Here is a 277253-nt window from a genome sequence, read left to right as displayed (position 1 = left end):
CTCGGTGAAGGCCCACAGCTCGCTCAGCACCTACAGGGGTCAAACATATGTTGGTCACTACCCCAAGAAGACTGATGGCACAGATGACCAAAGACCCAAAGGTTAACAGGACCTTCTAGACAACAGATTAAAGCTCCACTGAGAAAGTGAATGGTGTTGTGGTCGTTATTGTCTATTTGACCATGGAAAGCCAGGGAAATCAAGCACATCCAGCTCACAGCACTCTCTCCCCACCTCCCCAAGCTCCAGTGCCTGGAATTCTAATGCACCAAGAAATATTCTTAGTTCTTTCGGTAAGTCACTATATAGAAAATAAAATTAAGCAAAAAACCACGACGTTTCGATTGCAACACAAGTGGTCTTTATCAAGCCTGATGAATACGGCTTGTGTTGCTTTTATTTTAAATTGTAATTTATTTTTTACATTAAATTATTTTTTATCTACATGACTTTACCGAAAAAAGCAAGAATATGAATTCCTGCAGTCACCAAAGTAAAAAAGCACCAAGAAATGTTTTAACATGTGCTGCATCCTGCACTTAATTAACTCAATTTCAAAGTCCCCTTGAGGTCAGACTTGCACTCTCACCTTTGGATCCTCAACCTTGTAGCTGCTCTTGATGAAGTTGGAGAATTTTTCTTTGGTCTTGGGCAAATTCACCCCCTGAGGGTGACAAACAGCCAATTAGGACGGTATCAGCTGCCATCCAGCCCTGGGACACTTCTCCCCAAAACTGCTCGTTTGTGATTTAACGTCGAGATCAAATTATAACTTGACCTTATTAACCCCAGTGACGGTGCACACTCAGGAATGAAGGTGCAGAGCACACACAAATATTGGCTGCTTTTGCAAACGTTACCTTCTGGACCTTCTCCTGCAGTGTGGCCTTGATATCAGCAACTGGCAAGAGGCCCTTGGGGGTTTTGGGTTTGGCAGCAGAATCTGGAGTCTGGGAAAAAAACCCCAAACACACATTAGACACAGCACACAACACACACACCTACCACTACATGCGCCCAAGCATACATTACACAGCATTGAACACATACTTATACACTAGCAGCTATACACCCAAGATTAAATATGAAAGCACAGCTATTTACAACCCACTAGCACATACATTTACATCCACACGGCTACTTATAAAGAATGTAACACCTGCGCAGCCCCTAGACAACTATCTCCACACACACACCCAGCACCACATACACGCGGCTCCACACACGCAGCCTGCTGAGATACACACCTTGGTCTGGCTTGGGGTGGACGGAGTGCCCCCATTCTGTCCGGTCTTCGGCGCTGCCTTCTATAGAGAACCAGAAGCGCAACGCAGCTCAGCCTTGGCGGCCACACATGCACACAATCATACCCACACAAGGACACCCCCCCCCCCCAACCATGGCGACTATTGGGGCAAGTGTCGTTAGCCAGCACCCAATGAAGGCAAACGGTGCACAAGCGGCTGGTGTGGCTAGCCCCACACCCAGCCACCTTTGTCTCCCCAGCGGTTGACACCATACCAGGTACTTGCTTGAAGAGTCGACTTGGGGAGGCCCAGAACCACTTATATTATTCCTCACAGGTGTTTGCTTTGAGCAGGAATAAAACTCATCGCCAGGTTCGTAGTGCAATCATCACTGCACCACCACTCTGCACACTTATTCAAAGACCCCCAAATAAAGGATGAACAGACTGTTGACGCAGGTTCTGTTAGTGAGCACCTATAAAGACCATAACAGCACACCGGGGTGTGGGTCGTCAGCACCACGCCCAGCCACCTTTGTTTCCCCAGTGCAATGTTTTTACACATCACACAGGGTACTCATTTGCAACTGAGTCGACCTAGGGGAGACCCAGGACCAGTTCAGATAATCCTCACTGGTTTTTGCCACGAACAGAAATTGAACTCGGGTGGCCGGGGTTCACATCGCGGTGCGCAAACCTCTGCACTACCGCTCACCACACTAACACAGGTGCACAGATACACAGGTACACAGATACACAGGTACACAGTTACACAAGCGCACACAACACCAGCAATGCCTTCCCCTTGGCCTCACCTTGGTTGGCGTCACGGTCGCTAGTTTCTTGTCTTGCCTGGAAGAGAGGGAGAGAGAATCTAAGTGGCAACGCACGAGCAACTCTTTCTTCAGCAGCAACTCAAGGAGCAGTTGACCCTCGTTAGGGCACCCCCGCCGAGCCCCCCCATCACCCCTCCAAATTCCCAAAAACGTTGACCCAACAAGTGTAAGTTATGACACGTACCCTTCATTGTCAAGCACCTTCATCTTTTTCTGCAACGATAAAAATGCCCGGAGATATCAGCTGTGAGTTGTGCATAACAGTCGCCATAGAGTTATTTTCAGAGTAAACCATAACACAGGAATGATTTGAGGTGACAGGGGGGGTGCGGAAGAGTTGGGGGGGGGCTCATACCTGCGTGCCCCCCACGGGTGATGCCTCATTAACACGTTTCCTGGCCGGCACCACGGCCTGTTCCTCCTCCTCCTCCTCTTCGTCGCTCTCCATGTCAGAGAACATTTCCTCCGAGGCTGCACACACGAGGGAGGAGACGTTCGGTTCAAGGCCAGTACCATTCAGCACCACAAGGGAATAGTGGGGGACTGTGGACCCCCACAAACATGATGTTGAGGGGGTGCAACGAGTGACTTGTTTCACCCACAGCGTAATTTCTTAGAAAAACGATTCCTGGTGGCTAGTAAACTGGCATAGGTGACAACGACGGTCACTGCATCGCGTGTTCATGCACTTCGGCCGTCTGGATATTAGGAAGCCACTGGAGCCATGCACTTTTAAATCTAAATCGTAATTAATTTTTTTAGAACTGCTGGTTGTGGTTAGTTGTCCTTCCCCCACACCTCCAATTAGTACGGTTGGCTATATATGGTGCGAAAGACGTTCAACATACATACATACATGTGACTCGCTGCCAAAGCTATGGCGAGGGGTATACTGGATGCGGTGTGCCGCGTGAGGAAGTAGTTTCCGGGTCGCTGGCCTAGACAGTCCCAGCTGAAATTTCAAGAACAACTCCCCGTGGAGAGGCGGCTAGGAGCCAAATGGTCTCAATGTGAATACGGAGGAGCGGCGGTGGTGCTGTTGACAGGGTTGTATTAACGTGCAGGACATGTGAGCGTCTGCTCGTTAAGAGGCAGCCAATTCACATTACGCGTGGCCCAAGCTGGGGTCCATGTTGCTCACGAGTTAAACCAGGCTGCCTCGAGCCCCAAAGCCCTCAGCTCTAGCTCCACAAAGCCACTTACTTAACGCCTGCAGCTTCACCACCCTCACCCCACCATACGCAACCCTTTTAGGATGTGGACCCGAGAGAAAAGACACCCCCCTGTGGCAGGACTCGTGTGCGACGAGGACCCCTGTGGGCCCTTGCGCAGGGATACTCACTGAGCACGTGCTGGCCACAGATGTGCACGGGGCCCGTGCCTGCCGTCAGGCGGAGGACCACGGGGGGGGCCAGCTCGAGCCCCGCGAGGGACAGCTGCACCGCACCACACACACATCAGCAACTCGTCAACGTCGCAACACCATGTCATAATCATCATAATTACCAATATGACAAAGCACATTCTCACAACCCACAACACATCACACGCAGCACGACATCATCACCATCCTTACTTCACCAACACCACAATACCAACACCATCACCAGGGTCACAGCATCAAACATCACCAACATCATCATCATTACATACGTCACCACAAATAATCATGCACATCCCACACAATCACCATCTCACCACATCATCAAACACATCACAATGCATTGAACACCCCACTGAAACATCAGTGTTTGTCGGCGATCACAGGAATACATTGCCTCACCATAGCTATCACCACACTAGCACTACAATAATACATCACCTCACCATATCTATGACCACACCACAAGACATCACATCACCACCATGACTATGACCAAACCAGCACCACAGGAATACATAATCTCAACACCATCACTATGACCACACCAGCAACACAATATCACATCACCGCCGTGGAGAAGCCCGTACCGAGGCCTGCACGGAGGGCTTGAGCGTGGCCACGGGCACCGTCGTCATCTTCCCCGAGTGGTCCAGCGCCACCAGGCTTACCGAGTGGAACTCGTCAGGAGCCCCTGCCCCCAGGCATACCTGAGCAGCAGGGTGGGTGGGGAGGAGGCACGCATGCGATGAGACTGCGCCCCGCTGGGGTCGCTGAGCAGTGATTGTGCGCGTGGTTGCCGTCATCACCCCCCACAGCATAACGGTTGTGCGAAATAATTACCCAAAAATATCGGCTTTAGAAAAAAAATATTTTGTGATAAAAATGTACGAGCTCTATTAGTCAGTTTGTGAATTCGCGTTATTTAGCACGACAATATACATGTTTTCATGAATCGGTAGACCCCTCGAGTGTCTCGGAGCAATTCTAGATTTGAAGCTTTCGTGACTGCAAGGATTCACTCTTAGGTTTTTTTCGGTAAAGTCACGTAGGGGAAATTAAATAAAAAAGAAATAATTCGGATTCTATAAATAAAATCATAAATCACGACGTTTCGGAGGCAACACAAGTCTCCGTCATCAGGTAGGACCGTCACAGCTGAATTTACCGTATTAAGTGAGTATTATTTCTATTATTTATATTATTTACTATTACCTACATGACTTTACCGAAAAAACTAAGAGTATGTCTCGGCGCAACCTCAGCTTTAGCCAGATGTCGACTCGACATGTCGACTCGACATCTGGCTCAAGCAAAAAAAAAAAGCTTCAGAGCTCATGAGATTTCTCCAGGTTAAATTAAAGTTTCTGGCCAAGTTCGCTTCGGTCGAGCGGTGCCTCCGGCGGGCGGCGTGGGTGCGCGCCGCACCGTGTGCAGCAGCAGGTTATGCTCCACATTCGGGTCCTCCTCCTCCTCGAACGAGAACTCCTTTTTTGCCGCCGTCAGCTCGCAGCCTGTGGGAACACGGTGGTGGGGGGGCACATAGCGTGGCTCAGTCACGGCGCTCCGGACAGCACCGAAGGGCGCGGAGCTACGAGGGATCCGGGGTGAGGGGAGGAGAAAGCGGCAGGGCCCACGAGGTGGGGGGACCACGAGGTGGGGAGAGACCCTGGAGGAACTCAAGACTGGGATTCACGGAGGGACTCGGGAAAGAAGACGTGGAGGGACCCGAGGGTGGGGTGGGTGGGGGGCGGACACGAGCGGGACTTAAAGGGGGGCCAGGGTGGAGAACCGAGGTTGGGGGGCACTAGGGGGATCCGGGAGGTGGGGAACACGGCACAGGATGGGGGGGGACCCCCAAAGCGCATGCCGGGGGGCAGCCAAGTGGGAACTTAAAGAGAACCCCCAGGGCCAAGACCACGTGCGCAGCAGCCGCCTCAGATTTCGGGTTTGTTACCCCACCAAGTCCTGGTTAAAGCAAAACATAAATCCACGCCCGACCGCCTTTGTCTTCCGAGTGTCGATTTTTATACAGCGCACCCAAACACAGTACTACTCAATTGAGTCCGAGTGGACCGAGGTAGTCAAGTACGACACGATCGCAGCCCCAAAAAATAGTCGGATTAGGGGGGGTGGGTGCCCCCAAATTCGGGCGGCCCCTCCTGTCCGTGCTAACGCAGCCTCGGGCCCGGGGGAAGGTACTCACCGAAGAGAAAACTCAAGTGCTTGGCGTCTGCCATCGTGAATCCCGGGTTGCTGAGGAGAACACGTGCGGAGCAGCTGCAGGGGAAGCGGCGACCACGTGTAAGAGACTCCCGGCTTGCAGCGCGGCGCCTTCCGGACAGCCCCGGCGAGGGGCGGGACCTCCGCAAACCCTCCCCGGAAGTTAGGGGGCGGGCCCCGGATTGCTGACGTCACTCGCCACGCGCGCTGACGTCACCCGTATTTTGTAGGCGGCGCGCGCAACTTCGAGTCGTGGTTTACGCCTCGTGACCGCGCGCTGATTGGCCCCGGTGGCTTTTTCGAGAGCAGCCAATCAAAGGAGGTGCGCGCCTTCGGGGATCCCGGGCTGATCCGCCGCGCATGCGCAGGAGGGGAATGAGGAGTGTGGAGGAAGCGGCGGCGGAGGCGGCAACGGCGCGAAACTCGTGATGGTGAGGGGGGGGCACAGGGGAAAGGGGAGCACAGGGGAAAGGGGGGCACAGGGGAAAGGGGGGCACAGGGGAAAGGGGGGCACAGGGGAAAGGGGGGCACAGGGGAAAGGGGGGCACAGGGGAAAGGGGGGGCACATGGGAAAGGGGGGACACAGGGGAGGGGGGGACACAGGGGAGGGGGGGACACAGGGGAGGGGGGGACACAGGGGAGGGGGGGACACAGGGGAGGGGGGGACACGCGGGGGGAGGGACACATGGGAGGGGGGACACAAGGGAGGGGACAGGCACAGGGGAGGGGGGGCACAGGGGAGGGGGGCACAGGGGAGGGGGGGCACAGGGGAGGGGGGGCACAGGGGAGGGGGGGGTACAGGGGAGGGGGGGTACAGGGGAGGGGGGGGTACAGGGGAGGGGGGGGTACAGGGGAGGGGGGGGTACAGGGGAGGGGGGGGTACAGGGGAGGGGGGGGTACAGGGGAGGGGGGGTACAGGGGAGGGGGGGTACAGGGGAGGGGGGGCACAGGGGAGGGGGGGCACAGGGGAGGGGGGGCACAGGGGAGGGGGGGGCACAGGGGAGGGGGGTGCACAGGGGAGGGGGGGGTACAGGGGAGGGGGGTACAGGGGAGGGGGGGCACAGGGGAGGGGGGCGCACAGGGGAGAGGGGCGCACAGGGGAGGGGGGGGCGCACAGGGGAGGGGGTGGGGCACAGGGGAGGGGGGGCACAGGGGAGGGGGGGCACAGGGGAGGGGGGGGCACAGGGGAGGGGGGGCACAGTGGAGGGGGGCACAGGGGAGGGTGGGGGCACAGGGGAGGGGGGGCACAGGGGAGGGGGGGCACAGGGGAGGGGGAGCACAGGGGAGGGGGGGCACAGGGGAGGGGGGGCACAGGGGAGGGGGAGCACAGGGGAGGGGGGGTACAGGGGAGGGGGGGCACAGGGGAGGGGGGGCACAGGGGAGGGGGGGGCACAGGGGAGGGTGGGGGCACAGGGGAGGGGGAGTACAGGGGAGGGGGGCACAGGGAAGGGGGGGGCACAGGCGAGGGGGTGCTGATTGTTTGGTTAATGCCTCGCCCCGGGGAGGCTCGGGATGGAGTAGTTACGGGCACCCGTGGAGCGAGGTGGGTCGAAGAGAGAATGAGGTGGGGGGAGTGCAGGGAGCTAGGTAGAGAGTGGTGGCTACGGTTGCGCGGACGCCCTAATTGTGTTTACTTACGTAGCGCACGCTACAGGATGATGAACACTGACCCTAACGGGATGACCACCCACGATGACCCAAGAGTGGCCATCTTGGCCACCGGTCGCCGCCGCCCCACTGGGTGGAGGTGAGCGGTGTTCAATCAGCCGTGCGTGATGATCGGTAGGAGGGAGGCGTCATCTGTGATCAAGAGTCCGCGAAGTGGTCACGCGACACGCGGCTTTGCTCACGGGGCGACTGAGCGGGTTGTACATCAACATCACCCCTGGTGCACTTGGCTGGTGACTGGGGAGACAAAGGCGGCTGAGCGTGGGGTGTTGGCCATACACCCTACCGCCCCCCGTGCGCCGTTCCGCCCTTCATAGATGCTCGCGAACAACACTTGCCCAACAGCCTGAACATGCAATACTTGTGATATTTGCGTATATTTGTATACGTGTGTGGAAAGCTGTCAGTGTGGGATGTGTGTGTAAAGGAGAGCCGACACAAGGTCGCAGGGGGTTCGTCTTTTAATCCTTTTCTCCCATCAACACCTGTCCCCAGCCGTCCCAATCTCGTTTCCGCTAAAGGCCCCTTCTTCCCGCCCGTTCTCCCCTTATATCTCCTTGATTACCCCTCCCACTAACCCTCTTATTGGTGGGAATCCTTCCCCTGACACCCCTACATGTGTATAAATGTATGCGGTCTAGGTGTGTGTTGCCTGTAAGTGTACGGTGGCTAGTAAAAATGGCACAAGTGAAAACTATGAAAAAATTGCACAACAAATAACCACCGGCGGTTAGGGTCAGTGTTCATCACATCTTTCATTCAGATGTGTACATGTACGTACGGTATGTTTAACCTATTTCGCACAGTACGTATCCAACGGCGCTAACTGTTCGTACAATACTTATCTGTTAATACAGTCCTGTTTTATGTTGCCATATTTTACAGTTTTTTTTTATCTCAGTAAGTTCGCTGAATTGTCGACGAATTGTCCCCACAGTCTGTATAACGGTTGTTACGGTGTGTACCTTGTATGTATACATGGCATGGTAGGGAGCACGGCATCTCCCAGTCATTTCACAACACCCCTGGATCTGTCCCGTGACCTATCAGCAGCGAGCCTTTATCACGTCACATGATAGCCTTAAAGTAAAGTGCACCTAGCCTGGCACACGTGCGGTGGTCACGGAACCATCACTGAAAGGCGAATTCCGGCTATAGACATCTGTGTATTTGTATGCATTGCAGGATGTCCACGTGCTTTCTACGTAGTGGGGAAAGATAGTGTCGTGATTAGCACGCTACGCTGTAAATCCAGCGACCCGAGTTCGATTCCCGTTCACGGTCAACATCGGTGACGAATATCTGAACCGGTCCTGGGTGTCCCCTAGGTCAACTAAGCCTTAAAATGATGAATGGTACAATGTGTAAACATTGCCACAAAAGCATCTGGGCATGGTGTTGGCCACCCGCTGACCTCATGCCGGCCTTCATATGTGTTCGCGAACAGCACTTTCCCCAAGTCTGTTAAAGGCTATACAGGAATATTTGTATCTTTTTATGGTATAGATGTGCGTGACTGTAAATGTGTGTATGTGTGTGTGTGTGTCCAGGCAGAATCCCTGGTTGTCTGCGATGTGGACCCTGAGCTGGAGGGAAAAATCCAGAAATTCCGTTTTCGCAAGGAAACCACCAATGGCGCCATCATCAGTACGTGCCTCGCCCATCCAGCTCCTCCCTGTCCGAGCGGCACTCTGTCTGGCTGCTTTACTGTCAATCGAGTCTGTCTCACTGCATATCCTTTGTCTTTCTGTCTGCACATGTATCTTTCTGACTGCCTCTTAATTTGTCTGTTTGTCTCACTTTCTACAATTTTGTCATCTGCTCAAGTCTGCTATCATTCCAATGGAGAGGGTGTTAGTGTTAGGATTGTTGGGGAAACACCTGTGAAGGGGGTCTTCTTGTCCTGCTTCCCTGTGTTAGGCTGGGAGTGCTGCTGGCTGGAGGGAATGCCACTGGCTGGGTGGTGGTGGTAAATCGGCTGAACAATAACCTGTTCGCGCGCCAGTCCGCGTGGCGGTGATGCATGTTTGCGATAACGCGGTGGTCGGATGATGGAGCGTGGCGAGCAGTTGTGAAGGGATGGCCGCCGGGGGCTGTTAGACTCTAACGCCGTCACCACGACAGCAAATCCATTGACAAACGAGCGCAGTCAAGCGAGGTCATTAGTGGCTGGCCACCCCCTCCCACCATCTCCACCCCCTCCCCCACCACCCAAGGATCTCACGAGACCCCCGCCTGACCCCACATCCATCGGACCCCACACAGCCTCGCTCCGTATGTCGGTTACCGCTCACGGCGGCGGCAATGAGATATCGTCGCTGTCTTAACCCTCATTAGCGGTGTGAGTGGATATCTGTGTTGATTATTGAGTAGGTGATAACGAGATGTCTCGATTCTTTACTGAGTCGATGGATAATAACGAGGTGTGTTGATTCGTGAGTGGATGATGACGACGTGTGTTGCTTTGTTCCAGTGAAGATTGACAAGGAGCGGAGGCTGGTGGTGCTGGATGAGGAGCATGAGGTGAGCGACACGGCCCGCACTGTGTCCCCACACCCCTCTCCATCCCTGTAATTGCAATTTGATGCCTCGACGGGTTATCACTGGGAGGGGGGGTTTACAGCCTCTCCTCTGCTGCACTGTCTGCAGGACATCACACCCGAAGACCTGAGGGAGGAGTTGCCAGAGCGGCAACCTCGATATCCTTCCAGGGCAAAGCCTTACAGACTGCTGGGTCACGTGCTGTTAGTGAGCACCTAAGGAGGCCAGTATGACCTGCATGGGGGTGATGTGGCCAGCACCAGGCCAGTTCGCCTCTGCCTCCCTTGTGCAGATGTTTACACGTCGCACGAGAGTGTTTAAGCCTGCCCCAAGCTAAGGGAGGCATAAGCATGGTTCTGATATAATTTGCCACCTGTGTTAACTGTGGCCAGTTCCATGTTCTTAGCGCAGTGCGCGAACCACTGCATCACAACTCTCAGCAGGACACGTTCACACACCTGCTCTCCCACACCCACTAATGTTCATTCGCAATCACCAATATTCTCTCATAAACACACACACCCAGTCTCCCATTCTTGCACATTTCCACGCACTCACACACCCACCTACACTCTCACACATCCACTGACCTACACACACCCCCACTCTATGACCCACACTTGTTCACTCACCCATACTATCTCATACACCCACTCGCTCGTTCACTCAGTGGTGCAGGACTGCTGCTAATGGGAACCCCGGTTTCATTTCGCTGGTGACACTGACGGACGAGTCATCCTTGACTGCGTCGCGACACATACCTTCTCTACAGCTACAAGTATCAGCACGATGACGGGCGTGTGTCTTACCCACTCTGCTTCATCTTCATCAGCCCCCAAGGTGAGCATGGCAGGCCCCACGCAGCCACATACACAGAGAACACAGCTCAACACACCACCACACAGCGGAACAGACCATACAGTGGGACACGTGCCACACACCACCACATACTGCACAGCATACACGGAGTGGAACACCCCAAAACACACTTAACTAAGTAGAACATACTTCACTAACACCCTCACACAGCTGAACACATTCTGTAAACCACCACCACCACATACTAGCACATCGTCATACACCCCACTGCACACTACATGTCTGTGTTGCCATGGGTGTGTGCAGGGTGCAACCCAGAGCAGCAGATGATGTACGCTGGCAGCAAGAACAAGCTCGTGCAGACATCAAAGCTCTCCAAGGTATTAATTCTAGATTTGAAGCTTTCGTGACTGCAAGGATTCATACTCTTAGGTTTTTTCGGTAAAGTCACGTAGGTATCTTCCCAGAGGGGCCCTCGGTGGAGGGTTTGGGCCCCAGAAGAAAGTTGGACCATGTCTATTAGTGATATGAAAGATATAACATGCTTGTGTGTGTGTGCACAGGTCTTTGAGATCCGTAACACGGAGGAGCTGACAGAGGAGTGGCTCCGGGAGAAATTGTGCTTCTTCCGCTGACCAAGAGGGGAGATGGGTGGGAGAGCAGGGCCCAGTGGCCCCTCCCAGAGGTCTCGTGCTGGGCCCCATCATTCCCCCTTCCGCACCAGCCGCTGTCCATTGTCTAACTTGCTGCACGTTTTCTAACTTTTTACCCTTAAGGGACCAAAAGCTTTACGGGTAATCAAGCCATTAGCGAGCGCCATTCTCGCCGCTTGGCGAGGAATGGAGTCCGTGCTAGCGCTGCCTGGGTCATGTTCGGCCGGGGCTGAAGGTCGCCGGCATGGCCATTTGATTTCTCCTGGGCCGACTGATGCACGCGAAGGCAGCTTCTTAACGCTTTCCCCGAGCCCATTTTGTATTCATGATAGGGAGCAAAACCCACCACTGGCTTTTCTCACTGGAATAAATGTTGCAGGGAAACTAATTTGTGGGCTGCTTTGGTCTGAGATTAAATGAGAAATGTTCACGAGGTGCGAATGAGCTGTTGTGTACTATTCTCTTGTGTGCTTGTGCAGTGAATTGCCATTGGGCAGTATTTTCATCTCGCCACTAGGCGCAGATTAGTAATGGGCCCAGGGCCCATTTTGGATGCCACTCGCTACCAACGTTAGGCACGTTCCTGTAAATTTCACAAATCGCACCAGATCACATTTTTTATTCTTTCGCCAAGCTAAAATAACTCTTGACAAATCCCAAGAGTAGCGGGAGAAACATCCCAAGCTGTATTGCGTGGCTGCCTCATGCGTGTGCTTGTTCCTCCACTGGAGATGGAGGCTGGTGTTGAGCAGGTGCAGCTCTGGCCAACTTGCGGTGGACTGTGCATCATGGCATGAGAACAAGACTACGCAGCATATTAAACTGTGTTTTATTGGCATGCAATTGTACACATTTACTCAAAAACAAGAATTGAAATCGTTGGGGTCAAAGCACACGTAAGTCGTCGGGGAAACGCACACTCTTAACCAACAAACACAGTGCCTCCCCAGGTAAACCTCTGTAACCTCACAGAGCAAATTGCATCAGACAGGGGGGGGGCTGCCGCCATGCAGAGTTTGATCCCTGCGCTCAGTTCAGCACCTCGTGGCTGCCCTGACCACAGCCAGCAGATTTCACCACCCCCTGCCTGTGCTGTGGGGAGGTGGTTACATAACCGACACATTTGTGATTTTTTTTTTTTGCACAACTGATTGGCTGACGATTAAAACAATAACTCCAAACGGGGGTCTCAGTCCAAGCGCTCTTAGTAAACCAATTCACACAGCATACTGTCCCCCCAGCCCTCACACAGGTTCTGTGCAGCCACTCCGATTCAACGTTCATGAGCATTAGGTGCGGTACGGTTAGAGCTCCCCGTGGCTTCATTGGAGGAGTCCCGATGCCGCTACTGCTGAAGTATCACCTCTCCTTACCTGCCCTGCCCCGCCACACCCACCCCCTCCTCCCACCTTGAAGTTAACACCAGAGGCCGTGTCATCATCTGATTAGGGTCCATCACTGTGGTGGGGGCGGGGGTGACTGAGGAGGCCGATCATTGGTGTGAACTACATCGGGCTCTAGCCTCACTGGCAGCTTCTAATTAAACTTGACAAACAATCTGCTTTGTGTTTGTACATTAATGAGCATTCCTTCACGAACGGGTTTGCGTAAAAGGTAAAACGTAAATGGCCTCTGGACAACGGAGTGGGGATCGGCACAGTCTGCGGAATGTGACGCCAGGCTGCGGGAGTGGCGGGTGGTACAAGTGTGTGCATGTGAAGTGTTTTATCCACGTGAATGTGCTGTATCTGTGGAAGTGCGCACGCGGAATGCACGTGTCATTTGTGCACATGTGAGGATGTGTATGCACGCGAAGTGTGTGTACAGGTTAGGCACATGTAGGCAGTCTGCATGCTTTTGCTGTAGTGAGTGCACCCTGTGCTGGATCTCTTGAGGCCAGGCTGGGCGTGGAGCTGTGCTCCATGCTAGTAGCTCACCAGCACGTAGATCATGCTGCAAATGGAGCACACAAGGGTGGTAACTCGCACCAACCGCACAACACAAGGCACACCCCCCCACTCCATCAAAACACCATACCAACCACATAGCTCTTCAGCAACATGCCCAAATGAACCACACACCTCAGCAACCACAAACCCTCAGCAACCACAACCTACCACAGGAACTGCACACAAATTGCAACCTTCACGACACTAGGTGTGGAGCCCCTGCGGAGGGGCGGTGACTGCACCTGTATAGGTAGTAGAAGAAGGACAGCAGGTAGAAGGCGAGCTTGCACCAGCCTTCCTTCTGGCAGTAGGCCAAGACATCGGCGTTCATGATGGTGGTGGGGTCATAGAGGCCAGGCACGCTCATCACCGGCCGATGCAGGTACCTGTCATCGGCAGCCATCAAACAGGAACCATCAGCCAACCACAACACCCACAGTGTTCATTAACATAAACGTATCGCAAGTGTTTGTTGCCACACTGATAAAGGTTGGTATCGTCATGACTATTGTTAGTGGTGAGAGTGAGGAGCGTTCCTGAGTGTTAGCATTGCCCGTGCCGTCAGTAGTGTTAAAGACAACATGAAAACAATGGGTTTGTAGACACCATGTGTTTTGGGGCTCTGTGGGCCCAGACTGACAGAAATTTGAATTTTTTTTTCTAAATAAACGGCTTCTTAACGTGATTGATGTGATCAGAGGCATAAAAGGAGGGGGGGGGGGGTACAGCATGTCCGTCACATGCATCATCATCGCGTTCTTCAAGCACATTGTAATAGGTCAAAGCAAAGCGTGTCAATACAGTGCTCTGATGATGTGCCTGACCTTGATTTTCAGTTTCGCATGAAGAAAACGCATTGTGTTTAACAACCCAGGTGCACATGTAGTAGAATAAGGGTTTTGTTTGGGTTGCATCTTTCACGGTGCTGGGAATTTGGGTTGAGACATGGAGACCCCAAGGGAGGTGCTCACCTCCAGATGTGGTAGGAGAAGAGGGGCACATTGAGCACCAGCGTGAGCCACTCGGTGGCGCACAGAAACATGACGCAGAAGAGCGCGTGGATGAAATACTCGGGCAGCACCAGCTGGGGCAGGGGCAGGGGGCGGTTGAGCACAAGCACCTCATTACGACACGTCGAGGCCCTCATCACCAGGGCTTCACAGTCTTGCATTCAAATCCATCCATGGCATTGTTCACCCTCGATACCTCTGCAACATTCGCCCCCATGTCCCAGCCGCTCCCTCCGCTCCGTGGACTCTGGTCTCCTTCGCTGCTCCATCATTGGTGGCCACTCGATTAGCCACTACGTGCCCACTCTTTAAAACTCCCTCCCCAGGCGACTCCCCCTGGTCCCTTCTCTCTGCTTTCAATTCTGCTAAAAATAACCTTCAACCACATGCCCTTCGACCCTTCATTGATTATTTTCTCTCCTTCTCTCGAGTGGCTTCCTTTCCTGTGCCTCCTGTTCCCTCCAGTTCCCCCCTCCTTTGTACTTTTGTGCTGAGACGTTTGTTACGTTACGACCACGTCATAAATGTTAGTTGTCACCGCGATCCCGACCTGCCCAAGCCTGCCTGCCATGATGGCCTCCAATTCGGACATCTCATCGGGCAGTGGAGCATTGCGAAACTCCGAAATTTCAACGAAGGTATTGAAGCAAGTCAACCGCACCTAAACCAAAGTAATTTCCAGTTTAACTAACCTGAACACAAACTTATAATATTCTTGGTTCTTTCGGTAAAGTCACGTAGAAGGGAAATAATAAAAATAAAACAATAAAATTCTCACGACGTTTCGATTGCAACACAAGCAATCGTCATCAGGTGTGAAAACCACAGCAAGAAAATTTGAAAAAGGTGGCGGTTTTTTAAAAAGCACATCGGTGCAAAAGACCGCCACCTTTTTCTAATTTTCTTGCTGTGGTTTTCACACCTGATGATTGCTTGTGTTAGAAATCAAAACGTCGTGAGAATGTTATTGTTTAATTGTTTTTATTTGATTATTTCCCTTCTACGTGCCTTTACCGAAAAGAACCAAGCATATGAATCCCTGCAGTCACGAAAGCTTTAAATCGAAACAAACGTATAAGTTGCTATTCATGTAGGCATGTGCAAGAGACAGTGTGTCTTACCGGATTGAGCGTGTTGCATTGGTCTATCGGGTTCTTGTAGTCGGTCTTGAGTTCATCGAAGGCGATGATCTGAGAAGAGAGCGGGAACGCATGTGACTGCCTCAACGGCATTAGTGCAATAGCACTACCGATGTGTAACTAGACGTATGAGTAGTTTCAGCACAGTTCATACAACTTACAAGTGTTGCTACAGTCTTCTGGCAATGTCAGTGAATGGCCGCTTTACCAGGTCAGAGAGAGATGGGAGTTCCAGACTTAACCCATTCATTAAGAAAGCCAGACTGAATCCCTATGTTCCTGTTTCTGTGTCCCTTTGTTCCAATGTCTCCTTTTTCTGTGTTCCCGTCCGTATCTTGTCTCCTTGTCCCAGTGTCTGTTTCCCCGTGTCCCAATGTCTCCTCCCCGTGTCCCCATGTCTCCTTGTACCTGCGTCCGTGGCCCCATATCTCCCTGTCTGTGTCTCCTCGTCCCTGTGTCTGTGTCTCCATTTTTCCTTGTCTCTGCATCCGTGTCGCCATGTCTCCTTGTACCTGCGTCCGTGTCCCCAGGTCGCCTTGTCCTAGTGTCCATGTCCCCATGTCCTAGTGTCCATGTCCCCATGTACCCTTGTCTGTGTCCCGTGTCCCCATGTCGCCTTGTCTCTATGTCCGTGTCCCCATGTCTCTACGTCCATGTCCTCATGTCTCCTTGTCGCCTTGTTTCTACGTCTGTGTCCCCTAATCCCCTTGTTTGTGTCCCCATATCCCCTTATCCCTGCGTCTCTCTGTCCCCATGTCCCCTTGTCTCTCTGTCCCCATGTCCCCGTGTCTGGGGGGCACCGCCGCCGCCTCTACATTCCCCAGACTGGACACGCATCGCGGCCTCCTCGCGGCTCGCCATTGGCCACAGCTGGCAGCTCCACCCAATCGCGTGCCGCCTACCGGTCACGTGCGCACTCTCAGCCAAACGCGGCGCCTATCCGCGCTAGGAAATCCGAGGCCCGGGCCCCGCGCAACCACGAAATGCCCACCGCGCGGGCCGAGGCCCCGGGACAAGCGGGCACGGGGCGCTGGCTCGGGGAGGGAGGCCGCGGAGTTTGGCGCCACTCACATGCCAGATTGCGAAGAAGATGAGCGCGGCCGTAAGCAGGAGGGCCAGCATGTAGCAGAAGGCGGCGAGCGTGAACGCCATCTTGACGGACGGGGCGCCAGCCGCGCATGCGCAGTTCCACTCCGCTGAGCCGGCAGCGCCTGCTTCCTCGACGGTCAGACAGAAGTCATCCGACAGGAGTCGCTCGCTCAGACAGAAGTCATCCGACAGGAGTCGCTCGATCAGACAGAAGTCGCTGGCTCAGACAGAAGTCATCCGACAGGAGTCGCTCGCTCAGACAGAAGTCGCTCGCTCAAACATAAGTCGCTCGCTCAGCTAGAAGTCATCCGACAGGAGTCGCTCGCTCAGACAGAAGTCGCTCGCTCAGACAGAAGTCATCCGACAGAAGTCGCTCGCTCAGACAGAAGTCGCTCGCTCAGACAGAAGCCGCTCAAAGCAACTTGGGTGGCATTGACGCTCTGGTGGCCACTGTAAGGTCCCCGCGATAAAATATCGTACAGTATGTCAATGATAATCGTATTGTATAGTGTGTAACTTACAACAAGTGCGTTTCTATTGCACCTTTGCGTGCGATGGCAGCAATATGTGCAGGAGTTAAATGCCAATGTCGAGGTCTGCTGGCTACGACGAGAGAGCTTTAGGAGAGTTCGTGTCGTTTTGCTGTTCCTCCAATGAAGGAGCGCAGACTACTACAGTGGTTTTGCTGTATGGTCGATAGGTTGGTTTGCATGGCCGGTCACACTTGCTGTGACTTGCGTCTTCAATTTTCCATTCATGTCGGAGATGTGCTACATCAGCCTGTTGAAGTTCTGATGCGGTTGATATGACACCGGTGCCTTTGAGGAGGAAAGCCAAAGCCAGCAGGTGTGCGTGCGATGTTTGGGTCTCGAACGGGGCGTTTATTCTGGACGGACGCGTTGTTCCAATCTGTTCACCACAGAGTGATCTGGGTTCTATTCTAGGATGGTGACTTCAGTGCGGTCCCAGAAGGGGGGTCGGGACTATGAGCCGGCGGCAACGAGGAACGTTGTTGAGGTCTCGGTTGATGGGCTAAAGTGGTTGATGGCAAGAAACGTGTAAACTCCTCTTCTTGGTTCAAAATAATTCTCACGACGTTTCGGCCACAACGCAAGCAGCCGTCCTCAGGTGAAGACCAGGTCTGTCGGGGAGATAGCGTCTGAATGAAACACCACCACGCTTGGAGCGTATATTTAAGCTGGGTTGGAAAGTTCTAAAATTAAGATTGGGTTGGAAGCTTAAATATTGTTGTGGCCGAAACGTCGTGAGAATAATTTTGTTATGTTTTATTTTTATTATTTTATTATTTCCCTTCTACGTGACTTTACCGAACGAACCAAGAAGATGAATCCCTGCAGTCACGAAAGCTTTAAATTGAAGTGTAAAATCCTTTTCAGTTTGTATAACACGTACGTCCTATGCTGTGAAGGACAGCCACAGTAGTATCCCTCGTGCTCCTCCTGTGTGTATTACTTGGTACGTCCATCCCCTTGCTCTACATCTCCGTTCCTGCAGCTTGCTTCTTCTTGTGGCTTCAGATAACCTGGATTACTTTCGTCGTCTTCCGTTCCCTGTGTCGTTCGAGGACACCTTAAATAATTAATAAAGGACGGCTGGGAGGACAGCCAAGGGGGAGGAACCATGAGAATGGCTGACTTGGAGATATGTTGAGAAAGTGGAACGAGGGAGAGAGGACAGAGGGGGAGAAAGATACCAAGCGACAGTGTTGGTGGAAAGGGTGTGATGAGAACCTTGTGGATGGTCCCAAAAGGAACGAGGACGCATAAAAGGGGATGCAACGTGAGCACGGGGCTTGGCTGGAGAGAGCTTCCTACGAGTGAGTTGTGTTGCTGAAACAATAAAGTTCCCTTGCGAAGACGACTAGTGTGGAATTCCCTTTCACTGTGTTAAAGTCGCCACATCCATTTATAATTCACTTCACAGTTACTTAATACTGGTAGGAACCTCCTGGTTACACCAACCCACAGGGGATTATTGTGTCCGTCGTGCAGGGAGGGGAGGGGTGGGGCTGGGTGGGGAGGGGCTGGTCACCCCGTGGTGCCCTTATAAAACTCAACGTTTAACCTACTCACGCCGGCTTGTGCCCGCCCTCACAGTCGGGCATATTTGCGGAATACACCACGCCGCCGTTGATCCTGGCCATTGACCGAGCAACCCAACGTTCCTACCAGCTCCCTCCGCAGGAATGTGTTTTTAGTGACCACAATAGCGACAACGACCTCTACTGGCAGACGGATTTTCACGAACACCGTTGCTGAAACACCTTGTGCCGCAAAAGGACAATTGGCATTGCGGGTCCCCTAAAGATGAACAAATACTGAAATATTTCATTATGTAATGGGCCCAATATAAATACTGTTATTTCATCATAATTTGTATTCAGCATCAGCTTAAATATTTTTTCTGCCGCCTTACCCATCTATCTACCCCATGTATAATTCATAAATAAAAACTCAATCGTCAAAACTTCCTTTAAAATAGCAGGTATATAAGAGGTGACGTTTTGGTAATGGCCCTCATTCACAATGGAGGCCAGAGAAGAGTGGTAGGGACGCCCATCACCGCGCCCCGTGAGTCACACGGAGTTGTGATGGCCAATACCATGGGGACTATTTTAAGGCATTTATCGTAGCTTCCTTTTGCCGTTATCATGACTCAGCGTTAAAATTATTTCACTCCGCCATTGTAAACGCGCCATTACGGATGACGCGCCACAAATGGCCCTTCAGAGTTGAGCTCTTTCAATTGACAGCCCTGACTGACAAGTTATCCTTTCCCGAAACGTAGGCCTCCATGCTTCAATGGTAACAGTTGACACTGCACTGAGGTCCAGCCTTGAGGCCCCCTCTACCCCTCCACGTGCCTCACCCCTGTCCTTCCACGTCCCCCCTCTGTCCCTCCATGTGCCCACCCCTCTGTTCTTCCGCAAGCCCCGTCCTCCTTTCCATCCACGTCCCCCCCCCTTTCCCCTCCACATGCCCCACCTCTCTGTTCTTCCATGTGCCGCACCCCTTTGTCCCTCCACGTGCCCCATCACCTCTGCCCCTCCACGTGCCCCCCTCTGCCCCTACCCCTCCACGTGCCCCCCTCTGTCCCTACCCCTCTGCCCCTCCACGTGCCCCATTACCTCTGCCCCTCCACGTACCCCACCACCTCTAACCCTCCAGGTGTCCCATCACCTCTACCCCTCCAGGTGTCCCATCACCTCTACCCATCCACGTGCCCCTCTCTGCCCCTACCTCTCTACCCCTCCACGTGCCCCACCCCCTCCGCCCCTCCACGATGGCAACCCCACCACCTCCACCCCTCCACAATGCCCCACCACCACACAGCACCTCCACGCCGCAGGCCACGTGCTTCGTGTTTACTTCCTGCCCCGGCACCCGGAAGTCACGGGGGTGGCGGTGTGTCCCGGCGAGCCCCGCGCGCGGCGCGCGACTCGCCGTGTTGTGATGACGTCACTCGGCAAACACAAAAGCCGAGAGGGGAGCGAGAAGGCGGCCGCGAGTGACCGGAGCCGCAGAGACCCCCGGGGGCCGCGATCAGCACCAACAACGAGTCAACAACAGCCCCAGCCGTGACGAGTCAACAACAGCCCCAGCCGTGCAGAGTCGAACCAGAACCTCGTTCTCGTGCCGAACCCGAATCGTTGCGCGTTCGAGACCGACCGAGCCGAGCCGTGCCGATCGAGGCCGTCGCGGGCTCTCTGATCGCGGGTTGTCGAGCTCGGCGGCGCGGGCGGTGAGAGAAGCCGGAGGCGGAGGAGGGTACCGAGGGGACACAGGGCACCCAGGGGACCCGGGGGGTTGTGTAAAGGCAGCGAGGGGGACCCCAAGGGGGGCCCGGAGAGGCCGCGATGCAAGCGAACGGCGCGCCTGACGCGGCGCCGCTGCAGAACGGCGAGGCCGGCGGGGGAGGCCTCGTGGCGAATGGGCTTCCCAAGGAGGAGGCGACGGCCAAGAAGAAGCGGCCCTCGCTCTCGCAGACGGAGCAGGACGTGGTGAGGGTCATCGGCCAGTACCTCCACGGCCTGGGCCTCAGGTGAGCGGAGCGTGGCACGCACCCCCTGGGGGCTCGGGGCTTTACTGCTCAGGCTGACACGTCGGTACCTCACCACGAACCACTCACCATGAACTACTCACCCTGACACCCTCATCACCCTCGCCACTCACCCTGACACCTTCACCCCGCCACCCTCACCACTCACCCCGCCACCCTCACCCCGCCACCCTCACCCCGCCACCCTCACCACTCACCCTAACACCCTCACCACTCACCCCGTCACCCTCACCACTCACCCTAACACCCTCACCACTCACCCCGCCACCCCCACCACTCACCCCACCACCCTCATCACTCACCCTGACACCCTCACCACTCGCCCCGCCACCCTCACCCCGCCACCCTCACCACTCACCCCGCCACCCTCACCACCTTCACTACCCTCGCCACTCGCCCTGACACCCTTACCACTCACCCCTCACCACTCACCCCGCCACCCTCACCACCCTCACCACTCACCCCGCCACCCTCAACACTCACCCCGCCACCCTCACCACCCTCCCAACTCACCCTGACACCCTCACCACTCACCCCTCACCACTCACCCCGCCACCCTCACCACCCTCACCACTCACCCCGCCACCCTCACCACTCACCCCGCCACCCTCACTACTCACCCCGCCACCCTCACTACTCACCCCACCACCCTCACCACTCACCCCGCCACCCTCACCACTCACCCCGCCACACTCACCACTCACCCCGCCACCCTCACCACTCATCCCGTCACACTCACCACTCACCCCGTCACACTCACCACTCACCCCGCCACCCTCACCACTCACCCCACCACCCTCACCACTCACCCCGCCACCCTCACCACTCACCCTTGTTTATAATCGTGAGTGAAGTAGACGGGAGGGGGTGTAGGGTCTTACGAGGTACGGGCTCGGGGTCGAGGTGAGGGTCGCGAGAATTAAAGCCCAGCATAGGGCTTGTAGTGAGTGAGTAAGACGGGTGAGGGACGGAATGAGACTGAGAGGACTACGGTCATTGTGTTGGTGATGTTGGCGATGAAAGACGTGGTGAGAGTGATGCTAATTTGACGGTCACGGTGAGGCCCTCGGTGAGATTGTGTCGTAGTGAGGGCTGAAGTGAGGGGTTTAGGGTCGTGGTTAGGTGGAGGATGATGAGTGTGTCATGGTGAGGGCCGTGGTTGAGGGTGAAGGTCGTGGTGAGTGAGGGTCGTGGTGAGGGCATTAACGTCCTTTATTAAACCAGCAGATTAAACACATGCCTATTGAGACACTTGATACATGGCCTCTTTTGCAAGGGCAACGTGGGTTACACAAAGTCACTTAAAATGCAACAGAATATTTTAAAACATTTTAAATGTATCAAATCTAGACTATACAGTATTGAACAATAATTTAACACACATTCGAATATAAACAAGTAAATAAGACGGGTTGCACTTTACTGGGTGATTGTCCTGGTGTGGGCGAATGTAATGGTAATTTGGAGGTATTGAGGATGGCGTTGTAGTGAGTGAGGTGAGTATTCGGGTCATTGTGAAGATGTTGTGAGTGTGAGGGTCGTGGAGGTGAGGGTGAGTGACGTGGTAAGTCTGTTGTGTTGAGGTTTGTGGTAAGTGAAGATCCTGATGAGTGTCTCGGAGAGGGTGAGTGTGAGAGTCATTGTGATGTGATGAATGAGTGTCGTGATGAGGGTGAGTATCGTGGTGAGTGTGAGGGTCATTGTGTGCTTGAGGTTAGTGTGAGTGTCTTGGTGAGGGTGAGTGTCAGTGGTGAGGATCATTGTAAGGTGGTGAGTAAGTGTCGTGATGAGGGTGAGTATCGTGGTGAGTGTGAGTGTCATTGTGTGCTTGAGGTTAGTGTGAGTGTCTTGGTGAGGGTGAGTGTCGGTGGTGAGGATCACTGTGAGGTGGTGAGTGAGTGTCGTGATGAAGGTGAGTATCGTGGTGAGTGTCATTGTGTGCTTGAGGTTAGTGTGAGTGTCTTGGTGAGGGTGAGTGTCGGTGGTGAGGATCATTGTGAGGTGGTGAGTAAGTGTCGTGATGAGGGTGAGTATCGTGGTGAGTGTGAGTGTCATTGTGTGCTTGAGGTTAGTGTGACTGTCTTGGTGAGGGTGAGTGTCGGTGGTGAGGATCATTGTGAGGTGGTGAGTGTCGTGATGAGGGTGAGTATCGTGGTGAGTGTAAGGGTCATTGTTTGCTTGAGGTTAGTGTGAGTGTCTTGGTGAGGGTGAGTGTCGGTGGTGAGGATCATTGTGAGGTGGTGAGTGAGTGTCGTGATGAGAGTGAGTATCGTGGTGAGTGTGAGGGTCATTGTGAGTGTTGGTGGTGAGTTGGTTTTGTGTTCTCAGCTGTAAACAGCCCACCACGTCACGTGCGCGAGTCTAATTAAAGGCCGTGGGGACGTATCATCATCATCACCACCACCATCACCACCACGCACAGCAATCCGCGTCTCACTCGCCTTGTGCCAGACTCCAACCCTATCATCCACACCGTGGGACCTGGGTTACAGTCACGGCTCAGATGACGGTGGATGTTGAGGAAGATGTTGATTATTGTGCTAGTAATTTTTCTGTTTGCTTCTCTGATAACGCTGGTGATTATATAACAGTGACGTGTGCATTCAGTGCGTGACAACAACAGCAGCTGCATTATAAGAGTTATTCATCACCAAGTGGCAGTGATCTCACCAAAGCCTGGTACAAAGTAACTGGTACAAGGCACTGGTACCAGGCTAGGTGCGCTCTCAGCCTAAGGCCCCCGGGCGCCGTGACATGTGATGGGCCGTGTATACATTAGTCTGCTCCTTCGCGGGCAGTCAGTGATTAACGTTGTGCATACGTACATCCGAGTGTAAACACTTTGTGGGTGGAGTTTCAGGTTCGTGTAAACACTGTTTGTCTAAACGGGGTGTGGGGAGCGGTAGTGTATTGCTTAGCGCGCTGCGCTGTGTACCTGGCATCCCGAGTTCGATTCCCGCTCACGGCGAACACCAATGACGATTATCGAAACCGGTCCTGGGCCTCCCCTAGGTCGACTCAGTCTCGAATGAGTACCTGGTGTAGTGTTTAAACATCGCCACTTGGAAGACAAAGGCGGCCGAGTGTGGTGTTGGCCACCCACCCCTTCATGTACCCGTGGCGGCCTTCATAGGTGCTCACGAACAGCACTTGCCCTACAGTCTGTTTAGGCTATAGGAGGGATTTTTTTTAATCTTTGTTAACACTGGGTACAAGGACATGTTTATATACAGCCCCTCTTGCCATTACACTGGTGGATGGGTCGTGTTGATCATACTTCACTGTGTTGGTCAGCGTGGATTGGTGAAGGCGGAGAGCACAATTGGCTTGTGGCACTACCCACTGCAGTCCACAATGCAGACCTACAGCAGCCTATAACACCTGCTTTATGCACGGACGGTTGCCCATTCATCCATACACTATCCAGGCCGAACCCCAATAAGTTCCCGAGATCTAACGAGATCAGGGGAATTGGTCATATGCACGGACGTTGTTTATAAGGACATCTTTGTCTAAGCTCTGTGGAAAACGTGCAAATGAGTGTTGGCCCTGTGAGTGTCAGCAGAGCTGATCCTATCCTCAGCTCTGTACACTCACTGCCCAGGCTGGGATTAAAGCTCCCCTGATGTGGGTCCGTGGTGCCGGGTTCCTGCGTTCTCCACAAGCTCCCAAAGCATGTAGTAGTGCCGGCACCAGTTGTGGGAGAAGTTCAGTTTTTAAATCGCTGGTTGATGGAAAACAACCCGGTTCAGGCAACATGAGACACAATTCCTTTGGCAAGGGTGCCTAGCAAGCTGGTGTACACCGATGTGTACACCTATATGTGTGGCGCTCCATGTGGTTGATGAACACAGACCCAAGGGCCCAAAATGCCAAGTAGCCAGCAACAGCAGCCGCCACCATGATCTGGACAAATAAAACCCACCTTTGGTCTGGTTTCTACTCCTTGTGCGAGATATTTCGAGTGAAGTCATTGTGTATATGCATTTGTACTGCGCTTAGTTTCGCGTGTCTGTGTGTACTTGAGAGTACGATTGTGCGTGCGTGTGTGTTCCTGTGTGTACACTTTATTTTACCTTTGTGTGTGTCAGTGACGTGCGGTGAGGTAAATGGCTGGGGAGGCACTGGCGACTGTCAGAGCCAGATTCACACACTGAGGGGGGCGTGTCCTCACTGAGGGGGCGTGTCCTCACTGAGGGGGCGTGTTAGACACGTCCCCCTCAGGTGAGGCAGATGTGATAGCAGCCTCCCCTGGTGCTTTTTCATTGCAGTTTCATGACGAGACCAGCGAGGCAAAATATTTTTTATACACATACGTGAATCAAGTTACCTGGAGTATGGAAGACGAGGACATGAAATGAAGGGGTCTACAAACATTACATTGGTGACATACTGAGATAGTAACAGACACACGCTTATTGCCCGCGCTCCATCCAGTTACTGAGGGGTTGCGCAATCAGACGGGAGGCTGAGTTCGTCGCTGCCTCACCTCTCGTCTCTTCCTGTATTTTCAGCGGAGCTCCGCAAATTTGGTGAATTTGACTATAAAAATGATTGGAATCGTACATAAATGACATTTATAAAACAGATCAGTGGAAAAATCTTTATATTTATTTTATTTGAATATTCTTTTTTTTTTACCTTTCGTAACAGCTATTTTCATTGGAGTATGACAGGTGAGGCTCTGCCTCCCATACCTCCCCTGACCGCATGTCCCTGGTGTGTGTGTACCTCTGTGGACATCTGGGAGTAAATTTGTACACTTGTTTTTGCATGTATGTGTGTAGCTGTATTATCTATGTACACCTGTGTGTATGTATCTTTGTATTCCTGTGTGGTGCCGTGGTAAGCACATTGTGCTAAGAATCTAAGTACCAGGTCGCCTATGTTTAAATCCTAGCGACAGTTAACATCCGTGGTGATAGATGAACCCATCCTGTGTATCCCCTCGGTCGACTCATAATTAAATGAGTAACAAGTGTTGTGTGTAAACATCAGCATAAAGGTGGCCATTGCGTTGGCCACACCACCGCCACATGCACAGTACCGACCTTCATAGGTGCTCACTAGCAGCACTTGCCCCAACAGCCTGTGTCGACTATATTGGGGGTTTCATATTTGTACCACAACCTGTGTGTGTGGCTCTGTGCTGATTTAACACCTCTATTTATCTGTGTGTCTGTGTGTTGCAGCGTGACGCACATGGGTGGCAATTTCTCCATTATGAGCAGCTATGGGTCAATCTCCCTGCCCTCTGTAAATTATGTCTTTTGCCTTTGACTGTCCCCTTCCCCTCCCCCTTTGGTGTCAGTGGCTGCATCACCACCCACCTAGATTCCAGGTATTGCCCCCGGGGTCCGGGTAACCGAGCTGAACCCCAGGATGGAGGATGGAGGGTTGGGTCATTGAGGCTGTCGCGTCTATGACGTACAAGTCTCTGAGCCTCCACCATAATCGGGCCGATTGAGCCCCACCTCGAGTCTGGTTTCCACTCATTGTGTGATCCGGGCAGAGAGTGTGTGGGGGAGCCACAGACGGGGGTCATGGACGTGAGATTGACAAAACTAATTAATTTATTGACAATCGTGCACCACAGCTGAATGGAAGCTGGATACCCTGGGGCAAATGGGGATATAAAGCCGAACAGGTTCGAGTCGGGGTCAGGATGTGATGGGGCAAGATTGTCTCTGGGACGTGGGAGGTGCCAAGGACTTTGGTGAGTTTAATGTGGGGGAGTTGTGTGAGACTGCTGTTGCCGTGGGTGTAGTTCGAGTTCACGTCTCAAGTTTATTTCGTTTAACCAGGTGATAACTCAAGAGACCAGGATAAGTATCATTTGCATGAGTGACGTGAGTCACCAAATTCGTGGGTGCCACTGTGGGGAGTGCGAGTGCAGTGGTGAGGAGTGTGGCGAGTGAGGGTGATGAGTATGAGGTGTGGTAATTGTGAGTGTGGTGAGAGTGGTGTTGTAGTGAGTGAAGTTAAAGTGCAAGTATATATCGTATATACTTGCACTCTTCTGCAGGAATGTCCTGTATTTGGATGTTTTACTAACACCAATTACATGACATGTGTTTAGTTATGTGAAGAAACCAGAAAAACTGGAGAAAACCCATACAAAACTTACTCCACACACAAAAAAAAATCCCCCATATATTTAATAGACTCTTGGAGCAAGTGCTGTTAGCGAGCACCTATGAAGGCCAGCACAGCACACGGGAGGGTGGGTGGCCAACACCGCGCCCGGCTGCCTTTATCTCCCTGGTGGCGATGTTTACTACACACACACTGCACAACAGGGGGAAAAACACAAACTCCACACAGGAAGGTGCTAACGTCATGAATTGAACCCCGGTCTATCTTGCTGTGAGACCCAAGTGTTACAGCTGCACCACCCTCTCACCCAGTTTGCAGTGTGACGGGCGAGTTAGGTGAGCGGATGAGTTAGTCTCCAATCTGTTGTGTTTCCAGCCAAACCGTGGATCTGCTCATGCAGGAGGCCGGGTGCCGGCTGGAGCACCCGACCGCCGCACGCTTCCGCAGCCACGTGATGGACGGTGACTGGGAGAAGGTGACGCACACACGGAACGTACAGTACACACACGGCACGCAAATACCCATGTATACAAAGACAAAGATCCCCAGTGTAACCTGCACAGGCTGTTGCAGCTGTTAGTGAGCACCTAATAAAGGCCGGCACAACGCACGATGATGTGGTGTGGCCAGAACTACGCCTAGCGCCTTTGTCTCCCCAGTGCTGATGTTTACACCACAATACAAAGACAAAGATCCCCTGCATAGCCTTAACAGACTGTAGAGGCAAGTGCTGTTAGCGAGCACCTATGAAGGCCGGAACGGTACACGAGGGGGTGGGTGGCCAGCACCACGCCCGACCGCCTTTGTCTCCCCAGCGGCGATGTTTACACACCACACCAGGTACTCATTTCAGGCTGAGTCAACCTAGGGGAGGCTCAGGACCGGTTCAGATAATCGTCACTGGTGTTGGCCGTGAGCGGGAATCGAACCCGGGTCGCCAGGTTCATAGCGCAGCGCGCTAACCGCTACACCACCGCTCCCCCCTACATAGAGTACACACCAACACACACATGGGCACTCTCACACGTGCTCGTTTGTGGTAACCGTGGTAGCCTTTCGCCACCCTGTCCTTACTGAGCGCTCGAGTTGTGAACGAGCCGCTTGTTGGTTTTGATGGAGACTTCCTGTGCCGTGGCACGGCTCGAGGCGGGTGGAGCAGCAGCAAAAGGGATATATGCCGCGAGTGAGTGGAGCTCTGTGAAACGCAGGCACCGTGAAATGGCTGCGTGAGTTTCTAAAGGAATTTTCTGCGACCCTCAATGTGGCTCTCAAGCTCGGTTACTGGTCTGGCTCGGTTACCGATGCCCAGCTGCAGCAGCCCTTGCGGCTGTTTATTGTTTTTCATCGTTCTAGTAACGGAGGGAGAGTGTTTGTTTTATATTTTCGTGCTGTTGCTGTAGGCGAGTGGCTGAGACATCTGTGGGCTAAATTTAGCCTCAATAAACCAGTCGTGACCCCAGCCCAGCCTTGTGCTCACTACCCCTCTCCCGCCCAGCCGGCGTATAAATGTTCCCGGCAGTGCCAAGGCTGTTTTCATTTAATATATATTTTTTAATCGTAGCTGTGAGCTTGTCTCAAGATTCTGCGTTCATTTCCACTTCCGCTCGACTGTGAGACACAGGAGCGTCACTCGTGTGGAAAGGGTTTCTCAACTCTAGCCAGATCTACAATCAGAGACGCTTCCAGTTGGACAAGAGACACCTGCCAGGCATCAGTCGGAAGCTGCAGGTTCCTCCCGGAGTTTCCGTTGGGAATCTGGGTGCAGGACTCTGGAAATGTATCCATTTGGCTTCTTGCAAATGACACTCGGCTCTCGTCTCACACAGACCCCGGGGTGCCAGCATATATCCGCCACTCATTAGTATTATTCCCCTCGTTTACCCAAGAACGTCCCGCTGAGTCTCGAGACTATTGCATGACTTTGTGCGCGGCGTATTGCGTCATCTAATTGTGCGGCTTGGAAAGGTTACCGTATTGTCACGATTTGAATACGCCCAAGGACGACGCATTTTGGAGGGCACTTGAGAATCTGTGGATGATGTTTTCTCCTTGCTGCTTCTGCTGTTGTCTGTTTGTACTGCAGGCAGAAGCCGACCTCAATGAGCTGAAATCTCTCGTCCGGTCTGCGCGGGGGATGCTGGTGAGTAGCTGAACTGCACCACTCGCCTACATACTAACCTGTGAGCACACGTGTGTTCACTTGTGTGTGACGTGCAGTTCCGTGCATGATGCGGTGCGAGGTATGGTGCATTGTATGGTATGGTGTGGTGCAGTGCGGAGTGTGGTAAATGGTGTGGTGCCACCTAACGTGTGGTGCCGGTGCAGCGCATGCGCTTCCTGCTGCTGGAGCAGAAGTACCTGGAGCGGCTGGAGGACGGTGCCGTGCTCGAGGCCCTGCAGGTGCTCAGGCACGAGCTCACACCGCTCAAGTACAACACGGAGCGCATCCACGCGCTCAGCGGGTACGCACCACGCACTGCACCGCACACTGCACTACCTGTCACGTGCTGCACCGTACACTGCACTACTTGTCACGCGCTGCACCACACACTGCACTACCTTTCACGTGCTGCACCGTGCGTGCGCCGCACACTCGGTGGGTGCACACCGCACCACACGCGTTGCACTGTGAACCACCCCATGCGCCGTACAACACTGCAATGCATACTGCAATTAACTGCAATTAACTGCGTACCACACACACCACACCATGCAACACACACATCGCAGAAACTGCAGCACACACCACACCACCCCAAAAGCGGCTCCAGGTGCCGCAAGTCTCCACACAGCACCCCGCACACTCCCTGGCCACACCGTGCCAATGCACACACCGCTCCACTGTACACACCGCTCCACTGCACACCACACACTGCCCCTACCATCCCACACCCTGCCCGGTGATAGCTCTGCAGAGCGGCACGCACCTTGCCAGTTTCTCCCCACTCTAGTTAAGGCTCCTTCACAGATCGCTTGCCCAGCAGTCATTCGTTGATTGCATTCACTGGGCAACTCGTGTGTGAGATTAAATACGCAGAGCACTGCAGTCAGTTGCAGCCATATTGGGGAGTTGGGGGGAGAACGTTACAACGGTGTGGTGTCACTCACTTTGACGGCACCACACTATCTGGGATGACCCAGGAACGTGGACCCCTCGCCCTTCCTCCCTTGTGGCCGCCCCCCCGTGATTCCAGGATTTCAGGGTCGATGGTGAAGGTGATGGTGGCCCAATGGACTCTGCTGAGGCCTTGCGGCCTGGACCCTTTGGTTTCCCTGATTGTGTGCGACCTCCTTGCCCACCTGACCCCATTGCCCACCTGACCCCCGACCCCTGCCCTGCAGGGGTCGGGGGTCAGGGGGGGGGTGGGGGCAGCTCGGTCATTAACCCAGACCAATTACTTGGGCTGCGGTTTGACCTGCAGACCATCCTGCTCAACAGGAAAATGCAGTCTCGCCCCCCTCCCCGCACACCCGCCCAGCCATTCCCTCCCTCCCTCCACAACTACCTCCCCTACCCTGCCAGCCCCTCCCCACGTTCAGGTGGAGCCGTTTGTCTCTGTTTCCTTGGTTAATATTTATTCGCTCGTCCTTATTTATTCATTTCATTCCCTCGCCCCTTTCTCTGTCTCCGCATAACAAATAGCGACCTCCCCTCGCCGCCACTGGCGGCGCGTGCCAGGGAATTTAGATTCCTCCTGCTTTGCCTGTGCGGATTATTTTTTAGTTTTTATTCTCGCCTAAGTTTCATCGAAACTGAAACAGTCGTCTGTGCGTGCGTGGTCTAACCAGGGTTCAAAAGGGTGAGACGTTGAGCTGCTGCATGGTTAGCTGAGATCTCCACTCACAACCAGGAGTAAAACCTCAACAGTGGCTCCTGAACAAACCCAGTTCCACTCAATAAAATTATGACCGAAGTGGTGGCACTGTGGTTAGAGCACTGTGGTTAGAGCACTGCACTATAAACCCAGCGACTCAAGTTCAATTCCTGGCCATGCTTTGGATATCACTCGGTGGCGAGTGATGCTCGAACCGGTCTTGGTGAAGGATGGTCAAACTTTCACCACTGTTAACGTCGCCTTGATCCAACAATGGGGTGACATATTATGGATGGGAATATTATGCAGAACATTTAGTAATACTGTGTTGGCTGTCGTGCACAAGCAAAAAAACAAACTCTCAACACATTCGACGATTACATCGCCCTGAGGAGGGAATATTGAACAGTAAGTGATGAATTGGGCAATTGCTCTGCTTCAAAGCAGAATTGACAATAGTTGTTAGATGGTGATTGAGCACACGGCCCCGGTGCATGCTGGGACCTAGCTGAGAGGGCGACCCACAGGTGGCTCCCCTGCCCGGCTCTTTGTGCATAGTGAGCGTCAGCACAGCCCCAGAGGCTCATCCATCAAATCCGAACTAGATAAATGTTATTAATTCCTGAATCAAATCATGGGCATTCATCGAATCGCTACCAATGCAAATCGATAGGTTCGTAATAAATAGGTGTTTGAATCCTTCTGCCAAAGCGATCGCAAGAGGCGGTGCTGCCCTTATCAATGTGGCCCTTAGAATCTCAGGCAATGCTTGAAGCAGCGCCCTTCCACTCTGGCCACAGTCCTGGAATCACGGCGCTGCTGCTGCCGCACGCAAGCGCCGAGAGCCATTGGCCAGCACTACAGATGGCGAGGTCGGAATGACGACCGCTCACGGCGCCATCTGCCACGTGCAGCTGGCACTGTTCACTTTGCCATGGGCGCCGTCGGTGATCTCACAAAGCATCAACCCACGCTGACTGCATTTGTGCAACGCCGTGAGGGTGCATGGGCGTTTGTGGGTGTTTTTGACGCGACAGGTTGGTAAGCGTGACGATGCGCATTGCCCCTAGGTGGCATTTCCTTCCCGTGGTGCCGCTTCCGCTGCCAATTGGAGTTGTGACGCTACACGCTTGTGATTCCACGAGACTCCAGCTGATGGAGCTGGCGTGGGGGGGGCTGAAACAGCCGGCGTCGGCCCAATTAATTTCCTGGCTGAGTTTTATTTGCACCGTCTGATTGCGCTACTGATTAATGTCCTCGGCAGCGAAGCAACAGTGGAGCTTCAACCGTCACGCGCTTGGCTTGTCGAGCCGTGCTCCCCTGTGCTTGTGATTGTTGCTCTTTGCTTGGGGTGTGCGTGCGTGGCTGTGTGTGTTTTGTTAATCCTGTATATATTTGTCACTGTTTATATTCTCATTGCTTTCCTATTTGATCACGTGTAGGTGTGTGCAGGTGTGTGCGTGAGTCTGTGTGTATGACGCATGTGTATTTTGGTAAAGCTGTATGTGTGTATGTATGTATGTATGCGTGCATGAATCCCTATGTGTTGGCTGTGTTTTCACACGCGCGTGTTTTCTGCGTCAGTATTTGCCAATTGTGTCCCAGTGTTGTTACGTGTGTGTGTGTTCATGTAAATGTGGGCCCACGCATGTTTGCTTGTGTGTCCATGTGTGAAGCGGTAGTGTAGTGGCTAGCGCAATGTTCTACGACCAGAGTTCAATTCCCGCTCAAGACCAATAACAGTGTCTAATATTTGAACTGGTTATGGGCCTGCCCTAGGTGGACTAGGTCTTAAACGAATACCTGGTGCAGACCAAGGCGGCGGTCATGCTGTTAGCCACCCACCCCCTTGTGTGCCGTGTCGGCTTGAATAGGTGCTCGCTAATGGAACTTGCCCCAACAGTCTATTAAAGGCTACTGGGGGGATGTTTGTGTGCGTGCGGGCAGGTATATGATGTGCAGCGATGCAGCGGGGCTGCGCGAGAAGGCGGCGTGGGAAGGGAAGGGCTCCGCCTCTCGCTCCAAACTCCTGGAGAAGCTGCAGAGTGAGACCGCGACCCACAACCGTGCGTTTCACTCGCGAGTAGAACTGGACTCTCATCCCACTCTCCCTCTCAAATGCTAGGCTCTCATCCCATGGTCTGAGCGATTGACTCTTATATTGATTGTTGATTTGATTATTGATTTGATTATTTGCTCAATCGGATAACTTTAAAATAATTTTGAAAAAAAATTCACCCTTCTGTTCCTGGGTGTGACACTGGAAGGGAAGTGATGGGGCGGGGCTTGGTGACGTAATTGGCAACATCTCCCGCATTGCGTCACGTTGGCTGTGGCTCTTTGGGGAGAGTGGGGGTTTCCCACCTTCAGGAGGCAGGATGTGGGGGGTGGCCACCGTTTGTAAGGGGGCCCGAGTAATTGACTGCAAGAAAAACGTAGTCTGTTACAATGTCTAGTCGATTCAGAATCAAAATCTTTATTTAAACTGGAAGAATCCGACAAGCCACGAAGCTCTTTTTTCACATGTCCAGTCGGGGCGGGTCAAAAAGTTACAACAGCAAAAAATACAAAAACCGATTGGTGTACAAAGTATAGGAAAGCCAAGCAAGTCACTAAATATAAATAAATTAAGTATATAAGTATCAATTGCACAAGTACATTAATTCCTGCCAATTTTTTCCACCAAATGCAATCTTGGGCAAGGCAGCAATACAACAACAAAAACAGTCCCAGACCACACCAAGACAACACACAGTCCCTCAATAAAACTGCATTTTAACATTTAACTATCGGCCTCACCACTAATCGCGCCGCCTCGACGCAGCGTGTCTGAAGAATACAACCACGTACACTCAGAAACAGCAGGCATACGCAACTGTGCACACAAAGGTGTACACACAGGTACGCTTGCAGAAATGCTCACGTCCACATGCAACACACGGGCACGCACCCACAAACCCACGTCGCCTTTTCCCAAGTGACCTAACGATAAAGGGATCTGAAAATAAAAAATTGGAGATAGATGTGTTTAAAAACGCACAGAGACGAAACAAAGATAAAAGATCCCGTGTAGCCTACACATTGCTGTAAGAGCAGGTGCCGTCAGTGTGCTCTGGCTTGCCGGGCACCGCTGCGAATGAGACCGTGAGTCACATTGCTACAATCGGGTTATGTTCCATTTCTCGGTGAAATAAAAGTGAATTACTACCGGCCCGACACCCAAGGGAGGTGGAGGAAAATGCATAGCGAGTGCGACGGTGCTAACTGCGCCTCTCCCCGTGTGCGTGCTGCCCCCTGTTGGTGTCGCTAGCGTACCTGCCGCCGTCCGTGATGCTGCCCCCGCACCGGCTGCAGACGCTGCTGCGCCAGGCGGTAGAGCTGCAGCGTGACCGCTGCGTCTACCACAACACGCGGCACGAGCCCTCGCTTGACAGCGTCTCCCTCTACTCCGACCACTCCTGCAGCCGGTAGCGCCGCGTGGCACCACACCCCCCTTCTGCCTTCCCCACTATTAGCCCCCCACCCGTGCTGGTATACGAGAGTGCCTGAGCGAGTGCATGCTACAGTGGTGGTGGTACTCGTGGCGGTGAGTGAGTGGGCATCTACGCTCTTAAGGTGCGCGTGTTGTCGTGCCGTGTGCTCGTGCCGTGTGCTCGTACGTACTCCTGCCCAAATACTTCCATTGAGGGCTCATAGCCTGGCCCTTTCCATCCCGTGTGACCCCATGTGAGCATAGGAAGCAGTTCCCATGCTACACGCGGCAGATCCTCACCGAGCACTGCAACGAGGTCTGGTTCTGCAAGTTCTCAAACGACGGTAGCAAACTCGCGACGGGCTCTAAGGACTCCACCGTCATCCTGTGGGACGTGGACATGGTGAGAGCACCGCACCGCACACCACACTGCACTGCCTTGCACAGCACACATCCCTACACACCACCTTGCACCACACTTCATACCGCACTGCGCACCACCCTGTACCACTTTGAACTGCACTACACACGACCCTGCACCGCACTGCCTGCCACCCTGCACCACACTGCACCGTCACGCACACCACGCTGCACCATAGGAGGCGGCAGTGTAGACTTTAGCGTGTGATGGATGTGTTGCGTGCATCGCGCTGCACGTGCTCTGCGCTACATGTCATGTGATGCGCATGGTGTGATGCATGGCAGGAGAGCCAGCAGCTCAAGGTGGCGCGCACGCTGGAGGGACACACGTATGGAGTCTCCTACCTCGCCTGGAGCCCCGACGATGCGCACCTCATCGCCTGCGGGCCCGACGACTGTTCCGAGCTCTGGCTGTGGAACGTGCAGGTGTGCGTACGCAGCCATGCCCGTCTCTCGGCCTGTTGCTGAGCACAGACCCAAAGCGTCGGGCAGCCAGCAACAAATATGGACTATCAGAGAAGTATTAGATAATAGTGAATGCATTTCTCAAGTAATCACACAAGATTATTATAGGAGCTTGGGAGAAGATGATGATGATGACAGTGAATTCCACAGGGGAGCAATGAGAAGGAATAAGCCGAAGTATATGTGTTGTAATCTGCAGTGTAGAGAGTGAATGAGTGAGTGGGTGAGTGAGTTGTGAACTTCAGTCAGTGTGGGTGGGACGAAACAGTGTCTGGCAGACCGAGTCCTCAACATGGGAGGGAATGGAATCAATGACAAGTTCACAGGGACGATAACCATTGTAGTAGCAATAGAAGAGTGAAAAGGAGACGACTGACCACCAGTGAGCAGAGTTACTAGAGTGAATCGATGAGTTCTGGATCATTCATCAATAACCCCCTCTGCTTTATGTTGAATTCTAAAATTATTTGATGCGTGTTTACTAACGTGTTTGGACTGACGGAGCTGCTGCTGCTGTTGTATTCCCCTGCAGACCGGGGAACTCAAGGTGAAGATGTCACAGTCGCACGAGGACAGCCTGACCTGCGCCGCCTGGAACCCTGACGGCAAGCGCTTCGTCACAGGCGGCCAGCGCGGGCAGTTCTACCAGTGTGTGAGTACTACGGGCAGTTCTATCGATGTGTGTGATTACTCCGGGAGCCAGCAGCACCACACGGCGAGCAGCACAACCGAGCATGCAGCCCAGCATACGGTGCCCATCGCAGTACATCGCGTGTCAAACCGTGGTGGCATGCTGCGTGTGCGTGTGTGCAGGACCTAGAGGGGAACGTGCTAGACTCTTGGGAGGGCGTGCGTGTACAGTGCCTGTGCTGCGTTGGTGATGGCAAGACGGTGCTGGCGTCCGACACACACCAGCGTATTCGCGGATACAACTTCGAGGAGCTCACGGACCGCAACATGTAAGCATCTCGCGCGCTTGCTCACTTGCTCAAGTAATCACGTGCTTATTTGCTCACTGGCACGCTCGCTCGGTCACACTCGCTCACACCCTCGCTCCCACATTCACACGGGACCATGGGAAGTGCTCCGCGGAGTTACTACCGACACCAGGTGCAATGATGACTACAAGTAGTTTCAACTGCCCTTGAGCTTGCTGCTCCGTGATATTCACCTCGAGGGTTGGCAATGGTTGGAGGGGTCCAGAGAGGTTGCGAAGCACTGCTCTAGACGAAGTTCCTGTGGAAGGAAAGCCCTGTAGGGGATGGCTTCGTATGGAAAGGCCCTATAAGGCAAGGCCCTGTGGAAGGATGGCCACGCAGTAACCCTGCCCCTCCCTCTTCTAGTGTCCAGGAGGACCACCCCATAATGGCCTTCACCGTGTCCAGGAACGGGAGGCTCGCGTTGCTCAATGTGGCCACTCAGGTGAGTCTCCTACTCAGGTGAGCCGCTCACTCAGGTGAGTCACTCGCTCAGTCTCTCGCACAAAGCGGGGGGGGGGGGCTTGTTAGTTGGTTGTGGGCGGATGAGATCACCAGGTACCTGTATGCGTGTAGCGCTAGTGTCGTGGTAATCACTCTGTGCTATGAACCCGGCGACCCAAGTTTGATTCCCACTAATGGCTAACACCAGTGACGAATATCTGAACCGGTCCTGTGCCTCCCCTAGGTCCACTTAGTCTCATTGAGTACCTGGTGTGGTGTGTAAACATTGCCACTAGGGAGACAAAAGCGAATGGGTGTGGTGCTGGCCACCCATGCTGGCCTTCCTAGGTGCTCCCAAACAGCACTTTCTGTATCATTCTGCGTACTGTATCCTACCGCTCAAACACCACATAACGGGTATGTTCTGCATTGCGGAAGAACACGCGCTCCGTCTTGTCTCCGTCTTGTCTTCCAAGCGGCCCATCGCGGGTTCCAGGTCACGCAGTGTTCCCAGCCTCTAGTGAGGCTGTGTAGTTCGGCCGCACAAAATGTTCTTCCTGCAATGTACAGTGTTGTACACTACATTATTTTATTTATTCTATACATATTCCGTGACAGTTATATTTAAGACTCGAAAATATTTATAATTTTACATTCAAAATACTTCGTGATTAATGTTTGGGTTGATGTAGGGTAACATAAAACAAAAGGTGGTGTCGGGAACAAAACCCGAGTTTTCCCATTTGGCTTTGAGTTTGCGGTTCGCGAATTTGCGGATTGTGGCGGGCATGGTCTGTGTGTGGAGACAAAGGTAGCCGGGTATGGATTTGGCCACATCCCCACCCCTTTTGGTGTGTCGTACCGGATTTAATAGGTGCTCGCTAACAGCACTTGGTGTGTGGTTTGGGGCGATTAGGGCGTCCACCTCTGGGACCTGCAGGACCGCGTGTTGGTGCGGAAGTACCAGGGAGCCACCCAGGGTTTCTACACAATCCACTCGGCCTTCGGGGGCCTACACGAGGACTTCATTGCCAGTGGCAGCGAAGGTTCAGGCACACCCGCGCACACTCACACACAAACATTCGAGGCAATGACCTCGTAGAGGTGAATACATACGGACACATGCGTGCGCATATACAGCTACACACCTGCTCCAGCAGCATACACACCTAGATCCACGTGCTTGCGCACGCATACACTCGTGTACACGCTCGTGCAGACACATGCACTTCCATTCAATGCAGACACACGTACTCATTCGCACGCACACAAATGTACAGGCTCGTACATTCACAAGTGTGCATACGTGTGCACATGTCTACGTGTGTGCGTATATGGGTGTCTGTACACGTGTATGTACATGTATGTGTGTGGAGAGAGCAGTCGTGCAGTGGTTAACACACTGTACTGTGGACCCGAGTTCGATTCCGACTCATGACGAAAGGCGGTGGTGAATATATGACCGAACCCTGGGCCTCCCCTAGGTCGACTCGGCCATAAATAGGTATCTGGGGTGTGGTGTGTAAACATCAACACTTGGGAGACGAAGGTGGCCAGCGTGCTGTTGGCTGGCTACCCACCCACTTCGTGTGCCATGCCAGCCTGCATAGGTGGTCGCTAACAGCCCTCGCCCATGTCTCTTGTCCCCGCAGACCACAAGGTGTACGTGTGGCACAAGCGCGGGGAGCTGCCTATTGCAGTGCTGGCCGGGCACAGCCACACGGTGAACTGCGTGAGCTGGAACCCGCGCCTACCCGCCATGCTGGCCAGCGCCTCGGACGATGGCACCGTGCGCATCTGGGGCCCTGCACCGCCCACCCAGCCTGCCGGAGAGCGGCTGCCGGGCGAGCACGCGGCCCACGACGAGAGCGACTCCCACGGTGATGTTCACCGCCCCTCACATCACCACGCCCCTCACATCACCACGCTCCTCACATCACCACGCCCCTCACATCACCACGCTCCTCACATCACCACGCCCCTCACATAACCACGCCCTCACATCACCACGCCCCTCACATAACCACGCCCCTCACATCACCACGCCCCTCACATCACCATGCCCCTCACATCACCACACTCCTCACATCACCACGCTCCTCACATCACCACGCCCCTCACATCACCACGCTCCTCACATCACCACGCCCCTCACATAACCACGCCCTCACATCACCACGCCCCTCACATAACCACGCCCCTCACATCACCACGCCCCTCACATCACCATGCCCCTCACATCACCACACTCCTCACATCACCACGCTCCTCACATCACCACGCCCCTCACATCACCACGCTCCTCACATCACCACGCTCCTCACATCACCACGCCCCTCACATCACCACACTCCTCACATCACCACGCCCCTCACATCACCACGCTCCTCACATCACCACGCCCCTCACATAACCACGCCCCTCACATCACCACGCCCCTCACATCACCACGCCCCTCACATCACCACGCCCCTCACATCACCACGCTCCTCACATCACCACGCCCCTCACATCACCACGCTCCTCACATCACCACGCTCCTCACATCACCACACCCCTCACATCACCACGCTCCTCGCCTGTCGCCCCTCAACCGAGACAAGCCACGATGCCGCGTTTGTCATAACGTCATCCGATAGTGAAGCACGATAGATCGTCTGTGTTCCTTCCATGGAGGAGGAGCAAAACTACACAGGCTCTCTCTCCTGAAGCCGTCTCGTCCTTGCCAGCAGACCTCGACATTGGCATCGAGCTCCTGAACATATTACTGCCATCATGCGCAGGGATAAAATAGTTCCTCCTCAACCATCGCCCCTCATTGTCATCCTCACTGATTACCGGGAACAGCCTGGCTGGCCATACCACTGCATTGAGCGTGAAATCAATTGGAGTACAACGTCGAGGCACTTATAAATTATTTGTGAACAATTACTCACGCGTTGACCCCAGACACAGACGAGACAACACATTCTCATTTTGTGTTTTTTTATTTATTTGTATTGCTTCTCGCAGTAATTGGTGTTTTTGTTGTTGTGGTGATTCTGATTCTGTGCGCACTTGGTCGACATGTTTGAATAATTTTGTGTGCCTTCTGAGATGTAATGACAGGTGAAGATAGATTACAACCCTTTACCAGTCGCCATTCACCTGTGACCCCTCACTGCACCTCCGATTTTCACGGTTGGCTAAATACGATGTGAAATAAGTTAATCATAATACATACATCACCGCCCCTCCCCACCACGCCCCGACTTCTACCCCTGCTGTTTGAGCAGTCGCAGCATTTTCCTCAATCCTCAAACCGTTACTCGTTTGTGATTTTCAGATGAAGGCAGCAACATGGACAGTTAGCTAAAGGAGAGCACTGCCATGGGGTGGGGACAAGTGAGAGAAGGGAGGGATGGAGGAAGGGATGGAGAGAGGGAGGAGGGAGAGAAAGAGATGGAGAATGCGGGGAGGCGGGGGGAGGAGGGAGGAGGAGAAGAAGAAGTTTGCACACGGTGATGGCGTCCGAGCGGGGGGATACCTCTGCACCCCGGCCCCGCGCGCCCGGATGCGTCAACTCATGTCAAGCGGTGGCAGCAGCAGCGTTTGGGTTGGGCAGGGGAGGCGGGGGCAGACTGCGTGGGAGGGAGCGGCACCATCGGTCTCCCCCCAGCCCCGTCGCACTCTGCCGGTCACGTCGCACGTCGCCACCGCCTGGGTTGGTGATTCCTCGCGCAGCCCGGCGGGGTCCCTGGGTCTCCACCTCTCGCTCACCTAACCTTGCAGCAACCACGCGGAGGAGGAGCTGTCGCAGGCTACGCAGATCCGTCTGGAGCAATGTGGCGCCACATGGAGCCATGTGGAGTTGTATCGCCCGCGCACGGAGGCTATTGCCGCATGGGAGAAGTCGTTGGCGCTGTAACGCAATGGCGCCCGGGGCTGCTGAAGTCACGGAGTTGAGGGGGGGAAGGGGGGGGGCGTGCACGAGAGGCGTGTGTTACTGTAGTCGGTCTATTGTAGTCGCCTGCTGTTCCCTTCTAGCCAGTATTGTGGTGGTGTGGTTGTGTGTTGACGATGATTTACACGTGTAGCGGAGGGCGGCGATGTTTTCCTTCTTGTGAGGGGTCACGGTGGAGTGGGGCGTCACGTTGGGGGAGAGACGGATCGGGGGGGTCGTGGCAGCTGCTCCTCACCTCGGGACTGGTGAGAGCGGGTGAAGCCGACGTCTGTGCTGGGGCCTCGGTGCGCTGCCATGTGCCGCCGCCGAGCTAGCAGGAGCTGCCGTGTGGCGCCATATCCTGGACACGGCACTCGTTCGGTCAATGGGTCAGGTCGGTCCGCTACAACCGCACTTGTGCAGCCCCGTCAGATGGGACAAGCCACCCTGCTGCTGGACAGTGCTTGTCCAGCAGCTGCAGGTGTTCCTTGCGAGACAGGTACTGCGGTGCTGGTGAGGAAGGCACAGCTGTCGCCGTGAGACATGGGCATTCTTGGGTCGTGGAGACGAGTCCTTGGCATTGTGGCTGGCTTGGGTACACTTTCTCGGCTCTTTTCAAAATAACCCAGCCTGGACTCTGGCCTCGACCCAGAGGCTCCGGCTTCGACCAGCCTCGACACTGGCCTAGACACTTGCCTAGACACTGGCCTCAGCCTAAAATGTTTCCAGTCAATGCCTCGGCCTGTTCTTGGGGTATTCGGCCTTGTGTCCAGGACTGAAGAAAGGGCCATTGGACCTAGTGAGACAGCTCACCGGGAGGCAGGTACGGCTGTACGAGTGAGACGGTCCGGCTGTACTGGTGAGGTTCACTGTGTAGCGGGTCCGGCCATACTGGTGAGGTGGGGATGCCTGTTGCCTGGGGCCTGGGCCCATCTTTTGGGGTTGAGTGTTGGAACCGTCCGTTGGCCTCATTTTTGTAGATGGCGAGGCAGAAGAATGGGGGGGGGTCATGCACCCTGGGCCCCCCCCCCCCTACGTCCCCGCCCCGGCGCAGTCCTATGCATGGGGTCTGTGCCACGAAACCAACCGCAGCTTGCGCAGGCTGCCTCCGCAAGCTCGCGCAAGCTCTTAACGACATAAATCTCAATGAAATCACATTTTCTACTAATTTCCCTTATGCGGCGTGATTCAGGTATTATGTTTTTATAAGTGTCCGCTGTTTGTGACTATCAATGTTTTAAACTCGTTTGACTCATTCAGGTCGCTGGTTGTCATGGTTTTTTGGTGCTGCAATAGAGTTTTTTCTAAAAGTAAAAGCTTAATAATCTGTGCGTAGCAGAAGTTATCGATTTGCGTTGTGTTTATTATTATTATTATTATTTGTGTTTCCTCCTGGAATTTGTAGCTCTCTTAGAAGACGATCAAATAAAATGAGACGCAATCTGTGTGTGGCGCGCGGCTGCCTCGCATGTGGGCACGGCGGTCTCCATTGGCGCACGTGGGGGCCATGTGTGACCCACGTGGAGTTTGTGACACGTGCGTCTCCCCCCCCCCCCCCAGGCTCTGCTTGGACTTGTGTCTTGGCTTGTGACCGAGTTCCTGTTTCTCTGGTGGACCTGGGTTATTGTTGTTACAGCGTTTATGTTGTATGGGCTCGTGTCCCAGTGTTTGTTCTTGTGTACCTCTGTGTCACTGTGTTTGTGTCTTAAGTATATGTGTTTTATCTCGGTGTGTTTGTGTCTGTCGCTGGGTTCGTCTGTGTCTTTGTGTGCTAGCGCCTCCCCACGTATCCCTGGAGAGACCCCAGCTCCAGAGGGGATGTCTTCTTCCCCCGTTACTCGGCCCTAGGGACCCCACTCATGTGATAACACCAGTTTACAAAAACGAGATGACCACGCACACGGTATAACCACGCACGTAATTGCAGCGCGATAACCACACACGTCACTCCGCTGCTGGATGAGGGCCTGCCCACACCGTGCGTGTAATAGGTTTTTTTTTACCATACTTAGCCACGCTGGTGAGTAGGGGATGTTAAAGAGACGGTGAGCACGATCTTACAACTCGACAATGTTGCTGCACCGCGCTCTGCTTTCAACCCCCGCACTAGAGTCGCCAGGCGGCGCTGAGGCGTCCACCACCACGACCGGTGTCCACCATGGGCAGAAAGATTGGCACAAATACGTTCTCAAGTATTGACACTTGATATTTGTAACATTGTGTAGAGGGTTCAAATCACATTCCTTACTCGAAAATAATATTCTCTCCAACACACACTGGTAACCCTTTAACAATTATTAAATCACACGTCTTTGTGATTCGGTGGTAAAACGATGCAAGAAAAATTTTGTTCTTATTTTTCACCCTGGCGGGTCCCGATAAATACACGTTTGGGCGAATGGCTACATAAGGAATAATAGCAGAGCTCAGCTTTGTGTGCGTGCAGTGACTGTGTAATTGTATCGATCACAACAGTGGTTGTATTGTCCAGCTGTGGATTGGCAGAGGCGGCTGCATATGACTATTATAGGCATGTATTGTTTGTGTTGTGTGTGTATATTGTGTGCGATTCATAAAGATTTTTGGGTTTGGTCATGCAGTGATCTGGCCATATTTATGTCGTAAGAACCCCTCCATGGTACTGTTGATATCGGTTACAAACCCCCACGTGGTGTGAAATAAGAGTATGTGCGTTTAGTGCTGGGCTTAATGTCAGCCGCGGTTTATTTGGGTTGACCCGGAAAACATTTCGAACTGGGCACACCACATCCAGTATATCTATCTCTGTGCTACTACTCGCCAAGTTGACACCGACTCAAATCTGCTAACGAGCCGGGAAATAGTCCTGTAGGAAATGAAGCCCCCACCGATAGCAGTACCCAGCAGTGCGCACGTATAATCGTACACGGCACGGCACTCGCAACCAAACCGTATCGAAGGCAATATACTCTGTCGAGCTACTCACGGTGACCGGAGCCGTATGGAAACGCGTGGAGCTGCAGCGCCACCTGGCGGCTTCAGGGCGCAGTGGGTGTGCGAGGTGTGTAGTGTGGATAGGGTCTGGGTGGGTGCGTGTGTGGTGGTGGTGGGATTTATATGAAGAGCGGTGGCGCAGTGGTTGGCGAGCGCTGCGCTATGAACTGGGCCCTCAGAATTACATTCCTGAGCACGGCGAACATCTGTGCCGAGTAATATCTGAACTGGTCATCGTCACGGAACCCACCCTTCGCCAAATCCGCACGAACGGGCGTGGTATAATGTGGCCATTCAACACCCCATGACTGACGAGACGTGGGGAGGGCTTCATCCAGCGGTGGCTTGCACAGGGGCTGTGTTACACATGGCGATGTAACGCGCGTGCGCTGGTGTAGAGTTGTGTGCACTGTGTGTGTGCTGTGTATTGGCCACCACCACCACCGGAGGACGCTCACCGCAGGTCGCCGCCCCGTCTCACGCGCCTCGCAAGCCGCGTGTGCCCTGCAGCTCCATGAGAGTCGCAGCTCCACCGCCGAGGCCTCCGCCATGCGCCGCTCGGGGCTCTGTCCCAGGCATCTCTTTTCTCTCGACAGCTTCCACAGCGTCGTACATAGGCGGCGGAATCCGCAGTGAACAATTATCCAAGCTCTGCCGTCCTCTATATATGAAGCTGGTGTGATCGGCCAGTTTATGAGAGTTTCCATGTGGGAGGATACCGGATCACCCAGAGAATCCCCATTCGCACGAGGGGGGGGGCATTAATCACATCCAGACCGAACAGGTGGAGTCCACCGTTGCTGTGCCGCCCTCTCCTGGCGAGCCGGGGTATGGCTCATACTTATTCTTAGTTTTTTTCGGTAAAGTCACGTAGGTAAAGTAAAATTATTAAAAGTAGAGTTAAAATAATTTTAATTTTTTACCTACGTGACTTTACCGAAAAAACCTAAGAATATGAATCCTTGCAGTCACGAAAGCTTCAAATCTAGAATTAATGGCTCATACTCTTATTTTTTTCGGTAAAGTCACGTAGGTAAAAAAATGAAATTAAAATTAATAAAAAATAAAATAATAAAAATCAAGACGTTTCGGAGGCAACACAAGTCTCCGTCATCAGGTGGGACCGTCACAGCCAGATTTGCTGTATCAAGCGGGGTGTGGCTCCTCAGCGCCCACTGGGAAGGGAGTCTCACAACATCGGTGTGATCCACAAACTCCTGGCCGCCTGCACAGCGACTGGATTGCAGGCCACGTGCGCAGCCACCGCCGCACTTTGCAGCACCACCGCCCGGCGGGATGACGCCCATAATCCCACGAGGGTTCAGCGAGACGAGGGGGAGGGAGGTGGGGAGCCACACTCGGGAGGCGTTGTTCCCGGAACAGCCCGGGTCGGGTCTCATGCTGTTGGGGTTGATGGCCACGCGACCCCGCGGGCTTCCTTACAGGGATGGTGTCAGGGTGGTGGGGAGGGATAAAGTCGCTCTTTTGTCATAGGAATGTAGAGTTTCCAACAATGGCTCAGAGATGTGAACGGCTGGATGAGCATCGCTTCAACGCTCGTTTTGCCTTGCTCTGAACCCACGCATTCACGTGCCCGGGGTCGGTAATCTTGTGTTGCATGGGATGACATCATCACCACCACCACCACAATCACTCGCGGATCCTCACACATCTCGTCTTGCGGCATGATCCACATCAGTTGCCTCGCCGTTGCCAGCGCCACCAACAACACCACAACCACTACCAGCACCACCAACAGCACCACCAACAACACCACAACCACGACCAGTCCCACCACTAGCACCAATTAACGAACGCCAGCACCAATTAGCAATGAATTCGCGCCGCGCTCAAGGAGCCGAGTCGAGCGATCGCAGGTCTCGCCCGCCACTTGACGCCTTTACGATGTCCGACGTTTCAGTTCCCGGTAAATCTCCCGGCCCGTGGGGCGAAACGTCGGACATCATCGCGAGCAGCACACAGCCGCACAACCATATCACGTGAAACCAAGCGTCAACTACACGGGCAGGGCACGGGCGGGGAGGCTGGCGGGCGGTGGGGGGCGATGAGGCAAGGCCCCCCGCCCCTGCCCGGCACGGGGTCATCGTTTACCGTAACCGGGGTGTGGCGGGGGGGGTGACTCAATCTCCAAGCCCCCCCACCTCACAATCCGTGTCTTGTCGGGGGCTCCAGTGGAGGGGGTGGGGGTTGGGGGTGAGATCCTCGGACACATTGACTCACAACACAGTTCTAGTCCCGGCACGCGGTTCGCGAGGGGTGCATTGAGTGGTTCCCGAACTCGGAGCAGGGATAAGCCCCCCGGAGCTGTAAGCGAGGGGGACCCTGGGCCTCCGCACGCACACAGTGCCCCCCCCTGGCGGAGTGGATGATGCCACTCATTAATAATTAATGAGATGGCGTCATCACCCCCACAAGGAGCCCCCCCCCCCCAAATGTCCATACATCACCACGCACACCCCCATCCCCACCCTCTCCTCCCCCCATCACCCCCCCCCACCCCGACTCCACGAAGGCTGCTGTAGGCGGTGACGTCATGACAAGATCGAGACCCTGCCGGCGATGACGTCACGGTTTCGCTCACCTGTGGAGGAGGGGGGCAGGGCCCCCCCCCCTGTCCCTCTACCTGTGCGGTTGTGAGTTTGTGATTGTTCAAAGCGGGCGTGGTGGTGGTGGTGGTGGTCAGCGCGCTGCGCTACAAACCTGGCCAACCCGAGTTCGATGCGCGGCCAAGGCGAACATGCGCACCGGCTCTGGGACTCCCTTAGGTCAACTCGGCCTAAAACGAGTACTTCGTGCGGTTTGGAACCAACGTTTGTTTGGCGGACAAAGGCGACCGACCGGGCGTGGTGTTAGCCACGACTGCCCCTCGTGCGCTGTACCGGCGGACAGCACTTTCCTCAACAGTCTGTTAGAGGCTATACTGGGGGGAGGGGATCTTTGTCTTGGTATGGTAATGTGTTTACACGTGTCATTGCTGTACACGCGTGCTCCGCTGGTTGTGTGTGGATACGTGTGTGACTGTGTATGACTGTGTCTCGTGTGACTGTGTGTGTGACTGTCTCTGTGTGTGGGTCTGTGTGTGACTATGTGGGTCTGTGTATGAGTGTGTCTCGTCGTGTGACTGTGTGTGTGTGACTGTGTGGGTCTGTGTGTGACTGTGTGTGGGTCTGTGTGTGACTGTGTGTGAGTCTGTGTGTGATTGTGTGTGGGTCTGTGTGTGAGTGTGTCTCGTTGTGTGACTGTGGGTGTGTGACTGTGTGTGGGTCTGTATGTGAGTGTGTCTCGTTGTGTGAACTGTGTGTGTGACTGTATGTGGGTCTGTGCGTGAGTGTGTCTCGTTGTGTGAATTGTGTGTGTGACTGTATGTGGGTCTGTATGTGAGTGTGTCTCGTTGTGTGACTGTGTGTGTGACTGTGTGTGGGTCTGTGCGTGAGTGTGTCTCGTTGTGTGACTGGGGAGCGGCGGTGTAGCGGTTAGCGCGCTGCACTATGAGCCCAGCGACCCGAATTCAAGCTCACAGCCAACACCAGTTACGATTATATGAACCGGTCCTAGGCCTCCCCTAGGTAGACTTAGCCCCAAATGAGTACCTGGTGTGGTGCGTAAAACATCGCCGTCCATGTGCCGTGCCGGCCTTCATAGGTACTCCCAAAGAGCACTTGCCCCAACAGTCTGTTAAGGCTATACGGGGGATCTTTGTATTTGTCTTGACGTTGTGTGTGTCTCTTGGTGTGACTGTGTGTGGCTCTGCGGGTGACTGCGTGGCTGTGTAGTTGTGTGGTTGGTATGCGTCTCCTTGACTACAGATTTCCTGGCACGTGTTGCCCTTCCCAAGGGAAAAATATCCGCACACAGACACTCCACACTCACTCATACAGATATTCACACTCGCACATACTTCAGTTTAGGCTCAGTCAACTTTCGGGAGGCCCGGTTCAAATATTCGCCATTGTTCTTAGTTGTGAGTGGGAATCGAACTTAGGTGGCCTGGTTTGTAGCACAGTGCGATAACCACTACAATACCGTCTTACACACTCGAGAAATCATACAGACACTCTTATATACACTCACACACCGATTTATAGACACGTATACACACCCAGTGACAAACACACCTTCACACATTAATACCCACCAATAACTCGTACACTCTCTCACACTGATTCACACACACACACTCTACATACACTCACACACCGTATGTATGTTGAACTTCATTCGTACCGTACGTAGCCAACCAGACGATCACTGGCATACTCTCGAACACTTCTACAGTACCGACATACACACACACTCTCACTAAACACACTCACATGTACATACACTGACCGCACTCACACACTGACAAAACCACACGGACACACGCGCACACACGCACTGACACTCATTGCGCGGACTCTATTTTTAAAACCTCAAATCAGCGCAGCTAAATGTGGCCCCCCGTGAGGCGGAGGGGAAGCGAGAGTTAAATAAAGAGTTAAATAGAGAGTTTAAATCAAGAGTTAATTCAAGATTTCACATCAAGAGGGCAGGGGGCGAATGGATGGGTAGAGGGTGGCTGCCCCTGACTGCCCACGGTGAAGGCTCCAGAAGCGAATTTCAATCACCTACCCCTTCACCTACCAACTCACTCACCTACCCACTCATCTACCCACTCATCTACCCCTTCACCTACCAGCTCACTCACCTACCAACTCACTCCCCTACCCACTCATCTACCCACTCATCTACCCCTTCACCTACCAGCTCACTCACCTACCAACTCACTCCCCTACCCACTCATTTACCCACTCACCCGCACACCTACCCTCTCACCTATAAACTCAACCACCCACTCCCAATTATCGCCCACTCTTATGAGCCCAGCCCATCACGAATGCGCACTGATCTTACACAGCCTGAGCTCTTTGGATTAACAACAACAATGTTAAGTTTCTCGCAAACCTGGCTTAGACTTAATGATGGATACAAACGACTACCGGTCTCTGGGTCCAGGAGTTCGGCCGCAGATCCCGAAACTGCGCTCATCCACTCACCCACTCACTCACTCACCCACCTCCCCGCCCACTCACATACCCACTCACCTACTCACTCACCCACCCACTCACTCAACCACTCACTCACCTCCCCCGCCCACTCACATACCCCCACTCACCTACTCACTCACTCACCCACTCACTTACCTCCCCGCCCACTCACATACCCACTCACCTACTCACTCACCCACCCACTCACTCACCCACTCACTCACCTACTCACTCACTTACCCACTCACCTCCTGCCCACTCACCTACTCACTCACTCACTCACCCACTCACTCACCTCCCCGCCCACTCACATACCCACTCACCTACTCACTCACCCACCCACTCACTCACCAACTCACTCACCTACTCACTCACTTACCCACTCACCTCCTGCCCACTCACCTACTCACTCACCCACTCACTCACCTCCCCCGCCCACTCACATACCCCCACTCACCTACTCACTCACTCACCCACTCACTCACCTCCCCGCCCACGCACATACCCATTCACCCACTCACCCACTCACTCAACCACTCACTCACCTCCCCGCCCACTCACATACCCACTCACCTACTCACTCACTCACCCACTCACTCACCCACTCACCTACTCACTCACTTACCCACTCACCTCCCTGCCCACTCACCTACTCTCTCACCCACTCACTCACCTCCCCCGCCCACTCACATACCCCCACTCACCTACTCACTCACTCACCCACTCACTCACCTCCCCGCCCACTCACATACCCCCACTCACCTACTCACTCACCTACTCACTCACTTACCTACTCACTCACCTCCCCGCCTACTCACATACCCACTCACCTACTCGCTTACTCACTCACCCACTCACTCACCCACTCACTTACCCACTCACTCACCTCCCCGCCCACTCACATACCCCCACTCACCTACTCACTCACTCACCCACTCACTCACCTCCCCCGCCCACTCACATACCCACTCACCTACGCACTCACTCACTCACCTACTCACTCACCCACTCACCTCCCCGCCCACTCACCTACTCACTCACTCACCCACGACCATCACCCTCATCTATCTACCTGCTCGTCTAGCCACGTCCCCATTTACATATCCACCCACCTGACCCCAAAAAACTCAACACATTCGTCGATACCGATGTGGCCATAAAAAATAAATAGTATATAATGGGCGACGCTTCGGGCGACGTTTCGGGCAATGGTCCTTATTCACATTACATAGAGAGGCCAAACCGCTCATGTCCCACTCACCTACCCCTCCCCATCTCCGGCATTGCCTCACGACCACAAATAGCGGCGCGGGCAAGAGCCCATTCCGCGAGCAGCAGCAGCAGCCGCAGCAGCAGCCGCCGCTGTTGCCATGGTCGAGATGTTTACCCGGGAAGGTTCTACGCGGCCCGCGAGCGGCCCCACTCGGGCCCACCCACCCTCCCAGCCGGGCGGGCCCACGCCACCTTCCACCAGTCCGGCCTTCACGGGGCCCCCGCGATTATCCTGGCCTTCACGGGCCACCACGAGCCCTCGTCACCTCTCTCGTCCCACCTCCTACCGTCTCCCCTCCCACCTCGTCCCGTCTCGTGTCTCTCGCTCCGCCATCTCCCGCGATTAATTTACAGCGACGTCAACGAGCGGAGTGACACCGGCAACCTCCCTGCACCACCCTGCACCACTCGGCACGTCCAGCACCACCCGGCCCCACCCTGCACCAGCCAGCAGCCAGCACCAGCCAGCACGATCATGCCTCGCCCTGCAACACTCGGCACAACCAGCATCACCACCCAGTGTGATAGCCAGCACCCCCAGCCATCGGCCAGCAGCACCACTCGGCATCACAGCCACGCGCAGCATCAGCCAGCAGCACCACTCGGCATCACAGCCACGCGCAACGAACGCCCCCCCCCCCATGCCGCTGTCCACGGCGCGAGTGCTGCTGCCGTGCCGCTAGGGGGCGCGAGGCGTGGGGTGCCCGCTGCTGCTGCTCCTCTGCGGGGACCTGCTCGCTCGCTCTCTCTCTCTCCCTCTAGCGACAATTCCAGCGCTTGCGGTGAAAGCCTTCGTCCAGCAGTGGATCGATCCTGGATGGTCGTGGCTGTTGGGTCTGGTCTGGAAGGGCCACGCAGCTGAGAATCGACACCGACGCCGTAGATCCGGCGCTTTAGACTCGGGAAGCCGACGATCAACATTGCGGGAATTGAGGGCCAACAATGAAAATACAAATGAGGCCAGGCAGGCTCAGCTGTTAATTCAGATGACGCTCGTTTACTACCCAGCAAAGCCGCGCAGAGTCTCAAGACTCCTTTTAAAGAGGGTCCTGCCAAACGTTGACAGATGCTGTGTGCGCTCAGCATTGGAATGTTTGGCCAATACAGTTCCACAGTGTGTGTGGGTTTAGCTGTGGGGAAGGGGGAGGGGGAAGGGCTACAAAATCAAACTTATGTCTGTCACCACTGCGCTAATGCCTTAAATCATACATTGGCCCATGTCTCGCGCGAACATGTCGATTCACATCGTCGGTGAACCAAGTAATTGGCTATAGCGGTGACAAGTCGTCACAGTAACGCAGGGATCCCCAGAACTCGTGTTTACACGCTGCACCATCTTAATCATTTTACGGCTAAGTCGACCTTGAAGAGGTGCAGGACCGTTTCACATAATTGTCACTGATACCACTCCCAGCGCACAGTGAACCCCTCCAGCTACCCGACAGGACCCCCACTGCCCCTGGAAGCTCCTGCCCGTCCAGGGGACCCAGGGTTATGTGACCCCAGCTCCCCCTCGCTACTGGGGAATCCGCGAGCCCCCCCCCCAAACTCTCCCCACGCCCCGGTTGCGTCAGGCGCTAAAGGAGCCCGGCATGAAGGGGCGGGGGAGTGGGGGGGTAAGGGTGAGGGAGCGGGGGGAGAGCCGCTCACGCACGCGCCTGAAATAGAATGACGTCACCGCCAGCCGTGCCGGGTATAAGAGGCGCGCTCGCGGCGCGAGCGAGACATGGGGAGCGCGGCGGGCACGTGGCGGAACGGAACCGAACCGAGCCGGGGTGAGAAAAAAAAACACAAGCGGCACCGATCCGAGCCGAACCAGATCGAGACAAAAAAACAACAACACCAGACCGGGCCGAGTCGAATGAAACCTAGTGGAACCCAACCCAGCTAAGTCGGACCGAGCCGAACCGTACTTATCCAACCCGAACCTGCTAAAAATTAATAATAGAACCTGAACCCGAACCATGCCGAGACAAGTCAATCCAAGCCGAGCCAAGCCGAACGGGACCGAAACATAATCGAACAGAGTGGGACTCAACTAAGCGCAACTTCACGTTCACGTGCACCCGGAGCAGGTAAGGGACCGTTCATTACCTCCTACTTTCATTCTTGATATCATCATCAGAGTCCATCCACCTACACATTAACTGATGATATCGTGGCTCCACCTCCGCAGTGGTCATCCCACGTGGACGCGATCACTCCTTTAGCTGTCATTCTGTCACCAGTCTCGTCCACCGGCCATCATTCCGCCTCGCCGTGTCCATCCCATCGACTCACGTGTGGTGCCAGGCTGTGATTCGTGCTGTGCCCTGGTCCGCGTTCTCTTCTTCTCCACCCATTGTCATTGTGTGTGTGCTGTCATTGTTAACTATGAACTCGGTAACAATGCAATATTGTTCATCTTTTTGTTAATTCACAGCGAGATGATGTCTGTCGGTCCTCGGGGTTGTTTGACCATAGTTCACCACGCTGATCAGTGCGGGTTTGTAAAGAGGGGACCCCAGGGACAAGCTTCTATCCCTCTCGCCACTGATGTCATTATCTGTACATGGACATCATTGCATACAGTTATTATGTGATCAGACATGGTCTATCCACTGCTTGATGGAGTTCTCCCTCTCGGTATACGATGCGAGTCTGTGTGTGTTTACGGGGAGCGGTGGTGTTATTTCCATTCCCAGCCACGGCTAACGACAGTGCTGATTGATACCTGAACCGGTCCTGCGCCTCACCTAGGTAAACTCTTAAATGAGCACCTTGTGCGGTGTATAAACATCAGCGCTGGGAAGACAAAGGCGGCCGGGCGCGGTTTTGGCCACACCTCTTGTACAGTGCCGTGCTTCATAGGTGCTCACTAACAGCTCTTACACCTAAAGTATGTTCAGACTACACGTGTGTTCCGCCGTCACTTCACCTTTCCGCGTCTCCTCCTCCTCTCTCCTCCTTACCCGCTCACCTCCTACTCGCTCACGCGGGCGGCCCCGTCGTGTCGCGACCTGGGCGCGTGGGGTCGCGTCCTGACGTCGCGCCATGTAAACATGCGCACGGAGAGAGCGCGACACCTGTCGCGACATCGAACCTCGCGAAAGATCATCCATTCTTAACCCAACTCACAGAAAACGATTACAATCTGACGTGGTCACGTGTAGAGGTTAATGGATATACGAGATGTGTGCTTGAGCAGGTGAGATCCCACTGAAACCACCTCTCTCAAGGGAGACCTGGGATGAAATTAGCGCGGCGAAACATCAGATGCGACTTTGTGCAACAACCAGAAGCGCAGCTACGCAGAGATTAGCAGCCTCCTCGATCTCACAGTAAAATGAACGCCAGCATGGACGATGGTGGCTGGTCGAGACGATTGACAGAGTGAGGGAGGAAACGCGCCCGGGTTTTACATCCACCGCGGAGATGGAGCGATAAAGTAATATCGTATGCAGGCGCTTAGGTGGATTTTTACATCAACGCAGGGCCGTGATAGATGGCAGGAGCTGGAAGAGACGTTCGCTGAGCAGTGGATAAATCATGGTTGATGATGATGAATTGAGAAGTATTCCTCGACAAAGACACGAGTTTGCACTCCAACATCTCAGGGCAGGACCCTCCTGAGATGTGCCTTGAGACTCGGCGCAGCTCTGCAGGTTCCATTGGAGGGGGCTGCTAACCCACTGTGCAGCTTTCTTGTCAATTGAGCACCGTTTTCTTGTAGCGCTTTCGTCGATTTTCCATCGGGCAAGGGTAGCACATCATCACCACCTCCGACTAAAATCTCACTCGGTTTGAGTCACGTTCACGAGAGTTGTCGTGACCCCGAGACACGCACACACAGAATAATACCTTGAGACTTACGACCTTAAAATGAAAGTTAAACTAATTATTATTTGGTGATCACTGCGTTGGCACAAATAACAAACAAAAACAATAACACTGCGGCCTTCACCAGAAAAGTAGGTACGAGATAACGTTTCGGCCCTTCATTAAAGCACACGAAGAGGTATTGTTATGGACGAATATATTTAACAGGACAGCTATCCGAGTGTTGCTCATAATGATGTCCGACGTTTCACTCAACGTACTGGGAGTTTCTTTAGGAACTGAATTTCAATTTAGAGAGTATTCGCTGTCAGTTGGGTTAGGAATGGGTGATCCTTCGCGAGGCCCTGTGTCACGACAGGAGTCGCGCTCTCACCGTGCGCGTGGTTACATGGCGCGACGTTCGTATGCAACCTAACGCGCCCAGGTCGCGCGTTAGGTTGCGGGGCCGCCCGGGTGAGGAGGAGGGAGAGGTGAAGCACACGTGTACAGCACTGACACGTGTTCACACGCATACACATTCAAAGATAAAGATCTCCCTTTCAGCTTTTTAACAGACTGTTGGGGCAGATGCTATTAGCGAGCACCATCACACTACGTAAGCACACACATATATACACACAAAGACATCGATTATCACATACACCTTTCAACAGACTGTTGGGGCAAGTGCTGTTAGCGAGCACGGCACACGAGGGGGGTGGGTGGCCAGCACCACGCCCAGCCGCCTTTGTCTCCCCATTGGCGATGTTTTTACGCACCGCACCAGGTACTCATTTGAGGCTGAGTCGACCCAGGGGAGGCCCAGGACAGGTTCAGATAATCGTCACCGATGTTGGCCCTGAGCAGGAATCTAACTCGGGTGGCCGGGTTCGTAGTGCACCGCTCTCACATACAAATGAACACACACACGTACACAGAATAGGGTGTGCATGATGCATCATTGCGATCCGTTTATGATTAACTTAAATCATTTCCACGGTTTATAAACATGTTATAAATAAATGTGCACAACAAATTGCAGGGTTTATTTCACAGTTGCCGACGTTTCGGCAGGTTAACCTTCCCATTAATTAATTAATTCACCGCAATTATTGTAATGAACCTGTTGCTGTACACATTCATTAAAGTGTGCAACTTCATGGCACGCATACAGTATAGTGTACTGTCGTATGTTCAACTTATTTCGCACCGTACGTACCAAACAAACTAAACACAAAAGCAGTTGTAAAGTATATACTGTATCGTATATACTGTAATGTGTGCGATAAGAACTGTCGCGTAGAGGATTGGCGGCGCGTGTGGCGATGGGTTCAGTGACGAGTGTTGGACTGGATCATTGCTGATTGTTTTTCACGAGATATTATCAAGCGCGTAGTTACGTTGTTGCCCGTGTCATGTAAAGTTCCAGAAGCAACACGTTACGGACTTTTACTCAAATCACAGTGCACGGCGCCACAGAGGCACAATTCCGTTATGGAGATCGGGGCAAACATTGATCAACTTTTTAAAGTAAAACCACAGCGCAGTTTTGCTTTGAGCGAGTTAAGTGAATCTCCCCCCCCCCCCTCCAATGATTAAGTGGACTGTCGTCATATAGGACGCGTGGTTGTGGTTTGCATGGCATGCAAGACAAGACCCCCCGTATAGTCTTGACAGACTGTTGGGGCAAGTGCTGTTAGCGAGCACCTATAAAGTCCGACACGGCACACGAGGGGGTGGGTGGCCAGCACAACGCCCTGCCGCTTTGTCTTCCTAGTGGAAATGTTTACGAACCACACCGGGTACTCATTTGAGGCTGAGTCGACCTAGGGGAGGCCCAGAACCGGTTCAAATTAATCGTCACTGGTGTTGGCCGAGAGCGGGGAACGAACTCGGGTCTCTGGGTTCGTAGTGGAGCGCGCTAACCGCTACACTACCACATGCATCGCATGCGCGCACACACGCACACATACACACATGCACGCACACACATACACACGCACACATACACTCACGCACACATACACACGCACACATACACACACGCACACATACACACGCACACGCACGCACACATACACACGCACACATGCACGCACATACACGCACACACACGCACACACATACACACACATACACACACGCACACGCGCACACATACACACGCACACACACATACACACACGCACACGTGCACACGCGCACACATACACCCGCACACACACATACACACACGCACACATACACACATACACACGCACATATACACGCACACACACGCACACACACATACACACACGCACACATACACACACGCACACATACACACACGCACATACATACACACACGCACACATACATACACACACGCACACGCGCACACATACACACGCACACACACACATAAACGCGCGCACACACACACGCACACGTGCACACGCGCACACATACACACGCACACACACATACATACACACACGCACACATACACACGCACATATACACACACAAACGCACACACACATACACACACATACACACACGCACACATACACACACGCACATACATACACGCACACATACGCACACATACACATGCACACACGCACACATACACACACGCACACACACACATACACGCACACACACACACGCACACATACACGCACACACACGCACACACACACACGCACACACAAACACACACACGCACACACACACACGCACGCACATACACACGCACACACGCACACACATACACACACGCACGTGTTCCCTCGATCGTGCACTTGATTTGCTTGTGCACCACTCCGCCGCTTGCAGAGCGCCGCGTGACCACCCGGAGCTTTACGCGCAGAACGCCGCGCGCCGCGCGTGTTTCGCGCGGTGGAAACGGAGACTTGACATCGTTCGACGATGTCCCTGGTTACGCTCGTTCGCTTCGATGACATGGAATTCAGGTGTTTACCGGAACAACCTCACTTTAGTTCGAGTTGATGTTCTGATGCGGTTGATGGAACGCCGGTGTCTTCGAGGAGTGTCGCAACCAGTGTGACATCGACGGCAGGCCGATGAGCACAAGTCCTTAATGAATGGACTATTAAAGACAAGCCATAATAATGCGAGTGTAGGCATGCAACCCAAACCATGGACGATAGAGTTCAACGCTGCTGTAGTCTGCGCTCTTTCAAAGGAGAACGAAGAGCAAAACTACACGAACTCTGCTGAAGCCCTCTCGTTATGGCTCGCAGACCATCATACGCGAGAGTATAGAATAGTTACGATTTTTACATGTCGCGTTGTTTGAATTCGCGTTGTTTCGATGACAAATGCTTTCGTCATACCATACTTTAACCACCCTGGTCCAATGCGTGTTGGTGAAGCGAGGGAACATCAGGACTGGTTCCTATATCACTCGGGACTGCTGGCATCGTCAATAGCCGTAGCAGGGACTGCAAACTGGGGGTCGACGATTTCACATCGCAATGTGTGAACCACTGCGTCACCAATCCCCTTCGTATCTGGTGTCAATGTCGTTGTTGTTGTTGTTTGTGCAGAGCTCCAACCGATCTGACCGCCTCCGACCCAACACCTGCCGCCGATCCTTGCGCCGAGCCGCGGCCTCGCACCCAGGACCTCCGGACCCCGACACCGCCGTGATCCCGAGGCCCCCGCTCCCCCGTGCCCCGACTCCGCCGTCGTCATGATGCCGCAGGGGCAACCCGGTGGCCCCCAGTGGCCGGAGGCGGCCGCGCAGGCCGGGGGCCCCGTGTCTCCGTTCTCGCTCATGGAGGAGCTGGGCAGTCTGACCCCCCTGGTGAAGGAGGGCCTGCGTCTCGCCATCCAGAGCAAGCGCGCCGCGCAGGGCCTAGGGCCCGCGGACACCGGGGCTGGGCCATCGCTGGGGCCTGCCGTGGGCTCCATGGAGAGGCCTCGACCCTACCCGACCCGCGCGCCGGTAGGTCACGTGCACACATACATATGGCCCCCCTGTACTATACGGACACACGCCTGTATACTACACATACACCTCTTCTTGTAAATTTCGATTTAAAGCTTTCGTGACTGCAGAGATTCATCTTCTTGGTTCTTTCGGTAAAGTCACGTAGAAGGGAAATAATAAAATAATAAAAATGAAACATAATAAAATACAAATTGTATTTAAAATTGTATCATAATAAAACGTAATAAAATACAAATTGTATTTTATAATGTTTATTATTATTATTTGATTATTTCCCTTCTACGTGACTTTACCGAAAGAACCAAGAAGATGAATCCCTGCAGTCACGAAAGCTTTAAATCGAAATTTACACATACACCTGTAAACATCGCGCTCACACACTTGTACAGCACACAAAGCTGTACAGCATGCACACACAAACACACCTATACAGCGTCTGCATACACATACACACCTTAAAGTTATTTTGGGTTAGATCGCGTACAAATATAAATGTGTCGTTAAACCCGCCACCACCCGACAGCCAATTAGTAAGGTTTGTCACGTAAACAGAACATGCCAATTCGTCACTAGAACAGCACACCGGTTTGCTGGAGAGCAAAGCCACAACATTTACAATCTGAGTACGACGATTCAGCAGTAATTACAATGAGCTTCATCAGGCGACAGCCAGATTTGTGGATAAATCCTGTTTCGTTCCTTAAACAGAGGGGTAGATGTGATGGCATCACTTGTGAGCACTTCTTGAGTGATGTGGTGGGGGTTTTTGGGAGAGTTAACGACACATTTACATATTCACGAGATCTAACAAAAAAACTGTATTATGGATATTGGTCGCGAAAGCCGACGGATTAAATATACACTCACCTGTACAGCGTGCACACACACACCTGTACAGCATGCACACACATACACACTCCTATACAGCACACACACACACACCTGTACAGCACAGACACACACACCTTTACAGCACACACACACACACACTCCTATACAGCACACACCCACACACCTGTACAGCACAGACACACACCTGTACAGCACACACACACACACCTCTACAGCACACACACACCTGTACAGCACACACACACACCTGCACAGCGTACACACACACATACCTGCACAGTGTGCACACACACCTGTACAGCACACACACCTGTACAGCGTGCCCACATACACACACAGTAACCTGTACAGTGTGCAAACACACACCTGTACAGCGTGCACACAGACACACACCTGGGGTGTGTATACTCTATGTATACTGCCTGTGAGTGTGTATCCTGTATGTATATTGTCGGATTGTGTATACCGTATGTATACTTGTCAGTATGTATACAGTATATATTTCCTGTCGATAAGTATAATGCATGTATGTCGGTGTGTACTGTATATATACTGTATATACTGAATGTTTACTGTCCAGGTGTGTGTATACTGTATGCATACTGTCAGTGGGTATGTGTTGCGTATATTGCGTGTGTACTGCACATATACTGTCGGTGCCTACTGGACGTATACTGTCAGTGTGTGCGCGCTGTATGTATACTGTCAGTGAATTAATGCATATATACTGTATTCATATACTGTCAAGGTCTCGGCTGAGGAGGAAGAACGGAGGCAGCGGCGACGGGAGAGGAATAAGATGGCTGCGGCAAAGTGTCGCAACAAGAAGCGAGAACGGACGGAATGCCTCCAGCGGGTGAGGAGGGGGACAGCGCCACCAGACCCCAGACCTCTAACCCCATACACCACGACCCCATAACCCTGAGCACCACATTTCTGGGATGCTCGACCAGGACACGTGGTAACCCCCCCCCCCCCCTGCTACCCCTCCCCCACACTACAAGCCCCGCCTACTTTGCAATCGCCCCGCCCACTCAGCAACTAGTCCCGCCCACTCGGCAACTAACCCCCCGCCCACTCGGCAACTAGTCCCGACCCTCTCTCACCTGAAGACGATTGCTTGTGTTGTGATCGAAACGTCGTGATATTTTTATTGTTTTTCTTTCTACGTGGCTTTACCGAAAGACCCATAGAATAGTCTCGCCCAATCGGCAACTAACCCCGCCCACTCCAGAACTCGTCCCACCCACTCGGTAACAAGTCCCACCCGCTCGATAACTCGCCCCGCCCACTCGGCAGCTAGCCCCGCCTCCAGCTCTGATTCTGGCCCCATCCACTCAGGTAGCCCCGTCCTTTGCTCCCCCCCCCCCCCCGCATCATTAAAATATTGATTATGCTTTCAAGGGCCATTACCCGAAACGTTATATCCAGTAGAACCCTTCTTAACAACGGTAATTGGTTCCATGAAACCGGTCGTTAAGCGATTTGGTCGTTAAGCGAGAATAGGAAATACACGTTAAAGGCCTAATTCGTTTCGATAGCATAGAAAGTTACCCTTTTCACCCAAAATACCGTACTTTATGATATTTAAGCAGTGGCTATTAATGCATAAAGATACTAACAACATTATAAACACATAATATAAAAACACGGTAAAATAATGAATTATTTCATATTAATTGTAACTACAACATACTCTTTGGTTCTTTCGGTAAAGTCACGGAGGTAGAAAAATAAAACAAAATAAAAATCATATATCACATATATTAAAATTAAAATAATATAGGTCAATAATAGAAAGAAAAAAATTATTTTGTTTTATTTTTCTAGTTACGTGACTTTACCGAAAGAACCAAAGAGTATGGATTCCTGCAGTCACGAAAGCTTCAAATCAAGATATAACTACAACAGCCCGTCGTTAACAGGGGAATGGTCGGGAAGTGAACACATTGGGCTCTATGGAGGCCTGTGGCTAAGCGATTCGTCGTTAACAGGGGTGGTGTTAAGAGGGGTTCTACTGTATTTCCTTTGAAGACCACAGTGTTATTGGACGAACGTCTTGAGGTATTCATTACCGTGCGGATCAGTACATCGTGAACGGTGATGGCAGCTTGGGGAGAGAGGCCCTTATGTACCAATGGATAGGTTTATTGATTGATGTACCCCCCCCCCCCCTCTGCCCCAGGAGTCGGAGCAGCTGGAGGCACTGAACACAGAGTTGCGCTCACAGATGGAGGCGCTGCGGCGGGAGCGGCAGCAGCTCGTCTTCCTGCTGAACCTGCACCGGCCCACGTGCATCGTGCGCGCGCGTCACGGCGGGCACACGCCCGAGGAGGAACGCGCGCTCCTCCTGCATGCGCTCGCCGACAAGTGACATGTGCCGATGGCGGGTGGGCGTGACACGACGACACGTGGGGACATGTGTGGACACAAACTGGGACTCATGGAGACGTGTCGGGAGCCTGAGACACGTGAGGACACGTAGAGGACCTGGAACTCGTGAGGACACGAGAGGAGCTGGGACTCGTGGAGACACGTGGGGGCCCTGAGACACGTGGAGGACCTGGAACTCGTGAGGACACGTGGAGGACCTGGAACTCGTGAGGACACGTGGGGGACCTGGGACTCATGTAGACACGTGGGGGCCCTGAGACACGTGGAGGACCTCGAACTCGTGAGGACATTTGTGGAGCTGGGACTCGTGTAGACACGTGGGGGACCTGAGACACGTGGAAACACGTGTGGGACCTGGAACTCGTGAAGACACGAGAGGAACTCGGACTCGTGTAGACACGTGGGGGACCTGAGACATGTGAGGACACATGGAGGATCTGGGACTCGTGTAGACACGTGGGGGACCTGAGACACGTGGGGGACCTGACACCAGAGGACCTGAGACACTTGGAGACACGCCGAGGGGGACACATTGAAACCTGATGCAAGTGGAGAACGGTGTGGAGGCCTAGAACATAGGAATCGAGATGTAGATACCCATGAGGCAGGCGGGACACATGGGCACCTATTGAGAGGGCTGTGTGGAGTACGGATGTTATAGAGCATGCCTACATCATGCACAGAAACCCGCGGTGATGGCCGTCGCCACCCACCGAGCTAAATTACTAAACGGTGGATACTGGGGCCAGTTCAGGCCATGGCGAGGAGACGCCCATCCTAAAAGAGCGAGCAAAGGGCCTGCAGTCTGGCACATACTTTGACCATGACCCGTGGCGAGAGAGACAAATGACCGAGAAGTTGCAGGCAGGTTGTGGAAAACTCACGTTTATTCAAGGACATTTTTTTGCAAACCGTCCATGACCCGACTCTGAATGAAAGCCAGCGAGGGGTCCTAGCGCATAACTGGGCACCGCGGTGCTTACCACTCGCGTGGGGTCACCACGGCGAGGGGACCCATTCCGCGTCTATTTATTCCATTGTGTGTGTAGTGTTTTTCTATTCCATAGTCTGTATGCGCTTCAGTGTTTGTATGCCTCGTCTGCAAGTGCTGTCATCGTCTCCATGCATTTGAGCGTTTGAATTCCACAATGGATATTCGCTTAAAGTCTATTCCAAATAATGTGTGGAGTGTTTTTTTTCCACACTATCCTTATGCTGTTGTGTTTTTATTCCATAGTAGTGTTGTTCATTGCAAGGCCCACCGACCACTGGCGGCCACAGACGTGCGGAAATACACAAATGTAAAAACACCCCATCGTGCTGTCAAACCCAGTGGATTCAAGTGTGTGGCGGCCCTCACACTGACGTCTTATCGGCGAAAGTGACCCCCCTCTGTAGATTTGTGAATAACACTGCTATAGAATGTACGTCTGCATTGGCATAATACTGGTAGGAACCTCATGGTTACACCAGCCCACAGGGGATTATTGTGTCCGTCGTGCAGGGAGGGGCTGGGTGGGGAGGGAGGGGTTAGGTGGGGAGGGGAGGGGAGGGTGGGGAGGGGCTGGGTGGGGAGGGGCTGGGTGGAGAGGGTGGGGCTGGGTGGAGGGTGGGAGAAGTGGGGCTGGGTGGGGAGGGGCTGGTCACCCCGTGGTGCCCTTATAAAACTCAACGTTTAACCTACTCACGCCGGCTTGTGCCCGCCCTTACAGTCGGGCATATTTGCGCAATACACCACGCCGCCGTTGACCCTGGCCATTGACCGAGCAACCCAACGTTCCTACCAGCTCCCTCCGCAGGAATGTGTAACCTGATGACTGGACCCTCGGGTCCCGAATAAACGGAAGTCAAATCGCAATTAATAAATGTATACTCTTTGGTTCTTTCGGTAAAGTCACGTAGGTAGAACCAAAGAGTATGGATTCCTGCAGTCACGAAAGCTTCAAATCAAGATTAATTTACTTTTGGCGACTCCGTCCCACTGCGCACATAAACGTCGCGACCCATCTGGCGCGGATTATCCTGTTATCATGTCGTTGCCAAAATTGCCGTAGTCATAAACATCTTTGAAACCTTGATTATCGCATCGTGTAGAGCTCGTCGAGAGGAATAGATTGCCGTATCGTTCGTCTTCAACAGACATAAAATGACGTCGCAACGCAGTTTATGCGAGAGCCGGGGGCTTATGGGACCCCGGGGTCCCGCCATAAGGTTCATATGCACAAATCTAACCGGTCAGGTTGGCGCTATCAGCTGCTGAGTGAGTGACTCGCAATCAGAAAGGTTGCGAGTTGAAATCCTGGTTGGTGGGGGTTGATATAGCCCCATCTGGGGTCGATAAAATAGGCACCACTTTGTTGGGGGGAGCCAACAGATGCACTACGGATGGACTCGCCCTCCAGCATAGGAATGTGAAATTTCCCCCCACCGGTTGGAAACAGGAGTTAAGCACCGACTCACTGCACATTATTGAGAAGCATTAAATCGCTCCTCGAATCCCCGGGTCGACCACTCCGCACCGACCAGTGGCGTGAAGTTTGGCCACAAAACACAATGGGGCTGCCAACTTGCCGGGTGTGATCCGGGACAGTCAGGGATCTGGCGTCTTTGTCGGGTCGCAAGCATCGATTTGTACCGAGCTATGAGGCAGTACCACCGATGTTGGTGTCTACAGTACTTAATCACAGTAAACTGCACACGTTTGAATCATTGACCGAGGCTGAGATGAATCCGGGTTTTGCTGCACTCGGCAAAAGGCGGCGGCGGTGACGCTGATCAGCTGTCACGGCCCTAGCGGAGTCAGCGAAGCACGCATCCAGCAGTGGATCGACACCAGGGAGCTGCAACGTGTGGACGTTTAAAAATTCCCGTCGCTTGAAGCGCGTGAGGGCTTAATTCCGTGGCGCACTGGTGGCTTAATGCGAGCATGAATGGGTGTGCTTCCGTGATGGGATTATAGAATGTGCAGCGCTTCCGTGATGCGATTATAGAGGTGCAGGGCTTTTGTGATGGGATTATAGAGGGTGCAGTGCTTCCGTGATGGGATTATAGAGGGTGCAGGGCTTCTGTGATGAGATTATAGAATGTGCAGGGCTTCCGTGATGGGATTATAGAATGTGCAGTGCTTCCGTGATGGGATTATGGAGTGTGCAGTGCTTCTGTGATGGGATCATAGAATGTGCAGGGCTTCCGTGATGGGATTATAGAATGTGCAGTGCTTCCGTGATGGGATTATAGAATGTGCAGGGCTTCTGTGATGGGATTATAGAGTGTACAGGGCTTTTGTGATGGGATTATAGAGGGTGCAGGGCTTCCGTGATGCGATTATAGAATGTGCAGGGCTTCCGTGATGGGATTATAGAATGTGCAGGGCTTCCGTGATGGGATTATAGAGTGTGCAGGGCTTCCGTGATGGGATTATAGAGTGTACAGGGCTTCCGTGATGGGATTATAGAGTGTGCAGGGCTTCCGTGATGGGATTATGAAATGTGCAGTGCTTCCGTGATGGGATTATAGAATGTGCAGGGCTTCCGTGATGGGATCATAGAGTATACAGGGCTTCCGTGATGGGATTATAGAGTGTGCAGGGCTTCCGTGATGGGATTATGGAATGTGCAGGGCTTCCGTGATGGGATTATAGAGTGTGCAGGGCTTCCGTGATGGGATTATGGAATGTGCAGTGCTTCCGTGATGGGATTATAGAATGTGCAGTGCTTCCGTGATGGGATTATGGAATGTGCAGGGCTTCCGTGATGGGATTATAGAGTGTGCAGGGCTTCCGTGATGGGATTATGGAATGTGCAGAGCTTCCGTGATGGGATTATGGAATGTGTAGGGCTTCTGTGATGGGATCATAGAATGTGCAGGGCTTCCGTGATGGGATTATAGAATGTGCAGTGCTTCCGTGATGGGATTATAGAGGGTGCAGGGCTTCCGTGATGGGATTATGGAATGTGCAGGGCTTCCGTGATGGGATTATAGAATGTGCAGGGCTTCCGTGATGCGATTATAGAATGTGCAGGGCTTCCGTGATGGGATTATAGAATGTGCAGGGCTTCCGTGATGGGATTATAGAGTGTGCAGGGCTTCCGTGATGGGATTATAGAGTGTACAGGGCTTCCGTGATGGGATTATAGAGTGTGCAGGGCTTCCGTGATGGGATTATGAAATGTGCAGTGCTTCCGTGATGGGATTATAGAATGTGCAGGGCTTCCGTGATGGGATCATAGAGTGTACAGGGCTTCCGTGATGGGATTATAGAGTGTGCAGGGCTTCCGTGATGGGATTATGGAATGTGCAGGGCTTCCGTGATGGGATTATAGAGTGTGCAGGGCTTCCGTGATGGGATTATGGAATGTGCAGTGCTTCCGTGATGGGATTATAGAATGTGCAGTGCTTCCGTGATGGGATTATGGAATGTGCAGGGCTTCCGTGATGGGATTATAGAGTGTGCAGGGCTTCCGTGATGGGATTATGGAATGTGCAGAGCTTCCGTGATGGGATTATGGAATGTGTAGGGCTTCCGTGATGGGATTATAGAGGGTGCAGGGCTTCCGTGATGGGATTATAGAAAGTGCAGGGCTTCCGTGATGGGATTATAGAGGGTGCAGGGCTTCCGTGATGGGATTATGGAATGTGCAGGGCTTCCGTGATGGGATTATAGAATGTGCAGGGCTTCTGTGATGGGATTATAGAGGGTGCAGGGCTTCCGTGATGGGATTATAGAATGTGCAGGGCTTCCGTGATGGGATTACAGAGGGTGCAGGGTGTGCAACAGCGCAGGGGTCAAAGGTTCAAACGACAGCCGTTCGTCATTCATCGCGGCGGCAGCGACTTCACCACGGCGCTCGTGCCAGGCTAGGTGCACCTTGACATGGCAAGAATTGGTACTCATGGAGAAACGTGAGGGACTCGTGGGGGGCCTCCCCCTCTCGATAAGTGTCCATGGGGTCGACTGAGCCCACCACCACGCAGCCCCACTGGGGGGTCGGGTCGGGGCGGGGGGCTCACGTCGCGGCCATCACCCCCGTCGAGTCTCGCCGCGTCACGTGACCCGAGGCCGGCTCGCGAGTGAACCCTGAGAAACGTTCAACCGTCGCGCACCAGGCGGCGGCTTCCGATTGGCTCGCGGTTTTCCCGCGCGAAGCGTCGCCGCGTCATGTCACCCCGTCCCGCCACATTGCACGCGCGACCAGAACCCGCGGTGACGTCACCACCTTGATCCCAAACAAAGGCGTCACGATCAAGCCGCGCGCGTGTGCGCGTGTGCCCACGTTCGTCACTCCCTCGGCATTGGCTCCGCGTTTCCCCACACACGCCGTGTCGCTCCGTCCCCACACACACGAGCGAGCGCGCGACTCTCCCGCGCGATGACGTCACGCCACTCCTCCCGCGCGATGACGTCACGTCACTCCTCATGCGCGATGACGTCACGACCCAGCGCGCTCCTCCATCTCGTGACTCGGCGGAGGGGCCACGCGCCGCCATTTTGCTGGGCGCCTCGGGGGAGGAGGAGGTGGTGGTCGCGAAGGCTTCGTCCCCCACCTCGTTTTTGACTCGTTCTTCTCGGCCCTCCGTTGTTCCTCGAAGCCACCATGGTGAAGCTCTTCGTGGGCAACCTGCCGTCCGACACGGAGCCGAGCGCGCTGCGCGAGCTCTTCGAGAAGTACGGGCAGGTTAACGACTGCGACGTGATGCGCAATTACGCGTTCGTGCACATGGAGAAGGAGATGGACGCCAAGACGGCGATCCAGCTGCTGCACAAGTCCAGCTTCGGCGGCAATCGAATCAACGTGCTCTACTCCACCACCAACGTGCGCAACGCCGTCAAGGTGTTCGTGGGCAACGTGGACCCCTCCGTGACCACTACGCAGATCAAGGAGCTGTTCGGCGAGTACGGCCGCGTGCTCGAGTGCGACATCGTCAAGGACTTCGCCTTCGTGCACATGGAGCGCGGCTCGGCAGCAGAGGACGCCATCTCCGCCTTGCACGGCAACTTGCTGGGCGGCCGCACCATCAACGTGAAGCTCTCCGTCAGCCACATGCACCGAGGAGAGGAGGGAGGAGACGGCGGTGGTGGCGGTGGCTACCGCAACGGAGGCCCCATGCCGCCGATGCCGCCGCACCATCATCACCACCACCACCCGCACCACCCGCCGCCTCCACCGCCACCACCGCCGCCTTTCGTGGCCTACCCCCTGCCGCACCCTCACCACCACCTGGGCTACGGGCGGCCCTACCCGCCGCCTCCTCCACCGCCGCCTCCTCCACCCCCACCGCCCTCGCACCTCCCGGCTCACTTGGCGGCTGCCGGTGGGGGGGGCGGCTTCGGGCGGCCCTACCCGGGCATGGGGGGCCCTCGGCCCGGCGACCGCGGCGGCTTCTTCGACGATCGCTTCGGGGGCTCCCGAGGGCGGCCCGCGCCGCCGCTGCCGCCCGCGTACGCGCCCGACCCCTACTACGATCGCCGCCCGCTGCCGCCGCCTCCTCCGCCGCCCCGAGACCCCTACTACTACCGCTCGGTCGGGGCTAGGGAGCGCAGCCCGCTTAGCCGCGGCTTCGGGGGGGGCTCGCTGGGGCCCTCGGGGGGGGGGCCCGCGATGTTCGCGCGGCGCGCCATGAGCCCGGGGGGGGGGCCCTCTGCGCGCTACCGCATGGGCTCGAGTCTCGACCGCGACGACGCGTACGGCCGATTCAACGGGGATCGCAGGGGCTACTAGCGGGAGGAGGAGGCCTCTGGGGACCACGATGGGTCGCTCGGCGGGGGGGGGGGTCCACATTCGTCGTCGTCCCGCGCTCTCTCGCCCCTTCCACGTGGCGGCTGCGGCGTCTCTCGGGGCCCGCATTTGCGCGGCCGTCGTTCTCCCCCCCCCCCCACGACTTCATTCCCCGTCTAAGCTGAGAGCGGGGACCCCCCCTTTCTCTCTCGTCTACTACCCCCTTGTGTTTTAACGCGTGAGGCCGTCGTCACCACCCCCGACATCCCCAATCCCCCCGCGCTGTTTGTTTTGTTGAAGCCCGGGAAGAGACTCGCGGGTTCAGGCGGCACCGCTGGCGCGACGCGGGGTCTTAGGTTGGGGTTCGCTCTTGTTTCTCGTGAGAATTGCGTTTTAATCTCTCCGATCTTTCCGTAGTTGCAGTGATTTGTCGGCGGATGTTCTTTAATAATTTTAGAAGATACCTTTTGTTTAATATTAAAACTACATTCATAAAAACACTCGCGGGTCATGGCGGAGGTAAACGGATTAAACAAAACGCTCGGCTCGGCCCTGTACGCGCTGTTTGTAATAAACTCCATCTCCCGACTCTTGGACCCGGCCTGCTCCGTCTCGCTTCATCGTAAACCGGCAGCGGCCCCAGGGCCCACACCGTCCCCCCGTGGGCCTCCGATCTCGCGTGACCCCCGGGGCCCTAAACGCGGGCATCGAGTAGCAGCAGCAGCGGCGGGGACCCGAACCCCCTAAGGGCGCAGCGGCTGGGCGGACGTGGGGCCTCGGCCGGCGAGGGTGCGAGGGAAGATTGGAGTTAGGGGGTGAGGCGGGCCGAGAGGCACAGGTAAGGAGGAGGTGGCAGGTAGAGGCGTGTGGTGGTGCAAGGGGCCCGTGGAAAGCGCCTGCCCCCCCCGTACCCCTTCGCGCACAGGAGCTCGCTCGCTCCATGTGCACGGCGTGTGTGGCGTGGCTTCGTGCTACTGTGGTACGTGTGTGTGCTGTAGGGGGTGGCAAGTGCTGCAGGCCCTGGTAAGTATTGCATGTGTGTGATGCGTGCGTAAGGTGTTGGCGTGAGGGTTGTGAATGATGAGCGCGTGTGTTGGGTGGAATACGTGCAAGTGTTTTGACGCGTTTGGCTGTCAGGTGTGTGATGGCTTTGCCAGGCGTGGTGATTGACATGTATGGATGTGTCAAGTCAGGTAAGATGGATTTTTCAGGTGTCTTGGGTGCCATGGGTCCCTGACCAACTCACTTTGGTGCTCGTCGATAAAGCTGAAAAAAATATTTTGCACATTTGTGTATATGGCCAATAAAAGCGAATTTTGTGATGACCGTTTTTCAAATGAGTGGGTTACCGTATAATACGCCTTTTAGAATTGTCAAGACCAACAATTCTTGGCGTTTAAAAATTAAACCCCGTACTGTGGTTCTGGGTATAATGGGTTTCATTTACAGGACTGAAATTAAGGAAATGTTCCTTTTGCACACACATCACGTTTTTGCTTTAAACCGGTTTAACCACGACACCCGCATAAAATGTACCCAAACTCGGAGGCGCCCACATGCCAAGGTGCAGCAAAAAAAGGAAATTCGCAATTCACATGCAACAAACACCGAACCCTACAGATGTGATGCTTGCAGCGATCGTTGGAATATTGTCAGCCCTATGTACGAGTGTTCGCAAGGTCTGATCGATTCCCGCTCACGAAAGTAGCGAATATTTGAGCCTTTTGGGTCTCCCCTAGGTCGATTCAGCTGTAAATGAGTACCTGGTATGATGTGTGAACATTACCATTAGGGAGACAGCCGACCAGGCGTGGTGCTGGCCATCTACCCCCTCAGATGTGCCATGCTGGCCAACAAAAGCGTTTGCTAAAAGCATTTTCTCACCAGTCTGTTACGGTTAGACGGGGGTCTTTGTGCGTGTGCCTCGTGGTGCGTTCTGGGGGGTCTTTGTGTGTGTGCCTCGTGGTGCGTTCTGCCTGACAGCTGGTATAATGGGTATGGTGCCGCAGGGGACATGCAACACTTATGGTGTTGCGCTGGGGCTGGGGTTTTCACGAATTGGTGGTGTTGGGCCCATTACATTTAGGCGGGTGTAGGTAGTTATGTACTGTTATCGTGGCTATAGTAAACTTGACCAGAGGTCTTTAAACCTTTTACCACAACTTCTTAAACCACGCAATATTGTGCATATTCCCGTTTTATCGTGGCCTATGAATGAATGTAACTTACGTTGTACTAGCACTCTAATGAACACACTATCAACTACCATATAGTTTTAAGTAAAACATTTGTGTCAGCTTCCCACGGGTTATTGTATTATTTTGACTACCCTTGTGCCCAAATATTACGGCTGATCTGAGAGAGATTCCGCTCATCACCTAAATGCCACAGCTGCTGATGGAACATCCACTGGGTGGTCCGAGGGTTGGGGTTTATGCTCTGCCACATAGCCACCAATCACTTTCTTTGACCATGTGAAGAGATCGGTAACATGAAATGTATCCACCTCGTGGCCCGGTGCAGCATTTAGCGGAAGGTGTGTGGGCTCCCGTTGCAGGTGAGCTGCTGCTGCCTCCTGGCTGCCAGGGATGTTGCTTTTGGGTGTAGATCCCAATAATAAAATATACCTTTATCAAAGCACTGCTGGATGAAGGCCTTCCCATGCCATTCAGTCATCACGTGTATGAACATTTCACACTGCACCTCGTGAAATAGTGAAGAAAGAGGTTGCGGGGAGGGACAATGACCTGTTCAGATATCACCTGACACTAATGGGTTTGACTTGTGTGTCAGATGTGCTGTGTGTCGTATCACACCTCCGATTAGCGTGGTTGGCGACGTACGGTGAGAAAGAAGTTAAACATAAATATGTATGTGACGCTCGTTATCCGTGGCCAGTAAACGCAGATCGCCAGGTGTGTAGTGTGCTACACAAATTGTGGCACGACCACTCCACTCGTGATCCAGAGGCTGTACGTCCCGGCTGGCCCTCACAACTCGACACATCTGTTTTTTCCGATCTCCCAGTGGCAAGCACATAACCAGGTGTCTTGAGGCAGCACCCAGCAGGTCCCAGTCTCTTGCAACAGTCGGGGTGGCCCTTACTGAGCCAAACTCCTGTTCCTGACGGTGGCCACAGCCTCCCTATCATGTGGCCGCAGAGCCAACGTTATCGGTCACGTGTGGCCATGCCATGGAACGTGGGCCATGAGGGAAGTGGTGGTGGGATGGCGATGCTGGGGTAGCCACCATTCAATACATACCGTGAGCTCACGGCTCTCTGCGTGTCGGCCGCTGGTGAGATGGAGGGGTGGTGGGGGCCTTCTGCTGCTATTGTATTCATTATTTTTCTTTCCTGGCCAGGTGGTGACAATGCAGAAAAGCGCCACAGCAGAAATTCAATTGTATCCATTGATGTGGGCTTTCATTGTTACCCCCGTGCATGCATGGGTTTTCATCATGTGCTCTGGTTTTCCTCCCGGATGAAGCCAAACAAACACTTGTTTTTGGATTTAGCCAAATATCCCAGTGCAGGCCCCACTTGAAAAGGTCTTGAGACACAGTGTGACTTTGCTGGTTAACTGAGGACATGTTTAACTAAAACAGCTCTGTTGGGTTGGGATGTTGGGATCCCAGTGAGAGGATCTTAATGAGCAGATCTCGGTGAGAGTGGTGAACGAGGGTTGTGTGTGTGGGAGCGAGTCTGTCTTGTCTGTCCTGATTGCCCTGTTGCGCCTGTTATGGCTGCTCACTTCCTCTTCTCAGTTCCTGCCCGCGGCATCATGGCCTCACAAACGCGACCAGTGCCATTGTGAGAAAAGCTGCTGCTCTGGAAAACACCACTTCCGCCAATCACAGCTAATACCGTGGGGGAATTAACCTCAAATATGCACCGTCTCCTTCACAGTGCACGTTAGCAATCCCATGACAATTCTAGGAAGAGTGTAGGCCATTGTGTTGTATGTATGTTGAACTTCTTTCGCACCATACATAGTCAATCATGCTAATCGGAGGTGTGACAGGCCTCAGTCCAAATTTGAGAAATCAAAAGTATTTTGCAAAAAAGGCGAAATATTGCACCAGGGGAACTCGCCCTGAGTGACAAATAGCACCACCTTGCATGCAAAGGTAGTTGGCCCCCTCCAAAATGCATTGTTGTGCCCCCCTATACTCTGCTCTCGGCAACCACATGTGTTTCCGTGTCTCCTACCTCTTAACTGCTGCTGCCCCCATTCCTTGTGTCCCCTGTGATCTCTGCTTTCTGATCTCCTATTTTGGTCTCGGGTCCCCCCTCATCCCTGCCCTCTCAGATCTCACATGCGGGGTGAGGGCGGGGAGCGTGTTGGATGTGCTGAGGAGGTGCCACGGCGGCGCTGAGAGGACGAGCAGCAGCCGGCACACCTCAGCGGTGCGACTGCATCACGAGGAGATGCGTGCGGTGCCGTGTGTTTCAGGGGAGGCTGCCTATCGCAGCCTCCACAGGACACTGCTGCCGCTGGGTCTGGTCTGTTGGATTCAGCCACCCATTTGCTCTCACCCATTTACTAACACCCATACAAACCCATTCACAGCCTTAAACTTGGTTGGAGCAAGTGCTGTTAGCGAGCACCTATGAAGGCCGACAGCACACAATGGGGTGGGTGGCTAGCACCACCTTTGTCTCAGCAACGATGTTTACATATCGCACCAGATATTAATTTGATGCTGAGTCGACCTAGAGGAGGCCCAGGAATAGTTTAGATTGTCACTCGTGTTGGCCGTGAGTGGAAATCGAACTCGTGCACCGGATTTGAGGTGCAGCACGCCAACGGCTACGCTAAAGCTCCCCCCATCCACCCACTCACACCATTATACCCAGAGCCCTCAGAACTATTCCCACAATATGTCAGAGCCCACCCTTGGATTCTGTTCTCATCTGCGGGGTCAGAATCATGGCCGAGAGCTTGGTCCGCAAGCAGGGGAGTGCGGCTCCTTGCGAACTTCCCCTCGGACTTGCGGACTCGACTCTCGCCTGTGGACTCGTATCCGGCGTGTCCTCCGTGCCAGTTGACACTCTTTGCTTTGTTCCATAGGTCAGCGCGGTTAATCAACGCAAGATGCTCGCGTAGAGCGTGTGCAGGTTCAATTGCGCTCCATTTGCTGGAGGGCGCAGCGTGAGTATTGGATGATGTTTTCGTTCGGCTATTTCTTGAATAAAGGGGAAGAAAATGCTGCTCCCCGTGTCCGCATTGTGAGTGGTGACTCGGCCCGCTGTGCAGGGGCTGTGTGATGGGGGCGGTGCTATTGTCTGCTGCAGATGTGGCTGTACTGCGACTTGTGCGAGATGTGACTGATGTAGCGTACTCGGCAGTGTAGTTTGTATGCTGCCATAACTGTGCTGAAGCTCGGTCTGCAATCTGGCTTTGCACTGCTGTGAGCTGTGCTCTGGCTCGGCCGGCACTGCTTGTACCGAGCTGCATTACGCGTGAGTGACCGATAGACAGCGCTGTTGCCACGGGGGCCTGGTGTAAACATTGACACCGGTGCAGTCTACAACTGCGTAACCACGCAGTGTACGGTACAGTGGTACCTCGGTATACGTCGTTAATTCGCTCCAGAAGGTAGGACTTATACCGAAAATGACGAATACCATACACATTTTTGCCATAAGAAATAAAGGGAAAGGAAATCCGTTCCAGAGTATAAGAAATTATATTTTATATGGCATATTAAACTAATGGTGTTGTATAAAATAATTTAGACACTACTTATTACTAAAATGCATACAAATTGAAATAAAATGTAACATCACTTTACCTTGCTGAGAGGAGTTGATAGCCTACGAGGATGGTGGGGAGGAGGAGGAGATGCTATTTTTTGGAAGGAGAGTCCCCTTCCATTAAAACTTCAGGAAGCTGAAATTCTGTGGTTTTTTTTCTTGACTTGGATCTGGTTGAGGCTCACCAGGTTTGAGATTTACTAAAAAGCTGCCCATTGAAGTTTGTTTTTGCCTTCTAAGAATGTTCCTGAAGTGTCACATTGTCTGGTCATTCCACACAATACTGTTACGGCTTGTTAGAGCCATAACAGTTGTGTACGCGGGTACTGTACGCGGTGACTCAACCCGACCCATACAATTCTAGCAAGCACGTCGTATCCCAAGCAAGACGTCGTATCCCAAGACATTTTTCTCTCGTCAAAACACGACGTATACAAAATTTGACGTATTCCAAAGCAGTCGTATTCCGAGGTATGACTGGACATAATTACTTACACGGGGTTTATTCAAGCACGCACTCGCGATGCTGGCCGGCAAATGTTCACCCTGCTTGCCGTGAATTAAAATTGATAGAATAGTTCGAGGATGTGTTTACCCTTCCAAAGAACTTCCCCTGCTCCAAAGCTTCATATGTTTAAGGGTAGGTAAATTATGGAATTAGCATACATCTGATATAGCAATGAAATCGGCTTGTGTGTGGGAGCTGGGTGTATTATTAAACCGCGGGATCACGAGAAATTGCTTGGGGAGACTTTCATATGCAGCAGTGGATTGATCATAGCTTGCTATTTTGTCGACACAATTTATGATGAAGTGATTTTAGTTTACAACAGTGAAGATACCTCCACGTTACCAGGGATCTTCACAGCTACGTTACAGGGTATGTTCCCGACACGGGATCAGAGATGTGGAGTGCAATATGTAACATGGGGGACGCGTTCATAGCGCAATTGCTGTAGAGAAAGCACAACTACACGAACTCACATGAAGTCGTCGCCAGCAGAGACATTGTCATCGAGTTTATAAACACATTGGTGCTACCATTCACAAGAGCAGTGACGATATCAATAGTTGATCGCGTACCCGTAGCATTGAGCTGCAGGGCAGGATGAGAGCTCCGCGCAGATTGCACGCGTTCTGATGTGGTTTCGAGTTGAACCACGTTTACTGAAAAAGCTGCCAGCACATGGGAGTGAAACGTCGGACATGCCAAACAACACCGCGGTCGGTACAGTCCGACAGCGGCAATGGGCGTGTGTGAAGAAGGCTGCACATCTGGTCTCGAGATGAATTCGGTGCAAAAGGCAGGCAGAACCAGTTCCCTCGACTTCATCTTGGAGGAACTCAACCGGAGCAGAGAATCGAATTCATCCCCAAGGGCAGTTGCTGAAGGCGGACTGGGATCAATGAACCGGGAGGAGACGAGCCGATTGCAGGGTGCAAAGTGGCTCGACAAAAACGGCACTGAATTTGATCGCGAAAGGCGACGACGGCGACGCGCCGTAAGTTGGAACGGGTGCGACAAGAGGGGAGCAGCGGACGTCGGAGGCCACGGAACTCGAGAAATGGAACAAGCGTGGAAGGGGGTACTCCCGTTTAGGGAACAAACACAAATCGCGGACATCACCCTCGCCAGTGAGTCGGGGAAGTGAGCTCGGGACAGGAAGCCTCAAAGCGAGTTGTGAGAGTATCTTGCGTAACTGTAGCTCGAGTTAGTTGTAGCTTGCGTAACTGAGTGTAGCTCGAGTGAGTATCTCGAGTGAGTGTATCTCGAGTGAGTGAGTATCTCGCGTGAGTGAGTCTCGAGTGAGTGTATCTCGAGTGAGTGTATCTCGAGTGAGTATCTCGAGTGAGTGAGTGAGTATCTCGCGTGAGTGAGTCTCGAGTGAGTGTATCTCGAGTGAGTGTATCTTGAGTGAGTGTTTCTTGAGTGAGTATCTCGAGTGAGTGTATCTTGAGTGAGTATCTCGCGTGAGTGAGTCTCGAGTGAGTGTATCTCGAGTGAGTGTATCTCGAGTGAGTGTATCTCGAGTGAGTGTATCTTGAGTGAGTGTATCTTGAGTGAGTATCTCGCGTGAGTGAGTCTCGAGTGAGTGTATCTCGAGTGAGTGTCGAGTGAGTGTATCTCGAGTGAGTATCTCGAGTGAGTGTATCTCGCGTGAGTGAGTCTCGAGTGAGTGTCGAGTGAGTGTATCTCGAGTGAGTATCTCGAGTGAGTGAGTATCTCGCGTGAGTGAGTCGAGTGAGTGTATCTCGAGTGAGTGTATCTTTAGTGAGTATCTCGAGTGAGTGTATCTCCAGTGAGTGTATCTCGAGTGAGTGTATCTCGAGTGAGTATCTCGAGTGAGTGTATCTCGCGTGAGTGAGTCTCGAGTGAGTGTTGAGTGAGTGTATCTCGAGTGAGTATCTCGAGTGAGTGAGTATCTCGCGTGAGTGAGTCGAGTGAGTGAGTATCTCGCGTGAGTGAGTCGAGTGAGTGTATCTCGAGTGAGTGTATCTCGAGTGAGTGTATCTTGAGTGAGTGTATCTCGAGTGAGTGTATCTCGAGTGAGTATCTCGAGTGAGAATCTCGCGTGAGTGAGTCTCTGGCGTGAGTCTCGCGTGAGTGAGTCTCTGGCGTGAGTCTCGAGTGAGTGTATCTCGAGTGAGTATCTCGAGTGAGTCTCGAGTGAGTGTATCTCGCGTGAGTGAGTCTCTCGCGTGAGTGAGTGTCGAGTGAGTGCATCTCGAATGAGTATTTCGAGTGAGTATCTCGAGTGACTGCGGACGCTTCGCGCTCTGCGCTGCGAACCCGGCCACGTGAGTCGATTGAACTCTTTGAGTCATAGGTGAAAGATCAGGATGTGGCGAGCGGCTGCCAGGGGTTGGATGATTATGATGATGACTCGGCATGAGGGACACCGAGCAGAGGACGATGCCCGCCCCCCTGCGCACGTTCTCGTGGCACCCCCCACCCCCCGGAGTTCCTGAGAACCGCGCCTCCTCTTCCCGGCTCGCACCGGCTATTATTCCTCCACGTGTGTGAGTTTGATTACGAGAGAGGAAGGCGGGGGAGGAGAGATAACATGGGGAAACGGGGCGGTGATGAAGAATGGAGGTGGGGGGTGTGTGCAGAGGGAGTGGTAACGGGTGAGAGAGAAAGGGGAAGGAGTTGAGGGTGAGGTGAAAGCAGTAGGAGAGAGGAGGTGAGGGTGGAGGGAGTGAGTGAGGCATTAACTGGGCTCACGCTCGCTCCCCGATAACTCGGGGCGCCTCGCAAGCTCAAGAGACAGTCCGAGACAGCGGCGGTACACAACCATGCAGGGTGCGTCTCGTGGGTGATGCACAGGGCTCTGATAGCGGAATCATGAGGAGCGTCCGCGCCGCCAGACCTCGAGCCCAGAATCACCATCATCATCATCAGCTGCTGGTGCTGGTGGTGGCGGTCGTAATGGGGCGTACCTCTGCGTGTTGGCTTAAGCCGCACTCCGGCTACGTCTCCTGTATAAACATGAATCTCACGGAGCCGCCTCCTCGGGACTTCCTCCCCGCGAACACCACGAACCTGGACATCTCCTTCAACAACATCTTGCACCTCTCCCGCACCTCGCTTCCGCCGCTGGGCTACCTCCAGGTGCTGCTGCTGGGCCGACAGCACCAGGGCCTGGGTCCGGTGGTGGTGGAGGACCTGGCTTTTGCCGAGTTGCCCCAGCTTCGCTGGCTGGACCTCGGAGGCAATGGCCTCCTCGTCCTGCAGCCCCGCGCGCTGTGGGGTCTGCATCGGCTCGAGAAGCTCCAGATGGACTACAACGGCCTGAAGAATGAGGTGCTGGAGGGTGACTTCTTTCGGGACCTCACCTCCCTGCGGGAACTCGACCTCACCGGCAACAGCCTGCGGCGCGCACGGCTCAGTCGGGTCTTCCTCTCCATGGTGGCCTTGAGGGTCCTCAAGCTCCGCAGAAACACGGATCTGAAAAGTCTGTGCGAGGGAGACCTCGCGGCGATCTCTGGACTCCACCTCGAGTTGCTGGACCTGAGTGACACTAGGATGTTCCAGGACACGGCCTTTAACTGGACAGAGTGTGGCAACCCCTTGCGCAACCTCTCCTTCGACCTCCTGGACATTTCAAGCACCACCTTTGACCCCAGCAGCCTGCAGCATTTCCTTGAGAGTATTCGCGGGGTTCCCATAAAGAAGCTAAACTTGTGTTTCCTCCCCAACATCGGCAGGTCCTTTGCATTCATGAACTTCAAGGACCCGGTGCGGGAGTGGTTCTTGGGACTGGAGAAGTCCGGCGTGGAAGTCCTGGACTTCTCGAGGAACCGCGTCTTCTCGCTGCATCCACGCGTCTTCAGCGCGTTCCCTGCCGTGCACTCCCTGGATTTGAGCAGAAACAAGGTGAACGAAATCGCGCCGGGCGCCTTCCAGGGCCTCGAAAGCCTGGTGCTTCTCAACCTGTCTTACAACCTGCTCGGCGAGATCTATGAGAGGAGCTTCAAGGACCTAGTGAACTCCCCGCTAGGCAACGTTGACCTCAGCCACAATCACATCGGCATCATCCAGGACACCGCATTCGCGGGCTTCCCAAAGCTCACCATTCTGGACCTTAGGGACAACTCGATCCTGCAGCTACCGCAGCTAAAGCTGCCTTCGCTTAGCTACCTCATGCTGGGTGACAATCGCCTGAGCAACCTGTATGGCCTGCAGACCATGGAAAAGAGCCTCGTGTTCCTGGATGTGAGACGCAACCGGTTGCACAACCTGGGCGAGGTGTGGAGGGCTATGGCGTTGCCACGTGTGCAGTTCCTGCTCTTTGCGGATAACTTCCTAAGGGAATGCCCACCCGAGGCCACCTCGTGGAGCCCAAACAATAGCCTCGTCTACCTGGACATTAGCGGGAACACGATGGAGGCCGTGTGGGCCAGTGGCCACTGCATGGACATGTTCCACACACTGGGAGCACTGCAGAAGCTCTTCTTGGACAGAAACCTGCTCACGGCTCTGCCGGATGGGCTCTTCCTTGGCCTGAGCTCACTGCTTACTCTCAACTTGTCCAACAACCACCTGAGCAGCGTGAGTGCCGCCTCGCTGGAGCCTCTGCGCAGCCTGGAGGTGCTGGACTTGGCATGGAACCGCCTCGTGGTGCTGGACCCCATGGCCCTGGGCCCCTTGGCCTTGCTGCAGCTCCTGGACCTGCGCGGTAACCCATTCCACTGCACGTGCACGCTCATGCCGCTCCTCGCGTGGCTGAACTCCTCGGCGAGCGCCGCCGTGGCCTCCTTTCCCGACGCCCTCCGGTGCGCGTCTCCGTCCGAGCTTCAGGCGGTACCGCTGGCGCTGCTCGACAGCCAGGGCTGCGAGGAGGAGGACCTGCAGCTGGTGCGGCGCCTGCGCCTCTCGCTCCTCTGTGCTTCCTCCTCTGCGGTGCTGCTCCTCCTCGTCGCCATGCTCGGACACCGCTGCTGCCGCCGCCGCTTCTACCAAGGCCTCGCGCGGCTCCGTGAGCTGCTCTTGACGTGGGAATGGGGAGCGACCCCCAAGGCGAACGAGAAACGTGGCGGTGGTGCAGAGTTTTATTACGACGCCTTCGTGTGCCATAGCGAGGCAGACTTCCCGTGGGTCCGTTCTGAGCTCCTGCGCCGTCTGGACTCGCGCGGGGGTCGCGACGGCCCCCTGTCCGTGTGCCTGGAGGCCCGCGACTTCGTGCCGGGCGAGGCCCACATGGACAACCTGGTCCGCGCCGTGGACGCGAGTCGCTGCACGCTCTGCGTGCTTACACGCCGCTTCCTAGCCGACAGCTGGTGCATGGAGGCCCTGAGGCTGGCGCAAGGTCGCGGAGGGGCCCTTGGGACCCGCCAAGATGTGCTCGTGCTGCTGCTGGGATCCCTGCCCGAGTTCCAGCTGCAGAGGCATAGGCCCGTGAGGGCCCACTTGCAGGCGGGCCGGCCCTGTGTGCGCTGGCCCGAGGACCCACAGGACCGAGACTGGTGCGCAGATTTGCTCTTGGCGATGATCAGGGAGGGGGTATCGTGCGAAGGCCCCCAGGGGGGCACGCGGTTCCGCATGCGGTCCCTCAGGCCAGCGGGACCCCCCACGTGAAGGTGGGGGGAGGATGGGGGAGAGGGGAGGGTGCTTTGCCTGGAACCACCAGAATCAGAATCTTTATTTAGACTGGAATAATCTGATGAGCTATGAAGCTTTTTTTCACATGTCCAGTGGGGGCAGGTCAGACAGTTTCAACAACAAATTATACTTTTGATTTAAAGCTTTCGTGACTGCAGGGATTCATATTCTTGGTTCTTTCGGTAAAGTCACGTAGAAGGGAAATAATAAAATGATTGCTTGTGTTGCAGTCGAAACGTCGTGAGAATTGTATTGTTTTATATTTTTATTATTTCCCTTCTACGTGACTTTACCGAAAGAACCAAGAATAACAAATTATACATCAACGTATAGGAGTGCAAAGTAGAGGAAAGCCAAGCAAGTCACTAAATATAAATTATAAGTATAAATTGAATAACGTTTATAAGTACAAATTGCATAAGTACATCAATTCCTGCTGATTTTTCAACACCCAATCCAATCTTGGGCAAGGCGGAAAAACAAAAACAATCCCAGACCACCCCAAGACAACACACAGTCCCTCAATAAAATTGCACATGAAAATGTAATTATAGATACATGGGGAAAGTTCAAAATGACATATTTTGTCAAATGTTTGTAGTATCCAGCACTAATCTGCTTCAGCATTTATTAAATGAACATTTATGATGTTAAGGGAGAAAACAAGGTTGTTCCGAAACGTTGGTGTTGCAACGGCAAAGGCTTTGTCACCTATTCCAATTCTTGTTCTTGGGACATTTAAAAAGCAATTATATGGACGTCTTAGGTTTAGCGGGTTTAACAATGAGATTAATGAATTCGCTAGGTATGGCACAGATTTGCCAATCAGGATTTTATGGATTAACAGGGCCCAATGTAGATGTCTTCTTGTATCTAGTCATGTGAGATTGAATTGTAATTAGAGGTCACAATGGTGAGTCTATATGGCACATCCAGTGTAAATCGAAGAGCAGAATGATAAAGCGGGTTTAGTCTGTTTAGTGATTCATGAGTAGCTGATCTGTAAGCAGTGTCACAGTAGTCAAAAATTGGTAGAATGATAGCTTGAACAGTTTGCAGGTGCAAACGAATGGGGAAACAATGTTTGTATCTTTATAAAAAAAAAACATTTTGTATTTGATTTTCTTTGAGATGTGATTTATATGACGGTTGGAATGTAAGCTTTGAGTCAATCAGTAAATCTAAGTACTTGATACAATCCGCGTGTTCAATTATTATGTTTCTGATATCCGTAATAGCTGAAGGGAATTAAAATGGATTTTTAAAAAATATATAAAAGGATTATCTTCCTTTTTTGGGGATTTAGAAACAATATTAATCACGAAGATTGATATTGAATTGAGTCAAAATTGTGTTGGAGATTCCATTTGACTTCGTTTGAAGATTTACCTGATACTAACATGACATTGTCATAAACAAAGAGATTTAATTCTGAGTGATTTAAGTTTAGTCCAAGATTGTTTAAATATAAGGAGAACAGAATTGGACCGGAAGACGCGTCTCTGTGTGGGATTGTTCAGAATGATCCACCACTGCGCTCGCTGAGACACACATAGAGACACAGACACGTGTACATACACATATACACTCGTGTAAATACACACGTGTACATAGACACGAGACACGGGCACATACAAAGACTCCCTGTATAGCTTACACAGGTTCATCATGGGACCTCCTTTGCCAGTTCCAAAATATACTAATAGGGTTTTTCCCCTTTTTTTCTGGCAACAAAACTGACACCTTTTTCAAGGAATCATGCTTACATTAACCACAATACTTGCATAAATTATCAGAGTATTGTTTTTGTTTGCATTTGACTGCAAGTATTGTGGTTAATGTAAGCATGATTCCTTGCAAAAGGTGTCAGTTTTGTTGTCAGAAAAAAGGGGAAAACCCCTATTAGTACTTACACAGGTTGTTGGGACAATTGCTATTCGTGAGATGCACCAAGGAAGGGCGGCACGGTGCACAAGTTGGCGGTGTCACCAGAACCACACCAGCCCTGATGCTGATGATAGACGTAGCAGGTACCGTACTCATTTAGGGCTTAGAAGGTGCAGTAGACATCCTGATACCATGAACTGGACTAGGGTGGCCGGGTTCGTAGGGCAGTGTGCTAACCACTCCGCCACCGCTCCCCACGCATACCCCTGCACGCGTGCGCTCCATGTAAATACGCAATCAGCACTGCTACAGCTGCCGCGTATTCCGTAAGCTCAACGTGTCTCATTCAAACCTATCCCACGGCCACCGTATTCGGTGTTAATTAGGGATAGTGGGAGACCGAGAGTATTTTCCGGAGCTCAGTCCCGGACAGCTCCGGCTGACATTAAGCCCTGGGGTGTTGCCGGTCCAATACTCTCAGGTTTTTTCGGTAAAGTCACGTAGGTAAAAATAAATAATATAAATAAAATAATAAAGCACGACGTTTCGGAGGCAACACAAGTCTCCGTCATCAGGTGGGACCGTCACAGCTAAATTTACCGTATCAAACGTCGTGATTTATTATTTTATTTCTATTATTATTTCAATAATTTTTATTATTTATTTTTTACCTACGTGACTTTAGCGAAACAACATAATAGTATGAATCCTTGCAGTCACGAAAGCTTAAAATCTAGAGTTGCCGGTCAAGTCAGCAAGTGCAGCGGCTGCGCTCCGGGATCCGCGGCAGAGAATCCGCTCCGGAATCCGCGGCAGAGAATCCGTTCCGCCTCCCAGCGACCGACCGCGCGATCCGCTACTTCTCTCCTGTGCGGGGAGGGGAGGAAGAGGCACCCAAAACACGGAGCGGAGCAAGGCGCCACGGAGCATGGAGCACGGCGCCTCCAGCAGGGAACGTGAATGGGCATGCGGGGATTGTGCGTGGTGAGGTAGAGCGTGGGGTGTGTGTGTGTGGGGTACTGTACGTGCATGTGTGTGTGTAGGGGGGTGAGAGATTGGGGAAGTATGGCTGGGTGAGTGGCTGGCTATTATTGTTGGGACTCAACCAAAGACGACGCGCACGGAATTACAACTGGCTCCGCGCTCGGCCTTGTTTACCTGCGAGGTGGCACGGGTGACCCGCTCACGACTTTGTGCCACGTGGGTTCCTAATGGCCATCCTCACCCAGCGGGGGATGGGTGTGGGGGGCAGCCACGAGCCACTCTCTTCTGAGAATTAACCCAACCCGCAGCTCCCTCTCCAACCCTTCCAACTCCCCGTGCCAGCTCCCGCCCAAAAAACCACCCGGTCCCCCTCCACCCACAGTCGTCCTCCTCCTCCTCCCACGGTGCCTCCCCTGAAGGTGTTGCCACTTCATCCACCGCGAACTTTGATGTGTGCCCCCTCGCTCGGTGAATGGAGGCCAGCGCCGCGCTGTTGACGTGCGCGCGTATCGGATTTCGTGGCGCGGCACAGCGGCTGGGGGCCGCAGGCTCCGTCCGCAGTCGTCCCCCATCCCTCCCACGTCCCCCCAGCAGCCGCCCACGTTGGTCGGGCCGCGTTGGCCGCAGCGTCGAGCCCACGGGAGCTGAGCGCCTCGGCGCTCGGGGAACGGAGCGAGGCAGCGGTGGTGGTGGTGCCAGGAGGAGGACCCCACCATGAACCCGCCGTGGATTTCTGTCTGCGTCAATGCCGCGTTGATCCTCGGGCTGCTGCTGCTGCTGGGTCGGGGGCCCCGGGCCGCGGCCAGGCCCACCGAGACGAGGACGCGCTGCTCCGCGCCCGACGAGGGGCTCCCGTGGCCTCTGCGTAACCCGTGCTTCCTCGCGTGTCTCCGGGACCACTACTTCCCGCACGCGATGGAGTCGGAGAGACTGAGCGCCTTCCCGCTGCGGCCAGGTAACGGTGAATACGAACACCGAACGCAGACGTGACTCACATCCCCCTCCACTCTCTCACTCTCTCTCGCTCCCAAAGGTCGACTTTGGCAGTCGAACTTTGGATGGTTCAGGTCGGAGCTCTGGGGGTGGTGGGGGCATGAAGCCATGGCGCCTTGGGGTTCGTGGGGCGCAGCGTTATTTGCATAGGTGGGACAAAGTCATTGTTATGCAAGTCCAAGTCGAGTCGCAAGTCATCAAATTCATGACTCGAGTCTGACTCGAGTCCAAGTCACATGACTCGAGTCCACATCTCATAGGTGGGACAAAGTCATTGTTATGCAAGTCCAAGTCGAGTCGCAAGTCAACAAATTCATGACTCGAGTCTGACTCGAGTCCAAGTCACATGACTCGAGTCCACACCTCTGGTTATTTGTGGGGGTTGTTTTCAATCGGTGGATGTTTGCTGCTGGTGTGAGATCAGTTCGGGAACGCAGGCACTGGCCAAGACGCAAAGATAACATGTGTGCGAAGAATCACGGAGAGATGCACGTTTGGAGCATGATATGGGGCATGATATTGGCTGTTAGTCCGTGGGGCTTGGGCAAGACATATCAGGTTGAGGTTTTACCCGAGTCAAGAGCCGCATGGCTCACAAGGCTTTCCCTAATAAATGAAACTGAAAGAGACCATGGCCGATGGTAATTCTATGGGCAGTCAGAGATCAGCTCAGGAGTGAGATAGATTATGGCATTGCAGCACTGCGGGATGGTAGCGGCTGCGACGTAAAGAAGGCTTCATCCAGCAGTGGATTAGATAATGATTGATTATAATGATTACGTTCGCGGGGGTAGTGGTGATTTGATGATTGCACACCTACCCCGGGGCTCTGTCCCTCCGTGATAGCAGCAGAAGCAGCAACAGCAACACGTGTATTAATAGCGAGCACATGAATACCAGGGCCCTTTTGCCTCGCGTTTATAATTAGGGTACTCCCCGGGTTCCAACCCCACGAAACATCATCACCCGTGAAAGGCACAGCGCTCTATCAGGGGGATCAATATAATGTAGTGCAGAAAGTAGGATGGCGTGGAGAGGGGAGGAGGATTCGTCTCCCCGCTGTGCTCCACGTGGTGATGGAGATGGGAACCCACAACACGTGACGTAGGGGGACGACGAGATCCTAAGGTTCCTGTTCCTGGGCCCCCCTGGTTCTGGCCGGACCCCCTAGATCCCAGAAAATCCGCACCTACGATTAGCTCGGTTGGCTGCATAGGGTGCGAAAGAAGCTCATCATACATACACCCTCTCGACTTCTTCGGCCCTGCATACTAAGCACCTGGTGCATGGCCCCCTACTCTTTCTTATGTGTCAGACGTTAAGCCAGATTGCGCCTGCTTACTGCCTTGGTGGGAGACTGCATAGAAAAAACTAGGTGCTCTAAGCTTGGACTGCCAGCTACTCGGGAGATGTCAGTACAGGAAGTGATTCTTGAATCCATCTGTGCCGAGTTTTGAGCTACCACCTCGTGCACAGCACTGCTGGTTTTCTTCAAGTTTCTCCTGTTCACTCCCACACGAACTCTCATCACTGATGTAATTAATGGCAAAACATCCACAATGTAGGAGTAGCACCCTCATGACAGGGAGTCTTGAGCCTCAGTCTTCCCTGGGTAAAACAGTGGGCACTGACACTACCCTGGTGCACAGGCGTTGGGAAGAGCACCAACATCCATTGTCTCACTTTACCCCATCTTCCCACTCCCGCACTGAACAGCGTGGTGAGCTATCTTCAAGTAACCCCCACGACCTGCAAGTATGTACTGTATGTTGAACTTCTTTCGCACCGTACGTTGCCAACCGCGCTAATCGGAGGTGCGGGGGGGATGACAACAAACGAAACGCCAAAAGCAAACGACACACAGCGTGAGGACGCACGTGCTCGTCCAGCAGCCGACTGACAAACGGTCCACGATTGAGCAATCATCATCGTCACGTCGTCCCGAGACAATGCATTAGGATCTACATTCTACTCTCGTGAGTGATGGCAACAGCAGCAGCAAAAATGTCCAGTAGCTGAGACGCGCATTATGGAGGTCTCCTGCGAGCCACGACACGAGGGCTTCGTGTAGTTTTGCTGTTCCTCGTCCGTTGAAGGAGCGCAGACTGCAGGGGTTTGCTATATATATGGTCCATAGTTTGAGTTGCGTGGTGACAACTGAATCTGTCACAGAGCAATGCAAGACTTTTTGTTAGAGAAACGGCCAGCGGATCCCTTCAAGTGACCGCCAAATAGTCCGAGGGCGGAACTTGCCCATCCACCCTGCATATGAGAGTAATGTTCGTCGCATGACAGTCGACCCGGCAATATATCATGACAGCTGGAATTTAGCCGAATTAAGTGCAGAACAAAATGTTATTCTGATGGGGATTTGTGCATTCATTGGCAACCGGGTTAAAACTATCACTTGAATGTCCTGTTCTTGACCAAAACAGCACTGTTATCAGAGTTATTCAGAGTTGTAATGGAGCGAGGTTATTGTTATCGGAGCTGGGGGAAAAAGAGACTACGATGGTAGGGAATTCCAAAGCGTAACAATGCGAATGATCATAGAATTGTTGGGACCTGTAGTGTGGTGAGTGGGCAATTGTATAAGAGGGTGGGTGGTTGAGCGTGTGAGGTGAGCGACAGTGACCTGCAGTGTGGTGGCGCTCTGGACCCCTCGCCCATCCCCCCCCCGCCGTGCGAGTTCCTAACGAGGAGGCTGCGGTTTCCCGCAGACGCCGCTGGCTGCTGGACCCTGAACGCGGCCCTGGTCGCGACGTTCGCGCATTCGGACTGCGCAGCGCGCGTCCTCATCCATGCCGAGTTCGCGGACCCGGGCTGCGCCTCCCCTCGCGGGGGGCCCTCGCCCAGCCTGGCGCCGCCCCAACCCAGCAAGCCGCCGATGCTGGTGGAGGCGGCCGGGGACCCTGGTGGGACCGCTCTTCTCCGCCCGCAGGAGCACCGCGCGGCGTTGGACCGGGAGCGCTACTGCGGCCACGGCTACGACGCCACGGGGGTGTTCGTGCTGGGGGCCCCGATGCGCGTGTGCGGGCCCTGCACGCCCTACAACTGGACCTTGCCCGGCGCCGAGTGCGAGCGGGGCCCTTACCCCCCGGTCCTCTGCGGACCCTTCATCACCGTGCTTTGGGGGGCGTGCCACCCCGCGACCTCTTGTGTGCCGGTCGTGGACTAGGGGAATCACCCCACGTCTCTATCTCCAACGCTGGACTCTGGACTCTGAACTCATGAGGAACAGTGGGGCCTCTGGAACATGGGGGCGGAGGCCCCAGTGGGCCCCGGGGGGGTTTCTACAAGTGAAGCACAGGGCCCACGTGGCTGCTGGAGTTGCGCCCCCACGCCTGTGGGATAGTCCCCCCCCACCCGGTCCCATGGTGTGGTTTTGGTTGAGGAGGCGACCTAGAGTTTGTGGTTGTATTCGTGATGGTGGGGTACGAATAATAATAATCTACATTGCTATTAACGCCTTTCATCCGGAGGTCACCACGTGGCGGGGTGAGAGGTGGAGTGAGGGAACTTGAGGCGAGAGGGTTAAGGGTGCATGGGGTGAGAGTATGTCGAGGTGAGTGTAGTGAGCAGCGCTCCAGTTAAGCTGTGCAGTACGTGCTTATGTTTGACAATTAATGAGTGCGATAGTGACTGCACGGCTGTGTTGCTGCTGCTGCTGAGCTCGAGTGGCAGAGAGAACAGAACGGAACAGAGGGAGGAGCGGCCTCGTGACCCTCACGGCCCGGGTTCATTTGGCCACACATTCCTCTAGGCTACAGCGGTAGCAGTCGTTCCTTGTGGAATACAAATAGTTTTTTTTTAATATAATACTACTGGTTCAAAAAAATGATCAAAACGTTGCTGAAATATTCGCATTGAAAAACTGTCCGGGCTTTTTTTTATAGACCTCGCTCTTTGCACGGTAGTTGAACAGGAGGAGTTGAGTGAGATCGCAGTCACCATGGCTCTGGTCTAGCACTCCTCGCGCTGTGTTGATCCAGCTCACTTTGTGCTGCACAGTAATGTCTGGGTAACGTCGGGGTAACGTCGCGTCCTAACCCTGAAACTGTAACATCCATCCCTCAACACACACGGGAGCTCTTGTCTGGAGCGCCCGAGTGACGACCCGGGGTGAGTGGGGTGAGCGACTCGATCAAGAGACGTTCTGGGTGAGTGTGAGGGGGTGGCTAGTGGTGTTAGGTGAGTTGGGGATGAGAGAGGTGAGCTTCAGGTGAGGTGGAGATGATGGGCGAGAGGGCCGCACTCACAGTGACTCTCGTGCCGGTGTGGAGTTCAGTGTTGGGCTGGCGATGTATTTTCCGCTTCATACCTATTTCCCCTTGCTCTCCCTGGATCACTCACAACACATTCCTCACCATCGCCCTCCCTGCAATGCACTTTAGGCTGAGGTTCCTCTGGGCCGGACTGTAGACGCGTCACGATTCTCCCACGTTGAGTTGGTTACCGCATTCATCGTCGTCCCGGCCACTCGTTTGTCTTTGCCCGACCCATTGTTGGCCTGGGCGCGACGTGGGCTTGGATCCGCTGCTGTCGCTGCTGTATCTCTGCCGTATTGTGGCAAGTTTCCGATTTTTAAGCCCAATTTAGGATTTTATTCCCATATTTCCATATTTATATTCATCGCATTTGTATTTCCTTTCATTGTTTATTCGCTAAAATGTAATCATGATTTTAAATATTAATTATTTAATGGGTTGAGAATAGGTTTTCCCCTTTTTTCTGGCAACAAAACAGGTGTTAAGCTCTTAAAACACCAAACTGAAACCTTTTACAAGGAATCATGCCTGCATTAACCACAATACTTGTGGTCACAATGCAAACAAAAAAACATACTCTGATAATATGTGCATTGTCTTTGAAACTGATTGGTCCACACCAGAGACAGCTTTCTTTCGAGCCTCGTCTCAAAAGGTGTTCGACCAGAGGACGCCAAAAGAAAGCTGTCACCGTTTGAGACAAGGCTCAAAAGAAAGCTGTCTCTGGTGTGGACCAATCAGTCAGAATGCAAACAAAAAACATACCTCTGATAGAGCATAGGGTATGTTTTTATACTCTGTGGTTAATGCAGACATGATTCCTTGTAAAAGGTTTCAGTTTGGTGTTTTAAGAGCTTAACACCTGTTTTGTTGCCAGAAAAAAGGGGAAAACCTATTCTCATATTTTGGTACTGGCAAAGGAGGTCCCAAAATGTAATGTTTTTTCTCTGTCTCTAAAGTTTCAGTCGTGAAGCGGTCCCATTGTACGAGCGCGGCGTCATTGCCCGCATACAAGACGTCATGTGACAGCACTTATGTCGGGGGGAGTGCCGTTATGTAACTGCACTGGACAAGGGGGGGAGGACGTCACTCCCGAGGGATATTTTTCGCGATTCCTAAATGTTTAGAGATGGGGTGCGCGGATTTGGGCCGAATCCAAACACCGACAGCGCGTCCACATGCTGCTGTTGTTGCTGTTGTTGCTGCTTCTGTTGCTATTGCTGTTGCTGCTCCTGTTGCTGCTGCTGCTGCTCCTATTGCTGCTCCTGTTGCTGCTTTTGCTGCTGCAACGTTGCAGATCTTGCCGCAGCCGTGTTTGCCGCTGTGTCCGTAGCTGCTATGTCGTTGTCTTTAGTTTAAACCAACATATCTTATATTCGTTTTTATACAAACGTTTTTAGTGCGCTTTGTGGTGATGCACGTGAGCAGAGGGGTTGTGTGTGTGTGTTGGAAGGCTGCTGCTGAGAGGTAGAGGAAGCTCACGTAGAGGATTGCTCCATAGGTAGTGGTGATGGATGAGGGCTCATTTGTAAAAGGTGGGGAGGGTCCTGTTCCCTCCAAACCCGAGAAGCAGTGAAGAGAGCATGGGGTCGGGAGCGGGTTCGGGGTTGAGCTCGTACTAGTGTCTGGTTGGCCAGTTGGGGTTAGGGCTAATAGGGTGTAGTTGGCTGGTTATTTTTGATGTGGCGTAGGACCAGCACTAGTTTGGGGGTCGGACAAGTACTTGTAAAATTGGTTGATTGGCTTAGACTCGGCGGTAGGAATAAGAACCCGCGGTTGGTTGGCTGGGGGGTATAGATAACATACCTGCTATAATCACCCAGGAATGTCTGTCCTTAACGCTCGTGATGTCACTCCACATCGACCAGCCCCCCTCATTAATAATCATAAGGTGACGTCCTCCAAATGGACCCCCCCCCATTCATAATAATTAGCGGGTGACATCAATTCACATGGGGGGCCGAGGCGCCTACTCCGCCCTCCTCGGCGTCAACTTACAACCCTCGCTACAAAGGCAGAACCCTCATGTCACGCGATCTCCGTAACGCTGTTGAGACATAGAAGTAAAAGGACGTCATGATGAACATGGGGTTATAACCTTAAAATGAAATAGGTCTGTGTCACCGCGCCCTTGCAAATTGCCCACGCATTGATGCAATGAATATCACGTCGCGGTCTGCTTTTCGCTTGCAAGTTTCAGATTTACTGGACGGGCAAAATGCTAGTTCGATAATATTCGTGCCTGGATGGTTAGGCGTAGAGTTATTTACCAGTTCTAGATTTGAAGCTTTCGTGACTGCAAGGATTCATATTCTTAGGTTTTTTCGGTAAAGTCACGTAGATAAAACATTAAAATTAATAAAAGTAAAATAAAATAAAAATCACGACGGAAGCTTGTGTTGCCTCCGAAACGTCGTGATTTTTATTTTATTTTACTTTTATTAATTTTAATGTTTTACCTACGTGACTTTACCGAAAAAACCTAAGAATATTATTTACCAGTGTATGGTAGGTTAAGGGTTGATTAAGCACGCAGCCTCCTTAGTTGACAGAGCGCGTCTGGTCAAATAACAGCGAACTTTTCCCAAAACAGCCTCGACATTCGGACTACTGTATTTCAGTCATGAGCCTTTGGCTTCGTGTGGCAGGAAACCAGAGAAAATCCACCACGCATACGTGGGGGTTGAGTTACGCACAAAGCTCTGCACAGATGAGTTTAAATAATTCGTTTCTGTTTTTCCACTTTCTGGCCACCTTGCATCCAATAATAACTAGAAAGTATTTTCTGTATTTAAATATCGTTTAAACGCAGCAGTGGATCTTGCGGGAGCCGTGTCACCCAACGCGGACCTGGGACCGACCCCCTTCGTGGGGCCCCTTAGGAAGGGGGAGCAGGGAGGGTGGCCCGGGGCCCTGTGCAGGGATCGAGGGGGTTCACAGTGAAAGGGTCCGGCCAGTGCGGGTTGTGAAGAAACGCAGATACGCCAAGGGGCCAAGTGTTTAGAGAAGACGTCACCGGGATTCATCAGTCACACAAACACACAATTGCGATTTTGAGTTGGCTGCGATGCACAAATAACACCAAACGCAACATATTTGTCAATAACACTGCCCTAGAGAAGGGAAACTATAATAGTTGACCTTTCACGCTCTTCCTCATAGCAGAGCCAGAGAGAGGCCACATAGTAGTAATATCTTCAGACTGCGCTGTGCCGCACAGCGTGGGGCCTCATGGGGAGACTCGGGGTGTGGAATCCGGGGGTCGTGTGGTTCACGGAGGGTCTCCGTGAGAGTCGTTGCGTTCACAGAGTCGCGTTCCCTGTCAATGCCACACGGTTTACCCCGCATTCTTGTACGGGGAAATTGAGTTTTTAGGTCCATACGGCATATAGCCGTTTCAATACGGGCAAAAAAAAAACTTGTTTTTGTCTGTGACTTCTCCCTTGTGATGGAAATTTGTAGGATTAACTTTGAGATTTATAAGAGGCACGGGGTGACCAATAAGGGTCTAAATTGGTATGTAATAAGGTAGGGCATTGATAAGGGGTTGACAGGTATGGAGTAGGTGGCACCACTCCACTCACTGCGAGCTCGCGACTCGGGATTGTAGAGCGAGTTTCGTGAGTTGTGTGCTGCGTGGTGCACGGTGCGTTCTGCGCTATAAACCCGGCGACCCGAGTTCGATTCTCGCTCACGGCCAACACCGATGACGAATAATTGAACCGGTCTCTGGGCCTCCCCTCGGTCGACTCCGCTTCAAATGAGTACCTGGTGCGTTGCGTAATAAACATCGCCACTGGGGAGACAAAGGCAGCCGGGCGTGGTGCTGGCCACCCACCCCCTCGTGTACCGGCTTTCATAGGTGCTCGCTAACAGCACTTGCCCCACCGGTCTGTTAAGTTTATACGGGGGATCTTTGTCTTTGTGCTGCACGGTGTGTCCTGCTGTGTCCCCTCGTGTGTTGCACCAGGGGTCACAGGGGTCACGGGGGGTCACGGGGGGTCACGGGAGGTCACAGGATGCCGTTCCGTGTTCTCCAGCCGACTGCATTGCAGCATTCTCGTGCCACCGGACTGGTCCTGACAGTCTCTTCGTGCTCAAACGGTACTGGTTATGCAGTACTACTGGCACGTGGTGCAGTACTATAGTATTGTATTACCCCTGTATACTGTATTAGTACTCGTGGTAATGTGTAGTCTGTAGATTTTACTCTAGATGCAATGTTTTAATGTATGAGCACGAGTATATTCCGTAGTGTATACTGGAGGTGTATTTTAGTGTATAATGTAGGTTATTGTAGTGTATACTGTGGATGTATTGTATACTGTAGGTGTACTGTAGTGTATACTGTGGGTTATTGTAGTGTATACTGTGGGTTATTGTAGTGTATACTGTAGACGTAGTGTATACTGGAAGTGTATTTTAGTGTATACTGTAGGTGTATTTTAGTGTATACTGTGGATGTATTGTATACTGTAGGTGTACTGTAGTGTATACTGTATATGCACTGTGTATTGTAGTGGGAGGGGGTTTTGATATACAGTCAAAGTTGAGTAGGGCAGTGATGATAATGCGACTCGGGTTTTTATACCACGACGAGAGGCGCTTGGCTCTCTACAGCAAATAAACAAAAACACCTTCACCGGGCCTGCTGTGTCACGGGTGTGTGTGTGTGTGTATGTCACAGGGGTGTGTGTGTGCTGTGTCACGGGTGTGTGTGCGTGTGCTGTGTACAGGTGTGTGTGTGTCACAGGTGTGTGTGTGCTGTCACGTATGTGCTGTGTGTGTTGTGTCACAGGTGTGTGTGTGTGTGTGTGTCACAGGTGTGTGTGTGCTGTCACGTGTGTGCTGTATGTGTTGTGTCACAGGTGTGTGTGTGTGTGTGTCACAGGTGTGTGTGTGTGCGTGCTGTGCCACGTGTGTTGTGTGTGTGTTGTGTCACTGTGTGTGTGTTGTGTCACTGTGTGTGTCACAGGTGTGTGTGCTGTGTCACGGGTGTGTGTCACAGGTGTGTGTGTCACGTATGTGTGTCACAGGTGTGTGTGCTGTGTCACAGGTGTGTGTGTGTGTGTCACAGGTGTGTGTGTGTTGTGTCACAGGTGTGTGTGTCACGTGTGTGCTGTGTCACGTGTGTGTGTGTCCAGGTGTGTTGTGTCACGTGTGTTGTGTGTGTCACGTGTGTGTGTGTGTCACGTGTGTGTGTGTGTCACGTGTGTGTGTGTATCACGTGTGTGTGTGTGTCACGTGTGTGTGTGTGTGCTATGTCACGGGTTTGTGTGTGTGTCACGGGTGTGTGTGCTGTGTCACGGGTGTGTGTGTGTCACGGGTGTGTGTGTGTCACAGGTGTGTGTGTGTCTGTCAGAGGTGGGACAAAGTCATTGTTATGCAAGTCCAAGTCGAGTCGCAAGTCATCAAATTCATGACTCGAGTCTGACTCGAGTCCAAGTCACATGACTCGAGTCCACACCTCTGGTGTCTGTCACGTGTGTGTGTGCTGTGATGTGATGGAGGGTGATGCCAGTGTTCTGCCTACGAGTGATGTAGAGCAGCAGCTGTAATTTTACATTGCACTGGGTTTGAGACAGATAATTTCATCAGCAGTACGGGAGTGTCTGAATCGTTGCTGTAATGATGCCTCCTTCGTAAGTTATTTGTAAATCTGGCATGCAGTCGCTACGTGTGCCATGCTTCTGCATGGTGGTGGATCACCGTACACTGACCGGAGAGTTTTTAATCGATTATTTGTTCATCATCAAGTGTCATTATCTGCTGCTGCAATTGTTTGTGCCATAAGCTGCTCGTAAGATCGAAGTCAAGGGATCTTCGGGGTCTATTCGGATATAGGGGGGATGTGGTGAGCCGTGGGTGCGGTGTTGTAAACATTGGGGAGACAAAGGCGGCCGGGCGTGGTGTTGGCCACCCGCCCTCTCGTGTGCCGTGCCGGCCTTCATAGGTGCTGCTAGCTGCTAACAGCACTTGCCCCTACAGTCTGTCAAGGCTACAATGGGGGGATCTTTACTCTTTGGTTGTTTCGGTAAAGTCACGTAGGTAGAAAACAAAATAATTAATCGCGACGTTTCGATTGCAACACAAGCAATCATCATCAGCTGGGAAAACCAATCATCAATATTGTGTTTTGCTGTGGTTTTCCAACGTGATGATTGCTTGTGTTGCAATCGAAACGTCGCGATTTAATTCTTATTTTGTTTAATTTTCTACCTCCGTGACTTTACCGCAAGAACCAAACAGTATGGATCCCTGCAGTCACGAAAACTTAAAATCTGGGGGTGATCTTTACTCTTCGAGCGCTGGTCTCGGTGTTTCACAGCCGCCTCATCCAGCAGTGGATAGCGCCTGGCTGCACCCCACACACACACACACAACCGCGCATGCGCAGAGCGCGCCACCGTCACGTGACAACACACGTGCCGCACTGTACGCACTGTATAGTTCGTGGTCCTCCCTCGTTTTCGTTCCAGGACGACCCCGAGAGCCCCCGAGAGACCCCGAGACCCCCAGATGCCGCTACCAGGCGACGTCTCCCGCCGGGCGGGGAGGGGGACGACCCCGGGGCAGTCGCGTCTCCCTCCCCGGGGAGGGAAGCTGCAGCGGGGACGGGGACGAGGACGAGGCTTATCGGCCCCGCAGCGAAGGCCCCAGAACGCGGGCCCCGACCCTCGCAAAAGCCCCGGGAAGCGGGCAGTGGCGCAGGGCTCCGAGGGGCAACCTGGAGGTGTGGCGCTGGCAGTCAAGGAAGGGGACGAAGATGAGAAAGACGATAGCAGTTCAGAGAGCGACGCGGAGCTCGCTGGCGACGCCGATCAGGACAGCGGCTGGAAGCGAGGTGAGGTGAGGAGTCGCGTGTTGTGACTTGGTTTGTTCGTCGGGTTGTTAACCGATGACCTTTTACAGAATCTATTGTTAACGGAAACAGGCAGCGGTAATGAAATGTTCACCCATGAAGACACGGATTTCCACGTGAGAACGCACACACGGCAAGGCGGCCTCAATCACCGCGTGGTAAATATTTGCCCGAATTGCTCGGGTAAAAGGTGCAGCCCTGCAAATGCCCGCTCACGCTACTGCTGGTGGATGGGGGCCCCTCCAATAGAGGGAGCTCTAAAGGGCATTGCAAGCTGCAGGCGTTTCTATGTGACCGGCATATCGTTGCTTCACCAGTTAAAAAAAAAAAAACGCGAATACCGATAATACAAAATAAATCGATTTAACCACTCTAACCCAGAGTCTCTGTGTGCGCAAGCAGAGATGGCCGAGATGTCCTTGGAGGAGCTTCAGCGTTTGCGGGAGACCATCGGCACCAAGGAGTTCGAGCGCAGGAGTGCAGGGGCACGTGCAGGAGGAGCGGGGGGCGCGCCCAAGAGGAGCGACAAGAACCGGTCCCTCACCAATACCTCCTCACCACTGTCCCACCTCATCACAACATCTCCACAACACCTCACCACGTCTATCTCACCGTGACCCCGCACAGTCGTGTCTACCTCACCAGTGCCTTACCAGGGTGTCCACCTCACCACATCCAGCTCGCCACATCCATCTCGCCACATCCACCTCGCCACATCCATCTCGCCACATCCACCTCGCCGCATCCACCTCACCGCATCCACCTCGCCGCATCCACCTCGCCGCATCCACCTCGCCGCATCCACCTCGCCGCATCCACCTCGCCGCATCCACCTCGCCGCATCCACCTCGCCGCATCCACCTCGCCGCATCCACCTCGCCGCATCCACCTCGCCGCATCCACCTCGCCGCATCCACCTCGCCGCATCCACCTCGCCGCATCCACCTCGCCACATCCACCTCACTGTGTCTCATTAAGTTGTGTTCTGCCTCTCACAGGCCCGTGGAGATGTCCTCTAAGCGCCCTGTGGGTCGCCTGCGTCAGGTGATCTCAATGAAGAAGGAGGTGACGACACACGCCCCCCACGTTCCCCCTCCCTCCCAATGGCCACCCATGCCGCCTTACGTCTTCCCCCCATGCTCCCACTGGGTGATAATAGTATAATTTAGGGTGATAGTGACAGCCCAGTCGTATCGCGTTCACCCTTGTTGCAGAGGTTTGTGGCCAGGCTGCCCTGATTATTAGTCCGGTGTGTATATGCCATATTAACCATAACATTAGATACACCATTTGCTTCAGAGTGGGCATTAAAGATCTCGTGTTGTCATTTGAAGAAGAGTAGGCCATTGTGTGCCAGCATCATTGTCCAAATCTGCCAAATTTGAAAAATGACACCCCAAATTACTTAATTGGGAAACGCATCGTGACATCGCTCCGTTATAAAAGAGCCCCGGGACTCGGTGAGGCTTTTCTCGTTCAACAAGTGCAATAAATCCGTATAGTGTATAGATGCAACTATATTCCAAGACACTGTTCTCAAGGGGTTTGTGTGTATATTTAAGAGAGACGCAGTCATAGGTAGAGTGAATGTGGAGATCTTGAGCCTCGACTTAAATTGTGAGGCTCTCATAGGTAAATGCACATATTGATAGGAGCCATGCGTCACCTGTTTCTCTCTGCTCACAGGTTGTGCGGGACCCACGGTTTGATGACCTGTCAGGGACATTCAGCGAGACCATCTTCCAGAGCACCTACAGCTTCCTGGACTCCATCCGTCAGCGTGAGAAGAAGGTGGGGGCAACACCGTGACCGTTCCGTGTAGTGGGATACGTGAGAGACGCGCACACTGGATCGTGAGGTACGCGTGCTTGTGTGCATGTGTCTACGTGCTTCAGGAGCTGGAGAAGGGGCTGAAGAAGGTGAAGTCGAGTGATCGGAAGCAGGAGATGGAGTACTTGCTGCAAAGGATGGTGAGGATGGGACGGGGCGATGGGCAACACATCCCATGCAGCGCAAGCTTTACGGCTGCACATTGTCGCGCACCACCGTTTAAACACTTCGTCTGCCATTGTGGAGCATCGTGTGGTACACAGCCATAAACAGGCTGCTGTATGCAACATTTAAACGAAGCATTTAAACATTCCAGGAAATGCTATTTTTTTTGTATGGTCTGGTAACACCTTGCCTATTGGACTAGAGAAATGTATGTTTTATGCGGAGAGACAGACTCCTGCCTGCGTGGTCACCTGAACGATTCGGTCGTGGCCATGTTGTCGTGGTTGTGGGTGTGCGGTCGCTTGACCTGTGTGGTTGTTTGAACAGTGTGGTTGTGGATGTGTGGTTGCTTGCACTGAGTGGCTGAGTGGTTGTGGTTACGCGTGGAACAGGAAAACCAAGAGAGAGCAAAACAAAAGCAGGAGAAGCGGCAGGAGGCGGAGTTGAAGGCGAAGCGTGAGGCGCGGGAGCTCATGCTGCAGGGACACTCCCCATTCTACACCAAGAAATGTGAGCCCCCCCATCCTTCCTCCACCCACACGCATGCCCCCCTACCCTGTGTGGTGGCACAGGAGTGAACGCTAACCCCTCCTCCCCCCACTGTCTGTGCCCCCCCCCACCACAGCCGAGCTGCGCAAGCAGGAGTTGGCAGAGAAGTACCAGGCGCTCAAGAAGTCGGGGAAGGTCGACAAATTCCTGAGCCAGAAGCGCAAGCGCAATGCACAGCGGGACCGTCGGAAGCTGCCCCCCCCCAAGAGGGAGCGGAGTTGCCCAGGAGGGCAGGAGTAGAGGGGGCAGCAGAAGACAAGCAAGGGAACCAAGGGGAATGTTGGGGGCCGAGGTCACGAACGGGCACCTTGTTCATATTTTATATTTTTTTTAGTGTGCATTATGCCTTTATTGCTAGAGGATTTGCGTGTAATTGAAATAAAGTGAGCGTGTTGTTGAACCCGTCGGTCTGTCTCACTGCTGTTCATGATGGTGGGGGGGGAGAAGGTGGAGAAAAAAGTGTTGCTGCTGACCCATTGGAGACCTGAAGTCAGATTAATGATTGGAGGCCCAACTTTCAATTCATAAGCTCCTCGTGAGCTGACGGTAAATCGTTATCGGCTATGATCAATCCACTGCTGGATGAAGGCATCCCCACTCCGTTGTTACCACCCACAATCCTGCGTTACAACAATCCTTCCTGCATTTGCACACCCTCTCGAATGTGTTCCATTCTTCAGCTGCCACTCCGTCATTATTTTTGGCCATTGCCCATTGTCCCTTCCAGCTGTGACGTGTCTTGCCAAAACCTTACTTTTTAAACAGTTTGGGTGATGTCTCTAACCTGTGTACATTCTCTAATCCACACGCTCGTCTCATCGTTCCAAGTGTGCATATCTCCACGCTTCTCTGCGCACCTTTCATTTGTATTTTTCATGAATGGCCTTGACGTTTCTGATCCATACGTCACAGCAGGGAGTGTGTGGGCTGATTAGATACCTCTAGACGCACATGGCTGTGTTTTCATAACCAAGTTCAGCTTTCCAAAAGCAATCGCACCTCTTGTGCACCTGTCCTGTGATTTCAGACGCGTTCAACAGCTGCCCTGGGGACTCGGTATTTGCACGCGCGCTTTGCAGTTTCCCAGTTGTCTCCGACATACGTCTCCAAATGTTGAGTGAACGTATTGCGCGTGACCTGTTTTGCTCCGTTATTCCTAGCCCAAATGTACAGCCTTCTCTTTGAAGTGCGTGTAACGTTTCCTGCCGTTCGTTCCCATACCGATAGAAATTAAGCAAGACGAAAAAATACATCTCTTCAGACACGATAGAGATTAGGGGATTCGTGAGTGTATTTATGATAATTGTTTTTTCATTAGATAATGCAGGTGATACCTCTGGGGCATCCGATCCAATAGGAGTCATTAGCTTTTGCTAAGCTTGCTTAGGCCGAGCGCCACCATAGATGGCGGAACGCCTTGGCCAACTGATGAGAATTACAGAGCGTACGAGGAGGTGGACGTGAGATCAGGGGGGGGTACATGGGACATGGGCCCCGGTGCCCTCGATCTGGCACCACGAGCTCCACGAGGCGAACCGTGACCCCGACGCGGGGCACGCTGGGATGACGTCACGCTGTAGCCGAGCGGCCGAGCCGGGAGCGCACGGAGCTCTGCGCGTTTCCATCGCTACCCCCGTTACCCGAGCAACCCCGTTACCCTAGCAACCCCGTTACCGCGTTAACCACCACCGTGACACCACTCGATACCCTCGGCATTGCGCGTGGCGTCTCGCGGGCGCGCGAAGTGAGTCCAGAGCGGCCACAAATCCTGCAGCCGCGGGTAGGTGTCGTGCGGTGGGGGGGGAGATGATGGTGATGATGGTGTTGATGATGACGGTAGTGATGGTTGTGATGATGGGTCGTGGTGGTTAGAGTGACGGTAATGATGTTGCTAGTGATGTTCGTGATGGTGATTGGTGGTGGTGATGGTGATGTCGATGCTGATGGTATTGATGATGTTTGGTAGGAATGGTGGTGGTATTATTGCAGATCGTATTGATGATGACGGTAGTGATGGTTGTGATGATGGGTAGTGGTGGTTAGAGTGAATGTAATGATGTTGCTTGTGATGTTCGTGGTGATGTTCGTGATGGTGATTGTTGGTAGTGATGGTGGTGATGTTGATGCTGATGGTATTGATGATGGTTGGTAGTAATGGTGGTGGTGGTATTATTGCAGATCGTATTGATGATGATGATGATGATGGTAGTGATGATGGGTCGTGGTGGTTAGAGTGAATGTAATGATGTTGCTAGTGATGTTCGTGATGTTAGTAGTGATGATGTTCGTGATGGTGATTGTTGGTCGTGATGGTGGTGGTGATGTTAGCGATGGTTGTTGATAATGAGCAGTGACGATGGTGATGGGAATTATGATGTTGGCAGTGATGATGTGGTGATGGTGATGATGTGGCAGTGATGATGTGGTGGTGATGGTGATGATGGTTTGCCCGTTAATGTGCCAACGAGCACCGCAATGAGATCCGCTCACCTGCCCAATCACACAAAGCGCGTGCGGTGATGGCGATGATGATCGTGGTAATGATGTTGGTAGTTTATGGTGATGATAGTAAATGTGGTGGTGATTATTATATCCATTATGTAGTCGTACTAGTAATATATAATTTCACCCGTAGATTAAATGTTGGTGGTGGTGGCGGTGGTGGCGATGGTGGTAAGTTGGTGATGGTCGTGATTCGATTGAGCCGACAGGGCCCCTCTGCTGTGTCGCGGTGGTGGCCGTGCCCTGGCCCTCGTCATGAATGTTTCTTGTCTCTGTAATGTTGAGTGAGACAAGAAGGAGCGGCGTGGTGATGAGCATGGATGTTGATGGGCCTGGGATAGCAATATTTGGATTTTTTTCTGGTGATGGGTGTTGGCTGACAACATTGAGTAGTGGCTCATAATGGTGAGTAACGGCAGGTGATAGAACGATGGTTGTGTTGGCTCGTGATGATGTCCTGGTGATATTGAGTGATGTCAGGTAATATTGGTTGGCGAGGAGTTTACATTTTTTTACCTACGTGACTTTACCGAAAAAAACAAAGAGTATGAATCCTTGCAGTCACGAAAACTTCAAATCTAGAGTTGATGTTGATCAGTTGGTGATGTTGGTAATATCTGCTGATAAGCTGGTGGTAATGAGTGATGATTAGTGATGCTCGTGGGTGATGAATTGGCGATGGCCTGACGATGGTTGGTGGCACCTACCGAGTTTTCTGCCGAGCAGATTCGGAGCTGCTTGGTGTGAGGTTCTGGGTGTCTTATTACACAGGGTTATTACACAGCCACGGCAAGTTAAGGGCCAAGGTGACTTCCTGCTGCTCAAATGATCGTGGAGGCATCGAAACTCATCTCCTGTTTACAGCCCTACATAACCAGTGATGGAAATTCCACATTCCTATGTCGGGGCCCAGTCTATGCATAGGACAACCACTGTTGTCTCTCCCCAAAAAATGGTCGTTATTTTATCGACCCCGTCGGGATAAAGGTTTGCCTCAACCAGCCTCAACCAAGATTTGAACTCGCAGCCTTCCGATTGCGAGGCGGTCACTCTCCCGATGAGCCTTGAAAAGAGATGCAGGGATTGATCCTGGACACTGACGTCCATGGCGCTAGGGGAATGGCTCTGTTGAATTGGTGGCCTGGAAATTGAGTAACATGTCGCTGTGTATCTGTGAGTGCCGTGCCCCCGTTGCCACCCCAGCTCTGTCCGCGCCGCTGAACTGAGTAGTGATTTCATGATTTTTCATCTCCTATAAGAGCTCGGATTTCTGGGAGAAAGACGCGGCGAGCAGTGACACAAACGCACGGGAGACTGACACACGGGGTGGTTAGTGGCACAGGGATACGGGGTTAAACAAAGATAGATAGACGCAAGGACAGTGAGACCAAGGGTAGTGATACAGGGATAACAGGGACAGTGACACAGGGATACGGGCAGATACATAGGGATAGCCACACACGTAGTGACACATGGACATGGGGTAGTGGCACAGGGACACGTAGATACAGGGATATACATGGCAGTGACACAAATGGTAGTGACACGGATACACACAAGCATCGTGATACAGGGACACGCGTAGACACAGGGATAGACTCAAGGACAATGACAGTGACACCAAAGGTCGTGACACATGGACATGGGGTCGTGGCATAGGGACACGGGTAGATACAGGGCTAGGCACGACAGTGACACAAAGGGGAGTGACACGGATACACACACAGGCAGAGTGACACAGGGACACGGGTAGACGCAGGGATAGACGCATGGACAGTGACACACGTGGTAGTGAAACAGGAACAGTGGCACATGGGCACACACACGGACAGTGGCACAGGGGTTGTTGGGTGTCCCCAGCAGCTGCAGCGCTGTGTGAGCTCCTGGGCGGGAAATGCGGAGTGGTCGTAAGGCAGACAGCACCGTGCCCCCCGCGGGAGGGGGCTTGGGGGAGGGGGCTTTGGGGGGAGGCTGGGGGGGGGGGCTTGGGGGGTAGGGCCGGGGAGGGGGGAGAGGGATGGGGGGAGATGAGAGAGGGATGGGGGGAGGGGGGAGAGGGATGGGGGGAGGGGGGAAAGAGGGATGGGGGGAGAGGGGAGATGGGAGAGGGATGGGGAGAGGGATGGGGAGAGGGGGGGGGAGAGGGATGGGGAGAGGGGGGGGAGAGGGGGGGGAGAGGGATGGGGGGGGGAGATGGGAGAGGGATGGGGGGGGAGAGGGATGGGGAGAGAGGGATGGGGGGGGGTCTCGTGGAGGCTGCAGCCCGAGAGCGGAGAGCGCTGCGATGACGTCACCGCGGCTGCGTTTCCCCCTTGCGCAAGGCGGGTGCAGGTGTCCTGCTGCGCGGCTGCAGCGGTGTGCGTCGGGGAGCTTGTGGGGGTAGGTGCTGTGTGTCGAGGTGTGTGTGTGGCTTTGTATTGGTGTGTGGATGAGTGTGGGTGCGTATTAGGGTGTGTGGTTGTGGCTATAGGGTGCGGTGGGGGTGGAGGTTTTGAGTTGTTGTGCACAGCGGTGGAGGTTGTGCACGGCACGTGGTGCTGTGCGTGCGTTGTGGCCGCGTCTCAGGTTTAAATGGTCGCGTGTTGCGGCTGTCGTGGTGTGTGTGAAGCGTGGGGGGGGGGGGTGTCGTGCTACGAACCCGGCAATCCGAGCATTAGTGACGGTTCATCTGAACCTGTTCTGGGCCTCCCCTAGATCAACTCGGCCTCAAATGAGTGCCTGGTTTGGTGTGTAAAACATAATCACTGGGGAGAAAAAGGCGGCCGGGCGTGGTGTTGGCCACCCATCCCCTCGCGTGTCTTAGGTGCTTGCGAACAGCACTTGCCTTAAGAATCTGTTCAGGCTATAATGGGGGGGTCTTTGTCTCCGTGTGCGAGGTGCATGTGGGGGGGGGGGGGTAGCTCGCCCCTTGTGTTATCTCGCGGCTGCGTGGGGGGGGGGGTCCTGCATGAGAGCCCCCCCCCTAACCCCCACCCCCCACCATCACCCCCCACCATCACCCCCCACCATCACCCCCCACTCCCCATCACCCCCCACTCTCCATCCCCCCCACTCCCCATCCCCCTACTCCCCATCACCCCCCACTCCCCATCCCTCGCTTCCCGTTCCCCGTGACGCCACCCGCGCCGCATGCGCATCAGCTCCGGCGCCCGGGCGAGACGGCAGCAGCAGCGACAGCATCAGCGGGTAGCAGCATCACCCCCCAGCCTCACCCCCAGCCTCACCAGAATCACCCCCAACCTCACCAGAATCACCCCCAGCCTCACCAGAATCACCCCCAACCTCACCAGAATCACCCCCAGCCTCACCAGAATCACCCCCCAACCTCACCAGAATCACCCCCAGCCTCACCAGAATCACCCCCAACCTCACCAGAATCACCCCCCAGCCTCACCAGAATCACCCCCCAGCCTCACCAGAATCACCCCCCAGCCTCACCAGAATCACCCCCCAGCCTCACCAGAATCACCCCCCAGCCTCACCAGAATCACCTCCCAGCCTCACCAGAATCACCCCCCAGCCTCACCAGAATCACCCCCCAGCCTCACCCCCAACCTCACCAGAATCACCCCCCAGCCTCACCCCCAACCTCACCAGAATCACCCCCCAGCCTCACCAGAATCACCCCTCAGCCTCACCAGAATCACCCCCCAGCCTCACCAGAATCACCCCCCAGCCTCACCCCCAACCTCACCAGAATCACCCCCCAGCCTCACCCCCAACCTCACCAGAATCACCCCCCAGCCTCACCAGAATCACCCCCCAGCCTCACCAGAATCACCCCCCAGCCTCACCAGATTCACCCTCCAGCCTCACCAGAATCACCCCCCAGCCTCACCAGAATCACCCCCCAGCCTCACCAGAATCACCCCCCCCCAGCCTCACCCCCCAGCCTCACCAGTATCACCGCTATCACCGCTATCAGCAGCTGCCTTACCAGCGCTCCGAGCTCTGCGCTTACGGGGTCCAGGGGTAACGTCACCGGTGTAACGGGACACGAGAAAACGGAGTAACGTGGCCGTGTTTGGATGGATCCGCGAGCTCGGCTCTAGAGGAGCGGCGATTCCTGTGCAGAGGTGGGGGCCGCCTTTGTCTCTCCTCCTCCCTCCTCCGCGCTGCGTGGATCTCGAGTCGGGGACGGGAGGAGGAGGCCGCGGCCTCTGCAGTAGAGAGCGCAGGGGCGGGCAGCGCCGCATCGGTGTGGGCAGTTCGGAGTGTGTAGGGGTGGTGTGTGTGTCCAGGGCGTGTGGGGTGTGTGGGCAGTGTGTGTCCAGTGGGTCTGGGGTGTGGGCAGTGGGTGTGGTGTATGTGTCGTGTGTGTGTGTCCAGTGGGTGTGGGGTGTCGTGTGTGTGTGTGTGTCCAGGGCGTGTGGTGTGTGTGGGCAGTGTGTGTCGTGTGTGTCCAGTGGGTGTGCGGTGTGTGTCGTGTGGGTCCAGTGCGTGTAGTGTATGTGTCGTGTGTATGTCCAGGGTGTGTGTGGTTTGTGTGGGCAGTGTGTGTGTGTGTCCAGGGTGTGTGGTGTGTGTGGGCAGTGTGTGTGTGTCCAGTGGGTGTAGTGTGTGTGTCGTGCACTGTGTGTGTGTAGTGTGTTGTTTAGTGTGTGTGGGCGATATGTTGTGCTTTGTGTGTAGTGTGTGTGGGAGGTGTGTTGTGTACTGTGTGTGTGTAGTGTGTGTGTAGTGTGTGTGTGTAGTGTGTGTGTAAGGTGTGTAGGCGGTGTGTGTAGTGTGTGTAGGCGGAGTGTTGTGCTATGTGTGTAGTGTGTGTGGGCGGGGTGTTGGTGCATTGTACGTAGTGATCAGTGTGTGTGTGTATTGTGTGTGTGTGGTGTGTGTGTATTGTGTGTAGGCGGTGTGTGTAGTATGTGTAGGCGGAGTGTTGTGCTATGTGTGTAGTGTGTGTTGTGCTGTGTGTGTAGTGTGTGTGGGCGGGGTGTTGGTGCATTGTACGTAGTGATCAGTGTGTGTGTGTATTGTGTGTAGTGTGTGTGCATTGTGTGTAGTGTGTGTGTGTAGTGTGTGTGCATTGTGTGTAATGTGGGGAGCGGTTAGCGCGTTGCGCTACAAACCCGGCAACCCGGGTTCAATTCCCGCTCACGGCCACCACCAGTGATGATTATTTGAACCGGTCGCGGGCCTCCCCTAGGTCGACTCGGCCTCAATCGAGTACCTGGTGCGGTGTGTAAACATCGTCGCTTGGGAGACAAAGGCGGGAGGGTTTGGTGCTGGCCACCCACCCCCTCGTGTGCCATTTCGGCCTTCATAGGTGCTCGCTAACAGCACTAGCCCTAACAATCTGTTCAGGCTATACGGGGGGATTTGTGTGTGCAATGTGTATGTGTTTATTATTACTGTACAGTATTATATAATGTGTGCTTATGGTATGTGCACTGTGTGTGCACGTCCATTATCCATTCATTGTGTACATTGCGTAGTGTGTGCTTTAACGTGTATGTTTTGTGTGCACGTGTGTGTGTGTTACGTATGTGTACTGTGTGTGTGTGTGCAATTGAGTACATATCGTGTGTGAACAATGTTTGTGTTGTATGTGTATTGTGTGATGTTCACGTTGTGAATACAGCATGCGTGTTGTGTGTATTGTGTGATGTGTCCACGTTGTGAATACAGCGTGCGTGTTGCGTGTATTGTGTGATGTGTGCACGTTGTGAATACAGCGTGCGTGTTGTGTGTGATGTGTCCACGTTGTGAATACAGCGTGCGTGTTGTGTGTATTGTGTGATGTGTTCACGGGATGTAACTGATTAATGTGATTGGTGGCATCCACAACGCAGGGGTCCCACGGACTGATCATCTGTGGTGTGCGATGGCTCTGGGGGGTGGGATGCAGAGATGTGCTGTGCAGGGAAAGGTGGGGTGCAGGGAGCTGTGGGGTCCAGGAGGACACTAGGTGCAGGAGGTGGAGTCCAGGGAAGTGGGGTGCAGGAGGTGGGGTGCAGGAGGTGGGGTGCAGGAGGTGGGGTGCAGGAGGTGGAGTCCAGGGAAGTGGGGTGCAGGAGGCGGGGTGCAGGATGTGGGGTGCAGGAGGTGGGGTGCAGGAGGTGGGGTGCAGGAGGTGGGGTGCAGGAGGTGGAGTCCAGGGTAGTGGGGTGCAGGAGGCGGGGTGCAGGATGTGGGGTGCAGGAGGTGGGGTGCAGGAGGCGGGGTGCTGGAGGCGGGGTGCATGAGGCGGGGTGCAGGAGGCGGGGTGCAGGAGGCGGGGTGCAGGAGCTGGGGTGCAGGAGGTGGGGTGCAGGAGGAAACTCTGTGCAGGAGGTGGAGTCCAGGGAGCTGGGGTGCTGGGAGCTGGGGTGCAGGAGGTGGGGTTCAGGAGGTGGGGTGCAGGAGGCGGGGTGCAGGAGCTGGGGTGCAGGAAGAAACTCGGTGCAGGAGGTGGGGTGCAGGAGGTGGGTTCAGGAGGAAACTCGGTGCAGGAGGTGGAGTCCAGGGAAGTGTGGAGCCCCGAGGGAGGCAGGGTGGTGCTGGGAGGTGGGGTGCAAGAGGAGGAGGCAGGGTGCAGGGAGGAGGCTGTGGCTCGGCTGGAGGTTTCATCAGCATAAGCAGCGTCGTGACGCTTGGGAGAGACGCGCGCCTCCGAGCCGTGTGGGTTCGAGTTCGAGTTGGGGTCAGGGCTGTGAGTGGGAGTTCCATTCGGGTTAGAGTGAGTGGTAGCGGGGGCTAGGGGTCATAGAGGTAGATTACAAATACTGTCCAGTAGAACCAGCGTTAGAGTTAGTGTTGTAGGCTGTCGGGGTTTGTGGTCGGGTTAGAGGGAAATTTATGGCTAGGGATAGAATAAGAGATCGAGTCATGGTTAGATATACAGCTGAATAATGTTGGCGTTAGGTATACAGTAATTGGGATTATCGTACGGGTTAGGATTAGGCTAGAGTTATGGTTAGAGATAGGGTTAGAGTTCGAATCAGTGTTAGTGTTCTGCTTGTGGCTCTGAGCGTCTTTCGCTAAAAAGAGCCGAGTGATGTCATGACCTTGGGGGGGGATGGGGGAGCAAGGGGGTGGGGGCGGGGGATCGATGCTCGACGCGAGGAAGCGCCGATGGGGCTGGGAGAGCGGGGACAGCGCCCGGGAAGGGCGTCGGCTGCGGTCGATACTTGTGATGATGATGGCTACTGATGGTAGTGCTGATGGTGGTGGTGATTGTGTTGGCGTGGGTGCTGGTGAATGTGGTGGTGATGTGGGGAGCGGTAGTGTAGCGGTTAGCGCACGCCGCGCTACGAACCCGGCGGCCCGAGTTCGATTCCCGCTGTCGTCTGGCACCAGTGACGATTATATTATCTTAACCGGTCCTGGGATTTCCCTCGGTTGACTAAAATGAGTACCTAGTGCGGTGTGTAAACATTGCCACTCGGGAGACAAAGGTGGCCAGGTGTGGTTCTGGCCACCAACCTCCTCCGTGTGCCGTGCCGGCCTTTATAGATGCTTGCTCACAGCACTTGCCCCAAAAAGTCTGTTATGGCTATACGGGGGATATTTGTCTTTGCTGGTTATTATTATTATTCCACTAATTTTCCCAGGAAAGTCTCGCTGAGTCTCAAGACTCATTTTCAGGAAGGTCCTGTTCAGTTTTCGCAGGAGGGGCTGATGTTTTTGGTATTTGTAATGCCAGTTGAGTAATTTGCAGGTTAATTTTCAGCACTGAGATATTTTGTCCAATAACAGTTAAATTGTGGTTTTGTTTTAGCTATGGGAAGAAACCAGAGAACCCAGAAAAAAAACTCAATTAGAAAAGGGGGAGCACATACAAACTCCACTCACTCAAAATCACACACACACCCGCGCGTGCACATACACATACACACACACACGCACTCACACACTCATTCAGACACTCACTGTAGCGCTCACCCACATACACACTCTGCAGAACAGGGGGGTGATATATTTCAAACCCAGGCCATTCTTGTTGTGAGGCTCAAGTGTTGCCACCGTGCCACACTGCTGCCCTTGATGTTACGGTAACGGTGGTGCCCTCGGTGCCGTGCGGTGCAGTGCAGCTGACGCCGAGGCCATGTCGACCGTGGTGTTGGTGCGCGAGGAGCGGCCCAGCCGCCTGTCGCAAGAGGAGATCCTGTCGGGCACGCGCACCGTCATGCAGGGGCTGGAGGCGCTGCGCGGGGAGCACACGCTGCTGCTGCACACGCTGCTGGAGGCGCTGGCACGTCCGCACCACGCCGCCACGGTGCGTGGGCACAACCGCGATGAGGACGGAGATGAGGATGATGACGTCGTCACCGAGAAGACGCAGCTCGTCAAAAAGAGCCTCGACATGATCGACCTGGGGCTTGGGGAAGCGCAGGTGAGGGCTTGCGGGACAAGCGGCCGAGCGATTGGACAAGCGAGTGAGTGAATGGGCTGTGGAGGGAGCGGGCAGGTGAATGAGATAATCTGCGAGTGGTCGGACGGGAGTGCAAGTTGACGAGTGGGCTTTTTGGGCTGGTGGACTGTGGGGTGAGCAGGTAGGCGTAAGTTTGGGTGAGTGGGTGAGTAGTCAGGGGAACTAAAAGACAGTTGGATTGGCCGGCAGGGCAGGCAAGCCCGACTCGGGCCGACGCCAGCTCGTGTTTCCAGTCTGCGCTCTCGAGCCTCTCCCGCTGCCCACCCCAGGTGATGATGGCGCTGACAAACCACCTGAACTCGATGGAGTCGGAGAAGCAGAAGCTGCGAGCACAGGTGCGGCGCCTGTGCCAGGAGAACCAGTGGCTGCGCGACGAGCTTGCCGGCACGCAGCAGAAGCTGCAGCGCAGCGAGCAGGCCGTGGCGCAGCTCGAGGAGGAGAAGAAGCACCTGGAGTTCATGAGCCAGATGCGCAAATACGACGATGACCTCTCTCCCTCGGTGAGCCTCACCGCACCGTCCCTGCAACACCGCTGTGGCTACATTACCCCCCACCCACATCGTTACAGCCGCACTGGACACACCATTGCGGCCACATTGTTTTTCGGCCACACCGCTCGCTGCTGCTACACTATCCTGGCCAAACCACACGGGCTACGTCACACCGATATTTGTGGATGTACGTGTGTCTGGGTTTGTCCGAGTATATGTGTATACAGGAGTGGTAGTGTAGCGATTGGTGTGCTGTGCTACCAACCAGGCAACCCGAGTTCGATTCCCACTCACCACCAACTTTAGGTGATCAATATCTAAAGTGGTCGTGGGCTTCTCCTAGGTCGACTTAGCCTCAAATGGGTACCTGGTGCAATGTGTAAACATCAGCAGTGAGGCAGCAAATGTGGCGTGCGTGGTGCTAGCCACACACCCATTCGTGTGCCGTGCCTGCTAACAGCATTTGTCCCAAGAGTCTGTTTAAGCTCTCGGGGGATCTTGGCCTTTGTGTGTGCATTGCAGGACGACAAGGATTCCGTGTGCTCACGGGGAACTCTGGACGAGCTCTTCCGTGGGGAGGAGTCCCTCAGCGACCAAGGTGAGCTCACAAACTCGCCTCACTCGCATGCACGCGCATGCACGTATGCATACGTGTGTGTGAAATGCATGCCTGTGTGCGTGGCCCCGCAGTGCACGTGAGCAGTGCGGCATCGGTGGGCGCGCTCCAGGCTGGTTACGAGATCCCGGCGCGGCTCAAGACACTCCACAACCTGGTGATCCAGTATGCATCGCAGGGCCGCTACGAGGTGGCCGTGCCGCTGTGCAAGCAGGCGCTCGAGGACCTGGAGAAGACGAGCGGCCACGACCACCCGGATGTGGCCACCATGCTCAACATCCTGGCTCTCGTCTACCGGTGAAGCACGACTCGTAACACCAACGCACGCACGCACACGCCTCGTAACACGCACACACACACAACGTGCTGTTGGTATACAGTGGTACCTCGGTATACGTCGTTAATTCGTTCCGGAAGGTAGGACTTGTACTGAAAATGACGAATACCAAACAAATTTTTCCCATAAGAAATAAAGGGAAAGGAAATAATCTGTTCCAGAGTATAAGAAATTATATTTTATATGGCATATTATACATTAATAGGATTGTATAAAATAATTTAGACACTACTTATTACTAAAATGCATACATACATTTTAAAAAATGCATAAATAAATTAAAATAAAATAAAATGTAACATCACTTTACCTTGCTGAGAGGAGTTGATAGCCTACGAGGATGGTGGTGAGGAAGGGGAGGAGGAGGAGATGTTATTTTTTGGAAGGAGAGTCCCCTTCCATTAGAACTTCAGGAAGCTGAAATTCTGGGTTTTTTTCTCTTTTATGCCTTTTTTTTTATTTGGACCTGGTTGAGGCTCACCAGGTTTGAGTTTTACTAAAAACCTGCCCATTGAAGTTTGTTTTTGCCTTTTTCAAAGAATGTTCCTGAAGTGTGACATTGTCTGGTCATTCCACACAATACTGTTACGCCTTGTTAGAGCCGTAACTGTGTTGTGTACGCGGGTATTGTACGCGGTGACTCATCCCGACCCATACAAGTTTTAGCAAGCGCGTCGTATCCCAAGCCAAGACATTTTTTTCTCGTTAAAACACGACGTATACCAAATTCGACGTATGCCAAAGCAGTCGTATACCGAGGTATGACTGTATTTTGCCCATGTCGCCGCCCAGGGATCAGAACATGTACAAGGAGGCTGCCAAGATGCTGAACGACGCCCTCGCCATCCGGGAAAAAACCCTTGGAAAAGATCACCCAGCCGTGAGTACCGTAGTCCACCACCACCACAACCAAACAAAGACAAAGATCCCCCATGTCGCCTTACCAGATTTTTGGAGCAAATGTTGTTAGCAGGCACCTATGAAGGACGGTACGCGAGGGGGTGGGTGGCCAGGACCACACCTGGCCGCCATTGTCTCCCTAGTGGCGATGTTTATACACTGCACCAGGTACTCATTTTGAGGCTGAGTGGACCTAGGGGAGGCCCAGGACCAGTTCAGATAATCGTCACTGGTGTTGGCCGTGAGCGAGAATCGAACTCAGGTCACCGGGTTCATGGCGCAGCATGCTAACCGCTGCACTACCGCTCCCATACACAGACTCCATCTTACACGCACACGATCACATACGCACACACACCATCACACAGACGCACACACCATCACACACCCAGTCCTCACCATACGCGCTCACGTACTGTGGGCCACGTCTCCCTGCAGGTGGCGGCCACCCTCAACAACCTGGCCGTGCTCTATGGCAAGCGCGGCAAGTACAAGGAGGCTGAGCCGCTCTGCAAGAAGGCCCTGGAGATCCGCGAGAAGGTGGGTGCACGCGTGTGGAATAAGAGTGTGCGTGCGTTTGTGCGAGTGTGTGCATGCGTGAGTCTGCATGTGTACGTGTGCGAATGCTTGTGCGTTAGTGTGTGCGCGTGTGTGGGGAGCAGTGGCGTAGTGATAAGCAAGTTGGGCTGTGAACCTGATGACCCGAGATTGATTTTCACTCACGGCCAACATCAGTGCTGGATATCCAAACCAGTCCAGCACACGTCCCGTCAGTCATCCCAGCCTCAACACGAGTGTCTGCTGCGGTGTGTAAAAGTCAGGGAGACGCAGGAGGCCCGGCGTGTCAGTCATCCCAGCCTCAACACGAGTGTCTGCTGTGGTGTGTAAAAGTCAGGGAGACGCAGACGGCCCGGCGCAGCGCTGACCACACCCACCCCTCGTAGGTGCACCGTGCCGGCCTTCGTTGAAATTCGACAGCAGTTGCTCCAACAGTTTGCATGGGCTACATGGGGGACCTTTGTCTTTGTGTGTAGGCGCTAGGCAAGGACCACCCGGACGTGGCAAAGCAGCTGAACAACCTGGCGCTGCTCTGCCAGAATCAGAGCAAGTATGGAGAGGTGGAGCACTACTACCAGCGCGCACTCGACATCTATGAGGGGCGGCTGGGCCCCGACGACCCCAATGTGGCCAAGACCAAGAACAACCTGGTGCGTGCGGGTACACGTGTGTGTGTGTGCGCTCGTGTGAGTACACGTGTGTGTGCGCTTGTGTGAGTACACGCGCGTGTGTGTGAGTACATGTAAATGTGTGTGCGCTGCAGGCATCCTGCTTCCTGAAGCAGGGCAAGTACAAGGCAGCGGAGGCGCTGTACAAGGAGATCCTCACTCGGGCTCACGAGCGCGAGTTCGGCGCCATTAACGGTAAGAAGCCACGCCACGCTCGGTGAGGCTCGGAGTAGAGCTCGGGGCGAGGCTTTGGGTGAAGGCGAGGGTCAATCTGCATGGGTAGAGCTCAGTGGGAATGCCGGAGTGGGTGTAGCTGGGCGGTGGAAGCATTGTTTGGTTACGGGTTAGGGTTCGATTAGCGTGAAGGTTGGGTTAGGGTTGGGTGTCGTGCTGGTTGTGTGTGAGAAGTGAGAACGGCGGGTGTTGTGGTGTGCTCACTCTGGGCGCCGTGCTTGTGTTGGGTGGCGCTGCCCTGTGGCTCCTGCAGGAGAAAACAAACCCATCTGGATGCACGCGGAGGAGCGCGAGGAGACAAAGGTGCGCAGCCAGACGTGGCACAACACACACACACAGTGGCATAACACACACACAGCGGCACAATATACGCACATGATCGCTGTGACGCATGGCACCGTGGATCGTGTGCGCGTGTCTGTGTGGGGAACGGTGGCGTAGCGGCTTGTGCACTGCACGACAAACCTGCCAATCCGAGTTCGATTTCTGCTCATGGCCAACACCAGTAATGGTTATCTGAATTGGTCCTGGGCCTCCTCTAGGTCAACTGGGCCTCAAAGAAATACAGTAAAACCTTGGATTGCGAGTAACTTGGTCTGCAAGTGTTTTGCAAGACGAGCAAAAATTTTAAATAAATATTAATTTGATAAACGAGCGAGGTCTTGCAATACGAGTAATACGTATACGCTTTGTCTGCCGAGCGTCACGTGACCACAACTGATATACGAGTGCTTTGATATACGAGTGCTTTGGATTACAAACACGTTTCCGGAACGAATTATGCTCGCAATCCAAGGTTTTGCTGTACCTGGTACGGTGTGTAAACATCCCCTAGGGAGGAAATGGCGGCCAGGCGTAGTACTGTCCACCCACAACACTCGTTTGCCGTATCGGCCGTCATAGATTCTCGCTAACAGCACTTGCCCCAAAAGCCTGTTAAGGCTATATGGGGGATCTTTGACTTTGTCTTTGTGTGTGTGTGTGGCTGACGGTGCCGTGCGCCAGGGCAAGGGCTGGAATGCTGTGAAGGAAAACGGGTGGTACCGCACCTGCAGCATCAACAGGTGCATCCCACGCAACAGCCCTGGGCTCATCCGCATTACAATAGGCTCGTTCGGAACGAGTGCAATCGAAGTGCGGTCACCTTCACTTCAGCTGACAGGACTGCACTTGATTAAGTTATAATTGACCCCAGGTCTGTTACACATTCCAACCTCAATTCCCTCACCTCAGCCTTTCACCTGTACTTGGTGGCAAGATGGCATAGTGATACCACTGGTGCCTCGCAGCAAGAATCGCCTGGGTTCGATTTCTGTTGACGACCAATAACAGTGGCGAATATCTTAACCAGTCCCGGGCCCTCCCCTAGGTCATCTCAGCCTTTAATGTTAGAGTACCTGTTGCGGTGTGGCCTCCCACCCCCTTGCATCCCATGCCAGCCTTGCGAGCAGCACTTGCTCCTTTATTCTGTTCAGGCTGTACGGGGGATCGTTGACTTTATACCTGTGGTGTGTGCGTGCGTACAGCCCAACTCTGGCCACAACTTTGAAGAACCTGGGAGCTCTCTACCGGCGGCAGGGGAAACTGGAGGCGGCCGAGACGCTCGAGGAGTTTGCCTCTCACTCGCGCAAACAGGTGAGCCCCCGGAACTCCCCGGAGATTGAACGGCTCGGGCAAGGGGTCGGGCAAGCGGTGGAGAGAGGGTTCTAGAGAGGGGGTCGGGTAAGGGGACGAGAAAAAGGTTGGAAAAGAGGTCGAAAACGAGGTCAAGAGAGGAGTCACTCCCCCGCCTTTGGTTTCTGGCCGCCTCGTCATCTGTGAGTGCAATTGACATTGGGCTGTGAATTTATTTGAGGCGTAAGCGTGTGGGTGTGTGTGTGTGTGATCTTGTGTGTGAATGGATGTATACTGTTCACGCGCGCACGTGTTTGTGGTGGGGATGTGTGTGATCGTGTAACTGTGAGTACGCACACCTGTGCACGTGTGTTCGCATGTGTGTGCGCGTGTATTTGTTGTGCGTGTGTGAATGTGTACCTGTTGTCACGCACCCGTGCGCATGTGTGCACGTGTGTGCACGTGCTTGTTCGCTGCGATTGCTGCTTCCGCCGCTGCTGCTGCCGCCGCTGCTTCTGCCGATGCTGCTGCTGTGGATGCTGCTGTTGCGGCTGCCGCCGCTGCTGCTGCCGCCGCTGCTTCTGCCGATGCTGTTGCTGCGGATGCTGCTGGTGCTGCTGCTGCCGCCGCTGCTGCTGCCGCCGCTGCTGCCGCTGCTGCTGCTGCCGATGCTGCTGCTGCGGATGCTGCTGGTGCTGCTGCGGCTGCTGCACACAGGTGCTGGACTTTGTGCACCAGACCCGCGTGGCCGACATCCTCAACGAGCGCATGGTGAAGGCCGAGAAGCGGCAAAGCCGCGACGGGGCCCCTCCCCCTCCCTCCGATGTCATGAAGTACGAGAGCAGCTCCGAGGAGGTACGCCACGCAGGGCGGGAGGGGGCACTGGTCACGTGAGCTGAGGGAGAGGACACGGGTCATGCAGGGAGGGTACCTTTGGCATGGTGGATGGGGGACGGACAGGGACTCCGCAGGTGTTATGTGGGATCATGGATCTTGTTGGAGCACAGGTGCCATGCGAATGGAGGAGGGATGCACAGGTCATGTTGAGGGGTGGGGTCACATAGGTGGAGAGAGGGGTCATGTGGGCTGCTGCGATGGTGTTGGTGGAGTCACATTCTCTGTCTCTCCCCTCTCTTGTCTCCCTCTTCTCTCTCCCTTCCCAGGACTGAACCGTGGGGACACGCCGAGCTGACCGCCTTGTCGCAAAGGAACTTAGGATTCCTATAATTACTGTATAATGATAATTTGCTATAATGAATCAATGTTGTTTGTCTTATTTATGAAACACGTATGTATTGTCCAAAATGTGATGCACACGCACGCACACACGCGGTATCTACTTGGTGAATGTCGCTGTGACTGCCCGCGTCGCTGCTGTTTTGGTAGAGCTAGTGCTAGCGCTGTAGAGGTGGTGGTGAGTACTGAGTACCTGTGAGTACCTGTGTACCCGAGCTTGAGCTGTGATGCTGTCGCTGTGGGGTGGGTGACCGAGGCCCCGGGCTCCCATCCACGACCCTGGGGCGGCACATGAGGAGTGCCCGCTGCCCTATCCCCTTTTTTGCCCTTTGGCAATGACTGTGCCCACTGCCCCTATCCACTGCCTCGTGTACCATGCTCCCAGTCCACTTTTGCCCCATTTTCCCCATCCACCGCCCTTTGTTATATTCTTCATATTGGCTGTCGTGCCGTGTATCCGTTGACCCTTGCCCTGTCTCCCCTGCCCACTTGCCCGAGACGTGGGCTGCCGCACTGTCCCCGATCCCCTCCCCCCAAAGCGGTGATCACATGGCCGGGACCCACATCCCCCTTCCCAGTTCCCCGGTTTCCGAGCCAGCCTCCCATCCTTTCGTCTGCCCGAGCCAAGACCCCCCTCCCAACAACCCCCCTTCGCCATGCGGGCCAGTGCAGCCTCCGCCGGCCATCATGAAACGGCCCCTGCTGTACCGGCTCGATGCCATCGTGACACGCAGAAGTGAGACTTGGGCCGCCCTCTGGCCCGAACTTAACCCTTTAGCCAATCTCCCAGACTGAGCCCCTGTGCCTCCCTGTGGAAGCCCTACGCCTGTATCGGGTCCCGTGGCCACGGACCGCTCCGTGCGTGCCGCATGGGGGCCGCGCGCTCTCCGCGTGAATAAAGAACCGAGCTGAGATTGCGTCCTGCGTACACTGAGTTGCGTGAGCAGAGGTCATGGGGGAGTCGTGGGGTCATGGCGGAATTGTGGGGTCACGTGGCACTTGGGGTCATGAGGGTCGTGGGTTCACGAGGGACGAGGGGTCATTTGGGACGTGAGAACCTCCAAATAAAATTACAGCAAAAACAACCACATTACAGAACTATAAAAACAGGCCGCTCAGATGTTGAGAAAATGTTTCCAATTTGTACTTCGAGGTGTGAATAGAATGAGTGGAAGTGGAACCTTGGACTCATTCTTCCAGTTTTAAACCTAAATGCAGAATTCTTCACTGCTGCCTTGTACCTCTGGGAGCCTCTATATGCAGGGGCTTTACACTGGAGACCCCCATAGCTTGTGAACATGTACTGAGAAGTTCCCGGGACGCACTCAGAGACGGAGGTAGGGTTAAGGGCTTCCGCCAAAGGTCTATTAACGTTTGGGAGTACACCAGTGTGTAACAACTTCCCAGGGGTTAGGGGTCCCGAGCTAGGTCCCACTGGGTCCCAACACAGCCGGCTTGCCCTGTGTCGTCTCCTCTGCGCCGGCCGTGGGATCAGCCAACACGGCCGACCTAGGAGCACAGCCACGTCCAGCCCTGGCGCTGTGCTATCTCCACTGTCCCTACCCTCTTGACCCTGGCTCCCCGTTTCACCCTCTCTCGACCCTTGACTCCAGCTACGACCCCGCTTACGTCACGGGGTCCCCCCTTTATACTCGAGGAGATGTGTCGTCATGTACGCCGTCCAGAGCGCGTGACGCCATCGCACCGGACGGCGCACATGACGCCACGACCCTCTTCTACTCTACACATGTACTGATGAGTCCGTGGCTGCAGATGTCTGTTTCGCTGCTGCCTCGGACGGCCACATTTATTAACTTGTAGTTGGTGGCCTAAACCAGTGATTCGGAACCTTTTTTGGCTACTGTAGCTCCAAATCAAGTTTTAGCTCTTGTTGAATTTTGTTTCAACCGAGTCAACCCTTGCCTGACCCAACATGGTTCTGAGAAATTAATGTATGAATAATGAACATCAATATTTGAACCAATTGCCCATTTTGTGAGGTGTCTTCGTAACTGCAAGCAAATAAAAAAATCCAATGGACGCGTTACATGTTATTGTTTATGATCGATGAGTTTAGAAAGGTCTTTCATATCGTTCTCGGTTACCATATGGATTGTAGATATTTAATATTGGCAGATTCATACATGATTATTCACGAATGACTCGTGTATAATATATTTTCACATTTATAAATCACCTCATGTACCCCCTGGGACATTGCCACGTATCCCCAGGGGTCCGCGTACCTCCGGTTGAGAACCACTGGCCTAAATGATTCAGATTAGTTCTTGAGCTGGTGGTCTGGACAAGGCTGAGAGCATTACACATGCGACGTGGCAGTCGTATGACGTGCAGGCGGGGCATATTCATGGGCGGGCGGGTGGGATCCACCGCATTTCTGGGAGGCTCAACAGTGAGCCATGGTGAAGCTGGTGGCCCATCCCCCCGTTGTTTAGCTCCGCCCACTAATCACATAGCCACGCCCACTCCGCCGCTAGCCCCGTGACATCACTCGACGTTTCTGGCGTATGACGTTAACTGGCGTGAAAATCTCAGCATTGCCGTTTGGGAAAATATGTTGTCACGCGGTCACACAATTTTTTTAAGGTATTAGCAGGAAATCCTAGGTGTTGCCCGGGTACTTGCGGATATCTTTTGTGAACGCATACCTGTGAACCCATCCGGTTTACTCGTAAGTTGAGTTTTCAGGTCCATACGGTGGACAGCTATTTCAATAGGGCAATATTTTGTCTATGTGTTTGTGTTCCTCGCCTGTGATGGGACGTTGTAAGATGAACATTGCGATTTATAAGGGCATAGGGTGACCAATAAGATCTGAATTAATATGTAATAAGTCAGGCACTGATAAGGGGTTGACTGGTATGTGAATGTAGAGTGGCTAAATCATTGTATCCAGGAGGGAGTCAATGGCGTTACAGCAAATGTTAAGATTTTTCTGTGCCATGGGGCCTGTAATAAGTGTAATATAACGTGCCACAATAGGGTACGAAATTATATAGCGAAGCTTTTTACTGGTAGGAACCTCCTGGTTACACCAGCCCACAGGGGATTATTGTGTCCGTCGTGCAGAGAGGGGCTGGGTGGGGAGGGAGGGGCTGGGTGGGAGGGAGGGGCTGGGTGGAGAGGGTGGGGCCGGGTGGGGAGGGGCTGGGTGGGTAGGGGCTGGGTGGGAAGGGTGGGGCTGGCTGGGTGGGGAGGGGCTGGGTGGGGAGGGGCTGGGTGGGGAGGGGCTGGGTGGGGAGGGGCTGGTCACCCCGTGGTGCCCTTATAAAACTCAACGTTTAACCTACTCACGCCGGCTTGTGCCCGCCCTCACAGTCGGGCATATTTGCGGAATACACCACGCCGCTGTTGACCCTGGCCATTGACCGAGCAACCCAACGTTCCTACCAGCTCCCTCCGTCCCTCCGCAGGAATGTGTTCAGCGTGAACGTAAAGACGACGGGCGTGCTCACGAGGGCTTTACCGTGAATTGGAATCGCCACAACGGGGTGTTTTGGATGATGCAATCAACGGCAAATGTTCGATTAACTTGATGAGGAGGAGGAGGTCATTATCATACCTGTCAACCCATACGGTTTACCCCGTATTCTTGTACAGGGAGATTGAGTTTCCAGGTCCATATGACGCACAGCTGTTTCAATACGGACAACACAAAAATGTGTTGTCTATTTGTTTTGTGTTTCTCTCTTGTGATGGTACTTTGTAGTATGAACGTTGAGATTTGTAAGGGCACGGGGTCATCAACACGGTCTGGATTGATCTGTAATAAGGTAGGGTACTGATCAGGGGTTGACAGGTTTGCATTATGTAACTGTTAGATGTGCCGGGCCAGGTTCACGTGCTGGGTTGGTGATTGTGACGTCACCTGGAGCGTGTGTGTGGGGGGGGGGGCGTTGGGGGGGGCTCCGGCAGCCCCCCCATGTGGCTCAGGTTTTCCGCGGGGTTCTAAAAGGTAACATCTGCCTAGTTTGTGGATTTGTATTCGGAACACAGAGACTTTCATTTCTATATATAGTAATTGAAGATATATAAAATAAACATAAGATTCTAGATTTGAAGTTTTCGTGACTGCAAGGATCCATACTCTTTGGTTCTTTCGGTAAAGTCACGTAGGTAGAAAATAAAAAAATAAAAAATAATAAAAAACATAAGATAGCACAGGGTGACGTAATCCATGTCATTGCATCACTGACGTCACCGCGAGCGTTTTGTCACCGTGCGAGTGACGTCACCACGGCCGGCCGATCAACCACGAGTGACGCCATCACAACAGTTGTCGCCAGCAACGTGACATCATCGCGAGGCAACGTCAATGCGTGGGCGTCACACACGACGACGACGCTACGGCTTCATCGCGAGAACGACATCGTCGTCGTGACAATGACGTCACAACTTCCTGTCGGTCGCGCTTCACGTGGTCCCCACGTGCTCGCGTGACGTCATCCCGTGGCTCGCCTGACGTCTTCTCGTGCCTCGCGTGACGTCGCCGCGTGCTCGCGTGACGTCACCGCGTGCCGTCATCCCGTGCCTCGCGTGACGTCGCCGCGTGCCTCGCGTGACGTCGCCCCGTGCCTCGCGTGACGTCGCCGCGTGCCTCGCGTGACGTCACCACGTGCTCGCGTGACGTCGTCCCGTGTTGTGATCTCGCGGCTCCCCCAGGAAGATGGCGGCGCGTAGCGGCGAGGCCGAGGAGGCGGCGGCGGCGTCGTCGGCGGCCGAGAGCGCCGAGGAGGCGCGCGGGCTCGGCCCGGTCTCTGCACGGGACCTGGCCCAGGTGACGACGCCTTATCCCGCGACCTTGGGGGGGTGAGGGGGGTGGGAGCGGAGCGAGGGGAGCCCCGCGCTCGCGAAGGCTTCGGGCTTAGCGGGGAAGGGACGGCGCCCGAGGGCCCCGACCGGGGGAAGAGGAGTTGAGTTGCGTGGCAAGGGCTGGGGAGAGGGAGGGAGATGGCACGGGGAGAGATTGTCGGTGTTGTGGCGAGAGAGGGAGAGAGGAGGCGGGAGGGATGGGTCTTGTGGATTGATACGTGTGGTGGGAGGAGGGCAGCGGCCTCGGTGCGGAGCCCAACTGTAGCCCAACCGAAATCGACACCAAACTGACGCGGCCCAGAGGAGAATACTGGGACAGCATCAATACACACACACAGCATCAATACAGTCACACACAGCATCAATACACACACACAGCATCAATACAGTCACACACACACAGCATCAATACACACACACAGCATCAATACAGTCTCACACACAGCATCAATACAGTCACACATCATCAATACACACACACAGCATCAATACAGTCACACACGCACAGCATCAATACAGTCACACACAGCATCAATACACACACACAGCATCAATACACACACACAGCATCAATACAGTCACTGACGCACAGCATCAATACAGTCACACACGCACAGCATAAATACAGTCACACACACAGCATCAATACACACACACAGCATCAATACACACACACAGCATCAATACAGTCACACACACAGCATCAATACAGTCACTGACGCACAGCATCAATACAGTCACACACGCACAGCATAAATACAGTCACACACACAGCATCAATACACACACACAGCATCAATACAGTCACACACACAGCATCAATACACACACACAGCATCAATACACACACACAGCATCAATACAGTCACACAAACAGCATCAATACAGTCACACACACATCATCAATACAGTCACACACACATCATCAATACAGTCACACACGCACAGCATCAATACAGTCACACACAGCATCAATACACACACACAGCATCAATACACACACAGCATCAATACAGTCACACACACAGCATCAATACAGTCACACACACACAGCATCAATACAGTCACACACGCACAGCATCAATACAGTCACACACAGCATCAATACACACACACAGCATCAATACACACACACAGCATCAATACAGTCACACACACACAGCATCAATACAGTCACACACGCACAGCATCAATACAGTCACACACAGCATCAATACACACACACAGCATCAATACACACACACAGCATCAATACAGTCACACAAACAGCATCAATACAGTCACACAAACAGCATCAATACAGTCACACGCACACAGCATCAATACAGTCACACGCACAGCATCAATGCAGTCACACACACAGCATCAATACACACACACACACACAGCATCAATACAGTCACACACAGCATCAATACAGTCACACACAGCATCAATACAGACACACAGCATCAATACAGTCACACACACAGCATCAATACAGTCACACACAGCATCAATACAGACACACAGCATCAATACAGACACACAGCATCAATACAGTCACACACACAGCATCAATACAGACACACAGCATCAATACAGTCGCTTCCTTGTCGCTCTTCTGTCGCAACTGCCACGGTTCCTGTGAACTTCACTTGTTGGTTTCTCCTCACATGTTGTGGACCCGTCTACCCCAGATTGGCTCGTCTCAACCACAGCGTTCACCACCACCACTAACACAGCAGATGACAATGACACACGGACTGCTGCAGGTCGCCTCGCTTTCTCTTCCTGCTTCACTAGCGCTGCTCCACTTTGGAATCCTCTCCCATCGTCAACTTCCTCCCAAGCACCTACAACAATAACTTGTGCTCACTTCAATAAAATAGCGCTGTTGCTGGGCCGCTTGTCATTTTGGGCTCGTGCTATGCAATTGCGTTAAATACCCACGGCCATTCGAGCCGAGTGTCGGTCCTCGGTGCCCCGTGTACTTGATCCGTTGCTTTGGGCGTGACCTCTCCTCTTCCCCGGGAGTGGGGACCTCGCTTGAGAGAGATTTTGCTACTCCAGAAGTGGGTAGATTGTGTCACGGTTCAGGACGGTGCCTTTAAATTACATACCGTAAGGGCAGTGGTGCCGCTTCCTGTTTACACATCGTGCTCGGATAATGTGTGACATGGGTTGTGTGTTTCTGATAGGTGTGTGATGCATGTATGTGATGTGTGTAGATGTGATGGGTGTATGTGATGTGTGTAGATGATGTGATGGGTGTGTGTGATGAGTATATGTGATGTGTGTAGATCATGTGATGGTGTGTGTGATGAGTGTATGTGATGTGTGTAGATGATGTGATGGGTGTGTGTGATGGGCGTGTAGGTGATGTGTGATGAGTGTATGTGATGTGTGTAGATGATGTGATGGGTGTGTGTGATGGGCGTGTAGGTGATGTGTGATGAGTGTATGTGATGTGTGTAGATGTGATGGGTGTATGTGAAGTGTGTAGATGATGTGATGGGTGTGTGTGATGAGTGTATGTGATGTGTGTAGATGATGTAATGGGTGTGTGTGATGCGTGTAGGTGATGTGTGATGAATGTATGTGATGTGTGTAGATGATGTGATGGGTGTGTGTGATGAGTGTATGTGATGTGTGTAGATGATGTGATGGGTGTGTGTGATGTGTCCGTGCGTCTAGGCCTGGCAGCAGTCCCCGACCCTGCGTGCGGACCTGTACTCCCACCTGGCGCTCCACGTGCCGCGCGTGTACTGCACGGCGGCCGCGGGCTGCGCGCATAGCGAGGACTTTCTGGCCGGACAGCTGCTGTTGGAGCCGCTCGAGTGGCTGCTATGCGGTGGGTGGGACCCCCTGGAGCGGTTCGGCACACTCCGCCAGGAGGCCCAGACGCGTCAACTGTGCGGACACGCCTTCAAGATGGGGGAGCCCACGTACTCGTGCAGGTGGGGTGGTGCGTTGGTCACTCTGTCCAGCCACCAGGGTCAGGGGATCTCGGGGTGGAGGGCGGGGTTGCCTGCCACAGAACGTGGCATTGTGTCGGAGCGCAGTAATTGGTGGTGCGGTAATGGCGGCCGTGCCCCACAGCAAGGGCCTGTGTCCGCTTCCTTACTTGGACGTTTGTAGTTTTCCACCAGTTTTGCATGGCTTTTCTTCCAAAGCTAAAATAAATAGGTAAATTCATATGTAACTGCTATTGGCCAAACATCCAAATGCTGAGAAATTACACGACAATTCACTTACTTGGAAGACACATAGCAGTCATCACCTCCTGTCAAAACTGGCAGGACCCTGCTGAAAAGCGTCTTGAGACTCGGTGAAGCTTTCCGGGTAGACAACTGTTATAGTAATAGGCTGTTAGTTAGTGTTGCTGTTAGGAAAGGGGGTGCTAGGTGCTGTGCTTATGGTGCGTGTGTGCATTGCCGCGTGTGTGCTGCTGCAGGGAGTGTGCGATGGACCCCACGTGCGTGCTGTGCATGGAGTGCTTCCAGCACAGCGTGCACAAGAGCCACCGTTACCGGGTAAGACCTCAGTTTAGCCACAACCCAGACTCCTGCCGGGCACAGACAAGAGTTTCATGTGGTTCATGCAAACGCGCAGTTTTAGTTCCTCTTCTTGTTTCTTTCAGATGAACGCGTCGGGTGGGGGAGGCCTGTGCGACTGTGGTGACGTAGAGGCCTGGAAAAGCGGCCCCTTCTGTGATATCCACCTCCCGGCCAGCGGCGCACCTGACCCCGTGAGCGCAGCCCCTGTCAGTAACGCTGTCACTGATTCGTTGGATGTTTTCAATGTCGAGCTTCATAGAGTGTAGGCAGGATTACGACACTGGGTGTAATTACACAATGGAGAATGACATCCCGTTCGGAATTGAAGAGCTTTGTTCCGATTTCAAGCTGTTTGCTTCACTGCTGAGCCACCTGGCCAGTTTGGATGTATCTGTGTGTGTGTGCATTGAGCGGTAGTATAACGGTTGGTGCATTGTGCTATGAACCCGCTGACTTGAGTTCAATTCTCCGCTCAAGGCGAACACTAGTGACAATTATCTGTACCATCTCTGGGCTTTCCCTAGGTCGACTCAACCTCAAATATGTACCTGGTACGATATATAAACATCACCACTAGGGAGACAAAGGCGGCCGGGCGTGTTGCTGGCTACTCACTCCCTCGTGTGCCATGCTGGCCTTCATAGGTGCTTGCTCGCAGAATTTGCCCCAACAGTCTGTTAAGGCATTCGGGGGATCTTTGTACCTTTGTGCGTGTGTGAGCGTAGGACCCCACGTCCCGGCTGCCCTCAGATCTGGTTGCCCGTGCACAAGCCGTGTTCAGCATTGCCCTGCGCTATGCTGCCGACATGCTGTGCTGGGAGGAGGATGACACGCTGCCCCTCGGCCTGGAGCCCACGTAAGCACTCGTGCATGAGCACACAGGGGTACGCACGTGCACACACGGGCACGCACAGGCACACGCATGCACGCATACACGTACGGGCACGCTTACACACACTCAAGGATTTTCAGACAAAGATCCAAAGATCCACCGTATAGCCTTAACAGACTGTTGGGGCAAGTGCCGTTAGCGAGTAGCAGCTATGAAGGCCGGAACGGTACACGAGGGGGTGGGTGGCCAGCACCACGCCCGACCGCCTTTGTCTCCCCAGTGGTGATGTTTACACACCGCACCAGATACTCATTTGAGGCTGAGTCGACCTAGGGGAGGCCCAGGACCGGTTCAGATAATCGTCACTGGTGTTGGCCGTGAGCGGGAATCGAACCGGTGTCGCCGGGTTCGTAGCGCAGCGCGCTAACCGCTACACTACCGCTCCCCACTGATTTTCAGACACACACTCACACACCTTCAACAATTCTCAATCGCACACTTACCCAAGCTCCTGTGAGCGATGTCCATCCTCGCCCCCACCGTGTGTTTGTGTGCGCACGTGCAGGCGGAAGGGCTCGGCCTACTACTGCATGCTGTTTAACGACGAGGTGCACACCTATGAGCAGGTGATCTACGTGCTGCAGAAGGCGGTCGGCTGCTCGCAGAAGGAGGCCAGCAACTTCGCCACCAACATTGACCGCGACGTGAGTTACGCTCGCTCCCACCGCACGCTCTTAGCATAATCTGTTGTTGTACTGTATTTCTATGCTCCTGCCTTTATCGACACGTACCAATCAGTGGGGTCAAATTGAACCAAATAATAACCCCCCCCCACCACGGCCCGCACGGGACGGGGGGAGGCCTTCTTCGGACAGGGATTTGCATATGTGTTCTCTTGTCCTCCCTGTCCCTGTGGCTGTCATTGGCAGGGACGCAAGTCGGTGCTGTACGGAGAACACAAGTTATGTGAGCAGGCGAAGGCTGTGATTGAGGTGAGTTGTCATTGCATGCAGGTGATTAAGGCTCCTCAGGCCCAGAGGGAAACTGATGAGGGTTGGGTTCTTTGCTGGCTGTGTGGGTATCCGTGTGTGGTGGGGAGCGGTAGTGTAGAGGTTAGCGCGCTGCGCTAGGAACCTGGTGACTCGGGTTCGATATCCACTCACGGCCAACACCATTGACGATTATCTGAACTGGTCCCGGGCCTCCCCTAGGTCGACTTAGCCTCAAATGAGTACCTGGTGTGGTTCGTAAACATGGTTACGAGGGAGATAAAGGCGGCTAGGTGTGGTGCTTGCCACCCACCCCCTCTTGTGCCACGTTCACTTTAATCTGTGCTCGCTCAGAGCACTTGCCCAAGCAGTATGTTGAGGCGGTATGGGGATCATTGTGCGTCTCTATGTGTGTGTGCATGTAGCGGAGCACGGGGAGAGGCAACCAGAAGCCGCTGAAGGTGCGGGTGATGCTGGCAGCTGTGGTGGCGCACCAGCTGTTTGCCATGCGGCTCCTGGCGTGGCTTGCACACGTCATCTCACACTCGGGTGAGCGATGCGCACCGCACACAGCCACCACTCCCCACTACTCTGTCGTTTGTGCCGCGCTGCCCGGTGTGCCCTCAGTACCTAGTACTTAATGCGTCGTGCCGTCCCCTAATGGCAGACTACCCATTGTGGGAGTGTGCTGCATACAGCTTGTGCCGTGTCGGGATGATTGCCGATGGGGGACCCCCAACGCTAGACTGCTTTGGGGCAATGGAGATGAGATGTAATGCAAGGCTATTTGAGTGCCTTATTGATGTGATGCAAAAACATCAGCACTGGGGAGACAAAGGTGGGCGGGCGTGGCATCGGCTGGACCACCCCTTCATAGGTGCGCCATGCCAGCCTTTATATGTGCTTGCTAATAGGCCTTGCTCAACAGCGTGTGAAGGCTACACAGGGTATCTTTGTCGTTGTGCAGAGGGCCTGCGGAGGGTGCTGTGCCAGGTGGGACTGGACCCGGGGCCTGATGGGCAGGACTCGTCTCCCATCAGCCGCCTCATGCTCTACGACTCCAAACTGTGGAAGGGTAAAGGCATGCGCATGACACGGCAAAGCGGAGCTGTCCTCCGCTCTGTGTGTACTGACGCGTAACACATTCGGCAGTGGGCACTCACGAATGCGCTGTGTGCGGCCTGCTGTGGCTGGTGTTGCACTGCAGGTGCGCGGAACGTTTACCACCAGCTGCTGATGAGCAGCCTCCTCCTGGACCTGGAATACAAGCGCCGCTTCGCCATTCAGTTCACCAAGGTGAGGATGCCCGGGAAGGGGGGGAGGTGCGCGGGAGGCCACTGTGGCACCATCATCACCAATGTCGCCACAATCACCACCATCATCTTCATTATTAATACCGCGCCGCCCCTCCCTTACATCTCGCGTCACTGCTTTCCCATCGCTGGGACCGGTTCCCCACCATTGCTGTCACCTGCACTCCCACCATCACTGCCATTACCATCACCATCATCACCAGATCCACAATCATCATAACCACCACCACCACCATCATCGCCACCGTGCTGAACGGCGTGTGTCTCCACACAGAATTACCAGCGTCTGCAGAAGGACTTCATGGAGGACGACCACGAGCGCTCGGTCTCCGTCACAGCACTGTCTGTGCAGATCTTCACAGTGCCCACTCTAGTGAGTGCCTCCACCCACACCCACACCCTCACCTGTCAGACTCCTACACCCCACTGGACCACTCTCAACCCCTTCCCTCATTGGTGAGTGTGTGGGTGTAGCTTTCTACGCTGTCATCGTGGGGTTATAAGGGATGGTGGTGGTGATGGTATCGGTCATCATGGTGGTGATGTTTGTGGTTTTGATGACGGTGAAGGTGGTAATGATGGTTAAGGTGATGACGGTGATGACAGTGATGACAGTGGTGTTGTGACGGTGATGGTGTTGGTCTTGATATTGAAGGTGATGACGGTGAAGGTGACAATGGTGGCGATGATGACAGGAAATGTGATTGTGATGGTGACAGTAATGAGCATGATAATGTGGTGTTGTGACGGCAATGACGGTGATGATGTTGGTCATGGTGGCGGGTGGCAATGGTGACGGCTGTAGTGATGGTGTTGGTCTCGATGCAGGCGCAGGAGCTGATCCAGACGGAGGGGCTGGTGCGCGTCATCGTCACCGCGTTCGTGGAGCAGCTGCTGAGTCGACGCGACAGCAGCGGGCGCTTCCAGTTTGAGCGCTATACGGCGCTGCAGGCCTTCCGCTTCCACCGGATGCACGCCATCCTTGGCGACCTCAGGTGGGGTCACGACCCCCGACCTGCACCCCAAGCACCCCGCACCTTCTTGGCAGAGTGCCTCACCCCCGTGTGTGCGTGGGTTCGTGTCTACACGTATCACCTCCTGCGTGTGTATGTATAGCACCTTATGTAGCCAACCGTGCTAATTGGAGATGTGGGTATGTGAGTGTGCGGAGCGGTAGTGCAGCGGTTGGCACACTGCGCTACGAACCCAGTGAACAGATTTCAATTCCAGTTCGATTCTAGCGCACAGCCACCAGCACTACTGTTCCTGGGCCTCACTTCGGTCGACTCTCCTTCAAATGAGTATCTGTAAACATCATCCCGAGGGAGACAAAGGCAGGAGAGCGTGGTGCTGTCGTCCCATCCTCTGTGCTGTGCCGGCCTTCATAGGTGCTCACTAACAACGCTTGCCCCAACAGCCTCTTATGGCTATTATATGGGGGTCTTTGTTTACGTGTGTGTGTCTGCTTCGTTGCGTGTTCCTGTTTGTGCCCGTGCATGCCTTTGTATGCAGGTACGTGTTGGCATGCCGGCCGGCAGGGTGGAGTGAGCATCTGAGACAGCGCTTCCTTGAGGGGTTTGACGTGCTGCTGGAGCTGCTCAGGGCCATGCAGGTGCTGCGCCATGCCCTCTCATTCACAACACTTGTTGTTCGACATTGACAACAGTTTCAACGACAGCCAGTTACCTCATTACTCTTCTACCGCAACTACCGTGGTGACTGTTCCTGTGAACTTCACTCCTTGATTACTCCTCCCCTCCGCATTGAAGACCTGGTCTTCCTGATTGTCTCATATCATCCTGCACACTGTGTTCAACCACCACCATGCAGGTCACAACAACACACTCACCCACTCACTCAACCATTCACTCAACCACTCACCCACTCAGCATATTGCATGTCACAATACTCCCCTCGTCCACTCAGTCTTGTGTACCTGGCGCGGTGTGTAAACATCACCACTGGGGGAGACGAACGTGACCGAGCATGCTGCTGGCCATGCCACCTCCTCATAGGTTTCAAGTAACAATTGTTTCGACCTGGGGAGAACTCAAGAAACCAGGCTACTCTCATTCGCAAAAGTGGCCTGGGTCACCAGTTGCCACAACAGCCTGTGCACGTCACACGGGGGACCTTTGTGTGTGTTTGCAGGGAATGGACCCAGTGTCACGACAGGTGAGCCAGCACATGGAGGTGGAGCCCGAGTGGGAGGCGGCCTTCACCCTGCAGACCAAGCTGACGCACGTCCTCGCCATGCTGCAGGAGTGGTGCGCCTCTGACGTGAGTGCGACACGCCGGCACCGCGCCACGTGCGTCATCGTCATTATTATTCGGGCGATGCGCCCATCTCCCACACAGGTGGAAGGATAGTAGACGGTTCCATCTGTGACTGGTCACCTGCTGCTCTGCCCATCGAGATCATTTAGTGGTGGAACCAAAGCGTCCACCAGCTGACAGCCAGCGCCGGTAAACGCCTGCAGACCCCACACGTCGATTTCTAAGGTTCGGTCCTGTTCCAAAAACAAGTTGGGGAGCTCTACAACGTGGCACACAAAGAAGAAGAATTGTATTATTAGTAGTATTCCACTTGTTCACTCAGGAAAGGCTCACTGAATATCAAGATTCTTTTTCATGAGGTTCCTGTCATGTGTTCACAGTTGGGGGTGATGTCGCTGTGCATAACCCCATTGAGTTATTTGCAGGTCATCTTTTAGCTTTGGGGTGCGGTTTGGCCAATGACAGTTACATTGTGTGTTTATTTTTAGCTATGGGAGGAAACTGGAGAACCCGGACGCAACCCATGCAGATCAGCGGGGGAACTACAAACTCCATACAGAAAGGCGCCCGAGTCGGGAATCAAACTCAGGGCTTCTTACTCTTGGGCACGAATGTCACCATTGCGACGCCCTGCCGCTCATCATCCTTCCCTCCACGGTCAATAAAATGAGCATCTCCTTGTGGCAAAGTCAACAGCGGTCGTCCTATGGATAGCCTCGCCCCCGCCACTATAGGAATCTGGAATTTCCACCACTGGCTTTGACGCTATAAACAGGAGATGAGCACCACCTCGATGCCCACTTGAGCAGCAGGAACTCACTTTGCCTCTGGACGTGCCTCGCAAACCCCGGTTTGTGCGGCGTGTGGGGGTGCGGTGCAGGAGCTGGTGCTGGTGGAGGCGTACCGGCGCTGCGTGGAGGCGCTGGCCGCCGGCCAGGAGGAGGATGGTCCCGAGACTTTGGTATTGGCTGGCCACACCGTGGAGAGCGGCGCCTTCTGCGTTTCGCAGCGGCCCGTCAGCGTGCACCTGCCGCTGTCCCGCCTGCTCGCCGGTAACCACTGCTTCTACCTGTGTGTGCACTGGGGGGGCCAGTGGTGGGGGGGGGGTGGGGTGGCACGTGCCCCCCCCAATGATCCGATCGAAATTAGGGATTTCGATCGGATCATTGGGATTTATTCGTAATAAATCGACATTTTGCGACCCCCACTGCCACTGTGTAGCATATCATTACGTGACAGGGACTCTGAGATGATAGGACAATAGTCTGAGTCCATAATTGGCAATACGTAACGGCAAAGCAGTTATAAGTGACTCACAGAATTGTGCGCAGTTGCGTATACAGTACACGACTTCCTTGAAGACATTGACCTTCAGCGAGCGTGATGCCGATCATACACAGTTCGAATTCGACCCTCGATCGATGGCTGCGCCATCGCCGCACACGCGTCGAATAAAAAGCAAGGGACAAGTCCTTACTTACTAACAACTCTATCATTTTTCATTGCTGGAGAGGTTGCCCCCCTCTACCTGAAAATGCTGGCTCCGCCATTGTGTGTGTGTGTGCGTGCGCACGTGTTCCTGTGTCAGTGTGTCTATGGGGTGTTGTGGTGCAGCGGTTCGCGTGTTGCACTACGAACCTAGACACTCGAGGTCGATTTTTGCTGACGACCAACAGTAACGAATATCTGATCTCATCCTGGGCCTTCCTTAGGTCGACTCGGCCTCAAATGAGTTCTGCATGTGGTTTGTAAAGATCATGAGTTGATGAGAATGTGAGAGGTGAGCGGGAAAGAGGGTGAGCGAGAGGCGATGGGGCAGCCGTGACGACGCTGCTGCTGCTGCTCCCTCTCCCTAGGTCTTCACGTGCTGCTGAGCCGTACGGAGGTGGCCTACACGCGCCCCGAGCTGCTACCCCTGGTGAGCGACCCCGTGTGACCTCTTGCCACCCTCTGACCTTGCTCGCTCCAAACGTAGCGCGTGGTGCCTGCTGTGCAGAGCAAGGACCGTTCGTCTGAAAATTGTGATCGACTGCTTTGCTTCTGGTCAATCACACAGACCCCTTAAAAAATGGTGGCCATCCCGACATTCTGCCTGCCACAGGCGGGAAACCCCCGTCAGAGCCACAGTCAGCGTGACGCGGCTGATGTTGCTGGTGAAGTTGCCAAGCTTCACACATTACCTCCCGTCCAGCGACACACCTGGGAACAAAGGGGAGACATTTTTTTCCTCGTGATTGCTGGCCAGCTCTGCAGCTGATCTCTGGGAGTGTTGCAGCAGTCGGGTTTGTTGCCACTCCTCCTCGGCCGCTTGTGTCGCTGGTGCAGGAGTTGAGCGGAGAGAGAGTGACGGTGGCGCGCGTCATTTCTCTTGCAGAACGAGCTGAGCCCCCCGGCGCTCATTGAGCAGCCGCTGCGCTGCTTGGCCATGGTGGCCCAGGTGCATGCTGGGATGTGGCGCCGGAATGGATTCTCGCTCGTTAACCAGGTGAGGCTGGCGAGGGCAGTGCGAGAGCGGTGCTATTGTTCTTGTTTTGCTTGCAACGCCCCTTGATGCGCGTGAGTCGTCGCACTGTACAACAGGGATGGGGGCAGCAGTGACCTCTCACCCTTGTCCCCACCACAGATCTACTACTACCACAACGTGAAATGCCGCAGGGAGATGTTCGACAAGGACATTCTCATGCTTCAGGTTCGGTGCCGTGGCCCCTTCTCCCCCTCCTGCTCCTGTGTGTAGCTTTGTGGTGGTTGTGGTGTTGAAGTGTTGACAGTAGTGCTGTTATGGAGGTGATGGTTTTGTGGCCATAGTGTTCCGGTGGTTTTGCTATGGCAGTGTTGGTAGTTGTAGTGCGGTTATTGTGTAGCATGTGGCTATGCCAATGTAGGAGCGGTGGTGGAGTGGTGGTTGTGCGTGAACTGGAGTGGTTGTGTGGCGGCCGTGCGGTGCAGGTCGGAGCATCCATGATGGACCCCAACCACCTGCTCATGATTCTGCTTAAACGCTTCGAGCTCTTCCACCTTTTCCTGTGCCCTGAGTACGGGCGGGCGCACGGCACGGACGCTGCAAAGGCATGAAGCGCGTAACACTCACACACGACAATACCACTCTCACCACAACACCACACTCGCCACAACACCACATTCACCACAACATCACCCTCACCACAACACCACGCTCACCACAACACCAGACTGCCATATCACCACCCTTACCACTATACCAACATCGCCTCAACACCTGCACTGCCACAACACTGACGCCGCTTCAATACCGATGGTGCCACGACTTATGTATGTCTGTTGAACTTTTTTCGCACCGTACGTAGCCAATAATGCACCACCACTACCATCATCACACGCATGAGCCCACACATCCCACACCTCACTCAGCGCCACATGTTCCTGGTAGCGGTTTGTGCTCATAAACGTTACTTGTGTGTGGGTTTGTCTGCTTGTGTCCGCGTGTGTGCCTGCGTCTGTTTGGATGCGCGTGCATGCGTGCGCGTATCTGTGTGTGCGTGCTCCCACAGGACATGACGCAGCAAAACAACAGCCTCCTGGAGGAGATGCTGCACCTGGTCATCATGATCACCGGTACGAGCCGGACCGTCCTGCACAGTCATGCTGATGATGCTCATGAGTGGCGATAAACTTGCCGATCTTTACGGCCACAGTTTTGAAGCCTGTATTCGTTAAGATGAAGACGTGGTCAGCGATGTGGATCTGGTGACTAAAGGAAGCGTTGCGCTCAGTGGCCATCGGGGGTCACTGGGTGGCTCTGCACACATCCACGTCTTGTGGCAGTCATCTACTGCTCGTGTTTGTTGCGTTTCTGATGTTACGTTGTTGCTGTTGTGGTGTTGAGTTGCGGTATTGCTGGTGTTGAGTTGTGGTTGTGTTTCTGCTGCGGCCACTCCCAGGCGAACGGTTTGTGCCGGGGCTGGGCCGCGTGTCGCCGCTGGAGGTGACGCGGCGCGAAGTCGTGCACCAGCTCTGCATCAAGCCGATGGCGCACAGCGAGCTGGTGCGCTCGCTCACCGAGGACGTGAGTGGCCCTTGCCCTCTCAGCTCGCCCTCTCCGCTCGCCCCTCTCCCCCACACGGCTGTTGTTGCCATGAGCCGACGTGCCGTATGAAAGCGGCGCTCTTTGTTTTTTCTCTTCAGGAAAACCACGAGACGGGGATGGAGGCTGTGATTGAGGAGGTGGCCACCTTCAGGTACCAGGATTTGCACACGTGGCCAGACAAAGGCAATGGCCCAGGAATAAGGTTCACGTGGAGCTCCCTGTGAGCTATCACCGCGCGTGTGTGCTTAGGTGTGAGCTTGCATGTGTAGAGGAGAGAAATAGGCGGTGCGCACAGTTAAGCGGGTGCAATGGAGGACAAGCAGGTGTGCGCGTTGTAACATGAGGTTTGCACCGACAAACCGACTAGTTAAGGGGAGAAGCGGGTGCACCCGAGGTCGAACAGGTGCTATGCTGTGACCGGAGGTTGGCGCCTAGGAGACGGGAGATGGGGGGTGATGATAAGAGATGAATGGGACCACTGGCGCCGGCCTGGCGGCAGCTTAAGTGGAAGCACCTGAGGACTCGGGATGAGCAGGGGGATATAAGCGGGAGTGTGTGTGAGCGAGGGGAGTTGTTGCCGGGAACCAAGAGTCAAGACATTTTTCCACTGCCGCTCCAGCCAGAAACGGGACCTCAACCCTCACGCCGTCGCCGGGCGGGTGTTGGCTAATCCCCCCGCCCGGGACAGACGGGTGAGCGGGTCTGAGGGAGCGTAGGTGAGGGCAGCGGTGGAGATGCGGAGCTGCTGTGTGCGGAGTCGCTGAGTGCGGAGACGCTGAGTGTGGAGTCGCCAAGTGCGAAGATGCTGTGTGCGGAGTCACTGAGAGCAGAGCGGGGAGGGATTGAGTATATGTGATCGTACAGAGCGTTATAGGAGTGCCTATAACTGGCGCAAGAACAGGTGAATAAAGTGAAAGCAGGTGACTTGTTACAACGTGTCGGTGCGAGTAAATTTTGAAGAACTACACATGTGTGCGTGCATGTATGCATGCGCACGTGTGTGTACGTGTCTGTGAGTACACGTGTTTGTGTGTGTCAGTTTGGGGAGCAGTGCCCTGCTACGACCCGAGTTCAATTCTCGTTCACAGCCAACATGGGTGACGAATATTTAAACCAGTCCTGGGTCGACTTGGCCTTAAACATTAGTCCCTGCGTATGGTGTGTTAATGGGAAGACAAAGGTGGCCAGGCATGGTGCCGGCCACCTCCGCTCTCGTGTCCTCTGACGGCCTTCATAGGTGCTACTAACTTTACAGGGGGGATCTTTGTCCTGTGTTGCAGGAAGCCGGGCGTCACCAGCAAGGGGCTCTATGAGCTGAAGCCCGGGTGCGCACGCGACTTCAACCTCTTCTACTACCACTACACACGTGCAGAGCAGTCTAAGGTGCCGCCTGCACCGTCGTCTGCGTCCCCGCGTGTCTCCGCATGCACCGCCCCACCCGGCATCTCGCCGTGCTGGGGGCTTTGCTCACTGCGCTCCCCTCGCTCACTGCGCTCCCCTCGCTCACTGCGCCAGCTGCCCACGTGGCCAGGAGATGCCAGTGCAGCGGTGGATTCTTGAATCTGTCCGTGTGTGAGTGGTGGGGATTGTCGTGGTTCTCTGGTTTCCTCCCAAATGCACTCCCTACTGGGTTCAGCCACCACACTGCAAGTCACAATTCCCTCAGCCACTCACTAACTCACCCACTCATCACAATGCAGGTCACAACACTAATATTTCTAATTCTTCGCTCGTGCTGCTCGCCATTATCATCTCTTTTCCCATGCTCTTATAATTACCTCACTCAATTCAAGGCCATTTATATTATTGTTGTTGTGATGGTGTTCACCTTGATGACTGCTGTGTTCACAGGCAGAAGAGGCTCAGGGGAAACTGAAGAAGCAGAGCGGAGAACCCCTGGGTGAGGGAGCGTGTCTTTGACGTTCGTGTTTGACGTGTGTGTACATTTGTGTGTACTGTGGGTGAGTGTAATTGAAGCATATGCGTGTGTGCCATGCGGGTATCTCGTGTGTGTCCCGTGCACAAGTGTCCCCTGCGTGCATGCGAGTGTCCCGCGTGTAACGCGCGTGTAGGGTATGTGTCCCAAGTGCGAGTTTCCCGTATGTGCGTGCGATTATTCCCGCGTGTAACGTTTGTGCAGTGTGTGTGCCGAGTGCAAGTGTCCCGTATGTGTGTGCGAGTGTGTAATGCGTGTGTGCCGTGCGTGTCCCGTGTTGCGGGTGCAGTGTTCCCCCCGCCTGCTGCCCCGCCGCTGTGCGCGCTGTTTGCGAGCCTGGTGAACGTGCTGCAGTGCGACGTGCTGCTGCTCGTGCTGGCGACGGCGCTGCGCTGGGCGCGCGACCCCCGCTCACACGCGTGGACCGAGCCCATGCTGCAGCGGGTGCGTATGTGTTTGCCTGTCCACGTATTTGTCCGCGCGCCTGTGCGTGTCTCTGTGCTCAGCCTGTCATGGCAATAGGTCTTTGTGTTTAGTCTGTGTATCCAACTGCCTCTCTGTCGGTCTATCAGTGTGTGCTTTGTATGCTGACTGACCGTGTGTACACATGTGGGTTGTGTGATGTGCCATGTGTGTGACACTTGGCCTGCCAGCGAGCCTTAGACATTTCACGTGGCCTCAAGGTGTACCTCAGCTAGCACAAGCGTTGTGGTGATGTCACCACCAAATTGTAGCGAATGGTGGTTACTGTTGCCTGCCTACCTCTTGTGGTGTCTGGTGGGTGCTTCCCTCTTCCGTCTGTCCGCCGCTTTTCCTGTGTTGTGGATGTTCCCGTGTGTGGTATTCGTGGTGCAGGCACTGCACCTGGTGGTGATGGCACTGCAGGAGGAGAAGCAGCAGCTGGATGGTGGCAGTGGCGATGCGAGCGGCTCCTCCTTCTCGGTCAAGGCCGCGAGTAAGGCCCACGCTCCGAGCTTGCGCATGTCCGTGCATAGTCTTGCTGTCGTGAACGCGCTCACAATCGTGACCGCAAGCTGCACTCCGCAATCCTCATGGCAGAGGCAGGATAGAGTTGGGTTAGTGTGTTTAACCAGGTGTGAGAACTCCACAGGGTCTGACCCGGGTCACCAATCTGACAAGCAAACAAATCAGAGTAAAAACAACGTCTGCAGAAGATATCTAAAATACCACACGAAAAATGCTGTTGGACGTTTACAAACCGTGTATAGTTACAAAGTGAACGTTGACAGCGCGTGGCACGGTGTGGACCGCATGCAAGGCGACCTCTGTCTGCCCCTTGTTTGGTCTGTGAAGGCGTTGCTGGTGCCCGGGTAGCTGTAGTGTGCGTGTGTGCGCGTGTGTGCACGTGCGTGTGTGTGCACGTGCGTGTGTGTGCACGTGTGTGTGTGTGTGCAGGTCCTGTGAGCAGTGGGCTAGAGGAGCACCCAGACGGATTGAGTCTGCTGGCGTTGCTCAGGCTCCTACAGAATGCCGCACACCTGGAGGCGCAAAAAGACACCATCACCTGGACGCTGCAGGTGCGTGCCTGCATTTATTGGTCATCTCACCGTAACCCACTGATACACAGGAGAGCGAGTGGTGTGGACATATATATGCTCGTGTGTGTGCCAAGCGCTCACAGCCCCACGCACGTGACTCGGGATTTGATATTTGACTCTGATCTCTTCGTGAGCTTTCATTGGAATCCCTTGCATCTCCTCCTCTCCCTCACCCCCAGCTGTTCGAGGCCGTACACCAGCTGCATCAGAAACCCAGCCAGGGCATCGCCATGGCCGTGCCTGGCCAGCGTGCAGAGGAGGTGGGGACCACACACCAGCAGCAGCACGAGCAGCTGCTGTGTCGCTCATCCCGGTATCATTGCTTTGTGGAAGGAAGAGAAAGAATCCACCCTCTCCGCTGCTTAGCATGGGCTCACACCCTGACTGGGGAAAGCCCCTCTCTGACCCTGATGTGTGCCGTGCCCGCCCCCCCCGCCGCCACGCGACAGAACCCACAGGAGCGCGAGAAGGCCGAGCGCAAGCGCAAAGCGGAGCTGGCGCGCGTGCGCCGGGAGAAGGTCATGGCACAGATGTCGGCCATGCAGCGCAACTTTATAGATGAGAACCGCGAGCTCTTCGAGCAGACACTGGGGCAGGCGGAGGTGACACCATCGCCGGCCACGACACCGTCTCCCGTCGAGGGGTAAGGGCGTGGAGCGCTAGCGCGCGCTACCTTTATAATTGCCATGATGCTTGTTCACCCAGGAGAAACCAAGAAAAATATTCCATCAATCAGGGATTTTCAAGGTGAAATATTTTAATATCCATATATTTAAAAACAGATGAGTGTTGTAGGTACGATTCGTAGGGTGAGACCACGTGTGCAGGATGGGGGAGGCCTGATTGCCATGACAGGCATTGGAGTGGTCTCCACGAGTCAACACGATGAGAAGATCTATGTCCTGATGGTGTTGGAGGTCACTGCGTGTCGACTGTGTGGTAGCTGCGATAGTGAGGAGGTGCGGTGGGGGTACCAGCGGCTTCAGCCACAATTACTTCTCGATTGAGATAGAGATTGTAGCAATAGTCATACTGTGTAAATGTTGTTGTCAATTTCAATGTAGGGCCACAGAGCTTGGGCAATTGTATGCACCGGTTCTGGCTGCTACCTTCTCCGCTTGTCTGGAGGAAACGGTGCGCGTTGCAAACTTGTAACTTGAACTGTTTCTTTATACTTTTTAATTCTGACCTTTTGAGAGCCATCACTGACACCACTGCCCCCGGTGCCATCGCATCCGCAGAGCGCATGCAGTGAGTGGCGGTGGCGCTGCGGTGGCGCCATGCGCCGTGGGCCCCGGTGCGGTGGCCCCGCCCCAGGGCCGCCGCACCGCCGCTTGCATCTTGTGCCAGGAGGAACAGGAGGTGAGCGCCAGCCGCCCCGCCATCGTGCTCGCCGCCTACGTGCAGCGCTCCACTGTGCTCAGCACGGCCCCCCGCGCCACGCACACCTCCACGGGTGAGGGCCCCCCCTCCCGGTCGTTCAGTCGTGCTACCGTGCGTGCCTCTCTGTGCATGTGTCTGCGTGTCTGTGTTCGTTTGGTGGTTGACTCGGGCCTCAAATGAGTATCTCTGGTGCGATGTGTAAACATTGTCACTTGGGAGACAAAGGCGGCCGGATGTGGTGCTGGCCACCCTCCCCCTCGTGTGCCATGCCGGACTTAATAGGTGCTCGCTAACAGCACTTGCCCCAACAGTCTGTTCAGGTTATACGGGGAATCTATGTCTTTGTACTTACCTGTGCGTGTGTGTGTTTGTGTATATCCGCGTGTCTGTTTTTTGCGTGTTTATTCAGATGGGCTGGACCCTCTACTGGCACCAGTTGAGCTGCCGTGTGGCATCCACACCAGCAGCTGTGGCCATGCCATGCATGCTCACTGCTGGCAGAGGTGCTACACCACACGCATACACGCACACTCTCACACACGATCAGATGACACAGCCGAGCACATGATCGCTGTGACCTACTGTACTCCTGTAGAAGAGTTACATCTCCAACAACAACTCCCTCGGTTCGCGACTAAGTGCGGTGACAGCACCATGTCGCTTGTGCCAAGCTAGGTGCTGCTTGAGGCCACGTGGAAATTCCTCTGGTACATCCATGGAAAGCTCGAACTACGTGGTCAAAAAAGATGTGAAATAACATCGGAGTCCGAGTACATCCGTGACTTTCTGCCGTTGAGCCTTCCACACTCGACCTGGCGGTTATTGTGCATCTGCATTTAACACGAGCGCTTGCACATTTGCACACTTGTGGCTGTCTGTATGCGCTCGCGCAGTTTCTTCGAGGCTGTGCAGATCAAGGAGCAGCGGAGGCAGCACCGCCTGCGTGCCCACGCCAGCTACGACGTGGATGCGGGAGAGTTCCTGTGCCCGCTTTGCCAGTGCATCAGCAACACGGTGCTGCCCGTGGTGCCCGCCTCACCGACCACGCGTGCGGAGCGCACCCAGCCCGACAGGTGCCCGGCCACGCGCACGCACACACACGGGGCACACGCGGGCGCGGGCACTGTGTGAGCAATTTTAGATTTGAAGATTTCGTGACTGCAAGGATTCATACTCTTAGTTTTTTCGGTAAAGTCACGTAGGTAAAAAATGAAATTCAAATTAATAAAGCAAGGCCGCCGGGAGGCTCCGGCTGGGCCAGTTGCCCCGCACAGCTGTCACCTGGCGCAGCAATGCATTGTGTTTGAGTGTGTAGGTGTGTACTTGTGCATGTGTGTAAGTGTTTGTCTCTTTGTTTTTGAAAGGACACTAAGCATACAATGTAACAGCAAGAACAACAACAACAACGCAATTAACATCAACGAACGTACAAAAAGCATGCAATAAATACAACTGTAAGAAAAAGATAAAAACACAGCAACAATCAACGAAACGTAAGTGATTTGGAACGTGTGCGGGTCGCCGGCCCGTCCCGGACGGTCGGCGGCCCACTCGCAGAACGGGAACGCGATGAAAGTCGAGGAATGACAGGGGGTAATCCCCCTGCCGCAGCTGGAAGTCCACCAACGTCCCGTGTCCCTAAAGAATTAGTCTTGGGCTTGTCCTGTGACCGTGCCCGCAGCTGGGTCGGAAGGGCTGCAGGGCTCGAAGGTCCCGCAGACCTGGCAGGCGTCCTCCGAGCAGGGCCCCTCGTCCCCCGCAGTGTCACGGCCGGCCTGTCTGGAACAGGTACGACAGGCGCTCTAGCAAGATCAATGGACGCAGGCAGGGGAGAGTCAGCAGCAACAGACCCCGGCAAGGCAACATTGGGGGATGACGCATCATGTAAGGGAGCAACATATGGTTTCAAGCGCGACGTATGCACAACCCAGCGACGAGACCCAATTTGGACGCGTGCTGACTGTGGGTTGGGAACCGCAATGAGGCGTACGGGACCATGCCAGGGTTTGTGTAATTTCGGAGAGGTTCCCGGACGTACCTGTGGACAATGAAGCCAGGCCAGGTCCCCAACCTTCCAGGGGCACTCCCCCTCGGACCGTCGCGCATATCGCTCGTTCCGGGCCTGGGCTTTGGCCGTAGCCACGCGGGCATTCTCCCGCGCCTCCGTGACTCGGCGAACCGTGTCCTGAATGTATTCAGGAAGTGGTTTACGAGGTCCCTTCACCCCAGTTCCCAATTGCACATCCACCGGCGGCACGTTTTCCCGACCATACATAAGGTAAAACGGCGAATACCCTGTAGCCGCATGAGGCGTCATCCTGTACGCCGAAAGCACTCCGGGGATGTGCAGATCCCAATCTGATTGTTGTTCGCTCACGGTATGGCAAAGCATGGCAGACAATGTCCTGTTCAGCCGTTCAACCATACCATCCATCTGCGGATGGTATGGGGATGTCCGTACTTTCTTAGTCCCAAGGCCCGCGCACACTTCCGCCAATAATTTAGAAGAGAAATTCCTGCCCTGGTCCGTGAGGAGTCTCTCAGGCGCCCCCTTGTCCATAATATACCCAAACAAAAAGGCGTCGGTAATGGCCGCGGCCGACTGATCGGGCAACGGCCAGGCCATCGGCCAACATGAGAGGTACTCAACCCCTACCAGCAAATATTTATTACCCCTCGCCGATGGTGGAAAAGGTCCCAATATGTCCAGTGCCACCAATTCATTGACTCGAGACACCTGAATCGACTGGAGAGGCGGCACGTAAGGATGTTTCGGCGGCTTACGTCGTGCACACGCAGGGCACGCGCGCACGTGCCCTACGACATCTGTCGCCATGTCGTGCCAAAAATAATGACGTTGCAACGTCAACAAGGTCTTCTGCACCCCTAAATGTAAGAGAGTGTCACAATGGAGGGTTCTAATCAACTCGAATCGCAAGGACGTTGGTACCACCAGGCGCCAACGTTCCTGGAACCCCTCCCGCCACATAAGCAGACCATCTCGGAGAGCGGTTTGCGGCCCCACAGCCGTACCCGCACTCCCATTGTCCCTAGCAGACCGCTTCCGCAAGGACACCAACGACTCATCCATCATCTGTTCCCGGATCCAGACAGACCGCGGCAGATTCAAAACCCCGTCAGCCGGTCCCGGTTCCATCGGAGTGTCCGACTTCTCGACGGCCAACGTAAGCGGCTGAGGGGGGTTTGGAATCGGCGAACACCTATGCGTCCCCGACTCACATTTACAAGGGGCGCGCCGCGGTAATCTGGAAAGTGCGTCAGCGTTCGCATGGCGCACTCCCTTCCGATGTTGAATTTGGAAGGAAAATTCCTGTAGCGTGTCCAACCAACGTGCCAACTGTCCGGATGGCTGGTCAATTTTAAGGGCATATTGCAAGGCCGCATGATCCGTACGCACAATAAAAGAACGACCGTAGAGGTATGGTCGAAATTGCCGTAGGAAAAAAACAACCGCCAATAGTTCTCTACGAGTGACACAGTAGCGGGTTTCCGCAGGAGACAAGACTCGGCTACCATACGCCACGACACGCTCTACACCCCCTTTAGACTGTGATAATACCGCCCCAATACCCGTGTCACTCGCGTCCGTATCAAGAATGAATGGGTGATCGAAATCGGGATAATCCAATGTTGGGGCCGTGGCCAATAGATCACGCAGACTCCGAAAGGCCGCCTCCTCCGGCTGTCCCCAACCAAACTTCCGTCCTTTACCCGTAAGGAGATGCAAGGGCCTCGCAATCGTCGCAAAACCCGGCACAAATCTTCGGTAATACGAGGCAAATCCCAAAAACCGCCGAACATCCCCCACGGTGGCCGGAGTCGGCCAATCCCGGACGCACGCCGTCTTTTCCGGATCCGTGGACACCCCCTCAGCACTCACAATGTGCCCCAAATAGCGGACGGACCGTTGCAGTAGGTGACATTTCTTTGGTTTGAATTTCAATTTGGCAGAACGCATCCTCGTGAACACTGTCTCCTGCCGCGTCAAATGTTCATCAAATGTGCGGCTGAAGACAATAATATCATCCAAATATATAAGACACGTCTCCCACTGCAACCCTGACAAAACGAGCTCCATCAATCTTTGAAATGTAGCAGGGGCCGCATTCAATCCCATCGGGAGACAGTTGAATTGAAATAACCCCTGCGGCGTACGGAATGCGGTTTTCTCCCGTGAGGACTCGTCAAGGGGAAGCTGCCAAAATCCCGAAGAGAGGTCCAGTGTGGAAAAGAACTTAGCCCCCGACAATGCGTCGAGGGAGTCATCCATACGCGGCAGGGGGTACGCATCTGCCACCGATATTTTATTCAATTTCCGGAAATCAACACAAAATCGCAATTTGCCATCCTTTTTCTTAACCAAGACGACCGGAGCGCCCCATGGGCTGTTAGATGGCGATATAATGTCCGCAGCCAACATGTCTTCCACTGCCCCCCGCACGTGTTCTCGCTCCGCAGGACTCATCCGATGCGAATTTAATCGAATAGGGGCAGCATCGCCCGTCTCAATGTGATGGTAAAGCAACGATGTGCGGCCCAAATCCAAATCATCGGAGCTGAACACATCGGAATATGTCAACAACAATTTACGCAGCGCACCACGTTGCTCCATGGACAGGGAAGAATTTCCGTCACATAAGTCAGCAACCCAACGATTATCCGAACCCCTTGGCTCGGAAACCCCAGCAACCACTCCCCGGCTATGCGGACAATCATGCGTCGCAAACGCCGTAGTGGCATGTGCCACAACCGTACCGGCCGGAACACGGACGTTTTCCCCCCCCGCATTAAGCACCTGTAAAAACGGTAATTGATCCGGCCGGACGATGGTCTGTGCCCCCACTAACGCCAACCCGGTTGTTATCGTGGCGGACGGTGACAACAAGACCCCTACTGCTCCTAGCCGATCAGGTAGGGGCTTCCGATACCGCAAGGGTATAAGCATCTGTGTACCAGGTGGGATGTCCACAGATGCGACGGACAGCGCCTGCACTTGTACGGCCGAAGCAGGTCGCCCCCAGGGCGACGGCAGAAACGAGATTTGACGGCCCCCCGGCAGTTCAATACAATTCTCATTGATTTTGATCAAAATGGGCATCTTAGCCAAAAAAATCGGTGCCTAACAAACAAGGAACCGCCAAAGATCTCGATATTAACACAACGCCCGAGGCCGACACATCCCCAATAGATATCTTAGCATCCACCTGGCCCACGATACCCATGCTACCCCCGTTCGCAGCGACGCACGACCCATAAACCGGACGCACAGCCCCCGGCGGGATGCCCAACAGATGGAAAATGACATCCGAAATAATAGTCGCAGACGCGCCGGAGTCGACCAAAATGCGTACGTCCACCCCTTGTATAGACCCCGGTACAGTGGACGAACCCGTAGCGGCCGCGACGACTCTCCGTGCCAACTTGCGCCACTGCGTGACCGAGCGACAAGGCCCCGTCGAAGGGCTTTCTTTAACAACAACATTAGGATCGCGCAACGAAGGCGATGGGTGAGGTGTAAAGCCTTGCCGGGTGTCTGGTGCGTGCCGACATGCCTGTTTCGGAGGATCTTTAGTCGACTTGTCCGGTACCGAGGCCTCTTGCTGCGGCGGAGCCGGGAAGCGGGCTCAGCAGTCTCTGGCGTAGTGGCCCCTACGCCCGCAGCGGAAACATTCGGCATCGTTGCGCCGAAGCGCAGGCCTTGCCTCCTGACGGCCCCATTCCGGTAGCGCCGCGCGCGGCCTCGGCCTGCCGCGTCCCGTCCATGGAGCGGAGGCGGCCGTCAGCTGTTGAGGGCCCCGGTCATCCGGACCGTAGACAGCCTGCGCAGGGTTCCACCCCAGCGCATCCCCTTCTTTGACGGGCCCCCCCGTCCACGCCGTCACTTGTTTCCAGCGACGGAGATTGAATTGCGCATCGAGACACTTAGCAGCCGTCCGGGAAGTTAGCTTCTCATGCCCACACACAGGCATGGGGATCCCTAGATCCCGAGACAGCTCCAACATTTTCCCTAATATGAGAGGCTCGAGCAGGTCCTGTGGCGTCTCAGGATAAGTTGCCATGGCCAGCTCCAGCACCGCACCCCTGAACGCCACGGGCGACTCCTCTGGTGCTCGTTGTCGTTGAGCGAATCGCCGATGCGCATCATCTGGTGGCTCGTAAGCGTCGGCCATTTCTTGAAAAACACCACATAAAGTTGCCTTCTTATCGGTCGTTATGGAACGGAAAAATCGGACAGATTCGTCGTCCAGGAGAGTCGGCAACACCTCCAAAGCCTCCGCATCGGTCCATCTTGCTGTGCGTACCGCCGCCAAGAAGCGGCAGGCGAACGCGCTCCAGTCCCCACCGACGGAAAATTCTTTAACTGTGGTAAGGTGGCGACTCCGACTCCTCTTCCCGCCGTCTTCCAATGGTGGTGGTTGTGGTGGCAAATTCAAAATGGCGTCGGCCCGCGGCGTGGCCAAGATGGCGGTTTGGCGCCGCGGAGCGCGCAAGATGGCGGCTTCTTGCCGCGTGGCCAATGGCGGCAGCAGGTCAGGCAACGTGGCGGCCCGCGGAGCACCAACTGCGTCCTCCATCGTCCCTGGCGCGACGAGATGGCATAAATGCGTCAGGACGTCCTTAAGTGCCTCCAGTTGTACCGCCATCTCTTGCCATCGTTGGTCAGCGTCTGATGATGTCGACGGACCCGCCACCGCGCCGACATCCTCCACTCCCGTCCCCGTGCTCGCCTCAGCAGGGCTCTCCTCCACCACCCCAGCAGAATCCGTGGTTGGAGGGAGTTCGTCGTCGTCGGACGAAGAAGCCGATGCAGGCGCCGGATTAAATTTCTTCCTCACTTGTTTCGACATGCCGTTGCACTTCCGACACCAGCGTAATAAACGACTGGACCACGATGTCTGGCTCAGTGTCCTTTATTCGGTTCGTACTGTATTCCCACACGGCTGTCTCTACTCTGTAGCTTCTCCTCGGTGCTGACTCCGATATCGGCCCGATCCACAACAGCAGCCCCGCTGCTGTTACTCTCACACAGCCCCCCTTGGCTGTACTCGCTGCAACTCCTCTCTCCTTCGTCCTCTCTGCAGCTCTGACAGCCTCGTGCTGTCTCTCCCTCTTCTCTCCCGCCACACCTGGCAGCCACACCGCTGCCTCTAACACGCAGCCCTTCTGGCTGTCTTCTCCGCAGCTGCACACCACTCCGTAGCTTCCTCCTGTCTCCGGGGTTGGCTCCCGATGGCCGTCGGTGCCCCCCCTCTTCTCACTCGCCCGCGTGGCCTCACTCTTTTCCGCTCACACCCCGACTGACTTCCCCTTCCGGTTTACCCGCTTAAGGACCCGAACCTTCCACCCACGTCACATGGCTCCACCCCCGTGACGTCACATCCGGAAGGTCGCTTACGCCCGCATTACACATGTACATGTGTGTGCTTACCTAGCCGGCACAAGCACTACGATGACGTCACTATCAGTAATGACGTGTGTTTGTGTGTACGTGTGTGTGTGTACGTGTGTGTGTACGTGTGTGTACGTGTGTGTGTGTGGAGCAGCGAGGAGGAGGTGGAGGTGCCCGTGCTGGCTGCGTGGCTGGGGTCCGTGCGCGCTCGCGTCGCCGGGCTCCACGCACTGCTCCACCATCATGGCCGTGCCACAGGTCAGCGAGTTCCTCCTCCCCTTCGCTTGTCTCCATTTGTCTTCGGCAACGCTTATGGTCTCACGATGGGCGACGTGACGCGGCTGCTGCCTCATTCATTGGATGTGGATGCGTGGCTATTGTGTGCAGTGTAGTGCAGCGGTTTGTGCACTTCGCTACAAAGCCCAGTGGTCCAAGTTTGATTTCCGCTCACATCGGTTATGAATATCTGAGCCGGTCCAGGCCACCCCTAGGTCGGCACCTCGTGTCATGTATAAACCACAACCACTGGGGAGACAGACGGCTGGGCATGACCTCGTGCCGTGTATAAACCACAACCACTGGGGAGACAGACGGCTGGGCAGGATGCTGGCTACACCATCCCCTTGTCCGCCGTGTTGACCCAACAACCTGTGTAGGCTAACGGAAGATATTTGTCTTTGTGTGTTGTGTGTGTGAGTGTAGACTGCCATAAGGTTGGCTTGGTTGGCGCAGCCCCTGGACCCCCCGTGCTGCCAGACGGCTTCCTCGATATCCTCCGCACGGGGGTGCAGCCACAGTGAGTAGTGCGTGTGTGTTTGCCCGTGTGTGTGCAGCTCGTACGTGAATGTGTGTGTGCGCGCGTGAGCATGTGTCTGTGTTTGTGCGTATATGTGTGCGCGTCTGCGTAGTTATACATTGACCATGTGTCTTTGTCCATGCTGTGCCCCCGGCCCACAGGACGGCACACTCGGAGAGCCTGCAGGCAATGCTGGCCACGTTCGGCACTGCCGTGTTCCGCGTGGGCCTCCGGGCCAACCCCAACGAGGCCGACCCGCGCATGGGCCCCGTAGCCTGGGGCACCGTCGCTTTCTCCATTCACGCCGTCGGTACGGCCCCCGTGCCCCTCCCCTACCACACCCCGCTCCACCGGCTAGGGCACAGCAAGGATTATGTGACCATAGGGCACATAGGGTTTTTTTGCAGAGCACAGGCCTGATGCCCAACATGCACAGCGACCAGAAACAAACAGCATCTAATTCAGCAGTTAATGTAATTCTTTGCATTGAGCAAGGTTATACGATTTTGAGAAGAGATAATGGGAAGGAATTTCAAAGTGGAGCTGAGTGAGGGAAGAAGCATAAAGATAAGTGCGGTGACCTGCATTGTGATGGGGTGAGTGAGTGTGTGTGTTGTGACTTTCAGTGTGATGAGTGGGTAATTGTGTAAGTGACTTTGTTGACATGCAGTGTGCTGGTTGAACTCTGTGTGGTTGAGACCGCGTCCTCGGCACGGGTGGAGTACAGAGCTAAGATGCCTGTGCCTCTGTGTGGCAGAGCGGTGCCTGCTGGAGGAGGGGAAGCCGCTCTTCGGAAGCCTCCCCCGGCGTCAGGACGACTGCTTGCGGGCGCTCACCGGATTCTCGGCAGCACAGAGGACGGTGCTGGAAACCAGCGTGCGGCACAGCCACGTGACACAGCTCTTCTCCTGTACGCACCGTGCACAACCGCCACCGCTGCCGCACCCCCTCGCTGTCGCTCCTCGTGTTGCCACCGCCGTGTTGGCACAAGCGCTCAACATGGACCCTGTCTCTTGCAGATCTCCTGCACGACCCGCAGCTCGCAGACAACTCCCCGGCCATCCTCGACGTGGACATGTTTAGTTTGCTGGTGAGGTGTGCGTGCGTGTGTCACGTGCGCGCGCAAACCGAGAAGCTGCCTGGGATCTCGCGCCCCACTCGCTGTGGCCCGAGTCGCAGAGCGCCATGCGTTTTGTCAACTTGTCCGCCACAGGCTCAGGGCTGTAAACGGGAGGTGAACACCAATGCCCCAATGCTAATTTTTGCAGCAGCAGGAACTGGCTCTAACTTTGATTTCCTCTCTCCACCTAACCCAGGTGGGGCTCGTGCTGTGTGCGCCGGCACTGTTCGCAAGCCCTGAAGCCGGGGGGCCCCAGCAGGAGCCCTCGGGCATCGCCTCCGCACTTGCCGACCTGCACCTGCTGCACCTTGTCACCATGGCGACCGTTGCTCAGTTGCTGCTCACAGCCGGCGCCGACGAGACAGGTGCAGCCGCGGCGCCGGGGCCACGGCGACCGCATCGCGGCGCCGGGGGGACTCCACGCCAACGGTGCCGCATGTGCTAACGATGGTGTACTGTGCTGCTGGTGCAGATGAGCCCATGGACCAACAGAGCAACTGGGACTCGGAGGAGCTTCGCCGAGTATCCACGTTGCACCGCCAGCTGCTTGCCGCCAGGTAACCGCCGCCGCGCCGCTCACCTTCGCTGCCGTCTCCTACCATAAACGAGCGTGAGTGAGCGAGCTTGAGTGCCGCGCTGTACCGTGTCCCCTGTGCGTGCTGGCGCAGCGGGGTCGACGAGCGGGAGCCATCTCCGTGGCACCTGGTGCAGCGTGTGCGCGCCGGCGCTACCCCCTTCCTGCGCTGCTGTGCGCTGCTCTTCCACTACCTGCGCGGGACACCGGCACCCCCAGAGCTGCATGGTACATCGCAACGCGCGTCCCGTGACCTGGCGGCAATGTACACGATGGCCTCAGATTGCACCTTGCTTGGCGCAAGCGCTAAGCCACGCTTAGTTGTTGAACGGTGACTGTCTCCCCAGCCCTACTTGCAGCTCGCTCGCTGCTGTCCTGTCTCAGGTTATCGTTTAATTGTTTGCCGCAGCGAGTGTCGTGGGCTCGGCGGTACGGTTAGTGCGGTTGCGGCGCCGCGCCTGCTCGTGACGATAAGACGCATGGAGCTGTCTTAACCGGCAACTTAACAAAAAACCTGGAGCCAAAAGCGGGAGGGTAAGTTGCCATGCCCTAGGCGACAGCACCGCTCACCCCACTGTGCATGCGTGTTTGTGTGCGGGCGTGCAGCGGCGTGCCCGACGCAGTTCGAGGTACTATGCCGTTACCTCTCACTGCCAGTGAACCTCGCCGCACTCTTCACCACGCACGAGGGCGTGGCCACCGAGCTCCTGCACAGGTCAGCTGGAGGACTGAACAGGGGGCGCTGTAATTTGCTGGTTGAGCAGGGGGCTTGGGGGATGGGGGTAGAGGCTGGCGGGTGATCGCTCAGAACGCGATCTGGCACGAGACGTTAATCGATTCGGTTCATCGACCACAAGTGACAATCGGCCACTTTTGGTCCAGTGACGTCCCATCCAGCGGCATATGTACAAATATTTGGCGAGACCTTTTTCCAACTATTTCCATGTTATCTCATTGGTTGAGTAATGGAACCGACAATCGGTAGAAAAGTCTATGGCTTGAGTCACGAGAAATCCCAGCTTTGCCTGTGACTCCTGGGTGCGGTGCGGTGAGCAGATGGTGCGGGCACGGCGCCGTGCGTGCTGCTCTGCGCGGGGAGAGGCGAGTGGTGCAGTAAGTCTCGCCGTGCAAGCACACGCTCATCGCCAACACACCCGCACAGCGGCGCACTCACCACCAACACAGCCACACTCGTCGCTGCTACATCGGGGACGTTGAGTACTCGTGGTGCGTCAGGCTTCTGCTTGGTCTGTCGTGGCAATTGATGGAGTTCCCAGAGGGAGGTCGATCAATGCAACCCGAATACCGCCAGCTACACTCCGCTGCACACGGGCGCCCTTCGTATGCAGCGGGGGCCGTTGGGGCACCGCGCTCACCGCCACACACCGTCGCGCGTGTGTAGGTGTCTGCCGGAGCTGAGCCGCCTGGTGCCGATTCCGGAAGACTACAGCGAGCTCATCAACCGAGCATCGCGCTTCACGTGAGCCCCCCATCCCCAAATCATAAGCATGATATATAATTTATGTATTAGTTGTACCGCTGGACCTCCCATACAGCACGCCTAGAGGTGGCCGAGTGACGAGGGGGAGGTGCGGGTGTTGCAAGTACAATGCGTGAAAACAATGCAGCAGAGACCGTGCATAATACACAATTGCCAATAAAGTTTAAAAGTTTAACTCTTTGCTTAAGACCACTCTCTTTTGTCCACTTCATTTGAGCTGTGTCTCCTACGTTTCTGCAGTGCGTCTCCAGTGTGTCTTCTCTGTGTCTCCCCAATGTCTCCCCCGTGTCTTGGGTGGTGATGTGGCTTAATGGTAGCGTGTTCGATGCGTGTTGCAGAGGTTCACGTTTAGAATTCAACGACAAACCTGGTTAATACCCCGGTGTGTATTAACCGTAAATATCCTACTCGCCATCAACTTCACAGTGAGCGTTAGAGTTCCCGTGACATCATTCGCAAGAGTAGCCCATTATTTGCGTACGTCATCGTCCAAATTTGAAAAAAATTACCCACAAATTACTTGATTGGAATCATATAAACTATTGCCCCGTATTGCGAAAACATTGCAGGACCTTCCTGGAAAACAGTCGTGAGATTCGGTTTCCTGGGTAAACAGGCAGAATCATACAATAATGTTTTTGATTGTTGTCCCCATGGTGGTGTGTGCGCACCGGTGGCTTTGTGCACCCCTGTGTGGCGTGCAGGTGTCCCCGCCTGGAAGGGGACGAGTCCCGCGCGCCCATCATGTGCCTGGTGTGTGGCACCATGCTGTGCTCGCAGAGCTACTGCTGCCAGAGCGAGCTGGACGGCGAGGACGTGGGCGCGTGCACTGCACACACCTACACTTGCGGTGCTGGCGTCGGCATTTTCCTACGGTAATAAGCGTGGGGATCCCCCCCCCCCCCACCAGGACCCCACCCCCCAGAGGGGGCCAAGGCCCGTGGTGCGAGTTCTGAATGCGTGAGGAGCGAGCGGCACCTGCGTGACTGTGGCACTCTGGTTAGACCTTTTGTGTCTGGCTGTGCAGGAGCGGTAGTACAGTTACGCTACGAACCCGGCGACTGGAATTCAATTCCCACTGAAGGCCAACACCAGTGACGATTATCTGAACCGGTCCTGAGCCTCTCCTCGGTTGACTAAGCATTTGAGTACCTTGTGCGCTGTGTAAAATCATCAGCTTCAGGGAGACAAAGGCGGCCGGACGTGGTGTTTTCCACCCACCCCCTCGTGTGCCCTGCCCGTCATCATAGGTTCTGGTCGCGAACAGCGCTTTCCCCAAAAGTCTGTTGAAGGCAACACGGGGGATCTTTCTGTGTGCAGGGTGCGCCTCTGCCAGGTGCTGCTGCTGTCCGCTAAGACCAAGGGCTGCTACTATCCCCCGCCGTACCTCGATGACTACGGCGAAACCGACGTGGGACTCAAGTGAGTCCTGTTCTGCTCGACCCCTCCTCTTCCTCCTCTTGCCTCATCTTCCTTCCTTGTTTGTGTATCGTGGCAGCAGAAGGAACTTGGCCTTGTGCGTGTGTGGCGATGCGAATGATGAGTTTAAGTGGCTCACTTGGCCATCTGTCGATGAGCTCACCGTGAGTGCACGGCCTGTGGTTTGACTGCAGAGCATCATCACTGCAGCGTGACGCCCGCAGCGTGCAGAGTGGACGATGCGGACCCTGCAAAATGGTTAATTTACAAAGTAAAAAATTGTCAAGTGACCAGCAACAAACAGCACTGTCACAGTTGCATTAGATAAAAAATGAAATGCATTTCTTATTTCAGCAAGGGCATTATTGTAAGAGCTTGGGAAAAGAGATAATGATGGGAGGGAATTCCAAAGTGGAGCAGTGCGAGGAGACCTGTAGTGTGGCGGTTGAACACCGAGTGGGTGAGACGAAATAGAGTAGGGTAGAGTAGGAATCAATAAGTGAAATTCACAGGAACTGTAACCATAGTAGTAGCAATAGAAGAGCGATAAGGAGGTGAATGACCACCAGTGCGAGTTAAACCTTGTGTGTGTGTTACTACTGGTACTGGACTCTCACCAAACTAGCCGAACCACCTCGCCCCACGGTATTCCAATGACCCTTAGCATCTATCATGCCTCTTAATTTCTCTCTTGGTCTTTCTTTTTTCCGTGTTTTTCTCTTTCTCACTTCCAGTTCACTGCCCGTTTCACAATGTGGTTCTCAATAACGTCACTGTTCTGCCGCCTGGTTGAACGCATGCGTCTGAATGGGTTTGCTTGTTGGCCGTGTGTCCACTAGGCGCGGGAACCCGCTGCACCTGTGCCCCGAGCGCTACATGCGACTCCAGCGGCTGTGGCAGCAGCATGGCGTCGCCGAGGAGATTGGCCACGCGCAGGACGCAAACCAGTCCTACACCAGCATCGACTGGCAGCAGATGTAGGCCACGCCGCACCGTGACTGCCGGCACGGGGCGATCATTTGTTCTGTTGCGGTGGAGCTGGCGGCGACTCCGCGTAAGGAAACGATGGGATCCTCTTGTTTTGAATTAAACGCGTTGCACCGTGAAATAATTGCGATGTCTTTGCGTAGCACACAATGGCTCCCCGAGCGAAGAGAATGCACGGCGAGGGGGCCATCGGCGCCCCCGTGACCGGGCATCTCTGGATCTTCACGGCCACTGGCGGGGAAGGCGGATGGCCGCAGCGTGTTACGGGTTTCGAGCTTAGGCATCCGCGTGGTGGTGGCGGTGGTGATGGCGGCCGAGGCGTGAGCACTTTAAACAGAGCGGCACGATGTTGACGCGACCGTGAGAAGTGGCACTGTAGAGGGGCGTGGGGGGCGTGTGTGCGGGTGAGAACGAGAGCCTGCGGACGCTGGACAACCATTCTGCATCCACGGATCCCCCCCTCTCTCCAAACGAACCTTGCTGTGCCTCGTGACCACATTGGGGCCCAAATCCGCCCGGGGTGCATGCTCTCCCTGTGTATGGTGGTGTCAACATGCAGACGTGTACCCGCGCGTGTTCTGCTTTTGCGTGTACACGGGTTGAATGTACTATATTGTAGCATACAACAATAAAGCATTATCGCCCATCAGAGTGCCTGAGTGCTACCGTGGTGGTGAGTTGTTTCCAGAGGTCGCAACCGGGTACCCGATACCCGTACCCTACCTGATACCCGGCTACCCGTACCCGGCCGGGTATGGGTACCCGTTTGCGACCCTGGTGCGGCCGGGTACGGGTAGACCGTGAGTCACTGGTGAGTAACCGTTTGTCACTCATTTCCCAACGTCTTGTCTCTTCTCACAATTCAAGTTCCTAGAATCAACCCACCCGCGCCTGCAACATGGTTTCATCCCAGAGGTCGCAATCAGATACCCGTACCCTACCCGTACCCGGCTGGGTACGGGTTGGGTACGGCTGGGTACGGGTTGGGTACGGCCGGGTACGGGTACCCTTTTGCGACCTTGGTGTGGCCGGGTACGGGTAAGGAATCAAAACCCGTTTGCGACCTCTGGTTGTTTCCCTCCGCCAGCCGAACTCTGGCCGTGTAACGAGAGCTGGAGCAGTGCGTTGAGGGGCATGGCTGAGAGTGTGCGTTGGGTCGCGCTGTGGAGGCTGCTGCCGCATTTGTCAACCCGGCACTCGGCGTTAGGAGGCACTGGGTCAACAGGCCCTCCCACGGAGTTGCCAACTCGGCGATTGTGTTGCTCAACCTGATCACTTTTGGAGGTTCTCTGGTCGTATCGTTCTCTTGAGCGTCGACAAGTCGAGTGACGTTCTCGTTCTCACCGGCGTCCTGGATGGCACCTTATGCACGCATCGTAAACACGTAAGGACACGTGTACACGCATCTTAACTCTGTTGGTGTGCATGTGCACAATGAATATCGCAGCCAAATCTACTCGCAATGGGTCGCGGGCTTTTACTCGCCTTCAATTGCCATTGTAGTCACTCCGCGCGAGGCGATCTACTTGGTCCACTGACAGTGGGGGTTATGTGTCAATGTTGAGCACAAAAACTCTGGAACTTGCAAATTCTTGCTGCCCCTATCATTAAAACCAGTCACCGTCTGGGCCGTAATTCTTTAGGACCCAAATCAACAAAATTGGTATTCAGGTTTTTCCAGTTGTAAGCGGAGTGGACGATGTGGTAAGTTTGAGCTCTCTACGTCAACAGGAATGACATCAGTAGAAGGCACCGTGCTCTGCACTCCGGCTGAACGATTAATCGATTTCAAATGGAAATCGCAATTTGAAACAATGCGATTAGCAAATCGCAAAGGCTGCGATTTGAAAAGTCCTATTACTTTCTTATTGGAATTGTTTAATCTTTTATTATAACTTAACAATTGTTCTATATTTGATTGTTCTATTTCAATACAAAAATATTTTAATAAATACATGTTGGAAGCAATTCATATTTTAAGTTCTCATCCTTGCATTAGAATCTATAGAGCAGTTCAAATTTTGATGTTATGTGGTAATGCTCCATCACATGTTTAAAAATTATTATCCAGTGCATATTGAACTGAAGCTTGACTTGAATCGGAAATCAAATCGCAATATCTGTCAGAAAAATCGCAATGAGATATTTTCCCCAAATCGTTAAGCCCGACTCTGCACTCGAGTGTTGTAAAACTCCAGAGGTTGATGCGCGACAGTGACAAAGTCACCCCGCAATGCGCCCGACCTCGCCCGATGTCGGAAGCTGAGCAGGAATTGACCATAGATTTAAAACAAAATCTAAAACGGTAAGCAGCCAGCAACAAACAGCACGATCAAAGTTGTCAGATAATAGGTCACGCTGAGCAATATGGGGGGGGGGGGGGGTGGATACGATGGGAAGGAATTCCAAAGTGGAGCAGTGGCGAAGGAAGAAGCTGGAAGAGAAGTGAGGTGAGTGGGACGGTGAGTCGGCTGTGTGGCAAGGCGAGCGAGTTGTTGTGGCCTGCAGTGTGTGGTGGCCGATCACTGGGATGAGACGACACGGCCTTAGATGAGATGACATGCACAGCTGGCCACGTGCGCAGCTGGTGCCGCTATGGTGCATCGTGGGCAGTGCAGAAAAATACGCGTAAAAATGTTCTTGCTGTGGTTGTCACAGCTGATGATTGCTTGTGTTGCAATCGAAACGTGATTTTAAAAAAATCACCTACGTGACTTTACCGAAAGAACCAAAGAATATGGATCCTTGCAGTCACGAAAACTTCAAATCTAGAAAAATTCGCGTGTTTTGTCCTGGATACTGCTCGGCCGCCACTGCCGTGCGCTGCTGCGTAGTGGGAGCATCTCGAACGACCCCCACGACCCGCAATTGTGTATGGAGGCACGCAGCCAGCAGTGGGTTGACCAAGGGCTGTTGGCATGTGCAACACAGGTGACGCAACCGTGGTTTGGAATGGGCGGACGTGTTCAGACAGCCTGCCCGTTGTTGAGCATGGGGCAGCCTCGCTCTGGCAAACAGTCATCACTGGTGCCTGCCCTGGGGGCCCAGGTGCAGTGTGTGCAGGTCGGGGTGAGGTGCGGGGGGTGGTCTCTACGTCTATTGGAGTCCCTGCGTTTACAGGGGTCCCCATCCCTCCCAGGCTCTCCCGTCACTTTTTTGGACCCTTTGGCCTCTGTCCCTACCGAGACCCCCCCCCCCCCGTACCTCTCGGGACCCCCGTGTCTTCTCCCACCCTCGTCCCCACCACCACCACGACCACCTTTGCATTCATCTCGGGGCCCCTGTGACCATCCTCAGGCCCCGTGTCCCCTCCCCCCCCTCGACCCCTCCCGGGGCCCGTGTCCACCCCCCCCTCGACCCCTCCCCCTCGATCCCTCCCGGGGTCCCGTGTCCACCCCCCCTCGACCCCTCCCCCTCGACCCCTCCCGGGCCCCGTCCCCCCCCCCACCCCCGGCCCCTCTACCCCCCCACCCCCCACCCCCGGCCCCTCTACCCCCCCACCCCCCACCCCCGGCCCCTCTACCCCGGCCCCTCTCGGGCTGCAGGGGGCGTCGTGAGGCCGTGAGGGCCCCGCGTCCTCGGCTCTGCCTCTGCGCATCTCGGCGCGGCGCCCGCCATGAGTGGGGCCACGCGCAGCGGCCTCGACATCTCGAGGCGGAATCCCCAGGACGACTTCGAGATCATCCAGAGGATCGGCAGCGGAACCTATGGCGACGTCTACAAGGTGAGGGCCGCCCGCGGGCACTCCGCGGTCTCCCGCGGGGGGAGGTGACCGCGGACCCGGGCGGAGCCGCTAGGACAGAGCGAGGCTTTGCGGCCTCGGGCCCCGTCTACCCCGATAGCCACGACGTCTGTCTGCCTGTCTCCTCGCTTCGCTGTCTGCCTGTCTCCTCGCTGTCTCCTCGAGACCTTCTGTCTCGTCGTCTTGCTGTGGATAGGTCTCTCTCTCTCTCTGTTTATCTGCTTGCCTGCCCCCCGTCTCAGTGTCTCCCTGCCCCCCGTGTCTCTGTGTTGTCTATCGCCTGCCTCACTCACCATGTCTCTTCTTCACTGTCTGTCTGCTTCTCCGTCTCCCCGTCTTCTTGCTTGGCTCCCTGCCCCCAATGTCTCCTCGTCTGTCTCCCTGAGACCTTGTTTCTGTGAATGTCTCCTCGAGTCTCTGCCCGTCTCTACCTCCCTGTCGTCTCGTCTGTGTCTCCTGATGTCGTCTCTGTGTCTCCTGATCTCTCGTCTCTGTCTCTCCGCTTATCGTTGCCTCCGTGTCTCCTCCTGTCACCACGATGTCTCTGCGCCCTGAGTACTGAAAGCCGCCGCCAATGCAGAAGACATGGGTTTGACTCCGTATGGGGGGGGGGAACCCGTGTTAGTGTGTTCAGTTATTTCCATGTGTTTGTGTTTCCTGCAGAGTGCGTCTGTTACGTGTTTTTCTGCCCATGTCTGTACTTGTTTGTCTTTACCGAGTCTATGTTTACGTTTGTGTGTGTGTGTGACGGTGTATGTTATGTATGTTATGCCCGTGGGAAGCGGTGGTGTAGCGGTTAGCGCGCTGCGCTACGAATCTGGCGACTCGGGTTCGATTCCCGCTCACGGCAAACACCGGTGACGATTATCTGAACCGGTCCTGGTCCTCCCCTAGGTCGACTCAGCCTCAAATCAGTACCTGGTGCGATGTGTAAACATCGCCGCTAGGGAGACAAAGACGGCCGGGCGTGGTGTTGGCCACCCACCCCTCGTGTGCCGTGCTGGCCTTTATAGGTGCTCGCTAACAGCACTTGCCCCTACATTTTGTTAAGGCTATACGGGGGATCTTTGTCTTTGTTATGTGTCCGTGTCTCTTTGTGTGTGTCTGTGTGTGTCTGTGTGTGTCTATGTGTGTGTCTCTGTCTGTGCCTCAATGTGCGTCTGTCCCTGAGTGTCTGTCCCTGTGTGGCTGGGTGTGTCTGTCCCTGTGTCTGCGTGTCTGTCCATGTGTATATAAGGCAACTGAATGGGGTGTCAGCCGCACCAGCCCCTTCATGTGCCTTTCTGACATCAACAGGTGCTTGATAACAACACTTATCCCTATTATATAAGACGATGTGTGGTTCTGCGTGTGTATGTGTGTATATATTTATGTGTGCGTATGTTTGCGTCTGTGTGTGTATTCATGTGCGTGTGTGTGTCTGTATTAATGTGTGTCTGTGCTTGTATGTGTACATTCCAGGCGAGGAACATGCGTTCGGCAGACCTGTCAGCGATTAAAGTCATCAAGTTGGAGCAGGGTGAGGCTGCCCGTTTGCCCTGCTGCCCACATCTCACTCCTGCTGCCTCGTGCTTCCCAATTCTACCCCGTGCTTCCCACTTCTGCCCGTGTTTTCCCTCCTTCACGTGACTCCTACCCGCACTTCCTCCATCTATGAGACCCGCACCGTACCCCGGCCCCCGCCATCCTCTGGAGGCCCAGGAGCCATCACCCACATTCCTCAGCTGCTGTCAGTCACGTTATCGGCACAAGTGGAGGGCTAGCACACCAGCCCGGGGCCGGTGGGCTGCAGCCACCCTGGGCAGGTGTGGCCGGGATGGCGTGCGGCAGGTGACACCGCACGCTGCCCCGGCATTCTTCCTGGGTGCTCGGAATAGCGCGGGGCCGCGGGGCCCGTCCCTGGAGGAGGGAGGAATGAGCGAGGAATGCGGCTGGCGTGCGAGCGATCAGATGTCGTGGATGCTGCGTAACCACGGCGGACGAGTCACTGCGGCGGCATGACTGCGTTTGCCCTGAGCCGGGGACTGTTTAGTATGGGGGAGGGGGGTGGGGGTCCTGGGGTGGGGCAGAGGTCCCGATTACCACTCGGGGCAGAAATGAGAATGACATGCGGTCCGCAAGGAGGTGCGAATGGCTCCACCGCCATAGCACGCAGGCGTGAGCTGGGGCCTGGGCGAGGCTGCGAACCTGCGTTGTTGCCGAGCCCTTCCCGCGAGACGCGTCGCTCTGTATTCCGCTCCGTGTCCTCTGCCGGGTGCTGCAGGGGATGACTTTGCCGTCATCCAGCAAGAGATCATCATGATGAAGGAGTGCAAGCACCAGAATATCGTCGCATACTTCGGCAGTTACCTGAGGTGGGTGCTGACTGGCGCAGCCCCACAGCTGACTGGCTGGCACTTGTGCACCACCGCCTGTGCCTCAAGAGTAGAGTGAATTAGCAGTGTGTCTGAGCTGTGTGTGTGAGTGGTTTACGTGCGGGCAGTGTGTGTGCCCGTGAGCGGTGTCTGAGCGTTGCGTGTGAGCAGTGTGCATGTGTATGTGAGCGGTGTGTGAGCAAGCGGCCATGTGTGCTGTGCTGGTGGTGCAGGCGTGACAAGCTGTGGATTTGCATGGAGTACTGTGGGGGAGGCTCTCTACAGGACATTTACCATGGTGAGCCACACAACGACGGGTTCTTGCGCTGGGACGTGTGTTCATATGAAGTCCACTGGACTTGACACGGTGCGTTATCCCGACACCTGTGTTGGTTTCCAGTGACCGGACCTCTGCTGGAGCCACAGATCGCCTACATGTGCCGGGAAACGCTGCAGGTTGGACACATGCGAGCACAGTGGCACACAGCACACATATACAAAAGACAAAGACACGTACAAAAATCCCTCATATAGCCTTAACAAACTTTTGGGGCAAATGAGACCCAGCGAGAGTAGTTTTCGAAAACTGAACTTGGTCATGAAAAAGAACACAGCAATGTGCCTAGAGTGAAGGTTTTCAATCAGTGCATTATGCTACCTGCCGTGACGTATGGATTAAAAACGTGGACATTAATTACGTGCGTGTGCGAAGAAGCACGGAGAGGTGAATGTTGGAGTTCTACTGAGACCCAGAAAGAGGAACTCCCATTAAGGGAACAAACACAAATCACAGATGTCATATTAGCCAGTTAGTAGGGGAAGTGGGTTCAGACGGGAAGCTTCGAGGTGAGAATGGGGTCGGTGACGAGGTTGGTGATGGAATCGCAAACAAAGGGGAACGCTATTGAGAGGATGAGCACCATGGAGACGAAGCGATGAAATCATCAGCCCATGTGCAGGAATGAGATAGATTGTGGCATCACAGGACCGTGAGAGATGGCGACGGCTTTGGGGAGGCCTTTGTCCAGCAGTGGATAGACCCTGGCTTTTGATGAAGATGCTGTGTGTGGATCCCATGGCCACCACCCCGCCGTGTGTTGACGATTGATCGGAGAAGGAAGCGTTGAACGCGGGCTCACGGCGCTCATGGTTGTGTCATTGTGTGCGCTGCAGGGCCTCGCGTACCTGCACAGTCGCGGAAAGATGCACCGTGATATCAAGGTAGGCTAAGCACCCGCAATTCATAATTTCCACAGCACCTCCGTGTGCCTGCAGAGCGTGCAGTGCATGGTTGATGGTCTCCATGCGCAGTTGCCCCCTGTGGGGTGGTGACGCGGCCCAGCAGTAGCTCGTTTGCTGCAGAGGTTCGCAGCTTGACTCGGGCAGGTCAACCTTGTTAATATGGCGGTTTGTAGCAACCGTAAAATACTATGCACTGTCTGCTTCACAGGGGACGTAAAAGATCGCGTGACATCATTCAAAGAAAAGTTGTCCATTTTGTGCCAGTGTCAAGGAACCTAATTTGCCAAATTAAAAAATTACACTGCCAATTGCTCAATTGGAAAACGTCCTTGCCTTTGAATGCAAGAACTCGGCAGGACCCTCCTCAAACCTCTTGAGACTCAGCGAGGCTTTGTTGGGTAACTGAACGTAATTGCAAGGACAGTATCGGTCCAGAGTAATGCCGTGTGTCTCCGTGCATCCTCCTGCAGGGAGCCAACATCCTCCTCACGGACCATGGGGACGTCAAGCTGGGTGAGGAGGCCTTGCCCCTGTGCCCCCCACACCCCTGTGCCCCCCACACCCCTGTGCCCCCACTCGCACTGGGACTGGCCACACGTGACTGTTTTTTTCTGTTTGTGTTCAGCTGATTTTGGAGTTTCGGCACAAATAACTGCGACGATTGCCAAAAGGAAATCCTTCATCGGCACACCGTACTGGTGAGCAGCGTGCCCCGGCCAAGGCCAGGCCTCCCTGGGGCCCTCGCTAGACCCGGCTGTTTATGTTTTGAGAAGGCATGCATGCATTTTGACTGTACACGTGTGTGTGTGTGTGCGCTAGTGTTTAACTGTGGGGAGAGGTAGTGTAGCGGTAGTGTAATGTAGTGGTTAGCACGCTGCGCTATGAACCTAGCGACCCAAGTTCGATTCCCGCTCACAGCCAACACCAGTGACGATTATCTCAACTGGTCCTGGGCCTCCCCTAGGTCGACTCAGCCTCAAATTAGTACCTGGTGCGGTGCGTAAACATCGCCACTGGGGAGACAAAGGTGGCCGGGCTTGGTTTCTGGCCACCCACCCCCTTGTGTGCCATTCCGGCCTTCATAGGTGCTCGCTAACAGCACTTGCCCAAACAGTCTGTTAAGGCTATATGGGGGATCTTTGTCTTTGTTCAACTGTACATGTGGCTGTGAGTTAGGGTGCAGTGGCGCTGTTGTCGCACTGTGCTATGAGCCTGGCAACCTGAGTACGATTTCAGTTCATGGCCAAGATCGGCGAGGAATAGTTTCGCCTTAAATTAATACCTGGTGTGGTGTGTAAACATCACCAGTGGGGAGACTAATTGTGCTGGCCACCCACCCCCTCGTGGGATGTGCCGGCCTTCATAGGTGCTCGACAACAGTCTAGCTGTATATTTGCATGTGGGTAACGCAGAGTAAGTGTAGGTGCTTGTGTGCATAGTTGGTGATGTGTAGGTGTTGTGGTTGATGGTGTAGCAATGTTTGGGGTGCGGCTGATATGCGTGCCATTCATGCGGGTGGGTGTTGGTTTGGCGTGTAGCCATTGTGGGGGTTGCTGTGATAATGTATTTGGATGTCGCCGTAATGTGCTGCTGCTGTAATGATGGTGTGTGTGTGTTGCTGCAATGATGCAGGATGGCACCAGAGGTGGCGGCCGTGGAGAGGAAGGGCGGCTACAACCAGCAGTGCGACGTGTGGGCCGTGGGGATCACCGCCATCGAGCTCGCCGAGCTGCAGCCGCCACTCTTCGACCTGCACCCCATGAGGTACTGCCGCGCCCCCACCCCACCCCCACCCCACCCCCGCCACCACCGGCCATCCGTAGTTATCCCAGGTGACCCCTGGCGTGTGATTGGGTTAGAGGCCGACTGAAATTCGGTTTCGGTTTCGGCGCCGAAACTTGGCAATTGGCCACTTTCGGCATACTTTCGGTTTCGGCCGAAAGTCAATTTTTAACTTTCGGTTTCGGCCGAAAGTCAATTTTTAACTTTCGGTTTCGGCCGAAAGTAAATTTTAAATTTTCGGTTTCGGCCAAAAGTAAGTTTTAACTTTCGATCTGGTTTCGGTTTCGGCCGAAACTGATATTGACTTTCGGTCGTCAACCGAAGATCTATTTTTAGAATATAACGCGAGTACTAAGTCTATCAGCCGGTCAGTCGGGGGATCTTTGTCTTTAGCCTGTGTCTGTGTGTGGGGGGCGGGGCAGCGACTGCGTAGCGATTCGCGCGCTGCGCTACGAACCCGGCGGCCTGAGTTCGATTCCCGCTCACGGCCGGTGACGATTATTTGAACCGGTCCTGGGCCTCCCCTAGGTCGACTCAGCCTCAAACGAGTAAGTGGTGTGGTATGTCAACATCGCCTGTTTCGGTTTCGGCCGAAAGTCAATTTTTTACTTTCAGTCTGGTTTCGGTTTTGGCCTAAACCAGAAATTCAGTTTCGGTCGGCCTCTAGATTGGGTTTCAGATCATGATGTCTTTTGTGGTTCTGTTCCTCTCCAGGGTTCTCTTTCTCATGTCAAAGAGTGGCTACCAGCCGCCGAAACTAAAGGACAAGGGTCGCTGGTAAAGTCCTTGCCATCTCTACAACAGTGTCACTCATCACAAACACGCACTCAGGCACACTCTCGTTGCACACAAAAACAACGATTCTCCATATAGCCTTAACATACTGTTGGGGCAAGTGCTGTTAGCGAGCACCTTGCACACACTCTCCCCACACTCTCACACACTTTCTCTCCACACACACCCTTTACACACATTCACACACTCTCTCCACACTCTCACACACTGTCCCTGCACTCACACACACACACATACTCAACATTGCATCAATGTTTATTCAACATGTGTATAAAGTGGTGTGTATCATATAGAGATGTGCATAAAACCAAGACCCATATCTAACACAGAGGGTCCTTGCCTATGAACATCTGGCAGTTCACCAATATTGGTTCAAGCAAGCCTGACTCTGTTGATGAGATATTGAATGTATGTATTTATGTTGAACTTCTTTCGCAACGTATTCTGGTTCATTTGTGGCAATGAGCACGACCATATAATATATTAATTCGGCAAGCGGAAGCCAATGCAGCTGGATGAGCACTGGGCGGATATGGTCGGATCTTGCAGTACGACATGTGCCAAAGAATTGTGTACATGCTACAGCTTGGTTATGTTTTTGCCAGACTTTCCGTACAGTCGTGAGTTGCAATAATTGAGCCTTGTCAATACGACGCTACATGGCACCGTGTTGCCTTTGTCACGACTCAATCGTGGTCGAATGTTTCGTAGAGCCCTGAAAAACAAATTGCAGGACCTGACTATATTTTGCACATGGTGATAAAATTACATTCTAGTCTTTAGATGAGTAGAAAATTGAATCTTGAAATCTGTGACCACCACACCTGATCCTCCCACATTTTTTTCCCTTAGCCTGAGTGGCAACCAGCAGAACCTTCGATTTTTCTGGATTAAGCAATCTTCAAGGTTACCAAGGCTCTCCATATCTTACTTTTACTTTACTGCGGTGTGCAATTGTGTATCATCGGCATTTTGATGGAACTTGATGTCATGTGATGAGATGACATTGGCGATCGTAGAGACGCATGTCGAAACCAATCCAGAGTTATCTTGCATTCAACCAATACTAAAGGAAATTCACTTCAAGTTTTTTGTGGAGACAAGCGGTACGATGAGCGGTTGAGAAACCGGTCTGGGGTCATGGTTCATACTCTTTGGGTTTTTTTTTCTTTTCGGTAAAGTCACGTAGGTAAAATTTTTTATTAAATAAATGAAAACTAAATTAAATCACGACGTTTCGGGCACAACACAAGCGTCCTTCAGGTGGGGACAACGTAGCGAAAGCACAACCGCTTAAGTGTGTCTAAGAGATGGCTGTGACGAGGAATTATATCGTCGCGGGGGATGGAGGGAGGGGAGGGGCCATGGTGAGTGTGTGGGCGGGCTGTGGACTGGGAGGCAACGTTGTGAAGCACGGGGCGGGGGGGCGCTGGGAGGCAACGCATGGAGTTCAAACTGAAGCTTTGTGATGCAGGGGGCAGAAGTAGATAAGAAAGCTAAGATTAAGCAGCCTTTATGCTGCCGGGGGGGTAAATTAGAAATGCGCAAGATGAAAAACAACGTGTGGTAATGGTGGTGATGGTAGTGTGTGAAGCTGGGGGTAACAGACTGAGAATATGGATTTGGTTTCAACATCGAAAGCGCACAGCTTAAATCTGTAGAGTTGCTGAGCCCGGCGGTCATCGCTGATGCGTTCCGTGCCAGGATTATGCAGTTGTTGAGTTTGGCGCCATTGCAGGACGGTGCTGCCCCCTGTTGGCTGCTCCCATGACCATGCAGCTCCCCTGATGGCGCGGACAGCGTGACGGCTCGGGTCGCGTGACGGCGAGGCGGCTGTGTGCCCGCGTGCAGGTCGCCCGTCTTTCACAACTTCATCAAGCTGGCGCTCACCAAGAACCCCAAGAAGCGGCCCGCGGCGGAGAAGCTGCTTACGGTAAGGCCGATGTCACACGGGGGCGGCACACGGGGCCGGGAGGGCACTTGCCGTGGCGGCGGCGCAGAGCTGATGGGGTGCGCGCGGTGTGGTGTATGCGGTGTGTGCGATGTGTCGCGCTGTGCGGGTACAGCACGCTTTCTTCCAGCAACCACTGAACCGCGCACTGGCGCTGGAGCTGCTGGAGAGAGCTAGCAACCCCGAGCAGCACCACGCGGCACAGAGCGCCTCTGATCAGGACGACGAGGACGCTGAGGTGCCGCGCTCACCGCACACTCTCCGCACGCGCCACGCACACAGCCTTGTACCCCCCACCACTACCAGGTCCCTTACACTCCCGTGCCCCACACAGCTACCCCCACACCCCTTCACTCCCATCCCCCCCTTCTGCCCCCGAACCTCCACCCCCATACTCTTGGGGTTACTTTCTATATCCTCTCCCATGCGCGTGCGCGTGTGTGTGTCCCGGCTTGTGCCTCCACCTGCGCATCAACACGCGTTTCTGTATGTCTGTACACGTCTCTGTGTGTACCTGTGTGTGCATACATGTGTCTGTTTGCACCTGTTTGTGTACACGTGTGTGTGTGTACATGTGTCTGTACTTCTTCCAACTTTGCATCTCTTCTCAGCGCAAGAACCTCTCCCTGGTGAAGGTCCCCCCCACTCCTCAAGGCCCCCCAACCCTCAAGACCCCCTCCACTGCTGCCCCCAAATGCCCCTCGACACTCCGGGCCCCAACCCAGGGTCCCCAAACTCTCAAATCTCCTCTTCCTACTCGGGCAGCACCCACGCCACCAGGGCCCCCAAAAACACAGGAACACCATAATTTACCAGCACCCCCCAAGATACAAGAGCCACCTACCCTCTCAGGGCCACCCAAAACTGATGGACCCCTTACTTTACCAGGGCCCCAAAAAATACAAGGGCCCCCTACACTTACGGGGCCTTCGAAAATACAGCCCCCCCCTATCCTACCAGGGACTCCCAAAAAACAGGGACCCATAACTCTTCCAGGCCCAACTATCCTGGTAGTGTTTTCCAAGGCCCAGAGAGCCCCTACCCTCCTAGTGCTCCCCAAAACACAGGGGCCCCCTACCGTCCCAGGGGCCCCCAATATACAGGGACCCCCTCTCCTTCCAGGACCTCTCAAAACACAGGAACCTCCTACCTTACCAGGTCCTTCCAAAATACAGCGAACCCCTCTCCTTCCAGGACCCCCCAAAACACAGGGGCCTTCTACCCTTCCAGGTCTTCCCATAATACAGGGACCCCCTATCCTTCCAGGAGCCCCCAATATACAGGGACCCCCTATCCTTCCAGGAGCCCCCAAAATACAGGGACCCCCTCTCCTTCCAGGAGCCCCCAAAATACAAGGGCCTCCTACGTTACCAGGTACCCCCAAAATACAGGGACCCCCTATACTTCCAGGACCCCCCAAAACACAAGGGCCCCTTATCCTTCCAGGTACCCCCAAAATACAGTGTCCCCTGACCCTTCCAAGCCCCCCGAAAATACAGGGACCCCCTACCCGTCCAGGCCCCCCCAAAACACAAGGAGCCCCTGCCCTTCCAGGGCCCTCCAAACTGCAAGGACCCCCTACCTTGTCAGGGACCCCTACTTCTCAGGATCCGCCCTCCATCCCAGGACCTGTCAACCCTGGGGGGCCCTTCGCCTTTGCTGGAGCCCCCCCCGTCACTGTGCAGAGCAGCGGCCCCCCCCCTACTCTGCAGGTAGCAGCTGATTTGTGTTTTGCAGCAGTGATGACTCTCTAACCCGTAACCCATAACCCCTAACCCGTAACCGTAACCCGTAACTCGCCACCCATGGGGCTGCACTGAGGGTGGAGTAACGCTAACGCCGCCGCTTCCCTCGTCACTGCCGGCACTGTGAACGCTCCCAGCCTCACGACGTCTTCCCCCTCCTCTCTCTCTCTCCCTCTCTCTCGTGATGCCCCCTCTCAACCCCGCCTTTGATGGCTGCCCCCTTCTCTATCCCCCTGCTCACGATGACCATCCCTTCATGCGATGGCCACCTTCTCTCGGTGAACATTGTTGACTACTGTACTCGTGTATCTATGTATGTACGTTGAACTTCTTTCGCACCGTACGTAGACAACGATGCTAATCGGAGGTGCGGGGGAAGGACAACAAACTAAACACAAAAAGCAGTCGTCAAGAAATTAGTTTTCAATCTAGATGTAAAAGTGACGAGTCCTAATGAAGATGAAACCAAACCGCAGGTGTCTCTCTGTTTCATCGCTGCCTCTGTTGGGACGGCCACATTTATTAACTCTCCTCTGTGCTGGTGACCTAAACGATTCTACGGCCACACAATTGGCTCTTGTCTGGAGCAGGCTGAGAGCATTGCACGTGCGCCGCGGTGGTCACGTGGCGTGCATGCGGGGCGTGCGGATGGGGGTGGCGCCTGCCTGCTGCGTGTGAGCAGTGCGCTGCTACGCGCCATTGAGTTTGTGTACGGCCTGCACGACACGTTCTCCTGCTGCGATGAGTTCTCTCATCATTCACATGGAACATCGGGTTTGAATCCCCCCTTCTGTGTCATGACGGCCACCGCTCCCTCTTGCTGTGCTGCCTGCGTGTTTGTATTACAGAGTTGTGTGCGTGTGGGGAGCGGAAGTGCATGTGGAGCGACAGTGTAGCGGTTAGTGCACTGCGCTATGAAACCGGCTAGCTGACTTCGATTCCCACTTGTGACCAATAACAGTGGCAAATATTTGAATTGGTCCTAATTCGTACTTCAGTTTTCCCAGCCTTAAACGAGTACCTGGTGGGGTGTGTTAACATCGCCACTCAGGAGACAAAGGCAGCTGGGCATGGTACTAGCCACTCACCCCCTCGTATGCTGTGCCGACCTTCATAGGTACTGGCCAAGAGCATTTACCCCAACGTTATGTTGAGGCTAAATGAGGCATCGTTGTGTGTTCACGTGTATGGGTGTGTGCAGCCAGCGCTGGTGGTGCCACACCGCATCCCCTCCAACAACAAGCACGACCGCGCTGAGCGCACGCGCTCCGAGATCACATGTGAGACACCCCGACACGCTACACAACCACCACAACAATTATAATTTATAAAGCTTCTGAATTCAATCGGCTATGATCAATCCACTGCTGGATGAAGGCCTCTCCAAGCTGCCACCATCTCTCATGATTCGGCGATATAACTCCAGTATCCGCATTTGAGATGATTTCACTGCTCCATTCCTTGGGTGAATGCCCCCTTTGGGCGACTTACATTAACGACTACGTTAGGGTAGCAGAGGGGAGTTGGGAGGGGGAGTCAGGGCTGGGAGACACTGGGGGGAGGGAGAGAGCTGCTCTTGTCGCAACCGGGGCCTAACCGGGGCCTAACCGGGGCCCAACCGGGGCTCAGTAACAACAGGGGCAGCCAGGGCAGCAGGGAGGGCCGAAGCCGTTTAGGGACCTCACAACTCACGAGCCCACATTGGGTCACCGCACCCCATGAAGGAGGTGGAGTGGGAGGTGCGCGAGCAGTGAGGACGCGTTCCGGGTCACCGCCACTCAGCTACTGTCTCCCTGCGTACCCTTCCTCCTCATATGTCAGTTGACCAGGTGACCTTTGATCCTCCGTTGAGGAAAGAGACGGTGCCACATCACGACCTGGTAGGTGGCGGAGGGAGCCTGCGGTGGTATGCACACAGACGCGCACAGCCAACACACACACGCACATGCACGCACGCACGCGCATACACAACACGCACACACACACGGCAACACGTACACGGCACACATGTATGCATGCACGCACACATGAGCCCGGCGCGTGGCACATAACTCATTGCTAACGCATCGTGCCAGCTCCAACTTTGACTGCAGCCTAACTCACGCACGCTGGGGATGCACGAAGAGCGACACCGCTTGCAAGATAACTCGTGACACGTGCCTGTGTGTGGGTGCGTGCGTGCGTGTGTACGAGCATGGGAGTGCGCATTTGTGTACGGTTTTGTATTTGTGTCCACGTGTTGTCGCGTGTCCCTGTGGGGTGGTGTGGTGTCTTTTGTGTTGTGTCTGCCTTCTGTGTGTGTCCGTGTATGTTGTGTATTTGTGTTTCGTGTGTTTGCATATGTGTGCGTCTGTCTCTGCCCTTTGTGTGTGTCTGCTTTGTGTGTGTCTGCTCTGTGTGTGTCTGCTCTGTGTGTCTGTGTCATATGTGTGCATGTGTCTGTGCGAGTCAGCCCCACGCGGGCCAGGAGGGTGCGGACGAGTTGTACTTCACGGCACGGCCCTTCCTGGTACCGCACACCTCTTTTCCGTCTGTGTCCATGCGTCTCGTGCGTCTCGTGCGTCTCGTGCGTGCACCCGTCCCACGCTTATTTTGCGTCTCATTCCGAGCTTTGCGCTTGTGTGCGACCCCCGGCACTGTGGCCACAGCCACGCGTCCACGTGTGCACTTCACTGCCCATCTCCGTTTCCCATTAGTGTGCATGGTTTGTCTGTCCGCCTGTCTGTGGGCCCGTGAGCTCACCGCCACGCGGGGTCCATTTTTGCGTGCTCACCCACTTCTGTCCCCTGGCTGTTTTTGCAATTGATCTCTTGACTGTGCACCCCCTGAATATTTACGACTGCAACGCAGAGAACAAAAACACGTCGCAAGTTGAACTCTTACTGCTGTCAAATGTGACCTGGAGCACTCGCTGCACCAGATAGATTCAGAGTGAGGCAGTCGCTGATTAATTGATGACCCAGCACTCACTGATTCACTCCAGTCACTCGCTCACGCAGCAGTTGAGCACCTCCTCATCACTCTTCTATCGGTACTAACAAGGTTACTGATTCCATGTTGAGGACTCGGTCTTAAAGATATCGACTGTTTCATCTCATCCACACTGTTGAACCACCGCACTGCACGTCACAACAACTCTCTCACTCACTCATCCACTGACCACACTACAGGTCACAACGCTGCTTCCTCCATTGCACTGCTCCACTTTGGAATTCCCCCTCATCGTTTATTTTTCCCAAGCTCTTGTTATGACCTCGCTCGATTCCTGAAATGCGTTAGCCCTTATCTAGAGGGGGTCGGAATGACTGCAGTTGAGAATTACTGGCCTGGAGGAGGGGCTCCAGCCTTCATTAGGCCGCCCTCCTCCCTGCTAGAATCGTGAGGTGATTGAAGCGCCAGCCTCCAGAGCGATGGGAGAGACGTATGCACGCGGTGGTTCCTCTGCTCGTGCTGCGGCCCTCGCTTTGTACCTGTGGATAACTGCATGCTTTCTGTGTCCGTGTGTGCGCGTGTGCGTGTGTTGGCCTGTCCTCGTGTGTGTGCCTGTGTATGTTTCCATGCGTGCGGGTGTCCATGCACGCATTTCTGTGTGCGTGCGTGTGTCCGTGTGTGTGCATGTGTGTCCCTGCGTGTGTGCATGTGTTTTGTGCGTTTCAGGACATGCAGGAGGAGTATGAGCTGGGCAGTGGGTGGTCAACCTACCCCAAGGAACCCACGTCCTCCAAGTGAGGATCCGCAATGCACCCGCATTCACACACACTCACTCACACTCCGCCACTCACACCCCTGCACTCGATCTCGCACACACACACACCCTCAATGCCTCACGCACTAAACTCTTCACTCCCTCACTCGCACACATAAACTCAACATGCATGCACACATTCGCGAACACGCTCCCTCACTCATAAAAATATGCCTTTTAGCATTTAACATACTCCCACACACACACATCCTCGCGCACGCGCCCCACACTCACATGCACTCATCCCCTCAAACACGCTCGCACACATCCTCGCACATGCTCACACACACACGTCCTCACACACTGCCACGCACCACCTCGCCCGTGCTGTAGGCCCCAGTGTCCCGCATCTGCCGCAACGTAGCTAGTCTCCAAGCAGTCTCCTTTACCCGGGGGAGCGGCTTGTGTTGCACCAGCTTTTGACGATGCTTTACACCTCAACCGATCGGAGGTGACCGCCTGCCCTCCCCTGCCTTGCCCTTCCCTGTGCCTGCCCCGCCCCTCCACCCTACCCTGCCCTCTCTCCTCCCCGTTCCCCGTATCCTCCCTGGCAGGAGCCTCCTCAAGTCTGTGGAGGAGGAGTTACAGCAGAGGTACAAGATCCACGCTACGCTTCGCCCTAATCATTCCCCTGCATACAGTGCCAGGCTTTCAGATCCGGGGTTTCTCGCTCTCACTAACGACGTCACCATCCCGCCGACGCGTTGTCCACAGATTACGCTTCGCTTCCTAAATAATCGTGCTGGCTGTGGTGTGGAGTGCTCAGTGGGGGTTGGGGGTGAGGAGCCTTAACAGCCGTTGGAAGCCGTGAGGCTGCTCGCACTAACCCTAAACCCCGCCCCCCGTGTCCTCTCCAGGGGTCACATGACACACCTGGATGACGATGATGAGTCTGAACAGTAAGTTGTCCTCTAACCTCTAACCTCCACTGTCGTGACTAACGTCGAGTATTTTTGTGGGAGCCTCGGGCCAGAGGAGGTGTTGGTGGTGATTTGAATTGTGTTGGGTTCAAGTTGATTTTGTTAAACGAGGCGAGAACTGGAGAGGCCAGGATAGCCTCGTTTGCATGACTCACGAGAGCAGTAGAGTCGCAGGAGGGAGCAGCTGATTCGCCTTCACTGCGGACACACTGACCGCGAATCCGTGTGGTGCGTGTGATTCCAGCTGCACCCTGAAGCGGGCTCCACCACCACCCATCCCCACAAAGGTACAGCCCCCGGCTCTCCACTCAATACACCACCAGAATCACCACCTTTACCGCCCGTCACAACCAATAACAACAACTGACGTTCGCAACTAAGTGGCGGTAATGTCACCATGGCGCTTGTGCCAGGCTACGTGTATCTTGAGGCCATGAAAAGCATTAAAGACTCGCTGACAAGAGGTCATGGGACAGATCCAGATCACTGGCACATGCACCAATTGTGCTCTCCACTGTGCCAAATGTCTATTTTAGCCGCCCAGCGCTCTGCGCGTTGTGAGTGTCGGTCCTCCACTTTCCACTGTTGTTGGAAGGTGACTGCCTCCAACTGCCCAGTAGCATCCTTTACGAGCCTCATCCATTGAGATTGATGTTTACACCGCTGGTACCAGTCTTCGGAAAGTCGACTCAGCTCCACATCCTCCTCTACCGCATCAGTCAAACTCTATTCTAACCCGTGCCGCGCCCGTTTAGCCCCATATTTCCGGTCAAACAGAAGCTGCTTAGGCATGCGGTTGCTCGGCATGTTGGCTTCGTGATCCAGCCAACGCAGCCTCGCTACCGGAGAAGCTCACTGATGAAATTGACCAGATCATAACTCAATACCACCACAATCAGCAACACCACCATCACCACCGCTCCTATAATGAGTGTAAAGTGCCACCGTGTCATTGCCGTTGATGGTTGTGCCGCTGTTGGGCGCGGTATGTGATGGGGATGTCGCACCGCCGCGTGTGCTCCCCCACAGGCGCGTGGCACCGGCAGCTCGGAGGAGAGCACACCGGACGAGGAGCGGTGCGCCACCATCCGCAGCGTGGCACCGGGGGGCACGGGGAGCATGCGCGGAACCCCCCCTCCTCCACGGCCACCACCCCCCCGCCTTTCCCCCCGGGGCGGCCCCCCACCACGGCCGCTAGGACCTCCCCGGCCCCCTCCAACCTCCGTCGAGGGAGAGGAAAAATCGGCGACCGTGGGGGCAGCGCCCCCCAGGCCATCGCAGCTCGCACCCCAGGGCTCCCCCGACACCTCCAGTAAGCCTCCCACTCTCCCTCCCCCCCTCCCTCTCTCACACACAGCCGGCACAGGATGCAGTGGTGCGAGTTGAGCCCTGTGGTGACTCATGTGTGTGCATGCTGTGTTATGTGTGCATGCTGTCTTATGTGTGCATGGTGTGTTGTGTGTGCATGGTGTGTTGTGTGTGCATGCTGTGTTGTGTGTGCATGCTGTGTTGTGTGTGCATGCTGTGTTGTGTGTGCATGCTGTGTTGTGTGTGCATGCTGTGTTGTGTGTGCATGCTGTGTTGTGTGGGCATGGTGTGTTGGGTGTGCATGCTGTGTTGTGTGTGCATGGTGTGTTGTGTGTGCATGGTGTGTTGTGTGTGCATGCTGTGTTGTGTGTGCATGCTGTGTTGTGTGTGCATGCTGTGTTGTGTGTGCATGCTGTGTTGTGTGGACATGGTGTGTTGTGTGTGCATGGTGTGTTGGGTGTGCATGCTGTGTTGTGTGTGCATGCTGTGTTATGTGTGCGGAACCTGCGTGACGTGCGTGCGACACGTGTGTGCGTGGCACGTGCAGCGAACGGAGTGCTGCCCAACGGTGAGCGGGGGGCGTCGCCTGCGGCGGTGGAGGTGGAGCGGGACTCGCAGGGGGCCTCCGTGCCCCCCACCGTGCCCCCCCGGACTCTGAGAGGGGACAAAGACAAAATGGATGCCCAGGTGAGCGGAATAGGTGGCATTGAACGCCTTGCAAAGGACGGTTGTGACACCAGGGGCTTTTGCCCCCCACCCAGGTTCTCTTAACCCCCCCCGCCACCCCCCCCCCCCCACCTCTGTCTTGCAGAAGCAGAGCATCAACGGGCTCCCACCGACTCCGAAAGTGCACGTGAGTCTCATCATCATCATTGTCATTTAAACACAGTAGCTGGGCACAGGCCCAAATCGTCACGGGGCCAGCAACAAGCAGCACTATCACAGATAAGAGTGATTTACATTTCTTGAATTGAGTGAAGTTATCGTAAAAGCTTGTCGGGAACAGAGACGATGATAAGAGTACGGAATTCCAAAGTTGAGCAGTGCGAGGGAAGAAGCGGAAAGATTAGGTGACCTACAGTGCGGTGAGTTGGCGAGTTGGTGAGTGGGTGTGTCGATGAATGGATGTGTGGGTAAGTGAGTGGGTGAGTTGGTAAGTGGGAGCTTGCCTCTAAGAGGTGGGGACTTACCATCAGCCCTACCAAAACTAAGCACCTGCCTGGGTATTTTGTACCATCGGACACTCCACCCCCACAACTCCCAATTGGTGGTAGGGCAGTTGTGGAGAGAGTGGAGAGTTTCTCATACCTGGGCAAGGTGCTCATGACTGGCTCCGGTTTGACAGCAGAGGTCTCCTCACTCCGAATCAGTCGAGCGGCATTATCTTTTCATCGGTTGCGTAACGCTGTGTGGAAGCTATCTGGTCTATCGCTCTGCACGAAACTTGAGGTCTTCTCGTGGACCCCCCTAATCTTCGCCGGTTAGAAACATTTAGGCTGGCCTGCCTACGATCCATCCTGGGTTTAACCAGGCTGGATTGTGTGAGGAGCTCACATATCCTCGAAAGAGCTGGACAAAGTCCCATCGGTGAGCTCCTCCGGCAGGCAAGGCTGCGTTGGCTGGGTCATGTAGCCCGCATGCCCAGCCACCGCATGCCTAAACAGCTTTTGCTCGGCCGTATCGAGGGGGCTAAACGGGCGCGGCATGGGCTACAGAAGAGATGGGGTGATGTGGTACAGGAGGACGTGGAGCTGAGTGGACTTGCCGATGACTGGTACCAGCGGTGTCAAGATCGGCCTCTGTGGAGGAGCCTCGTGAAGGACGCTACTGGGCAGTTGGAGGCAGTTGCACTCCAACAACAACGGAGGGGGAAGGAGTGATGCTCACAACAACGAGCGGAGCGTCAGGTGGCTAAAGCACATCAAGTTAGCACAGTAGGTGGCACAGGTAGTGCATTAGCCAGTCATCTCAGTCGATCCGTGGCACCTGGGTCTGCCCCGTGACCTCCTGCCAGCGGGCGTTCAACACTTCACATGGCCTCAACGTGTAACATAGCCTGGCACAAGTGTCGTGGTGACGTCATCGCCACTTAGTGGCGAATGGCGGTTGTTGTTGTTGTTGAGTTGGTAAGTAAGTGAGTGCGTGGGTGAGTGAGTGGGACCTGGACAGAGGGCGGTGCTGTGCTGGGTGCTGATTGGCGACTTGCACTCTCTCTTGCCTCCCAGATGGGCGCATGCTTCTCTAAGGTGTTCAATGGCTGCCCACTCCACATCAACTGTGCGTCATCCTGGATCAACCCCGAGACTCGCGGTAATGCACGCACGCACATGTGCCTTCTTTACAAAGGGGGACACCACCAGGGCATATTTCCAATCCGGGAGAACCTTTGCTGTGGTGCAGACAGTTGTAATGATGTCATATGGGGCAGCCGGCACACAATCGCCAGCCTCCCTGGCCGTTTGCTGCAGAGGTCTTCTCTACCCGGCTTTTTACCTAGACTCAGGTTCCGGATCCCTCTCCACACTTGTTCAACAAATGGCGCGTCAGCCGGCCACTTGGCTACTTGAGCGGTGGCGTGGCCCAGCGGGCGAGCTTTCGCCGCATATTGCAAGGGTTCACGGTTCAAATCCGGCGGCCGCACCAGTCACTTCTGGCGCGTGTGTAATACCCATGGTGGCACTCCGCGTCATCCACTTCATAGCGGACGTTAGATAATGCTGTTCGGTCGTTGGAAAGAGCGTCCCGCGAGTCGCGTCATTGTGTCCACAGACCAGCACCTCATATTCGGGGCTGATGAGGGCATCTACAACCTCAACCTCAACGAGCTACACGAGGCCAGCATGGAGCAGGTGGTGGCCCACGCACCCAGCACACGCCGCACCATGCACCACGGTACACGCCACGCACGCAGCCCAACACTCCATTACTGCCCCACACCAGCAGAAAACACCTGGGGGTAGGAGGGTTGTTGTGACTCTGTGTGTCCTTGTTGTTGCAGCTCTACCCCCGCCGCTGTTGCTGGCTCTACGTCGTCAACAATGTGCTCATGTCCATTTGCGGTAAGTGCTCCAATTACAATTTATACTCGGTTTATACGGCAGCATCTAAATGCAGCCGCATCTCAACATGCTGCACAGGCTGAGTCGGTGGGGGGGGGGGGGGGAGTGTTATGTTCTCAACAGAGGCGGTCATAGGCAGATGACAGGAGGAAGGAGGTCTTGAGCCATGGACTTGAACAGGGGCAGGGAGCCAGCAGCATGGGTTACTGGGGGAAGGGAGTTCCAGATCTAACCCCTCCCTACTGCAGTGCTTTGGGTAGTACTGCGCATCGATGGCTTTGTAAGGTGGTTGTGTGTGAACTTGGGGTGGCTGTGTTGGTTGTTTATAGTGGTTGTGTGTGCGTGTGCGGTGGCGGGTTCCTTATGGGGGCTATGGTTGCTGTGTGTGGTTGCTGTGCGTCGTGTGGCGGTGCGTGCAGGAAAGACGTCCCAGCTCTACTCGCACAGCCTACTCGGCCTGTTTGAGCAGGCGAGGAGACAGCACAGCCTTCCCGTGCACATCCCCACACACCGCCTCCCCGACCGCATCATACCACGGTACGGGGAGGCGGCCTCGCGCCGCACAACTCGTTGACGCCACCCCATGTGCCTCACCCGCGACACACCGCTCAAACTGGTCTCGTTTGGCTGTGCTGTCTCCGTGCAGGAAATTTGCCGTTTCGACCAAGTTCCAGGACACCAAAGGCTGCCAAAAGTGCTGCGTAGGTGAGGTGTGAGCGGCGCGCCCATCGTATGCCTTGCCAACCTGAATAGCCGCTCACTAATAGCGCTTAGCCCATCGGTCTGTCAAAGGCTATAATGGGAGATGTTTGTCTTTGTGTGCGTGTGTGAGCGCAGTGCGTAACCCCAGTACTGGAAACAAGTACCTGTGCGGCGCGCTGCAGTCGGGCATCATACTTCTGCAGTGGTACGAGCCCATGCAGCGGTTCATGCTCATCAAGGTGAGAGGTCGCAAATCTCCCCAGCGCCGCCACCTTAGTGGTTGAGCGCATGCGTCACTCACGCACGTGCGTGCGTGTACACCTGTGCACACATACGTGGAGAGTGGTAGTGCAGCAGTTAGCACGCTGCATTTCAAATCGGTTACCCGCGTTCAATTTCCACTCAAGGCCAACACCAGTGACGATTATCTGCACCGGTCTTGGGCCTCCCCTAGGTTGACTCGGCCCTAAATTAGTACCTGGTGCAGTGTGTAAACACACCACTAGGGAGACAAAGGAGTCCAGGTGTGGTGTTGGCCACCCACACCTTTGTGTGCCATGCCGGCCTTCGTAAGTGCAACTTGCGAACAGCACTTACCCCAACGGTTTGTTTGAGCTCTACACCGGGGGTCTTTGTGTACACCTGCGTGTTGCGTGAGCAGCACTTTGAGTTCCGGTTGCCGGTGCCACTGCGCGTGTTCGAGCTGCTCGTGGTGCCGGAGCACGAGTTCCCGCTCGTGTGCGTGTCGGTGAGCCGTGGCACCGACCCCGGCCAGGCCGTGCGGCTTGATACCATCAACCTCAACTCGGCCTCCTCCTGGTTCACCGAGACCAGCACCGGTACGAGGCCAACCTCCTGCACCACGGCCGTGGTGACATGATCTGGATATGTGTGTGTATGGAGTAGTAGAGGGGTGTGTGTGTGAACGTGTGTGGAGTAGTAGGGGGGTGTGTGTGTGAATGTGTGTGGAGGAGTATAGGGGTGTGTGTGTGTGTGAATGTGTGTGGAGGAGTACAGGGGTGTGTGTGTGAACATGTGTGTGGAGGAGCAGAGGCGTGTGTGAACGTATGTGGAGTAGGGGGGTATGTATGTGAACGTGTGTTGAGGAGTAGAGGAGTGTGTGTGTGTGTGAATGTGTGTGGAGGAGTATAGGGGTGTGTGTGTGAACGTGTGTGGAGGAGTATAGGGGTGTGTGTGTGAACGTGTGTGGAGTAGAGGGGTGTGTGTGTGTGTGAACGTGTGTGGATTAGAGGGATGTGTATGAACGTATGTGGAGTAGGGGGGTGTGTGTGTGAATGTGTGTGGAGGAGTAGAGGGGTGTGTGTGTGAACGTGTGTGGAGGAGCGGAAGAGTGTGTGTGTGTGTGCGTGGAGGCGTGAGCGATGCGGTGCCGGTGTGACGCTGTGTTGGGATGCAGGCGGCGCACCCCTGGAGCACGTGCACGTCACTCAGCTGGAGAAGGAGACTTTGTTGGTGTGCACTGACAGTGAGTGCACTCCCTCCCTTCTCACGCTCACCCACCCCTTCCCTCCCATCATCCTTCATCCAGCCCTTCCTTTACACGACTGCCATGCATTCATGCACGTGTGCGCACGTGAATAATAGGGAGCAGTAGTGTAGTGGTTAGCCTGGTTGACTACGTACGGTGTGAAAGAAGTTCAACATACAGCGACCCGAGTTCGATTCCCGCTCAAGGCCAACACCAGTGACGAATATTTGAACCGGTGCCGAGCCTTCCCGAGGTCGACTCAGCCTCAAATGAGATCCTGGTGCAGTGTGTAATCATCCCTACTCAGGAGACAAAAGACGGCCAGGCGTAGTGCCGTGCCGGCTTACATAGGTGCTTCCTAACAGCACTTGCCCCCCACAGTCTGTTGAGGCTATGCGGGGGATCTTTGTCTGCATGATGTGTGTGCGTGTGTATAAATGCGTGCGTTTGTGTGTAGGGTGTGTACAGATCGTGAATCTGCAGGGACGCCTCAAGTCCAGTCGCCGAATGGCCACCGAGCTGCTCTTCAACTTCCGCATTGACTGCATCGGTAAGATGCGGCACAGCTTACGGCATGCATCACAGCACGCATCACAGCACGCATCACGCGGCCCCGCTGTGTCACCCCATGTGTGACACCCATTGTAACCCACTGTGTGTCCCACTGTGTAACTCGCTGTACGGCTTGTGGTGTGACCCGTTGTGTGACTTGTTGTGTGTCCCGCTGTGTAACCCGCTGTGTAACTCGCCGTGTCTCCCGCTGTGTCTCCCACTATGTAACTCGCCGTGTCTCCCCATGTGTAACCCGCCGTATCTCCCACTGTGTCTCCCACTGTGTAACCCGCTGTGTCTGCCACTAGGTAACTCGCTGTGTCTCCCGCTGTGTAACCCGCTGTGTCTCCCGCTCCTGTGTAACCTGCTGTGTTTCCCGCTGTGTAACTCACTGTGTGAACCGTTGTGTAACTCCCTGTGTCTCCTGCTGTCACCTGCTGTGTCACCTGCTGTGTAACTCTGTGTGTCTCCCGCTGTGTCTCCCACTGTGTGACCCGCTGTGTAATTCGCTGTCTCCCGCTGTGTGTCCCGCTGTGTGTCCCGCTGTATAACTCGCTGCATGACCCTTGGTGTGACCGGCTGTGCCACCACCACTGTGCACAGTATGCCTGCAGGACAGCGTGCTGGCGTTCTGGAAGCATGGCATGCAGGGCCGCAGCTTCCGCACCAACGAAATCACTCAGGAGATCGGCGACCAGACACGCGTGTTCCGCATGCTGGGCTCAGACAGGTGAGCTCCCGCGGTGTGCCGGGAGCCGTGTGGTGGGTGGTGTGCTGGGTGGCATGCTGGTTGGGTATCCTGTATGGGTTTTTGTGCTGTTTGGTCTGGTGTGTTGCGTGTGGTTTGGTGTGCTGCCTGTGGTGTGGTGTGGTTGGAGTGTGATGTGCTCTGTGTGGTGTGCCATGTGTGGTGTGATGTGACGCGTGTGGTGCGTTGCGGAGCGCGCGTGACGTCGCGGTGCGTGTGCCGCATACCTCAGCAGGGTGGTGGTGCTCGAGAGCCGGCCGACAGACAACCCGGTCGCCCAGAGCAACCTTTACATCCTGGCAGGACACGAGAACAGCTTCTGAGGAAGGGCCCTGGGGCCTCGTGTAGCCCCCGCCCCTACCCCACATAGCCCCCTTCCCGATGTGGCCCTGCCGGAGCTTCGCTTGCCACTGGAACTGCGCCTAATCGCTCACGAAACGACGAGGAAGTGGCCTCACAGCGCACGCGCCGACCTCGGGGGGGCCCGTGATGAGCGGAGTGCGGGGGACACGGGGGGCCCCGCCGCCACCGTATAGGAAGGGGCCGGAACGGGGCCTCCGCTCGGTGCCAAGTGACTTGCGGAAGCGAGGGGAGACAGGGCCCCTCTCTATACGGGTCTCCGAGATGCCTGGATGGGGCCGAACCCCGGGAGGGACTGGGGCCCCCAGGGCCTGCAGCCGCCGTTCATGACGACGCAGGAACGTGCAGGGCCCCCACGCCGCCCCCCCACACAGACGCTTCGTTTTTTTAAGTTTATTTCCACCTTTTGCCAAAGCGTAAGGTCTATCAAAGTTATAGATTTGTTGAAAATTTTATTGCCGATATGTTTTAGAGCTCTCTAATATTTAATATTGGTGGCAGGTGTACTTGAGAAGTATAAATCCGAGCACTTTGCTGGAGTGTAATATATAAACATGTAACAAGTTATAATTTTATAAGTGCAGTCAGTAAAATTCGCCGGCTTCGCACGGCTAGCGTGGCTGCAGTGGCATATGGCTAAGAGTTCTGCTGGGTGGGGAGCCCTCCACGTCGGTGGTCAGGTCTCTACCAAGGCCATCGGCTGCCAAGGCAACTCTCTCCTCTTCGGCAAAAGCGTTTTGTACACGTACCACGCAGTCTATATTACAGTATATGCAGTATACGCGCGCATTACCCTGCACGCATGCAGCCTGGGGGTGGGCGACGTGTCCCGTCCCCATGGCCGCGCACACACACTACCTTCGCGTCCTGGTTTATGCAATAATTATTTCCGCATTGGAACGAGTCAACTCCCCTTATTTGGAAGCCTCGTGAGACACGGCACGTGTGGGCTCAGGTGAGGCGGGGACTGGGTCCACATAGGTGGTGGCCTGGGTGCCCTGGGTGGCTGGCAGTGTGAACACTAATTACCGAAAGCAACCGTAAGTTGAAAGTGGAGCCTGGTGAAACACTGGTGCTGGGAGCCCATGAATTAAATATCACACTTTAGGGTTGAGGTTTGGTTCCAGAATGCATGAATTTCTTTACATTACTAGTAATGCAGCGTGTCCACTCACTCGTACAACATGAGTGAAGATGAGTAATTTATTCCATTTTCATGGGCATAGGAATAGACATGAATCAAGTTGCATTCCTCAATCTGGGTTAGGGTCAATGACATGGCTAGTACTTGTGGTGGCTTGCTTGTTGGTTAGGGTTCGTGGGATGGCGAGTACTCGTGGCTAGCTAGTTGGTTAGCACTATGATCAGTAGGATGGCAAGCACTAGTAGTGGCTGGCTCGTTGGTAAGGATTATGATCAGTGGGATGACGAGTACTCGTGGCTGCCTCGTTTAATCTGGGTTATGATCATCGGGATGGCCACTTGTGTCTGGCGAGTTGGTCTTAATCAGTGGGATGGCTAGTACTGGTGGTGGCTGGTTGGTTATGGCTCTGGGGTAGCATTGGCTGTCTGGTGGTGACCGTGCACACGCTGATCTTCCTTTATTATTGTGATGTATGGCCCCTCAGTGTTCGGTGCCTCCGGCTTGTGGTGTTCACATGGACCAGGTCTCCCTCCTCACTCGCGCCCCACCCCACGTTCCTCTCCCTGCCTGCGCGGGGCTGTAGTCCGCATACCGGGTGGAGTTGAGGGTTGCATTTGGTTGAGTTGAGCTGGGGGGAGTTGAGATGAAGTTTAGTTTGGTGAAGTTGAGGGTTGAGTTGGGTTGAGTTTTGTGGAGTTGAGTACTTGTATGGAATTGAGCTGGGTGGAGTTGATGGTTGGATTAAGTGGAATTGATTTGCATTGAGTTAGGGTCGAGTTGGATTGAGTTAGGGATGAGTTGAGTTTGACTGGGTTGAACTGAGTAAATTTGAGGGTGGAGTTCGGTTGCACTCTGCATTGACTGCGGGGACCCCTTTCACGGGGAGGAGGATGAGGGAGGGGGCTGCTTGTATAGCATAGCAATGTACATAACGTTTCTCGGAGGTCGCGCTGACGCGTGCAACCATGTTCCCCGCAACTTCCACACACTACTGAATGCGCTTTGCGGGGGTCGGGGAGGGGGCGAGGGTCGGGGTTCTGTTACACAGTGGAGTGGGGGCAGCGCGCCTCCCGACAGCATGTGTCGTGTTCTGTGTAAATATTGTAAAATACAATGAGGACCGCAGTCGTGACGCCTCCCTTACTCCGGGAACCCCCACGCTGGCTACACACGGTCAACTATCAACAACACCGCTTCACTATAAACTAAAACCGGTCACACTATCAATTACACCGTTACACTTATCAACTGCACGACATGGCCAACAACACTGCTAACTATACCACAACACTACACTTTTAACTACGCTAATTGCAACACTGCATCTCCGACACCACGAATTTCATCCGCTGCACTGCACTCAGCTACACCACTCCACCTACAGGCGGTTTAACAGCATGGTGCCATCAGTGGCGTCAAGCCACGGACAAATCCAGCGGCAGCAGAGACGTGGACCCACTGGTCAGCAGAGATTGCGAGGTCACCGAGCGCCTGGAGAGGGGGGCTAGCTGTTCAGTGGTCGGTTAAGTGAGAGCAATTATCTCACGAATGTTCACAGGAGGGGAATATTTGAATGGGATGAACATTGGATGGTGGACGGCGGGCAAGAATAACGGGAGTGGCAGCTGTGGATTTGAACGTATCGGAGATGTCCACCGAGAGGATGGAGCGATGACATCGGTTAATATGCAGAAGACGCATGGATTGTTACACGAGGATCGTGAGAGGGTGGCTGCGGCTTGGGAAAGTCCTCATCCAGCAGTGGATCGATCACATAATTAGCTGCACTACGTTGAACCTGGCGTTCCGTTTCCCCCATGGTAAAAGCCGATTGGCGTTCGCTGCTTCGTGGCGCAGACGACATGAAAAATCGAATAATCACAAACAACCCTCGGTGATACAGGCGTCACATTTGTCGAGTGTCCTGTGGTTAATTAAGAAAAACATCAAAGATGTTCACCACTGATATATTTTTTCGTGGCTGCCTTTTTAGAAAAAAAAACACGCACCACTGTGAATATCTGGCAAGTTTCATGTTTGTATCACAAATTAAACGATTCCTGTGAAAATATAAACTTAGTGTGCCCCACTGTCATGTTGAGTTCGTCCCTTTAAACACGGGTTTCAAACCAAATGTCTCGGCCGTATCTCGGCTCAGCGCTCCAAGTCTATGGCAAGGACATTATGACAGAGGATTGAAGCTTTGGTGACTGCAGAAATTACTGTACTCATTGGTTCTTTCGGTAAAGTCACGTAGAAGGGAAATAAAAGAATAAAAATAAAACAATAAAATTGTCTTTCCGACAGCCCTGTTCTTCACCTGAGGACGGCCGCTTGCGTTGTGGCCGAAACGTGAGAATTTTATTTTATGTTTTATTTTTATTATTTTATGATTTCCCTTCAACGTGACTATACCGAAAGAACCAAGAAGATGAATCCCTGCAGTCACGAAAGCTTTAAATCAAAAGTCGCGTATGTAGAAATAAAATCAAATGTAACTAAATTTAATTAAAATAAATCACGACTTTTTGAACGCAACACAAGCGATCATCATCAGGAGGAAATGGGGCAAAACACAGCAGGGGGACATCAAGCACACAGAGAACGGTAAACTGCACGGAGGCAAACAACAATAAGAAGATGGGAGATGAGAACTCAACAAACCTTAGAAACAATATGATGCAAAACCAGTCGGCCAACAACAGTCAGACACGAACCTGGTTGACCACGTATTTCAAAAGACTGCTAAATTTCGTGTTCAACTTCTGGGCTGAACATACAAACGTCGACAGAGTGAACAGATACGAGAGGTACAAGGTAGCAGAGATACATCCACAGAGAAGAACACAGGGAAAGATGCTTTGAGCAGCACAGAGGGACAACCAGAGTAACAACCAGGGGCGGTTTCTTCATTAGGGCGATTGGGCGACGCACCACCAATGTCATTCAACCACAGAGTCACGCTAGCCGTCACTGTCAGCCTTGGATATAGTCCAATCAGCGTCATGTCACGTTCTGTGGAGTACCGCCTCTTTTTGGGCGATTTCACTACGGCTGAGAATCGCCCCGAGTGGCCCCATAGACTTACATTCAAAGATGTTTTTTTTCTAACGGGGGCGCTGCAATGCATTCTCTATGGCTTCCGGGAGGGCTCGCACTAACGTGCTTACGTCATCATACGTGCTAACGTCATCACACGTAAGCACGTTTCATCCAACAATATAATTTGTCGCCACCTAGTGGAATCTTTAATAAAATAAACTTGAGTGGTTTGTTTTAATAGTGAGTATATAAACAAACAAGATGTATTGTAAGAGTCACTTTATTTTTCATTAATATTAAAGAAGTGAAGTTGCCTTTACATGCTTAAGCTGTTAATTTATTCATTGCATGGGTGGACCTTATCCTTATCAATCATCCAGACATTTGCCCCCCCTGAGAGATTTTGCAGGAGCCGCCACTGGTAACAACACATCAAGAGACATACACACACGTGGAGAGGCACACACAGAAAGACGCCTGGAGGGATAACGTAAAGTCACGTATGTAGAAATAAAATAAAATGTAACTAAATAAAAATAAAACCAATGAGTACATGAGCATTATGAACCCAGGAGGCCACGGCTTAATGAGACATGCTCGAGCCTGTGACGTCACTCCACATGAGGCCCACCCTCGCGTGACGTCACTCCCCATGAGCCCCCCCCTCATTAATATTCACGAGTGGGTGAATTTTTACACGAACGCAGAGGAAGGTTGAGCAGAATTAAATAATTTATTACGCAAAGTCGCTTCGAATGTGACGTTTTTTTACAGAAAAATAAATCTACGCCGTGCTACATCCGTGCGTGACGTCACTGCAAAAGAGCCCCCCCCCCTTAATTAATATTTATGCCCGCGTGGAAATTTACACGAACGCGCAAGAATGTCGCGCACTCCACATGCCGCACCCCTCCCCTCCCCTCCCCTCATTAATAATCATGTGCGGGTGACGTCACTCCATGCCGCACCCCCCCACTCATTAATAATCATGTGTGGGTGACGTCACTTCACATGCTGCACCCCTCCCCTCACTAATAATCATGTACGGGTGACGTCACTCCACATGCTGCACCCCTCCCCTCATTAATAATCATGTGCGGGTGACGTCACTCCATGCCGCACCCCCCCTACTCATTAATAATCATGTACGGGTGACGTCACTCCAAATGGGGCAACCCCTCCCCCTTATTAATATTCATGAAGGGTGACGTCACTCCACATACCGCACCCCTCCACAATACTCATTAACGGGTGACGTCACTCCACATGCTGCACCCCTCCCCTCATTAATAATCATGAAGGGTGACGTCACTCCACATACCGCACCCCTCCGCAATAACCATTAACGGGTGACGTCACTCCACATGGGGCACCCCACCCCCCTCATTAATAATCATGAACTCAAAATTTTTTCTATTGAATATTTCAGAATTACTGCAACATACACCCGTCCTTGGTCGGGCAAAAGAAGCGAGTTTATCAAGAGTCAACTATGTGCCGGTCTCCACTCCTCGTGATCTGCAGGCAGAGCAGAGGCTTCAGTAACTCGTCGTAGACTAATAAAATAATAAAAATAAAACATAATAAAATAATTCTCACGACGTTTCGGCCACAACGCAAGCAGAATTATTTGATTATGTTTTATTTTTATTATTTTATTATTTTCCTTCTAAGTGACTTTACCGAAAGAACCAATAAGATGAATCCCTGCAGTCACGAAAGCTTTAAATCGAAATCGTCGTAGACGATTAATGTGATGGGGGTGGAGGCGACATGATGTCCTCCTCTCTCCAGCTCCCGTGAGCCGCAGAACGCCGCCGTGGCGAAAGGTAAACTACCTCGCCTGGCACGCAGGAGGTCGTCCGATCCCGACCCTGACGCCTGCTGCTGGATATTTGAAGTTGGCGCCTCTCTCCCCCGTGGTCGCGTGGATTTTTCTCCGGGTCCTCCGGTTTTTACCCTTTCACATTTAGAATTCGACATGGGTTTTAGAGTATTTGGCTGCTATACATGTCCACGTAATAAGCCAGCCACTTCGTTGAGCTGTCATTTGTGGTCAGGTCGCTTTTGAAAAAGAAATAGCTCAGTGGGCCTTAGGGGCCGTCCATAAATGACGTCACGCGATTTTGGACGATTTTTGACCCCCCCCCACCTTCGTCACACGGCGTCACAAAAAGTCAGACCCCCCCCTCAAATATGAAGTCACAAAGCTCTGCCCCCCCCAAAAATTAAACATGCTTCAAATCGCTTTAAACTATTGTCATTGTAGTGCGTATTTAATGTGGCGCTGTACTCTGATGTTGTAGGAGAAAACATTTATTAAAAAGTCTATTTAATTAAGTAGAACGTGTTATTTATTTAAAGTTGCGCATTTTGATGTGACGTCACATTTCTCAATCCACCCCTCTCGTCACACATCGTCACACATGTCTGACCACCCCCCCCCAGGTGCGTGACGTCATTTATGGACGGCCCCTTACACAGATCAATAAAAGTAGTTATTTTTTCATCTTGTTTTTTGTTGTCGATTTTTGAGTTGGACCCGGGCCCAAATTTAACAGAGCAGTCCTCGCCTATCATCATCTGTCAAGCTCATCAGCATTGGTCCACGTGAACCACGTGAACCCGACACAGCTGATGAGACACTGAACAGACGCGTGACGTCACCCCGTTGCGTGACGTCACCCATTCATCCTGTGCGTGCCGTCACTCATTCATCCTGTGCGTGACGTCACATTCCCCCGCTGCGTGACGTCATTCCTTCCCCTAGAAGAATGGCGTCATTCCTTCCCCTGGACAAATGACGTAATTCCTTCCTCTGTACGAATGACGCCTCTTCCCCGCCACGGTTACGTGACGTCACTTCCCCTCCCGCAAAATTTGAAACAACTTCCGCCTTCGTCGCCACTCGCCCGTGGCTCTTCCCGCCTTTCCTTCCCGCCCTCCTCCCGCAGCTCTCATCGCCTTCCCGCCACCTCCCCCCCCATGGCGACGAGACGGAAAGCCAAGAGCGGCGGCGCATCGGGCCCCGCGGAGTCGGGTGCGTCCCGGGGGTCTGCTCCGTGCGGCCGCCCCACGTGCACCACGGCGGGTACACGCGCGTTTCACAAAGATGGAGATCACCCCACTCCACTCCCGTCCCCTCCCCTCCTCCGCGTAGCCTGTAGCAGACTGCCAGTGCAAGTGCTGTTCGCGAGCGCTTCCGAAGGCCGACGCGGTACACGACGGGGTGGTCAGCACCACGCCCGGCCGCCTTTGTCTCTCTCATTGGCGACGTTTACTGCACACCGCGCCGAGGGTACCTCGTTCGAGGCCGAGGCGACCTAGGGGAGGCCCGGGACATGTTCGGATATAATCGTCGGTCGGGGTTGACCGTGAGCGGGGATCGAACTTGGGTAGCCGGGTTCGTGGCGCTGCGCTAATCGCTGCACCACCGCTCCCTCCGAGCGTCTAGGGGACAGACGAAAATCGCCCGGATAAAATAAACTAAATGCAGATAAATTTTGATTTAAAGATTTCGTGACTGCAGGGATTCATCTTTTTGGTTCTTTCGGTAAAGTCACGTAGAAGGGAAATAATAAAATAATACAAATAAAACAATTACATAAAATTCTCACGACGTTTAGGCCACAACACAAGCAGCCGTCCTCAGGTGAAGAACAGGGCTGTCGGAAAGACAATTTTATTTGATTATGTTTTATTTGTATTATTTCCCTTCTACGTGACTTTACCGAAAGAACTAATAAGATAAATGCAGATAAATTGTTGGCAGGGGCGCAAAACAACGCGTGTCAACAACAAGGACGTTCATTTGATGCTGATTGGTGGTGATGTTTCGTGTAAAAGTAATCGGTGGCCGAGACGAATTACAATATTTTGCAATTGAGAGCAGTCAAAAAACTTTTTACCGTGCTGATTGCTATAGGCTCGGCGTTGCTTGTTTTTAGTCATACACCGTTTAACTTAATGCATATTCAGGTTATTTGTTGATTAACTGTGACTAATCCAACCGGTAATAGGTACTGCATATTCTCAGATTAACATAATCCATTGTAATTTGAATGATGTACATTCATAGCTGTCAACCCATACGGTTTACCCGAATGCTTGTTCAGTTTTCAGGTCCACACTGCGTACAGCCGCTTCAATACGGGAAAAACAATTGTCTGTGTTTCTCCCTTGTAATGGGACTTTGTATGATTAACGTTGAGATTTATAAGGGCACGGGTTGACCAATAAGGTCTGAATTTGTAATAAAGGTAGGCACTGATAAGGGGTTGACAGGTATGTACATTGACCCCTCTCCTCTGGTCTTCGCACACGATAGGCTCACTGATGACATCACATTTACTCTTATTTAAAACCAAAACAGGAAGGCTTCACAATTCTGGCAAATCGCCTGTTGAAACTGGTTGTAATCACCAGCGAAACGTCGTAATGCAAATGTTGTGGGTTTACTCTCCAACACACCGGTGTGCTGAACGAGTAACTAGTTCAAGTTCATTTATTAGGTATAGCCCTGTGAGCCATTCGGCTCTTGAATCGGGTGCAAACGCAACAAATAAAAAACAAAAACATGAACAAGAAAGCATCTTAAAGTGAATGTGTGAATAAGTGCAAACAGAAAATCCAAGAAAAGACAGCAAAATTTGGCAGAAAAAACACCGCACACCAACGCTGTGTGCAAAAATCCCAGTGGGATGCAAATCAAACAACAACAACAACCATAAGACAACTTAGATTAAGGCCATCAGTCTTACTCCGTACTACAACAAACAAACATGGCCAAACCAGTAAACTTTTCGAAATAAAACTAATTGGCACGTTGTGTTTACATGACAAACCTTACTAATTGGCTGTGTCGGATGGTGTTTGGGTTCAGGACGCATTTATATTTACGCGATCTAACCTCCAAAAAAAATTAACCTTTACTATTGGTGGTGTGGTTTTTGATGGTTGCGCGCGTCCTTCTGCTCCCCTAGTGGATATGTCCTCGTGCTCGGATATGGACGTGAGCCGCGAGACTCGAGCCGACAGCAAGAGAAGACTCCTCCGAGCCAAGGAGGTGAGGCCTGGCTCACGGTGGGACGCAGCGGTGGCTCGCGGGCCAACCCTGCCGATGAACTCACGAGGCCGCTGGGTTTTAAACCCCCTTCTTCCATTTGCAGATTTTGAAAGCGAATGATCACGCGTCATTCATGTTGAGAGAGAGAAAATAATGGATGCAAGGGAAAATGGATGAAATGGCTCTGCAAGGCAAGAGGTGAAAAGAAAATTGATCAGTCGGTGGTTGGGGTGTGGGGGGGGAGGCATTCATACGGGACCCTCCATACGATACGCTGAAGATCGTGAGAGATGGACATCTTTTGTCTGTATATAATGTAGTATAATAAATTATAGCAACCTAACGCATCACCACATAGTATTCACGCACTCGGGTAGAGCACGGCATCGAGGCGCGAGGAGGAACCACCGCTGAGTGGGAAGGCAACACTATGTGGTAAGCTGGTGCCAACAATTGCCCAAGCTCTGCAGCCCTCTATTATATTAACGTGTTATCAGCCAGTTAGTCCGTGTTTACATTTGGGAGGAAACCGGAGCACCCAGGGAAAACCTGGAGTGCAACGCGGCAACACGATCTCGTCCGGGTGGAAAACGTGGAGTTGACATTTTTACAAGACCACCTTCTGGCAAGCTCGAGAATGGCACCTCGACGCCCACGGGAAGAGAGTCTCACAACATTTGTGTTATTCACCTACCCTTGCCTCCACAGTGCCGATTACAATATGTATGTTGAAGTTCTTTCACACTGTACGTAGCGAACTGTGCTAATCGGAAGTGCGGGGGAAGGACAACAAACTAAACACAAAGCCGTTCTAAATAAATTAGTTTTTAATCTAGATTTAAAAGTACATAGCTTCAGTGGACGCCTGCATAGCCAGCACCACCACCCGACTGTAGACATCAACCCTTGGTTCATCCTGTGTCACTATAGTTTTGTGTCACTGTGCAGCAAAGTGTCACTACGATGGTGTGCCACTTGTGTGCATTGCAGGCAGAAGCAGCAGCTGTCCCATCTCCGGCCCCGAAGAAGTTTGCTCCCAGGAAGACGATGGTGAGCGGAGGTCGCGCAAAACTCGGGCCCCACTGATATCACTGAGAACAAAGCGCGTGTGAAAATCACTGCAATTGGGCCTTGGCCGTTTTATTAAAATGTACTTTTCCTTGTGTTGCCCTGCAGGCCAGCGACCTCATCAAGGACTCAAAATCTCACAAGGTGAGCGCTGCGCGTCCACCCCTGCGTCTGTGACTACGGCAATGAGAATCCGTCTTGATTGTCATTTTTCTACCCAAAATTGTATCCCGATTTTGCTATTGATGTCCTAGCACGAGACAAAATCCATTTGGAAATCTAATATAGCAATGCGAGTGTTCCTCTTGGGCAACGCCCCATGGCAGCACATATCACAGAGCTACCCCTTCGAGTGACCTCTGGTACATAATGAGTAGGAGGCATCCCTTACCACTGCATTTGAGAGCGAGGTTTGTTGTATGAAAAGCGAATCGATATTTAAGTCAGAGTTGAAATGCATCCAAATTAAAATCAAATAGAATGTTATGCATTAATAGGTGACCAGGCTGAGACCATCAACTCGATACCTTTGAGGATCCAGGATCTCCGCAATGTAGGTTCAGTGCTGTGACCTCTGAGCCACCCTGCCACTTCTGCTTGGCTTGCCCTTGACAATCCCAGCCTGCAGCTGTGGTGCGAGCTGAAAGGTTCTGCCGCTGTGTCGTCCCGCAGACCTTGGACCCGTACGACGGTGACTCGGAGAACACCTCGAGCCAGTCTGACTGCCCCCTGTCGCCCAAGCGACGCAGCGTGCGGCTTGGCGCCATGGAGACCCGCGTCCTGTCGCCACTGAGCACCGGCGGGGTCAAGGCACCGGCGGCGACCACCCCGATGTCCCAGCGCGTGCGCCGCTCGTACACCCGCCTTCGCCCGGAGCCCGAGTCCCCGTCGCGCCGGGCCTCGCACACGTCCACCCCCACCGAGGGCTTCGTGTCCCAGCGGCCCTCCCTCTTCGGCTTTGAGAGCCTCCTGACCTCGGCGCCCATGGAGGACGTGTCCCCCTTGCGGTTGGTGCCCCAGGAGACCTTGCAGCATCTCTCCGCCGCGCTGGACCAGACCTCGTTGGAGCAGGCGTCGCCCGGCAAGCGCAAGCAGTGTTTGCCAGGCATCGAGCTCGGCGACGATAAGGCACGGCGGAAACGGTGCAAGATCGTCAAAATTGGGGTGAGTGGCTCCGCGCCGGCGCCCGTCGGTGCGTAACTTCGCGCAGCGGCGCGCTGCTCACACGCGGCAGGCAGGCGCCACCCCCATCCGAAGGCCCCACATGCACGCCACGTGACCACCGCGGCGCACTTGCAACACCCTCAAGCTTCTAATCTAGAACCCTCAACCTGCTCTAGACAAGAGCCGAGTGTGTGGCCATAGAATCGTTTAGGTCACCAGCTCAGAGTTAATAAATGTGGCCGTCCCAACAGACGCCTGAAGTTGGTAATCGTTGGGACTCGTCAGTACAGAACAGTCATGTTCACTACTGCCCTGTCCCTCTGAGAGCCTCATACATGGAGAGGTCCCACCTCCACACTGTGGGGATGCCCATTGCCACTCACCAATTTGTTTCGAGCCCACACATTATTTTATGCTGTGATGGGTTTTCTAATTGTTTTCTAAACGAGTTGCATTTGATTTGTATCCATTTGCTAATTTTGATTTAGGTTTTTTATTCAACTTAGGTGTGAGCTGATACAATAATCGTTGGCGCGTCATTAAATGGTTGTACGCCGTCACGACAATTAATCTGCTTGGCTGTGTCGGGTGGTGGAGGGTTCCTCTCGACACAAACTTTTGCCAGATCATTACGTGGCCTCACCACAAATCAATTATGAATCGTAATATTGGAATACGCAAACCTGTGTGTTAAGGTGAAACCTACGTATTGGGTGGATGTCCTATTATTGTGCTCTCAATGCCTGCTGTGGCATCGGGTGGCTGAGTGGAAGTGGCGCACGAGCTCTGAGCTGCGATGTCTGGCCGCTGACTCCAGTCCTCGTGTGTTTCAGGTGCGGGAGTTTGAGAAGCTGGCGGCACAGATGAATGCCGAGTTTGATGAAGCAGAGAAGTTTGAACTCATTATGGAATAACTAACGATGTTGCACGCTTCAAAACCAAACTGCGTGCGCCTCGGCCTGTATGTATAAAGAATACTCTTCACCTCAACGTGTTGCCATTTTCTGGTATTTTGTTACGAACCTCCGGTTGCCTCTTTTGTATTTTAATTTTCTCAGCTCGCGTAGCTCCTTGGTAAAGCTGCTCAGCACCCTTGCTTGAACTGTGACGTAGTGGTCTGTAGCGTGTACCGTCCGCGCGTTGGCGTATCGCCACCTGTCAATAAAACTCCCTTTTGACTCACGACGCATTGCTGCCGCTCTCTGCCGGGGTCTGGTTGCCATCACCTTCGCGGTTGTGATTCTGCACGCGGCTCAGCCGATGTCACGCGTGCCGGGCCAGTCACGCCAAGCCAGTGCACCGATCCCTTAAGGTTTTGTCTCTCAGAGACGCGCGGCTGTGTCGGATGGGTGGGGGGGGGGGGGCGCGCGTCGTGGCGAGGGGGGGGGGGGTCTCCTTCATTCCTGCGTGCCGGGCCCCGCGCCGCACCAACAGATGTCGGCGCTGGCACGCCGGCCCTCCACCACGCACCTCCACGTCTCCGTCCGCTAATTATATCCCGCGCACGCGAGCGCTCGCTTTAAAATTGTCTGCGCATTCTGTTGGCTTGTACTTGTCCATCTTCATTTGATAGCTCGGCTCACGGTTATTTGTGGTGTTTTTACATAGTGTTCCCTTATGAGGAGGTGCAGCCACCGTTGATTGTTCGCCGCGCCGTAATAATAGGCCGTGTAAATATAACCGCAAAAGAAAGTTGGCACGGCTTCGCCTCATTGTGTTAATTCCATCCGATTGAGCGAGTGGTGTCTTTCCAGGCGGCAATCAATCACGCCGATGATCGGCGCACTGTCAACGCCGACACGGCGGCGCGGGCCCCCCACGTTGGTGCCCCCCACCACAACACGCACAAAGCTGCACGCGCACACCTCCACACAGATATCACTTAAGGACACTACAAATACATAGATCCCCCGTAAAGCCTTCACACTCGGGGCAATAGCCGTTAGCGAGCACCTATGAAGGCCGGCACTGCACACGAGAGGGGGTGGGTGGCCAGAACACCTTTGTTACCCCACTGGCAATGCTTACGCATCACATGAGGTACTCATTTATGGCTGAGTCCACCTAGGGGAGGCCCAGGACCAGTTCAGATATTCGTCGCTTGTGTTGGACTAAGCACTGCGCCACCGCACTACGCACGCACACACCCACCATCTCCCGTGCTCACACCTCGGGGTATGCACTGCTAGCAGGTACAAAGATATTGATCTGTGGAGGCTGCATAGGTTATTGGGGCAAGTGGTGTTAGGGGGAGCACCTATCAAGGCTGGAGGTACAACACGAGGTATTGGGTGGACAACGCAACTTACTTTGTTTCTCCAGTGCTGATATTTACATATCACACGGAACTCGTATGAAGCCGAGTTGAATTTGGGGCAACCTGGCACCAGTTCAGATGTCACTCCAATAATTAATGTGTCACATGGTCACACACAGCCACACTGCATGCGTATACTGGGACGTGCACACAATGCAGCGCGGACACGTACACACTGGCATGTACATAAGCTGAGACGCACACGCACCCTGGGTGCACACGCACAGCCCGCATACATGCACACAGTCTGCACACGTACGCACTCACTGGGATACACACGCACACACTGCACATGCACACAGTCTGCATACGTGCGCACTCACTGGGATTCACACGCACACACTGCACATGCACACAGTCTGCATACGTGCGCACTCACTGGGATACACACGCACACACTGCACATGCACACAGTCTGCACACGTGCGCACTCACTGGGATACACACGCACACACTGCACATGCACACAGTCTGCACACGTGCACACTCACTGGGATACACACGCACACACTGCACATGCACACAATCTGCATACGAGCACACTCGCTGGGATACACACGCAATAATAATAGTTCAATTTGTAACGCGCGCAAATTTGCAGACGTAGTGGCCGCAACTCAGAGGCGCGGAGCCAAGCTCAGAGTCGCTCAAAAGCATGATTGTAGAGGTGAGTTTTTAAGTCTCTCTTGAAGGAGGCGATACACACGCACACACTGCACATGCACACATTCTGCACACACGGGCGCAGGCACCGACACACGCCCCGCACACGCACTGCGACGCGCGCGCCGTGACACGGAGATGCTTGTGCTCGCAGACGCCGCGAGCATTGCGAGCGGAGCGGGCCGCTCCCTTCTGGCGCCGCTCCAGATGTGTAGACGGGGGGCCTGGTGCTCGTCACGGGGCCGTCCGAGACGGCGGCTCGCGTTACTGCGCGAGCCGAGGTACCGCCGCTCGCCCCGCGTTCGCCGCTTCATTCACGCCGCATATCTCGCGGACGCCGGCTCGGAGGGCGCGGAACGCTCGGTTAGTTTTTGTGTTGTGGAGCGTGACTAAACGCCGCGATGAACGGCTCCCTCCTGCATCGCTGCGTGTTTCACGGGGGCTGTTTTGGGCAGGTGGTGACGGCAGATTTGGCCGTGGACCCGGCGGTGAGAGGAATCTGCAGGAGACCCGCGTGCCCGTGCCACCTGTCGCTTCGCTAATCCGGGCGTGGCTAGGGGGGTGGGCGGTGGGACGTCAGGGGGAGCAGGGTGATGGGGGGCTGCCCACGTCTCATTTGTGCGCTGCTGCCACGTTGGGTGCGGCACGCACGCTCTAGGAATTATTACTACGGTATTATTCAAGGTTATTATTACAGCTAATGTACTAATATGCTTGTTTACCCTGGGAAGCGTCGCTGGGTCTCAAGACACTTGTTCAGGAGGGTCCAGCCAAGTTTTTGCAGTACAGGCGATGGTTGCTACGTGTTAATTTTCCATGTCATTTTTCAAAGTTTGCACATTTGGACAGCGACGCAGGCACATCATGGCCTACGAATGGTGTCACTGGATCTTTAACGTCCGCTGGCGAAGCCGACGATGCGTGGTATGTTACGGTTAATACACAACAGTATTAACCAGGTTTGGCTGCCACCCAGACCTGTTTACTCATATTCTTGTACAGGGAAATTTTGTTTTCAGGTTCATACGGCGTACAGCCGTTTCAGTATGGGGGAAAAAAAATCTATTGTTTTTTCTCCCTTGTGACTGGACTTTGTAGGATGAACGTTGAGATTTATAAGGGCACGGGGTGACCAATAAAGTCTGAATTGGTCTGTAATAAGGTAGGCACTGATAAGGGGTGGACATTTGCCCCATGACTATGGTGTGGGCTGAGCTCCCAAGTTTAAAACCCATGGTTTCGTAAAAGTTGGGAGGTGAAAACATTCATCGATTTCACTCGGATCGAATCCCGATCGAGAAATCATCGTGGCCGACACCGCTGGTGCCACCACCGCACACCTCCCTACCGACACGTCCTCCGCCAGATTCCGTAGCTGCCACACAGTCGACACGCAGTGACCTCCAACACCATCTGGACTTTGGTCTTTTCTTCTTCCCCTTGGCCGCCGGACTCGTGGAGACCACGCCAATGCCTATCTCGGCAATTGTCCGACCAACGTTCTCCGCACATTCCACCCGTGGCGACGTTGAGAACGATTGACTACTTCTCTGCTCCCACACCTGTGTTCTCTGCCTTCGCCTACCAGCAATAACCAAGGTGGTGAAGTATGGTAAAAATAACCCCTACGACCCTCATCCAGAAGCGCGTTGACACAAGGTGGGCCTGTACGCCGCACCCTCGGGAGAGCGGCCGTTGCCGCGGGACGCGCCGTACCGAGTTGGGAGCCGTTCGCGTGAATGCGCCGCAATGAGATTTTCCCCTCCGCTGCTCGTGTGTGACGAGGGCCCGCCCGTGTCCCTGTGCCCCCGGGGGGCCCAGGCAGGGAGACTCCGGGCCGAGCGCCGGGTCTCGTGTTTTCAAGTCTCGCGTTTGTTGTGAATTCCTGCAAGCGGGGGCTGTCGGCGTGGGGGCGGTGGAGGCCGCCGCACAGAGCACCGGCATGGCCGCGTGGCGCTCCACCGCTGCACCACGCCTGATCTCCCAGCCGATACCGAGCCGTGTCGCGCAGGTGTGTGACAGCGCCGTGTGTAAGCGTTCCTTTGCTTGCGTGCGCGTGCGCATCTGTTTTGCGTGCACAATGTACGTGTTGTGCGTTGGCGTGTCTCGGTGTCGGGAGTGGTGGCGCAGTGGTTAGTGCACTGCACTATAAACCGGGAATCCGAGTTCGATTCCAGCTCACCGTCATTGGCGGTGACAAATTACCCAAACCGGTTCTAGTTTGACTCAACCTTAAATGAGTACCTGATGCACTGTAAATATTGCGTCTGGGGAGACAAAGGTGGCCAAGCAACGTTTTGCCGCACCGCCCGCTCATAGCACTTGCCCCAACCTCCTGCAAAGGGTTATGGGGGATATTTGTCGATGAGTGCGCTCAGAGCTGCAGGGGGAGTCATGATGGCGTGGGAACTGCCAGGGGCATCACGTGCCCCCCCTCATCGGCCCCTAATCACCTGCCCAGTGTAGTCATGGTGACGGTGAAGCATGGAGGTTCACGTCGATTTTGTGTAACGAGCAGAGAACTCAAGATAAAAGCAATAACAAAAACAAGTCCAATAATGACGACAATAGCAATAAGAGCAAAAATAACATTGTTCCAGAAAAACATTCGAAACTGAACACAAAACATAAGCCAATATTACGTAAAATGTACTTCCTGTAACGAAAGTTGGCTCACATATGATATTTTACAAACTGTCAAGTTATGTTACAGAAACATTAGCATGGATTGCGGGTGGCTTTGTTATGATTGTGCATTAGCGTGATTATTTTGAAGTGGCGAGCAGTGTCGCAGAACTCCCACAGCTGCCCAGAAGAAGGGAGGCCCAGGTGTCCTGGAGACGTTGACAGCCCAGCGGACCTGCGGCTGCGTTTGACGAGTCCGCGGGAGAGCGAGTGGAGGCGTGGATCTCGGATGCGTAACAAGGTGGAGCTCGCAGCAGCGTGCTTACCGCCGAGCAGATGTTATCTCTCAGGCTGTGTGTGCGCGCTAGCGCGCGTGGAGGAGCCCGCATTCGCCGAGGGTTGTTGTGGGGCCGGGTCTGCGTTACATCGCGCGTCTCTCCACGCTCGGCCACTGTAGCGGTCGCTGAGCCGTGACGCGAACAGTCGCACGCGGAGCCCACGGCGTCCGTCTGCGGGCGGTGGGAATGTGCGCACCGCAAATTAAGCATTGGCACGAGGCGCGATTACCAGATGTTTACGTAACGGAGAACGTGTTGATTGTGTAAAGCGTTAAAGAGCCCACTGGTGCCGGGTGTGGTGGAGGGTCGTGTTTCGCGGTGGAGAGGACTGCGAAGATTTCGCCCCTTGGGCGGTCGTGGTGACCGTGTGGCCAAGCAAGCGGCTCGGCACTGCCAGGATATGGTGGCGCGGGTGCCGGCGAAATATCTTCCTCTGCGCCGGTGCGATAATAATTCTGTGCAATTAGAAAAGGTGGCTTCGTACTCTCTACAGAACTCCTCTCGCAACGTGACGGTGATCCAGCTCCCTCGGTCAACCACGAGGCACTGGCGTGGGTGGTGCGGGCGCCAGCGAGACATCCCCCCGTGTCCCCCCGGCGTGATGACGCACGCTCACGAAATCTTTTGGCCACGCGCTTGGTGTTCCTCGAAAGTTGAGTCACCACCGGTTCCCACGCCCCTCCGCCATCCGTCAGACTTGACTGAGATGTAGGGACACGCAGCAGAGTCATCGCTGTCTGTTAGCACAATTCCAGAATAATCCCGGTGAACGCGCGGACCGATCGGCGCGTTCGCCAAGCACGCCGCGTCTGTGCCAAGCGCGTGCGCAAGGCATGCCCCTCGCGCGCACGCGTGTGCCAGGCATGCCCTGCGTGTAAGTGCAGAAGAGGCGTGTGGGCAGCGAGATCGGCGCTCGTGGCAGCTGGGAGTGAGCGATGGCAAACGCAGAACTCCCCTCCCACACAACATTACATCACCGACCGGAGAGCCCTGGCTGGCAGGTGGGGTGACGGGCGGGCCATTGTTTTGAGTTTTTGTTTGGGTCCAAGATATCGGCTTCACAACAGCCTTGATGCTGGTCCACAAGTCGGTGATGTCACGGTGAGGCTTGCCAGGCTGGTTTGGAACCCCACGTCTTGGCGGATTTTGTTGCCAAATAGTGTATCTCGGTGCGTTCTCGTCTTTGTTGTCAAGCACGAATGCTGAGCGTGACTGCCCATGGCGTGGTGATGCACAGCAATGTCCCTTTTGCAAGCGACAGAAGGGAGAGAAGGGCCCTGGGTGCAACGCAGAGGCGGTGACGCTTCCTCCCGTGCACCCAGCCGCTCGGTTGACGCATACTCGGGTCGGAGGCGTGCGCCCACGCCGGTGTGACGCCGCTCTGCTCGCGACCGCCCGCCACATCGGCCGCTCGGACACGGGTTTCACATCCACATTTTGCACCCAAAAAAATACCAGCCACGATCAATCCACTGCCGGTCGAAGACCTTTCGCGAGTCAACGCCGTCCCCTGCAGTTCCGCGACGCGACAAGTCGCGCGCAGATGGATTCCCCCAATCGCTCTATCTCCACGAGGAGGGAGACGTGTTCTCTCTCTGGCTCGACCTGTCCTTCAGCTGCTATTTTATTGTTAGCCTCGACCATAGTCGTCCCTTATCGCGGTGTGTCCGACCCAAATCCACAATCTCATTCGTCTCGTGTGCGTGTGTTTGGTCATGCATGTGTTCCTCGCTCTGTCTCGGTGTAATTTTAAGCATGCGTCTCTTCACGCTCTCTCTCCGCACGTGAATAAAATCGTCACCCACGTGCGCGTTGTGCTGTTGGGATATGAATGGGTGATGGCTTTATCCGGGCGCATTTCGCCGGGTATCAAATTTGGATAAGCGACGTGTAATGGTGGGAGGTGTGGAGGTGTGGATGAGGGGGAGCCGGGCAGTTGCTGGGGAGAAGGGTGTGGGAGCCGTCTCCTACCCCGGTCCGTGGCTTCTCCACGGCAGGCGCAGGTGGGGACCCGGGATGGTGCTGGCCCCACCGTGTTGTGGCTCTGCGCGGCGTGATAACACGGGCGCTGGCAGGTGCACAATTGCCTGAATCAGCGGCTGCGGGTGGAGATGTGGGCCCGATAGCCGCACGGAACGCCAGGAATTCCTCTCATGTCCCGTCCACCCCCCCCCCCTCCTAGCGGCGGCTCCACACGCTCCTCCACGCAACTACATCACAGACTCCATGGCCAAAGTGGCTCCAGCATGGGCTTGGAGTCGCATCGACCCCTGTTCCTCCTTGTGGTGATCTGGGAAGAAGACGACTTGTTGCTTATTTACGATGTTGCCTCCATGCACGTCGACGCGAATGATACCCGTGCAGCGAGAGGTCGTCCCAATTGTTGCGCGGCGACTCGGACCTGACGGGGTTTGACCCCAAGGTTCCTGGCAGAGGTTGCAACTGGGTACCCGATACCCGTACCCTACCCGATACCCGGCTACCCGTACCCAGCCGGGTCCGGGTACCCATTTGCGACCCTGGTGCGGCCGGGTACGGGTAGACCGTAAGTCACTGGTGAGTCACCGTTTGTCACTCATTTCCCAACATCTTGTCTCTTCTCACAATTCAAGTTCCTAGAATCAACCCACCCGCGCCTGCAACATGGCTTCGTCCCAGAGGTCGCAATCAGGTACCGGATACCCATACCCAGCCGGGTACGGGTAGGGTACCCGTTTGCGACCCTGGTGCGGCCGGGTATGGGTAAGGAATCAAAACCCGTTTGCGACCTCTGGTTCCTGGCCTCAATGCTGGAGCCACTGGCCGCATTATTTTTAATACCAAAACCTCTTCTCGCCACCACGACGACCCCCTCCCCCCTCTACCCGGAGTGGGGCCTCCCGGGACGCTGCGCGGTCGAGGGCCCTCGAGGCGTGGAGCCTGGACCCCCCGGTGGAGTGGGGGCCGCGCTGGGCGCGTGAGAAGCGCTCGAGAGTGGAAGAGGGGTGCGAGTGTGCGTGAGCGTCAAGTGTTGGTGCCTGTGTGTGGGGAACGGTGGCGCAGTGATTAGCGCGCTACAATGTGAACCCGGTGACCCAAGTTCGATTCCCGCTCACGGCCAACACCGGTGTCGATCATCTGAATCGATCCTGGGCCTCCCTTGGGTCGACTCTGCCTGAAATTAGTATCTGGTCGATGTGTAAACATCGCCACTGGGGAGACAAAGGCGGCCGGGCATGGTTCTGGCCACTCACCTCGTCGTGTGCCGTGCCGGCTTTCATAGGTGCTCGCTAACAGCACTTGCCCCAAGTCTGTTAAAGGCTGTACGGGAGGTCTTTGTTTTTGTGTGTACTATTGTGTTTGTGAATGGGAGTGTGTCGGAATGTGTTGGTGTGTCACTGTGTGGTGTGGGTGACCGTGTCCGTCTGCGAGCCTGTTTGTTCATTCGTTCGTGTGTCTTTGTGTTGGTGTCTGACTGCATGGTGACTATTAATGTGTCAGGGTGTCATCTTTGGTGTAGCCGTATGTCAATGTGTGTGTGGGTCAATGTTGGTTTGTCCGTGTGTCGATGCGCGTGTCAGTGTTGGAATGTCCGTGTGTCTGTCGGTATGTCTGTGCGTGTGGTGGTGTGTTTGTCAATGTGCGAGCGTCTTCGTGTGTCAGTGTTGGTATGCCAGCGTGTTCGTGTGTTGTCAAGTGTGCTCGCAAACGGTACTTGTCCCAGGAGTCCGCTAAGGTTATACGGGGGATCTTTGTCTTGCGCGAGTTAGAGAGGGGGTGGAATTGTTGGGGTTCTCTGGACAGGTGAGGGTGTGAGACCCCCACACCCCGGGCCCCGCCTCTCCACCCGCTCCGCTATTTAAGCGCCAGACGACCACGGTAGACGAGAGTTGGGAGACGCGGAGGAGGAGACCGGGGAGACAGCGGCGCCTCCACGCCGGGGACGTTTTGGCGGCCCCCCCAGACGCCGAATCGCCACCAACATCACAAGTCGCCACCTGTCCCCTCGTCTCGCCGGGACGCCGGGTGCCCTGCTCGACTCCACCGACTCGCCCCAGGGCCCACATGGGGCCCGCGGGGTAGCGACCCCGCTTCTCGAGAGTTGGAGGCGGACGGGGGGGGGCACGGCCCCCCATGTGGAGAAGACGACAAGGGGCCCACGGGCCCCTGCTGCTGCTGCTGTTGCTGCTGCTCGCGGCCACAGCACAGGTGCGCGTGGTTGCTGGTGGTCAAACGAGCGTGGATAATGAACGCGGTTAGTGAAGGTGGTTAATGAGCGTGGGTGGGGAGCGTGATCTGTGCCATCTGGTGATGGGGTAACGCACGACGACGACGGCGCTCTCATGAAAACCACCGCTGGCCAAGTTGTTGGTGCGGTGTGTGGTTGCCGAGAAGACGATAACGCGCGGGTTCATTCCGGAGATATGTAACGCCAGAGAGCGAGAGGCGGCTCGCAGTAATTGGAATTTCGCGAGTTCAAAGCCGGGTTTGGGGGATGTTGACTCAGCTCATCATACTTCTCTCCGGGGCGATAAAGTAGTGTATCATCCTGTGGGGAAGATCAACGATGGTTGTGATTTAGATAGAATTGCCGTCATCATATAACCGTGGAATTTTCGCCACTGTGTCTGGATGGCTGTATTGAGGTTTGAAAGTAAACTACACTTTTTATTTTAAACGAAACTTGTTTTTATTTTAAATTAAACTATTTCAATTTTACCAGGTAAGGCATATTGAGCGATATAGCTCTTTTTTCGTAAGCGACGGACACATGATAGCTTATCGCGTGCAAATGTATAGCAGCCAAACACTAAACGCATTTTTCTAAATGTGGAGGGGAAAACCGGAGGACCCAGAGAAAAATGCATGCGACGACGGGGAGAGAGACCATGCAAACTCCAAATATAGAACAGGTGTCAGGATCGATCCCACGACCTGCAGACCAGGCGAGGTAGTTAACATCTCGCCACCGCGGCGCACCAATGCCTCGCTGCTCATCTGAGCAGCCGCAAAACGCTTTGCCGAAATATGAACCGGGTCCGACTGTCAGACGAGGCGAAAGCAGAGAGCTCCTTTATTGAACCAGGTGGAAGCCGTGATAATTGTTTTTTTACCCTTTTATCTGGCAACAAAACTAACACCTTTTTTTACAAGGAGTCATGTTTGCATAGACCACAATACCTGCAGACGTAATGCAAACAAAAAACATAACTCTGATAATGTATGCACTGTCCTTGAAGTTGATTGGTCCACACCCGAGACAGTTTTCCTTAGAGCCTAGTCTCACATGGACAGTGCATACATGATCAGAGTTATGTTTTTTGTTTGCATTACGACTGCAGGTATTGTGGTCTATGCAAACATGACTCCTTGTAAAAAAAAAAGGTGTCAGTTTTGTTGCCAGATAAAAGGGTAAACAACCAATTATCATATTTTTCCTTCTGGCAAATGAGGTTCTACAGGTGGAAGCCCTCAGGGCATGCCTCTCTGCGGTCTCGACCTGGTTATTAGCATGGGCGCAACTTTGAGGTGTACGGCAGCTTTACGCGATGCATAGGGGCCCACTCGGCCACAACAAGTAAAAACATGTTCATAGAAAATTATTCAATTGTTTTATTATAAAAATGTACCTGCGGTCTCCCCTGGACCAAAGCCGAATAGAGAATAAGGTTGGGCGATCCACCCCCTTTGAGGAAATCCTAAACCGATTGACCGGCATGAAAGCAAGACGCATGATAACTTAATTGTGAGTATTGCACCTTTACAATTTTTCTTTTAATCAATACTGTCACCGTGAGACTGTTTTTCTATAAACCTAATACACGGTGCAGCTGAAATAGTATATATATAGTTATAGCCTAACATTGTAAACAGGTTAAAAACATTCGTAGCTATTTCAGGAAGAGTGAGTCGGGAGAAAGGAGGGGGGCCCACAGTGGTATCTTGCATAGCCCCCCCCCCCCCCCCGTTGAAATATGTCCTTGCGCTCCTGGTGATTAATCGACGTGAACGCCGCGTTGGGGTTCATCAGAGGGGTTCACATTTACCCAAAAATCTATTTGCGACAAACATCGGGGTAGACTGCACATAGACTGTAATTACAGAGTGTGATGAAGCACAGTCGAGATTGATCACTTTCGTGTCTGGCCGCACACGCGTGCTCCTGACGAGGCCACGGTGGCTGTGCGCGCCTGTGACACTCGCGCTTGGGAGGCAGGGGTTGGTAGATCACACAGAGATTTGTGAAACTCTGTTGAGCTGCGAGATGATCAGGCGATGGCAGTGCCGCAAATGGGTGTACGAACACGCCAGTGTGGACCTTTGAGCGTCATCCCCGTGTCCGCGTGGTGGGGTTTCTTCCGGTTCTTCCGGCTTGAGTCCAAACTCTCATGGCCAAACATCCCAATGGAGCAGGACCATCCTGCAAGTGTGTTTGAGACTCGGGTCCTTTTGGCTGAATTAGTTCAGCGCTGGTATGGTTCAGAAGCGCGCGGTCATAGCTGAACATCGCAGAGCAAACACTGACAAGTGCGCAGATTCGCATCGAGAATTATACAGCGGCAGAAAGAGGAGCGTGTGGATTATAGAACTTTCGCAGGTTAGAGACATCACCCAAACGGTTCAGAGACGTGAGTGGGGCTTGGGCAGGACACGGCACAGCTGGAAGGGACCGTGGCCAAGAATAATAATGGAGCGGCAGCCTAGGAATGAAACATGTTTGAGAGCACCTCCACGGGGGAGTTGGATACATGAAATCAGTTCACCTGCAGGTGCTGGATGGATCGTCACATCGCAGGATCGTGAGAGGTGGTGGTGGCTTGGGGAGGGAGGCCTTCATTCAGCAGTCGATCGATCATGGCTGATCATTATTATTTTGAAGGACCGTGCGAGTTCACAGAAGCAGAGATTCACGGTTTGGTGTGGTCACAATGAGTCTCTTCTGTGTGACCTTGCACTGTGCACGCTACACACGCGCACCACGGCTCACGCGTGAGACTGGCGAGTGGCAGCGTGAAACGAGGGAGGTCACGAACCCAGCTGACCTCACGTGCTCTCTGTGTCACTTCCAGGCGGGGCTCGGCCGCGTGCGGCACAGGGCGCAACTCACCCTGCCAGGTGAGTGCGCAGGTGTGTGCACACATGTACGTACACACCTGGCCAGGGCCTATGCTACCATCAATCGGCCAGGGATTTAGGTTATTATTCATGCTTTCGGGGTCCCTGACCTGCTCACAATCCTTAAGGACCTTCATGATGGTGCGCAGGCCTTGGGTAAAGTTGCGTAGCCGGGAATTGGGAGACATTCGCTGTTCACCTTGGGGTGTGACAGAGATGTCCTTTAGTCCCTACACTGTTTAACGTCTTCATTGACCATGTAGTTCGCGAAGCTTTCCATGGCTGTACCAGAAGAAATTCCATCTGGTACAAATACAATGGGCGGCTGATCGATGCGTGAGTGTGGTCAAGGGATGTGGCTCCCGATTGGTCAATTATGTTAAGTATGCTGATCATATAGCAATTGCTGCTCACTCTGGGAAAGAGTTCGAGACTCTTCTGCTGTCATCAAATACTCCACCACCTCCCCTCCCCATGAGTGAAGGGGCAGTTTTGGAGAGTCGAGGAGTACCCTTACATGGGGATGGTGCTTATGACCAGCTCCGGTTTGGCAACAAAGGACTTTTCACTTTCGCATCGGTCAAGCGACATTTCATGGTCTGCGTAACTAACTGTGTGAAAGCTGCCTGGCCTGTCGCGTCAGACTATGCTCCGGCTCTTCTCGGCTAGTGTACGCGTGGTGAGTGCGCACGTGTCTTTGAGCGTACGCACGGCCGATGTAACGGCGAATGTTCCACCACCCAGTGGTGCGCCTGGAGGAGGTGTGGCGCCGCTCGCAGTGCCGCCCCGCGGAGCGCATGGTGTCCGTGGCCTCGGAGCGGCCGGGCGCCGTGGAGTGGTTCTTCCGCCCCGCGTGCGTCGCCCTGCGCCGCTGCTCGGGCTGCTGCGGGGACGAGTCGGCCCGATGCGAGGCCACGGCCACGGCCAACGTCACCCTGCAGGTGAGGAGGGGCGCACGGCAGGGCCCCCGAGATCCAACCCCCCCCCCCCCCCGGTGATTCCACAAAGGGGTGGTATTTTTGTTTCACATCCGGCACACTGCATCCAGTATACCTATCGCTATTGTTATTCGTGATGTGCCTATACTCCAGTCTACGGGGGGAACAGGAACACTGAATGAAAAACGAAGGCGTGGGCAGCAATAATGAAATAGGATCAATAAAGTCTTTATTTCTATAGCACTATTTCGTGCAAAAGAAGCCATTCAAAGTGCTGTACAGGTAAAATAAAACATTGTTAAAAGACTAAAGTGCAAGAACAAAATCGCATTTTCAATTGCTAACAAAGGCATATAAAAAAAAACACTGTCAAATTATCTTAAGTAAAAGCAAATTTAAAAAAGTAAGTTTTTAGATTTCACGTAAAATAGCTTCATGATTGTGAAGCCCTCAGATCCCCCGACAGGCTGTTCCACAGGCGAGGATTCTGATTGGCTCTAACATTGTTGATCGTCGCTCCCGCGGTGGCATTTAACGCCAACCACCACGAGCCCGCAGCTCGGTAACAAAAACACGTGCGGTAGGCTGACGTTTTGGGCAAGGGCCCTACTTCAGAGGGGACAGCAGACAGTGAAGAGCGCAGCGAGGCGGCACTTTGCACTGTGGCGCAGTCAACATGACCGTGATGGATCGGCACTTTGGATTTGACGCGAGCGGCCCGATTCCATCGGCAGGTATTGTATAACAAATGATTCGCGCTCATGATTTGTAAGAAAATGGCTGGTGGGATGTTTAAAAAGACTTTTGTTTATGTAGAGGGACAGGTATGTGGAGGAGGCAAATTTTCTGCTTGTTGATATAAGGGGGAGGTTGGGTGATTTGGAAGGATGGGTGATTGGGTGGTGGGAAGATTGGGTGTTTGGATGGTTGGGTGTGGCACCGCTTGCCGTTGACCCCGTTTCGTGTCATCCCCAGGTGCTGCTGATCAGGCCGCTCCAGGATCATCGCCTGGAGGAAATGACGTTTGTGGAGCACACGTCGTGCGAGTGCAGGTGAGCGGCCCGCTCGTTCACCCACTCACTCACCTATCGACTCACCCACTGAACAACAGCCGTCATTTGCCACTTAGTGGCCATGATGTCACTACGGTGCTTGTGCCAGGCTAGGTACAGATCGAGGTGCTGACTGATTGAGATGACAGGGAGATCCACCGCCTGTGCTCCCCATTGTGCCAACTTGCGTTTTAGCTGCCCGTTGCTCCGCTCGTTGGTTGTTGTGAGCGTCACTCCTCCACCCTCCGTTGTTGATGGAAGGCGACTGCCTCTGACTGCCCAGTAGCATCCTTCACGAGCCTCCTCCACAGAGGCCGATCTTGACACCGCTGTTACCAGTCATCTCCAAGTCCAATCGGCTCCACATCCTCCTGTACCACATCAGTCCATCTCTTCTCTCGCCTGTGGTGCATCCATTTAGTTCCCTCTATTCAGCCGAACAAAAGCTGTTTGGGCATGCGGTGGCTGGGCATGCGGGCTTACTCAGCCTTGCCTACTGGAGGAGCTCACTGATGGGACTGCGTCCAAATGTTTGGACACAATCCCATCCTCACAAAATCCAGTCTGGTTAATTATAGGATGGATCGTAAGCAGACCAGCCTGAATGTTTCAAACCGGCACAAATTGTTCCTTCAGAGGGGTCCACGTTTCACAAGCATAGATAAGGGAGGATATAGCTGTGGCTGAGAAGACCTGGAGCTTCTTGTGGAGCAAAATACTAGGTAGCTTCATCACAGCAGTGTGCAACCGATGAAAAGATAATGGCACTCAACTGATTCTGAGTGAAACCTCCGCCGCCAAACCAGAACTGGCCATAAGCACTCACCCACTCACTCAATCACACACTCGCGCACACAAAGGCCCCCCCCCCCCCTTCCCACATAGCCCACAAAGCCTGTTGGGGCAAGTTCTGTTCGTGAGCACATATACGCACACACAGACACACATGGATGCGGGGTAGAGGGGCGTGCAGTGCGAGTTTCCTGCAGGGGGTCCCCTCTCGTCTCACTCGCTGTCTCTCCCTCGCAGGGAGCCCGCCCAGCAGCAGCAGCCGCCGCCACAGCAGCAGCCGGCGCCAGACAGGTGAGGGTGCGTGACCTGCGCGTGTCGCTCAGATCGGTTTTGTTTGGTTCCGTGGCCGTTGTGAACGTTGCGGTCGCGGTTAACGGCCGTCACGGGGCACGTGCGCGCTGCACTCACGAGAGTCACGGTGTGTCCCTCTGCTCGCTCGCAGCCGGACACCGCTTCGCAACGGGAAGAAAGAGCCGGGTGTCCGGAGAGAGCGGAAGAAACACGGCCGCAAGCCGCCGAGCAGGTGAGTGCACCTAGCCTGGCGCGACGTCCATTCCACCGCGCGGTCTCATTTAGAACGGGGGACGAGTGAACGATGGCTCTACCAAATCGTCTTCAGGGCTATCGCTCGCTCGATGGGGCAACACGAACACATTTGAGAAAGCCTCACTGCTTTGCACCTGTACCACAGGACGGGAGGTGTTGTGTGGGGTTTGCTGACGTCGTTGTTAAGGCAGATCGACTCGCAGCAACCAGATTGTCGAGAGTTCAAATAAAGGTCAGGGGGGGGGCTTGACTCAGCCCATCAACCCTTCCTCCAGCGTCGATAAAATAAGAATCACTTTGTAGCGAATTTAACAGCGTTTGTCTTATGGACTCGCCCCCGTCACAGGCGACAGAGAAATGTGGATTTTTTCCCCACCACTGGCTCTGCAGGGGCGTGAAGAGGAGATGAGTGCCACCTCCATTGAGCAGCGGCACCTCGCGTCGCCTCTCGTTACCATGACCCGGCCGGTTACGGGACCTAGCCGACCGATGAGGTCCACGCGGATCTCTCCTGTCAGCCACGCAATCGTGATGCCAGTGTGCTGGCGGTGCTGCCCGTGACACCAGTGTGCTCTTTGTGCTGCCACCACCACGCAGTGCCCCTGGGTGCTCCCCCTGTGCCCCCCGCCACGCGCACCTCTACCGGCAGGACGCACGCACGTGCCAGTGCGCGTGCAAAGCCACAGACGCGCGGTGCCGGCGGCGAGGCCGCGTGTTCAACCCACACACGTGCAGGTGCTGCGCATGCACACACACGCACAATAACACACGCCTTAACACACTGTTGGGGCAATTGCAGTTAGCGAGTAGCACCTATGAAGGCCGGCGCAGCACACGAGGGGGTGGGTGGGCAGCACCACGCCCGGCTGCCTTTGCCTCTCGAGGCGATATTTACACACAGCACCAGGTACTCATTTCAGGCTGAGTCGACCTAGGAGAGGCTCAAGATGGGTTCAGATCATTGTCACCAGTTTTGGCCATGAGTGGGAATCGAACTTAGGGCACTGGGTTTGTCGGGTAGTGCGCTAACCACTGCGCCACCACTCCCCACTCTACTGCGGTATGAGCTGTTAGAATACGCGGCGCCGTATGCTTCACAGCGGACGTTAAAGATTCCTTGACATCATTAAAATAAGAGTAGGCCATTGTGTGCTAGAGTCACGGTCCAAATTAGAAAAATTACATTGCCAATGACTCAATTGGGAAACGCGGCAGCACCCTCCTGAAAAAGGTTCTTAAGACTCAGTGAAGTTTTTCTGGCTAAACAAGCGGAGCAATAACACAATCATCAGTGTCTCATGCCACAACCTCCAATCTTTCTTCTCACGTCCTAGCTGAGTGCCCGTCTTGACAGACCCTCGTTTTCTGCCACAAGCATGGCCTCCCTCCTCCCCTCTCCACCTCTCTGCCCCCTCGTGAAGCGTGCAGCATGCGGGATGTGGACGTAGAGTGCAGGCGCTTTCTTAACCCATCGGCGACCCTGGACGCGCCGTGCGTCACGTCCCAATGCCTTCTGCCCCTCCTCCTCCTCCTCGCAGGTGCAATGGCCGTCGGAGGAGGAGGAGGTGGGAAGCTCTGAACAGGAGCAGCTCCACGTCGCCACCGCGGCCCCCGTGAGGAGTCGGAGTTGGGGGACAGCGTCCTCGGTCTCCACGTGGCTGCGTCCTCCAGGGCGACACGATGCTTGGGGCAGGAGGACGCTGGTCCCCGGGGCTCCACGCGGCCCCGCGTCTTCCCGGGGGCCCCACGTCTCCCAGAGTGGCTCCGCGTTTCCCCGAGTGGCTCCACGTGCCTCTCGCCTGCCGTAGTTTGGACTGGCTGAGATATTTATAGTTGTCTGACGGATACTTTACAGCACCCCGTAGAGTGCCTGTCGTGCGTTGAGCTTCGTGACGCACAGGTAGGAAGGAGAGCGCTGCGCTACCTCCGTGCAGCCGTGGTCCTTCACGTCGTGATCAACGCACACGCAGTCACGCATACACACACACACGCACACACGCATTCCCCTCTCATCTCACTCCACTGCAGAAACCTGGACCAGAGGCACCGTGTCTCAGTTTCAGCTCCGAGTGCCACATTCACCAGCATCAAAATCATCACCATCATCTCCATCACCACCATCACCGCCACCACCACGGGCCCACGCTCGGTCCCCTGGTCGGCCCTACGCGGCACTCACCGATTATTTCACGCTCTGCGTTGCACGTGTCGCTTTGTGCGCGAGGTTATTTTTCATTAAAAAGTCAAAGCGATTTTATGCTTAAATGACCATTGACTCATTGGTGCTCATCTTCTGGTTACTCGCCTGCACAGCCGGTGGTGGAAATTCCGCATTCCTATGGCGGGGGTTCTTACGCCAGAGAACAACGCCTGTTTTCCCACATGGTTGGTACTCATTGTATCGACCCCGGCGGAAGGGATGATGATAGGGCGAGTCATCCGCCCCAACCAGGATTTGAACTCTCGCACCTTCAGGGTTGCTGAGAGCCACTCGCTCCACCGGGGAGCCACGTGGCCGGTTTGTACCGTTGGTGGTTGCAATCAGTTTTCAGTTTCAGTTTTATTTATTTGGTATCGCCCTGTGAGTCATTCGGCTCTTGAATCGGGTGCAACCGCAACAAACAAAAGACAAAAACATGAACAAGAAAACATCTCAAAGTGACTATGTGACTTTGTGCAAACAGAAAAATCCAGGATGCACGTTTCTCTTGCGAGCACGAATGGAGCTCCACTCCTCGCCACTTGGATCCACTCGCGTCTCCGAATCGTAACAATTCGCTGAGGTTTGATGTGAGGGGCTAATTATGGGCCCGTTAATTACTGTGCCACCATGGGAGGCGTGGATAAGCCCCTGTGAAATGTATTGCTGATAGAAGAGTGAGGATCGGTGAGGATGAAGAGTGGTGAAAGTGAGTGGCGGTGATGAGTGCTGGGATGATGAGGTGGGTGGTGGTGGTGAGTGCTGGGATGATGAGGTGGGTGGTGGTGAGTGCTTGGAATAACGATAGGAGCGTTGAGAGGTGAGAAATAACAGCAGAGGGCGCAGGAGCGACGCTCACGACGGACGCAGCAAGTTGGCACAGTGGGGGGCACAGTGGGGGGCATCTGCCAGTCATCTCAGGCAGTCAGCCCATGGCACCTGGGCCTGTCCCTATCAGCAGCGAGCCTTGGACACTTGACGTGAGCTCAGTGTGCACCTAGCCTGGCACAAGCGCCGTGGTTTGACGTTGACGCCACCTCGTGGCTAACGGGCGGCTTGCTGGAGATGCAACAGCGATCACGTGCTCGGCTGTGATCGTCACGTGGCTCGCCCCGCCCCTCTTCCCCCCCGCGTCGTCACGTGATTCTCCCCCACCCCGGCATCGTCACGTGCCCCCCCTCCTCTCGCCCCCTCCCGGCATCGTCACGTGCCCCCCCCCTCTCCCGCCCCCCGGTATCATCACGTGGCTGAACCCCCGTGGCTCTCCCCGCAGGCCCCTCCCCTCCTTGGGCGCCACCCCCACCCCCCACACGACCCCCGTCACGTGGCTCGCGAGAGATCGCCCCGCCACGCCCACCGCGTGACGTCACTCCGCCCCGTCTCCTCCCCGCCGCCGCCCGCCGCTCTCTCCGCTCTCCGCCATGGGCGCTTCGCGTTCCCGCTCGGCGGACTTCACGTGGAGCTACACGGAGCAGCCGCACGCCGACCGCCGCCGACAGATACTGGGTACGTAGCGAGGTTCCGCGCGCGGGGGTGGGTGGGTGGGGAGACACACGCGGACGACGCTGGAGCCGGCGAGGCCGCGGCTCGCACTGAGCGGCGCCTTCCGTGGCCTCCTGCGAACGTGGGGGGCCTCCCCGGTCAGCGACGAGAGGAGCCGCCCGGGGTAGTCGTGGGGCGAGGGGTGTGGGAAGGGGGTCTCGCTCTAGAGGGGGGTCTAGGGGGTTCTGGCCCGTGAGGCGAGCGGGGTGGGGGTCTCTGGGTTGTTTCACATTGGAAGGCTGCGGGAGGTCTGGCTGTAGGAGGGGGTCTTTGGGGGGGGGGGGGCTCAGCTGAGGGTCTCGGGCTCTGCTTGTCGTGGTGGGGGGCTCTAGAAGTGTCTGGGGGGGGGGTCTGTCTCTAGAGGGGGGTCTAATGGGGGGGGTCCTGGCTCTCGGGAGTGGCAGGGGAGTTGCCCCGCTGAGTCAGCTCAGTTGACCACTCTGAGTTGCCGTTGACGCGGCTACGAGGAGGAGGAGGAGGTCGGTGCCTGCCGGTGCCGGGCGGTCATCGCTGCGCTCTGGGGGATTCCCTCGTCCACCGTGGGTCCGTCCCGCCGTGATTGAAGACGACGACGACGACGATGTTGTTGTTGTTGTTAATGCGCGCATCCACGAGCCTGGCGTAGGCGAGTGAAGCTTGTTGAGTCTCGGCCAGGCGAGAACTTGGGAAGGCGACAACTCGGGATAGATGGAGGAGCCCAATTGCAGGCACGAATGCATCCGCACGCGTCACGGCAGTACAACGCAGTCGGTGACCCAAGCCAATTTAATCTGCAGTAGGTGAAGCTGTTGCGATTGGTGACCTTTGAAACGGTTGCAAATGTGAGAAGTCTCAGCAGTTTCGACACCCCCTGCCGCGTGGCCCGTGTTGAACTCCCGCACAGCATTCGAGGGGGGCGGTGTAGGGGGATGAGAGTCTGAACCACATCCACCGAGCACCTCGCGTTCGCACGCCTCGTGCCCTGTGCACAGTTTCATTTCAGTTTAATTTATTAGGTATAGCCCTGTGAGCCATTCGGCTCTTGAATCGGGTGCAACCGCAACAAACAAAAACATAAACATCTTAAAGTGACTACGCGCAAACAGAAAAATCCAGGAAAAAACAGCAAAGTCTTCCAGAAAAAAACACCGTAATTCAATGCTGTGTGAAAAAATCCCAGTGGGATGCAAGTCAAACAATAACAACCATAAGACAATTTAGATTAAAGTTATCAGTCTGTACTACAACAAACAAATATGGCTAAACCAAAACGTTTTCGAAATCACCAAAATAAAGCTATAAAAGTAATGTAACAGTGATCATAACATGTACTACAAAACTTTACAGCCATAGTTGGCTGCATGAGTCACTCCATAACAGCAGGAGTATAGCATTTTTTCAATGCACCTTTAAGATCAGCACACTGTAATCAAAACACAAGATCATACTTGGCAGCGGTCATCCGGAGCGAAACATTTGATTTCAGGCGACTGAATAGCAGTGGCACGGCCTCGCCTCCGTGCTGAACACTCGGGACAAAGCCAGACCCACACGTCTCAACCACTCGCCCCCAACACTGCAGGTCACGACAACTCGCCCAAAGACAAAGATGCCCCCCCCCCCGTATAGCCTTGGCAGATTGTTGGGGCAAGTGCTGTTAACGAGAACCTATTAAGGCCGACACGACACACGAGGGGGTGGGTGGCCAGCAACCACGCCCGGCCGTCTTTATCTCTATAGCGGCGATGTTTACACATTGCACCAGGGCCTCTTTTGAGGCCGAGTCGACCTAGGGAAGGCTCGAAACCAGTTCAGATAAAAGTTCCCGGTGTTGGGCGTAAACTGGATGATAACGTGGGTCACTGGGCTCGTAGCGCAGCGTGCTACGCTCTAACTCCCATTCCAGTCACCCACCCACTTTGCTCACTCGCCCTTTTATACAGTATTCTCAGTCATTACCTTGCCCACTCACAAACTAGGCACGAGGATGGCGAGATATAAACAACCTCGCCTGGTATACAGGAGATCGTGGGTTCAAACCCAACCCTGACGCCTGCTGTCTATTTGGAGTTTGCGTGTTTTCTCTCCCCGTGTTCGTGTGAAATTTTCTCCGGGTTCTCTGGTTTTTACCTCCACATTTAGAAACATGCATTTAGAACAATTTGGCGACTATAAGCAGCTTCGTTGAGCTGTCATTTGTGTCCAGGTCACTTTTGAAAAAGAACTATATAGCTCAGTGGGCCTTACCTGGTAAATAAAATAAAAACTCCTAAGGACTGCTCTTGTCGACTTCTCCACATTACTTACACTTCTTTTCAGCAGCGTTGGTTGGTAAGCGCTCCTTTCCTGCGCTGTGTAAAGAGTTGTCCGTTAATGCCAGGTGTTTAAATTACCGTGAAGGGCACGCGACTGAGTAATAGCTGACCTCCACGGTGCCTGCACACAGTGACTGGTGCCGCTGTGTGATTCCCAAAACACGCTCTCGCTTGTGTGCAAACGCTGAGTGCTATGTGACCACATCGCGCGCTTTGTTGCCACATCACGCGCTTTCAGATGCGCTTCTGCGGCCGTCTGGAAGGCTGTTTCTTCCGAAATTAGGAAGCCACTGGAGCTATGCACTTTTAAGTCTAAATTGAAAACTCATTTCTTTAGAACTGCTTTTTGTGTTTAGTTTGTTGTCCTTCCCCGGACATCCGATGAGGACGATTGAGTGCGTACGTTGCGAAAGAAGTTCAACATAAAAACATACTTTTCCCGATCGATGCCTTCCACAGAGAAATATCCGCAGATCAAGACCCTCATGGGCTCTGACCCCCGCCTCAAGTGGATCATCCTGGCCATGGTGCTAGCACAGCTGGTGGCCTTCTACCTGGTGAAGGACCTGCCGTGGAAGTGGGTCATTTTCTGGGCCTATGTGTTCGGAGGCTGCATCAATCACTCAATGACTCTGGCCATCCACGAGATCGCACACCACGTGGCCTTTGGGAGCAGCCGTGTGCAGTGGAACCGCTGGTATGGCATGTTCGCCAACCTGCCCATTGGCCTGCCCTACTCCATCTCATTCAAGAAGTACCACCTGGACCACCACCGCTATCTGGGTGCTGACGGCGTGGACGTGGACATCCCCACGGACTTCGAAGGCTGGTTTTTCTGCACGACGGCGCGCAAGCTCGTGTGGATCCTGCTGCAGCCACTCTTTTATACGGTGCGGCCGCTCTGCATTAACCCCAAGCCCTTCACCCACATGGAGTTCATCAACATCGCTGTTCAGGTGGCCTTCAACGCGCTGGTGTATGCGCTGCTGGGAGCCAAGCCTGTGGTGTACATGGTGGCCGGCTCGCTGCTCTGCATGGGCCTGCACCCCATTTCGGGTCACTTCATCGCCGAGCACTACATGTTCCTCAAGGGCCACGAGACGTACTCCTACTACGGGCCGCTCAACATGCTCACGTTCAACGTGGGCTACCACATGGAGCACCACGACTTCCCCAGCATCCCGGGCTGCCGGCTGCCTCTGGTGAGCCAGGCCCAGGCTGACTCATACATACGCGCGCACACACTTATGCACACACGAACGCGTACGCACGCACACACGCATTCACTCACGCGTGTATGCGTACACTCACACGTGCGTGCTCGCATACTAGCACACATACGCAGACTCGCACATAGACACGTAATGTGGGTGGCAAGGTGGTACAGTGCTAAGACCCGTGCCTAAGAGCAAGAAGGACCTGGGATGGATTCAGTGTGCTGTGGGAAGTGGTAGTGTTGTGGTTACAGCGCTGCACAATGAACCCAGCTACCCGAGTTTGATTCCTTTTCATGGCCAACACCATTGACGATTATCTCAAATGGTCCTGGGCCTCCCCGAGGTTGACTAAGCATCCAATGAGTTCCTGGTGCAGTGTGTAAACATCGCCACAAGGGACACAAAGGATTCTGGCGACCCGTTTACTCGTGTGCGGTGCCGGCCTTCATAGATGCTAACTAATATCACTTGGCCCAAAAGTCTGTTAATGCTCTCCAGGGGATCTTTGTTGTGTCAGTGTGTGAGTGAGCATCAGTATGAATTCGTGTGGGTTTGTGTCGGTGTGTGAGTCAGTGTGTCAGCCAGTGGTGGATATTCCGGATTCGTATGGTGGGGACAAGTACATACATAGGACAATTTCTGTTGACTTACTCACAAAGTGGTACTAATTGTATCGACCCCAGATGAACGATGGGCTGAGTCAACACTCCAACCTGGATTTGAACTCACGGACATCTACCACTGAGTCACCCGGCCGAATTATTGTGATGCAGGAAGACTCTCCTGCATGAATTGTACAACCAGTGGCTGGAAACGAGCTCTCCGGAGCATGATGGAGAGTTTTACAACTCGCTTAAATGTGGCAAAACTTGGGACTGTAATTTCAGAGAAGCTTAACCTGTGGTAACTTTGTTTCCATGCAATACAGTTGTTTTTAACACGTAGGCTTTTGCGACCAATATCATCCATAAGAGGTTTTTGGGTTAAATCGCGTAAATATATAAATGTGTCGTTAAAAACCGCCACCACCCGACACAGCCAACTAGTAAGGGTTATCAAGCCACAACATTTTAATGTTGTGGCTTGGCTCTCCAACACACCAGTGTGCTGTACTAGTGACGAATTGGCATGTTCTGTTTACGTGACAACCCTTACTAGTTGGCTGTGTTGGGTGGTGGTGGGTTTTAACGACACATTTATATATTTACGCAATCTAACCCAAAAACCTATATTATGGACAATACAGTTGTGTTATGTACAGTGTTTGCCACTGGACAATGCCCATTACAGATTGAGTAAAAAAACTCAACAAAATAACGAGCGTAAAAATAAAATGTAACCGGTGCTGACCACAAATCCAGATGCACATTTCCCGCAAATAATTTACTCAATTGGGATCACATAGCAGCAGCAACATCACCCCATACTTCAAACAATGGGCAGGAGCCTCCTGAAAAAGAAGTCTTGAGACTGGGTGAGGCTTTCCCAGCTAAACGAGCGGAATAATCTAAATAACGATTGAACTTAAACTCATGTTTGCGTACGTGCGGTGCCAGGTGAGGAAGATCGCCCCCGAGTTCTACGAGGACCTGCCGCAGCACGACTCCTGGGTCAAGGTGCTGTGGGACTTCATCACGGATGACTCACTCGGGCCCTACTCGCGCGTCAAGCGCCACTTCAAGGGTGGCCGCCTCGAGTAGTGGCCTCCCCCTCCCTCCCGGCCCGGGGTCTCTACCCCCCGCGTCCCCCGTCCCGCCCTAGGGGAGCGAAGGAGCCGCCGGGGGTGCTTGCGGTGCGTCAGGCCCGCCCGCCTGAGCCGGGTTGGCTTAGGTGGCCAAACCCGTGTGGCGCTCTTCCGAATCGTCCTCCGGTGGCCTCAGGGTCCCAGTGGCCCCGAGTGAGTGGCCTCGGCGCTGCCTGTTTCGTGTCCGTGCCGCGGCGGTTGTGGTCGTTGTGCACTGATGTACGTACGCTTCTTGTCTTTTTTACTTGATTTGCGATGTTCATGCACTTCTGCCAGTGTTGAAGCTTATTTGGAGGGCGTGAAGAAGAGCTGACAATTATTTAAACCGCTTTTTTTTCGGATGATAATTATTTACTCACAGGCTGCAACCAGAACCGCACACCACAGCCTAAAATAAGCTGCTCATGTCACATTTCTGTTTGCCTTGGAGATAATTGCTGTTGATTGTGGAAAAGGAAACACGGTGTTCTCGCAACGTGACCCCTGCGTGTGTAATCTAGGAGATTCAGGTAGTTTTGGGGGTTGGGCATGAGGCAGTGTGGGGGGGGGGGGATTGAGAGACTTTACCGTGATGCCCGAGAACGGCACGGCGTTGCCAGGGAGTGGATTGTTGCACGATATGTTGAGGACATGGGGCCTTCCGTGCTGGCTGCACCCTCTGCGGGCTCTGCAGGGCTGCAGGCTGTGCCCTCTGCGGGCCGTGTGGTTGTGTGGGCCTTGTGGACACAGCAATGAAAAGAGACTAAAAACTAAAAGGACCATCCATTGAAATCGGAAGAAGAGTGGTTAGTGTGAAGCCACACAAACTCTAGCCCTATCTCTAGCCCACCAGTTATTAGAACCAACTCTTACACTGATCAGTAACCAATTAGCGAACTCGTTATTTGACCCTGCTGTCACATTCAACAATAACACATTTTCAAGCCAGCCACCAGCACAAGCCGCACATGTGCCTCTTCCCACGTTGGCTCATTCCTCTCTTGCTGTTGGAAGACATTGTTGTTGCCGCTGCTTGCTGCTGATGGAGCTGCGCCCACAAGCTGCATCCTGCGAGCGTCCTGCTGCACATCGTAGCTGCGTGCTACGAGTGCAAACTGTTGTGCTCCATGCTGTTCGCCGCAAGCTGTGCACTGCGATCTGCACGGAAATTTGCGAGCTGTCATGCTGTCAAACTGTTGTGTTACGTGTTGTCGTATGATGCGCATTGGCGCTGCGAGCTGTCGTGCTTTTTGAATTACAAATAAAGTTGCTTTTGGAGACGCCACGGTGGAGCGTGCGTTTGCCTGTCTTTGCATGTCGCTTGCTGACCCAGGGTGGCAGTGCATTGATGACACTCGCACCTCACTGCAAGAAGCGCCTGGGTTCGATTTCAGGGCCTGGCGCCTTGCTGTTTGTGAGTGGAGGTTGTTCGTTCACTGTCAATTCTGCATGAGTTATATGGTTGCTTGTACACGAAAACAAATACTGTACATAGTAACTTGTACTCTCTATTCCATTGGGATCACAGCAACATCGCCCCCTACTGCGAAAACTTGGCAGGACATTCATGCATAGCCAAGGACCGTAGCGCCAAACGTGTGACCTCTTGCGGCAGCATTCGCATAAACTGCTCTTGCTGCCATACACCCTTATTCAGAGAGTTTCACTCCATTCCGAATGTCAACCGGCAACTGAAGTGCGCAATTTTCCTGGAGTTTGAGCGTAAAGATGGGCAACGTGTCCGCGAAGCGACTCCTTCGAACTAAGCTCTCGATCCATAAGTTTTTTTTTTTTGAAGTTGGATCGCGTAAATATAAATGTGTTGTTAAACCCGCCACTACCGGACAGCCAATTAATAAGGTTTGTCACGTAAACAAAACATTACAATTCCTTACTAGCGCGGCACACGATGTGTTGGAGAGTAAACACTACATTTACAATTCGAGTACGACGTTTCGCCTGTCATTACAACGAGCATCATCAGGCGAGATTTGTGGAGAAACCCTGTTTCGTTCTCAAATAGAGATGAATGTGATGTTACTTGTGAGCCAACCCGGTCCAAAGGGAAAAAAGTGGGTGGGGGGGGATTGATTAATGCATATAAATTACTATGGATATACATTACCGGTTGGGTTATTCATAGGGTAATCAACATGTTGTGCATGCACCTTGTGCTTGTACATCCTGCCGTTTTTTGTGTGCACGAAAATAGCAAGTATCGGTTCTCTGCTCACAGTTGATCACAATTGACGTATGGTGGGTGATCTGCATTAAGAAATGTTTTGGTTACGTGACAAACCTTACAAATTGTCTGTTGTCGGGTGGTGGCGGGTTTCACGACGCAATTATATTAACGCGATCTCACCCAAAAAAAAGCCTATTATGAATAATATTGGTCGCGAAAGCGTATTGGGTGTTTAACGAAGCTCTCGATCGCTCGGAGACCGAACGGTGAGTGACATTTCTGACAAAAGTCGAACCATCGGACGCCGGGTGGGAGTGGGGCTCTCGGTTCCCCGCGCGTTTTGGATCTAAGCGCGGCGTTTGAACCACGCGGTGACCGTCACTCCACGGACTTCGTCGCCATCTGCGTTCGCCCCGGAGGAATGCGATGAGCTCCGAAGCTCTTCGTCACCGATGTCGTCCGGCAGGCGGGGCGCGTCGGCAAGTTTCCAACGGAAACAAAAAAGCGATAATGTATTGTGAAATATAGAAAAGGTCAGCGAGTCACGAAACGTGAATTTACCAATTATAACAAAGAACGTACATGGGTACAAATTGTATGATAAGTCCGAAAATTAATAATCATAAATTTTCAAGAATAAACCACAACAGTCCCAGACCACAGCAAGACAACAACACAGGGCCCTCAATAAGACTGCACATTGGTGAAGGCGGTGAGTAACATAACTCGCTGGCGGGAGGTTTTCTTTTAACTTTCTGACCCGCGCCCCTTTTGACAGCTATGGAAAAAGCGCTTCAAAGCTCATCGGATTCCTCCGGGATAAAAATCGAGATTCTTGTTCTTGTAGGACAGGGGTGGGGAACGTCCGGTCCGCGGGCCGTATGAGGCCCACGAAATCATTTGGTGTGGCCCTGCCAAGGCAACCGCGGGCGGGACTCGAAATTCAATAAATCTATGAAAAAACCTGTAAAAGCAGTTGCGAGTAGCAACATCAAAACCAGCTAACATCACACGCCTCGCCAAAGAGAAGCAGTTCCAGCCATCCCATTAGAGGTGAGTTAATTAAATGTTTGACCAAATATAACAGGCTAATTTTTAAGTTGATAATTTTGTATGGCCCGCGAATCTATATATATAAAATCGCAAATCTGTCTGTCTGTCTGTGTGTGTGTGTCTGTGTGTCGCCGGACCATACGCAGTTTCATTGGACGGCGGTTGCCCCTGGCAACGGGTAGCGACGCATTCGCTGCCGGGTGGACGCCATTTTTAATTCCCGTTAAAAATATGCGCACGCATTTGTGGTATAAACTCGATATACCCAGCGTTGCCCGGGGGGAAAATACATTTAAAATCTTATGAAAACTTTCAAACATTACATACCAATGAAAAAACAACTGTGTAATTACTTTTAAACCCGACGCGCCAAGAATCGATTCTCTGAATCGCGCAAAGGAATCGAAGGTTGTAGATTCATTTAGATTCGGACGATTCCCGTTCACTATAAGTTGGTTAAAGTCGATATAAACTGCTACGAACGGGAAATATCCGGCGTTGACCGGGGCAAAAATGTAATTAAAAACTCCTGAAAAAATAACAAAAATAAAATAACAATGAAAATGAAACTCTATCATTCAAAATGTAAACCCCCAACATGCCAGGAATCGATTCTTTGAATCGCACAAAGGACTAATCGAAGGTTGTAAATTACTTTTGGATCGCGCTTCCTCTTTAATATAAGTTGCTTATAGAGTTGAAATAAACTGCTACGAATAGCAAATATCCGGCGTTGACTGGGGCAAAAATATAATGGTGAGGGCGGTTGTGAGTGGCGATTGTGAGTGGTGATTAGTGAGTGGTGAGGGGAGGTTGAGTGGTGAGGGTGAGTGGTGAGGGTGAGTGAGGGTGAGTGGTGATTGGTGAGGGTGTGATTGGTGAGGATGAGTGGTGAGGGAGAGTGGTGAGGGAGAGTGGTGAGGGTGAATGGTGAGGGTGAGTGGTGAGGGTGAGTGTTGAGGGTGAGTGGTGAGTGGTGATTGGTGAGCGTGTCATTGGTGAGGATGAGTGGTGAGGGAGAGTGGTGAGGGAGAGTGGTGAGGGTGAATGGTGAGGGTGAGTGGTGAGGGTGAGTGTTGAGGGTGAGTGGTGAATGGTGATTGGTGAGGGTGTGATTGGTGAGGATGAGTGGTGAGGGAGAGTGGTGAGGGAGAGTGGTGAGGGTGTGATTGGTGAGGATGAGTGGTGAGGGAGAGTGGTGAGGGTGAATGGTGAGGGTGAGTGGTGAGGGTGAGTGTTGAGGGTGAGTGTTGAGGGTGAGTGGTGAGTGGTGATTGGTGAGGGTGTGATTGGTGAGGATGAGTGGTGAGGGAGAGTGGTGAGGGAGAGTGGTGAGGGAGAGTGGTGAGGGTGAATGGTGAGGGTGAGTGGTGAGGGAGAGTGGTGAGGGTGAGTGTTGAGGGTGAGTGGTGAGTGGTGATTGGTGAGGATGAGTGGTGAGGGAGAGTGGTGAGGGAGAGTGGTGAGGGAGAGTGGTGAGGGAGAGTGGTGAGGGAGAGTGGTGAGGGAGAGTGGTGAGGGAGAGTGGTGAGGGTGAATGGTGAGGGTGAGTGGTGAGGGTGTGTATATATGTAAGGTTATTAAAAAATATATTTTTCCCCCGGGCAACGCCGGGTACTTATGCTAGTGATGTTATATAAATATCCAAATGGCCCTTGGCAGAAAAAAGGTTTCCCACCCCTGGTGTAGGGGGTAGGGGTGGCTCGTGGCATCGGGCACGCACCAATTATAGGGCTGAACGATTAATCGATTTAAAATCGAAATTTGTAACTGCGATTAGCAAATTTGGAATGTCCTATTACTTTCTTATTTGAATGTTTTTTTATTATAACTTTATTTATTTAACTTAACAATTGTTATATGTTTGATTGTTCTTTTTCAATTAAAACATCTCAATAAAGGCATGTTGGAAGCAATTCATATATTTTAAGTTCTCATCCTTGCATTAGAATATACAGAGCAGTTTATATTTTGATGGTATCGTGTGGCAATGCTCCATCACATTTAAAAAAATCTATTACACAGTGAATATTGAACTGAGGCTTGACTTTTAAAAATGTAATCGCAAATCAAATCGCAATATCTGTCAGAAAAAAATCTCGATTTAAAGCTTTCGTGACTGCAGGGATTCATCTTCTTGGTTCTTTCGGTAAAGTCACGTAGAAGGGAAATAATAAAATAATAAACATAAAACATAATAAAAGGTGTTTATGATGTTTCATTTTTATTATTTTATTATTTCCCTTCTACGTGACTTTACCGAAAAAACCAAGAAGAAAAAAAAATCGCAATTAGATATTTCCCCCAAATCGTTCATCCCGAGTTCCAAACGCGCTCGGCGTCACGTGGTCCGGCGGGCCGGTCACGTGGCGAAGGGGGTCCGCAGAGGAGCGATGGCGGCGGGTGGTGCGGTGCTACGCGCGGAGGCGACGGCGCAGGGCGAGGAGGAGGAGGAGGAAAAGAAAGAGGAGGAGGGAGAGGAGGAGGAGTGGTACCTGCAGCGGATCGGCCACCACAAGGGCCGGATCCTGCTGTCGGGAGACGAGGTGCGCGCGGGGAGGCGGTTCGTGACGGCGGCGAGAGGTGGTTGATGATGGCCGAGGTGGTGATTAAGGGAAGGGAATGTGGTGGTGGTGAGGAGGAGGGTGATGTGGTGGTGATAATGGTGGGTTGGAGGTGGTCGTGGTGATGGTGAAGGGATGCTATAGTTCTGAAGGCGGTGGTAGTGATAAGGTGGTGTTGTTACGTGACTGTGATGTTGATGGCGGGGAGGATGCGGTGATTGGTAAGTCGGAGGTGATTTTGGTGTTGAAGGGCAGAGTGTGGTGACGTGGAGTAGATGATTTTCACGAGGAAGGTGGTGATGATGATGGTGAGGTGTTTATGGCACAGCGGCCGTGGGGTTGGTGGGTCACGCAGACAATGGCACGAGCGCCAGACTCACAACTTGCGTGGCTCGGAGGTGGCCCGTGGAAGGCAGTACAGCAAGTAGTAGGGCCCACCCTGCCCGGTAGTTTTAGTACTGCCCTCTATGTGGGAGGCTTGGGTGAGTAACGGGCGAGTTTGTCACTGAACAATTGTGATCGCGTCGCTCTCCAGGTTGAGTTGTAGTAACGAGCGTTAATGCTGCATCACGTTACGAGTCTGAATTCTCGTTTTCAAGAGGGTCCTACATTTGGTTGGTTTGGTAAATGGCAATGACATTGTATATGGTGGCAGTTGTAGGAGGACGTTGGGAGAACCCGTTGGAAACCCATGAAAAACAGCGGGGAGAACACACAAAGCTCCACACTCACCACACCACACACTAACATAACGCTCACACTCCACTCACACTCTTAAGAACACGGGGAGAAGATAAACACTTAAGATAGAAATGCGCCCGAGTCGGGAATCGAACCGGTACCCTTGATGCTGTGAGACGCGAGTGTTCCAGTAGATCATCGATTATCCGGCGGCCTCGGGGGGAAGGGCGTGCTGGATTATCTTGGAAGCCGGATAATCAATGATCTGCTGTACTACTGCGCCGCCACCTTGCCACACTGTCAACCCATATGGATATAAATCCACGTTGTGATGTCATGATGCGCGTTGTTGAACGTGTGGCTGCAGGTGGCGTGTGGCCGTGGCATGGAGGTGACGGCGCGCCTCGTGTCGCTTAAGTACCCACTCATGGTGTCGCGCAAACACTGCGTGTTCACGCGCTGTGCACCAGGAGCCTCCCCGCATCGAGAGCCCTGCTGGAGCGTCACCGATTGCCGGGTACGATGGCGCCGGTGTGCTGGGGTGCCCGGCCAGAGCACTCGCCAATTCTCCATTCCCGCTCGTGCATCCGAGATGCGCCAGTGCAGGGCCCGTGCAGCACGGTCGGTTTTCCACTGGCATTTTATATAATCGTGCTCTGCTTGCCTTACAAGACACATGAAGCTGGTTTAGAGCCAAGCAGGGCTAGGGGTGGGGATAGTGAGTTGTGCAATGTGTGCGACGTTAGTTGGCGGAGCTCGTAGGCGTCGGCGTCTACGCTGGTCTTGATGTCATGAATTGCACATGACGTCAGCAGCACGGCTTGGCTTTGGCGCAGTGGAAAAGCAACCCGTGCTTCCTGACCCACACCGTGCTGGCTTGGCACGGCCCTAGCATGGCTCGGATATGCCAGTATAAAATGGTTATAAGAGATGAATTACCTCTGGGTAATTAAATGTCATGTCAATCTTCACACTGGCTAGTTGATAAGGGGTAGCTCAGGACCGGCTCCGATATCACTCGCCGCCGTGCTGGGAATTAAACTCTGGTTGTGGGGTTCATAGCACAGTGGGCGAAGCACGTGATAGATGACACTGGTGCTGTATTACTCGGTTCTGCGTCGCTACATTTGCCTCTTGTGGTCCAGGCCTCCCTTGAGAGATTTGTCTCCTTGGGCTCTCATCTCATTACAGGATATTTACTAAATATGCAACTGCTGCAGGTGCAGCCATACTGCCTCATTCAGCATCTCTGCACCCAGGCTGCCCACCGTGCGCCACTGCGCTTGTGCTTTGCTGGGGCTATGACTCAGCTCAACAGTGGCTTGGCTGCTACTCGTTGCATAGGTTTGTGGTTGGAATTTGGCAGTCCGTCCTAGTTAATACTTTGGTGTGTATTTAATCATAAAACACTACACGCCATCTGCTTTGCAGCGGACAATAACGTTCCTGTATAATTTGCAAGAGTAGGCCACTCTGTGCTGACGTCAGTCCAAATTTTCTAAATTGAAAAAATTACACGACAATTTACTTAGCAATCATTGTCTCTACTGTAAACTCATTTCAGAACCTTCCTGAAAATACTAATCACCATATCATCATCATCATCTATAACTTATATCTGTTGAAGGAGATTAAGATTAAGACTTTCAAAACTAAGCAAGCATAATAACAATAAATAGTAATAGACATTTTCGATGTGCATTGCCTGCGTTTCACAGAGCATCAACGGCGTGTACGTGAACGGGGAACGGATTGATCCCGGCACGCCACGCGTGCTCTCCGTGGGCGACACCGTGCAAATCGGCGTGCGCCTCGACAGCCAGGAGAGCCCCGAGTTCGAGTACCGCGTGGTGCGCACGGCGCTGCGGACTTGCTTCGCCGAGTCGCCAGCGCCGTCAAGTTCGGGCTCACCGTCCGAGAAACGCAAGCGTGAGGAGGAAGCGTGTGCGGTCGGCAGTGTCCTCCACCAGCCGAGGCCGTTCACTGGCAAGAAACCCAGAATGGACGCCGCCCATTCAGGCCCTTCCCAGGATAGCGGAGCCAGGGAGCTCGGAGATGCGCCATCACGAGAGACGCAGGAGTCGACCGGCGACCTCCCTCGGAGGTCAAACCCAGGCAGCTCGCGGAGCGGCGGCGGGGAAGAGGATGACCCCACGCAAAGCACCTTGAAGAGCGCAGCAGCGGAGAAGGGCGAAGGACATGGAGGGGATTGTGAGAGTGTGCGGAGCAGCCCCGCGGCGGAGCCCTGGCCCTCCCCTGTGGGAATTGCCGACGAGAAGCGAGGGAAGCGCTGGCTTGGAGCCGCCCCGTGCGAGCCCGGCAAGGACGACGCGGTGGGAGAGCGCAGCGAGCGGGAGTGGCGCCGTCTGCAGCGTGAGCTTGCGGAGGAAAGAGAGAGGCAGCGGCAGAACCAGCTGGCACTCCGCGAGCAGCAGATGCAGCTGGAGGTGCGGACGGCAGTTGACGGCAGGGAACTGCGTGCACATGCGTGTGTGTGGCTTCAACAGTGGTGTTTGTGTGCAGTTTCATAGGATTATAAAATTATGCACTCCCAGAATGCTGTGTGGCCAGTGGGATGTGCTAAACATAGTTTTCTTCATGTGGAGGAACAGATGTGGGAAGGAGGCAGATAGTCTACGTATTTTGCACACTGGTTCCACTTTAGCTCAGCATGCACGCTACTCCACTGACAACTGGTGACGGGGAACACCGCACCGCCTGGCGTATGGCGCTGCTGCAGTGGTGAGGATGCTGGCGGTGATGCTATGGCTGCTGCTGTTGTTGTTACCGCCGCAGCAAGAGAAGACTGAGAAGAAGCAGGTGATCTGCTCCTTTGAGAACGTGATGGAGAATGAGCTGCAGTGCATCATCTGCTCCGAGCTCTTCATTCAGGTGCTGCTAATGCTGTTATTACTGCTGCTTCTGCTGATGTTGCTATTGTTACTGCTGCTTCTGCTGATGTTATTGCTTCTGTTGATGCTACTGCTGCTGTTACTGCTGCTTGGATGGTTTTATCGATTTAATCAGATTACATTACAGGTGATTCATTATTATTATTATGAATGCACTCCTGCTGCTGTATCGCAAGAGCCGTAAGTTTGGGTTAAGAGTGTTTGGCGTGGCCCTCCCCCTGTGCGATGCGGTGGTGGTGGTGGTGCAGGCCACGACGTTGAGCTGTGCTCACACTTTCTGCCGCAACTGCATCGAGGAGTGGCTGAAGCAGAAGGAGCTGTGCCCAATCTGCCGCGCAAGCCCCACATCCAGCACGCCCTCCCTCGTCCTCGACAACTGCATCGATCGCATGGTGGAGTCGCTAGGGCAGGAGAAAAAGGCCGAGAGAGACGAGATCGTGAGAGAGAGATTGCAGCTCGGTGTGTCTTAACGCCGCGCAGCGCACCACATCCCGCACAGTTACGCATCACTCATAATGCCCAGGACAACAAAGTCGAAATGTCTCTCTTTTTGGATTGTGTCCTCCCTCTGTGCCCCATACCAATTCAGCCCAAGGGGCATCGGCATCGACTTCTCGGGCGAGAGGTTTGAACTGGGCGCCGGAGAGGGAGTTGGACGAGGACCGCCGCTGGCCGCTTGCGCGACCGAGTTGCCCCCTACGCCGGAGAGGGGGAGTGGCCCGGGCCCGCATGAGCGTAGTCCGGCAGCGACGCGCAGAGACGCAGGGCACCCGGAATTCCGCCCGTGCCAAAAACTCCACTACCAATATTGTGGGCACACACATACTGTCATCCTCGTCATCTTCATCGTCATCTTCGTCGTCATCTTCGTCGTCATCGTCGTCATCATCTACAACTTCATCTGATGAAGATTAAGTCATTCTTAGCCACCGTGGTTTACTCGCCGTGACACAATGGTCGGTATGCCGGGAACCAAATGTTCATATTTGCGAGTGATTATTCATTCTCATAGGTGCCTACGACCGATGTTTTGTTACTGGTAAGAATAGAACGGTCGTGATACCACCTCGTCTATAACTGTTAATTATACCACCTCCTTACTACGGACCTCGTCATGACGTGACTGGCCTCTATGATGCGGGGTACCTGTGCAAGTGACGTGCCGCCTCGTGTGTGTGTGTGAAGCTCGTGGGTGTTCGTTGCGGTGAGCGAGTGCTGTGAAGCTGCTCGAGTTAAAATGTTTTCTAGCAAAAATAAATCCGCAGTGTCGTAGAGCACTAAGCAGACAAATAATGAAGGACATTTTTTTTCACATCTCATCAGGCATACGGCCTTGTGGGAGTGTATATTTCAACAAGATTTCAAAATATTGTCGCGTCAGCAGAGTAGGGCTTGCTTGAGCCACTTGGTGAACTGCTAGATGCTTCTAGGCAAGGATATCGGTTCTCGTTCGATGCTAAACTCATCCACAACTCGACTAGCAAGCATTGCTCGATCAGCGTTTTGCATTGCAGGCAGCACGGAATCACAGCAGGCAACACGGATTGCTGGTGGTAATGCCGGATTCCAGACAGCACAGAGATTACTGGCTGCGCTTGGATTTCAGACAGTAGTGTGGGATTACTTAACTGTGGTTGGTTACTTATAGCGGTGATTACACCATAAACTATTCTTAAATTGATCCTTATGGCGGTACCCCGGGGTACCAAATAATAAAATATGGTCGAGGCAATTAAATATTTTATTTCTGGGACTTAGCTCCGCAACTGGGGTAACCAATTAATCCGACATCAGTGCCACTCCGCGATGTCGAAACGCAGCGAGGACGATTGCGCCGAAACCCTGAACGCTCGCGGTACGCACCGTAGTGGTGCATCGTGTACAGCTCGTCGAGATTAGTCGATTGCCACATCGCCGACCATCAACAGACTCAAAATGACTGCATCACGGACATTATGCGAGAGCCGGGGTACTATGGTACCCCAGGGTTACCGCCATAAGGTTCTATTGTGAAATACGGAATTCTTTGCCCTCTGCTATGGAAAAATTAGCACGACCTTCGTGAAACTGAGCATTTTCTGGGTAAACAAGTTAAATCGTTATCATCGACAACCTCACCTTATGAAGGTGAGGCCGTCCTTTACGAGGGTGGCTTACTCGGCGTTACACGGGGGTCAGTTAACCAGAACTGAAGTTTCGATTTAAAGCTTTCGTGACTGCAGGGATTCGTCTTCTTGGTTCTTTCGGTAAAGTCACGTAGAAGACAGCACGGTAAAGTCACTTCTACGTGACTTTACCGAAAGAACCAAGAAAACAGAACTGAAGTGTTCACAATTTTGTGCGATCAATTTTAACTCACTCTCTTTTTACTCTTACCAGGTCAGGCCCACTGAGCTAAACAGCTCTTTTTATCCAGAAGCGACCTGGCCACATGATAGATTAACGAAGCGGCTTATGTGGAATTTTTTATCGGCCAAATGGTCTAAACATCATGTTTTTTTAAAAGTGAAGGGGAAAAAACGGAGAACCTGGAGAAAAATCCAAGCGACCACGGGGTGAACATGCAAACTCGAAGTAGTATACAGTCACTTGTTCTCGTGGTGCCTGCGGCCGTGACCCCCACCCTTGCCCGTCACTTATTCTGCCACTTCTTTTCTATGAACGTCGTCACTACATACGTGCTGCCCTCTATGATGGGAGACACCTGCGCTGGTGATTTGCTGACCAATAAAGTGTGTTTGTTAAGAAGCTCGTGGAGTTTGTTGCAGTTTTGTACGAGGGTGGAGGGATGTTGTGGAGGTGGTGGAGATGATGTGAGAGTAGCTGGATGAGAGGAGGTGGTGGATGAGATCTTCACGAACACCCCCCCCCCCCCCCCCCGTGGCATGTTTGACTTTACACTAGCAGGAGAACTTCCCGTAGATGGCCTTGTAATCGGGGTGTGGGACAATGCGGTGTTGTAATTGGCTAAAATTCACTCAAATTAAGCGAAATCTCACGAGTGATTTACTCGCTGGGCTTGGGAATTGTTTCATAACAATTCAGTCGAAGTATGGGTCTGAGAACACATTCCTGCGGAGGGAGCTGGTAGGAACGTTGGGTTGCTCGGTCAATGTCCAGGGTCAACGGCGGCGTGGTGTATTCCGCAAATATGCCCGACTGTGAGGGCGGGCACAAGCCGGCGTGAGTAGGTGAAACGTTGAGTTTTATAAGGGCACCACGGAGTGACCAGCCCCTCCCCACCCCTCCCACCCCCCACCCAGCCCTACCCAGCCCCACCCTCCCCACCCAGCCCCTCCCTGCATGACGGACACAATAATCCCCTGTGGGCTGGTGTAACCAGGAGGTTCCTACCCGTATTATGGTGTGTGAGAGTGCGAGTAAGTATGCGTCTCGGTGTAAGTGCATCTGTGAGTGGGTCTGTGAGTATGCATTTGTGTGGGTTGGTCTCAGTCGACGAGTCACTGTGTGTGTCCGCGGTCTATGTGAGTTTATGAATCACCTTGCGAGACCTTGACTATGGGTCTGGATCTGTGTGAGTATGGATCTGCGAGTACAATATATGGGTCTGAAAATCGATGAACCCGAGCTGATCAGTGCATGAATGAGTCTGGAGGGGTGCGCGCAGGACTGTTTACACCGTGACGTCACGCGACGGTGACATGACGTCACGCCCCTGGTCCGTCGCGTGGCGTCATATTTCGTCACGGTGACGTCAAGTGGTGTGCTGGGCCTGGCGCGGCCCTCAGGCCCCGAGCGGAACGCGGCTTCTTCTCCTCCTCAGCCTTCTCCTCCCCTTTCACACCCCCCCTCCTCCTCCTCCGTCTCTTCTTTCTCCTTCAACTCAACCTCCACCTCTTCCCTCAACTCCCCTTCCACCACTTCACCCACCTCCTCAACTCTCACCTCATCCTCCACCTCCTCTCTCACCTCCTCCACATCTACCACCACCTACCTCTTCCACCACTTCCTTCCCCTCCGACTTCATCACCCACAACCACCTCTTCACCCACCTCCTCTCTGACTTCATACACCTCCCCCTCCTCACCCACCACCTGCCTCCGATCCAGCAACTTCATCTCCATCACCACCACCACATTTGACATCACTCACCAACCTGGTCTACCACCACCACCACCACTCTCACCACCACCTCTCTCACCACCACCACCTCTCTCACCACCACCACCACCTCTCTCACCACCACCACCACCTCTCTCACCACCACCACCACCTCTCTCACCACCACCACCACCTCTCTCACCACTACCACCTCTCTCACCACCACCACCTCTCTCACCACCACCACCTCTCTCACCACCACCACCACCACCACCTCTCTCACCACCACCTCTCTCACCACCACCACCACCACCTCTCTCACCACCACCTCACCAACCTGGTCCACCACCATGTCCACCATGACATCAAGCGAGACGATCTGCATCACGGCGGACGGCGTGGAGATCCCCGCCGAGATCGTAGAGCTGCAGGAGATCGAGGTGGTCACCATCCCCATCGACGGCTCCCTGGGCGACGACGACGAAGAGTCTCTGGGCCTCGAGCCGCTGGGCTCGGGAGCCGACGACGACGACGACGACGTCCGCCACCAGGAGGTGATCCTCGTGCAGACGCACGAAGAGGTGGTGGGCGAGGAGCTGCACGCCGTGAGCCTCGACCACATCCTCATCCCCGTGCCCGCGGGCCACGACGGCCTGGGCGACGAGCCCCTGGCCGAGCAGCACAAGGCCTTCAAGCGCAGCGGGGCCCACAAACGCGGCAACAAGATCTCGACGTCGGTATCGCCCGCCGGCGGCGCTAAGCGCGGCGCGGGGGGCCTCCTAGAGGCCGAGGCCAAATGTGCGGCCAAGTGGGACCACAAGCAGGTGCAGATCAAGACCTCGGAGGGAGACTTCTCCGTCACCGTGTGGGCCTCGGGTAACTGCTGCACATGTGGCCTCTCTGTGTACGTCTGTGTGTCTGTATACCGATGTCTCTGTGTGTCTGTATTTTCACTTTTCTCCCCAGGCTCATCATAGCTGTGCCCCCCCGTCTCTGTCACTCTCTGTTTCTGCCCGTCTCCTCTGTCTCTGTATTCGCGTCTGTATCTCCCTCGCTCATGTTTGTAGCCTCTCCCCGTTCCTCTCTGTTTCTCTCCGTCAGTCATCCCTGTGTCATGGTTCGAGGCTTGAGGCTATCCCCGTGTCCTGTGTGCAGAAGACAAGATGTCAGAGATGGAGGAGATGTCACTGGTGGAGGAGGTGATCCCGCAGAGCTCTGTGGTGCTTGACGAGGTGGACGAAGTGCATCATCACTTCGCGCAGCAGCGGAAGGGGTCGGCACCCGGGATTCCCGGCATCGACCTCGCCGACCCCAAACAGCTGGCGGAGTTTGCGAGGTGAGTTCACCACTAAAAACTCGCCACTCTTAATCCCACCATAAACTCAACAATAACTCTAATCCCATCATAGCTCATCACAAAACTGGCCACAATCTCACCAAAAACTGATTTCTAATTTATTCTAAACTCGCCATAAATTGCCACAAACTTGCAGTTAACTTAAGCAAAGCTCATGCAAACTCACTGCAAACTGGCCACAAGCTCGCAGCAAAACTCATTCATCACTAACTATAGTGTCACCTTGAACTCAACCCAAAATCGACGTAATCTTATCATCAATCTCGCTAAAAACAACCCAAACTGATTATAAGCTCAATCCTAAGCTCGCCATCAATTTACCCCAAACTCACCACAAACTTAACTCAAACTCATCAAAACTTCACCCTCAATTCAATCAAACAAAACCCATAATTCATCACAACTTTACCGGAAAGTTACCTAATATCACCATCAACATACCCAAATCTCGCCACAATCTCACGACAAATCTACTTCTAATTCAGCCCAAATGCACCCCAAACTCTGCGTAAACTTACCCCTTCCGAATGCTGAACTCAATGTAAACTCACCTTAAACTCATACTGAAGTTACCCCAAACCTACCAAAAACTTCACCCAATACACACCCAAACCTTACCATAAACTAACCCCCAGCCTAACCCTCAACTTTCCCTTCATCACAAACTCATCATAACTACTCTAACTTCACCCCACACCTCACCATAACTCTCACCTCCGATTAGAACGGTTGGCTATGTACGGTGTGAAAGACGTTCAACATACATACACACAACTCATCCTCGCCCTTACATTATCCTTTTAATGTCACTCTAACCTAAACGTAAGACTAACCATTACCATAAACTTTACCTTAACTTACCCGTAACCATTAACTTATCCATAACCTAACTATTCTGATGTAACCCTAACCTAACCACTACTAGAAACAATTACCTTAACATAACCATTGCTGTTATTAAACTGTTTATTATTTCAGCAGGTAAGGCCTTATTAATCTATATATCTCTTTTCAGAAGTTTGCTGGCCACAAATGATAGCTTCATAAAGTGGCTTATCATGTGGACAATACTCTAAATGCATGTTTCTAAATGTGGGGGGGGAAAAAATCAGAAAACCCAGAAAAAAATCCACGTGGCCACGGGGAGAACATGCAAATATACAGGTGTCAGGGTTGGGGTCGAACCCAGGACCTGTATACCAGGCGAGGCAGTTAACATCTCACCCTTTACCTTAACGTAACTGAACCCTAACCTAACCCTTACCCTCACCATTACCTTAACTTAACTCGAACCTAATCATTACCAGGTTCCCGATTTGTATATGGTAGGCCACCGTGGGTAAAACTGTGGTGTATATGAACCAAAAAAACGATTCTTCACCGCAAACATTAAAGGTCATGTGACGTCATTCGAAAACGAGTAGGTCATTGTGTACCAGCGTCAGAGTTCAAATGTGAAAAATGACATCACGCTTTTCTTAGCAATCGTCACTGCCGACTACGAAAACTTGGCAGGACCCTCCGGAAAGGGATTCTTGAGACTCGGTGAGCCATTCATGGGTAAACGAGTGTAAATACAAATGATAATACTTTGTCTTGTAGCTTCCTGAGTGAAGTTTTTGAAAATAATCCAAAGCCTGTGATCTCTGTTTTCAGAATGAAGCCTCTCAAAGTAGCCGACGTCGAAGTGGATTCGTCAAAAACAATCGCTTGTCCTCACAAGGTAGAGCCTCCAGCTCACTCGGGCTCCATCCTGACACGCGCGAGTGTGTGTGTGCTGCATGCGACGATGGGAGCAACTTGACCCATTGCACCCCATCTGTGGGGAAGAAATTCATGGCTCTGACTATGTACGTGCGATTCTGCATCTGTGGCGTCCATAAGCTCGCGTAGAAATCCACAGACTCGTACAGAGATCCGTGGACTTGCTGGCTTTCTGGCTGTGCTCACGACTTCGTGTGTCATGGCAAGATGAACTCGGTGGGGGGGGGGTGGTGTCGATGTTTCTGCCCAGGGTTGCACCAAGATGTTCCGCGACAACTCGGCAATGAGGAAACACCTGCACACCCACGGGCCGCGTGTACACGTGTGTGCCGAGTGCGGCAAGGCCTTCGTCGAGAGCTCCAAACTCAAGCGGCACCAGCTGGTGCACACCGGAGAGCGACCCTTCCAGGTGAGCAGCACACACCGGCGCCACCGCCGCCACTTTGCGAGCGGCAGGGCCTTCGTGGTGTCGCGCCTCGTGTGCTGGGTTGGCCGTGCAGCGGGCGGCGGTGGTGGCGCTCCGTGTGTCTTCCCAGTGCACGTTCGAAGGCTGCGGGAAGCGCTTCTCGCTGGATTTCAACCTGCGCACGCACATCCGAATCCACACGGGAGACCGGCCCTACGTGTGTCCGTACGACAGCTGCAATAAGAAGTTTGCGCAGTCCACCAACCTCAAGTCGCACATCCTCACGCACACCAAGGCCAGGAAGAAATGAGCGCGTGGACGCTGTGCCGAGAGAGAAGCTGTCTTCGTCTCCCGTCACCTCCGCCTGGCAGCGCGCGCAGCCCCCAGAAACTGAAATGAAAAATGAAATTCCTTCCACACCCGACTTCCTCCAAAGACTGAAATCAGGAATGTTTCTGCAATGTAAGATTACCGCATCGTTCCTGTCATGGTTGTGTTGATATCAAAGGTAGCCGGTGCGGTTAGTTGAAGTGGAGACCCTCGCGGGCTGTGCTAACTCCAGTGTACTGCTTTTTCACATGTAAATATTTTTCAGTTAATGACTAACCTGTAAGCTGTACTATGTTGTATATCCCTTTTTATTGATTTAAAAGTAAAAAAAGCCAACTTAGAACATGTTTGAGCACCATGGTTATCCTTATTTAAACATTGGCAAATAGAGGCTCTTATTAGTTGTCCTGCGTAAATTAAAGGTAAGAACAATTTTAGTCATTTATATTTTCAGGTGAATGCGTTTGAAGAATTGCGACGGCAGGAAGTGTGCCCCTGTGTTGTGTCCGCGTTTATCCCGGAGCCAGAGGCCGCACTCTTTTGGTGCAAATCGTCAAACTCCAAATTTTTTATCGACATTTTCAAGCTAAAAGCTGAAATGCGCCTGGCACTAAGTATTATCGGACTGTTTTCACAATCTAGCCATTGTGTTTAAACAATGCTGTTATAACAACACCAATCATGACAACACCAATCATGACAACATTACAAATAACTCGTAATAAACGCTCAGGTTGCGCACGACCCGCATCTCGCACGACCCTGGCTCACGAGGTCCGGCTCAATTTCGATTTAAAGCTTTCGTGACTGCAGGGATTCATCTTCTTGGTTCTTTCGGTAAAGTCACGTAGAAGGGAAGTAATAAAATAATAAAAAATATATTTTAATAATAAAAAATATTATTTTATTACTTCCCTTCTACGTGACTTTACCGAAAGAACCAAGAAGATGAGGTCCGGCTCGCTCGCAGCAGGGTCTGGCTCACAAACATCACAATGAGGGCCTCTGCATGCGTGTGGGTTGTGGGTGAATACGACCATACTTCACGCTAATTGTGTGGGTTGAAGAGTGAGAACGTAGTCGTAGTGAAACATTGCATGTTGCCACCACTACCCTTTATTTCCAACCACGTAGCCCTGTGACAACGTGTGCGTGCACGATGGCCACTTATCCAAGCACTATGCAAGGCAACTCTGCTTGGATTCGGAGTTGCGAGATGTGGTGATTTGGGCCATATCTTGGGAGAGATGTTTGTCGAGGAACGTGCCGCTTCTGCTGCTGTTCCTCTGTGGCTGTCACTGCACCGCGGCCTCCATGTGCTCAGCGCTGTTCCGGGTCGGGCCCGGGTTTTGTTTTGGGTTCTGCCCCGTGGGCGCGCGCGCGTGTTGCAACTCTGTTACACACGTGTTGTATGTACAGTGCGTACTGTACTCGTGCCATCGCGAAAATGCGCCGTACGACGCGTGGTCTTCCATCATCGGCGCAGTTCGTGCTCCACGTGTGCGCGGATTGCCCGGGTGGGTACCGAAGTTGGCACCAGGCGAAGGGGGTTTGAATTGGTGAAAGGGGCTTGGGTCTGGGGCTGGTTGGGCGGATCGTCAACTCGCTTCGTCTAGCCGAGGGGCGGGGCTTGGAGGAAGGCGGCCCACTTTAGGAGGGCTTAATAGGGCCACGGTTTGTGCCTAAAGGGGCGTAATCAGGGGTGTGGCTCGTGACCAAAGTCGGTTGCGTTGCTAAGGGGCGTGGCGCGTAACGAGGGGAGTTGCTGCGGGCGTGATCCGTAACTAGCGGGCGTTGTTAGGGGCGTGGCTCGTAACCAGGGGGGCGTTAGGGTCATGGCTCGTAGCTAGGGGGCGTTGCTGAGGGCGTGGCTCGTTACTAGGGGGCGTTAGGGGCGTGGCTCGTAACTGGGTGGGGCGTTGTTAGGGTCATGGCTCGTAGCTAGGGAGCGTCGCTGAGGGCGTGACTCGTAACTAGGGGGCGTTGTTAGGGTCATGGCTCGTAGCTAGGGGGCGTTGCTGAGGGCGTGACTCGTAACTAGGGGGCGTTGTTAGGAGCGTGGCTCGTAGCTAGGGAGCGTCGCTGAGGGCGTGGCTCGTAACTAGGGGGCGTTGTTAGGGGCGTGGCTCGTGACCGGGGGGGGGAGGGGGCGTTAGGGTCATGGCTCGTAGCTAGGGAGCGTCGCTGAGGGCGTGACTCGTAACTAGGGGGCGTTGTTAGGGTCATGGCTCGTAGCTAGGGGGCGTTGCTGAGGGCGTGACTCGTAACTAGGGGGCGTTGTTAGGAGCGTGGCTCGTAGCTAGGGAGCGTCGCTGAGGGCGTGGCTCGTAACTAGGGGGCGTTGTTAGGGGCGTGGCTCGTGACCGGGGGGGGGGGGCGTTGTTAGGGTCATGGCTCGTAGCTAGGGAGCGTCGCTGAGGGCGTGACTCGTAACTAGGGGGCGTTGTTAGGGTCATGGCTCGTAGCTAGGGGGCGTTGCTGAGGGCGTGACTTGTAACTAGGGGGCGTTGTTAGGGGCGTGGCTCGTAGCTGGGGGTGTTGTTAGGGTCATGGCTCGTAACTAGGGGGCGTTGCTGAGGGCGTGGCTCGTAACTAGGGGGCGTTGTTAGGGGCGTGGCTATTAGGCGCGGAGCAGGCGGCGAGCGCGAAGCAAGTGGCGAGGTACCGGCGGCGCTGAGGTAAATGTTCAGAATCGGAATATTTATTTATATTTATTTATCCCTGGAGGAATCCGATGAGCTATAAAGCGCTTTTTCACAGATGACCATTATGGGCGGGTCAACGTTACTGGATATGTAAAAAAAAGAGCTTTTATAGCTCATTGGATTCCCGCGGTATAAATATTCTGGTTCGGAACAAACAACACGATCAGAGTGCGAAATATTGAAAAGATCGGCAAATCACTAAAACAACCTATAAATTAAACAACTTTTTTTTGTTTCACCAGGTCAAGCCACACCGAGCTATTTAGCTTTTTCAGAAGCGTCCTCGCCACAAGTGACCGCTCAACCAAGTGGCTTTTTCGTGGACATTTGCTGCAGCCAAATTAACCCAAAAGCCTTAAACCACAACGGCGAATTCGCGGTTCCAAGGAACCCACAAAAAAGCGACACCGCGGGTAGCCGGAGGATGACGACCGAGACCGTAATGACAGAGCCTCCCATCCAGCAAACTTTGACGATAACAATTTTGACGTAAAACGTTCGTGACTGCACGAATTCATATTCTTGAACCAATAATATTGTGACCGATAATTAAAAGTTGTGGAAAGTTGAGTGGGGAAGAATCGAGTTGACACTATTGTTCATTAATCCGGCTTAACAACCAGAGGAGATGGACGATGTCGTGGCGTGATGGTGAGCGTGGCAGCAATATGATGTTTATTTAAGCGCCAATGTTGAGGTCTTCTGGCCACGACGAAGAGGGCTTCAGGAGAAATTTCCCTCCCTTTATTACTGCTATTACTGCTAATCCTACTTCCTCCCTTTATTACTGCTAATCCTACATAATACACGAGCATAATATGACTTTGACACCACCCCCACCACCTACACATTCCACAAGTAGTGACTAATCCCATATCTGCATTTTCCATAAATATGCTAAATTCCTCTGTTGATATGTAAACTACTTTGTCAAGGCGCCCTTCCTCCTCTAACCCAGCTTAAATATACGCTGCCAAGCTTGGTGGTGTTCATTCAGACGCTGTCTTTCCGACAGACCTGTTCTTCACCTGAGGACGGCTGTTTGCGTTGTGGCCGAAACGTCGTGAGAATTGTATTTTATTATGTATTATTTTATTATTTCCCTTCTACGTGACTTTACCGAAAGAACCAAGAAGAAGCTTTAGGAGAGTTCGTGTCGTTTTGCTGCTCCAATGTAGAAGCGCAGACTACTACAGTGGTTTTGCTGTATGGTCCATAGTTTGGTTTGCATGGCCGGTCACACTTGCTGTGACTTGCGTCTTTAATTTTCCATTCATGTCGGAGATGTGCTACATCAGCCTGCTGAAGTTCTGATGCGGTTTATGTGACACCAGTGTCTTTGAGGAGTTTCGTTTTCATGTATTTGGTATAGTCCTGTGAGCCATTCGGCTCTTGAATCGGGTGCAATCGCAACAAACAAAAAACATGAACAAGAAAACATCTTAAAGTGACAACACGCAAACAGAAAAATCCAGGAAAAAACAGCAAAAACTTCCAGAAAAAGCACCGTATACCAATGCTGTGTGAAAAAATCCCAGTGGGATGCAAGTCAAACAACAACAACAACCACAAGACAACTTAGATTAAAGTCATCAGTCTAATTGTACATTTTAAGTTTTCGTGACTGCAAGGATCCATACTCTTTGGTTCTTTCAGTAAAGTCACGTAGGTGAAAATAATACAATAAAAATAATAAGCCATCTCTTCGGCATACCTCAACAACTGTTTTCGCTGTGGTGGTCCCCACCTGATGAAGGATGCTTGTATTGCGCCCGAAACGTCGTGATTTAATTTAGTTGTTTTCACTTTTGTATTTAATTATTTTTTTCATTAGTCTAATTCCGTACTACAACAAACAAACATGGGCAAACCAAAACACGTTTTTGAAATCACCAAAATAAAGCCATGAAAGCAATGTAACAGGAGGAAATTCAAAGCCAGCAGGTGTAATGTTTGGGTCTCGAACGAGGCGTTTATTCCGGACGTACGCGTTGTTCCGCTCTGTTCACCACAGAGTTCTTCTGGGTTAGATTCTAGGATGGCGACTTCAGTGCGGTCCCAGAAGGGGGACTGGGACTTGACCCGTTGTTGAGGTCTCGGTTGATGGGCTCGGTGGTTGATGCAGTTTGCATGGCTCTACGGATATTTGGTGGCAGAATTGCGGTGTGGGTACTTTCCGTGCGTTGAAGAGTATAGCAATGTCCCCGAGAGATGCCCTTTTGTGGAGGTTATTACGCCAGCAGTGTCGTCGACATGCAATTGCAGGGCCGCACCTGTTTGACCTCCCGAGGTGAATATCAAGTAATTATGTCTTGAAGGAGCTTGTGAGTCCTGAATTGCCCCATAGATCACCAGAGCCAGAGGTTGCAGGTGAGGATAGAGCCAAGGAACGGCAGAGTTAGGTGAGGGTTGAGCCAGATGAGAACAATCAATCTGCATATTGCAGCATAATGGGAACGGTACAGGGGTATAGAGCAACAGGAATGAAAAATGAAACCCGTCACAACATCAGGGGCTAACACAGACTAAGCAAAGTAAATTCCAACCGTGCACAATGAATTGCATAAGTGTTTGTTGAACTTCTTTTGCACCGTACATAACCAACTGCTAATCGGAGATGCGCAGGAAGGACAACAAACTAAACACAAAAAAGAGTTCTCAATAAATGAGTTTTCAATCTAGATGTAAAAATGCTTAGCTGCAGTGGCCTCCTAATATCAGAAGAGCGTTGCAGACAGCCGCAAAAGCGCATCTGAAAGTGCACGATGCAGTGACTGTATTCGATGGCTAGACCAAAGCCACTGTGAGGATAGCCGGAGTTTGAGTGATGGTGTATGCTCCTTAACGAGATCATCAAGGTATTGTGGTTCATTCGTGGCAAGCACTTTGTGTAATGAGAGGGAGCGTATAATATATTCGTTTGGCAACCAGAAGCCAATGTAGCTTGGCGAGCACTGGATGGACATGGTCGGATCTTCCAGTACCTCTCACAACATGTTCCAGATAATTACACGCTGCAGCTTGGTAATGTTTTTGCCCGATGTCCCGAAGAGTCGTGAGTTGCAAGAATCAAGCCTTGTCGATATTATGCTACACGACTCAATAGTGGTCAAATGTGTCGTAGAACCCTGATGTGAAAATTGTAGGACCCGACTATATGGCATGGTGTGTTTGTGGTGAGGTGTACGATCAGGTTTTGACAGGTCTTGCTGGCTGGGGTCATGAGGCACTGTGATATGGAGCATGGAGTCCTCCATGACTCTCGAGTGAGCAGCAAGCGGAGCCACGTCCGCCAGTACTTCCCCGTGGCGATGCAATCTCGGAGGCGTCCGCGCCAGGACGGTGGCAAAAACCATGTGAACAATCGCGGCACGAGCCCCAGCCTAATAATACAGCGTGGGGAAATGGCGGCCTTCTTCCGTCTGTTTGGTAGGGAATTATGTCATCTCGTGCTTGTTTTCAGTTGGACCATGTGCTGAAAATGTATTTTTTCAAGCACACTCCTCCAAGAGCTTCGACTCCTGAACAGTTTACGATCTTGGAGGAGCATGCAAGTAGAGTTGCTTGCTTATCTGACAAGTTGGCTCAGCAGTAGAGCGAGCGGCTCCCATTCAGAAGGTTGCAAGTAAAATTTCTGATGGGGGGGGTTGACTTAGCCCATCATTCCTCTGGGGTTGATACAATGAGTACTACTTTGCGGGGAAGTCCACAGAGATTGTCCAATTGAGAGACTCGTAAACAGGAGATGAGCACCCCGTCAATTCTCATACGGAGCCCAAGCCGCAAAACCGCGCTTGGGTTAAAATGGGTCGGGAAAATGCGTGCGTAACATGACCAAACCTCGTGGTGCATGATTTGCAACACCCAGACCGTGTCCAAATGAGGACGTTGCAATGACATGATGCTTGTGTTCTGCCTTTATAGACGATGATCTGATACAGGACTTTTTATGGATGGACAGTTGCTTTAGACTATCGGACAAGGTAAGTGCATCTGCTGTATTTAGATCTGTAACCACAGAACCTAGCATTGGGTGAACATCTGATGTATTTAGATTCATGTTTATTTCAGTGTCAAATATATACAGTATTATACACGACATACAACAACTTAAACAATGCAAATACTGCAAATATATACGTTTTGAATGGCTAATAACGTCAGTAATAAAAACAATATACAATGCGATCTGGCCAAAAGTGCGTGTAATTTGGCGTTCGCCGGAGCACCAGTCTAAAGGCTGCATCAGTCCGGCGATCGTCAAACACATTGTTGAAACAAGACTATAGTACGTACATCACCCCATGCAGAGTCTTCGATATTGGAGTGGTAAGTAAGCTATCTTCTGTATCAATAAAAACCTTAATCTTTATGTCTCAAAAAAGCTGACATTTTGTACATATGTAGCTTTTAGGAAGACAACAGGAAAAATCTGAAAATCCGAGATTTTTCACTTCAAGGGCCCATGACATGATTTGGAGCTTTCGTGACTGCAGGAATTACTTTTTGGTTCTTTCGGTTAAGTCACGTAGAAAGAAAATTAATTAAATAATAGAATACGATGTTTCGATTGAAACACAAGCAATCATCATCAGGTACGAATGAATGAGAAAAAAACCCCAAGTAAACGTAGAAATATAATGCAATGCAACACAGAGAGTCGGCTAACATAACAGTCAACACTAGCCGACTCTCTGTGTTGTATTGCATTATATATCTAAGTTAACTAGGTAGAAAATCTGGCGCCCCTCCCCCTGAAGGCGCCGGATAATCGATGATCTCCTGTAGTTGTGTTTAACATAATATGAAAACGTGTAACAGGTTAAACTCAACGAGGAGGCTATGGTCTCTCACCCTCCTGAAGCCCTCACGTCGTGGATAACAGACCTTGACATTGTATTGAGTTCCTGAACACATTTCCCTGTGCAAGAAGAGAGTAGAACAGCATTGATAGCTTTCGGTAAAGTCACGTAGATATAAAATAAAAGAAAAATAATAAAAATATACAAAAATTATTTTTAAAATATAAAAAAACAAAAAACTCAAGACGTTTCGATCGCAACACAAGCGGTTGTCTCTCCGCCTGATGACGGCCGCTTGTGTTGCGATCGAAACGTCGTGAGGTTTTTTTATATATTTTAAAAATATTTTTTGTATATTTTTATTATTATTTTTATTTTATTTTCTATCTACGTGACTTTACCGAAAGAACCATAGAATATGAATTCCTGCAGTCACGAAAGTTTTAAGTCAAAATTTGCATTGATAGCTTTGCATCACATTGTGATTCAGATATGGTAACCAGGGACGCATTTGAAGTGAAGGAATTCACATTCACAGATAAGCGAGAGAGAGCGCCATGTGTACATTATGCTGATTTATCCTGAATGACTTGTAAACGCATTCGTGTTATTGCTCTTCTCAGTACCTGCTCGCCATGGTGTTCTCCTACTTCAAGAGGGCTGGCTTCAAGACATCCGAATACAGTCGCACAAATTTCTTCTTGGCTCTGTGAGTAAATGTGTCCGATGCTGTCTCGTCATACCGTTAATTAACGTCATTTAACTAAACGCTGAGGAACCAAGTAACCACCAAGCACAACACGTTGATTTCCGTTGCATAAACACGTGCATACATACATCCATTATATTAAATACCCACGATTGTATATATACATAGATAATTGCAATAGATAATTGCGTCTATATTTGAAAGAATATAGGAAAAATTATTGTTTCAAATATTTTGAGTGACTGGCAGAAAACTAGAGCATTGCACGTCTGTGCAGGTATCTGGCCAATGACATGGAAGAGGATGAGGAGGAGTTCAAGTATGACATCTTCCCCTGGGCACTGGGCCACGGCTGGAGGAAGTCTTTCCCAGAATTCCTCAAGTGGCGCGAGGAGCTTTGGGCACGCATGGACTATCGTGCTGCCGTAAGCTGGCGCTGCTGCAAAGAGGTGTGGACAGGAGGAGGAGGTGTTGTGGAATGTGTCTACGATGAGCTGAAGTGGGTAGTGAGTGTGTAGAAGGTAGAGAGGTAATGGTGAGAGGTTTGGTCGTTTGGGTGTATTATTAATGATCATGCTTGTTTAATCAGGAAAGCCTGATGGAATCTCAAGACTTCGTGAGGAGAGTTCTGCCAAGTTTGTGCCGTCGGAGCAAAGATTGTTATGCATTTCCCAATTAAATAAATTGCTGTGTAATTTTTAAAAATTGGACCATGACGTGAACACACGTTGGCATATTCTTAAAATGAATGGGATATTTAAGGTCTACTGTGAAGCATACGTCACGCATTTTATGGTTAATCCACACTGCAGTATTAACCAGGGTGACCTGCTGGATTCATACCGCAAACCTCTGCAAACGCAATTAGCGAACATACATTTGACATGTAGAGAATTTGCTGTACTAATTTAGGAGTGCCACGTGTGGCTTCAGAGTACCACCACATTTTGGTAAAGCACGTGGGCATCACGGCAGGTCATGGCAATTGCGCCGAACCACAACATCTGGCAGCGTGAGCGCTTGGCCCATCACAGCGGAGCCGAGCGCAGCTGGCGCAGGGCAGATGGGCAGCCAGTGGCAATGCTGGGCCCCCAGCCACCTCCCGGATTGGAACGGCGCTGCGTGCTCTGCACCAAGAAGCTGAGCGTGGTGCACCTGGACGCGTCGTCTTCCTCTTCTTCCTCGTCAGCATCCCCTTCTTCCTCGTCAGCATCCCCTTCTTCCTCTTCAGCATCCCCCTGCACCTTGAACCTGCTGGATCTCTTCACCGCAGAGCACGGCGAGGGTGGCGCTTGCCCCACTCGGCCACCGCACGGCCGCCGCACGGCCACAGGAGTAGAGCGATACTCGGCAAAGGCAGGCATTGCATGATGTTAAGGCTCACGAGGTCACAGATGTAACACACTGGTGAATCGCGTGCGATAATCTGTACCTCGTTCACCCTGTTACAGTGCTGCAACGTGACAAACGCAGAGCTGCTTCAGTATGGAACAATCACCCAGACTCGCGAAACTATGCTGTCAGTTTCTGATAATTTAAACATGTATTACACATCACGCAACACGATTGTTACAGGTAGAGCACAGTCCATATGATTTAGGTGGTGTGCACCGTTCAATTATTTATGTGTCTTGACTGGTGTATAAACGTAGACTATGTAAGCTTCAGGTTTAAATGTGTGTACGTGTGTTGTTACGTGTGCTGTGTGTACAAACTGACACCCTGGACACGCTTACAAACAAGACGTGTTCAACTCGAGGTGTCTGCCAACTGAAATATTTTAAAACAAAAAATCGTCTCAGTGGGTCCACACTCAATACCTTGAGTAGGTGAAGGAAATTCCACATGGAGGGGGGGGGGGGTGTTATCTGTCGATTTTATTTGCGGGATCACAAAGGGCGAGGTGAAACGCATTTTAAATCACAGTCTTACAATTGTGAGCTGCACAGTACAACACCATACCTCCAGGCCATTTAATAGGGACATCCCATGCATACATATGAACACACGGTAAAGTGTAAAGATATAATACATTTAATAAATGCAGTTTATATGCACAGTATATTGCGTCTAAATGCAACTGCTTTTCAATAAGCTGTACAAAGCAGGACGATGTGTATCACAGGGATAGTAGGCCTCGGCAAGGTAAGGTAATTTACCCTTTTACCGGGCGATCGAAACGTAGTTTTTTGTTATTTTCTTTGAACCTATTTACGTGACTACCGAAAGAGCCAAATAATATGAATTCCTGCAGTCACGAAAGCTTTAAGTCAAGATTGAACCTGTACTTGTCTTTATAATGTATTTATGATATAGTGTCAGTACAGACCTAAAATGAAGTGTTTTACAGGCAGTAGATGCTAAAAAGTTATCGAAGGTGGGATCATCATCACTGTAAACCTTTTTAGCGATGTGATATTTTTTTTTTATCAAACGAGGATCCACATCCAACAGAGAGGGTCTTTGACAATAAGCATCTGGAAGTTCACCAGCAGTGGCTTAAGCAAGCCTGACCCTGCTGATGAGACACTGAATGGTGAACCGAGTCCAGAGTTTGCTTGCGTTGAACCAGTGCTGAAAAAATGTTGCACTTCAGAAGGTGATGTGGCTGATGGGATGTATGTTGAACGTCTTTCGCACTGTACGTAACCAACCATGCATAATCGGAGGTGCGGGATGTGTACAAAATACTTTTAAAACATTTGCGGAGGAATATATATATGGGAATTAGGCGAATTGTTTGCTTTTTTCATTTTGTTACTGATCTCCACAACAGTGCTGAAGATAATTTCGTGTTAAACTCGAATTTTGTGAAGTGTGCTGTTTGGGCTGTGGTCGGTGTACATGTTGACATTCTGTCTGCTTGTGTGTGCCACGCATAGTGTGAGAACCTTCATCACCATCTATTTAAATTCACTAACGTTTTTGCCAATGATGTCACCCATATCCAGGACAACACACAACCTCCGTGGGTGCTGGAATGTGGGACAAAGCGGCGACGTGGTATCCTGGACAAGGAGGGCGCCTGCGGTGCAATGCCAGTCGCAGAGCCATGTGCGTGGTATTCATAAAATGGACTCTGCTGGACTATGGTGGAAGCAACAGAAAAAAACAACAACACTGTGGTGTGGAGTGTTGTGAAGTACAAGAGCCTGAGCGAAGAACGACTTGCACATTTATAGAATTGTCGCAAACCAACACTTGTCATAACTCCAAATCTACAAGGGAAATTAGGAGGGGTGGGTCAGAACCACTTGGAAATCGATTGTCAACTGATAACCAGCAGTCAATTAACAATTACTTAATTACACTAATAATATAAAATACATTCATAACAACAATAAACGGATATAATCAACATTGAGGTTGTTGTGCTGGCAGCTTATTTACTGGGGCAGTGATAGTGAAGACAATACCAAGCAACCGCTGTCACGCCCACAGATGTGCAGTCTCCCTCGGATACCGACATTGCATCGAGTTGTATGCGTTTCCTCTTACGGCATTTCAGATCTTACTACAATTTTTGCCTGCCATATTTTACAATTATTTTCTGTACTCAGGCTCCAGGGCAGTTGAAATAACCTCACTGAAACTGTGCTACCAGGTGGTGACCCCTTGCATGTCAACACAAGACCCTGATCGGTGCAGGCTGGCCATTCACCTTCCATTCTGGTCCCTTACAAATGAATAAGCAGACAATGCACCTGCTTTCCATATCTGTCCCCCCATATAAAAAAATAAAGTACTTTTTGCACATCACATCAGCCACACGTTCTTCTGGGAGTGCATAATTTCTGCAGCATTGATTCAACCAAAGTTCATTGCGAATCCATCGATCCCTGTCTCCTGAGTTCTCACCAGGTTAAAGACAAACTTGTAACTATAATACCATTTCTGCTGCCTATTGCTGTGTGTTCACACCACCGTGCTATTGAAAAATGTAAGTAATGTACACAGAGATAATTTAATATTGAGGTAGTTTACCTGTATTTGTCTTGGCCTCATGTAAATATAATTTATATATCCTGTGTAACTACCGTCCTGCAAGAGACACGAGGTTTGCCCTTTTTTTAAAAAGAAATGAACCCTCGGCTTGGATTTGTAATCACACAAGCTGGCAGTCAAGCATGGAGTTGAGTGTTGCAGAGAAATCATCTCTACATTTTCCACAATAATATTTTACTTCTGATAAGTGCTTCATTGAGTGTTTTCTCATGAAACATATACATCTCCTGTGTGCAGTACAATAATGAAATGTGAATAGGCCGTTTGGTCTCCATTGGTTGCATGCAAACATTGTTGTTACGTTTAAAGTAGCTATTAAACTTGTATTCAGTGTGTGTTGATTTGATGTCGTAATTCTTTTGCAGAAACTTAGTACTCTTGATGACACTTGTAAAGTGATCAAACCTTATGTAACATGTGGCATGTGTTTATCAGGTAGTGATTTGCTTCCTAGAGGTGTGAATTATCACGATTCAGGCTCATGGTTTGATTCAACATTTATATGTTGTATCGCATTGCCACGTTACCTATGATTAAATCACCTTGAATGCATCCGATCTTGCCGGATCTAAATCTAAGCAGGATTTGAGCTCTTGTTACTGGAATGGAAGACAGCTTTAGAATACTGAATCAGGTATTTATTGTCAGTTTAAGATGCTGCGAGGTGGTCAAAAGATGATAATGCAGCAATGGAACGTTTTGAGTGTTACCCCCTTCGTATTTGTGGGATTTTTCCTTTTGCTGTAGTTACCTCCCCTGTGCCATTCATAAATAAAAAATTCCGTACACCAAAATGCAGGGGTCTCATGAAAAAAGTCGAGTTCTGAGGTTTTCCGAGGTAAATAAAATTAATAAACAATGTCTTTCATTCTTTGATTCTTTCGGTAAAGTCACGTATAAAGATAAAATAATAAATTAAATAATAGCATACGACGTTTCGATTGCAACACAAGCAATCATCATCAGGTATAAATTAAATAGCAACAAAAGATCTAACCATGTATATATCTTGGTGATATCTGTCTGCTTATATGTCTGTCTATAGTTTTCTGGTTAGATTTTTTGTTGCTATTTCATTTATACCTGATGATGATTGCTTGTGTTGCAATCGAAACGTCGTATGCTATTATTTAATTTATTATTTTATCTTTATACGTGACTTTACCGAAAGAACCAAAGAATAATTCCTGCAGTCACGAAAGCTTCAAAATTAAGAATGTCTTTCATACCATTGCTTTATCTTATTCTGTACAATTTTTGTACCATTATAAATACAACATATTTGACGTATCAAGATCACGATGTTGTCATGGCCAAAGTCGTTGATGCAATTCGTTGTAAAGAGTTTGTTGCTAGTAGTTGAGCACCCTCCTGTCACACCACATGAGTACCTGGACCCTGTCTACACACCTGGGGGAACCCCGAGTTTCAGCCCAGGCATCACATCTCCCCACCTGAGTTTTTTTTTCCTCCCTGGGCAGTTTAGCGAACGAAACGGCCACGGTTTCCTCAGGGTGGGTGGGGGGGTAAGTGGCCGTGAGCAGGAAACGAACTCGGCGCGCTAACCGTTGCGCCACCACTCCTCAGTAACTCACCACTGCCCGCCACAAGGTGGCAGGCTCCACGCCCTTCCCGCTGTTGTCGTGGCCTCCGCCGACCGCGGTCTCCTCTGCTGGATCCCCCCCCGGTCCCCGCTGGCTTTCCCAGGTCCCAACCTCGCGTTGCTCCTTCCGTGTCTGCCGCGGACGTCGCCATGAACCCCGCAAGGCACGGGCGGCCCTACCGGCCCGAGCCCGACGAGGCGCGGTCCACGCGGCGAGGAGGAGGAGGAGGAGAAGGCGCCACGGATTCGGTGTCGCGGTCGAGGCCGCGGCATCGAGACCGACACGAACGCTGGCGGCGCCACTCACGCTCCCCGAGTCCCGTGAGTCGCACTGGGCCCCCTCGGTGCCCCGAGTGGCCACGGGCTCCTCTTCATTTCCAAAACTCCGTGGTTCACACCACCCCCCGCACCCCACGGTCTCCTCTCCTTCGTTTCCTGAGTGACCCTGGAGACCCCCCCCCCCCTTGGGTTCCCGTGAATACCCCTCGGGTCCCGAGTCCGTCTCCGTCCACTTGCCTCTGGCCCTCCCCGGGCACGGGGATGCCACGGGGCCCTGCGGGCAGCGGTGGCCACGCCGAGTTGAGGCCGTCGGCTACGGGCCTCGACCCCGGCCTGGGCTTGGGGCCGCCCGGGGAACCCGTGGGAGTCGGGGGGGGGGGTGGTGGCACGGGGCGAGAGCTCTGGGACTGCTTCCCCCCCCGGGGTAGGAGCCCCCAAGGGGACGCCTGGCGCGTCTCTGCCGAGTGGCCGCCACGTGGCTGGTAACTTAGAGAGTCTCCTGACTGGATGCGTTGTTTAGGTGGCCGGCCAGGGACGCGCAGATTTTAATGTTTGAATGCATGTGAGCGTCTCGGTACAACGAGTCTAGAATGTGTACAACTCTGGTACAGTTGTTGTCATCGTTGGCCATGGTCAGTGCACTGCTTGGATGAAGGTCTCCTGCCCTGGCTGCCACCAGCATCGTGTCGACGAGTGAATGTAAAATGGGACAGCAAGCAAATGAGGGCACCAAGAATTGGTGCGGAAAGTTCCACGATGGTCGTGGGCCCGGCCGGTTGACATTTGAACCCGGTGGATATATCCACATTTTATTGTTTATTTATTATTATTTTATTATTTCCCTTCTACATAACTTTACTGTAAGAACCAATAATATATATCCACATAGTTGTGGGCAGTCCAGGGCCCGAAGGCCCAAACCATCAAGTGGCGAGCAACAAACAGCACGATCTTGGATGAGAGGCCACGCATTTCTTGACTTGAGCAAGGTTATTATGAGAGCTTGGGGAAAATAGACGATGTGAGGGCATTCCATAGAGGAGCAGAGCGATGGACAGACGCAAAGAGGTGTGGTGACCTGCAGTGCGGTGAGTGGGTTGAGTTGCGAGTCCTCGACATTGAGGAATCGATGAGCAAAGTTCACACGAAAAGTACCCATGGTAGTAACGATCAACACATTCCTGCGGAGGGAGCTGGTAGGAACGTTGGGTTGCTCGGTCAATGGCCAGGGTCAACGGCGGCATGGTGTATTCCGCAAATATGCCCGACTGTGAGGGCGAGCACAAGCTGGCGTGAGTAGGTTAAACGTTGAGTTTTATAAGGGCACCACGGGGTGACCAGCCCCTCCCCACCCAGCCCCACCCCTCCCACCCCCCACCCAGCCCCACCCTCCCCACCCAGCCCCACCCAGCCCCACTCAGCCCCTCCCCACCCTCCCCTCCCCACCCAGCCCCTCCCTGCACGACGGACGGACACAATAAACCCCTGTGGGCTGGTGTAACCAGGAGGTTCCTACCAGTATAATGAAAACTTGTACAGCTCCGTAACATGGCAAGTCATTGCAAGGGCACGGAGAGAAGAGTGCTAAGGAGGAGGTGACTGACCCCCGGTGAGCACGTGTGTGCAAGTCTCCTGCGCATGTTCCTCAAGTGTTGTCCCTGCCGGCCCTGTCACCCTGTGCTTCCCAGAGGCGCTCGCCACACCACTACGACAGGAACCAGGCCGTCGAGGGGAGCCTGCGGATCACGGTCGGCAACGACCGCTACCAGACCAACGTCGCGACCCATCGGCCGGTGCCCGTGCACGCCCGCCTGGGACTCCCCGAGCAGCGCACGGCCTTGGGCAGGTGTGCATGACGCTTGCGCCTTCGCACACTCGCAAGCGCCCACCACGACACCCGTGCCCCTCTCCACAATCGCCCGGGATAAAATGATAACCGCCATAACTTGTAACACGCCGCGTCCCTCGGTGTTTGTTCGCTCGCTCTTGTACAGAGAGAGGACGTCACACAGGCGCGAGGAGGAACCACATACAAGAGGCAAGGCAACAGCCGAGCGGTGAGCAGGCACTCCCAACAATCGCCCAAGCTCTGCAGTCCCATATGAAGTGTGGGAGGTAACCCACGCGTACTGATGGAACAAGTGGAGTTGGATTTTTTGTATCTTCCGCCTTCTGGCGAGCCAGGGTACGGCTGCTTGACGGCCCCATGAAGGGAGTTTCACAGCATTTTTGTGATCCACCAACGCTCGCCTATACAGGTAGTCCCCGAGTTACGATGGTCCGACTTGCGATATTTCGATCTTACGATGGCGATAGCGATACGACAAAATTGCCATCAACAACCTAACATCGTTCAAGTATGCAGATGACAGACAGAATCTTGGTGAGTCCAGTACAATATGATACGTTACGATACGTTCAATGCATGTATGATACGTAGCTTTAGCGATTTCATTTTAAGGTTACCACGATACGATACGTTCAATGCATGTTAAAGTTTTTACAGCAGATAGGATTGTTTCCTGAAAAAACTTTATTAAATTGCAGTTCATCTAGGTAGGCTAAGAATTTACCTTGGTTTTTTTACTTTACATTTTACTGTACAATACAGTATTGTAATTAATAAATACATACAGTATATAGTTTATACAGTACGGTACTGTAAATTGCTCTGTTTTGCTAAATTATCACCATTCTTTAAGACTCCTGGGTAGGCGAGGCCATCTTCGACTTACGATATTTTAGACTTACGATGGGGTCGTCGTAACGCATCTCCATCGTAAGTAGAGGACGACCTGTACAGTGTTGGATTACAGGAGGCGTGCGTAGCCACCACCGCGTGTACACGCACGTCCACATTCACACTATCCAGTGTCTGTGTGTGTGCGTTCATTCTTAAGGTTTAGAACCTGGGAGTTCTGAAGGTCCCTGCCAGACCTCAGGCTCACTAGTGGCCAGTCGCCGCCTTGTCAATCTTCTATCGCTACTACCACGGTTACTGCTTCCGTGAACTTGACTCATTTATTCCTCCGCCCATGTTGAGGACTTGGTCTACCAAGCCGAATGTCTTGTCTCATCCACATGGTGTTGAACCTCCACCTTGCAGTTCACAACAACTCAACTCACCCACCCACCAGACTGCAGGTCACCTAGCATATTCTTCCCTCGGATTACTCCACTTTGGAATTCCCTCCCCTTGTCTCTTTTCCCAAAATAGGTTTTCAAAATAACCTTCCTCAATTCAAGAGACGTGGTCACTGAGTTTTATTATTTGTGTTGAGGAGTAGAGTGGTGACGAGATGTCACACTCGCCTCGGGAGGAGTGACGTCATGTCCCCTCGGGGTATTTGAGGGGGGACCGGTGACGTGGACGGGGTCTTCGCCAGGAGCCGGGTTCGTGAGCGGTAGGGAAGTGGGGACCCAGGGTAGGGGAGAAATAGCACCAGGCTAGGGGGGGCTACTTTACCCGGCTGGCCGAGTTGGATGAACAGTCGCTCAGCGCTGTGGGAAGAGCCCGTTAGCCTGGGAGGCGTAGGGATTCCCAGTACCCTTTCCCCTGGGGACATTTAACTTATCCAAAGTCTTGTATTATCCCTTCCCCAAAAGCTAGGCGAACGCCCGTAATAAACCGTTTGGCGTCAGCACCGACAACGACTGCCTTGGTGTCATCTTTAACAACACAACATTTGTATTGTTATGCTTGTTTACTCAGAACAGCCTTGCTGATTCTCAAGACTCGTACAATGAGGATCCTGCCAAGTTATCGCATTGGGGGCGACGGTGGCAATGTGTTTCCCAATAAAGTGAATTGTGGTGTAATTGTTCATCATTGCGAAAAACATACGAACTCCACACAAAAAGGCATCCGAGTTGGGAATTGAACTCGGGGACTTCTTGCTGTTGGACATGAGCGTTTCCACTGCACCACCGCCCTGCAGTAGCGATCTCCGCGTCTCTTACTCGTAGGGACATTCTTCGTGCTGCCGCTGTTGTTGTGGGTGCTGTCGCTATAATTCAGGGAGCATGAGAGTTTCCTGCTGGGCTGCAATGAGCGGCAGCTGGACTCGCCACGAGTTTGGAAGGATCAACAGGAGCAGCACCTTCCCCACGAGGAGCGGCTGCCAGCGTGGGAGGTGGAGGCGAGCGGGGCGAGCCGGCCGCGCGCCGTTTCGCCGGAGAGCGGATACGCGCTGCACTGCCCTGAGGAGGCGCCCGCGCTCCCCAAGAAATCCATCCTGAAGCGGCGCGTGGAGCCCGACACGGGCACCCCGCAGGTGCGTCGTGGTACCCGAGTACCTTATTCTGAGTCACGGCTCGGTTCGGGCTTGGCTCCTCTGGCTCAAGTGAGCTGGCTCAGAGCTCACGCTGCTTGACTCGAACCGGCTCTGAGCGCGGTCTTGGCCACGCTCAGGAATTTCGTGAGCTGTGTAAGAGCAGTGGCTGAGCCACTCGCCCAACTCGTCTTTGGAGGAAACTGATTGGCTCAAGCTCGAGCTGAGCCACGTGACCATGAGTACATCTCGCAGCGAGCGAGCAGCGGCGAGTACAGAAGCGTGTGCGGGGATTGATCCCTCACTGAATGTCTTCCTGATTGGAGTAGGAGTGCAACTGGTAGCCAAAGTGAGAGGTATGCTGATTGTGTTTTGCCGAGTGCAGAAATACTTTTCGGGTTGACAACCTGAATAGACATGGCTGAAATCGAGCCTAGGGCGTCTGAGCAGATGGCTTCAGAATCCATTTGCTGTACTGCTGTTTCCTGGCCGCTATCGATCTCGTGAGAATCTGCCACGTGGCTGCTCGTGATTCATGTTGCCTTGTGTTTCTCAGGAGTGGAAGGTGGGTGCGACGTGGCACGACGATGTGCGTCGTCACTACGAAGACCGCTCGTGGTTTAAGGATGACGCGGTTTCATGGCGAGACGCAGCGCCCGCGGAGAGGGAGGGCACGGGGGAGCGCGGACCCGGCGACTTCCACGGGGTCTCCTCCCTGCAGGCGTTTTGGAATGCAGAGGATCGGGAGACGTTTCTGTACGGGGACGACAAACACGACGAGGGGGGCGTGCGAGCCCCCCACCTGGAAACAACGGACCCCCTTCAACGGCCACCAGAAGACTACGCCAGGCTGGCCAACATACTCAAGGCCATCGGCCTCAAGAAAGAAACGGACCTAGTGGACGAGTTGGTCCTAGCTGTGAAGAATCAGCCACCCTCGTCCGACGTGAGCAGGAGCCACGTGGAGCCATCGCTGGACTCGAGTGGCCCGGGCTCGAGGAGGGACGTGAAGCGCAAGCGGGCGGAGGAGGCGGTGGAGTGTGCCCCGCATCCCCATGCATCCCAACCAATCAAAACGCCTGAGTACGGCGCTTCCCAGCGCCACGGGCAGCAGCACGGCTACTATGTGGCGCAGCAGCCGGCGCCCCCGTACGGACAGCAAAGCCCCGCTTCGGCCTGGCCCCCGTACCAACTCCCTGCACGGGAGTTGGCCGCCCGTTCGCTCTCCCCGGCCGCTCCGGCGACCCCGACGGCCACCACCGCACCGTCCCGAGTGTTGGCTGGTCTATCGAAATCGGTGGCAAGGCCCAACCTGCTCGTCATCGAGACGGTGAACAACAAGGCGGACAAGTCGGTGGCGTTTTCCAGGACGAAGGCCAAGCCCAGTTCAAAGGGTGCGCACGTGTCGGAGGCCAGCTTCAGCGCCACCCCACCCTCTGACCCGGCTACAGTGAGTGGACGCACACGACTGGCACGTGGCCCGTACGCCGCAGTCCGCACACCATGGGTCGGGACATGGTCAACGAACACTGGCTGCTCCAATTGGCAATCTGGGTCTCTCCGACTGTACAACACAACCACTCACTCGCTTATCCACCCTCTCACTCACCCACTCACCACACGGCAGACACAAAAAAACCACTCGCCACACAGCAGAACAATACAACTACTCACCACACTGCAGGACACAACAACACAACACTCACCACACTGCAGGACTCAACTTCACAAGCACTCACTCGCCCACTCACCACACTGCAGGTCACCTCAATTCTTTTTCTGCTTCATCCTTCGCACTACTCCACTCCTTCCTTCATCCTACTCCACTCCTTCCTTCATCGTCGTCTCTTTTCCCCAAGTTCTTATTCAAGAAACCTGTTTCACTCATATTGCGACTTAGATTGTGCTGTTTGGTGGTGGCCACTTGGCCTTGAGGTCTGTGCTCAGCAACTGCGTTTAAAACAAGAACATATTCATATTTTGACAAGTTTTGGGATATTTTTTGTGTGCATGTCGTGTAATGCTCGCGGATGTTAAACGGCGTGCGTCGTGTGTGTGTGGTGCTAACCAAGGGGCAGCAGGACAAGGACGAGGACGAGATGCACCTCAATAACTTGCAGAGAGAGTGGAACAAGCTCCAGAGTCAGCAAGGTACCCACAGTATCGGGATCACAATTCCGCTTGCTCACCAAGGAGAGCTACTGCCACGTTTTTGCAGGAGGGGGGACAATGTTACTGCTGTGTGTAATCCTACTTTCAGCAAATTGCAGGTTATATTGGGATGTTTGGCCAATACCCGATTGTGTTTGGTTTTTAGCTAGAACGAAGGGGAAACCCATGCAGAACTGGTGGAGAACATACAAACGCCACACAGTAGCGTGCCCGAGTTGGAAATTGAACCATGGCAATTCTTGATGCGAGGCGCGATTGTCACCACTACGCTACCCCAGAGGTCGCAACCGGGTACCCGATACCCGTACCCTACCCGATACCCGGCTACCCGTACCCGTACCCGGCCGGGTACAGGTACGGGTACTCATTTGCGACCCTGGTGCGGCCGGGTACGGGTACGGGTAGGCCGTGAGTCACTGGTGAGTAACTGTTTGTCACTCATTTCCCAACGTCTTGTCTCTTCTCACAATTCAAGTTCCTAGAATCAACCCACCCGCGCCTGCAACATGGCTTCATCCCAGAGGTCGCAATCGGGTACCCGTACCCTACCAGTACCCGGCCGGGTACGGGTAAGGAATCAAAACCCGTTTGCGACCTCTGCGCTACCCCCAGTCACCTCTCGCATCCACTTGAATTTGGCCCCACGTTCTGGGGCATGAACGGCAAAGTACAGGGTGGGGGCTCGGGGGACGAGGGGAGCGGTGGCCGAGTGCTGGCAACACGGGGCTTCTGTTTGATGGGGTTAAGGCCGCAGCGTGTGGCACATTAGGTTTTCTCACTTAGATTGCACCTGTTGCATATAAACTATTCCCTGCTAGAGGACACACATAGCCTCTTTGCGTGTGCCTGTATATTTGGCTGTGTGTATGTGTGGCCTTCATATGTGCGCGCTAACAGCACTTGCCCCAACAGTCTGTTAAGGCTGGATTGGGACATCTTTGTGTGGTTCACGATAGCGCAGTGGTTAGCGTGCTGCACTACGAATGCAGCAATACTGCTTCGATTCTTGCTCATAGCCAATAACAGTTACGAATATCTGAACCAGCCCTGGGCCTCTCCTAGGTTAACTTAACCTTAAATGAGTACTTAGTGCAGTGTGTAAAGGTGGTCGGGTGCAGTATCGGCCACCAAATCCCCCCCATCGAGCACCACGTTGGCCTTCGTGGGTGTTCGCCAATGGTGATATACCTGGAATGGCACGTGCGGGCTACTCAGAGGATCTTTCTCTTTTCACAGTCAAGCTGCTGCGGGACTGTAGCAGGGCGAAGGATAACCACGATATCCCGCAGCAGCTGGAGCTCAACCAGCTGCAGGATGTGGTGGCGTACAAGATGAAGAAGCTGGCGGCCGAGATGAACACGTTCCCAAAGAAGGGCGTGAAGCTCAGGGGTGCCGCATATCAAGCGCAGAAGCCGGCCGTGGAGCAGCACCACAAGCCGGCCGCGGAGCGGCACCACAAGCCGGCCGTGGAGCGGAAGCAGAAGTCGTCCGCGGAGCGGCAGGAGAAGTCGTCCGTGGAGCGGCAGGAGAAGTCGTCCGTGGAGCGGCAGGAGAAGTCGTCCGTGGAGCGGCAGGAGAAGTCGTCCGTGGAGCGGAAGCAGAAGTCGTCTGCGGAGCGGCAGGAGAAGTCGTCCGCGGAGCGGCAGGAGAAGTCGCCCGTGGAGTGGCAGGAGAAGTCGTCCGTGGAGCGGCAGGAGAAGTCGTCCGTGGAGCGGCAGGAGAAGTCGTCCGTGGAGCGGCAGGAGAAGTCGTCCGTGGAGCGGCAGGAGATGTCATCCGTGGAGCGGCAGGAGATGTCGTCCGTGGAGCGGCAGGAGATGTCGGCCCTGCCTTGCGCCCTCAACACGTGCTACGATGCTGGGGAGCACTGGTGCGAGAACTGCAGCGTCACCTTTGACTCCCTGTCGCAGTTCCTGCCGCATCTGCACAGCAGGAAGCATCGCCAGGTAGGGGGGTGCAGGACGCGGTTCAGGCTGGCGTTGTTTTACTTGACGGAAACTCCACCCAATTCCTCTCCACATTCTGCAGCTGGTGAAAGGTAAAGGTGCAGCCCTGCAATCGCTCGCTTGCGCCGCTGCTGGCGGAAGGGCCCCCACTAGAGGGAGCTCTGCAGTGCCGCTCTAGAGAGAGGGTATTTGGTCTGTTCTTCCACGTTGACCAGATGTGTTGGAAGCGGTAGGCAACACCCATACTGTATCACGCCACACACGACCTGCCAATCCACTGACTGCGGTGTTCCCGTTAAACCTGCTGATGAGTGGTCACAGCAGGTTGAGGAGAGGGGGGGGATTTCAGACACTCGCCTTCATTGTTTAAACTGCCGTGCTGAGAGATGGAATCGAATCGGCGATCTCCAGTTTGCAATGTCCCTTCTTTCTATCTTGATTTGAATCTTGATTTCTTTCTTTTAGTACGGATCCAAATTTGCCTAATTTGAAAAACAAAATGCAAAAATCCTGCTTGGAATAAGCTGGCAATCATCGCCCCTGCTGGCAGACTGATGCTGGCTCATCAGTCTGCCAACACAAGTTGCCATTTCGGGGATCCCATGGTGAAAAAAAAAACACGCGTTCCGAGACATTTCTTCACATTACAGAGCAGTACAGATGCACGTATTTGTATTACTGGGGGCGACATTAGTGGTTGTCCTATGGAGAGAGATTGACCCACCGTGGGAATGTGGAATTTCCACGAATGGTCATTTCAGCAGCAGGAATTCACTCGTGAGATGTCTCTGCTCACACCGTGCAGTCCATGTCTGCGGTTACCGATTCGGCTCTGAACATCAGGGTTCCAATATTCTCACATGAAACCACATTCCACAGCGTTGGAAGTTTATAAATGCAGATGTCGCGCTCATGGCCAAGCGTGTCTAAAACGCATTCACACTTCCATTGCGGTGATTTGCAACGTTTAGACATCGTGACCGTACGCAACGCGGCACAACCGCGGGTTGCAGCGTGAGGGCGCCGTGATGGTGCTAGCGATGGCTGCGGTTACCCCGGCGGGGCCCGGAGCTGCCGGTGTGACGCCAACTTTGCTTGGAGCAGCAGGGCTCCCGTGCCCGCCCCCCGGGAGCCTGAGATGCGCCAGTGCCGATGCCGCGAGTGAGCTGAGTGATGCTGCCGTTGCCGCCCCCCCTCCAGACTCTAGACCCCGATCATCACCCGTGGGTCTTTCAGCAGCAGCAGTTGGATTGGTTGCAGCAACAGAAGGAACCATCTCTGCTGAAGAGCAGGTCACAAGCTAAAGGTGAGCCTAGCATCTTGCTCACCGCCGCCATTTCATAGTCACCGTGACACGCTCACCTGCGTCACCCAAACACCATCACACGAGTCACCCGTACCACCCCGTACCACCCCGTACGCCGTCACTGCGGTCGCCTGCGCCGCATGGGACTCGCCTGCCGCACGGCTCGCCTGCCCACGCTTAGACACGGTCCCCTGCACCGGTGCCGAGACCCAACCGGAGCCGTTTCCGGCGCACGTGAGGAGCCATGTCGCTCTGCGGGTTTGGCGTGATTCCGGTGTGCCTTGCAGAAGTGCTGTGATGGTGATGGTGCGTAACTCTGTGTACGCGTGCGCAGGGTCGGAGTTTATGATGCCCATTTTGGGGTATTACTGCCAGCTCTGCGCAGAGTTTTGTGTGGACCAAGCTTTTGCCAAGGAGCATGTGATGTCTTCGAAGCACAACAACAACTACCAGGTATCCACTCGTCGCTCCATGCGGCAGCGCCTCCGTCTCACGGTCATTCGTAAGCCCTGTTTGTGTCCAATCTGAATTTGTATTCTGCTTATTTACCCAGGAAAGCCGCCAGGTTTTTCACTGGAGGGGTTGATGTCGCTTTGTTGTACTTCCAATTGACTGATATGCAGGTAATATTGCATAATGACATAGTGAATGGCTGTGTTTTACAATGGAGTGAACTGGAGAACTTGGAGAAACTTACATACGCGACACAGAAAGGTGCCCAAGTCGGGAATCGAACCTAGGGCTTCCTGCTGTGAGGCCCCAGTGTTATGACTGCATCGCTATGCCGCCCATAAAGGCGTCGCGTAGTATAGCATTGGCTTCGGCGTGGAATGTCTGGGACACATTGGGTAACGGAGGAGAAGAGGCTCCTACAATGTGCCACACCTTATAGTTGGCTGTATCGGGTGGTGGCGGGTTTAACGACACCTTTATATTCACACGATCTAACCCACAAAAACCTTTATTATGGACAATGTGCCACCATTTGCCCTTGGCAGAAAATGGTGAAGGACAACCGGGTGTACGAGCCACGGCGCATAATGGGCTGGAAGACCAAACAGGCAGTGGTGGTGGAGACCGAGCGGCGGTACCGCATGGAGGCGGTACGGAGGATCTCCGAGGAGAACAAGGCGAAGCTGATGAAAATGGAGGAGGAGGAAAAGAGCAAGCTTGCCGAGCTGGACGAAAACTGCGTGGAGGGCGTGGAACTGGGCCCCAAAGCTCCCATAAAGATCTCGCTGAGGGCCGAGAACGACCGCACCACGCCACGGGACAAGGCCGAGGGCGCGATGCCAAGCGGGGACGACCAAATCGGGGCCGGCAGAGACAGGAAGGAGGAGAACGGCGGCGCCATGGCAGAGCCCAGCCACGCCAAGGAGGGCGCAGACAGCAGGCCGTCCGGCAAGACGATTTCCATTAAGCTCTCGGGGAAAACCTTGGTGGCGCCTGTGGCCCAGTGGACACCCTCCTTGGGTCCCTGTGTCACCCCCACCCAGGCCAAGATCAGGCCCAACTTTTCCATGGCTCTGGTAAGCCCTCGCAAAGGCCCTGTCGCCCCCCCTTCCTTGAACAAACCAGCTTCTCTAGACAAGTTCATTTCGATTGGCTCAAAGGGCGCAGGGAAACCCCTGCCTGTCATAAAGGAAGGTGGGAATAAAGAGCCAACGGCGCCTCCCGTGGGTGCCAATCAGGCTTCCGAGGCTCAGCCGGTTGCCGTGGCAAAGAGCCCTGTAAGAGAGCACCTGAAGACGGTGTTGGAGATTGCACCCTCAAGCGACCAGGCTGGGAGTCCTGCAGCGCGGCAGCAGGAGGAGGAATCGGCGCCGGGCACCCAGCTGGAGGTGCACACGGTGCTGGCCATCCCTGTGAAGCCACCCCCAGTCATCGCCTCCGGTGCGTACACCGACACCCACCAGCCCCCCTCCACGAAGAGACCCAAGGGCTGCTTGGCAACGGCCAACGCCAAGGACTTGTACAGCATTTTCTACAGCAACCCTGGGGGCGAGGCGGGAAGGAAACTGTCTGCTTCGTCCTCTACGGAGAGGGAAGGTGGAGGCCTGGGTAGAGACATCACGGGTTCTCCCTTCCCGCTGGTTGGTGCTCGCGGGCCGGCGGCCCCAGAGTGGCCGCCTTCCCTGACCTCCACGGACGGCGCCAACACCATCGCTGCGACTCCTGTGCTCTGAGGGTCCCTCGTACCCCAGCCGTACATACATGTCCCTCATGGCTGAGGGGCATGTATGTACGTTTGCTGAGCTTCTTTCCCACCGTACATACAACGACGATAATCGGAGGTGCGAATCGGAGGGCCGTGTGACCAGGGCGGCGCGCGGCCCAGCCGATCGGGACTCGTCTCACTTCACCTGACAGTGAAGGACGTTGTTGCGTCAACTTTTGAAGGCGTATGCGACGGTGCACACCAATGGGCCTGCGTAGAATGTAATCGGTCTGGGTTTCCTCTGTCTGAGTCGGAGAGTTAATTATCTTACCAACTAAGAACCTGAACAGACTCTTTTACAAGGCTGACCTGGCCACGATGGCCCAGACCATAGGGTGGGGTTGCTGTTCCTGTGTTTGAGTTTTTCCTCTCGGCTCCTCCCCCCTTCAGTTTTTTCACGGTGGGAGTGAAATGTATGACATGTTTATGTTTTGTAAAATATTAAACGTTCAAAGTTTATAGATTTGTGTTTTTTTGTAATGTCGCGAGATTAACTGGCGTTCATGAGGCGACACTGGATCCGCGCAAACAAGAAGCGAGTGGTAGATGATCAGGCAGTGCGGTGCAATGGGGTGGAGGGGCAGGAATTTTGGTAGCGGTGCCTCACCAACCCTGAATCAGCTGGACAGCCACTGGTGCTGTACTGCCACTAAAGCCAGACAGCCAGTGATGTTGTACTGGTGCTAAAGCCAGACAGCCACTGGTGCTGTCCTGCCACTAAAGCCAGAAAGCCAGTGATGTTGTACTGGTGCTAAAGCCAGACAGCCACTGGTGCTGTCCTGCCACTAAAGCCAGACAGCCACTGGTGCTGTACTGCCACTAAAGCCAGACAGTCACTGGTGCTGTACTGCCGCTAAAGCCGGACAGCCAGTGATGTTGTACTGGTGCTAAAGCCAGACAGCCAGTGGTGCTGTCCTGCCACTAAAGCCAGGCAGCCAGTGATGTTGTACTGGTGCTAAAGCCAGACAGCCACTGGTGCTGTCCTGCCACTAAAGCCAGACAGCCACTGGTGCTGTACTGCCACTAAAGCCAGACAGTCACTGGTGCTGTACTGCCGCTAAAGCCGGACAGCCAGTGATGTTGTACTGGTGCTAAAGCCAGACAGCCAGTGGTGCTGTCCTGCCACTAAAGCCAGACAGCCACTGGTGCTGTACTGCTGCTGGAGTTAGTGATTGTCCAGCTCGTATCGGCTGGATTTAAACTTCCGACCTTCCACTTGCGAGCTGCCACTCGCTCCACCCGTTGGGCCACGTCGCCAACCAAATGGATCCACTTCCTCGCATTGCGCCCAACCTCGGTACACAATGATCTCGGCTTCTTCACCGTTACACTCCGGATTGTCCCGACATTGACGCCCATGTCATGTATGAAGGGGTGTTCCTTTTTAAGCTGTAAGTCCCAGGCTATTGTGGGCTCGCCTCCCCATGAACAAGAGGCGAGGAATCGTGGTGGTGATTGCTTACGCCCCCACTAAAGATGAACATCAGTGGAGGGATGCAGACAAGGGCGATGAGTCAGCTGCCTTCTATAACCTTCTGGCCCCTTGGGATAGAGTCATCCTGTTATGTGACTTTAATGCCTGGGTGGGGCATGACGCAGACAGCTGGGTTGGAGTGATCGGAAGGCATGGGCCAGATAAGTTAAATAATAACGGAAGCAGGCTGCTAGACTTCTGTGCAGCCCATGGGCTTGTAATTATAAGCACGCTGTTTCCGGCATCGGTACATCTACACAACATCATGGATGCACGCCTTGTCCAAACAAGAAAATGTTTCTATATAAAGACCTTAATCTGTATGTAAATAAGGATGTATGTCTCAAAACCCTCTAGGGTACTTCCCGACTAGGTAGAAAGCTGAAATTTGGTACATAAGTAGCTTTAGTACAGAAACAATCTGAAGATCTGAGATTTTTTTAAAGGCCCCCAAATCTCGACCCAGCCACTTCTTTATGACCCTTGGGCTACACCCATTTCAAACCTTTTAAAACAGTCTGCATCAGCAGCAGACCATGCTTTCCCACCTGATGACGGACGCTTGTGTTGCGCCAGAAACGTCGTGATCTATTTTATTTCATACCCACGTGACTTTACCGAAAGAACCAAAGAGTATGGATTCCTGCAGTCACGAAAGCTTCAAATCAAGATTATTGATCAAGGTTATTGTTAGAATACTTTGGGGAATAAAAGACGATGGGAGGGAATTTCAAAGCGGAGCTGAGCCAGGGAAGAAGCAGAAGGAAAAGTGAGAGGATATTCAGTGGGGTGAGTGGATGAGTGAGTGGATGGGTGAGTGGGTGTGACCTGCAGTGGAGTGAGTGGATGGGTGAGTGGTGGTGAATGGTGGTGAGTGGATGAGTGGATGAGTGAGTGGTCGTGACTTGCAGTGACACACTGCAAGTCACCCCCACTCATCCAATCACCACACTGCAGGTCACCCCCACTCACTCATCCACTCACCACACTGCAGGTCACGACCACTCACTCATCCACTCACCACTCACCCATCCACTCACCACTCACCCATCCACTCACTCATCCACTCACCACCACTCACTCATCCACTCACTCCACTGCAGGTCACCACCACTCACTCATCCACTCACCACACTGTGTGGTGAGTGGATGAGTGAGTGGTGGTGAGTGGATTGGTGAGTGGATTGGTGAGTGGATGAGTGAGTGGTCGTGACCTGCATTGTGGTGAGTGGATGAGTGAGTTAGTGTGACCTGCAGTGTGGTGAGTGGATGAGTGAGTGGTGGTGACCTGCAGTGGAGTGAGTGGATGAGTGAGTGGATGAGTGAGTGAGTGAATGAGTGAGTGAGTGGATGAGTGGATGAGTGGATGAGTGAGTGAGTGAGTGGATGAGTGAGTGAGTGGATGAGTGGATGAGTGAGTGAGTGGATGAGTGAGTGAGTGAGTGGATGAGTGAGTGAGTGAATGAGTGAGTGAATGAGTGAGTGAATGAGTGAGTGAATGAGTGAGTGGATGAGTGAGTGGTGGTGAGTGGATTGGTGAGTGGATTGGTGAGTGGATTGGTGAGTGGATAAGTGAGTGATCGTGACCTGCATTGTGGTGAGTGGATGAGTGAGTGGTGGTGACCTGCAGTGGAGTGAGTGGATGGGTGAGTGGTGGTCACCTGCAGTGGGGTGAGTGGATGAGTGAGTGGATGAGTGAGTGAGTGGATGAGTGAGTGAGTGAGTGGATGAGTGAGTGAGTGAGTGGATGAGTGAGTGAGTGAGTGGATGAGTGAGTGAGTGAGTGGATGAGTGAGTGAATGAGTGAGTGAATGAGTGAGTGAATGAGTGAGTGAGTGGAAGAGTGAATGAGTGAGTGAATGAGTGAGTGAATGAGTGAGTGAATGAGTGAGTGAGTGAATGAGTGAATGAGTGAGTGAGTGAATGAGTGAGTGAATGAGTGAGTGGATGAGTGAGTGGATGAGTGAGTGGTGGTGAGTGGATTGGTGAGTGGATTGGTGAGTGGATGAGTGAGTGATCGTGACCTGCATTGTGGTGAGTGGATGAGTGAGTTAGTGTGACCTGCAGTGTGGTGAGTGGATGAGTGAGTGGTGGTGACCTGCAGTGGAGTGAGTGGATGAGTGAGTGGATGATTGAGTGGATGGGTGAGTGAGTGAGTGAGTGGATGAGTGAGTGAGTGGATGAGTGAGTGAGTGGATGAGTGAGTGAGTGGATGAGTGAGTGAGTGGATGAGTGAGTGAGTGGATGAGTGAGTGAGTGGATGAGTGGATGAGTGGATGAGTGAGTGAGTGGATGAGTGAGTGAGTGGATGAGTGAGTGAGTGGATGAGTGAGTGAGTGAGTGGATGAGTGAGTGAGTGAGTGGATGAGTGAGTGAGTGGATGAGTGAGTGAGTGAGTGAATGAGTGAGTGAATGAGTGAGTGAATGAGTGAATGAGTGAGTGGATGAGTGAATGAGTGGAAGAGTGAATGAGTGGAAGAGTGAATGAGTGAGTGAATGAGTGAGTGAGTGAGTGAATGAGTGAGTGAATGAGTGAGTGAATGAGAGAGTGAATGAGTGGGCGTCACCTGCGAGTGGGCGTGTCGGAGGCGGCACGCGCGCCACCGAGACCACGTGGAGGGGCGGCGCGACGTCACGCGCCGGAAGCGCGTCACACCAGGAAGACGTGGCAGCGGAAGTGGAGGGTCGAGCGGCATGGGGCTCTGCAAATGCCCGAAGCGGCGCGTCACGAACCTCTTCTGCTTCGAGCACCGCGTCAACGTCTGCGAGCACTGCCTCGCGGCGTCCCACGGCAAGGTGAGGCGTGGCACGGGGTCGCTGCGAGGGACGAGAGGCGAGTGACTCGAGGCGAGGGGCGTGAGGCGAAGGTTGCCACCTGCCCGGATTTGACCGTCGGTGTTTGGTGCCGAGATGTCCCGGAACTGGCATCTCCGTGTTGGCGGGGGCTGAACTCTGTCGCAGGTGACAGCGCCGCTGGAACAGACCCGGCCTCATTGACAGACCTGTCCTGGTGGACAAGGTGGCAACCCCACCCCCCACCAATCCCCCTGGGTTAGGGGTGAGGCGCGGAGTGTTGACTTAGCCCATCGTCCCCATCGTCCTCATCGTCATCCTCCACGGGTCCGTATAAAAGAGCGAGGCGAGGGATGGTGGGGGGGGGAGCGTTGGCGAGCGCCGTGTTGGGTGGGCACTGGCGAGCAGTGGAGTCTTCAGTCAAATGAGACAACAGGGATATTGAGCAGTCGCCGCGTCTGTGACTGGTCGGGTAACTGACTACTCAGATCAGCATATAGCGGGCGAGGTAACCAGTCTCGCTCTTCGCCTGTGTCACCTCCACCGAGCGGTCCCAGTGTCTCAGCCTCTTTGTGAGTCTCTTTTTACCTGTTCCTTTTTTGAACTGTCTCTGTTTCTACGTCTCTCTCTCTCTGTGTCTCCGCAGTGTATCGTGCAGTCCTACCTGCAATGGCTGCAGGACAGCGACTACAGCCCGAACTGCCCACTGTGCAGCACGGCGCTCGCCAGCGGAGACACCGTGCGTCTCATGTGCTACGGTGGGTGTTGGTCCGCACGCAGAGAGCCCTCAACATAACTGCACCTCAGCATAGCTGCACCGGTGAACCTGGAATTCGTCACAGATCGATCGATGCGCGTCTCTCTGTCTGTGTACGTGACTTGAAAAAGGCATCGCCACGGTTGTTACATGTGATATGGGGCCGGCCATAAATGACGTCACGCACCTTAGGGGTGGGGGGGGGACATTTGTGACGTTGTGTAACGGGGGGGGGGGGGGTTGAGATATGTGACGTCACATCAAAAGGCGCAACTTTAAATTAATTAATTAAATATACATTTTTATAAATGTTTTCTCCTACAACATTAGAGTGCAGCGCCACATTAAATACGCACTACAATGACAATAGTTTAAAGCGATTTGAAGCATGTTTTATTTTCTAAATGGAAATATGGTTTTGGGGGGGGGGGGCAGAGCTTTGTGGCGTCATATTTGAGGGGGGGGGGGTAAAAAATCGTCCAAAATCATGTGACGTCATTTATGGATGGCCCCTCTCCGCTTCCATAGGCCATTGCCGATACAAAGGGCTGCACTGCTGAACTGTGAGATTTCCCAATGGATTCTTCGTCTCGGGAGCTCACCGGGCCTCCTGTTTGCCGCACCGTTGAGCCTCGGGCGTGTGTGTTGCAGATGTGTTTCACTGGGCATGCCTGAACACCATGGCGGCACAGCTGCCCCTCAACACGGCGCCTGCCGGGTACTGCTGTCCCAGCTGTAAGGCCCCCATCTTCCCGTCGCCCAACCTGGCCGGGCCCGTCGCCACGGCCCTCCGCGCTCAGCTCAGCTCCGTGAACTGGGCCCGAGCGGGTCTGGGCCTCTCTGTGGTAAGGGGGAGTGTGGTGTGAGTGGGGTGCGATTGTGAGGAGGGCGCGGTGGTGTAGCGGGTTAACGCGCTGTACTACAAACCCTGCGAGCCAAGTTCGATTCCCGCGCACGGCCAACACCAATGATGATTATTTGAACCGGTCCTGGGCCTCCCCTAGGTCGACTCAGACTTAAATGAGTACCTGGTGTGGTGTGTAAACATCGCCACTAGAGAAACAAAGGCAGTCGGGCGTGGTGCTGGCCAACCACCCCCACGGGTACCGTGCCGGCCTTCATCGGTGCTCGTTAACGGCACTTGCCCCAAAAGTATGTTGAGGCTATATGGGGGATCTTTGTCTTTTGTTGTTGTGGTGTCTGCGGTATGAGTATGGTGTAAGTATGGTTTGAATGCGAGTGTGGTACAAGTGGAGCGAGTATGGTGAGGGTGGTGTGAGTGCAGATGCTCGCTGTGTGCTGCTCAAGTCTCTCTCTTGCAACCAGATCGAGGAACCGGAGACCACCTCGAAAGAAGCCCAGCTCGACGTCACCGACTACCAGGACTGGCCACCGGCATCGTCCTCGTTTCATGGTACCGCTCGTCCTGCGTCTGTGAGGGGACATCTGATCGCCCAGCGCTCGTTTGCCTTCTCCATGAAGCCATTGTGAATTGTAGCATTCGGGCGGCAGGCTGGTGGCGCAGTCGGAACACTCGTGCCTCACAATAAGAAGCGCCTGAATTCGATTCCAAATCTGGCTCATCCCAATGTGGAGTTTGTATTTTCTCTCCCCATTTTGCATCTGTTTTCTCCAGGTTCTCCAGTTTCCTCCAATAATTTAGGTTCTTATACTTTGGGCAATAATTGCTAATTTTCGATGGGGACTTGGTTACAGAAACTTGGTAACGGCAGGACATGCATAAACAAAGCAATAAAAGAACAATCCCATGATTAAAAATAAACACACAGTGGAATTGGTATTGGCCAAAAATCCCAATGGTGAAAAATTACCCGCAGTTTACTCAATTGGGATAACACGTCGTGGAAACATTGGCCCCTACTGCAAAATGTTTCAGGACCCTCCTGAAAAAGTGTCTTGAGACTCGCAATGTTGCTGGGTAACCGAGTGGCATAATGATAACGAAGCTTGTGAGTAAACCGTTTGTGCTGTGCGTTCTGTGAAAGCATCAGATGGAACGAGAGCGATGCAGGAACAGCGCGGAGAGCCTGAGGATGGGGCTGGGGGTAGGGGGGTCACGGTGGGGGCCCGGGGGGTGGGAGATGGGGGACCCCTGAGTGGAACCGGGGGAGACCCAGCACCAGCCATCGCTTACAGCCCCGGGGACGAACACACAGGTGGTGTACATCATCACATCATTCAGATCCTATCACTGACATCATGCACCATATCACATCACGACACTCACATCGCCACACAACTTACATCATTACATCACCAGAGTATGTTCACCACATCACACAGCCAACCAGTGTTGCTCTCCAAATCACTGCGTATATATTTTGCCACCAGATGCAGCTAATTTTGTGTGTGTGCGCCTCTGCATTCGCCACGAAAGGCATCACGGTTTGAGGCTTAAGCTCGCTTCTTCCTCTCCTGCTTCACCTCCGTTTCCCTCCAGCGAGCCCGGTGGCATCGGCGCAGAGGAAGGTGTACGACGCGACCGTCCGGGAGTCCTTTCAATCCACGAGCATCCACGTCGACACGGACGAAGACAAGTACCGGCGACGCCCAGCGCTGCAGTGGCTCGCCCGCTGGTTCCGGTGAGCGTGCTTTGCATCGCCACCTTCGCGTGCTGTCGGACTGCCGCCTCGGTTCGGCATCTGGGCGCTTGCCAATCGGCGACGGTGCGTTTCTCCGCACGCATTCAGGTCACGGTCGGCCCCGCAGTCGCGCAGGAAGGACGCGTCTCTGGTGGCCGGAGCCCGGAGGCAGCGCCGAGTTGTGCTGCTGGTGCTGGGGCTGCTGGCATTCCTCACGCTACTGCTGGTCATGAGCCAGCTGGGCCGGGGGGCGGCCGACAGCGACCCCCTGCTCGACCCCCTGGCCAACCCCCACATCCGGGTGCAGCAGCCGAGGAGGTTGTGGTGAGGGCGGAGGCGGCGGGGCCCGGTGGTCCTCGCGGAATTCAGCGCCACGCCGGTGGCGACACAACATGGGGAAACTCGTCGCGTCGTCACCCCCACATTCCAGAAACTAAACGAGAGATCGGTTCGGCTGACGTTTCAGTTGATTGCCGGAGCGCTAAAGTTGATTTGTACCCTGGGTGTCGCTTTCCTGTCTTGTGAGACTGCTGCTGCTGCATCTTGCGAGACTGTCGTAGAGGGGGGGAGGGGTCCTAGGGCTCTCGTTAGTGGCCGGGTCGCCCCTGCTGGTCCCCCCTCGAGGCTGCGCTGTTTCCACTGGGACCAGGGTGAGTGACCGCACAGGCCTCTCCCTCGCGGCGATGCCTCGCGGGGGCCTCTTAACGACAAGGCATTGGCGATAAAGGTGCAGCCCTGCAACCGCAGCTGGTGGCAGTGGCCTCCGCCAGACGGATCTCTAGATGGTATTTGGCCTACTCTTCCACGCTGAACAGACGTGTGTGTTGGAAGAGGTGGGCGTGCCCACACTTTACCCCTGCACATGCGACCTGCTGATCAATCGACTACGGTGTTTCCATTTGTACTGCTTTGGCGAATACGCGGACACGAATCCCGGACTAATTCTCGGACCAGCAGTAATGTCGGAGTGACACAAGTAACTGATCTCATTCAGCGGGGGGGGGGGGATATGAGTCTGTTAATAAAGTGAAGAAGTGTCTGTTCATAGGTATCGTGGCTATGCAGGCAGCTCCTGGCATGGGGTTGGGGAGATGCAGGGTGCACATGAATCTCATGTTATGGGATATATGGGTTCCCGCTCAGTAGTTTGGCTTTGTTGACTTTGTCCTTGACCGGAGAATAAACCTTGGGTTACTGGTGTCTTCGTGTCCGTGGTTTGTGTTTCTGCGGCTGTGCGCGCGCTGCTCGTAATTGCTACGCTGCCCAGGTCCTCGAAAGCAAACGGGAGCAACACCGTTGACTCCCCCACATGTGATGATGATTTTTTTTTTTACTCCAGAGGTAGAGGTGATGGGCCGAGTCGACCCCCAACCAGGATTCGAACTCGCGACCTTCCAATTGCACGCCGCTCGCTCGACCGTCGGGCCAGCAGTGATGATATTCACACTGATTTCAATACAAATATTGAGATGAGACCACAATCGCTCATTGCCATCGCTGATTTCCTATCAAGACAATTCTGGTGGATGATGCATCTTGCTTCAACTCAGTTCCACCAGTAACTTGCTGTGGAGGCTTGGAGAGCACCGCGTTCAGATGTTCTGCGTCTAAGACCTTTGTGTGCCACTCCAGGTGACTGCATCGCCGAGGGTTTCTCCATAGAGCTGAGTGAGGCGTTGGCCCAAGGCATCAGGCCTCGGCTGAGCTCGCAGGAGGTCAGGACGGCCCCTCGCTTTCCCCGCTGCACCTTGGGAATCGCGTCGACTGCGTCTTTTCTGGCTCCATGAACCCGGCGCGCACTTCAGATTCCACGCGTCCCGGGCCACGATGTGTAAAACCCTCCTGGGAGACCATCAGCTGCACGGTGCTGGATGCGTGCCCAGTCGCTCGATGCCAGACACGGGGGGTCCTTGTCTGGCGCTTGACTCGGGGGTCCTGTCTCTTCGCGCATATCTCCGCACCTGCCCGACTCGATCCCTGGAGTCCAGAGGAGTGCGCCAATGGCAGCGTCTGTTCTGCGCTTGTGCGGTCGGCATCCGCGTACATTTTTTTCTTTCCCTTAGATCGTTTTTATGTCTCTGCAAGTTCAACTGTGTACCACGACGTGACGTGTGTTCTACAAGTCAACGTGTGAGTGAGCGTGTGCGTGAACCCACGCCGTGGCAGCTGACGTTGCTATTTTTGGCGACGCGTCTTAAATAAGCTCGTCGTGCATCCCGCCCAGCGTAGCGCCGCCCATGAGGTCCTCCCGGCCGAAAACACAAAAACATAAAAACATATCCGTAACCCGACGCCCGCGTGCTGCTGCCGCCTCCTGCTCAACAACGTCGCGCGACGTTTGACAGCTGCGTGTCGCTGACCGCTCCGGCACGGAGCCATCGTCTGTCACAGCGGAATTGCCGTCGCCACCGATTCGCCCACTGCGGCCCCACTTGGCGAGAGCAATGCCCATGGCCCAGCAGCTCCCAGCTCGCAAGATCAGCAGGACCGACATCGTGCTCATGAGTGAGTGTCCCACTTTCCACCCTGTGCTTTTACCACCGCACCGCCACTGTGTTCCTGTCCACGGGGGTTTCGATGATCGTGTGGTTTCCGTGTCGTACGAGTGCTACTGCGGCGAGGCGAGTGTGTTGTGATTGAGGGGTCACGGTTTTCCCTCGTTCTCCATTTTGTGAGGTCTCATTTTACTCTTCAGTTTTTTAAAGTAATTTGAGCGAAGTTTTCTTTCAGGCAATTATATTAAATTTTGACTTAATTTTGCCTTGTATGTGATTCATGCTTAAGATTTCTTCTGTAACGCAGTTGTTTTTGCCCCGATTTCTATTTTCTTCATTGTGTTTACGTCAATACGTTTGTGTTGTGGGTGACCCGAGTTTCTCATCAATGAGACCTTGGTCCTGCTCTTTCGAGACCTGGTCAACCAAATCAGCCCGAGGCTTGAACCGGGCACAGGGAGTAAACGAAGCGGCCGGTGCCCTATCGGACGAGATGCGTGCTTGTTGCGATTGTGTTGTGAGTTGTGGTTACGTTGCGGTGGTGTGGGCAAGGTGGCGCGGTTTCTGACGAGGGTTCCGTGACCACGCAGGTCCCACACTGACGCGGAGCGGCTCCTCCAGCACGCGGGGCTGCGTCGCTGCCCGGGACTCGCAAGGGGGGGGTACTCCTCCTCCTGGGGACAGCAGGTGACGAGCCGGACCCCGAGGGTGGGGGGGGGGGCCCCTGTGGGTAGGACCTCAAGAGTGGGACCCTGTGCTGTGGTGAACAGTTGTAGAGAGTTTATAGTGAGGGAGAGGTGTGAGATTGTGCAGTGATGTGCACTTTGAGTGAGGGTTCCCAACGGTTCAGAAATCTCTCCGCTGATGTTGGCTGTGTTCGTGAATCAACTAGGGTTGCAGGGTTTCTAGTGCAGTGCGCTAACCACTCTGCCACCACTCCTCCCTGTTTGTGACACCTATGTATGTTAAACTTCTCTCGCTCTGTACGTAGCCAACCGTGCTAATCGGAGGTGTGGGATAAATAAACCTAAATCCTTAAAGGAGTCAAATAAAAACCAAATAGAATGCGATGGCATCTCTATGAAGCCACATGTGAATGAGTTCACGCATCAGGTCGCTTCGCTCAATTCAACGAGCCCAATTCATTATGAGTGACCAAGACCTGGATTTGAACCCAGGATCTTGTTGGTTGTTGGCTCGGGGGCCTGATAGGGCCATGTTGAACACGCAAAGCCACCCGGCGACGTCTAATGGAAAACTTTTTTTTAAAGCCGCACATTTAAATCGGTGTTGTTGAATCGGTCTGCATCCCGGTCCCAGATTAGTCTCGCCGTGTGGGAGCCCCTGTCGTGATCTGTGTGGAGCCCGTGTCATGTCGTGCGGTCTGCGGTTATAAATAACCGAGCACTGGTGAGAGCGCTCGTCGCAGTCGGAGGAGACGGCGTGAGTGGCGCTGAGCTCGGCGAATTGAGCGCTGCTCTCCAGACTCGGCCATCCTCATGAAGCCGTTTGTAAAGTGAGTGGTGGCAGCGTGGGTGGTGTGCCCCAACCCTAACCCTTACTCTCCCTAAGCTGTAACCAGAGTGCCAGCCCTAACGTGAGCCCTGGTGTCGCATGGCCGGTGGTGGTGCTTTGGTCGGGGTGAAGATTTCGTGTTCGGTTGACGTTCGTGATCACAGCCTTTGCGCCGTGGCTGAACTCTTTCCCGTGCAGTAGATGGCCCGAGCAAGCGAGGCATGGAGACACAGGGAGAAAGGAGAATTTGAGGAAGCAGCAGATTACGGGAGGGGAGGCAGGGACGGGGTCGCTACCGGACGGCGCCAGGTCGGGGGAGCGGTGCGCGGAGACGTCGACATGTAAGCGCTCGTCGTGCCCAGCCCTGCTAACTCGCGATTGCGCTTCGTGCGACGGGCCCATGAGCAGCGATGTGCGCGGAATATTGTGTCTAATGTTACACGTTGGCATTTAAAGTAGGACGTTATTTTAATGAGTCGCAGACCGTGTTTGTCATCTGATAGCGGAAAAGTAAGCGGTGTTTTTCGCATTACGAATAGCACGGAATGAGGGCGGCGTGCTGCACTATTATTAATGTTTTCGGTTTCTCTCGTAAACAGCGGCGAGAGCTTCCAGCACAGAGCTTCCCCTGAGCCCCCCCCCTGTCAGAGATCATCCCCTGTGGCTCGGGTCCCCTCAACGGGGGACCCCCCTCGCCTTCTTCCGTCGGGGCCGCGTCCTGCAGCCCCGCAGGCCCCCCGGACCCCCCACTGCGCCACTCGGCCTCCAAGTTCGCCACGTCTCTGGGCTCGGCCTTTCACCCCGTGAGGCCTTGCGGAGGTCCCCGACCATGGGTCAGGTCCCAGAGCTCTCCCTCACCCACGCCGGTCGGAGGGGCCCCCCATATTCTGGCCCGCACCGCCGTCTCCTCTCAAACCCCCCCGCCCCCAGCTTCCCCCCCCATCGTGGTGAGCTCACCGCTCCTGAGGGCCCGAGGCTTCCGGCCTTTTGGGCCCGTCGCTGTGCCCTTCAGCCCACTCATGGCACGCACCGCAAACGGCGCAGGGCGTAGGCCGGTGCAGCAGCAGCAACAGCAGCAGCAGGAGAGGAGAGAGGAGGAAGAGGTGGGGAGTGATGGCCTGCGCGATGACCTCCCGGCGAGCTCACAGCTGGAGCTGAACGGAGCGGAGCCGGCGAGGCTGGAGCGCCCGGCCCACGCTCGCATCCGCCACCCACGGCTTGCGAGCTCCTTCTCCGTCGACTCCGAGGCGTCGTCCGATTGCGGTGAGCGTCCGATCGCGAAACCAGGGAAACATCTGCGTCCACGCCGGGAAAAATGGGACAAATGCACACGGACAGCAGACTCGCACAGACGCCAGACCCGCACAGACACCAGACTCAGACGGAATTTCCCAGAGACGATGTTTCTCCTGCGAAGTGAGAGTGTCACATTGCACTCCACTCTGTTTTCTGCGCCACTCATTTGCTCCCCGTCTGCGGTCGTGCAGCTGAGGAGACTGAGGCCCCCGCTGGGGGGGGGCAATCTGCGGCCCCCCCGCCCCCCCCCACCGCCGCCCCCGCCCCCACCGCCGCCACCGCCCGTGCGCCTCTCTCCATGGCGAGTGTCGTCCCCCACCTCCCCCGGCCTCTCCCCGACTCCGTTCTGCAGCCTCGCATCTGCCCTCTCGGCTGCCAAGCTCCGCAGGACTCCGCACGTGAGTGATAGCGAATCCCTCGACACGGGGAGGCACGGGTTGGCACGGGGCGGCACGGGGCGGCAAGGGCGCTCTTATGGCCGGGCCCCTTCTGTTCCCCGTGTCCATGCCCGTTTACCCATGGGCGTGACGATCATCCTAAAACACGCTATTTCGTTCATTGTTTTGCTTTATTTCTGTTATTGCTTTTGCCGGTTGGTGGCCCAGGACACTCTTGGCAATGAGGCTCCTGCCCTCTTAGCTCTCATCTTCTTATTCCAGTGGTGCCCCCTAGGTTACTAAGGCCACAGCACACACAAAGGTCACGTGCCCTCGCCTCTAATCAACGCAGTGCCCGTGAGGCATGTGTTTCATGTTGTATATTGGTGTTTTTGTCACAACAACGTGGTGCTTGTGTTGCAATCGAAACGTCGTATGCTAATATTTAATTTATTATTTTATCTTAATACATGACTTTACCGAAAGAACCAAAGAGTAATTCCTGCAGTCACGAACGCTCCAAATTAAGTGCTGACTTTCCCCGTGCGTTCCAAATTTCTCCTGCATGGTATCCATGCCACAGCCTGCACCCCCTCAGGTTGGGGACCGCTGAGTTAATGGCTAGGAGGGGGGGGGGGGAGGGGTTCGAGAAGTCGTTCCAGCGCCGCTTTTGCCCTTGTGACAGCGCGAGTGCGGCCCCGATTGCGGCCCCGAGTGCGAGAGGGGGGAGGGAGCTGCGCGTGTCAACGGCACCGCCGGTGTCGACGGTGCGGGCGGCAGTCTCATGGAGGAGATGAGCGCCCTGCTGGCGCGCAGGTACGGCCCGCATGTGCCGCCACGCCGGGAGATCGAGCCCGTCACAGGGCAGCTCCGCAAGGACAACTCTCACGCACGCAATTAACAGTTGCTCCACGATGATGCAATTATAGTTTCACCATGCTTCACCACGCCAGCCATTGGGCTTGGTGAAACCGTTTCGATATCATCTCCCTCCCTCCCACTTGGATACGTGACAAATCGCGCCGGGGGTCTACATTCTGCGTAGGCGGAGGATCGCTGAAGGGAAAGTCGATGTCGACAAGGACAAAACAGACGCTGCCAAGGTACATCGCTACTCTTGTTAGCGCACACACCAGTGAGAGTGAAGGTATAGGGGTGGTGCTGTGCGGTGTGTCACATGATGCGTAGTGTATCACGTGATGTGTGGTGTACGTTGAACTTCTTTCGCTCCGTACGTAGCCAACCGTGCGAATGTGTGGTGTGTCACGTGATGCGTGGTGTGTCACGTGATGTGTCACGTGATGTGTGGTACGTCGCGTGATGTGTGGGGTGCCGCGTGCTGTGTGGGTGTCACTTGATTAGAATCAGAATCTGTATTTATCCTGGAGGAATCCGATGGAATCCGATGAGCTATGAAGCTGTTTTTTTAATAGATGTTCAATTGGGGCGGGTCAGCCAGTTACAACAAGAAGCTTGGGCAAGGCAGAAAACAACAGTCCCAGACCACACCAAGAAAACACACCGTCCCTCTATAAAAGAGCACGTTAAAATGTAACCATCGACACGCAGGTAACGTGGTGTGACTTGTGGGGTGTCACGTGATGCATGCTGACCTTCTTTTGCACCGTACGTAGCCAACCGTGCTAACCAGAGGTGATGTGTGGGGTGTACAGGAGGAAGAGAAGAAGGGGGGGGACGCAGTGAGGAGCAGCAGCACCCCCAGTGAGCGTCTGCATTTGCTTGGCTTCTGAAGTCTGGGTGGGGCGCTGCCTCCGCTCACCACTGCTGCTCTCTTTCCGCTCCAGTCTCATTTATTACGGGAGCTACACTGACGCTGCTTGTGCTCTGTAACACTGCCTGCCGTTCATCTCTTAACCCGAGTGCAGCTTCATTCTGATTCATGCGAATCTCTAGAGAGCAAGTGTATCGTTCTTATTCGTGGACCCGTATCGAATGGAGAGGGTCCCTGGCTATAAACACCTGGCAATGTCCATCAGGATATGGTTTTGCTGAGGAGACATTGAACGTTCTAACCGGACCAGTGTTTGCTTGTGTTGAATACATGCTGCTGAAATAACTCGCTCCTTGAAGGCAGCGTGGCTGATGGGATGTGTGAAAAACAGATATGAAAAGGGGGCGAATTGTCTCCTTATTCATTTTGATAATATCCTCTACAATGGAGGTGATGATTATTTTGTGGATTATTTTGCGTTCACAGTGGCAACGTTATCGGGTTAACAGGAGCAATACCACACTTGCCTGTTGCGCTAGTGTGTGCGGCTGCCCGTTTTTTTTGGGCTCTGTGAGTGACGCTGCTCTCCTCTCCTCCGTGTGGCAGACAGTGCCAGGAAGCCATGGGAGAGACCCGGCGCCGTCAATGGAAGCTGGTCTCCCATCGTCTCCCGGTAATTCTCCTGTGTCCACATCGCTGCGTTGTCACAAGTGTACTGAGTTTGCCAAATGTCTTCGAAACTCTGTTTCTGCATCTCCCCTCGCACTGCTCGACTGTGGAATTTCCTCCCGCCGTCTTACAATAACCTAGCAATGGTGGACAGTCGCCATTCATTGTTGGAGTTTCTTAAGCATGACCGCCTCTCCTCTCTCAATGTTGGCGACGTCATCAAGCGCAGAGTCACCCCGGCCGTGGGCTGGCATGGGTGTGCCATTGTGGTGCAGGCGCTGGTACTGAAGGATACCTCCCACAGCAGCCTCACCGTGTGTGCAGGCGACCGACGTCAAAACGATGAAACAAATCAGCGGACGAGGGCAGGGTAGGGCGCTTTTGAAAAGCCCAGCTTGATGGTGAAAAGTAACGCAGCCATGTGCCTCGAAAAGCAAGCATTTCAACGGCGTGCACCCCATCTGCTGTGACGTATGAATCAGAAGCGCTGCGGCTATTCATGAAAAATACAGAACACAAATTGGAAGGTGTGCCGAGATGCACGCTTGGAATTTCATCGAGAGACAGACCAACGAGCCATGAATTAGAGAACATACGCAGGTTAGAGACATCATCCCAACTGTTAGAAAAGTGAGTGGGGTTGAGCAGGACATGTCACCGCTGGAAGGGTTGGCTATGTACGGTGCGAAGAAGTTAAATATACATACAAGGGACGATGAGGAGTGGCAGCCTTGGAATGGAACGCATCTGAGAGAACCTCGACCGGGGAGATGGAGCAATGATATCAGTTTACGTGGAGGTGCTGGATGGATCATTCCATCGCAGGATCGTAAGAAAGGTGATGGTGGTGGCATAGGCAGGCCTTCATCTCGCATTTGATTGATCATGGCTGCTGATGATGAATTATGAAATCTTGGTGGATACGTGTTTTGAGTAAATTCAAATCTGCATTATCTGGAATTCTGGCCATCGTGCGCTCCTGTCTTTCCTCTGCATGTTCCTTCTCTCTGCCTTTGCCTGGGATCCATCTCAAGGGATTAGCCAGGTTGAAATATTTCAACGAAAAAAAACAACTGTCTGTCGTGTGGTTTCGTGAGCAGGCGAGAGTCACCCCGGAGGTTTGAGCGGTTGCACTGGCAGCAGCAGGATGCAGCAGGGTGAGTGCAGCCGCGTGCGAGTCCCGGGGACTGTCTCTTGCTTGCAACGTGTACACGAGCGTCGCAACCGGGTACCCGATACCCGTACCCTACCCGACACCCGGCTACCCGGCTACCCGGCTACCCGTACCCGACCGGGTACGGGTACCCGTTTGCGACCCTGGTGCGGCCGGGTACGGGTAGGCCGTGAGTCACTGGTGAGTAACTGTTTGTCACTCATTTCTCAACGTCTTGTCTCTTCTCACAATTCAAGTTCCTAGAATCAACCCACCCGCGCCTGCAACATGGCTTCATCCCAGAGGTCGCAATCGGGTACTCGTACCCGTACCCTACCTGATACCCGGCCGGGTACGGGTAGCCGGGTATCGGGTAGGGTACGGGTACCCGATAGCGACCCTGGTGCGGCCGGGTACGGGTAAGGAATCAAAACCCGTTTGCGACCTCTGCGTCGTGTACACTAGTGTCGCATCGCTGCTCATGCTGGTTTCTCTCCATGTGAACGTGTTTGTGTGTGTGTGTGTGCGCGTGTGCGCAGGGGAGCAGAAGGCATTGACCTGGAGAGGCTGAAGCTGGTAGGCGGAGGCTCGCACAGGACAATGAGATGCCATCTGTCTTCATGGGGATTTTCTTGCATCTCGGTTAAATATGCCAATTAATGTGAACACAAAATAATCACCAGTGCCATTGTATAGGATATTATGAACGAAATAAATAACTTAGCAGACAATTCGCCTCCTTCCCCGATTTCAACCAATGCCGGTGAGCTGCAAGATGTTTACAGCCAAGGACCCCCTCCCTCTCCGACAGATATGGGTGCTGGATTGACCATTAACACCACGGCATCTCCTTTTGTTTCTCGCTTGACGCTAAAACTTGTGATGCTTATTGCTCTGCACATTCCTGTACGTGCGGCAAACTGGTAATAAGGTACTCTTAGGTTTTTTCGGTAAAGTCACGTAGGTAAAAAATAAAAATGGGAAAAATAACTAAATTAAATCACGACGTTTCGGAGGCAACACAAGTCTTTGTCTTCAGGTGGGACCGTCACAGCTAAATTTACTGTATCAAGTGGGTCCCACCTGAAGACGGTGACTTGTGTTGCCTCCGAAACGTCGTGATTTAATTTAGTTATTTTTCATTTTTATTTTTTACCTACGTGACTTTACCGAAAAAACCTACGAGTATGAATCCTTGCAGTCACGAAAGCTTCAAATCTAGATGGTAATAAGGTTTTTCCGTTTTTAATGCAGTTACGCAAAAAAGCCGATTTATCCGGCGCCAGCAATGAGTAGAGGTGCCACATGGTCGATGTTGGTGCCGAGTGACTTGGTGGCGCCACTGGCCCAAAACTGCCGGTCGCAGCTGTCACATCTCTTTATGTTTTGAAGGAAATTTTGGAAGAAGTCAAGAAGGAGCTGAAGTTAATGAAAGAGGAAATCGTAAATGGTGAGTTCTGGAGCCTGGATGCTGTGTCTTGAGCTACGTCGTGGGTTGCAATTTTGGTTCATATCGTGACTGCATTTTTAGATGCTGTACCGAAGGATAGAGAGGGGAGAAAAACTTATAGGCAGATAAAAAGAGGAAGGTTTTGAGCCTGGACTTGAACAAGTGGCAAATCCCAGTTGGGGTTTGACTCAGCCCATCTTCCATCCCTCGAGAGTTGATCAAATGAGTTCTACTTTTGTGAGGAAGCCATCGGTGGTTGTCCTATGGATATACCTGCCCCCACCATACGAGCATGGAATTTCGACCGCTGAATTAGAGCTGCAAACAGAAGATGAGCACTGCCTCAATGTCTATTTGAGCAAGAACTCATTCGAAGTGACGGGAAGCAAATCCGTCCATGTAATGGTGCCTGTGCTGCCTGTATCGCCATTATCCAAGCCCCCTGCCTAAACACTTTTCCTGACCCCCCCCCCCCCCCTGTGCCCTGCAGCCATACGCGGGGAGCAGCTGAGGCTGGCCACGGCGTGAGTGCTGCGCTGCGGATGCCAGAGTCGCCACTGCCACCACAATATTGAAAAAACTTTAACGAGGGGAGTAGCCGCGCATTTCACGCAGACTTTGGAGTCGAGCCAGCAGATCACCCAGCCGGCCCCGACCTCTGCGAGGAATTCCACGAACGCCGCAAGAGCAGAGCGTCGTGAGCTGGCGCCAGGGTTGCCACTGGTCTGGGTTTGACCCGGGCAGTCCAGGAATTGGCGTCTGTGTTCGAGTTACAGGAACTGATTCGTACCGAGATCTGGTATGGGTATTGTGCTGAGCAGTATGACAGTACGCTGCGCAGTTTTGATAAGACCTATAGGCTGACTGAGAAATGTCTGGGTTTGGTCTACAGTGGGAAAGGTGGCGATCTGATCAGCTGCCATTGCCCACAGTTGTCACATTACATGCTGTTTGCAGAAAATAATGGTCACAGTTTCGATTTAAAGCTTTCGTGACTGCAGGGATTCATCTTCTTGGTTCTTTCGGTAAAGTCACGTAGAAGGGAAATAATATTATTTGATTATGGTTTATTTTGATTATTTTATTATGGTTTATTTTTATTATTTTATTATTTCCCTTCTACGTGACTTTACCGAAAGAACCAAGAAAATGGTCATAGACTCAAGGCGTGCCTCGACTGAGGTTGTCTGTGCAGAAGGCAGTGACTCTCGCACGGCTGTCGGTCTCCTGCGTACAGCGTTGAATTTAATTGTGTGTATTACTCATAAACCACAACTTGTACTTATGCTTTGCAAATAAAGTGTTATAGTACTATGAGGTCTCCTTTACCAGTGGCAAAATATAGTAATAAGTTTTTACCCTTTCAACTGGTACAAAACTGACACCTTTATACAAGGGATCATGGAGACTAGGATCTAAGAAAAGCTGTCTCGGGTGTGGACCAATCAACTTCAAGGACAGTGCATATCATTATCATTATCAGAGTTGTTTCTTTTTGTTTGCATTTTGACTGCTTGTGTTGTGGTTATTGCAAACATGATCCCTTGTATAAAGATGTCAGTTTTGTACCAGTTGAAAGGGTAAACAC

General features: G+C 53.6%; 21 protein-coding genes and 1 long non-coding RNA gene across 37 annotated transcripts in view; 20 read left to right on the top strand and 2 right to left on the bottom strand.

The window, feature by feature from the left end:
* LOC144727291 (nucleophosmin-like) overlaps positions 1 to 5865 on the bottom strand; it is a 6065-nt gene extending 200 nt beyond the window's left edge. Inside the window, exons 1-11 of the mRNA XM_078606018.1 lie at positions 5670 to 5865; positions 4892 to 4977; positions 4054 to 4173; positions 3425 to 3518; positions 2438 to 2553; positions 2267 to 2295; positions 2062 to 2098; positions 1248 to 1307; positions 861 to 950; positions 590 to 664; positions 1 to 30 (exon numbers count right to left, since the gene is read on the bottom strand). The exon at positions 1 to 30 is cut by the window's left edge and continues 200 nt beyond it. Coding sequence (XP_078462144.1) covers positions 1 to 30; positions 590 to 664; positions 861 to 950; positions 1248 to 1307; positions 2062 to 2098; positions 2267 to 2295; positions 2438 to 2553; positions 3425 to 3518; positions 4054 to 4173; positions 4892 to 4977; positions 5670 to 5703 — 771 coding nt within the window. The 5' untranslated portion in view covers positions 5704 to 5865. The remainder of the gene's footprint in view (positions 31 to 589; positions 665 to 860; positions 951 to 1247; positions 1308 to 2061; positions 2099 to 2266; positions 2296 to 2437; positions 2554 to 3424; positions 3519 to 4053; positions 4174 to 4891; positions 4978 to 5669) is intronic.
* A 56-nt stretch (positions 5866 to 5921) lies between these two features.
* On the top strand, positions 5922 to 11751 carry LOC144727290 (glia maturation factor beta-like). Its single transcript, XM_078606017.1, has 7 exons — positions 5922 to 6117; positions 8905 to 9001; positions 9828 to 9877; positions 10004 to 10056; positions 10656 to 10735; positions 11021 to 11094; positions 11278 to 11751. The coding sequence occupies exons 1-7, from the start codon at positions 6115 to 6117 to the stop codon at positions 11347 to 11349; spliced, it is 429 nt and encodes a 142-aa protein (XP_078462143.1). The 5' UTR covers positions 5922 to 6114; the 3' UTR covers positions 11350 to 11751.
* Positions 11752 to 12180: 429 nt separating this feature from the next.
* LOC144727289 (protein cornichon homolog 1) lies at positions 12181 to 16699 on the bottom strand. 2 transcript variants are annotated; one of them, XM_078606016.1, is made up of 5 exons: positions 16537 to 16699; positions 15448 to 15516; positions 14288 to 14400; positions 13559 to 13702; positions 12181 to 13320 (listed from the first exon to the last, which is right to left on the bottom strand). In XM_078606016.1, the coding sequence occupies exons 1-5, from the start codon at positions 16615 to 16617 to the stop codon at positions 13293 to 13295; spliced, it is 435 nt and encodes a 144-aa protein (XP_078462142.1). In that variant the 5' UTR covers positions 16618 to 16699; the 3' UTR covers positions 12181 to 13292. The 2 variants fall into 2 exon arrangements, with proteins under 2 accessions (XP_078462142.1, XP_078462141.1); XM_078606015.1 differs by lacking the exon at positions 16537 to 16699 and adding an exon at positions 15874 to 16286 and having other exon boundaries at positions 13091 to 13320.
* Positions 16700 to 20011: 3312 nt separating this feature from the next.
* Positions 20012 to 41686, top strand: LOC144727287 (WD repeat-containing protein 26-like). Of its 2 annotated transcripts, none has more exons than XM_078606013.1 (14): positions 20012 to 20616; positions 27106 to 27205; positions 28814 to 28870; positions 29056 to 29192; positions 32493 to 32611; positions 33856 to 34012; positions 34282 to 34420; positions 34723 to 34863; positions 35435 to 35554; positions 35716 to 35861; positions 36246 to 36324; positions 37240 to 37369; positions 37976 to 38203; positions 39649 to 41686. In XM_078606013.1, the coding sequence occupies exons 1-14, from the start codon at positions 20432 to 20434 to the stop codon at positions 39672 to 39674; spliced, it is 1764 nt and encodes a 587-aa protein (XP_078462139.1). In that variant the 5' UTR covers positions 20012 to 20431; the 3' UTR covers positions 39675 to 41686. The 2 variants fall into 2 exon arrangements, with proteins under 2 accessions (XP_078462139.1, XP_078462140.1); XM_078606014.1 differs by having other exon boundaries at positions 20013 to 20616; positions 32493 to 32590.
* A 15221-nt stretch (positions 41687 to 56907) lies between these two features.
* Positions 56908 to 60526, top strand: LOC144727286 (cyclic AMP-dependent transcription factor ATF-3-like). The gene is made up of 3 exons (XM_078606011.1): positions 56908 to 57294; positions 58901 to 59008; positions 60338 to 60526. Exons 1-3 carry the CDS (start codon positions 57040 to 57042, stop codon positions 60524 to 60526), a joined length of 552 nt encoding a protein of 183 aa, XP_078462137.1. The 5' UTR covers positions 56908 to 57039.
* A 5488-nt stretch (positions 60527 to 66014) lies between these two features.
* Positions 66015 to 67858, top strand: LOC144727283 (uncharacterized). Its single transcript, XM_078606009.1, has one exon. The coding sequence runs from the start codon at positions 66141 to 66143 to the stop codon at positions 67263 to 67265; it is 1125 nt and encodes a 374-aa protein (XP_078462135.1). The 5' UTR covers positions 66015 to 66140; the 3' UTR covers positions 67266 to 67858.
* Positions 67859 to 71585: 3727 nt separating this feature from the next.
* Positions 71586 to 72475, top strand: LOC144727285 (uncharacterized). Its single transcript, XR_013587361.1, has 2 exons — positions 71586 to 71670; positions 72335 to 72475. It is a non-coding gene; the product is annotated as an uncharacterized LOC144727285 (long non-coding RNA).
* Positions 72476 to 76229: 3754 nt separating this feature from the next.
* Positions 76230 to 79175, top strand: LOC144727280 (toll-like receptor 5). The gene has a single exon (XM_078606001.1). It carries the CDS (start codon positions 76367 to 76369, stop codon positions 79097 to 79099), a length of 2733 nt encoding a protein of 910 aa, XP_078462127.1. The 5' UTR covers positions 76230 to 76366; the 3' UTR covers positions 79100 to 79175.
* Positions 79176 to 82606: 3431 nt separating this feature from the next.
* On the top strand, positions 82607 to 86273 carry LOC144727284 (uncharacterized). Its single transcript, XM_078606010.1, has 2 exons — positions 82607 to 82949; positions 85708 to 86273. Exons 1-2 carry the CDS (start codon positions 82709 to 82711, stop codon positions 86163 to 86165), a joined length of 699 nt encoding a protein of 232 aa, XP_078462136.1. The 5' UTR covers positions 82607 to 82708; the 3' UTR covers positions 86166 to 86273.
* A 7406-nt stretch (positions 86274 to 93679) lies between these two features.
* Positions 93680 to 97061, top strand: RRP36 (ribosomal RNA processing 36). 2 transcript variants are annotated; one of them, XM_078606008.1, is made up of 7 exons: positions 93680 to 94099; positions 94520 to 94652; positions 95116 to 95182; positions 95804 to 95908; positions 96013 to 96087; positions 96505 to 96622; positions 96738 to 97061. In XM_078606008.1, the coding sequence occupies exons 1-7, from the start codon at positions 93775 to 93777 to the stop codon at positions 96899 to 96901; spliced, it is 987 nt and encodes a 328-aa protein (XP_078462134.1). In that variant the 5' UTR covers positions 93680 to 93774; the 3' UTR covers positions 96902 to 97061. The 2 variants fall into 2 exon arrangements, with proteins under 2 accessions (XP_078462134.1, XP_078462133.1); XM_078606007.1 differs by having other exon boundaries at positions 93680 to 94104; positions 94520 to 95182.
* Positions 97062 to 98319: 1258 nt separating this feature from the next.
* LOC144727281 (kinesin light chain 1-like) lies at positions 98320 to 115082 on the top strand. 4 transcript variants are annotated; one of them, XM_078606005.1, is made up of 14 exons: positions 98320 to 98441; positions 107171 to 107477; positions 107786 to 108016; positions 108530 to 108605; positions 108698 to 108920; positions 109753 to 109840; positions 110299 to 110400; positions 110895 to 111068; positions 111182 to 111281; positions 111574 to 111623; positions 112326 to 112384; positions 112847 to 112955; positions 113652 to 113789; positions 114098 to 115082. In XM_078606005.1, exons 2-14 carry the CDS (start codon positions 107190 to 107192, stop codon positions 114101 to 114103), a joined length of 1644 nt encoding a protein of 547 aa, XP_078462131.1. In that variant the 5' UTR covers positions 98320 to 98441; positions 107171 to 107189; the 3' UTR covers positions 114104 to 115082. The 4 variants fall into 4 exon arrangements, with proteins under 4 accessions (XP_078462131.1, XP_078462129.1, XP_078462128.1 ...); XM_078606003.1 differs by lacking the exon at positions 98320 to 98441 and adding an exon at positions 101435 to 101542 and having other exon boundaries at positions 113673 to 113789; XM_078606002.1 differs by lacking the exon at positions 98320 to 98441 and adding an exon at positions 101435 to 101542.
* Positions 115083 to 118831: 3749 nt separating this feature from the next.
* UBR2 (ubiquitin protein ligase E3 component n-recognin 2) lies at positions 118832 to 151351 on the top strand. Of its 2 annotated transcripts, none has more exons than XM_078605997.1 (46): positions 118832 to 118968; positions 121680 to 121942; positions 122440 to 122518; positions 122626 to 122733; positions 123268 to 123398; positions 123940 to 124078; positions 124304 to 124366; positions 124789 to 124912; positions 125331 to 125438; positions 125571 to 125659; positions 125951 to 126049; positions 126505 to 126671; positions 127189 to 127288; positions 127828 to 127956; positions 128834 to 129005; positions 129810 to 129871; positions 130328 to 130438; positions 130577 to 130642; positions 130900 to 131019; positions 131481 to 131544; positions 131871 to 131995; positions 132115 to 132167; positions 133297 to 133399; positions 133868 to 133916; positions 134242 to 134396; positions 134808 to 134907; positions 135369 to 135490; positions 135691 to 135771; positions 135961 to 136154; positions 136753 to 136967; positions 137304 to 137397; positions 137788 to 137967; positions 144460 to 144563; positions 145008 to 145101; positions 145263 to 145411; positions 145859 to 146011; positions 146121 to 146191; positions 146418 to 146586; positions 146694 to 146778; positions 146890 to 147023; positions 147402 to 147510; positions 147852 to 147908; positions 148198 to 148275; positions 149001 to 149171; positions 149617 to 149718; positions 150555 to 151351. In XM_078605997.1, the coding sequence occupies exons 1-46, from the start codon at positions 118858 to 118860 to the stop codon at positions 150694 to 150696; spliced, it is 5394 nt and encodes a 1797-aa protein (XP_078462123.1). In that variant the 5' UTR covers positions 118832 to 118857; the 3' UTR covers positions 150697 to 151351. The 2 variants fall into 2 exon arrangements, with proteins under 2 accessions (XP_078462123.1, XP_078462122.1); XM_078605996.1 differs by having other exon boundaries at positions 125310 to 125438.
* A 2870-nt stretch (positions 151352 to 154221) lies between these two features.
* LOC144727279 (mitogen-activated protein kinase kinase kinase kinase 3-like) lies at positions 154222 to 180415 on the top strand. Of its 3 annotated transcripts, XM_078605998.1 has the most exons (33): positions 154222 to 154426; positions 155906 to 155963; positions 156708 to 156798; positions 157032 to 157096; positions 157199 to 157254; positions 157972 to 158019; positions 158511 to 158553; positions 158666 to 158738; positions 159673 to 159804; positions 160537 to 160599; positions 162469 to 162550; positions 162684 to 162806; positions 165515 to 165593; positions 166135 to 166193; positions 166766 to 166822; positions 167971 to 168038; positions 168613 to 168651; positions 168916 to 168957; positions 169223 to 169265; positions 170008 to 170290; positions 170834 to 170973; positions 171098 to 171139; positions 172512 to 172596; positions 173056 to 173135; positions 173285 to 173345; positions 173765 to 173882; positions 173992 to 174050; positions 174183 to 174286; positions 174709 to 174886; positions 175465 to 175533; positions 175994 to 176086; positions 176692 to 176818; positions 177069 to 180415. In XM_078605998.1, the coding sequence occupies exons 1-33, from the start codon at positions 154319 to 154321 to the stop codon at positions 177157 to 177159; spliced, it is 2859 nt and encodes a 952-aa protein (XP_078462124.1). In that variant the 5' UTR covers positions 154222 to 154318; the 3' UTR covers positions 177160 to 180415. The 3 variants fall into 3 exon arrangements, with proteins under 3 accessions (XP_078462124.1, XP_078462126.1, XP_078462125.1); XM_078606000.1 differs by lacking the exon at positions 166766 to 166822; XM_078605999.1 differs by lacking the exon at positions 168916 to 168957.
* A 3802-nt stretch (positions 180416 to 184217) lies between these two features.
* CDCA5 (cell division cycle associated 5) lies at positions 184218 to 189861 on the top strand. Of its 2 annotated transcripts, none has more exons than XM_078605993.1 (6): positions 184218 to 184473; positions 186365 to 186447; positions 187438 to 187497; positions 187624 to 187659; positions 188188 to 188679; positions 189513 to 189861. In XM_078605993.1, the coding sequence occupies exons 1-6, from the start codon at positions 184368 to 184370 to the stop codon at positions 189591 to 189593; spliced, it is 858 nt and encodes a 285-aa protein (XP_078462119.1). In that variant the 5' UTR covers positions 184218 to 184367; the 3' UTR covers positions 189594 to 189861. The 2 variants fall into 2 exon arrangements, with proteins under 2 accessions (XP_078462119.1, XP_078462120.1); XM_078605994.1 differs by having other exon boundaries at positions 184220 to 184422.
* An 8627-nt stretch (positions 189862 to 198488) lies between these two features.
* LOC144727276 (vascular endothelial growth factor A-like) lies at positions 198489 to 207314 on the top strand. The gene is made up of 8 exons (XM_078605992.1): positions 198489 to 198810; positions 201672 to 201717; positions 202462 to 202658; positions 203631 to 203707; positions 204737 to 204790; positions 204942 to 205022; positions 205643 to 205780; positions 206584 to 207314. Exons 1-8 carry the CDS (start codon positions 198736 to 198738, stop codon positions 206660 to 206662), a joined length of 747 nt encoding a protein of 248 aa, XP_078462118.1. The 5' UTR covers positions 198489 to 198735; the 3' UTR covers positions 206663 to 207314.
* A 1278-nt stretch (positions 207315 to 208592) lies between these two features.
* LOC144727275 (sphingolipid delta(4)-desaturase DES1-like) lies at positions 208593 to 215306 on the top strand. The gene is made up of 3 exons (XM_078605991.1): positions 208593 to 208751; positions 211541 to 212283; positions 213855 to 215306. The coding sequence occupies exons 1-3, from the start codon at positions 208667 to 208669 to the stop codon at positions 213996 to 213998; spliced, it is 972 nt and encodes a 323-aa protein (XP_078462117.1). The 5' UTR covers positions 208593 to 208666; the 3' UTR covers positions 213999 to 215306.
* A 4312-nt stretch (positions 215307 to 219618) lies between these two features.
* On the top strand, positions 219619 to 226164 carry RNF8 (ring finger protein 8). 2 transcript variants are annotated; one of them, XM_078605989.1, is made up of 6 exons: positions 219621 to 219805; positions 220872 to 221021; positions 222223 to 222951; positions 223301 to 223396; positions 223665 to 223875; positions 224006 to 226164. In XM_078605989.1, the coding sequence occupies exons 1-6, from the start codon at positions 219653 to 219655 to the stop codon at positions 224329 to 224331; spliced, it is 1665 nt and encodes a 554-aa protein (XP_078462115.1). In that variant the 5' UTR covers positions 219621 to 219652; the 3' UTR covers positions 224332 to 226164. The 2 variants fall into 2 exon arrangements, with proteins under 2 accessions (XP_078462116.1, XP_078462115.1); XM_078605990.1 differs by lacking the exon at positions 223301 to 223396 and having other exon boundaries at positions 219619 to 219805.
* A 961-nt stretch (positions 226165 to 227125) lies between these two features.
* LOC144727273 (transcription factor YY2-like) lies at positions 227126 to 232079 on the top strand. Of its 3 annotated transcripts, none has more exons than XM_078605987.1 (7): positions 227126 to 227671; positions 227807 to 228354; positions 228634 to 228814; positions 230318 to 230380; positions 230492 to 230558; positions 230850 to 231008; positions 231136 to 232079. In XM_078605987.1, exons 2-7 carry the CDS (start codon positions 227829 to 227831, stop codon positions 231313 to 231315), a joined length of 1176 nt encoding a protein of 391 aa, XP_078462113.1. In that variant the 5' UTR covers positions 227126 to 227671; positions 227807 to 227828; the 3' UTR covers positions 231316 to 232079. The 3 variants fall into 3 exon arrangements, with proteins under 3 accessions (XP_078462113.1, XP_078462111.1, XP_078462114.1); XM_078605985.1 differs by having other exon boundaries at positions 227126 to 227767; positions 227801 to 228354; XM_078605988.1 differs by lacking the exon at positions 230318 to 230380 and having other exon boundaries at positions 227126 to 228354.
* A 5085-nt stretch (positions 232080 to 237164) lies between these two features.
* SPDYC (speedy/RINGO cell cycle regulator family member C) lies at positions 237165 to 241017 on the top strand. Its single transcript, XM_078605984.1, has 5 exons — positions 237165 to 237469; positions 237965 to 238023; positions 239466 to 239551; positions 239829 to 240000; positions 240527 to 241017. The coding sequence occupies exons 1-5, from the start codon at positions 237262 to 237264 to the stop codon at positions 240920 to 240922; spliced, it is 921 nt and encodes a 306-aa protein (XP_078462110.1). The 5' UTR covers positions 237165 to 237261; the 3' UTR covers positions 240923 to 241017.
* A 4129-nt stretch (positions 241018 to 245146) lies between these two features.
* On the top strand, positions 245147 to 257810 carry LOC144727270 (uncharacterized). Of its 2 annotated transcripts, none has more exons than XM_078605983.1 (10): positions 245147 to 245480; positions 247127 to 247284; positions 247433 to 247495; positions 249457 to 249712; positions 250266 to 251159; positions 251788 to 251860; positions 253118 to 253827; positions 255028 to 255133; positions 255468 to 255586; positions 256132 to 257810. In XM_078605983.1, the coding sequence occupies exons 1-10, from the start codon at positions 245310 to 245312 to the stop codon at positions 257317 to 257319; spliced, it is 3738 nt and encodes a 1245-aa protein (XP_078462109.1). In that variant the 5' UTR covers positions 245147 to 245309; the 3' UTR covers positions 257320 to 257810. The 2 variants fall into 2 exon arrangements, with proteins under 2 accessions (XP_078462109.1, XP_078462108.1); XM_078605982.1 differs by having other exon boundaries at positions 245148 to 245480; positions 251782 to 251860.
* A 3654-nt stretch (positions 257811 to 261464) lies between these two features.
* Positions 261465 to 266178, top strand: ZFPL1 (zinc finger protein like 1). Of its 2 annotated transcripts, none has more exons than XM_078605980.1 (7): positions 261465 to 261621; positions 262265 to 262376; positions 263027 to 263220; positions 263702 to 263789; positions 264388 to 264552; positions 264837 to 264978; positions 265087 to 266178. In XM_078605980.1, the coding sequence occupies exons 1-7, from the start codon at positions 261520 to 261522 to the stop codon at positions 265304 to 265306; spliced, it is 1023 nt and encodes a 340-aa protein (XP_078462106.1). In that variant the 5' UTR covers positions 261465 to 261519; the 3' UTR covers positions 265307 to 266178. The 2 variants fall into 2 exon arrangements, with proteins under 2 accessions (XP_078462106.1, XP_078462105.1); XM_078605979.1 differs by having other exon boundaries at positions 264382 to 264552.
* A 1244-nt stretch (positions 266179 to 267422) lies between these two features.
* Positions 267423 to 276979, top strand: LOC144727503 (uncharacterized). The gene is made up of 13 exons (XM_078606379.1): positions 267423 to 267483; positions 268064 to 268160; positions 269713 to 269791; positions 270153 to 270251; positions 270476 to 270682; positions 271347 to 271477; positions 271707 to 271764; positions 272335 to 272383; positions 273000 to 273066; positions 274163 to 274219; positions 274755 to 274791; positions 275608 to 275665; positions 276156 to 276979. Exons 1-13 carry the CDS (start codon positions 267423 to 267425, stop codon positions 276191 to 276193), a joined length of 1038 nt encoding a protein of 345 aa, XP_078462505.1. The 3' UTR covers positions 276194 to 276979.
* The last annotated feature ends 274 nt before the right edge of the window (positions 276980 to 277253 follow it).

The sequence above is a fragment of the Lampetra planeri genome, chromosome 25, assembly GCF_965212315.1.
Source record: "Lampetra planeri chromosome 25, kcLamPlan1.2.h2, whole genome shotgun sequence".
NCBI classification, from domain to species: domain Eukaryota; kingdom Metazoa; phylum Chordata; class Hyperoartia; order Petromyzontiformes; family Petromyzontidae; genus Lampetra; species Lampetra planeri.
Note: the sequence above shows the minus strand (reverse complement) of the source record. Positions and strands in the feature narration are given on the sequence as shown.

Bases quoted from the DNA above. Each gene is read 5' to 3' on its own strand.
- SPDYC (XM_078605984.1), top strand. From the start codon at position 237,262: ATGAGGCACTGTGATATGGAGCATGGAGTCCTCCATGACTCTCGAGTG. The intron at 237,470-237,964 runs GTAGGGAATTAT...CTGCCTTTATAG, and splicing joins GGCCTTCTTCCGTCTGTTTG to ACGATGATCTGATACAGGAC. The intron at 239,552-239,828 runs GTGAGTAAATGT...ACGTCTGTGCAG, and splicing joins ACAAATTTCTTCTTGGCTCT to GTATCTGGCCAATGACATGG.
- RRP36 (XM_078606007.1), top strand. From the start codon at position 93,775: ATGCCGCTACCAGGCGACGTCTCCCGCCGGGCGGGGAGGGGGACGACC. The intron at 94,105-94,519 runs GTGAGGAGTCGC...GTGCGCAAGCAG, and splicing joins GCGGCTGGAAGCGAGGTGAG to AGATGGCCGAGATGTCCTTG. The intron at 96,623-96,737 runs GTGAGCCCCCCC...CCCCCACCACAG, and splicing joins CCCATTCTACACCAAGAAAT to CCGAGCTGCGCAAGCAGGAG.
- LOC144727276 (XM_078605992.1), top strand. From the start codon at position 198,736: ATGTGGAGAAGACGACAAGGGGCCCACGGGCCCCTGCTGCTGCTGCTG. The intron at 202,659-203,630 runs GTGAGGAGGGGC...TGTCATCCCCAG, and splicing joins CGGCCAACGTCACCCTGCAG to GTGCTGCTGATCAGGCCGCT. The intron at 204,791-204,941 runs GTGAGGGTGCGT...GCTCGCTCGCAG, and splicing joins CAGCAGCCGGCGCCAGACAG to CCGGACACCGCTTCGCAACG.
- ZFPL1 (XM_078605979.1), top strand. From the start codon at position 261,520: ATGGGGCTCTGCAAATGCCCGAAGCGGCGCGTCACGAACCTCTTCTGC. The intron at 263,790-264,381 runs GTACCGCTCGTC...GTTCTGTGAAAG, and splicing joins GGCATCGTCCTCGTTTCATG to CATCAGATGGAACGAGAGCG. The intron at 264,979-265,086 runs GTGAGCGTGCTT...GCACGCATTCAG, and splicing joins TGGCTCGCCCGCTGGTTCCG to GTCACGGTCGGCCCCGCAGT.
- LOC144727281 (XM_078606002.1), top strand. From the start codon at position 101,448: ATGACGTCACCGCGGCTGCGTTTCCCCCTTGCGCAAGGCGGGTGCAGG. The intron at 111,282-111,573 runs GTAAGAAGCCAC...TGGCTCCTGCAG, and splicing joins CGAGTTCGGCGCCATTAACG to GAGAAAACAAACCCATCTGG. The intron at 112,956-113,651 runs GTGAGCCCCCGG...TGCTGCACACAG, and splicing joins CCTCTCACTCGCGCAAACAG to GTGCTGGACTTTGTGCACCA.
- LOC144727280 (XM_078606001.1), top strand. From the start codon at position 76,367: ATGAGGAGCGTCCGCGCCGCCAGACCTCGAGCCCAGAATCACCATCAT.
- LOC144727289 (XM_078606015.1), bottom strand. From the start codon at position 16,047: ATGGGGACATGGACACTAGGACATGGGGACATGGACACTAGGACAAGG. The intron at 15,517-15,873 runs GTACAAGGAGAC...CTCTCTTCTCAG, and splicing joins ATATGGGGCCACGGACGCAG to ATCATCGCCTTCGATGAACT. The intron at 13,703-14,287 runs GTGAGCACCTCC...TGCCGATGACAG, and splicing joins TTCTCCTACCACATCTGGAG to GTACCTGCATCGGCCGGTGA.
- LOC144727286 (XM_078606011.1), top strand. From the start codon at position 57,040: ATGATGCCGCAGGGGCAACCCGGTGGCCCCCAGTGGCCGGAGGCGGCC. The intron at 57,295-58,900 runs GTAGGTCACGTG...TATACTGTCAAG, and splicing joins CCTACCCGACCCGCGCGCCG to GTCTCGGCTGAGGAGGAAGA. The intron at 59,009-60,337 runs GTGAGGAGGGGG...CCTCTGCCCCAG, and splicing joins GGACGGAATGCCTCCAGCGG to GAGTCGGAGCAGCTGGAGGC.
- CDCA5 (XM_078605993.1), top strand. From the start codon at position 184,368: ATGGCGACGAGACGGAAAGCCAAGAGCGGCGGCGCATCGGGCCCCGCG. The intron at 186,448-187,437 runs GTGAGGCCTGGC...TGTGCATTGCAG, and splicing joins GACTCCTCCGAGCCAAGGAG to GCAGAAGCAGCAGCTGTCCC. The intron at 187,498-187,623 runs GTGAGCGGAGGT...GTTGCCCTGCAG, and splicing joins TTGCTCCCAGGAAGACGATG to GCCAGCGACCTCATCAAGGA.
- LOC144727270 (XM_078605982.1), top strand. From the start codon at position 245,310: ATGAACCCCGCAAGGCACGGGCGGCCCTACCGGCCCGAGCCCGACGAG. The intron at 247,496-249,456 runs GTGAGCAGGCAC...GCTATAATTCAG, and splicing joins GGCAAGGCAACAGCCGAGCG to GGAGCATGAGAGTTTCCTGC. The intron at 255,134-255,467 runs GTGAGCCTAGCA...ACGCGTGCGCAG, and splicing joins GAGCAGGTCACAAGCTAAAG to GGTCGGAGTTTATGATGCCC.
- LOC144727287 (XM_078606013.1), top strand. From the start codon at position 20,432: ATGCAAGCGAACGGCGCGCCTGACGCGGCGCCGCTGCAGAACGGCGAG. The intron at 32,612-33,855 runs GTGCGTTTCACT...TGGTGTCGCTAG, and splicing joins TGAGACCGCGACCCACAACC to CGTACCTGCCGCCGTCCGTG. The intron at 36,325-37,239 runs GTGAGTCTCCTA...TGGGGCGATTAG, and splicing joins TGCTCAATGTGGCCACTCAG to GGCGTCCACCTCTGGGACCT.
- LOC144727290 (XM_078606017.1), top strand. The intron at 9,002-9,827 runs GTACGTGCCTCG...GCTTTGTTCCAG, and splicing joins CACCAATGGCGCCATCATCA to TGAAGATTGACAAGGAGCGG. The intron at 10,736-11,020 runs GTGAGCATGGCA...GGGTGTGTGCAG, and splicing joins CATCTTCATCAGCCCCCAAG to GGTGCAACCCAGAGCAGCAG.
- LOC144727275 (XM_078605991.1), top strand. From the start codon at position 208,667: ATGGGCGCTTCGCGTTCCCGCTCGGCGGACTTCACGTGGAGCTACACG. The intron at 208,752-211,540 runs GTACGTAGCGAG...TGCCTTCCACAG, and splicing joins CCGCCGCCGACAGATACTGG to AGAAATATCCGCAGATCAAG. The intron at 212,284-213,854 runs GTGAGCCAGGCC...GTGCGGTGCCAG, and splicing joins CGGGCTGCCGGCTGCCTCTG to GTGAGGAAGATCGCCCCCGA.
- LOC144727503 (XM_078606379.1), top strand. From the start codon at position 267,423: ATGCCCATGGCCCAGCAGCTCCCAGCTCGCAAGATCAGCAGGACCGAC. The intron at 267,484-268,063 runs GTGAGTGTCCCA...GTGACCACGCAG, and splicing joins GACCGACATCGTGCTCATGA to GTCCCACACTGACGCGGAGC. The intron at 271,765-272,334 runs GTACATCGCTAC...TGGGGTGTACAG, and splicing joins ACAAAACAGACGCTGCCAAG to GAGGAAGAGAAGAAGGGGGG.
- LOC144727283 (XM_078606009.1), top strand. From the start codon at position 66,141: ATGGTGAAGCTCTTCGTGGGCAACCTGCCGTCCGACACGGAGCCGAGC.
- LOC144727273 (XM_078605987.1), top strand. From the start codon at position 227,829: ATGTCCACCATGACATCAAGCGAGACGATCTGCATCACGGCGGACGGC. The intron at 228,355-228,633 runs GTAACTGCTGCA...TCCTGTGTGCAG, and splicing joins CGTCACCGTGTGGGCCTCGG to AAGACAAGATGTCAGAGATG. The intron at 230,559-230,849 runs GTAGAGCCTCCA...GTTTCTGCCCAG, and splicing joins CAATCGCTTGTCCTCACAAG to GGTTGCACCAAGATGTTCCG.
- LOC144727279 (XM_078605998.1), top strand. From the start codon at position 154,319: ATGAGTGGGGCCACGCGCAGCGGCCTCGACATCTCGAGGCGGAATCCC. The intron at 169,266-170,007 runs GTACAGCCCCCG...GCTCCCCCACAG, and splicing joins CACCACCCATCCCCACAAAG to GCGCGTGGCACCGGCAGCTC. The intron at 170,974-171,097 runs GTGAGCGGAATA...TCTGTCTTGCAG, and splicing joins AAGACAAAATGGATGCCCAG to AAGCAGAGCATCAACGGGCT.
- RNF8 (XM_078605989.1), top strand. From the start codon at position 219,653: ATGGCGGCGGGTGGTGCGGTGCTACGCGCGGAGGCGACGGCGCAGGGC. The intron at 219,806-220,871 runs GTGCGCGCGGGG...GTGTGGCTGCAG, and splicing joins TCCTGCTGTCGGGAGACGAG to GTGGCGTGTGGCCGTGGCAT. The intron at 223,397-223,664 runs GTGCTGCTAATG...GTGGTGGTGCAG, and splicing joins GCTCCGAGCTCTTCATTCAG to GCCACGACGTTGAGCTGTGC.
- UBR2 (XM_078605996.1), top strand. From the start codon at position 118,858: ATGGCGGCGCGTAGCGGCGAGGCCGAGGAGGCGGCGGCGGCGTCGTCG. The intron at 145,102-145,262 runs GTGAGTAGTGCG...CCCGGCCCACAG, and splicing joins CGCACGGGGGTGCAGCCACA to GACGGCACACTCGGAGAGCC. The intron at 147,511-147,851 runs GTCAGCTGGAGG...TGCGGTGAGCAG, and splicing joins GCCACCGAGCTCCTGCACAG to ATGGTGCGGGCACGGCGCCG.
- LOC144727284 (XM_078606010.1), top strand. From the start codon at position 82,709: ATGAACCCGCCGTGGATTTCTGTCTGCGTCAATGCCGCGTTGATCCTC. The intron at 82,950-85,707 runs GTAACGGTGAAT...GGTTTCCCGCAG, and splicing joins CGCCTTCCCGCTGCGGCCAG to ACGCCGCTGGCTGCTGGACC.